This window comes from Petromyzon marinus, chromosome 56 (genome assembly GCF_048934315.1).
Source record: "Petromyzon marinus isolate PM22_M1 ecotype Great Lakes invasive population chromosome 56, UKy_Petmar_22M1.pri1.0, whole genome shotgun sequence".
Classification (NCBI taxonomy): Eukaryota; Metazoa; Chordata; class Hyperoartia; order Petromyzontiformes; family Petromyzontidae; genus Petromyzon; species Petromyzon marinus.
Genome location: NC_133722.1, coordinates 3,390,590 through 3,619,324, shown reverse-complemented (window position 1 = coordinate 3,619,324; position 228,735 = coordinate 3,390,590). Strand labels below are relative to the sequence as shown.

Here is a 228,735-nt window from a genome sequence, read left to right as displayed (position 1 = left end):
TCTCGCTGTCACCGTCTCCCTGTCACCGTCTCTCTGTCACCATCTCTCTGTCACCGTCTCTCTGTCACCGTCTCTCTGTCACCGTCTCCCTCTTACCGTCTCTCTGTCACCGTCTCTCTCTGTCACCGTCTCTGTCACCGTCTCTCTGTCACCGTCTCTGTCACCGTCTCTCTGTCACCGTCTCTCTGTCACCGTCTCTCTGTCACCGTCTCTGTCACCGTCTCTCTGTTACCGTCTCTCCGTCTCTCTGTACCGTCTCTCTGTCACCGTCTCTCTGTCACCGTCTCTCTGTCACCGTCTCTCTGTCACCGTCTCTCTGTCACCGTCTCTCTGTCACCGTCTCTTCACTCGGAGGCGGTGATGATTCGGAAATGCCGCCACCGGTTAAGGTGTTGGGTAATGGAAACTGATAAGGGAACTTCTTGTTTAGGGGACTGGTTATGGGACTGCTCATGGGTCCAGTTAAGGAGCCCTTTAAGGGACCAGTTCAGGTGACTGGTTAGTTTGTAGTGATGAAGTTGTTGTTGTTGTGGGGCTATAGCGGCGCGCTGGAGACGATGGCGAGTAGGGAAGTGCGAATTTGAGAACGCACCTTGACCATCGCTCCCTCCAACGGTGGAAATTCCACAATCCCATGGCGGTGGGAATGGTGGGGGCAGTCCTTCCGTGTGTCAATAACGACTGCGATAACGACAACCCACCCTCAGTGTTATCCCGTGGACCCGGTCGCACAGTTTTTGTATCCTGGCTTGTGACCCACGGGCAAAGTTTACCTTACTCCGTCGTGCTCACCCATGCCTCTCCACTGCTGGACGGATTCCTCGTCCATCCAGAAGTTGACGACGACGATGCCCAGTGCCGGATTAGGCTAGTGCGGGGCCTGTAGCATGTGATGTTATTAAGGGGCCCTAAATAAAAGAAAACACGTAAATATTAAAACACTAATCTTTATTTTACTTTGAATAGTAAAGTAATTGTATTTTTTCATTTGCTATACAGCCGGATAATACAACAATTCGCTAACCTTAAACACCCGGTCGTTCATAAAAGTTGAAGGCGGTATAGTACTATAGTAATAGAGCGAGTGCAGAATCACTGAGCCGGAATTGATAGCTTGAAAGCGTTTAGCGCGGGGCCCTTGAAAGTGCGGGGCCCGTAGCTACTACTACTACATGTGTAGTAGTAGCTACTACTACATGGTAGCTACTACATAGTAGCTACTACTACATGTGTAGCTACTACATAGTAGCTACTACTACATAGTAGCTACTATATAGTACTACATAGTAGCTACTACATAGTAGCTACTACTACATGTGTAGCTACTACATTTGTAGCTACTTGTGCCACTAGGATAATCCGGCACTGCCGATGCCGATGTCGTCGTTGTACGGGCCGAGCGGACGCCCCGGGTGGGATTTATTCCCGTCAGCCTCTCGCGCCGACCGCGGCGCCGCCGCTCCTCGATGCCCGCGAACGCCAGCGCGAAAGGGCCGCTGGCGTCGCCATCGCGCCTCTGGCTCCCCGATCGCGCGTGCCAGGGGTTTATTTATTCGCCGCGACGCCGTGAGGTCGTTTGCCGTGTGGGCCGTCGATTCCTGTGGTGGTGGTGGTGGTGGGGGGGTGGAGGTGAACCGGGCCTTGGACGCGGTCGAAACTCGGCGAGTCCCCCGGGAAGACTTTCGCCGTTCCCACACGCAGGGGGGGACACCCCCCCTCCCACAGTACGTGTCACGTGACGCGCGCCGCCCTCTATCGATACACTGCCGGATGAAGGTTTTGTCCGCCGCGCTGTGCCGGTCGCTTGACCATACTTCACCGCGCCGGTCAGTGCAGGTCGGTGAAGGCTACGGGACGAGAGCGGGGGGGGGGGGGGGTCCAGGTTCAGACGTCGTTGGAACTCTGACCGCCGGGTTTGTAGCGCGGTGCGTTAATTGCGGCGCCACCGCTCCACCCCCCGGCACTGCTGTAGGTACGGTTGGCCTCGCGCTGACGCGACTTTGACGACCGCTTTCACGTTTGTAATCGCTTGCTAGTACGATTTAAAATAATATTTAATTTTTAATAATAACGAGAATAGTCGACTATCCCTTGGCAATTCCACTTGCTGGATGAAGGCCTTTCCCGTGTTTCCCGTGCCCTTTTCAACCACGGGGGGTGGAGGGGGGTTGTTTGACCATACTTCACCAGGCTGGTCAGTGTGGGTCGATGGTGGGGGCACGCTTATGACCCCACGTGTTTCGGGAATAGTTGGAACTAATCGCCGCCAGGTTCATAGCGCAGTGCGCTAACCGCTAGGCCCACCGCTCCTCCCCCCCCCCCCCCCCCCCCGCTTTAATTTGACTAATTATGTTTGGGGATGATCTGGCTGCTGCGGCTGCTTGGCACACAAGCACAATTATCAGCGGGAAAACACTCGACACGATTCCGTCTCAGTGACAACACGTGTGTGCGCGTTGGCTTAAACGAAGAGAACTATAAATTAGAATATAACAGGCGACCTTCGGGGCAATGGTCCCTTCTTAACGGAACGTAAATGGAAAATGTGAAACCGTGGAACTCGGAACGACTCCGTGCCCGATTCGCAAACGTGAGGGAGGAGGGAGGAGGGTGCCGTCATCAGCACAGCGGACGATGACCCGCCACTCCGCCACTCCCGGACGCAATCATCCGGCTCATCAACCACCTCGCTGTAGAAATGACCGCCGTTGCTCTATGCCAGCGGTCATTCATCGCAAGGCCTCCGTGGGGCCACTGGTGGCCCCTGGTGGCCTTTAGTGCGGCCCCTGACGGGCGGCGCCCCGGACGATACACAAGAGCGACACCCCCCCCCCCATCATCAACGTGCTGCTGTTAAACTCCCCAGTGGTTTCAAATGTGTGTGGCGGCCATCCTCACACTGATGATGTCGTGTATCGCCGGCGAAAGTGCCCCCTAACCCCGACGTGTGAAAATGAGTGAAGACCACTGGCCTAGCACCAACGTTCGAGCCACACCAGCGCCAGTAGCCATACGTCGGCAGACGAGACCGCACACAAACGACACTTCGTCGTAGAACGGTCATTGCCTGAAATGTTCCGTGTTCGCTGACCGAGGTCGGACCGCCCACCGAGGCTCGGCGAGACGGGCCCATCACGCCGACCAGTCCTCCCGTGAACTTTTAGTCTCCGTCGTCTGTCTGTGCGCGCGTGCGTGCGTGTGTGCGTGTGTGTGCGCACGTTGTATCAAATATTTTATACGGTACTTGTATTTAACGGGAGAAATAGAGCCCCTCTGGGTAGCTTTACGTAACCAATTTGTATAATTTCTAGGCCGCCGTCGTTTGTTGTTGCAGAGGTTTATTGTTGTTGTTGTTGTGGGGGTTGTTGTGGGGGTTGTTTTTGTTGTCCCATGGTGGCTTTGTTCGGGCAGTCTTCCAAAATTCCGGGGCGAAGGGGGGAACGGGCGCGGAGATGGAGGGGGTCCAGGGTTCGGGCTGAAATGAGAACTTCCCTACAAATTAGGCAGTGACGTTGCATGGATGGAATCTGGCCCAAATAATCCGGCACGTACATACGTACATACGTGTGTATGTTGAACTTCTTTCGCACCAGTACGGAGCCAGCCGAGCTTCACGGAGGTGCAGGACTACGAACTCCGCCCCATATCGGTCCCTCCACGTTAAACAAAAACTATTTCTACACATCCCCGGGGCCACACACGACGGCACGGGGCAGCATTGGGCTCGGACCTCTGGGCCCCCCGCTCCGATAGCCCCCCCCCCCTCATAGCGATGAATGACAAGACGTTGGCCGTCAAGCGGCGTCGCTCTCGCGCGCCCGTCTTCACGGTAACCCGGTCACATTGAGGGGCCCCCCGAGCCCCGAGGGCGGTTTACTCCCCAGAAACTTGGCAGACGCAAAGCGGCGCCAAAGGACGGAGAACGTGTTTTTCACAGCGACAGCCCCCCCCCGTCCTCCGTGCCAGCGAGTTAGCCGCTTCCGAGGACAGACGCCACACATGTCACGGTGATTCGCGCGGATGTTCCGCACTTGCTGGATCATTTGCCGTTGTTACTGCATTCCATCGCTGTTAACAGATCGCTCGCGAGCTTAGCCCCCCGTTAGACGAGGCTTGAAATTTTGCCGCCCTCACCCGGATTTTGGCTTTGACCGTGGCCGCAAGAGGTCACGGTTCGATGCAGGATAACGCGGGTGAGTCGGTTCGGCAAGGAAAAGCCACGCCCTCTTGCCAAATCGAGTTGCCCCTTTTCAATCAGTTACCCGGGGGGGAGGATTCGGGGGGTAGTGGGGGGGGAGGGAAATCGGGTCACCTTGGAGCATCTACTGGACATGTGTGAAAAGTAGCGTTATAGCTCGTCGGATTGCTCCAGTATAAACAGATATTCTGATTCTGAACTGTGGAGTTCCAGGCCACGGTTTAGGGCAGTGGTTCTTAAACTTGGCTGCAGCCTTCCACCCCTTCGGTTCCCAATCCTACATTTGTTTTTTTTACAATGTTAAATACGTAGGGTTTGATTAAACAAAGTAGTTGTCACTTACGTTGCCCCGTGCTTAATTTGTGTTTTCGATGATTTACCTTCTAAAAAAAAGGGCATGTCGCGCCCCCAGGGGATGCAGCGTGCACCCCAGGTTTAGAAGAACCACTGCTGTAGGGTGTTCACAATCCTTGCACGCGCAGAAGTTGGGCGACGGCAGCGCCGCGTCTTGGGCATCGTCCCAACCGAGGGATTTTTGGTTTGTTCAGCGGTGTCGTTATTTTTTGCGAATGTTGGCTTCAACATTGGGACCGTGACGCCGGCAACGCGCGAGCCAATCCGTCGTTCCGAGGGCACCCCCCCCCGCCCCCCAGTGGCAGCGGTCCCCGTGTGGCACGAGGCGACTCGGCACGTGGTTCGCTTTGGCGGTGTTGGGCACGGTGCTGCACGCTCGTTGACCGCGCCCACAATTGTGGCCGCTCACCCAGCAGACATGGAACGTTGGTTCCAACGTTCTGCCAACGTCGGACGCCAACATTGGGCAAACGTTGGTCCAACTGCCGACGTTGGCATGTTTAACCGGGTAAGCCATATTGTCCGCCCAGGAGAGACGATGACGACGATGGTGATGATGGGCCGTGCCAACCCACGGACCTGAGTTTGAACACCCCACGTCCACCCGTCACTGTCGGATGGCAGCAGCAGCAGCACCAACAATCCCCCACCAGCCACGCGCGCTCGTGTTGGCGGGTGAACTCGCGCACACAGGCACGGACTCGCACACGCGCACATGCATGCACACACGCACGCACGCACACATGGACACGCACACACGCACACACGCACGCACATTTAATTTCTCAACCTCGCACGAGTGGCGGCACGGCTGGTGGTGGACAAGCGAGCGTGGTCGCAAGTAGCCCTAGAGTTAGTGGATTTATCATCATTATTAATAATTATTATTACTGTCGCGCGTTCGCATGTGTAATCTGTCGCGACGCGGGCGTGGGGGGGGGGGCGCGGGGGGAGGGCGCGGGGGGGGGGCGGGCTGGGGGGCTGGGGGCCTATGCCGTTTGCCGCAAAGTATTAACTCGATTGTACGGATATATATAGAGGGACGCCGTTGAGATGTTTTTATTGTCATCGTTACGCGAGCTTGTACCAACCCCCCCCCCTCCCGAGTGATGTTTAGCCTCGTGACGTTTTTACTGAACGCGTCGATATTGGGGGGGGGGGGGCGGGAGTTGGGGGGGCGGGCGGGCGGGCGTGCGGGCGGTATAAATGTTGTCGTTCTAAAACGCTCGGTCACCGTTTAACCGTTGATTACCGTTAACGCCACGCACGTTCCGGACTTCCCCTGCCCATCACATTCCGCTTGCTTGTGACCACTTTACCGCTTTAAACGCATGTGTGTAACAAGCCCCACCACCCCCCCCCCCACACCCCTTCCGCCGAATGTCCTTTTATATATATATAAAAAAGTTAAAATCTTTATACGAGCTGAAACACACAAACCTAACGTTTCCCCGGTGGTGGTGGTGGTGGTGGTAGATTCCGCGTTCGGTAGTAAGTGCGGTGCGGTCCGTCCATTAACTCGATCGTGCCTCTCGTCGGGAGGCTTATAATTAATCGTGCACTGCAGTCGGGACAGCTGTGGCAGCTCGTCGTGAAACTCTGCCAACGAATTCCCCCACCCCCCCCCCCCCCCCCGAAAACGGTCGTCATCGTGGTTCGTAAATACTATTATCATTGCTACTCCTGAAACCAAATTGGCGATGCCCATTTTCGCCGAGGTGACGGCGGGAGATGGACGGGAGTTTTTTTTTTAGGTTTCTCGGAGTCGCGAGGAACGCGCGGCGGCATGTCGTCGACCCCGACTCGGCGAGGGTAGAGCGGAGGCCAAAAACTCTCGCCGAGTGTTTCTCGAGCAAGCCGGACCGGGGGGGGGGGGGGGGGGGAGGAGGAAGGGTGGCAGCGGACGAGGGCACGGCCGGGTACGGTCTCGCCTACTCCGAACGTCTCTCCGGCGATGGCATGCGGCCGGCGGAGTAGTAGCCGCGTGCGGTGGGTCCGCGGTGTTCTCCGTTGCTCGTCCGTCGCGCCGATATTCCAGGTGGCTCACGCTGCTGCCCGTTTTTGTTGTTGACCAGAACCGTCTCTTAGTGCCGCGTCGCCGATTCTCTTTTTCAGAGCCGAAAGATTTTGTGTTGGGAGTTTTTCTTTGTGTCGAGGCGGGGGTTCGATTGGCTTCGGCGGGGGCGGCGGGCGGGGGGGGGGGGGTAAATGCATTCGTCGATTAGCCAAACAATGCTCGCACGTCCGTCGAGTTACAATATTTTAATCGTCATATTCCTGCTGCGCAGCTATGGTTTCCCGGGCCTCCTCGTTGCCTCTGCCCCTGGATGCGAGCGCCGATTCCGCCAATTGTTTGCAGTGTCGGTCGCTCTTCTGACGGCGAGGGACGTTGGCTGCCGGTGTCGTCCCGTCGCCTCGCGGGAAGACCGCCACGGACTTTTCCGTTACCCATCTGCCTTTCTCCTCCTCCTCCTTCCCCCAATAATTCCACGGCAGCTGACGAGAGACGCCTTGACGGAGACCAGCCGGGCCTGAATTTCACCGGCGCCTTTGGCCTGCGTGACTGCTGCTTGTGCCATTAACTTGGTGGTGCACCAGAGTTGTAGCTGGTGCTTAATGTCCTCACCACACTGACCTGACCATGAAACCTGCTTCCCCGTGCGTCCCCATTCGTGGCAGTGCTAGGTTAGCTCCACCGGTGCACTGGTCAAGTCACCGATGGGCCCTGTTTCAGGCGGGTGTGTAGTCGTCCGTGAGCGCGTGTGTCTTTGTGCATGTCGTGTGTATGAGTGGGGAGGGGTGGTGCAGTGGTTAGCGCGCTGCGCTACGAAACCGGCGATCCGAGTTCGATTACCGCTCACGGCCACCACCAACACCGAGTGACGATTATCTGAACCGGTCCTGGGCCTCCCCTAGGCCGAATCGGCCTCAAATGAGTAGCTGGTGCGATGTGGACACATCGCAACTGGGGAGACAAAGGCGGTCGGGCGTGGTGCTGGCCACCCATCCCCTTGTGTACTGTTCCGGCCTTCGTAGGTGCTCGCTAACAGCACCTGCCCCAACAGCCTGTTTCAGGCTCTACGGGGGATCTTTGTCTTTGTTTTGTATGTCCACCTTCCTCGTTAACTCCCCAAGTAGGTGACTTGTGGTGCCCGGTCGGTCCTTGCCGTCGTAGCGGTTGACTTACCCTCGCATGGCCTCGTTTCTTTAACGTGTTTTCCACCACCGCCTCCACCACTGCCTCACCTCCTCCCCTTCCCCCGGTTCGCTGTTCTCGCGTCGTGAATGTGCTGCGTTCGGTTAGTGCCGTTAGCCTCCCAGCATCCCAGTGCCGTGTCCTGTAATCGTCCGCCTGAGAAAATAAACCCATCATCTGTAACACCCAGCTTCTTTGTGCTGTCGGTTATTTCTGGGTGCGAGTTCTTTACAAAATACTCTACCCCCTTTTTCCACTGGCACATCCGAGCCGAGCCAGCGCGGGTCACCCTCACAGTACAGGTGGCTTTACCCGCTGGCTCTTCTCTGGCGTGTCTTCTCGATTAAAAAAACAACTTTTTCCACTGCCGCATTTAAACTAAACTTATTAAACTATTTTTTTTCCCAGGTAAGGCCCACTGAGCTATATAGCTCTTTTTTCAGAAGCGATCTGATCATCACAAATGATAGCCCAATGAGAAATGGCTTATCGTGCGTAAATGTATAGCAGCCAAATACTCTAAACCGGATACAGTACAAACAAGCTCCAAATATAGAGCAGGGGTCGGAATTGAACCAACGACATCCTGTATTGCAGGCGAGGTAGTTAACATCTCAACGAGGCAGCATGTGGGTGTGCATACTACAGGTGAATTTGTTTTTTTCCCTCACTGGCCATTTGCCTCGCAATACCGCTGAACCTGGCCCCGCTTGGCCAGATTCAGGTGACGTCTGTGGCCGCGGTGGCTCCGGCTGCTGTGGCTCCGGCCGCGGCCGCGCGGTGGATCTGGCCATGGTGGCTCCAGCTGCATCAGCCCCACGCCAATCCCGGAGGCTCGACTGACAGGAATGCGGTTCGTCAGCCGCTCTTCACCGTTCTGCCATCAACGTGTTCCGTCGGCCTCTATGGAGGAGGCCCGTGAAGGTAGTCGCTCTCCAGCAACAACGGAGGGCAGAGGAGTGACGCTCACAACAACGAACGGAGTGCCGGGCAGCTAAAATGCAGGAAGTTGGCACGGTGGGGGGGTACAGCTGGTACATGTACCGGTCACCTCAGTCAGCCAACCCATGGCACCTGGGCCTGTCCTGTGATCTGTCTGCAAGCCTTTGACACGTCACGTGGCCTCAAAGTGCACCTGGCCTAGCACAGGCCCTGTGGTGATGTCACTGTCAGTAAGCGGTAAATTGCGGGTATTGGTATTGGCTACGACCCCGCACCGGTCACGCCTCTTGCACAGGAGCGGGTGCCGATTCTCCACGGAGAGCGAGGGATTGGAATATGGTCCGTCGGTCGCTCTCTTCACCGTTCTGCCCTCAACGTGTGCCGTCGGTGTTGTTGAGGGTTGGAGTACTGTCCACGGGTGATGACGGCTACGCTGCTGCACGTGGCTGTCTGTAATCCAGCACTAAGGGGGCGGCGGAGAGGGTCGGTGGATCGCCACACAAACGTCGTGAAGCTCCTTTTCCGTGGAGCGTCGAGGAGGCACCATCATACCCTGGCTCGCCAGGAGAAGGTGGTACGGCAAACAATGTGAACTCTACCCGTCCCATCTGTGTGGGATAGAGTGTCGTCCACTTGCACACGTGGGGTTTTTGTCCAGGTGCTCCGGTTACAATAGCGTCTCCTTGAAAGTGATTTTTCTCACAACCCACCGGCTCCACCACGGCCTTCTGGGAGTGAATCATCCCCGCAGCATGAATTCAGTACAAGCAAACTCCGGAGCCGGTTCTGACCTACAGTGTCTCATCCTGATCCGCACCTGGAGGAAGGGGGGGGGGGCAGTAAATTCCCACCCGCCCTGCCTACCGAGCGTTCTTTCTTCGAGAATTCGCCCAAACGGGCTATTTGAATTTGTGACCAATTTGTTCACAAAATGAGCAAAATGTTCTTTTAGCGAGCAGAGGCCGATCGATCGAATGTGTCTCGCGATGGCAGGGGGCGCACGGCAGGCCCGGCAGCTGATTGTTGGCCAGCTGTGCTGTGCTGCATCCACCATGTGTTTCGTCGCGTGGGGGAGGGGGGGCTCGTGGTGGCACTGTAATAGGTGGGTAGCGGAGGGGGGGGGCTGAGGACAGACACCTGCGAGCATTGTCGTTCTTAATGTGTGGTCAGTGTTCCATTCGATGTTTTATTACAGTCGATCGATTATCCGGCTTCCAACATTATCCGGTGGTCCCGGGCCGAACTGACAAAACCGCTCCAAAGGTTGCCAGCCAGTCCCGCGATCGTCACATAATCATGGTTGTGTTGAAACAAAAGTGGTGCTACGTCCATCGCCCCGTGATGCAGAGTCTTCGAGATTAGAATGGTAAGTACGGTACAGTACAGTCACATAATACAGGTTTTTTTTTGGGTTAGATTGCATAAGTATATAAATGTGTCGTTAAACTCACCACCACCCGACACATCCAATTAGTAAGGTTTGTAACGTCAACGTAACATGCCAATTCATTACGAGTGTAATGAGTGACTTCCACGACACGTCGAGTAGAGGGCACTTATTTTATTTCACACTGGGCACAACACAGGCCAGCCGTATTCTTCTCACTCTGAGCACCACTCTTAGATATTAACGCCTCTACTGGCTACACACAGCCTATCACTCGGCGTGGTCCCACCGCTCTCACTCGGCTACGCCGCTGCCTGGCGGCGTAACGATGACGGCGATGGAAACCCCCGCAGGAGATCTTCCACGTGGCCGGACAACGGAGAGGGAGGTCGGCGAGCAGCGACACAGCCAGGACCCACGACCCCCAGGACCCCACACGAACCCCGAGCCCCGGGTCCGCTCCCCCTTATATCCCCCCAGGCGTGGCTAGGCCCCGCCTCTGGCCACGCCCTCTCGTGGAACCTTCGAGTAGGGTCCCGGAGTATCTCGGCTAACCCCACCTGTTACCTTTGCCCCAGATACACCTCCTTCTCTGATTGGTTGTTACTCTAACCATGCCCGTACCCGTGCTTCCCTTTCCCAGCCAGCAGATGTCACCCTGTCATTACACTAGTACAGCACTACGCCGGTGTGTTGGAGAGCAAAGCCACAACATTTACAATCTGAGTACGACGTTTAGCCAGTAATTACAACCAGCTTCATCATGCGACAGCCAGATTTGTGGAGAAATCCTCCTGTTTCGTTCCTTAACTAGAGGGGATGGCATCACTTGTGAGCACTTTTTGAGCGATGTGGGGTGGGGGGGGGATTAATGTAGTTATCCGAACGGTTAAAATAATTTTTATTTCTCCCAATTTAGATAGGTTCTCTAATTAGTCTTGGAGAGTAGTAACTGGTTTTGCACAATTTCAACATCAAAATCAATTGGAGTTTCCTTGTTTGGATGTGTGTTCTGCCACTGCCGACAGTGGTATTTGAGAGTATTTTATATTTCTTTGGTGTTCTATTCGTCTCGTGCTGATCATTCGTCCTGTTTGCCCAACGTAGCATTTGCCACAAGTGCAATTAATCCGGTACACACATTCTGTTGATAGTTTCAGTAATACGTATTTTGTACCAGATATAAATTTCATTATTTTATGTACGTGCCAAATCTGACTCAGATGTTTTGTTTTTACAAGCATCCGGCTAGTTTATCAGTTATTCCTGCAATGTACGGTATTTTTTATCGTTTTAATTACTTGGGCAGTTTCAACGCTCGTGTGATTTGATTTTGTTTTGGCATTCAGTGCCCTGTTGATTTGTGCATCATTGTAACCTTTCAATTGCAGTGCTTTTTTAACATACCCTTTGGTTATTCCGGTAAAGTCACGTAGGTATAAAATAAAATACCTACGTGACTTTACCAAAATAACCAAAGAGTATGGATCCCTGCAGTCAAGAAAACTTCTTCAAATCTAGATTCTTCTTTAACATGTTTAATTTCACTATCACCATCTGACACTGCATTCAGATAGGCGTCAGTGTGCGTTTTCTTTCGGTTAACGCTGTGTTTTTTTACCGTAACATTTAAAGGTAAGATATTTATGTTTGTCTATTTGTATGTTCATGCCAAATTCATACAGTAAACGCATTTAAAACACAAGAACATATGCACAACACCTAAGACATAATGCAATGCAAGAATGTGCAAAGCTAAGCGGTTTAAAATAATGGTGACGTAGTGATTACCCGGTGGTTTTTGAAACTCCGGCGCCCCCTTCCCCACCCTGAAGCCGCCGTAATTCCCACGGACAAAATTTTTTTTTTCGAGAGTGGAACATTGTGGGGCTGAAAGGTAGCTCGGTTTTTAACACGGGAGGGAGTCAATGGGAAAAAAAAACCCGATGGATCATTTAATGAGTTTTTTTTACTTACCGGACAAATTTTTTTTCGGGGTGTACATTGCTCATAACGCGATAGACGCGCCTGTAGTTGTTTGCATGACAGGCAAACCCCAGGTTTTACATCCTCGGGAGCTGGAACATTATACAAATGAAGTGCAAAAACCAAATGGGGGGGAGGGGGCGGGGCAGAGCTTTGTGACGTCATATTTGAGGGGGGGTCTGACTTTTTCTGACGCCATGTGACGAGGGGGGGGGGGGGTCAAAAATCGTTCAAAATCGCGTGACGTCAATTATGGACGGCCCCAAAGTAAACTGCAACTAATTCAGAATGCAGTGGCACGTGTTCTGACGAAACCCGGAAAGAACACTCACGTGACACCGATTTTACGATCCCTGCACTGGCTGGCAGTCGGTCAAAGAATTTGTTTTAAAATTCTTCTCTGGGTTTTTAAGTCGCTGAGTGGTCTGGCAGCTGTTATACACTTCTTACATGCTTTTAAGATATGAACCAACAAGATCCCTCGGGTCCACTGGTACCGGTCTTTTAGTTGTCCCAAAGGCCAGGAACTATAAACCCTTGGGAGAAGCAGCTTTTAGTGTGTAGGGTCGTCGCATGTGGAACAGCCTTCCAGGGGATGTGAGGGCTTCGGATTCGTTAAGCACTTTTAAAATGAAACTTAAAAAGTAACTTTTTTTAAACTGGCTTTTAATTAGGATTTTCTTCACGTGTTCTTTTTTTTAAATCATGTCTTTGCTAGAAATTTGGTCCGTGATTTTATTGTGCGTACAATTTCACTTGCATTGTTCACGCCTGTAAAAGCACTACGCATTGAAATTGTTTTGCACTAAAATAGTGCTATATAAATAAAGTTTGAGTGATTGTCGTGACGAGGCTCCGTTCCCCCCCTTCCCTCCTCCACCCCCGCAAGGTGGAGTTTGCCCTGTAGCCGTGGAATGTCGAAGGGTCAAACATTGGGGTCATCGGTAATCTCGAGTCCCAAACGTTTGCTCGGTTTTACTCGGTAGGAATTTGGTGCGATGGTGCGCCCGCTAACAACACTTGCCCTAACCGGTCTGTTCATTGGGCATATGCGGAATCGGTGTTTACTTCTTTCTGGCAATAAAAAAACAGGAGTTGTGGATTCACCACACACAGTGCTTATGGCGAAACATGCAAACAGACGTGCTCTGATAATTAACAATACGAAAATTGCGTCGTCTTTGAAACTGATGGGCCTCGTCACAACACCAGTGTTAGACCAGAGACTAACGCCAAATGGCTAACACTGCGCGGTGTTGAATAATTATCAGATCACGTTTGCATGTTTTTCCCACAAGTTACCGTGTGGTGTGGTGAATGCAAACCTGATGCCTTGCGTGAACGTCTTAACTCAACTCCCGTTTTATTGCAAGTAAGGGCAAAGACCTCTTGTTATATTTCATACTTTGATACTGGACAAAGATCTCATCGAGAGAGAGAGAGATATAGAGTCTGTGGGTGTTGTGTGGAATCTGTGTCTCCTTGCACGTGGCGAGATTCGACGAGTCTCCTGTAAGTGGAATTTTGAGGTCCTCTCGGACAGGGAGAGAGTGAGGAGAGTACAGGAGGGAAGGGAAGAGACTTTCAAACAACTTTTATTGCCGCCAGCAGCAACAGCACTGGAGGCGATTCTGATATGAAACACACAAAGTCACCAGCAACACAAAAAATTGCTATAAATCCACGCGCTGTGGCGCTAAATGCACCGCGCACAACACGAAATAAAAGTCACGTGGTGGTGGTGGTCATCGCGCACGTCACGTTGACGAGCGAGCGCTTCAGAAGGTGAACACGTGGGGTGCCGTCCACGCTGGTACAGAGAGGGGCTTGTCCGGCTCCCCAGCGTTCGAAGAAGACGCGCTGCACATCACCGACACGTGTGTGTGGTACGTGGCGTGCTCCAGCCGGAGCCGCGCCTTATCAGGCCCCTGAACACTGAAAGCAGCACAGAGCAGCCGTCAGTGTCACCTTGCAGCATCTTTTTTCTCGTTCTGTAACACCGCCAACTTCGCCTGAGCACAGGCGAAGTTGGCGAGGTCATGGCGCTTGTTAGCCAGGTAAGGCACCCTCCATATACGAAGCTGCTGTTGTGGAAGGGCACCCCCAGTTTCCCGAAGATGCCCCCCCAAAAGGCGGAACATTGGTTTGAGCCGCTGGCAATGTGAGTACTGGTGGGGCAGATCCTCCTTGGCACCGCAGGAAATGCACCAAGTCTGTTACCCCTGGCGAGATTCGGCTGATGGCAACGTGCAGTGTGCCAACCTCCACTGGAGGTCACCGCAGCGTTTGGCTACGGGAGACTTTTCTAGATTTGAAGCTTTCGTGACTGCAAGGATCCACATACTCTGTGGTTCTATTCTATGACTTTACCGAATAGAACCAAAGCGCACGGGAGACTTGTACATTTGAAGAGAGAGCGGGGAGAGAGGGAAAGAAATACATAGAAAACAGGGGGCACATAGACGTGGAGTAGGGAGAGAGAGAAGGAAGGGGTAAGAAGGAGGAAAAAAAAGCAAAGCATTGGGGAAAAAAAACCAAAATGATGAATGAAGCAAAGTGCCGACTACACCGAGCATCTTGTTTCCTCTGATCGTAAAAAAAGAGAGCGTGGAGAGAGTGAAGAGAGAGCGAGGAGGGAGGAGATAGCGAGGAGAGAGAGGGGGGAGGGGGGGAGATAGCGGGGAGGGAGGAGATAGCGAGGAGAGAGAGGGGGGAGGGAGGAGATAGCGGGGAGAGAGAGAGGGGGGGGGAGATAGCGGGGAGGTAGAGGGGAGGGAGAGGGGAGGAGATAGCGAGGAGAGAGAGGGGGGGGGGAGATAGCGGGGAGGGAGAGTAGATAGCGAGGAGGGAGGAGATAGCGAGGAGGGAGAGGGAGGAGATAGCGAGGGGAGGAGATAGCGGGGAGAGAGAGGGGAGGAGATAGCGAGGAGGGAGAGAAGATAGCGAGGAGGGAGGAGATAGCGGGGAGATAGCGGGGAGGGAGAGGGGAGGAGATAGCGAGGGGAGGAGATAGCGGGTAGAGAGAGGGGAGGAGATAGCGAGGAGGGAGAGGAGATAGCGAGGAGGGAGAGGGGAGGAGATAGCGAGGGGAGGAGATAGCGGGGAGAGAGAGGGGAGGAGATAGCGAGGAGGGAGAGAAGATAGCGAGGAGGGAGGAGATAGCGGGGAGATAGCGGGGAGGGAGAGGGGAGGAGATAGCGAGGGGAGGAGATAGCGGGTAGAGAGAGGGGAGGAGATAGCGAGGAGGGAGAGGAGATAGCGAGGAGGGAGAGGGAGGAGATAGCGAGGAGGGAGAGGAGATAGCGAGGAGGGAGAGGGAGGAGATAGCGAGGAGGGAGAGGAGATAGCGAGGAGGGAGAGGGAGGAGATAGCGAGGAGGGAGGAGATAGCGAGGAGGGAGAGGGAGGAGATAGCGAGGAGGGAGATAGCGAGGGGAGGAGCTAGCGGGGAGAGAGAGGGGAGGAGATAGCGGGGAGGGAGGAGATAGCGAGGGGAGGAGATAGCGAGAGGGGAGGAGATAGCGCGGAGAGGGGAGGAGATAGCGAGGGGAGGGGAGGAGATAGCGAGGGGAGGGGAGGAGATAGCGAGCAGTAGGCGGCGCGTTCGGCTCTCGCTCTTTTCCCGCCATGGACGTCCCTGCAGAGAGCAGCGCGGGAAACTGCGTCGTGGTGAGAGACTCCGAGACGCAATTTACCTCACGACAACGACAACACCGCGTCGCTCTTGAGACCCGCAGCATTTCACTGATTAACCAAGGACGTCGTACAGAACTGTGAGGGGGATTTAACAATTTAAAAATAAATCCTCCGAGTGGCGGCGCTTCAATGTCAACGCGGGTGCCGCCGTGTGTACAGTGCGTGCGGCGCATGAGGCGATTTATATTTAAACGTTTTATTTTTAAAATACATTCGGCTTTAGATGTGGATTTGTTTTTGTGTGCGACGCGTTAGCGAATGTTGAAGGCGGCTTTTGTTGGGGGGTGATATTTTTTTCGTTTATTACAAAAAAAGCGACGTTTTGTGCCCGCATGCCTTAACGGATGTGTGGGGTGGTTGAGCCCATGCGCGCGCACTGTACACGTTTAATTCGCAACAAAACGGCGACTCAACGACGCAATGACCCCCCTCGCAACACCACACACCGGCAACAAACGGCGTCCCTGTGCGCGTCCTGTCGCAGTAAAACAAAAGTAAACACTCGACAGGGTGCTGTGAAAAGTGAGTGCTTGGGTACAGTACTAACACGTGACTTGCCGTAGACTCCGCTATTACAGAGAGAGAGATGGCAGCGGTGCGTTTGGGTTTAACGGTGACGATGCTAAAAGCGTTTTGTTGTTAGTTTTTAAACAAAATCGTTGTTTAGACGACTGCGCTGTTTGTGGAGGGGAATGTTCAAGATCGCATTTGAATGTGGTGCAGAGAGAGAAAGAAAGAAAAAACAACAATCGCGTAATAAATTTTCCTTGAGGCGATGCCCTCGGCCTCGTCATGGCCACCTGTGCCAGTTCAAGTCGCGCCCTTTGCTTAGCGATTTCTTGTTGTTTTATCTACGTACAAGACTTACGGCAGCTGCGTCGAGTTTAAACGTAGCGGCAGTAGGGAGGCTTTCGCCACCAAGATTATCCGTCGGTAAAGGTGGAGGAGGTGTATGGGTTTCGATTTAAAGCTCGGGTGACTGCAGGGATTAATATTCTTTGGTTCTTTCGGTAAAGTCACCACCACGTAGAAGGGAAACGAGAATATATTAGCTGGGAGAGACAAATATTGCGAGGAGGAGGAGGAGCAGGAGGAGAGGTCAAGTCTCGTGTGTTCATGGCCCACGTTCGTCCAACGTCGTTCCGGGTTTAAAACTGTTACCAGCCAATCTTGCGTCTGTGTTTCTGTACAGAAATAGGGGGCCACCAATATGTCGGTGGAATTAACAAACCTGGTTCTATTCGGTAAAGTCACGTAGGTTAAAAAATAAACAAAAAATCACGACGTTTCGGTCACAACACAAGTGGGCTTCATCAGGTGAAGGGACCAACCTGTCCATAGGACAGCGTTGGAGTGAAAAAAAAATTAAAGCGCAGGTCGCCTCCTTTAAGCTGTGAGCGGGTAAAAAACCTTACGTGATTTTACCGAATAGAGCCAAAGAGTATGGATCCTTGCAGTCACGAAAGCTTAAAATCTAGAATTAACAAACCTGTCAACCCATACGGTTTAGCCGTATTCTTGTGCAGGAAAATTGCGTCTTTAGGTCCATACGGCGTACAGTCGTTTCAATATGGGAACAGAATTAATGTAATCTATTTGTGTTTCTCCCTTGTGATGGGACTTTGTAGGATGAACGTTGAGATTTATTATAAGGGCACGGGGTAATCAATAAAGTCTGATTTAGTCTTAATAAGGTAGGCACTGATAAGGGATTGACAAGTATGAATTAATAAAATTTGTAAAAAAAATCTACATGTGGAGACTCAATCGATATTTGTTGTATCCATAATTCTCCACAACAACCACAAAATAAGTTAGTTTACTTGAACCATAGCGACATTCCAGATCCTGCCATATCATAGGACCAGACTCGAGCTAATATTTGCTATACGTCTCGTGACCCTTCACTGTTTATGATTTGGCATTTCACGAAGCGGTTGCATAATGGGGTAAAACAGGCCTGCCACAGTCACCTTGTCAGTGCTTTGAGGTCGGCAACCTTTAAAACCGATACTAATCGCCTGCTGATAATAAAACGCCAAATGTAAAGATATCCATAAAAAAACCCATAAGATTGAAGCGCTTTTAGAATATTCCATTGAAATCCTCACATTCCGTAGGCCCACCCCAATTCATCATGTCCTCAGTAGACGTATAAACAGTTGGTTACGAGTCTGTGGCAAAGTCACGATCAGGGCTATGATATGTTCACTGCTGGGCGAAGGTCTGACCCAAGTCGTCACCCTCTCTCGCGCGGCCGTCTGGCTCTCCTGCACGTGACCAGATCTCGTCCGCTCTCCGCACCTTCGCTGCGCTGGGCCTCTCCGGTTTGTTCGCTCATTTTTGGCTGCCGCTACGTCCGTCGTTGCGCTCCACCACCGGACATCAACCCTCCGAGCGACGCGTCCTGCCCTCGCCCACGCCAGCTTTTACCGTTCACGAGTCATTAGGTGTCCCGCGCGGCTGTTGATGGCCCTAGTTGCAATGGTGGAAATTTCTCATTCCCAAGATCGCACTGAAATTCTTGGCCCCCGGAGGGGTTGATAATGTTTTTTTAAAATATCTGACGCATAACACCACGACGTGGGGATGTACATCATTGAAATTGCGGTGCGAGCTGGAAAGAGGAACACGTGGATGGGAGAACATGCACAGGTTGAGACTAAACGTCATGTGCACCACTACGAATAGTGATTTCAGTGAACGAGATGATGTCGGGGGGGGGGGGGGTCAGTTATTCACTCAAGTGTTCCATGGTTAGAAGTCATGTGCCACTTTCACACTCTCTCTGGAGCATCCTTGAGTCTCCGTGTGTGCATGAACCATCCATGGCGTCCGTGTGTTATCATATGCTCCACGACTGCCATCACCAAGGGAGTATAAATCCAGGAGGTTCAAATGCTGGCTCAGCCGTGAGGCTCTTGTTTTTTAACCTCAGCAGTTTTTCACCAAACTCTGTATCGGATGTCACGTGGCCAATGCCAGGCCCCATCCATCTGCACTCGGGTGTAAGATGGAGGCATCCTTTCATTCTCACGTGGTACCCGACTGCGGATTTAGTGCCCCTTCGACTTCACAATCGAGTGCAATGGATGACTCATAAATTAGCAGGTTCTCAGGCTATGGCCAAATCTGATGCAAAGGGTACCCACGCTTGAGAACACCTTGGGGGATCTGTCGCAAGGGATCGCTCGTGCTTGTAGGAAGGTTTTTAGTTTTTGATCTTGACTCTGGGTGGGTGGTTTGGTAGGGGCCTACACAGGAGTCTGCTTGGGGACCCTGTGAGGAAGGGGGGAGGGAATGGGGGTTGTGGTTTTGCGGTGGGGGGTGCCGGTGGTGTTTGGGCACAACATTTAAAAGGGGGCCTCTGTTTACAGCACGTCACATGTTGTATTTGTGTCGCAAATAAACTAGCAGAGTTGATGAGCGATGTTCCCAAAATGTTAACCATCCAGCAACAAACAGCACTGTCACAGTTGTAATAGGGATAAGATATCACGTCTTTTTTTTATTGAAGTAAATGTATTATTATATAAGAGCTTGGGCAATGAGACGATGGGAGAGAATTCCGAAGTGGAGCAGTGCGAGAGAAGAAGCAGAAAGATAAGTGAGGTGACCTGCACTGTGGTGGTTGAGTGACTGGGTGAGTGTGTGTGAGCGAGTTATTGAGTGGGTGAGTGAGTGTGGCGTTGTGACCTCCAGTGGAGGAGTGAATCTGGTGAGGTGGTAACTGGGTGCTGCTCCCCAGAAGTGACAAGAGGTGTTACATCATCGTTCAAGCTCCTCTTTTCTATCTCTGCCTGTCCATCTGTCGCTATATTTAAAATATTCTCCCTCTTCTATCGTTTCCTAGATCATCAGAATCAGAATCTTTATTTAGACTGGAGGAATCCGATGAGCTATCATGCCCAGTATAAGGGCGGGTCAGCAAGTTGCACACAATAAAAAACGACGATGGGAGTGCAGAATAGAGAAAATGGTAAGCAAATCACAAAATAAAAAAATAAAGTAATTAAGTCGGATTTTTATATCTTAATGCAAGCTTGGGTAAGTCAGCAAAACAACAAAAACAGTCCCAGACCACACCAAGCCAACACGCAGTGTCTCAGTAAAATGGCACTTGGAAATTGAGCTATCGATGCACGGGTAAGGATGAAAGTAAAAAATCACATTGGCAAAATGGGGTTGTATCCAGCACTAATCTTCCGCTTCAGGATATATTTTGAAGGAATGTTAAACTGGGGGCTCCCAGTAAACATCATACTCATCAGCTATAGTCAATCCATGGTTGAATGCAGCCTCCCCCCCAACTCTCCCCTTTACCATCCTCGACATGCCAGAATGGTGAGGTATGGTCATACAACCCCACGTGACGGAACGTCCCGGATAGGTCTTTATCCAGCAGTGGTTGATAGGGGGCTGTACAGTGTACATTACAAGCCCCATTGTTACGCATATGTAATGCGGCTCCTGTGTACTTGGTATGCACCAGTGCTCTGCTTGTCTATACTTGCTGTTCTTCGTGGTGATATAATATTATACACACTGTGTCCCTAGAGAGGGATCGAAAGCACCTGCGGCAAATAATTTGTGCCGCGCCGCGGTCTAAATGGCGACGCGCGCGCGCACAAGGGAGGATTCCGCCCGGGTTGAGCAGCGGTCGACTGCTCCCGTGGGTGGCGCGGGAGCTGGAGAGGGGGGACAGACAGACGCGGCATGAGATGAAATGGGGCACCGCTTAAGCGCTTAACGGTGGTGGTGGTGGTGGTGGTGGCGGTGGCGGTGTCGAGGTGTCGTATGAAATTAAAGTGCTCCGTGCCGTGGCAGGTTTATCCGGGCCGCCAATCCGCTTAGCGCCGCGCGTCGTTTACGAGTTAATGCGGCGGCCGGCGCCGCGTGCTCGTGCTTCGTTTGTTCCCGTGTTTTTGCGATCGTTTATATTTTTTGGCCTCTTCCAAGCAGGACGGTACAAGCAGCACAATCTCCGTGTCTTGTCTCCACGCAAACAGAAAAAAAAGTGGGGTTTTTTTTTTTCTTCCATCGACTTTCGCGAACAAATGTAAATGATCAAGCGGCGGCAATTGGTGACGCGAGCAAAACCGCCTGGACTTCTCCTTTGGTTCTTTCGGTAAAGTCACTGGACTTGTTTCGACCGTCCAGTCGTCTTAAAATGTGGAATTGAGGCGGTGCCAGGGGAAGAGAGGGTAGGAGTGAGACGATGCGAGTCGGCACTCCAGTTGCGTGTGGCTCGCGGGAACAGAGTAATTGAAAGGCGCCGCTTGAAAATCTTGTTTGCAGATTAGGGATACTGACCCTGGCTACGACCTCTGCAAGTTTTGCATCCCCACTCACTACATGGATGACCTGGACCGGGTGTTCATCCCACACGGACTCATCATGGACAGGTGTGCACGCGTGTGTGTGCGTGCGCTTGCGTGTGTGTGTGCTTGCGCTGCAGCGATTTAACGCTTTGCACTATGAACCCGGCGATCTGAGTTTGATGCCCGCTCACCCCAGGAACGTTCCAGTGGAATCAGTTACTGGATCCTGACTTTTCCAAATCTGGGAATTGGTTCTGAAAATGGTTACCGCTTAAACCGGTTACCGCTTAACGAACCTAATCTTCATAGTGGTGCTTGCGCACTGCTAAACTTGACATTTAGGATTTCGCGGACAATAATGTGATTCATAATTTACTTCCGCGTAAGACCAAGTAATGATTACGTGAACATTTTTTTCCGATCCGAAGATGCTTGACGCAGTTTCGAGCGAAACATCAGATCCAAATTTCGATTTAAAGCTTTCGTGACTGCAAGGATTCATCTTCTTTGGTTCTTTCGGTAAAGTCACGTAGAATGAGAATAAAATATCAATTTATTATTTTTTTCTCATTCTACGTGACTTTACCGAAAGAACCAAAGAAGACGTGAGATCCAATTGCCCAATCCGGTTGCGAGAGAATCCTTCTTCACCTCACCAGCGAGCGAGCTGGCACGTCGTTAAAACGCTTGCACACCACGTGACAGTTCAATTTGTTTGGCCGTGGCGGAGGGTGGTTATTAACGACGACATCATTACGCGGCCTTCCCCGAACGCCGATTCCGAATCGCGGATGTCGCGGGTTTTGTGCGACGCTCAGCCACCCTTCGTCGTGCCCGCAGGACGGAGCGGTTGGCGCGGGACATCCTCAAGGACATGGGCGGGCACCACATCGTGGCGCTGTGCGTCCTCAAGGGCGGCTACAAGTTCTTTGCCGATCTCCTCGACTTCATCAAGGCGCTCAACCGCAACACGGAGCAGTCCATCCCGCTCACCGTCGACTTTATCCGACTCAAGAGCTACTGCGTGCGTGAGCGGGGACTCGCGCGGCGCCCAGACTTGGATCCGTCGCCGTTCCCGTCTTGTTTAGATGGCAACGGCCGCTCCCTCCCATCTTCGTGCATCGGGGCGCTTGCGTTTGTGGCCGAGCGTGACCCAGTTTCAGAGTGAAACGTCGCGTTATCTGATCGCTGCTGCGTCTGGTCGTGAGACTCGTTCCCGAACTCATCCAGTGGTTTGAGCTCAAACTAAAATAATCGGCGTGCGTCGTTAAACGCTTGTGCGCCACATGATGGCGATAATTTGTCTGGTGGTGGAGTCGATTGACCCCCCCCCATTGATGGTCAGTTGAGTGTCGTGTTGGTGCCACGGCCACCTCGTCCATGGAACGGACTGCCCTCCGGCTTCATGTGATGACGAGATTAATGGGGCTGCGTGTGTCGCGCGTGTGTGCAGAACGATCAGTCGACGGGACAGATCCGGGTGATTGGCGGCGATGACTTCGGAACATTAACTGGAAAGGTAACCGATGCTCTTGGTTTTAAACGATTGCGTGGCTATCGGAGTAATGTTGCCATGATGTGCAGATATTAACATTTAGAAGTCTCCGCAGAAAGCAGTGTAACATCAACATGTTTAGGAACAGCCTCCGGAAGATGACTTTACAGAACTACTTTCGGCTCGCTCACCGTCAAGTTATTGAGCAGTTCTCACGATAAAATGTATCTCCATTAGATAGGCGACGTTCCGCTTGAAACTGGCAAGCATCATCAAGACACGACCCAGGAAGTGAGAGCATTAAAAATCCAGGAAGTCTGATTGCTAACATGACGGCAGTTCATGAAAGAGTTTTTTTGGGTTAGATCGCATAAATATAAATGTGTCATTAAACCCGCCACCACCCGGAGAGCCGAGTAAGGTTTGTCACGTAAATAAAACATGCCAATTTGTTACTCGTTCAGCACACTGGAGAGTGAACCCACAACATTTACCATTTGAGTACTATGATATTTTGCCACATTACAACCGGCCTCATCAGGCGACAGCCAGATTTGTGGAGAAATCATTCCTGTTTCGGTCTTAGGGGGGATAAATGTGATGTCTCCACTTGTGAGACAATCAGGTGTAAAGACCAGAGAGGGGGTTAATGTGAGAGTATGAAATTGATATTGTAAATTTGCACAACAATTAAATATATATACATACTTTAGATGATAAAGCATAAACCATCGACTCGCTGCATTTGAGAAACTGGTTTAATGGCGAGCGGCTGATCCCCAGATTTAAACCCCGCATCTCGGAGGCGGCGCAGGCTGTCGGCCTTTTTCGAGTAACGTTGTGGGAGGTCTTAGACGTCCGCTGTGAGTGAACCGGACTGCGCGTAGTCATTCACGGATAATGCCGCGCTCCACATTATTAGCCCGGCGAGGATTACATCATTCCTGTGGTTGTCGTGCAAGCATTATGAAGCCTCCTATATTTTTATTTTAATACAAATCGTGCCTCATTTGTCTGTCTCAAAATCGTCCCTCGTTTCGTATCGCTCTGCTCTGTTTAATTAGGCTTTAGTATTACGGCTGTAATAACACGGTATCTCTTTTGACTCTTGATCACGGTCGGCGCCGGGAGGAATTCCCATCTGTTTGGCCCTGATGACCTTTTGACCTTTGTGTCCGCCATAAGGTTGCCCCGCGCATACTTGTCCTTTTAAAGCGACACGCACAGCGTTTTTGAGCACTGCTTATTATTTTAAAGTTGGTCACCACTGCGCTGCATGCAGTGTGCGGAAGCTGCACTGTTAACCTATTTTGCGTGGATTTTTTTTGTGTTTCAGAATGTGCTCATCGTTGAGGTGAGTGCCGTTTGGTTTTCGATCGGTGGGTAATATAAACTTGGCGGTTAGGACACCGACTCGGTAATCCCCAGCTCAGATTCGCATGTCTCGCCGGGAATCGAATCGGCTCTTAACGTCCCCCGTGCAGTGGATAAAATTGAGAACCTTTTTGTGGGAAGCTGTCGGCGGAGCGGTCGGGCCCCTGTTATGGAGCTGGGAGCAATGCGCTGGGCGTACGTGACATTGCATCGTGTCGCACAGCTTAGGTAGTGAAAAGGGTTTAAGCCAGTTGATGTTGCCGTCTTGCGCCTCTTTAGAGAGTCTTTAACTTCGTTACAGCCTGTTAGCCGGGCGACGGTGGCCGCGTGCGTGGTGCTGTACTCCAGCGCTACGGAGGCAAGAGCGGGTTGGTGGGTCGCACGAATTTTTCCCGCGGGGTTTGATTGACGAGGAGAAGCCGTAACGACCCTGGCTCGCCCAAGGGAAGGCGGTACAGCGACGTGCGGGACAATATGTTGCCCCTTCGCACACTTGGGTTTTCTCCAGGCACTCCGATTCCCTTCCACTTGTGTAAATACTAATTAATTGGCAGAAAAAAAACATCTGAGTATACATTGGGACTCTCGATTATCCACGTGCGGTTTATCCGATTTGCGGATTAACCGCACACCTGAGATTTTGACATAAATACCTAACTCATGGATTATTCCCTGAAGGCCAAATTAATAATCTAAAAACAGTTGTACATTGCTATTCTTGGAATGTTTATTATAAGTCACGTGCTTCAACCGAACAAATATGTTGCTCTGGTGAATCGGAAATCGACGTGATCACCTCTACAATACAGTAATTGTCATATCTTTACAACAGTGTGTGGGGTTTGATTGACGTTGATTGGCGTGGCTCTGCTATCCACTTAGAGTGCCGAGTCTTCTGCGTGGAAGCAGGAAAGTGTTATCACTGAGCAACTCTTAACTTAAACATAATTTCTGCCTATATTAGTGGTTTTCGGCATCGAGATCCGCAGAAAATGGATATCTTTGGATTATCCGTTATTCTGCGGCCATCCCCCCCCCCCATCATAAGCGCGGATAATCGAGAGTCTTCGGTATAGAGGACCGCAGAGTTTGGGCAGTTGTTGGTAGCGTTGGCTCACCGCTTGTCTGCCGCCATCCTGCTCGTTTCTCTGGTTGCTCGGTGATTGTGAGCTGCAGTTTGCACGAACGACGACGCTGTACGTAGGATTACACGTGATTGTTACGGTTATTGTTGCAGCCCAGAATTTTTGAGGTGTGTCTGTTCTGTTTTTGCAGGACATCATTGACACAGGCAGGACCATGCAGACACTGTTGAGCATGCTGAAGGACTACAAGCCCAACATGGTGAAGGTGGCCAGGTTGGTGCGCGTGCAAGTGTGTGTGTGTCGGTGTGTCAGGTGGGGAACGGTGGGGCAGTGGTTTGCACACTGCTACGAACCCGGCGACCCAAGTTCGATTCCTGTTTGCGGCCAACACCAGTGACGAATTTCTAAACCGTGGTGCTGGCCACCCACCCTCTCGTGTGCCGTAACGAGCACCTATGCCGGCCTGCAAAGGTGCTCGCTTAACAGCACTTGCCCCCCCCAACAGTCTGTCGAGGCTATTCGGGGAATCTTTTTCGTTCCTTATTAAAACCCTGCCAGTTTTGAGTACCGATCCGGTTGGGCGCGTCGCTGTGGTCCGTGCGTGCGTCTCACAGACGGACTTCGAGACGAGCGATGTTAGTTGCGCATCCAACCCGCTCAGATGCGGGAGCCGATGGTCGCAGGCGGCGATTAAGCTGCGCGGTTCATGTCGAGGTTCGCGATTTTGGCCGCACGGTGGATGACTCGTCGGGCCTGAACCTGCGTTGACGCTTGCGGTGCCGCGTTGTGGCGCGTTGTGCTGTCTCGGCAGTTTGCTGGTAAAGCGGACGCCGCGCAGCGTGGGATACCGCCCGGATTGTGAGTAGCGCGCGTCCCCCACCCCTCCTTGTCCCTTGCTTTCGTGCGGTCAACAAAGAGCGCCGCCTATTTGAGTTTTAGTTGTAAGAGATTCGAGCCAGTCAATTGCTTCGTCTGAGAGTTGGTGATTGCACCCAACCAACCAAGTCACCCACCCTACCAAATCACCTACCCAACCACCCTACCAAATCACCCACCCACCCTGCCAACCCACCCACCCTGCCAACTCACCCACCCTGCCAACCCACCCACCCTGCCAACCCACCCACTACCAACCCACCCACACTACCAACCCATTCACCTCACCAACCCACCCACCCTACCAACCTAACCACCCACCCACCCACAAGCACCCGTAGCTACTCCGTAACAGACAATACCACGACTAATACAAAAAACATGTAATTCTCACCAGGCCCCGTGGTGTAGAGTGCTGTCTCCAACTCTTATTGTCCGGCCTGTCTCTCTGGCCTGTCTCTCCACGCGCCCATTGCCAGAAACGTCGCCTGCTAGAAATATTTTTTACTTTTAAGGCCACGGTTTAATTGTCGACGAACGTGTGGAGTTTTTATCACTATTGTTATTTGCGCTCCTGCACCACTTGCCAACGCAGCCCGTTAACGTGAACTCTCACCTGACCGTATCTCTTTCTCTCAGATATCGGGTTCGAAATCCCGGACGAGTTTGTTGTGGGATACGCGCTGGACTACAACGAGTACTTTCGGGACCTCAATGTGAGTTGACGTACACGTGTAATAAAAAAACTAGTAAAACTAAACTTGTTTTTATTTCACCAGGTGAGATCCACTGTGCTATGTAGCTCTGGCCACAATTGATAAATCAACGAAGTGGCTTATCACGTGGAAATTTAACGCGGCAGCGTAATACTCTAAACTGAATACTCTAAATACAATGGCAGTGAGGTTGTATCACTCGCACCAACGGCTCTGGGTCATATGGTGGCAACCTATCGGCTCGTTCCCCTCGAGAATCCGGTTTCATGATGGGAAACTGAAACCTCAGTAGTGTGCCGGATCTGACCCCTGAGTCAGCCAACCATTTCCTGTCTACGTCCGTGCGTGGCTAACACTGCAAGTGGCGAGTGATAGCAGAACCGGTCATGGGCTTCGACTGGGTTGACTCGGCCTAAATTGATGTGTAAACATCACCATATTGCCACTAGAGAGACAAAGGCGGCCGGGCGTGGTGCTGGCCACCCACCCACCCCCCCCCTCCCACCCCATCGTGTGCCGTGCCGGTCTTCAGAGGGAGGTGCTTGTTAACAGTACATGCCCTATCAGTCTGTTAAGGCTATAAGGGGGGATCTTTGTTTTTTGTGCGGCGGCACAGCGATTAGCGCGTTGGGCTACTTACCCGGCGACCAGAATTCGAATCCCACTCACGGCCAACATCGGTGAGGATTATCTGACGGGTCATGGGCCTCCGCTGGGTCGACTCGGCCTGGAATTAGTACCTGGTGCGATGAGTAAACATTAGCACTTGGGAGACAAGGCGGCCGGCCGGGTGTGCTGTTGACCACCCACCCCCTCGTATGCCATGCCGGCCTTAATAAGCGTTTGGGAACAGCACTTGTCCCAACAGTCAGTTGAAAGGCTATGGGGGGGAAGGGGATGGGGGGCGATTTTTGTCGTGTGTGTGTGTGCCCGCATGCGCGCGTGGCTGTTTTGTCTTGAAGCAACTTTTATTGCGCTTCCTGTTGACTTCCTCGGATGGCTGTTTGCGCGCTCACTTTGTGTCCTGCTTGCGTTTTTCCACAGCACATCTGCGTGATCAACAACCATGGCAAGGAGAAGTACAAGAACAACTGTGCCTGAGCACCATGTGCCAGCCGCCACAGCAGCAGCAGCAGCAGCACCCCGGTCGCCCGCTCGCCCGCACGCACGCCCGCACGCACGCACGCACGCCCACTCACCCCTGCATTGCCGCGACCCGCGTTGGTTTTCAGAGTTGACTCCGCTTAAGGGCGCGACTCTCCCGTCGCGTGTCCCGGGTTGCGCGCAGCTCCGCGTTCGGTTCCCGATAATTGGCTGCCGAGCGACCGCACGCGTGGCTGAAACCGAGTTCGTTTTTTTCTTCTTTTCCTGGAGAAGCAGCCAGAGGGCGAGACGTCGGACCTCGTGCCGAAAACGGAATCGGGCATGACCCGAGGACACGGCGGTGGCGGAGAGCTGTGTCCGCCGCCCGCCCCCCCCACCCTCCCCCCAACCTCGTTTAGATGGCAAGCGGAGACGCTGGATTTGGACGTTGGAGGGAGTTGTGTCACGCGGGCAGCTGGGTGGCTTTTACAGAGGCGCTGCTGCCCTTCACTTAAACCTCATGGATATTATTATTAAGTTATAATTTGTCATTATAAAGTAATTAAAATGTACGTGTACCCCTCATTGTCAAACTACTACTGATGAAGGCGTTCCCCACCCCGCTCCCCCCACCACCACCGTAGTGTCACTGGTGGTGGGGAGAGAGGGAAGTATGTTTGACCATACTTCACCAAGCTGGTCACCTGGTTTCTTAAGTTTGTGTTGATTATTGTAATATCGTTATTTGAATTACGGTTGAATGGTTGGCGTGAAGCTCTCTCGCTAGGCACCTTCGTGATTCCCCGATTCAGGTCGACTCTCAGGTTCTCGCGATCCACGCGTTGAATCGCTTGTGGGGGGTGCGGGTAAAAACAAAAAAACCCACAGATAATTAGCGGCGTTTCTTTGAGCAAATTCATCCGTCGGCTAATTTTGACCGTCACGACGTTGCGCTTAATTATCGCTTTGTCCGCTCGTGTAATGCGTTGAAGTCTGTGTGTGTGTGTGCTCGAGCCAGTGCTCCTCAACGAACTCGTAGGTAATCGCGGTTTCTCGTCACCCCCTGTAACCACTAGAGGGCAATGGCATTCGCCAGCAAGCTTTTTTTTTCTATCCTAATGGAATTTTTTTTCGATTTTAGAACCCAAACGCGGCGCGCTGGCATTCATCGAAATCTTCCCGAAGGGGGGAGGGGAGGCTGAATGTATACAGAGCCCACCACGGAGCTAAATGAATAAAACGATGGCAGTGTGATGGTAAAACTTAAAAAAGAACCAATCATTTTCTCAATTTGTGACCCATGAATTGAGACAATTCCATCGAATAGATTTGGGGAGTGGGGGGGGGGTGGGTGCTGGAGTGTGTGGTGGTGGGGCCAAATGAATCATCACGTGCCTGGTTATTATGGCGGTGGAGCGTTTCGGTACCAGTGTGTTCCGCACGAGCGGCCAATCGGGGCCAAGCTCGTCGCGAGCCCCCATGTCTTCATTCATCCCCCCCCCCCACCACCACCGTCCGTCCTCCATGCATTTCAATTATAACAGTCGTCACAATTCAACTCGCAAATCGCTTTTATTTTGCCTTCACCGGTGCACACGGAAACGTCGAGGGTTGTTCTTTCCCCCCCCCGCAAATGGGTCACATGCGTAATCGTCGTGAGTTGTGGTCGATCCACGACCAGGTGAAGGCCGCCCCAAGTCTGCACGCGCTATATCTCGCGGTCCGGCTGCGCAACAAATCTTCTCGCTCTCACGAGCCGGCTCCGTTGTTGGCCGCTAACCAATCTCCCAATTCATAGGCGCTCGCTCGCTCGCTCGCTCGCTCGCTCACTCACTCGCGCGCGAGTGAGTGTGTTACGTTCATCGTTGAATCTTTACGTTTCCTATGAGGACCGGGCCGTCCACAGCCGTTGCACGAAGTTCACGGGAACCAACGCAGCCGCTCACAGATTCTATGTGCACCGCTAGGGCAACAAAAACAAATCTAATATAATCGTGAACCCCCAAAGCATCGTGGGATTGATGAATCGTGCGTTTCCGCCTGCTGCAAGACATCGGGGCTCCTGTGTTGATAAGATTTCTTTATTTTTACAGCCAAATATTTTTTCACGCTGTGTGTAAAATGGTAACGCTTTTACCGTTTTATGGACGGCGAGGCTGTAAAGTAATCGAGTGAAAGCATTTTATTTTTTAAAGTATATACACATTATATGTAAATGTAATATATACATTGTGTGCGCTTGTTGTGTGTGAACGGTAATTGTGGATGGCAGGGAGCAAATCCATTCAGTCCCCCGCTAGCCGTGTAGGAATAAGCTAAGCCTCGAGTGGCAGGCAGGGACAACCCAGGGTTTCCTGGAGGCCAGGGGGGGCAGAGTGCCAATTGGGGGGCGGGGAGAGGGGGTGTAGCTCCCCTTATTAATTTGCGACTAAAAAGATACAAAGATTGATGTGAGGGGAGGGGCTCTTGTTTGAGGTCTTGGAGGAAAAATTGTCCCCGTTTGCCACGCGGTGGGGGGGGTGGGGGATGTGACGGCGCATCGATCGGTACCGGTCTTTTTTTATGCTCGCGATTTTCACGCGGCGTGGAATCGCGTGCGCAAGAAAACAACGGTCTGCCGGTGTCGTACGTTGCGTACCATCGCTTCACGTGATCTCCACCGGCCACCCCCTGGAGGCCGCTGCATTCGCCGAAACAAATTTAAAATATTTATAATATACACACAAAAGAGTTGATTCTTGAGTCGAATCGTGACCCCGAATTGCAACAATTCACGCGTGAGTTTTCGCGGGAGTACTGAATCGATACACCCCTAGGGTAGTTATCGTATCGGCAATTAGCTGATTGTGGCTTTGGTTCAGTTTCGTGAACGCAGCACAACGTCGCATATCCGACTCGCACGGGGGGGGGGACCAGGGTATAGGCCGGTATGTGAACCGGCAAATTACGGAAACAGCCACAGAAATGTATCGTTAAACACCGCGCGCTGACATCGCACCGTTGCGTGCGGCGCCGGCGGTGGCGGCGACGCAGCGCTACGAACCTGGCGAGACCCGGGTTCGATTCCCGCTCGCGGCCAATGTCGGTCACGAATGTCCGAAACCGGTCCTGGGTCCCTCCCTGAGGGCGACTCGGTCTCAAATGAGTACCTGGTGCGGCACAGGCGGCCGGGCGTGCGGTGCTGGCCACCTCACGCCCTCGTGTGCCGTGGTAACCTTCACGGGTGCTCGCCAACCGGACTTTCCCCAATAGTCTGTTGAAGCTATACGGTGGGTCTTTAGTTTAAATGACTGGTCAGGGCAGATGTGCAACATTGTACTGTATACCCCGCGCGTTTGCTCTCGAAAAGAAACGCAAAGGGAGAAAGCAATGTGCTGCGTGGGCCACAGGCGAGAGATTTTAATTCGGTTGATTAGCTTGATTTTTTGTATTAAGTCCTCAGGAGGTTTTTGTTTTCGTCGGCATGTGTCGTGTTTTCCCAAGTATTTTATTTTATCACGCACACTCTCGGACGACCGGTTCGTGTGCGCACGCGTGGGACATGTGGCACCTTCGGCCATTGTGATTTCTCCATTTGGCGGAGCGTTAAAAAAGCAAAGAAAAAAAGAGGTTGCATTTTAATCTGCATGCGTGTTTTTTGGTTTGTAAGCCCCGAACTTTAATGGCGAATGATAAATAATATAATGATAATAACCTTTGCAATAAGATGCCCATGATCCTGAAGGCCGGCGTCGCTCGACAGCCACGCGAAGGATGGGCGGACGGGGGCCTTCCCCGGCGTCTTGTCCCTGCCGGGAGACTCGTGAGCGCTGCTACCGCAGCCGATGCGGAGGGGGACGATGGCGTTCCGGACGGTGGGGGCAAAACGAGCCGGTCGGTTTTCCTCCGGACTCTTCCCAGGTGTTCGCCGCAGAGCTCGCGTGATGATGATCGCCGCCGCTCGGGTTAAATGGTCTGGCGCAGGGGTCGGCAACCAGAATAAGCAAAGACGGAGTCCTTTTTTTTTCTTTTTCCTTCCCAATTCGGTAACAAAAAATTCACAAGCCGCGATGCGTGCGATACGAGTCTGTGGTCTTTAAAGAGCCGCATGCAGCTCCGGAGGCCGAGGGTTTGCCGACCCCCACCCCCGGTCCGGTGCACCCGGTACCCGGTCTGGTGCACCCGGTTCCCGGTCTGGTGCACCCGGTACCCGGTCTGGTGCACCCGGTACCCGGTCTGGTGCACCCGGTACCCGGTCTGGTGCACCCGGTACCCGGTCTGGTGCACCCGGTACCCGGTCTGGTGCACCCGGTACCCGGTCTGGTGCACCCGGTACCCGGTCTGGTGCACCCGGTACCCGGTCTGGTGCACCCGGTACCCGGTCTGGTGCACCCGGTACCCGGTCTGGTGCACCCGGTACCCGGTCTGGTGCACCTGGTACCCGCGCCGTGGTGGTCGCGCGAGGCTGTCGCCGTGACCGAATGGCACGACGGCTGCGTCCTCGCGTCGGCTCGCCGCGGAGGTGCGTGGTTCGGATCCGTGAGGGTCCCCAACCCACCCACCCCCCCACCCCCCCTCACTCACCCGGCCCTGTTACAACTGCGGGTGTTGAATACACGGCGCCATCTGCTTCACTAGTGGACGGTGAAAGGTGTCGTAGCGTCATTTGAAAAGAGTAGGCCGTGGTGTGCCGGCGTCACGGTTCCAAATTTTAAAATGTACCTGCGCAACGCTCTGATGGGACCACGCGCAACAGCTCCGCCCCCGACTGCTGAAACTAACGCCTTGCGCTGCATAACTACGGCACGGATACAGAATGATCGAGACCCACCCCGGTCCCCGCCGTTAACACGCCGTCGGGAGCGGGCGAAATTTCTCCCGTTCCATCCCCCCCCCCCCAAAGATGGCTGCGGTAGCGCATTGGTGAAAACATTTTGAGAGCGGGGACCGCTTGACGGGGGAAGAGGGAGAGGTGCGTGGCTTCAAGCCGCCGGAACGACGCGAAGTCGGCTGTGAAAACCGACGTGTACTGCTGCTGCTGCTGCTTCTACCGCGGACCGAATTACCAAAGTACAAACCGAGGACTGCTTGACACGTGGGGCTTGTGTTGCTATAACAGGGTTAGATCCTACACCTGTCCAGTTCGTGGCAGACGGTGGCCACGTTGGTGGAATGTGGCGTGCAATCGGCAAGGTCGTAGCCAAGCCTGGAAGAGAGGGTCTGGCCCAACATTCCAATGTTGGGCCCTTCTGGAACATATTTTGAGTCTTTCCTGGATAAGCAAGCAAAGGTCATTATTATTATTTATGTCGAGCCAAATTGTCTTGCAGCTCAAGTCGGCAAAATGCGGCAGCGCTCACACCTCCGTTGTCGAGCCAATGGTGGAAATTCCATATTCCCGTGGTGGGGACCAGTTTTTCCATACGATGACCGCTTTAAACCTCCATGCAAAGTAGCCGTGTGTATTTCATTGACGTCGGAGAGACATTGTGCCGAGTTCAGATCTTACCCGGGTTCAAACTCGAGGGTCGAGGGCTGGAACCACTGCGTCCCCCCCCCCGTCTGTCTCCCCCAAACATCGGTCATTAATCTGTAAACTATTTTTTTTATTTTACCAGGCAAGGCCCACTGAGCTAGATCACTATTTTTTGAGAAGCGACCTGGCCACGTGTTAGCGCAACAAAGTTGCTTATCATAGTGTGGAAATGTATAGCATCCAAATACTCTTAAACGCGTAATGTTGATTCTAAATGCGGAGGGAAAAAGCTGGAGAGCCTCGAGAAAAATCCACGCGACCACGGGGAGAGAGATAGACATGCAAACTCCAAATATACAGCAGGGGTTGGGACGGGCATCCTAAACCGCCTTTCAAACAACTTGCGGACCGGTCCCCTTGGCCTCACCGCATTCCTCTACAACAGTGGTGTTTATAACCTTTACCGCAACCTTGCACCCCTAAAAACAAAAATCTGCCCACGTCTCGCGCCCCCCAGTAAGGGTATCTCGCACCCTCCAGGGGCTGCGTGCACGCACCCCCAGATGAAGAACGCCCAGGGGCTGCGTGCACGCACCCCCAGATGAAGAACCCCCAGGGGCTGCGTGCACGCACCCCCAGGTGAAGAACCCCCAGGGGCTGCGTGCACGCACCCCCAGGTGAAGAACCCCCAGGGGCTGCGTGCACGCACCCCCAGGTGAAGAACCCCCAGGGGCTGCGTGCACGCACCCCCAGGTGAAGAACCCCCAGGGGCTGCGTGCACGCACCTCCAGGTGAAGAACCCCCAGGGGCTGCGTGCACGCACCCCCAGGTGAAGAACCCCACCGCTCTAGAACATCGGCCGTGCTCGTGGCCGCACAGGTAAGTGCGGCCACGGCTCCAACGACGCCGCTTAAGTCCCTCCCCCCCCCCCCAGGCAAGTGGTGCCCCTAAAATTGTCTTGACGAGTTGGCAGCGTCACTGGGGCCGCAGGCAGAAATAGTCGCTGGGTTCAGAGTTGTCCAGCCGCCGTGACGCCGTACGGCGAGTTTTTATCGCCGCTCGCGACGCTTCGGTCAGCATTTCTTTTTCTCTTTTCAATCAACACCGTTGCCGAGCGCAGCCCCCAGCACGTCACGGCGGCCAGCAACGCACTGCAAGGGGCATGTCACAAGGACAATTCTTGCCGCGCGGTGCGAAAGAGGGCTGTGCTGCGTGACTGTCGTCTTCCCCGGGGGGTTGGTGGTGGTGGTGGAGGGATGGGCGCAATTGCAACAAGGTCGTTGTGCAATGATTCGCTGCTCGAATTCCAAGCGTGAACGTTTTGTTCGGACGGGAACGTGACCGTGAAGTGTTCACGATTTGGAAGCTGCTCACCTGACCAGCCCTCTTGTCAGTCCGCTGCTGGATGAGGGCCTTCCCCTGTGGCGTGTCGGTCATGGGTGTTTGTTTGACCATACTTCACCACGCTCTTCAGTGATTGTTCGCGAAGCGGGAGATGGGGTGGGGCGGGGTTGGTGAGGGTACCAGAACCAGTGCAGACATCGCTCGCCACTGATGTTAGCCGTGACGAGGAGTCGAATCCGGGTCATCGGGTTCATATCATAGCTCGGTTCACTATCCACAGTGCCACCGCTCCCCCCACCGCCCCTATTAGAATAGAATCGATTCGACACGTGAACACCTTGGCGGGGTTATAAGGGAGGAGTGGACGGTGGTACTGCCAGTGTCGTAGCGTTCTCGGCAGGCCACCGGTCAGCCCATCCCGGAAGTTTTTTTTTTTTCCAGTAACTCGCACGGATTAAATTTGTATCCATACTTTTATTCGGGTGACCAGGGTGGCTCAGACGTTGATCGCTTGGGTTCGAATCTGGGTTTCAGCCACACCCCCCCCCCCTGTGATTAGACCGGGTTCTCAAGTGTAGTACCGGAGTGAGTTACTGCACACAAACAACAACATTCAAATTCGTTTTGGACTTAATATGGCGAAATCCCAGCTCTTGAGAATTAAAGTAAATACAGGGACTCCTCTACTTACAAACAAGTTAGGTTCCAGATGTCTGTTCGTAAGTCCAACTTTACGCCTGTCAATTGCAAACATGTACGGCATGTACACTAAACACGGGGAATGGCTTTAAAAGTTGTATAATTTTCTGTAGATGCCACTGGTTCTTCATGTTCTGCAGATGTAAAAGCCACTGGTGTTTTCATATTCTGCATATGTATACGCCACTGGTGCTTCATGTGGCATCTACATGAACGTCCGTAAGTCGGCTTGTTCGTAAGTAGAGGAGTGCCCTGCATATGTTTTGACTGTCAATACGACGGCGAGTTCTGCTGTAACAGGATGCGGGCCAAGCGCTGCCGCCATAGCGTGGATAAAGAGGGCCACTTAAAGCGGATCGAAGAAGCGGTTTTGCGATCCGCTGCTTCCGCGGGACAACTTTGGCAAACGCCTGGTTCGTTTGTTGCCTCGCTCCGTCTCCCATTGGCAGCTGTTGTTGCCGGGCCAATTGCAGTGAAGTGCATTGCCCACCTGGGGCAACGTCCGGTTGCTTTGGTTGTAAGGACTGAAAATGTTTTAAGAACTAAACCCCCCCCCCCCCCCCCAAATAGTACACGAGTGGCGTGAGCGTGTGAACGGCGGCGAGTTTAAAAACATAACCAACCGATTCCACGGGTTGTGTGAAAAATAAGAATGTATCTTGATTTGACGCTTCCGTGACTGCAGGAATCCGTACTCTTTGGGTAAAGTCATCACGTGGTTCGAAATGAAATCACAATCAGGACGTTTCGATCGCAGCGATGACGACCGCTTGCGTTGCGATCTAAACGTCGTGATTTGTTTTATTTCTGACTACGTGACTTTACCGAAAGAACCAAAGAGTATAAGGATATATATGTTAATCTTTCTGCCAATGAAACAGATGTTGTGTTAGGATGTTCGAACACCAAATTGATACCTTTTGCAAGGTATCAAGTCTGCATTGACCACACACGGTACTTTGTGAACGTGCAAACACACATGCTCTGTTAATAATAATAATATCCGCATTGTCTTTGAAACTGATTGGTCTACACCAGAGACAGCTTCTTTATGGCCTCGTCCCACCAGTGTCAGGCCACAGACGAACGCCAAAAGGCGAACAGTACAAAGACAATGCACGTGTCAGAGCATTCACAGCTCGGGGTGAGCGCTTATACCATGGGATATCTTTTTTTGCCAGTATCAAAGTATGAAAAATAAGAGTCGGTTTTTTCCCCTTTCTGGTAATAAAACAGGAAGCGTTTAAACACCACCTTGCCCACGGTTGTGTTTAATAATAATAATGACGACGACGTTGGCTCTGGGGTACGAGTGGGACGATGCTTGTGTAGCAAACCTCCCATTGGTGCTTTCACTGAATGGAGGTGGCGACTGACTGATTTTACGTGACCAGGCAAGGCCCCCCCCCACTAAGCTGCTCCCTCACTCTTTTTCATAAGCGAGCTGGCCATCACAAACGATGGCAGCTGGACGAAGTGGCGGCTTGTCACCACGTGGAAGTGCATAGCAGCAGCCCAAATACTCTAAAACTCGTGAAGTGTGTGGAGGGGAAAAACCGGAGGACTCGGAGAAAAATCCACGCGGCCACGAGGAGAGAGAGAGACACGCAGACTTCAAATATACAGCAGCAGGCGTCAGGGTCGGGCTCGAACCCATGAATTAAACTTAAACGTTTTAATTTCACCAGGTAAGGGCCCCACTGAGCTACGAAACTCCTTTTTTCAGAAGTGACCTGGTCATCAAAAAACGGTGGCTCGCACGAAGTGGCTTGTCATCATCGCGTGGAAATTTATAGCGGCAGCCGAATACGGAGAAAAATCCACGTGGGGTAGAGAGAGACGCCGCAAACTCCAAATGTCCTGCAGGGGTTCGGGATCGAACCCATGCCCTCCTGCATACCAGGCGAGGTAGTTAACATCTCCTAGCCACCGTGGCCGGAAGCAGACGGGGAGGGCAGCGATGCAATGGGCACCTCAATATTCCTTCAGTTACCCAGAGTACTTCATGGTGGCTACTGGGGGGATACGTTTTGAATTCAACACGTTCACTAAGAATAATGAATATTTTAAAAACAGTTTTTTTTTTAAAACACGCTTTAATGAAATGTACCGTACTAGTAATGGAAAGAACTCCACGACTCCAGGAAGTGGCCCCGAAGCTTGCCACGACGTAAGGGGACCGTGGGCAATTACAGCCAACGTCAGTTGAGCGTGGACAATTAGACCCAAGCCGAAACATAACATACAAAATATTGTTTAAAAATATTATTTTTTTTAATGATAGAATATAGTATTGTCATCAGTATGACATAAGCATACCAAGTTTGCAGTCGATACCACATTGGGAAGTGGGTTAACATTAAGTTACAAGATTTGAGGATACAACAACAACAGACAGAGTGAGTTAATAAAAAGCGTGTAAAATAACTTCCTTTTCAGTGAATGCTCACTGTATGTTGAGGATGTAACGCGTCTTTAGTGCCGACACCGGTGACGCCGCTGTTCGTGGAGGGGGGGGAGGGGCGTGGAAGTGACGTCACAATGGCGATGTCCCAGAGTTTTTTGATGATCGTTCTAAAACAACACGCGCTGGCAAATAGCGTGGAGGAGAGGTGGGGGGGGGGTGGTGGTCTAGGCCCCGCAATATTTCACATCTGATACACGCTCCCACCACCCCCAACCCCACCGTACTTAGGCGATGTACTCTTGTTAGCTCTCAGGACCAACCAATCCGTATTCATACACCCGCACTGCGCATCAATGGAAGCATCCCTCTCCGTTAAAAAAAAAACGAACATCGCGTGAATGCCATACAATGTCAAATGTATAAGAACAAGATAGGTTTATGTTGTTTAAATACGAGGTCACGTGACGGATGAAACAGACCACGGGGTTATTTGTAAGTGGTGGTTGATGGGTTCGCTCACGCACCCCCCAGCCACGTCCTGATCGGGCCTGCTTCAGTGGCTAAGCGAGGTTATCCCGCCGCTGAGCAACGGAGTACACACAGCGCAATTGCCAGATTCCTCCGAGGGGGTCGTAAGCCAAAGTTGATGTCTGTGCGTGTCTATAATAATAATAACAGTCCGTCTTATGTTGTTACTGCCACTCTCTCCCCTGCGCGTTTCGCCGTCTGTGTCGGTGATTGCGGCCACGGCGGCCGTGACCGGAACGGGGGTCTTGGCGAGTCGTCGACTCGCGTGTTGTGGAGGTTTGCGGTCGAGGTTAAGTCTCTTGGACTCGGCAGCTTCGTCCTGTAACAGACGACAACATTAGGCCGGAGCGCCGAGCCGGTTCCGCCGCTGACGAGCCGCGAGGACGATGGTCCCTGCGCGGTCATCAAAGTCGACAGACTTTTGGGGCAAGTTCCGGTAGCGAGTAGCAGCGCCGATGAAGGCCGGCACGGCACACGGATGGGTGGTGGTGTGGGTGGCCAGCAGCACGCCTGGTCGGCTGTTTGTCTCCGCCAGTGGCGATGTTTGCACACCGCAGCAGGTTCTCATTTAGGGGCTGAGTCGACCTAGGAGAGGCCCAGGACCTGTTCAGGTATTCGCTGTCACTGGTGTTGGCCGTGAGCGGGGAAACTCGAACTAAAATGTGTTTTTTTTGTATTGTACCGGGTAAGGCCTCGCTGAGCTAGACAGCTCTTTTTTTTCAGAAGCGACCTGCATGCCACAAATGATCGATCGGCTAAGTGGCTTCTCATCATCACGTGGGGAGTTCGTAGCAGCCAAAAACTCTTCGACGCGTGACGTTGATTCTGAACTTGGAGGGGGAAAACCGGAGGACCCGGAGAAAAATCCATGCGACCACGATGGAGAGAGACACGCAAACCCCAAATATACGGACGTCAGGCTTGGGATTGAACCCACGGCCTGCACGGCAGTTAACATCTCACCATCCACGGTCCCCTATCGAAGTCGGGTCGCCGGGATCGAAGCGCAGTGCGCTAACCGCTACTCGACCACTCCCCGCAATGACTGCACACACAAGCAAAGACAAGGACCCCCCGTGTAGCCTTAACAGACTGTAGGGGCAAGTGCTTTTAGCGAGCACCTATGAAGGCCGGCACGGCACACGAGGGGGTGGGTGGCCAGCACCACGCCCGGCCGCCTTTGTCTCCGCAGTGGCGATGTTTTTACACGTCGCACCAGGTACTCATTTGAGGCTGAGCCGACCTAGGGGAGGCCCAGGACCGGTTCAGATTTTCATCACCGGTGTTGGCCATGAGCGGAAAGCAAACCCGGGTCGCCGGGTTCATAGCGCAGCGCGCTAACCGCTACACTACCGCTCCCCACGCATGGACACACACACAGACACGCATGGACACACACAGGCACGCATGGACACACACAGACACGCATGGACACACAGACACGCATGGAGACACAGACACGCATGGACACACACAGGCACGCAGAACAACCCCCATCACGTTCATGTGCGCGGTTTCTCTCTCTGGAAGGAGAGCCAGAGAAACGTGGTGCTCGGGACGCGTTTGAGAGTTGAGCCCCCCACGGATACTGCCGGCAAGACGTTAACCCAATGAAGGATTATTCTCAATCAAAATTACGGTCGATTTTGTCGTATCAGCTGCTGCTGCTGCTGCCGCCGCTGTTCAACGAGCCCAGATAACCAACGCGTCTCAGAAGTGTCATTGGTATTGTTGTTGGGAGGTGTCCCGTTTTCCCCGTGTGCTTCCTAACCACGCGTTTGCTTTGTGTCCGTTGGGTTTTCACTCGATTCGGCATTGAGCCCCGTGCACTGAAACTTGTTGACGTCCACGAGCACTCTTTTTGGCGGACGTGTTAGATCAACGCCGTGCCCACACTGCACGTGGAGAGAGAGAGAACAGCTTGTTTGATTGACTGCAGAAGTAGCTGCCCAAGCGTCATCTTAAGAGCAGTAGCTCTGAGCCGTTACTGCAGCACCCCCTTTCAAACATCGTTGAAGTGGGTCAGCCCTTTAAACCCAAGATATGTCGTTACTATAGAGTGGATTTATCTTATATTCTTGGTTCTTTCGGTAAAGTCACGTAAATAGAAAACAATAAAAATCCACAAATAAAATTTAAATGATGAAATAAAATAACATTTTTTATTAATAATAAAAATACGAATAAGAAATTGAAAATAATAAAATAAACTCGCAGTAAAATAAAAAATAATCAAATAAAAAACTAAATAGAAAAGAATAAAGTCAAAAGAACCCGCGACGTTTCTGTCCCAACACAAGCGGTCTTCATCAGGCGGAGAGAAAAGAGGGGGCAAGCCTCCAAATGCAGCTGCTGCTTATTCGGGGTTCCACAGTGAGTGGGTGGGGGGGGGAAAGAGCTGCGCGAGCAACACGAGCCGCGGTAGCAGCGCGCTAATGGCCATGCCACGCCACCCCCAGAAAGGGCATTTCGCACCCACAGGTCGTGCGTGCACCCCAGGGTTACGAAGAAGAACCACCACTGGCTGCAGAGGAAACAGCTCTGAAAGCAGGTGGCGCTCAGCCTGCTGCATGAGCCTCTTCCGTAAGGATGCATGATGTATTTTACAATTGGAATTTTACAAAAATTCTCCATACAGGGTGACCCGTCCATCGTTGCCGCGCTCATTGCCATTGACGCTTCGTTTCTGCTCAGCGGGCCGTTGAATGCTAGTGATCGCAGTGCACGGCGGGCTTGTTGGACGACCTGGGGGGAAAGGGTTGACGGTATTTCATCAGGAAGTTGGGGGTTGGTGGGAGATGTGCAGAGGTCGAGATATGAAAGTTACTCTGTCGGTTAAGTGTCTCCCCAATGACTTCGTCTCAAGTTCTGTCAGTCAAGGCTGACTTGCTCCTCAGTTTTAGCATCGAGGCATTGGCGCCCATCTCCTGTTCACGGCCCTGCGGTGCCAGTGGTGGAAATTCCGCATTCCCATGGCGCGGCCGAGTCTATCCATAGGACAACCGCTCTTCGTTTCACCCCTCTGCAAAATGTTTGCAAATTCTGCGAATTAAAACAAAGATGCCCGCAGCTTCTCCGTCCTTAGTCCGGTTTCGTTTTTTAAAAAAGTGTGTTAACTTAGCACGTAGTCGTGTCTGCAGCAGTGCAGTGAAGAGCTGGAGCCCGTGTGGCGAGGGTTATGGTTAATGTCCGGTGAGTGTGTGGTTAGGATTAAGGATGGGGCTAGGGGCTGGTTGGCTAGTGTGGCGAGGGTTATGGTTAATGTCCGGTGAGTGTGTGGTTAGGATTAAGGTTGGGGCTAGGGGCTGGTTGACTAGTGTGGCGAGGGTTTATGGTTAATGTCCGGTGAGTGTGTGGTTAGGATTAAGGTTGGGGCTAGGGGCTGGTTGGCTAGTGTGGCGAGGGTTATGGTTAATGTCCGGTGAGTGTGTGGTTAGGATTAAGGTTGGGGCTAGGGGCTGGCTGGCTAGTGTGGCGAGGGTTATGGTTAATGTCCGGTAAGTGTGTGGTTAGGATTAAGGATGGGGCTAGGGGCTGGCTGGCTAGTGTGGCGAGGGTTATGGTTAATGTCCGGTGAGTGTGTGGTTAGGATTAAGGTTGGGGCTAGGGGCTGGCTGGCTAGTGTGGCGAGGGTTATGGTTAATGTCCGGTGAGTGTGTGGTTAGGATTAAGGTTGGGGCTAGGGGCTGGCTGGCTAGTGTGGCGAGGGTTATGGTTAATGTCCGGTGAGTGTGTGGTTAGGATTAAGGTTGGGGCTAGGGGCTGGTTGGCTAGTGTGGCGAGGGTTATGGTTAATGTCCGGTGAGTGTGTGGTTAGGATTAAGGTTGGGGCTAGGGGCTGGTTGGCTAGTGTGGCGAGGGTTATGGTTAATGTCCGGTGAGTGTGTGGTTAGGATTAAGGTTGGGGCTAGGGGCTGGTTGGCTAGTGTGGCGAAGGTTTATGGTTAATGTCCGGTGAGTGTGTGGTTAGGATTAAGGTTGGGGCTAGGGGCTGGCTGGCTAGTGTGGCGAGGGTTATGGTTAATGTCCGGTGAGTGTGTGGTTAGGATTAAGGTTGGGGCTAGGGGCTGGTTGGCTAGTGTGGCGAGGGTTATGGTTAATGTCCGGTGAGTGTGTGGTTAGGATTAAGGTTGGGGCTAGGGGCTGGTTGGCTAGTGTGGCGAGGGTTATGGTTAATGTCCGGTGAGTGTGTGGTTAGGATTAAGGTTGGGGCTAGGGGCTGGCTGGCTAGTGTGGCGAGGGTTATGGTTAATGTCCGGTGAGTGTGTGGTTAGGATTAAGGTTGGGGCTAGGGGCTGGCTGGCTAGTGTGGCGAGGGTTATGGTTAATGTCCGGTGAGTGTGTGGTTAGGATTAAGGATGAGGCTAGGGGCTGGCTGGCTAGTGTGGCGAGGGTTATGGTTAATGTCCGGTGAGTGTGTGGTTAGGATTAAGGTTGGGGCTAGGGGCTGGCTGGCTAGTGTGGCGAGGGTTATGGTTAATGTCCGGTGAGTGTGTGGTTAGGATTAAGGTTGGGGCTAGGGGCTGGTTGACTAGTGTGGCGAGGGTTATGGTTAATGTCCGGTGAGTGTGTGGTTAGGATTAAGGTTGGGGCTAGGGGCTGGCTGGCTAGTGTGGCGAGGGTTATGGTTAATGTCCGGTGAGTGTGTGGTTAGGATTAAGGATGGGGCTAGGGGCTGGCTGGCTAGTGTGGCGAGGGTTATGGTTAATGTCCGGTGAGTGTGTGGTTAGGATTAAGGTTGGGGCTAGGGGCTGGCTGGCTAGTGTGGCGAGGGTTATGGTTAATGTCCGGTGAGTGTGTGGTTAGGATTAAGGTTGGGGCTAGGGGCTGGTTGGCTAGTGTGGCGAGGGTTTATGGTTAATGTCCGGTGAGTGTGTGGTTAGGATTAAGGTTGGGGCTAGGGGCTGGTTGGCTAGTGTGGCGAGGGTTATGGTTAATGTCCGGTGAGTGTGTGGTTAGGATTAAGGTTGGGGCTAGGGGCTGGCTGGCTAGTGTGGCGAGGGTTATGGTTAATGTCCGGTGAGTGTGTGGTTAGGATTAAGGTTGGGGCTAGGGGCTGGCTGGCTAGTGTGGCGAGGGTTATGGTTAATGTCCGGTGAGTGTGTGGTTAGGATTAAGGATGGGGCTAGGGGCTGGCTGGCTAGTGTGGCGAGGGTTATGGTTAATGTCCGGTGAGTGTGTGGTTAGGATTAAGGTTGGGGCTAGGGGCTGGCTGGCTAGTGTGGCGAGGGTTATGGTTAATGTCCGGTGAGTGTGTGGTTAGGATTAAGGTTGGGGCTAGGGGCTGGTTGGCTAGTGTGGCGAGGGTTTATGGTTAATGTCCGGTGAGTGTGTGGTTAGGATTAAGGTTGGGGCTAGGGGCTGGTTGGCTAGTGTGGCGAGGGTTATGGTTAATGTCCGGTGAGTGTGTGGTTAGGATTAAGGTTGGGGCTAGGGGCTGGCTGGCTAGTGTGGCGAGGGTTATGGTTAATGTCCGGTGAGTGTGTGGTTAGGATTAAGGTTGGGGCTAGGGGCTGGTTGGCTAGTGTGGCGAGGGTTATGGTTAATGTCCGGTGAGTGTGTGGTTAGGATTAAGGTTGGGGCTAGGGGCTGGTTGGCTAGTGTGGCGAGGGTTATGGTTAATGTCCGGTGAGTGTGTGGTTAGGATTAAGGATGGGGCTAGGGGCTGGCTGGCTAGTGTGGCGAGGGTTATGGTTAATGTCCGGTGAGTGTGTGGTTAGGATTAAGGTTGGGGCTAGGGGCTGGCTGGCTAGTGTGGCGAGGGTTATGGTTAATGTCCGGTGAGTGTGTGGTTAGGATTAAGGTTGGGGCTAGGGGCTGGTTGGCTAGTGTGGCGAGGGTTATGGTTAATGTCCGGTGAGTGTGTGGTTAGGATTAAGGTTGGGGCTAGGGGCTGGTTGGCTAGTGTGGCGAGGGTTATGGTTAATGTCCGGTGAGTGTGTGGTTAGGATTAAGGATGGGACTAGGGGCTGGCTGGCTAGTGTGGCGAGGGTTATGGTTAATGTCCGGTGAGTGTGTGGTTAGGATTAAGGTTGGGGCTAGGGGCTGGTTGACTAGTGTGGCGAGGGTTATGGTTAATGTCCGGTGAGTGTGTGGTTAGGATTAAGGTTGGGGCTAGGGGCTGGCTGGCTAGTGTGGCGAGGGTTATGGTTAATGTCTGGTGAGTGTGTGGTTAGGATTAAGGTTGGGGCTAGGGGCTGGCTGGCTAGTGTGGCGAGGGTTATGGTTAATGTCCGGTGAGTGTGTGGTTAGGATTAGGGTTGGGGCTAGGGGCTGGCTGGCTAGTGTGGCGAGGGTTATGGTTAATGTCCGGTGAGTGTGTGGTTAGGATTAAGGTTGGGGCTAGGGGCTGGCTGGCTAGTGTGGCGAGGGTTATGGTTAATGTCCGGTGAGTGTGTGGTTAGGATTAAGGTTGGGGCTAGGGGCTGGCTGGCTAGTGTGGCGAGGGTTATGGTTAATGTCCGGTGAGTGTGTGGTTAGGATTAAGGTTGGGGCTAGGGGCTGGTTGGCTAGTGTGGCGAGGGTTATGGTTAATGTCCGGTGAGTGTGTGGTTAGGATTAAGGTTGGGGCTAGGGGCTGGTTGGCTAGTGTGGCGAGGGTTTATGGTTAATGTCCGGTGAGTGTGTGGTTAGGATTAAGGTTGGGGCTAGGGGCTGGTTGGCTAGTGTGGCGAGGGTTATGGTTAATGTCCGGTGAGTGTGTGGTTAGGATTAAGGTTGGGGCTAGGGGCTGGTTGGCTAGTGTGGCGAGGGTTTATGGTTAATGTCCGGTGAGTGTGTGGTTAGGATTAAGGTTGGGGCTAGGGGCTGGTTGGCTAGTGTGGCGAGGGTTATGGTTAATGTCCGGTGAGTGTGTGGTTAGGATTAAGGATGGGGCTAGGGGCTGGTTGGCTAGTGTGGCGAGGGTTTATGGTTAATGTCCGGTGAGTGTGTGGTTAGGATTAAGGATGGGGCTAGGGGCTGGCTGGCTAGTGTGGCGAGGGTTATGGTTAATGTCCGGTGAGTGTGTGGTTAGGATTAAGGATGGGGCGAGGGGCTGGTTGGCTAGTGTGGTGGGAGCTATGGTTAATGTCTGGTGACTGTGGTTAGGATTAAGGATGGGGCGAGGGGCTGGTTAACTCGTGAGAGGGCTCGGGTTAAGGACTAGTACTAGTGGCTAGAACTCATCTCGTTGCTTAGGGTCAGAGCTAATCCAAGTGGCTGCCACTCGGTTGTGGTTAAGTACCGGTTGACGAGTTGGGTTTGGAGGAAGTTATTGCGTTCAGTTGCCTCTCGCTAAGTGCTTGGCTGGCTTACTTTGATTGGGGCTAGGGTGGAGAAGCGGTCTCTCGCCTCCATTGAGGGCAGTGATACACACTTGCGCGTTCCCATGGCTATCTGCTTCAGTGCGCCCCCCCCCTCGAGCCCCCCCCCCCCACGTTGTCTGCACCTCCTCCCATTGTAACCCGCGTCCTCTCTCACTTTGTGGAGACCCCCCCCCCCCCCGTCTACTCGTGACGGGAAACAGTGGCACGGGATGTGCCCCCCCCCCCCCGTCTCTCCCGACCCCAAGCCTATAAATCCCGAGATTGCCGATTCGATTCAACTCCCACCATCAGCAGTAGCAGCAGCACCACCACCAGCAGTAGCAGCAGCACCACCAGCAGTAGCAGCAGCACCACCACCACAACTCACGTCCATCCACGACCTCCTGAATCGGAACTTTCCTCCTCTTTCACCACCACCACACTCGCCTCCATCACCACTACCACACTTGTATCACCACTACCATCACCACTACCACACTTGTATCACCATCACTACCACACTTGTATCACCACCGCCACCATCACCACTACCACACTTGTATCACCACCACCACCACTACCACACTTGTATCACCATCACCATCACCACTACCACACTCGCCTCCACCACCACTACCAAACTTGTATCACCATCACCACTACCACACTTGTATCACCACCACCATCACCACTACCACACTTGTATCACCATCACCATCACCACTACCACACTTGTATCACCATCACCATCACCACTACCACACTTGCATCACCGTCCGCGCTCAACTCCATCACTCCTGCCACCATCACACCATCATCACCACTGCACTTTCATCACCAACACCACCTCCATCACCACTTCCTTCATCACCACTGACTGTCCAAAACGATCATCAACCATCACTACTAAGCAACCTCTGTCACCACCACCATCACCTCCTTCACCAACACCACTTCAACAACAACCACCACCACCATCACAACCCATCTCATCTCCGCCATCAGCACTATATCCTCCATTGCCACTGCCACCACCGACTGCCTCATCATCCTCTTCCACCACCAGCACCGCCACCTCTTTCTCCAGCTCAGGCTGCCGAGTGTGGGAGTGCTGATTTGCTGGACCTCATGGCGCTGGGCATTCCTGCACGCACGCCCCTGCTGCTGCTGCTGCTCCTACAGCTGCTGCTCGTGCCGGAGAGCTCTGCAGGTGATGGTGAGTGTCCACTTGCTTTGACTGCGTGGGGAGCGGCGGCGCAGTGGTTAGCGCGCTGCGCTCCGAACCCGCCCACCCGAGTTGAGATTCCCGCTCGTGGCCTCCCGACACCAGCGACGTGAATGTCCGAAGCAGTCCTGGGGCGTCCCCTGTGGCAGGGGTCCGCAGCCTGCGTCTCAGGGGCCGCGTGCGGCTCTCTTCAAGGAACTGCTTCGTGGCCGTTATTCATTCGTGATTCACCATCTCGTATTCACCCACAGTGCATTGCGGCTCTTCAACACACAAAAACGAACGGAATTCGAAATGAATGGCTCTTACTTGATTTGATGCTTTCGTGACTGCAGGAATTGCTCTTTGTTTTTTTCGGTAAAGTCACGTAGAAATAAGAAATAATTTTATTCTTATTTCTTATTTCTACGTGACTTTACCGAAAAAACCAAAGAGTCAATGGCTCTTCTTCTTGTCGTTTGCCGACCCCGGCCCTATTTAGGTGGGGGGGGGGGGGGTTAACGAAACTGGATTGTGTGAGGAGCTCCACACATCCTTGAAAGATCGGTGAGCTCCTCCGGCAGGCGAGGCAGGGTTAAGGGGCCAGGGTTCTGGATGCCGCTGATCGAGGAGGAGGAGGATAACTCTGTCCTAGTGGTTCTTAACCTTGACTGCAGCCTTGCACCCCCTTTTGCTTCTCAATAGGTAAAACAATGTAGGATGTTAATAAATACGCAGGGTTTGATGAAACAAAGTAAGTTGTCACTCACGTGCCCGTACTTAATTTGTGTTCCGATGATTTAGCTTCTAAAAAATACCTGGCCATGTCTCGCCACCCCCAGAAAGGGCAGCTCGCTCCCACAAGGGGCTGCGTGCAACCCCCGGCTACGAACCACTGCTCTACACTTTAAGAATCGTACAGGAATCCATTCCACATGGCGGTGTAGGATGATGATGACGACGATGACGTCATAGGACACCCATTCTGATGTCATTTGTCACGTAATGAGACAGCCACGTTTGGTGGGGGACCGAGTTACGCGTCGTGTTGAGTTATCCTGAGCGGTGCGTGAGTCGCAAACTCGTAATTTGTTACGTGTAGAGGGCAAGATATGCGAGACAGAATGTATAGTCTCTGCCGTTTTTATAGAGACCCATAGACCGACATCGTCACCCTCCATCGAAGACCAAAGCTCGCCCGCATAGCCTTACACAGAGCTATCGGGGCAAGTGCCGTTAGCGAGTGGCACCTATGAAAGAATACTCTGGCCCTTTTCTTTATCCACAAGGTTAGGAAGGTTTTTCTTTACTCCATGGCACGGGTCCACAACCTCCATCGCCGCTCTCTCCCGCAACGCCCCCGAGCTCCGCCTCCCGCTCCCTCTTTTAACCTCTTCCTGGCTCCGCCCCTCGTCCCCCCCTGCCCCGCCCCCGCTCCGTCTCGACCAATCATCACCTCTCTTCCCCTCTCCTGACATCGCCGTCCCTCCCGTCACTCAACCGACTTTCCCGCTCTTTTCCCTTTTTGAACGTCCCGGCCAATGCGCTTGTCTCCCCGTGCCCCTAACCAATCAGAGCATGGAGTGTTTTGCTCCTGCCTTCTTGATGACTCTGGTCCCAGGGATCGCGTGGGACAATTACTTCACCTATGAAGGCCGGCACGGCACACGAGGGGGTGGGTGGCCAGCTCCACGCCCGACCGCCTTTGTCTCCCCAGTGCTAATGTTTTACAGACCACACCAGGTCGTGATTTAAGGCTGAGTCAACCTAGGGGAGGCCAAGGACCAGTTCACATATTCGCCATTGCTATTGGTCGTGAGGAGGAATCGAACTCGGGTGGCCGATTTCGCAGCGCCAACCGCTGCACCACTGCTCCCCCCCCCCCCACCACCACCACCACCAACCCCGTAACCCTCCACAGGTCCCAGCAGCTCGACCTTCCAGATCTACAACGCGGCTCACGACCGCTGCCTGGAGGCCAAGGGCACCACCACGGGGGTGGCGAGGTGCGACGCCGACGCGCCGGCCCAGCGGTGGCAGTGGGGCTCCTCAGCCACGCTCTTCGCCGCCTCCTCCCCGGGCCTGTGCCTCTCGGGGCCTCTCAACCCCGCCGAGCTCAACCCCGTGGAGCTGGCGCCGTGCGGCGGCGGGCGGCCGCCGGCGGCCGCGGCAACGGCGGCCGGGGGGGGCATAGCGGCCGGCCGCCTGCAGGCCTGGGAGTGCCGCAACGACACGCTGCTGTCGCTGAGCGGCACGGACCTGCACCTGAACTGGCGCGGGACCCAGGGCTCGGTGGCCGTGCTGTTCAGGGGCATGCTGGGGTGGAGCCGCTGGGTGTTGTGGGATACCCGCGACAGTCTTTGCAGCCGCACCTACACGGGTACGGGAACCGTGCTGGGTAGCTCCTGTTTTACTACTGCCGCTAACCGAGCCGTGCCTACACGGGTACGGGAACCGTGCTGGGCCAGCTCCCGTTTTACTGCTGGTGCTTACCGAGCCGTGCCTACACGGGTACGGGAACCGTGCTGGGTAGCTCCTGTTTTTCTGCTGCCGCTAATCGAGCCATGCCTACACGGGTAGGTGAACCGTGCTGGGTATCTCTCGCTTTTCTACTGCCGCTAACTGAGCCGCGCCTTCACGGGTACAGGAACCGTGCTGGGTAGCTCTGTCGCTTAGTCAATCGATTACCGATGGTGCCATTATTCGACGAATAATCTGTTCCATTCTTCGACGATGACGACAACTAGCCTCGCACTGCAGATAGGAATGCAGGCGAAGCACGATAGAAGCCAATGGCAATAATAATTATGCATAATAGTAATTACACTTACAGCACAGGTGACGTCCAATCAGACGGCCAGTGAGTTAAACGCGGGTAGTTCAAGCCGCTGGCAAGTCACAGAGCCCCCTCCCTCCCTCTCCACCCACCCCCCGTCTGTGACGATTCGCGCCGCGGTGCAGCCGTCTACACCTTCGAGGGCAACGCCAAGGGGCAGCCGTGCCACGTGCCGTTCCGCTTCGAGGGCACGTGGTACGGGGGCTGCACCACGCAGGGACGCAAAGATGGCCTCCTGTGGTGCGCCACCACCCCCGACTACGGCGAGGGGAAGTGGGGGTTCTGTCCCGTGCCAGGTGAGGGCGACGTGCCTCCACCCACCACCCCCTCCCCCCCACTTACCCCCCACCACCCACCCCCCCCCCACCATCCGCTGCCCCCCACACACCCCGCTGGGATCGTAGCGATGCGGGCGAGCAGCAGCAGCAGCGGCTTTTGAACAAACGCGGTGGTCGCTGCGTCGTCATCGCGGGGCGCTTCCAGAGGCGCTTCCGCGGTCGTCTGGACCGAGTGGGTGCGGACCGGTTGCCGGACCGAATGCGTTGTTGTGAGGTCGCCCTCGCCACACGCACAAAGCGCTGGGCCACAAATTGGAGCACAACACCTCGCTGGCGATCTCGTCGACGAGTCTTCGACCATCGTCACGCAAAGTCCGCTCGCCTTCGCGGCTATTGGCGAAACGTCGGGCTAAGGCGGTGGTCACCGCAATTATCATCGCGCGGTGCTTCCAGACGCGCTTCTGCGGCCGTCTGGAACGCTGGAGAGCTGTGTGGACTTTTAAATCGTCATCTGTATTCACACACTCGTTTTTTTTTTAGGACTGCTTTTTGTGTTTAGTTTGCCGTCGCTCCCTGCACCTCCGATTAGTGCGGTTGGCTACCGATTACCGATGGTAATGAAATTATCCATAATAAAGGGGGTGGGGGGTTTGGTTAGATTGCGTAAATATAACTGCGTCGTGAAACCCACCGCCACCCGACACAGCCAACTGGTAAGGCTCGTGGCGTGAACACAACGTGCCCATTAGTTACGAGTTCAGCACACGTGGGTGTGTGTGTGTAAGTGCCGTGACGTTTCGCCCGGCGATTACAACAGCAACAACCACAACAAACAAAACAACAGCCACAACAACCACAACATCAGCCACATCAACAACAACCACAACATCAACCACAACAGCCACAACATCATACAAAACAACAACCACAACATCAACTACAACATCAACCACATCAACAACAACCACAACATCAACCACAACAGCCACAACATAAACCACATCAACAACCACAACATCAACCACAACAGCCACAACATCAACCACAACAACCACAACATCAACCACATCAACCAAAACAACAACAACCACAACAGCCACAACATCAACCAAAACAACAACAACAACCACAACATCAACCACAACAGCCACAACATCAACCACATCAACAACAACCACAACATCAACCACAACAGCCACAACATCAACCAAAACAACAACCACAACATCAACCACAACAGCCACAACATCAACCACAACAACAACAACCACAACATCAACCACAACAACCACAACATCAACCACATCAACAACAACCACAACATCAACCACAACAGCCACAACATCATACAAAACAACAACCACAACATCAACCACAACAGCCACAACATCAACCACATCAACAACAACCACAACATCAACCACAACATCAACCACAACATCAGCCACATCAACAACAACCACAACATCAACCACAACAGCCACAACATCAGCCACATCAACAACAACCACAACATCAACCACAACAGCCACAACATCAACCAAAACAACAACAACCACAACATCAACCACAACAACCACAACATCAACCACATCAACAACAACCACAACAGCCACAACATAAACCACATCAACAACCACAACATCAACCACAACAGCCACATCAACCACATCAACAACCACAACATCAACCACAACAGCCACAACATCAACCACAACAACCACAACATCAACCACATCAACAACAACCACAACATCAACCACAACAGCCACAACATCAACCAAAACAACAACAACAACCACAACATCAACCACAACAGCCACAACATCAACCACATCAACAACAACCACAACATCAACCACAACAGCCACAACATCAACCAAAACAACAACAACAACCACAACATCAACCACAACAGTCATAACATCAACCACAACAACCACAACATCAACCACAACAACCACAACATCAACCACATCAACAACCACAACATCAACCACAACAGCCACAACATCAACCACAACAACCACAACATCAACCACATCAACAACAACCACAACATCAACCACAACAGCCACAACATCAACCAAAACAACAACAACCACAACATCAACCACAACAACCACAACATCAACCACATCAACAACAACCACAACATCAACCACAACAGCCACAACATCATACAAAACAACAACCACAACATCAACCACAACAGCCACAACATCAACCACATCAACAACAACCACAACATCAACCACAACATCAACCACAACATCAGCCACATCAACAACAACCACAACAGCCACAACATCAGCCACATCAACAACAACCACAACATCAACCACAACAGCCACAACATCAACCAAAACAACAACAACCACAACATCAACCACAACAACCACAACATCAACCACATCAACAACAACCACAACAGCCACAACATAAACCACATCAACAACCACAACATCAACCACAACAGCCAAATCAACCACATCAACAACCACAACATCAACCACAACAGCCACAACATCAACCACAACAACCACAACATCAACCACATCAACAACAACCACAACATCAACCACAACAGCCACAACATCAACCAAAACAACAACAACCACAACATCAACCACAACAGCCACAACATCAACCACATCAACAACAACCACAACATCAACCACAACAGCCACAACATCAACCAAAACAACAACAACAACCACAACATCAACCACAACAGTCACAACATCAACCACAACAACCACAACATCAACCACAACAACCACAACATCAACCACATCAACAACCACAACATCAACCACAACAGCCACAACATCAACCACAACAACCACAACATCAACCACATCAACAACAACCACAACATCAACCACAACAGCCACAACATCAACCAAAACAACAACAACCACAACATCAACCACAACAGCCACAACATCAACCACATCAACAACAACCACAACATCAACCACAACAGCCACAACATCAACCAAAACAACAACAACAACCACAACATCAACCACAACAGCCACAACAACAACAACCACAACATCAACCACAACAACCACAACATCAACCACAACAGCCACAACATCATACAAAACAACAACCACAACATCAACCACAACAGCCACAACATCAACCACATCAACAACAACCACAACATCAACCACAACATCAGCCACATCAACAACAACCACAACAGCCACAACATCAGCCACATCAACAACAACCACCACATCAACCACAACAGCCACAACATCAACCAAAACAACAACAACCACAACATCAACCACAACAACCACAACATCAACCACATCAACAACAACAACCACAACATCAACCACAACATCAACCAAAACAACAACCACAACATCAACCACAACAGCCACAACATCAACCACATCAACAACCACAACATCAACCACAACAGCCACAACATCAACCACAACAACCACAACATCAACCTCATCAACAACAGCCACAACATCAACCACAACAACCACAACATCAACCTCATCAACAACAACCACAACATCAACCACAACAGCCACAACATCAACCAAAGCAACAACATCAACCACAACAGCCACAACATCAACCACATTAACAACAACCACAACATCAACCACAACAGCCACAACATCAACCAAAACAACAACAACAACAACCACAACATCAACCACAACAGCCACAACATCAACCACATCAACAACAACCACAAAATCAACCACAACAGCCACAACATCAACCACATCAACAACAACCACAACATCAACCACAACAACATCAACAGCCACAACATCAACCACATCAACAACATCAACCACAACAGCCACAACATCAACCACATCAACAACAACATCAACCACAACAGCCACAACATCAACCACATCAACAACAACATCAACAGCCACAACATCAACCACATCAACAACAACATCAACAGCCACAACATCAACCACATCAACAACAACATCAACCACAACAGCCACAACATCAACCACATCAACAACAACATCAACCACAACAGCCACAACATCAACCACATCAACAACAACATCAACCACAACAGCCACAACATCAACCACATCAACAACAACATCAACCACAACAGCCACAACATCAACCACATCAACAACAACATCAACCACAACAGCCACAACATCAACCACAACAACCACAACATCAACCACAACAACCACAACATCAACCACAACAGCCACAACATCAACCACATCAACAACAACATCAACCACATCAACAACAACATCAACCACAACAGCCACAACATCAACCACATCAACAACAACATCAACAGCCACAACATCAACCACATCAACAACAACATCAACAGCCACAACATCAACCACATCAACAACAACATCAACCACAACAGCCACAACATCAACCACATCAACAACAACATCAACCACAACAGCCACAACATCAACCACATCAACAACAACATCAACCACAACAGCCACAACATCAACCACATCAACAACAACATCAACCACAACAGCCACAACATCAACCACATCAACAACAACATCAACCACAACAGCCACAACATCAACCACAACAACCACAACATCAACCACAACAACCACAACATCAACCACAACAGCCACAACATCAACCACATCAACAACAACATCAACCACATCAACAACAACATCAACCACAACAGCCACAACATCAACCACATCAACAACAACATCAACAGCCACAACATCAACCACATCAACAACAACATCAACAGCCACAACATCAACCACATCAACAACAACATCAACCACAACAGCCACAACATCAACCACATCAACAACAACATCAACCACAACAGCCACAACATCAACCACATCAACAACAACATCAACCACAACAGCCACAACATCAACCACATCAACAACAACATCAACCACAACAGCCACAACATCAACCACATCAACAACAACATCAACCACAACAGCCACAACATCAACCACAACAACCACAACATCAACCACAACAACCACAACATCAACCACAACAGCCACAACATCAACCACATCAACAACAACATCAACCACAACAGCCACAACATCAGCCACATCAACCAGCCTCATCAGGCGACAACTTGGTCGCCTGGTTGCGATGATGTGGTCCGACCCCCCCCACCAACCGCCCCCACCGACCCACCCCCCCACCGACCCCCCCCCCCCCCCCCCGCCAGGAGACTCGTGCGAGCACTTCTGGCAGAAGGACCCCCGCTCCGGCTCGTGCTACCACCTGGCCCTGTCGGCCGCCCTGCCGTGGTACGAGGCCCGCAGCGCGTGCCGCCAGCAGGGGGCCCAGCTGCTGAGCGTGGCCCAGCTCCACGAGCAGGCCTTCCTCTCCGGTGAGGGCACCACAGAACAACTTGCGGTCTTGAAGCGCCCTCACCACAGCCGTTCTCAGGGCACAAGTTAAGGGCAGGTTTCGTATGTATGTTGCGCAGGTTGAACGTCTTTCGCACCGCACGCAGCCAACCGTGCCAATCGGAGGCGCGGTGTTTGTGTGTTGAACTTCTTTCGCACCGTACGCAGCCAATCGGAGGTGCGGTGTTTGTGTGTTGAACGTCTTTCACACCGCACGCAGCCAATCGGAGGCGCGGTGTTTGTGTGTTGAACGTCTTTCGCACCGTACGCAGCCAATCGGAGGTGCGGTGTTTGTGTGTTGAACGTCTTTCACACCGCACGCAGCCAATCGGAGGTGCGGTGTTTGTGTGTTGAACGTCTTTCGCACCGCACGTAGCCAACCGTGCCAATCGGAGGTGCGGTGTTTAAGGTAGGCACCGATAAGGGGTTGACAGGTCTGGGTTCAGGACGTGTCACGGCCTGTCCCAGACGGGGGGTGACCGACGGGTCAAGAGCCCCGCGTCCCCGTGGTGGAGTCCACCGCTCGGCCCTGGAGGTCACGGCGGCGGCGTTATTGGCGGTGCTGGAGGGGGCCTCTCGCCGCGGCCACGCGGTGGGAAAACAAAAAAGCGCGGGCGCCGGCAAAAACGGGAAGCCGAAACCGTCCAGAGTGGGCTCTCGGGGGCGGTGGCGTGAGCAGGGGGATGGGGGGGGGTGGTGCAGGGCTGCGCCATTGCCTCGCTGTGGCCCGTGCGTGACACTCCGGTGTCTGTGGCCAGGGCTGACGAGCTCGCAGGACAGCACCCTGTGGATGGGGCTCAACGACCTGGACGAGCACGGAGGGTGGCAGTGGAGCGACCACCGACCCTTCCGCTATCTCAACTGGAAGGCGGGTGAGTGCGTGGGTGAGCGGGCGAGTGCGTGGGTGAGCGGGCGGGCGGGTGAGTGCGTGGGTGAGCGGTCGGGTGAGTGCGTGGGTGAGCGGGCGGGCGGGTGAGTGCGTGGGTGAGCGGGCGGGCGGGTGAGTGCGTGGGTGGGTGAGTACACGAGTGATTGGTTTAGCGAGTGAGTGGGTGGATGAGTTGTGATTGGTTCAGCGAGTGAGTGGGTGAGTGAGTGGGTGAGTGGATAGGTGATTGGTTTAGCGAGTGAGTGAGTGGGTGAGTTGTGATGGGTTTAGCAAGTGAGTTAGTGAGTGAGTGGATGAGTGATTGGTTTAGCGAGTGAGTGGGTGAGTGAGTGGATGAGTGATTGGTTTAGCGAGTGAGTGGGTGAGTGGATGAGTGATTGGTTTAACGAGTGAGTGGGTGAGTTGTGATTGGTTTAGCGAGTGAGTTGGTGAGTTGTGATTAGTTTAGCAAGTGAGTGGATGAGTGAGTGGGTGAGTTGTGATTGGTTTAGCGAGTGAGTGGGTGAGTGAGTGGGTGAGTTGTGATTGATTTAGCGAGTGAGTGGGTGAGTTGTGATTGGTTTAGCGAGTGAGTGGATGAGTTGTGATGGGTTTAGCAAGTGAGTTGGTGAATGAGTGGATGAGTGATTGGTTTAGCGAGTGAGTGGGTGAGTTGTGATTGGTTTAGCAAGTGACTGGGTGAGTGGATGAGTGATTGGTTTAGCAAGTGAGTGGGTGAGTGAGTGGGTGATTTGTGATTGGTTTAGCGAGTGAGTGGGTGAGTTGTGATTGGTTTAGCGAGTGAGTGGGTGAGTGAGTGGGTGAGTTGTGATTGGTTTAGCGGGTGAGTGGGTGAGTTGTGATTGGTTTAGCGGGTGAGTGGGTGAGTGAGTGGGTGAGTTGTGATTGGTTTAGCGGGTGAGTGGGTGAGTTGTGATTGGTTTAGCGGGTGAGTGGGTGAGTGGGTGAGTTGTGATTGGTTTAGCGGGTAAGTGGGTGAGTTGTGATTGGTTTAGCGGGTGAGTGGGTAAGTGGGTGAGTTGTGACTGGTTTAGCAAGCGAGTGGGTGAGTTGTGATTGGTTTAGCGGGTGAGTGGATGAGTGGATGAGTTGTGACTGGTTTAGCGGGCGAGTTGTGATTGGTTTAGCGAGTGAGTGGGTGAGTTGTGATTGGTTTAACGGGTGAGTGGGTGAGTTGTGATTGGTTTAGCGAGTGAGTGGATGAGTTGTGACTGGTTTAGCGGGTGAGTGGGTGAGTTGTGATTGGTTTAACGGGTGAGTGGGTGAGTTGTGATTGGTTTAGCGAGTGAGTGGGTGCGTGGGTGAGTTGTGATTGGTTTAGCGAGTGAGTGGAAGAGTGGATGAGTTGTGACTGGTTTAGCGGGTGAGTGGGTGAGTTGTGATTGGTTTAGCGGGTGAGTGGGTGAGTTGTGATTGGTTTAACGGGTGAGTGGGTGAGTTGTGATTGGTTTAGCGAGTGAGTGGGTGAGTGGATGAGTTGTGACTGGTTTAGCGGGTGAGTGGGTGAGTTGTGATTGGTTTAGCGGGTGAGTGTGTGAGTGACTGCCCAGCTGAATCTCAGCGAGTGCGGCCTCCCATCGTCGTTCTCGCTGTCTGCGCTCCCGCCAGGACACCCCACGGACGAGGAGGATGCCAACTGTGGAGGCTTCGACGCCTCAGCCCAGGGCCAGTGGGTCACCCTGGCCTGCTCCAAGCGCCTGGGCTTCATCTGCCATAAGACCACCACCTCTCCCACACAGCCTCCACCAAAGCCAGCCACTGGTAACCACACCACCAACACCACCACCACCACCACCCGATAACACTACACCATGCACTACCACACCCACCACACATGACACCACGCCTAACCACTAGGCACCACACCATCACTACCACACTGCACCACGCACTACCACAACGCCATGTCATGCACGACACCACGACACATCATACAACTCATTCACTAATTTCACTCATTCACACACTCAGTATATCACTCATGCACCCACTCAGTCACTCACCATATCACTCATCCACCCACTCAGTCACTCACCATATCACTCATCCATCCACTCAGTCACTCACCATATCACTCATCCACCCAATCAGTCACTCACCATATCACTCACCATATCACTCATCCACCCACTCATTCACTCACCATATCACTCATCCACCCACTCAGTCACTCACCATATCACTCATCCACCCACTCATTCACTCACTATATCACTCATTTACCCACTCATTCACTCACCATATCACTCATCCACCCACCCATTCACTCACCATATCACTCATCCACCCACCCATTCACTCACCATATCACTCATCCACGCACTCAGTCACTCACCATATCACTCATCCACCCACTCCATCACTCACCATATCACTCATCCACCCACCCATTCACTCACCATATCACTCATTCACCCACTCAGTCACTCACCATATTACTCATTTACCCACTCATTCACTCACCATATCACTCATCCACCCACTCAGTCACTCACCATATCACTCATCCACCCACCCATTCACTCACCATATCACTCATCCACCCACTCAGTCACTCACCATATCACTCATCCACCCACTCAGTCACTCACCATATCACTCATCCACCCACTCAGTCACTCACCATATCACTCATCCACCCATTCACTCACCATATCACTCATCCACGCACTCATTCACTCACCATATCACTCATCCACCCACTCAGTCACTCACCATATCACTCATCCACCCATTCACTCACCATATCACTCATCCACCCACTCAGTCACTCACCATATCACTCATCCACCCACTCCATCACTCACCATATCACTCATTTACCCACTCATTCACTCACCATATCACTCATTTACCCACTCATTCACTCACCATATCACTCATTTACCCACTCTCGAAAGCGACTTGAGTTTACCCTGCTTGCCGTCTCTCGAGTAACTCACCCTGGTGAAACAGAACCAACTCGACACATTTGGCGCTTGACCGATCATCATCATCATCACCACCGCCACCACTACCACCACCACCACCACCGCCACCACCGTCACCACCACCGTCACCACCGCCGCCACCACCGCCACCACCACTACCACCACAGTCACCACTGCCGCCACCACCACCACCGTCGCCGCCACCACCGCCACCCGCTGCTGCGGCGTTCTCTCTGCGTTGGGCAGGCGCGGGGCCGCAGGGCTGCGGTGCGGCGTGGCTGCCCTACGCGGGCTCCTGCTACCGCAGGGCGGGGAGGCGCGAGACTCAGGCACGGGCCCTGGCCGCGTGCCGCCGTGACGGCGGCGACCTCGCCAGCATCCACGGCGCGTGGGAGCTCGACTTCCTCGCCGCCCAGCTCGGTGAGCCAGAGCGTTGGCGGTGGTTGTGGTGGTTGCGGCGGTTGTGTTTAGTGACCGCGCGTTTACGGCAGCTGGCCCATACTGCCAACTCGAACCGCACGGACTTAGCCTGTCAGGACTCGCACCGAGCACTAACCACACCAGCCAACCAGACCCTAACCACACCAGCCAGCCAGACCCTAACCACACCAGCCAGCCAGACCCTAGCACTAACCACACCAGCCAACCAGACCCTAACCACACCAGCCAACCAGACCCTAGCCTTAACCACACCAGCCAGCCAGACCCTAGCACTAACCACACCAGCCAGCCAGACCCTAGCACTAACCACACCAGCCAACCAGACCCTAGCACTAACCACACCAGCCAGCCAGACCCTAGCACTAACCACACCAGCCAGCCAGACCCTAGCACTAACCACATCAGCCAGCCAGACCCTAACCACACCAGCCAGCCAGACCCTAGCACTAACCACACCAGCCAGCCAGACCCTAGCACTAACCACATCAGCCAGCCAGACCCTAACCACACCAGCCAGCCAGACCCTAGCACTAACCACACCAGCCAGCCAGACCCTAGCACTAACCACACCAGCCAGCCAGACCCTAGCACTAACCACACCAGCCAGCCAGACCCTAGCACTAACCACACCAGCCAACCAGACCCTAGCACTAACCACACCAGCCAGCCAGACCCTAACCACACCAGCCAACCAGACCCTAACACTCACCACACCAGCCAACCAGACCCTAGCACTAACCACACCAGCCAACCAGACCCTAGCACTAACCACACCAGCCAGCCAGACCCTAACCACACCAGCCAACCAGACCCTAACACTCACCACACCAGCCAGCCAGACCCTAGCACTAACCACACCAGCCAGCCAGACCCTAGCCCTAACCCGAACCCAACCAGACCCTGACCCTAACTGCACTCAAACTGGAACCCTCCCAGCACCAGGAGGAGGAGAGGTGGAGGGCCAAAGTTTGTGGGCCGAGCGATCGATGCGTCTGCCGCCCTGTGTGCAGGAGGAGGGGGGGCGGGAGACGTGTGGATCGGCCTTCACGACCGCCGCTCGCTCCTCTCCTACGAGTGGACGGACGACTCCACGGTGGACTTCACGCGCTGGAGCCGCTTCGAGCCGAGCGGCGGAGACCGCAGCGGAGAGAACTGCGTGATCATGACGGCCGCGGTAAAAAACAACCGCATCCACCCGCACCACCGCCCGCATCCACCCGCACCACCGCCCGCATCCACCCGCACCACCGCCCGCATCCACCCGCACCACCGCCCGCATCCACCCGCACCACCGCCACCACCACGACTACCGCAGTCGCCACCGTACGTAGCCAACCGCGCTAATCGGAAGTGCGTGTGTGTGCTGTGTGTGCTCCGTGTGTGTGCTGCACGTGTGCTGCGTGCGTGCAGGAAGGGCGCTGGAACGACACGCAGTGCGACCGCTCCTTTGACTTTGTGTGCAAGAAAGCACCGAGCGAGCCGGAAATCCACGAGCCGGAGCAGGGTTGCAAACCGGTAACCACCACCACAACCACCACAACTATCACAACAACCACAACAACCACCACCATCATCAACCACCACCGTCGACCACCACCGTCAACCAACAACAACAACCGCCATTCGCGACTAAGTGGCGGTGAGATCACCACGACGCTTGTGCCAGGCTAGGTGCACCCTGAGGCCACGTGAAGTGTCGAATGCCCGCTGGCAGATGGCCACGGGGCAGACCCAGGTGCCACGGGTCGACTGACTGAGATGACTGGCTGATGCACCACCTGTGCCCCCTACTGTGCCAACCTGCTGTGCTTTAGCCACCCGGCACTCCGCTGGTTGTTCTGAGCGTCGCTCCTCCGCCCTCCGTTGTTGTTGGAGGGCGACTGCCTCCAACTGCTCAGTAGCGTCCTTCACGAGCCTCCTCCACAGAGACCGGTCTTGGCACCGCTGGTACCAGTCATCGGCAAGTCCACTCAGCTCCACATCCTACTGTACCACATCACTCCATCTCTTCTCTAGCCCGTGCCGTGCCCGTTTAGCCCCCTTGATCCGGCCAAACAAAAGCTGTTTCGGCATGCGGTGGCTGGGCATGTGTGCTACATGGCCCAGCCAACGCAGCCTTGCCTGCCGGAGGAACTCACCGATGGGACTTTGTCCAGATCTTTCAAGGATTTGTGAGCTCCTCACACAATCCAGCCTGGCTAAACCCAGGACGGATCGTGGTCAGGCCAGCCTAAATGTTTCTAACCGGTGAAGATGTTCCATTAGGGGGTCCACGTTTCGCAATCGTAGAGAAGGGAGGGAATGACTGTGGCCGAGAAGCGCTGTCGTCCCGACAGTTCTGTTCCTTCACCTGAAGAAGGCTACTTGTGTTGTGCCCGAAACGTCGTTAGAATTTTATTACATTTTATTTTTATTATTTTATTTCCATTCTACGTGACTTTACCGAAAGAACCAAGAAGATGAATCCCTGCAGTCACGAAAGCTTTAAATCGAAATTTAAGACCTGAAGCTTCGTGCGGAGTGACAGACCAGGTAGCTTCCACACAGCGTTACACAACCGATTAAAAGATAATGCCACTCCATTGATTCGGAGTGAGACCTCTGCTGTTAAACCGGAGCCGGTCATGAGCACACTGCCCAGGTATGGGAAACTCTCCACTCTCTCCACAACTGCCCTATCACCAATTGGGAGTTGTGGGGGTGGAGTGTCCGATGGTACAAAATACGCAGGCAGGTTCTTAGTTTTGGTGGGGCTGATGGTAAGTCCCCACCTCTTCGTGGCAAGCTCCAGGTTCAGCAGCAGTGCCTCTAACTCTTCCTCTGAGTGAGCAGAAATTACCAGATCATCGGCATACATAACATGGTTGAGCAATAGGAAGCCATCCCTTGACCGCACCCGGGCACCGATCAGCCTCCCATTGTATCTGTACCAGATGGAAATTCCTCCGGTACAGCTATTGAAGGCTTCACGAACTCCGTGGTCGAAATAGATGTTAAATCATGTGGGAGCCAGAGGACATCCCTGTCGCACCCCAAGGTATGCAGGGAATGGCTCCGACTCCCGACTACGTAGTTTTACTCGGGCCCGCTCACCGTCATGACGGTCCTTAATGATCGTGAGCAGAGGGTCAGGGACTCCGAAAGTATGAAGAACAACCCAGATCCCAGGCCTACTGATGGTATCATAGGCCTTGACCAAGTCAATAAAGCAGAGATGCAGGTCTTGTTGGAATTCCCTACAACTCTGCTGTAGCAGACGGACAGAAAATATGGCATCTGTGCAGGACCGCCCTTTCCTGAAACCGCATTGGGGCTCCGCAAGCCTCTCCTCAGCGTTGCCTGGCAAGGCGATGTTGAATAATCCTTGCCAGGACCTTTCCCGGCACACTGAGGAGTGAGATGCCCCTGTAGTTGTTACAGTCCGTCCGGTCCCCCTTTTTAAAGAGGAGGACCACCAGGGCATCCTTCCAAACCTGTGGAACCCGTCCAGTGGTCCAGACTGTTGTTATGATGTCATGTAGGGCAGTCTGTCCACAAACGCCACCCTCCCTCAACATTTTGCTTCAGAGATCATCTCTGCCCGCTGCCTTTCCTGGTCTCAGACTCCTGATCACCTTCAGTACTTCCTCAACCGATGGCACCTCAGCCAGCCACTCACAGGGGGTGACTTCCTTTTCCAATATTTGAGACACCGCAGCCTCAGCAGGGTCATCCCCACTTTGTCCCAGGCTGAGGGATGTCCCCTCCCCCAGGACCTCACAGAAATGCTCAGAAAATCTGCAAACCTGTTCCTAGGGGTCGGAGATTGGATCTCCGTCCTTTCCCTTAATGATGGTAATAGGTGTGGCACTGCAGGTTACTTTTTTTAAAGAGCCTATTGTGATTGCGGGCCATTGAGGCAGACTCCATTTCCTCAGCAACCCGCGACCACCACCCATCCTTGCAGCGCCTCATGGCTCTCCGAACCTCCAAGCGAAGGCTGCGGTAAGCCTCCTCATTTTCCGACGTGGGATGCTGTAGCCGATGAGAGTGAGCCTGTCGCTTTTTCTCAGTCAGCTTGAACACCTCCTCTGTCAGCCAGGGTTTCTGGGGAGGTTTGGACCGTGTACCCAACGTAGCCATTGGAGCTGCATGAGCCACAGTCCTAAACCTCGCCCATTTCCCCTCGACATCAGGAGGAGTGGGGGACGATGCCAACCCCAGCCGCAAGCGATGATTAAATTCTCCCTTGCAACTTTCATCAGCTAGCTGAGACTGAGACCATGCCACTAAGGGTTTGAATGGAGTCCTGGGTGTACACCCACCATTGGAGTGGAAGAATGGCAGGCGCATCTTACAGATGACAAGTCGATGGTCAGTGGGCAGATCAGCTCCACGGTAGGTCCTGGTGTCAAGGACATGGGCCCACATCCGCTGTTTTGTCACTACGTAGTCCAGCAGATGTTCTTGCTTGGACCCGGCATGCATCCATGATGTTGTGTGGATGCGCCGATGCCGGAACAGCGTGTTGATAATTACAACCCCATGGGCTGCACAAAAATCTAGCAGCCTCCTGCCATTGTTATTGAGCTGATCTGGCCCATGCCTTCCAATCACTCCAGACCAGGTGCTAGCATCATGACCAACTCGGGCATTGAAGTCACCTAACAAGATGACTCTATCCCGAGGGGCCACTTTAGCTAGCACCTGTGACAGGAGGTCATAGAAGGTATCTGACTTCTCGGCCTTGCCTGCATCCCTCCACGGATGTTCATCTTCAGTGGGGGCATAAGTCACCACGACTTCCACTCCTCGCCTCTCGTTGATCGAAGGCAAGCCTAAAGTAGCCTGGGGCTTACAGCTTCTCACACCTCACCGCCACGCTCCCATGCCCCCTTCATTCTTTTGTTCAGAAGAAGAGCCACACCCTTTTGTTTGGTAGTCTCCTGCCCCGAGAAGAGGACTGTCCATCCCTCATGGTGGCAGGAGCCAGAGCCGGTCCACCGGACCTCCTGAATACCACAGAGATCCAGGCGGTCCCGGTCCAGCTCCCGACAGAGGAGTGGCAGCCTCTCCTCCGCAGTGAGTGTTCGAACATTCCACGTGGCCACACGTAGTGGTTTTTTGTTTCTCGAGGAGCCCCGAGGGTAAGGATTCAGTCTCCTGGCTCCGCCAAATGGGGTTAGGCCAGGAGACGTCATAGATGCCTGTCCCCCTGGGGCCTCCGGCACAAGCTTATTCATTACAATTTTGTCGTCGTAGTTTAGTGGTAATTAATTGAAGGTGAGGGGTTAGCAGTCCCTCGCACCTGTCCAGAGCCCCCATTTGGCCGCTGTGGTGGTTACAAATGCCATGAGTGGAAAGGACAATCGGAATTGGCCCTCCCCCCACAGCACTGCCCATGACAGCGTTGCCCGTCCGGCACCACGAGGAGGTAGGGGGTTGTTTTGTCGCACCACCACCACCACCACCACCGTCAACCACCACCACCACCGTCAGCACCGACGACCATCCGCAGCCTCCACCATCAACATCACCAGCACTTCAGCTGATACAGCGACAACATCCATCCGTCAACATTGACCACCAACCACAACCACCATCACGACGACTACCACCAAATGCCTGCCACAATTACTGTGGTCACATCACCTAGCGATCAATGTTCATGTGGTTGATGCTGTTGATGTTGTTGCTATTGTTGATGATGTTATAGATGTTGTTATTGATGTTGTTGATGATGTTGTTGATGATGAGATTGTTGATGATGATGAGGTTGTTGATGATGATGACGACGAGGTTGTCGATGATGATGATGTTGTTGATGATGTTGTTGATGATGTTGTTGTTGTTGATGATATTGTTGTTGTTGACGTTGTTGATGATGTTGTTGATGTTGTTGATGATGATGTTGTTGTTAATGTTGATGATGTTGTTGTTGATGTTGTTGATGATGTTGTTGATGTTGTTGTTGATGATGTTGTTGATGATGTTGATGATGTTGATGTTGATGATGTTGATGATGTTGTTGATGATGTTGTTGTTGATGTTGTTGTTGATGTTGTTGATGATGATGTTGTTGATGTTGTTTATGATAATGTTGTTGATGTTGTTGATGTTGTTGATGTTGTTGATGATGTTGTTGTTGATGTTGTTGTTGTTGTTGATGATGATGTTGTTGATGTTGTTTATGATGATGTTGTTGATGTTGTTGATGATGTTGTTGATGATGATGTTGTTGATGTTATTGATGATGATGTTGTTATTGACGTTGTTGTTGATGATGTTGTTGACGTTGTTGATGATGTTGTTGTTGTTGACGTTGTGCGCAGGGCTGGAAGCGCTTCCTCTCCACGTGCTTTGCGTTTGAAGCGGCACCCCGGAGCCACGCCGACGCCGTCGCTCGCTGCACATCCCAGGGGGCGGCCCTCGCCAGCGTCCACGACCGGTGCCTCGTCGTCGCCCTCGTCATCATCGTCACGATCATCACGATCATCATCATCGCCTTCATCGTCATTACAATCATCGCGATCATTATCGCCCTCATCGCGATTATCATCTTCACGATCATCATCGCCCTCATCATCATGATAATAATAGTAATCACGATCGCCATCATTGTCATCATTATAATCATCGTCAGCATCATCATCGTCGTCGTCATCACCCTTGTTATCATCGTCACAGCTGGCAACATCGTCGCATCATCGTCAGCCGCGCGTTACGCGCGACTGCGCGTGTCGCGACTAGCGCTGTTGGCTACGTACGGTGCGAAAGAAGTTCATCGCGCACGTAGCGTACGTACGTGGGGAGCGGCGGTCGCTGCGGGTTAGCGCACTGCCCCTACGAACTTCGGCGACCCGAGTTCGGTTTTCCGCTCGCGACCAACACCGGTGACGGTTATCCGAACCGGTCCTGGGGCCTACAAATGGGTCGCCCGGTTTCTTTTGCGTAAAACATCGCCGCCGGGGAGGCACAAAGGCCGGGCGTTGCAGCGTTCGCCGGCCTTCGTTAGATGCCCGCCTACGGCGCTTGCCCCAACGCACCAGCGGAGGCTGCACGGGGGATCTTTGCCTTCGCTAGGTTTGAGCAGGCGTTCATCACCAGCCAAATCGGACTGGGCTCCCTGGGCTCCTATTGGCTGGGCCTGAGCGACGTCGACCAACCGGGGACCTTCAGGTGGCTCGACGGAAGGCCGGTGACCTACACAAACTGGGGAGTGAACCAGCCAGGTACCCCGCCCCGTACACGTGGTGACACGCAGGGTACTCACACGTTGCCCCGCCCCGTACATGAAGGTACTCACCTGTGAAAACTGACTCACCCTCATACTCACCTGTGAAGACTGACTCACACTCGTACTCACCTGTGAAAACTGACTCACCCTCGTACTCACCTGTGAAGACTGACCTCACGCTCGTACTCACCTGTGAAGACTGACTCGCCCTCGTACTCACCTGTGAAAACTGACTCACACTCGTACTCACCTGTGAAGACTGACTCAAGCTCGTACTCACCTGTGAAGACTGACTCACACTCGTACTCACCTGTGAAGACTGACTCACACTCGTACTCACCTGTTATGAATGACTCACGCTCGTACTCGCCTGTAAAGACTGACTCACCCTCGTACTTACCTGTGAAGACTGACTCACACTCGTACTCACCTGTGTAGACTGACTCACCCTCGTACTCACCTGTGAAGACTGACTCACCCTCGTACTCACCTGTGAAGACTGACTCAAGCTCGTACTCACCTGTGAAGACTGACTCACACTCGTACTCACCTGTGAAGACTGACTCACACTCGTGCTCACCTGTTATGAATGACTCACGCTCGTACTCACCTGGTAAGACTGACTCAAGCTCGTACTCACCTGTGAAGACTGACTCACACTCGTACTCACCTGTGAAAACTGACTCACCCTCGTACTCACCTGTGAAGACTGACCTCACGCTCGTACTCACCTGTGAAGACTGACTCGCCCTCGTACTCACCTGTGAAAACTGACTCACACTCGTACTCACCTGTGAAGACTGACTCAAGCTCGTACTCACCTGTGAAGACTGACTCACACTCGTACTCACCTGTGAAGACTGACTCACACTCGTGCTCACCTGTTATGAATGACTCACGCTCGTACTCGCCTGTAAAGACTGACTCACACTCGTACTCACCTGTGAAAAACTGACTCACACTCGTACTCACCTGTGAAGACTGACTCACCCTCGTACTCACCTGTGAAGACTGACTCACGCTCGTACTCACCTGGTAAAACTGACTCACACTCGTACTCACCTGTGTAGACTGACTCACCCTCGTACTCACCTGTGAAGACTGACTCACCCTCGTACTCACCTGTGAAGACTGACTCAAGCTCGTACTCACCTGTGAAGACTGACTCACACTCGTACTCACCTGTGAAGACTGACTCACGCTCGTACTCACCTGTGAAGACTGACTCACACTCGTGCTCACCTGTTAAGAATGACTCACGCTCGTACTCGCCTGTAAAGACTGACTCACACTCGTACTTACCTGTGAAAACTGAATCACACTCGTACTCACCTGTGAAGACTGTCTCACACTCGTACTCACCTGTGAAGACTGACTCACGCTCCTACTCACCTGGTAAGACTAACTCACACTCGTACTCACCTGTTAAGACTGACTCACGCTCGCACTCGCCTGTGAAGACTGACTCACACTCGTACTCACCTGTGTAGACTGACTCACCCTCGTACTCACCTGTGAAGACTGACTCACACTCGTACTCACCTGCGTAGACTGACTCACGCTCGTACTCACCTGTGAAGACTGACTCACACTCGTACTCACCTGTGTAGACTGTCTCACGCTCGTACTCACCTGTGAAGACTGTCTCACACTCGTACTCACCTGTGAAGACTGACTCACGCTCCTACTCACCTGGTAAGACTAACTCACACTCGTACTCACCTGTTAAGACTGACTCACGCTCGCACTCGCCTGTGAAGACTGACTCACACTCGTACTCACCTGTGTAGACTGACTCACCCTCGTACTCACCTGTGAAGACTGACTCACACTCGTACTCACCTGCGTAGACTGACTCACGCTCGTACTCACCTGTGAAGACTGACTCACACTCGTACTCACCTGTGTAGACAGTCTCACGCTCGTACTCACCTGTGTAGACTGACTCACACTCGTACTCACGTGTGAAGACTAACTCACACTTGTGCTCACCTGTGAAGACTGACTCACACTCGTACTCACCTGTGAAGACTGACTCACACTCGTACTCACCTGTGAAGACTGACTCACACTCGTACTCACCTGTGAAGACTGAGTCACACTCGTACTCACCTGTGAAGACTGACTCACGCTCGTACTCACCTGTGAAGACTGACTCACACTCGTACTCACCTTTGTAGACTGTCCAACGCTCGTACTCACCTCTGTAGACTAACTCACACTCGTACTCACCTGTGAAGACTGACTCACACTCGTACTCACCTGTGAAGACTGTCTCACACTCGTACTCACCTGTGAAGACTGTCTCACGCTCGTACTCACTTGTGAAGACTGACTCACACTCGTACTCACCTGTGAAGACTGACTCACACTCGTTCTCACCTGTGTAGACTGACTCACGCTCGTACTCACCTGTGAAGACTGACTCACGCTCGTACTCACCTGTGAAGACTGACTCACACTCGTACTCACCTGTGAAGACTGACTCACACTCGTACTCACCTGTGAAGACTGTCTCACACTCGTACTCACCTGTTAAGACTGACTCACACTCGTACTCACCTGTGAAAACTGACTCACCCTCGTACTCACCTGTGAAGACTGACTCACGCTCGTACTCACCTGGTAAAACTGACTCACACTCGTACTCACCTGTGTAGACTGACTCACCCTCGTACTCACCTGTGAAGACTGACTCACCCTCGTACTCACCTGTGAAGACTGACTCAAGCTCGTACTCACCTGTGAAGACTGACTCACACTCGTACTCACCTGTTAAGAATGACTCACACTCGTACTCACCTGTGAAGATTCTCTCACACTCGTACTCACCTGTGAAGACTAACTCACACTCGTACTCACCTGCGTAGACTGACTCACGCTCGTACTCACCTGCGTAGACTGACTCACGCTCGTACTCACCTGTGAAGACTGACTCACACTCGTACTCACCTGTGAAGACTGCCTCACACTCGTACTCACCTGTGAAGACTGACTCACCCTCGTACTCACCTGTGAAGACTGACTCACGCTCGTACTCACCTGTGAAAACTGACTCACCCTCGTACTCACCTGTGAAGACTGACTCACGCTCGTACTCACCTGTGAAGACTGACTCACCCTCGTACTCACCTGTGAAGACTGACTCACACTCGTACTCACCTGTTAAGACTGACTCACACTCGTACTCACCTGTGAAGACTGTCTCACACTCGTACTCACCTGTGAAAACTGACTCACCCTCGTACTCACCTGTGAAGACTGACTCACCCTCGTACTCACCTGTGAAGACTGACTCACCCTCGTACTCACCTGTGAAGACGGACTCAAGCTCGTACTCACCTGTGAAGACTGACTCACACTCGTGCTCACCTGTTAAGAATGACTCACGCTCGTACTCGCCTGTAAAGACTGACTCACACTCGTACTTACCTGTGAAAACTGACTCACACTCGTACTCACCTGTGAAGACTGTCTCACACTCGTACTCACCTATGAAGACTGACTCACATTCGTACTCACCTGTGAAGACTGACTCACACTCGTACTCACCTGTGAAGACTGTCTCACACTCGTACTCACCTGTGAAGACTGACTCACGCTCCTACTCACCTGGTAAGACTAACTCACACTCGTACTCACCTGTTAAGACTGACTCACGCTCGCACTCGCCTGTGAAGACTGACTCACACTCGTACTCACCTGTGTAGACTGACTCACCCTCGTACTCACCTGTGAAGACTGACTCACACTCGTACTCACCTGCGTAGACTGACTCACGCTCGTACTCACCTGTGAAGACTGACTCACACTCGTACTCACCTGTGAAGACTGACTCACACTCGTACTCACCTGTGAAGACTGACTCACACTCGTACTCACCTGTGAAGACTGACTCACACTCGTACTCACCTGTGAAGACTGACTCACACTCGTACTCACCTGTGAAGACTGACTCACGCTCGTACTCACCTGTGAAGACTGACTCACACTCGTACTCACCTGTGTAGACTGTCCAACGCTCTTACTCACCTCTGTAGATTGACTCACACTCGTACTCACCTGTGAAGACTGACTCACATTCGTACTCACCTGTGAAGACTGTCTCACACTCGTACTCACCTGTGAAGACTGTCTCACGCTCGTACTCACTTGTGAAGACTGACTCACACTCGTACTCACCTGTGAAGACTGACTCACACTCGTACTCACCTGTGAAGACTAACTCACACTTGTGCTCACCTGTGAAGACTGACTCACTCGTACTCACCTGTGAAGACTGTCTCACACTCGTACTCACCTGTGAAGACTGACTCACCCTCGTACTCACCTGTGAAGACTGACTCACACTCGTGCTCACCTGTTAAGAATGACTCACACTCGTACTCACCTGTGAAAACTGACTCACCCTCGTACTCACCTGTGAAGACTGACACCCTCGTACTCACCTGTGAAGACTGACTCACGCTCGTACTCGCCTGTAAAGACTGACTCACGCTCGTACTCACCTGTAAAGACTGACTCACACTCGTACTCACCTATGAAGACTGACTCACGCTCGTACTCACCTGTGAAGACTGTCTCACACTCGTACTCACCTGTGAAGACTGACTCACGCTCGTACTCACCTGTGAAGACTGACTCACCCTCGTACTCACCTGTGAAGACTGACTCACCCTCGTACTCACCTGTGAAGACTGACTCAAGCTCGTACTTACCTGTGAAAACTGACTCACACTCGTACTCACCTGTGAAGACTGCCTCACCCTCGTACTCACCTGTGAAGACTAACTCACCCTCGTACTCACCTGTGAAGACTGACTCAAGCTCGTACTCACCTGTGAAGACTGACTCACACTCGTACTCACCTGTTAAGAATGACTCACGCTCGTACTCGCCTGTAAAGACTGACTCACACTCGTACTTACCTGTGAAGACTGACTCACACTCGTACTCACCTGTTAAGACTGACTCACGCTCGCACTCGCCTGTGAAGACTGACTCACACTCGTACTCACCTGTGTAGACTGACTCACGCTCGTACTCACCTGTGTAGACTGACTCACACTCGTACTCACCTGCGTAGACTGACTCACGCTCGTACTCACCTGTGAAGACTGACTCACACTCGTACTCACCTGTGTAGACTGTCTCACGCTCGTACTCACCTGTGTAGACTGACTCACACTCGTACTCACCTGTGAAGACTGACTCACACTCGTACTCACCTGTGAAGACTGTCTCACACTCGTACTCACCTGTGAAGACTGACTCACCCTCGTACTCACCTGTGAAGACTGACTCACGCTCGTACTCACCTGTGAAAACTGACTCACCCTCGTACTCACCTGTGAAGACTGACTCACGCTCGTACTCACCTGTGAAGACTGACTCACCCTCGTACTCACCTGTGTAGACTGTCTCACACTCGTGCTCACCTGTTAAGAATGACTCACACTCGTACTCACCTGTGAAGACTGACTCACCCTCGTACTCACCTGTGAAGACTGACTCAAGCTCGTACTCACCTGTGAAGACTGACTCACACTCGTGCTCACCTGTTAAGAATGACTCACGCTCGTACTCGCCTGTGAAGATGGACTCACACTCGTACTCACCTGTGAAGACTGACTCACACTCGTACTCACCTGTGAAGACTGACTCACACTCGTACTCACCTGTGAAGACTGACTCACACTCGTACTCACCTGTGAAGACTGACTCACACTTGTACTCACCTGTGTAGACTGACTCACGCTCGTACTCACGTGTGTAGACTGACTCACACTCGTACTCACCTGTGTAGACTGCCTCACACTCGTACTCACCTATGAAGACTGACTCACATTCGTACTCACCTGTGAAGACTGACTCACACTCGTACTCACCTGTGAAGACTGTCTCACACTCGTACTCACCTGTGAAGACTGACTCACGCTCCTACTCACCTGGTAAGACTAACTCACACTCGTACTCACCTGTTAAGACTGTCTCACACTCGTACTCACCTATGAAGACTGACTCACATTCGTACTCACCTGTGAAGACTGACTCACACTCGTACTCACCTGTGAAGACTGACTCACACTCGTACTCACCTGTGAAGACTGACTCACGCTCCTACTCACCTGGTAAGACTAACTCACACTCGTACTCACCTGTTAAGACTGACTCACGCTCGCACTCGCCTGTGAAGACTGACTCACACTCGTACTCACCTGTGTAGACTGACTCACCCTCGTACTCACCTGTGAAGACTGACTCACACTCGTACTCACCTGCGTAGACTGACTCACGCTCGTACTCACCTGTGAAGACTGACTCACACTCGTACTCACCTGTGAAGACTGACTCACACTCGTACTCACCTGTGAAGACTGACTCACACTCGTACTCACCTGTGAAGACTGACTCACACTCGTACTCACCTGTGAAGACTGACTCACACTCGTACTCACCTGTGAAGACTGACTCACGCTCGTACTCACCTGTGAAGACTGACTCACGCTCGTACTCACCTGTGTAGACTGTCCAACGCTCTTACTCACCTCTGTAGATTGACTCACACTCGTACTCACCTGTGAAGACTGACTCACATTCGTACTCACCTGTGAAGACTGTCTCACACTCGTACTCACCTGTGAAGACTGTCTCACGCTTGTACTCACTTGTGAAGACTGACTCACACTCGTACTCACCTGTGAAGACTGACTCACACTCGTACTCACCTGTGAAGACTGTCTCACACTCGTACTCACCTGTGTAGATTGACTCACCCTCGTACTCACCTGTGAAGACTGACTCACCCTCGTACTCACCTGTGAAGACTGACTCAAGCTCGTACTCACCTGTGAAGACTGACTCACACTCGTACTCACCTGTTAAGAATGACTCACGCTCGTACTCGCCTGTAAAGACTGACTCACACTCGTACTTACCTGTGAAAACTGACTCACACTCGTACTCACCTGTGAAGATTCTCTCACACTCGTACTCACCTGTGAAGACTGACTCACGCTCCTACTCACCTGGTAAGACTAACTCACACTCGTACTCACCTGTGTAGACTGACTCACCCTCGTACTCACCTGTGAAGACTGACTCACACTCGTACTCACCTGTGTAGACTGTCTCACGCTCGTACTCACCTGTGAAGACTGACTCACGCTCGTACTCACCTGTGAAAACTGACTCACCCTCGTACTCACCTGTGAAGACTGACTCACGCTCGTACTCACCTGTGAAGACTGACTCACCCTCGTACTCACCTGTGAAGACTGACTCACACTCGTACTCTCCTGTTAAGACTGACTCACACTCGTACTCACCTGTGAAGACTGTCTCACACTCGTACTCACCTGTGAAAACTGACTCACCCTCGTACTCACCTGTGAAGACTGACTCACCCTCGTACTCACCTGTGAAGACTGACTCACCCTCGTACTCACCTGTGAAGACGGACTCAAGCTCGTACTCACCTGTGAAGACTGACTCACACTCGTGCTCACCTGTTAAGAATGACTCACACTCGTACTCACCTGTGAAGACGGACTCAAGCTCGTACTCGCCTGTAAAGACTGACTCACACTCGTACTTACCTGTGAAAACTGACTCACACTCGTACTCACCTGTGAAGACTGTCTCACACTCGTACTCACCTATGAAGACTGACTCACATTCGTACTCACCTGTGAAGACTGACTCACACTCGTACTCACCTGTGAAGACTGTCTCACACTCGTACTCACCTGTGAAGACTGACTCACGCTCCTACTCACCTGGTAAGACTAACTCACACTCGTACTCACCTGTTAAGACTGACTCACGCTCGCACTCGCCTGTGAAGACTGACTCACACTCGTACTCACCTGTGTAGACTGACTCACCCTCGTACTCACCTGTGAAGACTGACTCACACTCGTACTCACCTGCGTAGACTGACTCACGCTCGTACTCACCTGTGAAGACTGACTCACACTCGTACTCACCTGTGAAGACTGACTCACACTCGTACTCACCTGTGAAGACTGACTCACACTCGTACTCACCTGTGAAGACTGACTCACACTCGTACTCACCTGTGAAGACTGACTCACACTCGTACTCACCTGTGAAGACTGACTCACGCTCGTACTCACCTGTGAAGACTGACTCACACTCGTACTCACCTGTGTAGACTGTCCAACGCTCTTACTCACCTCTGTAGATTGACTCACACTCGTACTCACCTGTGAAGACTGACTCACATTCGTACTCACCTGTGAAGACTGTCTCACACTCGTACTCACCTGTGAAGACTGTCTCACGCTCGTACTCACTTGTGAAGACTGACTCACACTCGTACTCACCTGTGAAGACTGACTCACACTCGTACTCACCTGTGAAGACTAACTCACACTTGTGCTCACCTGTGAAGACTGACTCACTCGTACTCACCTGTGAAGACTGTCTCACACTCGTACTCACCTGTGAAGACTGACTCACCCTCGTACTCACCTGTGAAGACTGACTCACACTCGTGCTCACCTGTTAAGAATGACTCACACTCGTACTCACCTGTGAAAACTGACTCACCCTCGTACTCACCTGTGAAGACTGACAACCTCGTACTCACCTGTGAAGACTGACTCACGCTCGTACTCGCCTGTAAAGACTGACTCACGCTCGTACTCACCTGTAAAGACTGACTCACACTCGTACTCACCTATGAAGACTGACTCACGCTCGTACTCACCTGTGAAGACTGTCTCACACTCGTACTCACCTGTGAAGACTGACTCACGCTCGTACTCACCTGTGAAGACTGACTCACCCTCGTACTCACCTGTGAAGACTGACTCACCCTCGTACTCACCTGTGAAGACTGACTCACACTCGTACTCACCTGGTAAAACTGACTCACACTCGTACTCACCTGTGTAGACTGACTCACCCTCGTACTCACCTGTGAAGACTGACTCACCCTCGTACTCACCTGTGAAGACTGACTCAAGCTCGTACTTACCTGTGAAAACTGACTCACACTCGTACTCACCTGTGAAGACTGCCTCACCCTCGTACTCACCTGTGAAGACTAACTCACCCTCGTACTCACCTGTGAAGACTGACTCAAGCTCGTACTCACCTGTGAAGACTGACTCACACTCGTACTCACCTGTTAAGAATGACTCACGCTCGTACTCGCCTGTAAAGACTGACTCACACTCGTACTTACCTGTGAAAACTGACTCACACTCGTACTCACCTGTTAAGACTGACTCACGCTCGCACTCGCCTGTGAAGACTGACTCACACTCGTACTCACCTGTGTAGACTGACTCATGCTCGTACTCACCTGTGTAGACTGACTCACACTCGTACTCACCTGCGTAGACTGACTCACGCTCGTACTCACCTGTGAAGACTGACTCACACTCGTACTCACCTGTGTAGACTGTCTCACGCTCGTACTCACCTGTGTAGACTGACTCAAGCTCGTACTTACCTGTGAAAACTGACTCACACTCGTACTCACCTGTGAAGACTGCCTCACCCTCGTACTCACCTGTGAAGACTAACTCACCCTCGTACTCACCTGTGAAGACTGACTCAAGCTCGTACTCACCTGTGAAGACTGACTCACACTCGTACTCACCTGTTAAGAATGACTCACGCTCGTACTCGCCTGTAAAGACTGACTCACACTCGTACTTACCTGTGAAAACTGACTCACACTCGTACTCACCTGTTAAGACTGACTCACGCTCGCACTCGCCTGTGAAGACTGACTCACACTCGTACTCACCTGTGTAGACTGACTCATGCTCGTACTCACCTGTGTAGACTGACTCACACTCGTACTCACCTGCGTAGACTGACTCACGCTCGTACTCACCTGTGAAGACTGACTCACACTCGTACTCACCTGTGTAGACTGTCTCACGCTCGTACTCACCTGTGTAGACTGACTCACACTCGTACTCACCTGTGAAGACTGACTCACACTCGTACTCACCTGTGAAGACTGTCTCACACTCGTACTCACCTGTGAAGACTGACTCACCCTCGTACTCACCTGTGAAGACTGACTCACGCTCGTACTCACCTGTGAAAACTGACTCACCCTCGTACTCACCTGTGAAGACTGACTCACGCTCGTACTCACCTGTGAAGACTGACTCACCCTCGTACTCACCTGTGTAGACTGTCTCACACTCGTGCTCACCTGTTAAGAATGACTCACACTCGTACTCACCTGTGAAGACTGACTCACACTCGTACTCACCTGTGAAGACTGACTCAAGCTCGTACTCACCTGTGAAGACTGACTCACACTCGTGCTCACCTGTTAAGAATGACTCACACTCGTACTCACCTGTGAAGACTGACTCACACTCGTACTCACCTGTGAAGACTGACTCACACTTGTACTCACCTGTGTAGACTGACTCACGCTCGTACTCACGTGTGTAGACTGACTCACACTCGTACTCACCTGTGTAGACTGCCTCACACTCGTACTCACCTATGAAGACTGACTCACATTCGTACTCACCTGTGAAGACTGACTCACACTCGTACTCACCTGTGAAGACTGTCTCACACTCGTACTCACCTGTGAAGACTGACTCACGCTCCTACTCACCTGGTAAGACTAACTCACACTCGTACTCACCTGTTAAGACTGTCTCACACTCGTACTCACCTATGAAGACTGACTCACATTCGTACTCACCTGTGAAGACTGACTCACACTCGTACTCACCTGTGAAGACTGACTCACGCTCCTACTCACCTGGTAAGACTAACTCACACTCGTACTCACCTGTTAAGACTGACTCACGCTCGCACTCGCCTGTGAAGACTGACTCACACTCGTACTCACCTGTGTAGACTGACTCACCCTCGTACTCACCTGTGAAGACTGACTCACACTCGTACTCACCTGCGTAGACTGACTCACGCTCGTACTCACCTGTGAAGACTGACTCACACTCGTACTCACCTGTGAAGACTGACTCACACTCGTACTCACCTGTGAAGACTGACTCACACTCGTACTCACCTGTGAAGACTGACTCACACTCGTACTCACCTGTGAAGACTGACTCACACTCGTACTCACCTGTGAAGACTGACTCACGCTCGTACTCACCTGTGAAGACTGACTCACACTCGTACTCACCTGTGTAGACTGTCCAACGCTCTTACTCACCTCTGTAGATTGACTCACACTCGTACTCACCTGTGAAGACTGTCTCACACTCGTACTCACCTGTGAAGACTGTCTCACGCTCGTACTCACTTGTGAAGACTGACTCACACTCGTACTCACCTGTGAAGACTGACTCACCCTCGTACTCACCTGTAAAGACTGACTCACGCTCGTACTCACCTGTGAAAACTGACTCACCCTCGTACTCACCTGTGAAGACTGACTCACGCTCGTACTCACCTGTGAAGACTGACTCACCCTCGTACTCACCTGTGAAAATTGACTCACCCTCGTACTCACCTGTGAAGACTGACTCAAGCTCGTACTCACCTGTGAAGACTGACTCACGCTCGTACTCGCCTGTAAAGACTGACTCACGCTCGTACTCACCTGTGAAGACTGACTCACGCTCGTACTCACCTGTGAAGACTGTCTCACACTCGTACTCACCTGTGAAGACTGACTCACGCTCGTACTCACCTGTGAAGACTGACTCACCCTCGTACTCACCTGTGAAGACTGACTCACCCTCGTACTCACCTGTGAAGACTGACTCACACTCGTACTCACCTGGTAAAACTGACTCACACTCGTACTCACCTGTGTAGACTGACTCACCCTCGTACTCACCTGTGAAGACTGACTCACCCTCGTACTCACCTGTGAAGACTGACTCAAGCTCGTACTCACCTGTGAAGACTGACTCACACTCGTACTCACCTGTTAAGAATGACTCACGCTCATACTCGCCTGTAAAGACTGACTCACACTCGTACTTACCTGTGAAAACTGACTCACACTCGTACTCACCTGTTAAGACTGACTCACGCTCGCACTCGCCTGTGAAGACTGACTCACACTCGTACTCACCTGTGTAGACTGACTCACGCTCGTACTCACCTGTGAAGACTGACTCACACTCGTACTCACCTGTGTAGACTGTCTCACGCTCGTACTCACCTGTGTAGACTGACTCACACTCGTACTCACCTGTGAAGACTAACTCACACTTGTGCTCACCTGTGAAGACTGACTCACACTCGTACTCACCTGTGAAGACTGTCTCACACTCGTACTCACCTGTGAAGACTGACTCACCCTCGTACTCACCTGTGAAGACTGACTCACGCTCGTACTCACCTGTGAAAACTGACTCACCCTCGTACTCACCTGTGAAGACTGACTCACGCTCGTACTCACCTGTGAAGACTGACTCACCCTCGTACTCACCTGTGTAGACTGTCTCACACTCGTGCTCACCTGTTAAGAATGACTCACACTCGTACTCACCTGTGAAGACTGACTCACCCTCGTACTCACCTGTGAAGACTGACTCAAGCTCGTACTCACCTGTGAAGACTGACTCACACTCGTGCTCACCTGTTAAGAATGACTCACGCTCGTACTCGCCTGTGAAGATGGACTCACACTCGTACTCACCTGTGAAGACTGACTCACACTCGTACTCACCTGTGAAGACTGACTCACACTCGTACTCACCTGTGAAGACTGACTCACACTCATACTCACCTGTGAAGACTGACTCACACTTGTACTCACCTGTGTAGACTGACTCACGCTCGTACTCACGTGTGTAGACTGACTCACACTCGTACTCACCTGTGTAGACTGCCTCACACTCGTACTCACCTGTCAACTCATACAGTGGTTGTGACTATGGTGGTCATGGATCTTTGTGATTGTGGTTGATGCGGTTGATGCGGTTGTTGTAGTTGTTGTGGTTGTTGTGGTTATTATGGTTGTTGTGGTTGATGCGGTTATTGTGGTTGTTGTGGTTGATGCGGTTGTTGTGGTTGTTGTGGTTGCTGCAGTTGTTGTGGTTGTTGTGGTTGTTGCTGATATTGTGGATGTTGTGGTTGTTGTAGTGGTGGTTGTTGATGTAGTGGTTGTTGTTGTTGTGGTTGATGCGGTTGTTGTAGTTGTTGTAGTTGTTGTGGTTGATGCGGTTATTGTGGTTGTTGTTGTTGTTGCTGCAAGGCGGCGATGCGGGCTGTGTGGTGGTGGTGGCCGGCACCACCACCACGGTGCTGTGTTGACGATGGTTGTGGTTGTTGTAGTGGTGGTTGTTGTAGTGGTTGTTGATGTTGTTGTGGTTGTTGTAGTGGTGGTTGTTGTAGTGGTTGTTGTTGTGGTTGTTGTTGATGTAGTGGATGTTGTTGTGGTTGTTGTTGATGTTGTTGTGGTTGTTGTAGTGGTTGTTGTTGTAGTGGTTGTTGATGTTGTTGTGGTTGTTGTAGTGGTTGTTGATGTTGTTGTGGTTGTTGTAGTGGTTGTTGTGGTTGTTGTTGATGTTGTTGTGGTTGTTGTAGTGGTGGTTGTTGTAGTGGTTGTTGATGTTGTTGTGGTTGTTGTAGTGGTGGTTGTTGTAGTGGTTGTTGTTGTGGTTGTTGTTGATGTAGTGGATGTTGTTGTGGTTGTTGTTGATGTTGTTGTGGTTGTTGTAGTGGTTGTTGTTGTAGTGGTTGTTGATGTTGTTGTGGTTGTTGTAGTGGTTGTTGATGTTGTTGTGGTTGTTGTAGTGGTTGTTGTGGTTGTTGTTGATGTTGTTGTGGTTGTTGTAGTGGTGGTTGTTGTAGTGGTTGTTGATGTTGTTGTGGTTGTTGTAGTGGTTGTTGTAGTGGTTGTTGATGTTGTAGTGGTTGTTGTTGTTGATGTAGTGGTTGTTGTAGTGGTTGTTGATGTTGTTGTGGTTGTTGTAGTGGTTGTTGTAGTGGTGGTTGATGTTGTTGTGGTTGTTGAGGTGATTGTTGTTGTTGTGGTTGTTGTTGATGTTGTGGTTGTTGTTGATGTAGTGGTTGTTGTTGATGTTGTTGTAGTGGTTGTTGTTGATGTTGTAGTGGTTGTTGTAGTGGTTGTTGATGTTGTTGTTGTAGTTGTTGTAGTGGTTGTTGATGTTGTTGTGGTTGTTGTTGTTGTTGTGGTGGTTGTTGATGTTGTAGTGGTTGTTGTCGTTGTTGATGTAGTGGTTGTTGTGGTTGTTGTTGATGTTGTTGTGGTTGTTGTTGTTGTTGCTGCAAGGCGGCGATGCGGGCTGCGTGGTGGTGCTGGCCGGCTCCACCGCCGCGGGGCTGTGGAGCGTCAGGAACTGCACGCACGGCCGGGCGGGCGTCGCGTGCCGGGGCCTCCCGCAGGGGGTCACGGCCCCCCCGCCCCCCACCTCGCCCGGCCCCACCCCCACCCCCCCGCCCTGCGCCGTCGGGTGGACGACGATGGGCAACCACGAACACTGCTACCAGGCAGGGCCTCGTCACGTCGTCATCGTCGTCACGTCATCGTCACGTCATCGTCACGTCATCGTCACGTCGTCATCACGTCGTCATCATCGTCACGTCATCGTCACGTCGTCATCACGTCGTCATCACGTCGTCATCATCGTCACGTCATCGTCACGTCGTCATCACGTCGTCATCATCGTCACGTCATCGTCACGTCGTCATCATCGTCACGTCATCGTCACGTCATCGTCACGTCATCGTCACGTCGTCATCACGTCGTCATCATCGTCACGTCATCGTCACGTCACGTCATCGTCACGTCGTCATCACGTCGTCATCATCGTCACGTCATCGTCACGTCACGTCATCGTCACGTCGTCATCACGTCGTCATCGTCGTCACGTCATCGTCACGTCACGTCATCGTCACGTCGTCATCACGTCGTCATCATCGTCACGTCATCGTCGCGTCGTCATCACGTCGTCATCACGTCGTCACGTCGTCGTCACATCGTCACGTCATCGTCACGTCACGTCATTATCATGTCACGTCGTCACGACGTCGTCACGTCATCGTCGTCATAATGCTCATTAACATGACCGGTCGTCATCGCCGTCTTAAGATTTTTGTCGTCGTCACATCGCCATCGTTGTCATCGTCATAACATCGTCGTCAATGTCATTTTCATAACATCGTCGTCGTCAATGTCATCTTCATTAACATCGTCGTCAATGTCATCTTCATTAACATCGTCGTCGTCAATGTCATCTTCATTAACATCGTCGTCGTCAATGTCATCTTCATTAACATCGTCGTCGTCAATGTCATCTTCATTAACATCGTCGTCAATGTCATCTTCATTAACATCGTCGTCAAAGTCATCTTCATTAACATCGTCGTCGTCAATGTCATCTTCATTAACATCGTCGTCGTCAATGTCATCTTCATTAACATCGTCGTCAATGTCATCGTCATTAACATCGTCATCAATGTCATCTTCATTAACATCGTCGTCGTCAATGTCATCTTCATAACATCGTCGTCGTCAATGTCATCTTCATAACATCGTCGTCGTCAATGTCATCGTCATTAACATCGTCATCGTCAATGTCATCTTCATTAACGTCGTCGTCAATGTCATCTTCATTAACATCGTTGTCAATCTCATCTTCATTAACATCGTCGTCAAAGTCATCTTCATTAACATCGTCGTCGTCAATGTCATCTTCATTAACATCGTCGTCAATGTCATCGTCATTAACATCGTCGTCAATGTCATCTTCATTAACATCGTTGTCAATCTCATCTTCATTAACATCGTCGTCGTCAATGTCATCTTCATTCACTTCGTCGTCGTCAATGTCATCTTCATTAACATCGTCATCAATGTCATCTTCATTAACATCGTCGTCAATGTCATCTTCATTAACATCGTCGTCAATGTCATCTTCATTAACTTCGTCGTCGTCAATGTCATCTTCATTAACATCGTCGTCAATGTCATCTTCATTAACATCGTCGTCAATGTCATCTTCATTAACATCGTCATCAATGTCATCATCATTAACATCGTCGTCGTCAATGTCATCGTCATTAACATCGTCGTCAATGTCATCTTCATTAACATCGTTGTCAATCTCATCTTCATTAACATCGTCGTCGTCAATGTCATCTTCATTCACTTCGTCGTCGTCAATGTCATCTTCATTAACTTCGTCGTCGTCAATGTCATCTTCATTAACATCGTCGTCAATGTCATCTTCATTAACATCGTCGTCAATGTCATCTTCATTAACATCGTCGTCGTCAATGTCATCTTCATTAACATCGTCGTCATCAATGTCATCTTCATTAACATCGTCGTCATCAATGTCATCTTCATTAACATCGTCGTCATCAATGTCATCTTCATTAACATCGTCGTCATCAATGTCATCTTCATTAACATCGTCGTCGTCAATGTCATCTTCATTAACATCGTCGTCAATGTCATCTTCATTAACATCGTCGTCGTCAATGTCATCTTCATTAACATCATCGTCAATGTCATCTTCATTAACATCGTCGTCAATGTCATCGTCATTAACATCGTTGTCAATGTCATCTTCATTAACATCGTCGTCAATGTCATCTTCATTAACATCGTCGTCGTCAATGTCATCTTCATTAACGTCGTCGCCAATGTCATCTTCATTAACATCGTCGTCGTCAATGTCATCGTAATTAACATCGTCGTCGTCAATGTCATCTTCATTAACAACGTCGTCGTCAATGTCATCTTCATTAACATCGTCATCAATGTCATCTTCATTAACATCGTCGTCGTCAATGTCATCTTCATTAACATCGTCGTCGTCAATGTCATCTTCATTAACAACGTCGTCAATGTCATCTTCATTAACATCGTCATCAATGTCATCTTCATTAACATCGTCGTCGTCAATGTCATCTTCATTAACATCGTCGTCGTCAATGTCATCTTCATTAACATCGTCGTCGTCAATGTCATCTTCATTAACATCGTCGTCAATGTCATCGTCATTAACATCGTCGTCGTCAATGTCATCTTCATTAACATCATCGTCAATGTCATCTTTATTAACATCGTCATCAATGTCATCTTCATTAACATCGTCGTCGTCAATGTCATCTTCATTAACATCATCGTCAATGTCATCTTCATTAACATCGTCGTCGTCAATGTCATCTTCATTAACATCGTCATCATCAATGTCATCGTAATTAACATCGTCGTCAATGTCATCTTCATTAACATCGTCGTCGTCAATGTCATCTTCATTAACATCGTCATCAATGTCATCTTCATTAACATCGTCGTCGTCAATGTCATCTTCATTAACATCGTCGTCATCAATGTCATCGTAATTAACATCGTCGTCAATGTCATCTTCATTAACATCGTCGTCAATGTCATCTTCATTAACATCGTCGTCGTCAATGTCATCTTCATTAACATCGTCATCAATGTCATCTTCATTAACATCGTCGTCGTCAATGTCATCTTCATTAACATCGTCGTCAATGTCATCTTCATTAACATCGTCGTCAATGTCATCTTCATTAACATCGTCGTCGTCAATGTCATCATCATTAACATCGTCGTCGTCAATGTCATCTTCATTAACATCGTCGTCAATGTCATCTTCATTAACATCGTCGTCGTCAATGTCATCATCATTAACATCGTCGTCGTCAATGTCATCTTCATTAACATCGTCGTCAATGTCATCTTCATTAACATTGTCGTCAATGTCATCGTCATTAACGTCGTCGTCAATGTCATCGTAATTAACATCGTCGTCGTCAATGTCATCTTCATTAACAACGTCGTCAATGTCATCTTCATTAACATCGTCATCAATGTCATCTTCATTAACATCGTCGTCGTCAATGTCATCTTCATTAACATCGTCGTCGTCAATGTCATCTTCATTAACATCGTCGTCGTCAATGTCATCTTCATTAACATCGTCGTAAATGTCATCTTCATTAACATCGTCGTCGTCAATGTCATCTTCATTAACATCGTCGTCAATGTCATCATCATTAACATCGTCGTCGTCAATGTCATCTTCATTAACATCATCGTCAATCTCATCTTCATTAACATCGTCGTCGTCAATGTCATCATCATTAACATCGTCGTCAATGTCATCTTCATTAACATCGTCGTCGTCAATGTCATCATCATTAACATCGTCGTCGTCAATGTCATCTTCATTAACATCGTCGTCAATGTCATCTTCATTAACATTGTCGTCAATGTCATCTTCATTAACATCGTCGTCAATCTCATCTTCATTAACATCGTCGTCGTCAAAGTCATCTTCATTAACATCGTCATCAATGTCATCGTAATTAACATCGTCGTCGTCAATGTCATCTTCATTAACATCGTCGTCGTCAATGTCATCTTCATTAACATCGTCGTCGTCAATGTCATCTTCATTAACATCGTCGTCGTCAATGTCATCTTCATTAACATCGTCGTCGTCAATGTCATCATCATTAACATCGTCGTCGTCAATGTCATCTTCATTAACATCGTCGTCAATGTCATCTTCATTAACATCGTCGTCAATGTCATCTTCATTAACATTGTCGTCAATGTCATCTTCATTAACATCGTCGTCAATCTCATCTTCATTAACATCGTCGTCGTCAAAGTCATCTTCATTAACATCGTCGTCGTCAATGTCATCATCATTAACATCGTCGTCGTCAATGTCATCGTAATTAACATCGTCGTCAATGTCATCTTCATTAACATCGTCGTCGTCAATGTCATCTTCATTAACATCGTCGTCGTCAATGTCATCATCATTAACATCGTCGACGTCAATGTCATCTTCATTAACATTGTCGTCAATGTCATCTTCATTAACATCGTCGTCAATCTCATCTTCATTAACATCGTCGTCGTCAAAGTCATCTTCATTAACATCGTCGTCGTCAATGTCATCTTCATTAACATCGTCATCAATGTCATCGTAATTAACATCGTCGTCAATGTCATCTTCATTAACATCGTCGTCGTCAATGTCATCTTCATTAACATCGTCGTCGTCAATGTCATCATCATTAACATCGTCGTCGTCAATGTCATCTTCATTAACATTGTTGTGAATGTCATCTTCATTAACATCGTCGTCAATCTCATCTTCATTAACATCGTCGTCGTCAATGTCATCGTCATTAACATCGTCGTCGTCAATGTCATCTTCATTAACATTGTCGTCGTCAATGTCATCATCATTAACATCGTCGTCGTCAATGTCATCTTCATTAACATTGTCGTCAATGTCATCTTCATTAACATCGTCGTCGTCAAAGTCATCTTCATTAACATCGTCGTCAATGTCATCTTCATTAACATCGTCGTCGTCAATGTCATCTTCATTAACATCGTCGTCGTCAATGTCATCATCATTAACATCGTCGTCGTCAATGTCATCGTAATTAACATCGTCGTCGTCAATGTCATCTTCATTAACATTGTCGTCAATGTCATCTTCATTAACATCGTCGTCGTCAAAGTCATCTTCATTAACATCGTCGTCAATGTCATCTTCATTAACATCGTCGTCGTCAATGTCATCTTCATTAACATCGTCGTCGTCAATGTCATCTTCATTAACATCGTCGTCGTCAATGTCATCATCATTAACATCGTCGTCGTCAATGTCATCTTCATTAACATCGTCGTCAATGTCTTCTTCATTAACATTGTTGTCAATGTCATCTTCATTAACATCGTCGTCAATCTCATCTTCATTAACATCGTCGTCGTCAAAGTCATCTTCATTAACATCGTCGTCGTCAATGTCATCTTCATTAACATCGTCATCAATGTCATCGTAATTAACATCGTCGTCAATGTCATCTTCATTAACATCGTCGTCGTCAATGTCATCTTCATTAACATCGTCGTCGTCAATGTCATCATCATTAACATCGTCGTCAATGTCATCTTCATTAACATCGTCGTCAATCTCATCTTCATTAACATCGTCGTCGTCAAAGTCATCTTCATTAACATCGTCGTCGTCAATGTCATCTTCATTAACATCGTCATCAATGTCATCGTAATTAACATCGTCGTCAAAGTCATCTTCATTAACATCGTCGTCGTCAATGTCATCTTCATTAACATCGTCATCAATGTCATCGTAATTAACATCGTCGTCAATGTCATCTTCATTAACATCGTCGTCGTCAATGTCATCATCATTAACATCATCGTCGTCAATGTCATCTTCATTAACATTGTTGTCAATGTCATCTTCATTAACATCGTCGTCAATGTCATCTTCATTAACATCGTCGTCGTCAAAGTCATCTTCATTAACATCGTCGTCGTCAATGTCATCTTCATTAACATCGTCATCAATGTCATCGTAATTAACATCGTCGTCAATGTCATCTTCATTAACATCGTCGTCGTCAATATCATCTTCATTAACATCGTCGTCGTCAATGTCATCATCATTAACATCGTCGTCAATGTCATCTTCATTAACATTGTTGTCAATGTCATCTTCATTAACATCGTCGTCAATGTCATCTTCATTAACATCGTCGTCGTCAAAGTCATCTTCATTAACATCGTCGTCGTCAATGTCATCTTCATTAACATCGTCGTCGTCAATGTCATCGTAATTAACATCGTCGTCAATGTCATCTTCATTAACATCGTCGTCGTCAATATCATCTTCATTAACATCGTCGTCGTCAATGTCATCTTCATTAACATCGTCGTCAATGTCATCTTCATTAACATTGTTGTCAATGTCATCTTCATTAACATCGTCGTCAATCTCATCTTCATTAACATCGTCGTCGTCAAAGTCATCTTCATTAACATCGTCGTCGTCAATGTCATCTTCATTAACATCGTCATCAATGTCATCTTCATTAACATCGTCGTCAATGTCGTCTTCATTAACATCGTCGTCATCAATGTCATCTTCATTAACATCGTCGTCAATGTCATCTTCATTAACATCGTCATCAATGTCGTCTTCATTAACATCGTCGTCAATGTCATCTTCATTAACATCGTCGTCATCATTGTCATCTTCATTAACATCGTCGTCAATGTCATCTTCATTAACATCGTCATCAATGTCATCTTCATTAACATCGTCGTCGTCAATGTCATCATCATTAACATCGTCGTCGTCAATGTCATCTTCATTAACATCGTCGTCAATGTCATCTTCATTAACATCGTCATCAATGTCGTCTTCATTAACATCGTCGTCAATGTCATCTTCATTAACATCGTCGTCATCAATGTCATCTTCATTAACATCGTCGTCAATGTCATCTTCATTAACATCGTCATCAATGTCATCTTCATTAACATCGTCGTCCTCAATGTCATCATCATTAACATCGTCGTCGTCAATGTCATCTTCATTAACGTCGTCGTCAATGTCATCTTCATTAACATCATCTTCGTCAATGTCATCTTCATTAACATCGTCGTCGTCAATGTCATCTTCATTAACATCGTCATCAATGTCATCTTCATTAACATCGTCGTCAATGTCGTCTTCATTAACATCGTCGTCATCAATGTCATCTTCATTAACATCGTCGTCAATGTCATCTTCATTAACATCGTCATCAATGTCGTCTTCATTAACATCGTCGTCGTCAATGTCATCTTCATTAACGTCGTCGTCAATGTCATCTTCATTAACATCGTCATCAATGTCGTCTTCATTAACATCGTCGTCGTCAATGTCATCTTCATTAACATCGTCATCGTCAATGTCATCTTCATTAACATCGTCATCGTCAATGTCATCTTCATTAACATCGTCGTCGTCAATGTCATCTTCATTAACATCGTCGTCAATCTCATCTTCATTAACATCGTCGTCGTCAAAGTCATCTTCATTAACATCGTCGTCGTCAATGTCATCTTCATTAACATTGTCGTCAATGTCATCTTCATTAACATCGTCGTCGTCAAAGTCATCTTCATTAACATCGTCGTCATCAATGTCATCGTAATTAACATCGTCGTCAATGTCATCTTCATTAACATCGTCGTCGTCAATGTCATCTTCATTAACATTGTCGTCGTCAATGTCATCTTCATTAACATCGTCGTCAATGTCATCTTCATTAACATTGTCGTCAATGTCATCTTCATTAACATCGTCGTCAATCTCATCTTCATTAACATCGTCGTCGTCAAAGTCATCTTCATTAACATCGTCGTCGTCAATGTCATCTTCATTAACATCGTCATCAATGTCATCGTAATTAACATCGTCGTCAATGTCATCTTCATTAACATCGTCGTCGTCAATGTCATCTTCATTAACATCGTCGTCGTCAATGTCATCTTCATTAACATCGTCGTCGTCAATGTCATCTTCATTAACATCGTCATCAATGTCATCTTCATTAACATCGTCGTCAATGTCGTCTTCATTAACATCGTCGTCATCAATGTCATCTTCATTAACATCGTCGTCAATGTCATCTTCATTAACATCGTCATCAATGTCGTCTTCATTAACATCGTCGTCGTCAATGTCATCTTCATTAACGTCGTCGTCAATGTCATCTTCATTAACATCGTCATCAATGTCGTCTTCATTAACATCGTCGTCGTCAATGTCATCTTCATTAACATCGTCATCGTCAATGTCATCTTCATTAACATCGTCATCGTCAATGTCATCTTCATTAACATCGTCGTCATCAATGTCATCTTCATTAACATCGTCGTCAATCTCATCTTCATTAACATCGTCGTCGTCAAAGTCATCTTCATTAACATCGTCGTCGTCAATGTCATCTTCATTAACATTGTCGTCAATGTCATCTTCATTAACATCGTCGTCAATCTCATCTTCATTAACATCGTCGTCGTCAAAGTCATCTTCATTAACATCGTCGTCATCAATGTCATCGTAATTAACATCGTCGTCAATGTCATCTTCATTAACATCGTCGTCGTCAATGTCATCTTCATTAACATCGTCGTCAATGTCATCTTCATTAACATTGTCGTCAATGTCATCTTCATTAACATCGTCGTCAATCTCATCTTCATTAACATCGTCGTCGTCAATGTCATCTTCATTAACATCGTCGTCGTCAATGTCATCATCATTAACATCGTCGTCGTCAATGTCATCGTAATTAACATCGTCGTCGTCAATGTCATCTTCATTAACATTGTCGTCAATGTCATCTTCATTAACATCGTCGTCGTCAAAGTCATCTTCATTAACATCGTCGTCAATGTCATCTTCATTAACATCGTCGTCGTCAATGTCATCTTCATTAACATCGTCGTCGTCAATGTCATCTTCATTAATATCGTCGTCGTCAATGTCATCATCATTAACATCGTCGTCGTCAATGTCATCTTCATTAACATCGTCGTCAATGTCTTCTTCATTAACATTGTTGTCAATGTCATCTTCATTAACATCGTCGTCAATCTCATCTTCATTAACATCGTCGTCGTCAAAGTCATCTTCATTAACATCGTCGTCGTCAATGTCATCTTCATTAACATCGTCATCAATGTCATCGTAATTAACATCGTCGTCAATGTCATCTTCATTAACATCGTCGTCGTCAATGTCATCTTCATTAACATCGTCGTCGTCAATGTCATCATCATTAACATCGTCGTCGTCAATGTCATCTTCATTAACATCGTCGTCAATGTCATCTTCATTAACATCGTCGTCAATCTCATCTTCATTAACATCGTCGTCGTCAAAGTCATCTTCATTAACATCGTCGTCGTCAATGTCATCTTCATTAACATCGTCATCAATGTCATCGTAATTAACATCGTCGTCAAAGTCATCTTCATTAACATCGTCGTCGTCAATGTCATCTTCATTAACATCGTCATCAATGTCATCGTAATTAACATCGTCGTCAATGTCATCTTCATTAACATCGTCGTCGTCAATGTCATCATCATTAACATCATCGTCGTCAATGTCATCTTCATTAACATTGTTGTCAATGTCATCTTCATTAACATCGTCGTCAATGTCATCTTCATTAACATCGTCGTCGTCAAAGTCATCTTCATTAACATCGTCGTCGTCAATGTCATCTTCATTAACATCGTCATCAATGTCATCGTAATTAACATCGTCGTCAATGTCATCTTCATTAACATCGTCGTCGTCAATATCATCTTCATTAACATCGTCGTCGTCAATGTCATCATCATTAACATCGTCGTCAATGTCATCTTCATTAACATTGTTGTCAATGTCATCTTCATTAACATCGTCGTCAATGTCATCTTCATTAACATCGTCGTCGTCAAAGTCATCTTCATTAACATCGTCGTCGTCAATGTCATCGTAATTAACATCGTCGTCGTCAATGTCATCGTAATTAACATCGTCGTCAATGTCATCTTCATTAACATCGTCGTCGTCAATATCATCTTCATTAACATCGTCGTCGTCAATGTCATCTTCATTAACATCGTCGTCAATGTCATCTTCATTAACATCGTCGTCAATCTCATCTTCATTAACATCGTCGTCATCAAAGTCATCTTCATTAACATCGTCGTCGTCAATGTCATCTTCATTAACATCGTCATCAATGTCATCTTCATTAACATCGTCGTCAATGTCGTCTTCATTAACATCGTCGTCATCAATGTCATCTTCATTAACATCGTCGTCAATGTCATCTTCATTAACATCGTCATCAATGTCGTCTTCATTAACATCGTCGTCAATGTCATCTTCATTAACATCGTCGTCATCAATGTCATCTTCATTAACATCGTCGTCAATGTCATCTTCATTAACATCGTCATCAATGTCATCTTCATTAACATCGTCGTCGTCAATGTCATCATCATTAACATCGTCGTCGTCAATGTCATCTTCATTAACGTCGTCGTCAATGTCATCTTCATTAACATCATCGTCGTCAATGTCATCTTCATTAACATCGTCGTCGTCAATGTCATCTTCATTAACATCGTCATCAATGTCATCTTCATTAACATCGTCGTCAATGTCGTCTTCATTAACATCGTCGTCATCAATGTCATCTTCATTAACATCGTCGTCAATGTCATCTTCATTAACATCGTCATCAATGTCGTCTTCATTAACATCGTCGTCGTCAATGTCATCTTCATTAACGTCGTCGTCAATGTCATCTTCATTAACATCGTCATCAATGTCGTCTTCATTAACATCGTCGTCGTCAATGTCATCTTCATTAACATCGTCATCGTCAATGTCATCTTCATTAACATCGTCATCGTCAATGTCATCTTCATTAACATCGTCGTCGTCAATGTCATCTTCATTAACATCGTCGTCAATCTCATCTTCATTAACATCGTCGTCGTCAAAGTCATCTTCATTAACATCGTCGTCGTCAATGTCATCTTCATTAACATTGTCGTCAATGTCATCTTCATTAACATCGTCGTCGTCAAAGTCATCTTCATTAACATCGTCGTCATCAATGTCATCGTAATTAACATCGTCGTCAATGTCATCTTCATTAACATCGTCGTCGTCAATGTCATCTTCATTAACATTGTCGTCGTCAATGTCATCTTCATTAACATCGTCGTCAATGTCATCTTCATTAACATTGTCGTCAATGTCATCTTCATTAACATCGTCGTCAATCTCATCTTCATTAACATCGTCGTCGTCAAAGTCATCTTCATTAACATCGTCGTCGTCAATGTCATCTTCATTAACATCGTCATCAATGTCATCGTAATTAACATCGTCGTCAATGTCATCTTCATTAACATCGTCGTCGTCAATGTCATCTTCATTAACATCGTCGTCGTCAATGTCATCTTCATTAACATCGTCATCGTCAATGTCATCTTCATTAACATCGTCATCAATGTCATCTTCATTAACATCGTCGTCAATGTCGTCTTCATTAACATCGTCGTCATCAATGTCATCTTCATTAACATCGTCGTCAATGTCATCTTCATTAACATCGTCATCAATGTCGTCTTCATTAACATCGTCGTCGTCAATGTCATCTTCATTAACGTCGTCGTCAATGTCATCTTCATTAACATCGTCATCAATGTCGTCTTCATTAACATCGTCGTCGTCAATGTCATCTTCATTAACATCGTCATCGTCAATGTCATCTTCATTAACATCGTCATCGTCAATGTCATCTTCATTAACATCGTCGTCGTCAATGTCATCTTCATTAACATCGTCGTCAATCTCATCTTCATTAACATCGTCGTCGTCAAAGTCATCTTCATTAACATCGTCGTCGTCAATGTCATCTTCATTAACATTGTCGTCAATGTCATCTTCATTAACATCGTCGTCAATCTCATCTTCATTAACATCGTCGTCGTCAAAGTCATCTTCATTAACATCGTCGTCATCAATGTCATCGTAATTAACATCGTCGTCAATGTCATCTTCATTAACATCGTCGTCGTCAATGTCATCTTCATTAACATCGTCGTCAATGTCATCTTCATTAACATTGTCGTCAATGTCATCTTCATTAACATCGTCGTCAATCTCATCTTCATTAACATCGTCGTCGTCAAAGTCATCTTCATTAACATCGTCGTCGTCAATGTCATCTTCATTAACATCGTCATCAATGTCATCGTAATTAACATCGTCGTCAATGTCATCTTCATTAACATCGTCGTCGTCAATGTCATCTTCATTAACATCGTCGTCGTCAATGTCATCTTCATTAACATTGTCGTCAATGTCATCTTCATTAACATCATCGTCAATCTCATCTTCATTAACATCGTCGTCGTCAAAGTCATCTTCATTAACATCGTCGTCGTCAATGTCATCTTCATTAACATCGTCATCAATGTCATCGTAATTAACATCGTCGTCAATGTCATCTTCATTAACATCGTCGTCGTCAATGTCATCTTCATTAACATCGTCGTCGTCAATGTCATCATCATTAACATCGTCGTCGTCAATGTCATCTTCATTAACATCGTCGTCAATCTCATCTTCATTAACATCGTCGTCGTCAAAGTCATCTTCATTAACATCGTCGTCGTCAATGTCATCTTCATTAACATCGTCATCAATGTCATCGTAATTAACATCGTCGTCAATGTCATCTTCATTAACATCGTCGTCGTCAATGTCATCTTCATTAACATCGTCGTCGTCAATGTCATCATCATTAACATCGTCGTCGTCAATGTCATCTTCATTAACATCGTCGTCAATGTCATCTTCATTAACATTGTTGTCAATGTCATCTTCATTAACATCGTCATCAATCTCATCTTCATTAACATCGTCGTCATCAATGTCATCTTCATTAACATCGTCGTCAATGTCATCTTCATTAACATCGTCGTCAATGTCATCTTCATTAACATCGTCGTCGTCAAAGTCATCTTCATTAACATCGTCGTCGTCAATGTCATCTTCATTAACATCGTCATCAATGTCATCGTAATTAACATCGTCGTCAATGTCATCTTCATTAACATCGTCGTCGTCAATGTCATCTTCATTAACATCGTCGTCGTCAATGTCATCATCATTAACATCGTCGTCAATGTCATCTTCATTAACATCGTCGTCAATGTCATCTTCATTAACATCGTCGTCAATCTCATCTTCATTAACATCGTCGTCGTCAAAGTCATCTTCATTAACATCGTCGTCGTCAATGTCATCTTCATTAACATCGTCGTCAATGTCATCTTCATTAACATTGTCGTCAATGTCATCTTCATTAACATCGTCGTCAATCTCATCTTCATTAACATCGTCGTCGTCAAAGTCATCTTCATTAACATCGTCGTCGTCAATGTCATCTTCATTAACATCGTCATCAATGTCATCGTAATTAACATCGTCGTCAATGTCATCTTCATTAACATCGTCGTCGTCAATGTCATCTTCATTAACATCGTCGTCGTCAATGTCATCATCATTAACATCGTCGTCGTCAATGTCATCTTCATTAACATCGTCGTCAATGTCATCTTCATTAACATCGTCGTCAATGTCATCTTCATTAACATCGTCGTCAATGTCATCTTCATTAACATCGTCGTCAATGTCATCTTCATTAACATCGTCAATGTCATCTTCATTAACATCGTCGTCGTCAATGTCATCTTCATTAACATCGTCGTCAATGTCATCTTCATTAACATCGTCAATGTCATCTTCATTAACATCGTCGTCGTCAATGTCATCTTCATTAACGTCGTCGTCAATGTCATCTTCATTAACATCGTCGTCGTCAATGTCATCTTCATTAACATCGTCGTCGTCAATGTCATCTTCATTAACATCGTCATCAATGTCATCTTCATTAACATCGTCGTCGTCAAAGTCATCTTCATTAACATCGTCGTCGTCAATGTCATCTTCATTAACATCGTCATCAATGTCATCGTAATTAACATCGTCGTCAATGTCATCTTCATTAACATCGTCGTCGTCAATGTCATCTTCATTAACATCGTCGTCGTCAATGTCATCATCATTAACATCGTCGTCGTCAAAGTCATCTTCATTAACATCGTCGTCAATGTCATCTTCATTAACATCGTCGTCAATCTCATCTTCATTAACATCGTCGTCATCAAAGTCATCTTCATTAACATCGTCGTCGTCAATGTCATCTTCATTAACATCGTCATCAATGTCATCTTCATTAACATCGTCGTCAATGTCATCTTCATTAACATCGTCGTCATCAATGTCATCTTCATTAACATCGTCGTCAATGTCATCTTCATTAACATCGTCATCAATGTCGTCTTCATTAACATCGTCGTCGTCAATGTCATCTTCATTAACGTCGTCGTCAATGTCATCTTCATTAACATCGTCGTCGTCAATGTCATCTTCATTAACATCGTCGTCGTCAATGTCATCTTCATTAACGTCGTCGTCAATGTCATCTTCATTAACATCGTCGTCGTCAATGTCATCTTCATTAACATCGTCATCGTCAATGTCATCTTCATTAACAATGTCGTCGTCAATGTCATCTTCATTAACATCGTCGTCAATGTCATCTTCATTAACATCGTCGTCAATGTCATCTACATTAACATCGTCGTCGTCAATGTCATCGTCATTAACATCGTCGTCGTCAATGTCATCTTCATTAACATCGTCGTCAATGTCATCTTCATTAACATCGTCGTCAATGTCATCTTCATTAACATCGTCATCGTCAATGTCGTCTTCATTAACATCGTCATCGTCAATGTCATCTTCATTAACATCGTCATCGTCAATGTCATCTTCATTAACATCGTCATCGTCAATGTCATCTTCATTAACATCGTCATCGTCAATGTCATCTTCATTAACATCGTCATCGTCAATGTCATCGTCATTAACATCGTCATCGTCAATGTCATCTTCATTAACATCGTCATCGTCAATGTCATCTTCATTAACATCGTCATCGTCAATGTCATCTTCATTAACATCGTCATCGTCAATGTCATCTTCATTAATATCGTCGTCATCAATGTCATCGTCATTAACATCGTCGTCAATGTCATCGTCATTAACATCGTCATCGTCAATGTCATCTTCATTAACATCGTCGTCGTCAATGTCATCGTCATTAACATCGTCGTCGTCAATGTCATCTTCATTAACATCGTCGTCAATGTCATCTTCATTAACATCGTCGTCAATGTCATCTTCATTAACATCGTCATCGTCAATGTCGTCTTCATTAACATCGTCATCGTCAATGTCATCTTCATTAACATCGTCATCGTCAATGTCATCTTCATTAACATCGTCATCGTCAATGTCATCTTCATTAACATCGTCATCGTCAATGTCATCTTCATTAACATCGTCATCGTCAATGTCATCGTCATTAACATCGTCATCGTCAATGTCATCTTCATTAACATCGTCATCGTCAATGTCATCTTCATTAACATCGTCATCGTCAATGTCATCTTCATTAACATCGTCATCGTCAATGTCATCTTCATTAACATCATCGTCGTCAATGTCATCATCATTAACATCGTCGTCGTCAATGTCATCTTCATTAACGTCGTCGTCAATGTCATCTTCATTAACATCATCGTCGTCAATGTCATCTTCATTAACATCGTCGTCGTCAATGTCATCTTCATTAACATCGTCATCAATGTCATCTTCATTAACATCGTCGTCAATGTCGTCTTCATTAACATCGTCGTCATCAATGTCATCTTCATTAACATCGTCGTCAATGTCATCTTCATTAACATCGTCATCAATGTCGTCTTCATTAACATCGTCGTCGTCAATGTCATCTTCATTAACGTCGTCGTCAATGTCATCTTCATTAACATCGTCATCAATGTCGTCTTCATTAACATCGTCGTCGTCAATGTCATCTTCATTAACATCGTCATCGTCAATGTCATCTTCATTAACATCGTCATCGTCAATGTCATCTTCATTAACATCGTCGTCGTCAAAGTCATCTTCATTAACATCGTCGTCGTCAATGTCATCTTCATTAACATCGTCATCGTCAATGTCATCTTCATTAACATCGTCATCGTCAATGTCATCGTCATTAACATCGTCATCGTCAATGTCATCTTCATTAACATCGTCATCGTCAATGTCATCTTCATTAACATCGTCATCGTCAATGTCATCTTCATTAACATCGTCATCGTCAATGTCATCTTCATTAACATCATCGTCGTCAATGTCATCATCATTAACATCGTCGTCGTCAATGTCATCTTCATTAACGTCGTCGTCAATGTCATCTTCATTAACATCATCGTCGTCAATGTCATCTTCATTAACATCGTCGTCGTCAATGTCATCTTCATTAACATCGTCATCAATGTCATCTTCATTAACATCGTCGTCAATGTCGTCTTCATTAACATCGTCGTCATCAATGTCATCTTCATTAACATCGTCGTCAATGTCATCTTCATTAACATCGTCATCAATGTCGTCTTCATTAACATCGTCGTCGTCAATGTCATCTTCATTAACGTCGTCGTCAATGTCATCTTCATTAACATCGTCATCAATGTCGTCTTCATTAACATCGTCGTCGTCAATGTCATCTTCATTAACATCGTCATCGTCAATGTCATCTTCATTAACATCGTCATCGTCAATGTCATCTTCATTAACATCGTCGTCGTCAAAGTCATCTTCATTAACATCGTCGTCGTCAATGTCATCTTCATTAACATTGTCGTCAATGTCATCTTCATTAACATCGTCGTCGTCAAAGTCATCTTCATTAACATCGTCGTCATCAATGTCATCGTAATTAACATCGTCGTCAATGTCATCTTCATTAACATCGTCGTCGTCAATGTCATCTTCATTAACATTGTCGTCGTCAATGTCATCTTCATTAACATCGTCGTCAATGTCATCTTCATTAACATTGTCGTCAATGTCATCTTCATTAACATCGTCGTCAATCTCATCTTCATTAACATCGTCGTCGTCAAAGTCATCTTCATTAACATCGTCGTCGTCAATGTCATCTTCATTAACATCGTCATCAATGTCATCGTAATTAACATCGTCGTCAATGTCATCTTCATTAACATCGTCGTCGTCAATGTCATCTTCATTAACATCGTCGTCGTCAATGTCATCTTCATTAACATCGTCATCGTCAATGTCATCTTCATTAACATCGTCATCAATGTCATCTTCATTAACATCGTCGTCAATGTCGTCTTCATTAACATCGTCGTCATCAATGTCATCTTCATTAACATCGTCGTCAATGTCATCTTCATTAACATCGTCATCAATGTCGTCTTCATTAACATCGTCGTCGTCAATGTCATCTTCATTAACGTCGTCGTCAATGTCATCTTCATTAACATCGTCATCAATGTCGTCTTCATTAACATCGTCGTCGTCAATGTCATCTTCATTAACATCGTCATCGTCAATGTCATCTTCATTAACATCGTCATCGTCAATGTCATCTTCATTAACATCGTCGTCGTCAATGTCATCTTCATTAACATCGTCGTCAATCTCATCTTCATTAACATCGTCGTCGTCAAAGTCATCTTCATTAACATCGTCGTCGTCAATGTCATCTTCATTAACATTGTCGTCAATGTCATCTTCATTAACATCGTCGTCAATCTCATCTTCATTAACATCGTCGTCGTCAAAGTCATCTTCATTAACATCGTCGTCATCAATGTCATCGTAATTAACATCGTCGTCAATGTCATCTTCATTAACATCGTCGTCGTCAATGTCATCTTCATTAACATCGTCGTCAATGTCATCTTCATTAACATTGTCGTCAATGTCATCTTCATTAACATCGTCGTCAATCTCATCTTCATTAACATCGTCGTCGTCAAAGTCATCTTCATTAACATCGTCGTCGTCAATGTCATCTTCATTAACATCGTCATCAATGTCATCGTAATTAACATCGTCGTCAATGTCATCTTCATTAACATCGTCGTCGTCAATGTCATCTTCATTAACATCGTCGTCGTCAATGTCATCTTCATTAACATTGTCGTCAATGTCATCTTCATTAACATCATCGTCAATCTCATCTTCATTAACATCGTCGTCGTCAAAGTCATCTTCATTAACATCGTCGTCGTCAATGTCATCTTCATTAACATCGTCATCAATGTCATCGTAATTAACATCGTCGTCAATGTCATCTTCATTAACATCGTCGTCGTCAATGTCATCTTCATTAACATCGTCGTCGTCAATGTCATCATCATTAACATCGTCGTCGTCAATGTCATCTTCATTAACATCGTCGTCAATCTCATCTTCATTAACATCGTCGTCGTCAAAGTCATCTTCATTAACATCGTCGTCGTCAATGTCATCTTCATTAACATCGTCATCAATGTCATCGTAATTAACATCGTCGTCAATGTCATCTTCATTAACATCGTCGTCAATGTCATCTTCATTAACATCGTCGTCGTCAATGTCATCATCATTAACATCGTCGTCGTCAATGTCATCTTCATTAACATCGTCGTCAATGTCATCTTCATTAACATTGTTGTCAATGTCATCTTCATTAACATCGTCATCAATCTCATCTTCATTAACATCGTCGTCATCAATGTCATCTTCATTAACATCGTCGTCAATGTCATCTTCATTAACATCGTCGTCAATGTCATCTTCATTAACATCGTCGTCGTCAAAGTCATCTTCATTAACATCGTCGTCGTCAATGTCATCTTCATTAACATCGTCATCAATGTCATCGTAATTAACATCGTCGTCAATGTCATCTTCATTAACATCGTCGTCGTCAATGTCATCTTCATTAACATCGTCGTCGTCAATGTCATCATCATTAACATCGTCGTCAATGTCATCTTCATTAACATCGTCGTCAATGTCATCTTCATTAACATCGTCGTCAATCTCATCTTCATTAACATCGTCGTCGTCAAAGTCATCTTCATTAACATCGTCGTCGTCAATGTCATCTTCATTAACATCGTCGTCAATGTCATCTTCATTAACATTGTCGTCAATGTCATCTTCATTAACATCGTCGTCAATCTCATCTTCATTAACATCGTCGTCGTCAAAGTCATCTTCATTAACATCGTCGTCGTCAATGTCATCTTCATTAACATCGTCATCAATGTCATCGTAATTAACATCGTCGTCAATGTCATCTTCATTAACATCGTCGTCGTCAATGTCATCTTCATTAACATCGTCGTCGTCAATGTCATCATCATTAACATCGTCGTCGTCAATGTCATCTTCATTAACATCGTCGTCAATGTCATCTTCATTAACATCGTCGTCAATGTCATCTTCATTAACATCGTCGTCAATGTCATCTTCATTAACATCGTCGTCAATGTCATCTTCATTAACATCGTCAATGTCATCTTCATTAACATCGTCGTCGTCAATGTCATCTTCATTAACATCGTCGTCAATGTCATCTTCATTAACATCGTCGTCAATGTCATCTTCATTAACATCGTCATCAATGTCGTCTTCATTAACATCGTCGTCGTCAATGTCATCTTCATTAACATCGTCATCGTCAATGTCATCTTCATTAACATCGTCATCGTCAATGTCATCTTCATTAACATCGTCGTCGTCAATGTCATCTTCATTAACATCGTCGTCAATCTCATCTTCATTAACATCGTCGTCGTCAAAGTCATCTTCATTAACATCGTCGTCGTCAATGTCATCTTCATTAACATTGTCGTCAATGTCATCTTCATTAACATCGTCGTCGTCAAAGTCATCTTCATTAACATTGTCGTCATCAATGTCATCGTAATTAACATCGTCGTCAATGTCATCTTCATTAACATCGTCGTCGTCAATGTCATCTTCATTAACATTGTCGTCGTCAATGTCATCTTCATTAACATCGTCGTCAATGTCATCTTCATTAACATTGTCGTCAATGTCATCTTCATTAACATCGTCGTCAATCTCATCTTCATTAACATCGTCGTCGTCAAAGTCATCTTCATTAACATCGTCGTCGTCAATGTCATCTTCATTAACATCGTCATCAATGTCATCGTAATTAACATCGTCGTCAATGTCATCTTCATTAACATCGTCGTCGTCAATGTCATCTTCATTAACATCGTCGTCGTCAATGTCATCTTCATTAACATCGTCATCGTCAATGTCATCTTCATTAACATCGTCATCAATGTCATCTTCATTAACATCGTCGTCAATGTCGTCTTCATTAACATCGTCGTCATCAATGTCATCTTCATTAACATCGTCGTCAATGTCATCTTCATTAACATCGTCATCAATGTCGTCTTCATTAACATCGTCGTCGTCAATGTCATCTTCATTAACGTCGTCGTCAATGTCATCTTCATTAACATCGTCATCAATGTCGTCTTCATTAACATCGTCGTCGTCAATGTCATCTTCATTAACATCGTCATCGTCAATGTCATCTTCATTAACATCGTCATCGTCAATGTCATCTTCATTAACATCGTCGTCGTCAATGTCATCTTCATTAACATCGTCGTCAATCTCATCTTCATTAACATCGTCGTCGTCAAAGTCATCTTCATTAACATCGTCGTCGTCAATGTCATCTTCATTAACATTGTCGTCAATGTCATCTTCATTAACATCGTCGTCAATCTCATCTTCATTAACATCGTCGTCGTCAAAGTCATCTTCATTAACATCGTCGTCATCAATGTCATCGTAATTAACATCGTCGTCAATGTCATCTTCATTAACATCGTCGTCGTCAATGTCATCTTCATTAACATCGTCGTCAATGTCATCTTCATTAACATTGTCGTCAATGTCATCTTCATTAACATCGTCGTCAATCTCATCTTCATTAACATCGTCGTCGTCAAAGTCATCTTCATTAACATCGTCGTCGTCAATGTCATCTTCATTAACATCGTCATCAATGTCATCGTAATTAACATCGTCGTCAATGTCATCTTCATTAACATCGTCGTCGTCAATGTCATCTTCATTAACATCGTCGTCGTCAATGTCATCTTCATTAACATTGTCGTCAATGTCATCTTCATTAACATCATCGTCAATCTCATCTTCATTAACATCGTCGTCGTCAAAGTCATCTTCATTAACATCGTCGTCGTCAATGTCATCTTCATTAACATCGTCATCAATGTCATCGTAATTAACATCGTCGTCAATGTCATCTTCATTAACATCGTCGTCGTCAATGTCATCTTCATTAACATCGTCGTCGTCAATGTCATCATCATTAACATCGTCGTCGTCAATGTCATCTTCATTAACATCGTCGTCAATCTCATCTTCATTAACATCGTCGTCGTCAAAGTCATCTTCATTAACATCGTCGTCGTCAATGTCATCTTCATTAACATCGTCATCAATGTCATCGTAATTAACATCGTCGTCAATGTCATCTTCATTAACATCGTCGTCGTCAATGTCATCTTCATTAACATCGTCGTCGTCAATGTCATCATCATTAACATCGTCGTCGTCAATGTCATCTTCATTAACATCGTCGTCAATGTCATCTTCATTAACATTGTTGTCAATGTCATCTTCATTAACATCGTCATCAATCTCATCTTCATTAACATCGTCGTCATCAATGTCATCTTCATTAACATCGTCGTCAATGTCATCTTCATTAACATCGTCGTCAATGTCATCTTCATTAACATCGTCGTCGTCAAAGTCATCTTCATTAACATCGTCGTCGTCAATGTCATCTTCATTAACATCGTCATCAATGTCATCGTAATTAACATCGTCGTCAATGTCATCTTCATTAACATCGTCGTCGTCAATGTCATCTTCATTAACATCGTCGTCGTCAATGTCATCATCATTAACATCGTCGTCAATGTCATCTTCATTAACATCGTCGTCAATGTCATCTTCATTAACATCGTCGTCAATCTCATCTTCATTAACATCGTCGTCGTCAAAGTCATCTTCATTAACATCGTCGTCGTCAATGTCATCTTCATTAACATCGTCGTCAATGTCATCTTCATTAACATTGTCGTCAATGTCATCTTCATTAACATCGTCGTCAATCTCATCTTCATTAACATCGTCGTCGTCAAAGTCATCTTCATTAACATCGTCGTCGTCAATGTCATCTTCATTAACATCGTCATCAATGTCATCGTAATTAACATCGTCGTCAATGTCATCTTCATTAACATCGTCGTCGTCAATGTCATCTTCATTAACATCGTCGTCGTCAATGTCATCATCATTAACATCGTCGTCGTCAATGTCATCTTCATTAACATCGTCGTCAATGTCATCTTCATTAACATCGTCGTCAATGTCATCTTCATTAACATCGTCGTCAATGTCATCTTCATTAACATCGTCGTCAATGTCATCTTCATTAACATCGTCAATGTCATCTTCATTAACATCGTCGTCGTCAATGTCATCTTCATTAACATCGTCGTCAATGTCATCTTCATTAACATCGTCAATGTCATCTTCATTAACATCGTCGTCGTCAATGTCATCTTCATTAACGTCGTCGTCAATGTCATCTTCATTAACATCGTCGTCGTCAATGTCATCTTCATTAACATCGTCGTCGTCAATGTCATCTTCATTAACATCGTCATCAATGTCATCTTCATTAACATCGTCGTCGTCAAAGTCATCTTCATTAACATCGTCGTCGTCAATGTCATCTTCATTAACATCGTCATCAATGTCACCGTAATTAACATCGTCGTCAATGTCATCTTCATTAACATCGTCGTCGTCAATGTCATCTTCATTAACATCGTCGTCGTCAATGTCATCTTCATTAACATCGTCGTCGTCAATGTCATCATCATTAACATCGTCGTCGTCAAAGTCATCTTCATTAACATCGTCGTCAATGTCATCTTCATTAACATCGTCGTCAATCTCATCTTCATTAACATCGTCGTCATCAAAGTCATCTTCATTAACATCGTCGTCGTCAATGTCATCTTCATTAACATCGTCATCAATGTCATCTTCATTAACATCGTCGTCAATGTCATCTTCATTAACATCGTCGTCATCAATGTCATCTTCATTAACATCGTCGTCAATGTCATCTTCATTAACATCGTCATCAATGTCGTCTTCATTAACATCGTCGTCGTCAATGTCATCTTCATTAACGTCGTCGTCAATGTCATCTTCATTAACATCGTCGTCGTCAATGTCATCTTCATTAACATCGTCGTCGTCAATGTCATCTTCATTAACGTCGTCGTCAATGTCATCTTCATTAACATCGTCGTCGTCAATGTCATCTTCATTAACATCGTCATCGTCAATGTCATCTTCATTAACAATGTCGTCGTCAATGTCATCTTCATTAACATCGTCGTCAATGTCATCTTCATTAACATCGTCGTCAATGTCATCTACATTAACATCGTCGTCGTCAATGTCATCGTCATTAACATCGTCGTCGTCAATGTCATCTTCATTAACATCGTCGTCAATGTCATCTTCATTAACATCGTCGTCAATGTCATCTTCATTAACATCGTCATCGTCAATGTCGTCTTCATTAACATCGTCATCGTCAATGTCATCTTCATTAACATCGTCATCGTCAATGTCATCTTCATTAACATCGTCATCGTCAATGTCATCTTCATTAACATCGTCATCGTCAATGTCATCTTCATTAACATCGTCATCGTCAATGTCATCGTCATTAACATCGTCATCGTCAATGTCATCTTCATTAACATCGTCATCGTCAATGTCATCTTCATTAACATCGTCATCGTCAATGTCATCTTCATTAACATCGTCATCGTCAATGTCATCTTCATTAATATCGTCGTCATCAATGTCATCGTCATTAACATCGTCGTCAATGTCATCGTCATTAACATCGTCATCGTCAATGTCATCTTCATTAACATCGTCGTCGTCAATGTCATCGTCATTAACATCGTCGTCGTCAATGTCATCTTCATTAACATCGTCGTCAATGTCATCTTCATTAACATCGTCGTCAATGTCATCTTCATTAACATCGTCATCGTCAATGTCGTCTTCATTAACATCGTCATCGTCAATGTCATCTTCATTAACATCGTCATCGTCAATGTCATCTTCATTAACATCGTCATCGTCAATGTCATCTTCATTAACATCGTCATCGTCAATGTCATCTTCATTAACATCGTCATCGTCAATGTCATCGTCATTAACATCGTCATCGTCAATGTCATCTTCATTAACATCGTCATCGTCAATGTCATCTTCATTAACATCGTCATCGTCAATGTCATCTTCATTAACATCGTCATCGTCAATGTCATCTTCATTAACATCATCGTCGTCAATGTCATCATCATTAACATCGTCGTCGTCAATGTCATCTTCATTAACGTCGTCGTCAATGTCATCTTCATTAACATCATCGTCGTCAATGTCATCTTCATTAACATCGTCGTCGTCAATGTCATCTTCATTAACATCGTCATCAATGTCATCTTCATTAACATCGTCGTCAATGTCGTCTTCATTAACATCGTCGTCATCAATGTCATCTTCATTAACATCGTCGTCAATGTCATCTTCATTAACATCGTCATCAATGTCGTCTTCATTAACATCGTCGTCGTCAATGTCATCTTCATTAACGTCGTCGTCAATGTCATCTTCATTAACATCGTCATCAATGTCGTCTTCATTAACATCGTCGTCGTCAATGTCATCTTCATTAACATCGTCATCGTCAATGTCATCTTCATTAACATCGTCATCGTCAATGTCATCTTCATTAACATCGTCGTCGTCAAAGTCATCTTCATTAACATCGTCGTCGTCAATGTCATCTTCATTAACATTGTCGTCAATGTCATCTTCATTAACATCGTCGTCGTCAAAGTCATCTTCATTAACATCGTCGTCATCAATGTCATCGTAATTAACATCGTCGTCAATGTCATCTTCATTAACATCGTCGTCGTCAATGTCATCTTCATTAACATTGTCGTCGTCAATGTCATCTTCATTAACATCGTCGTCAATGTCATCTTCATTAACATTGTCGTCAATGTCATCTTCATTAACATCGTCGTCAATCTCATCTTCATTAACATCGTCGTCGTCAAAGTCATCTTCATTAACATCGTCGTCGTCAATGTCATCTTCATTAACATCGTCATCAATGTCATCGTAATTAACATCGTCGTCAATGTCATCTTCATTAACATCGTCGTCGTCAATGTCATCTTCATTAACATCGTCGTCGTCAATGTCATCTTCATTAACATCGTCATCGTCAATGTCATCTTCATTAACATCGTCATCAATGTCATCTTCATTAACATCGTCGTCAATGTCGTCTTCATTAACATCGTCGTCATCAATGTCATCTTCATTAACATCGTCGTCAATGTCATCTTCATTAACATCGTCATCAATGTCGTCTTCATTAACATCGTCGTCGTCAATGTCATCTTCATTAACGTCGTCGTCAATGTCATCTTCATTAACATCGTCATCAATGTCGTCTTCATTAACATCGTCGTCGTCAATGTCATCTTCATTAACATCGTCATCGTCAATGTCATCTTCATTAACATCGTCATCGTCAATGTCATCTTCATTAACATCGTCGTCGTCAATGTCATCTTCATTAACATCGTCGTCAATCTCATCTTCATTAACATCGTCGTCGTCAAAGTCATCTTCATTAACATCGTCGTCGTCAATGTCATCTTCATTAACATTGTCGTCAATGTCATCTTCATTAACATCGTCGTCAATCTCATCTTCATTAACATCGTCGTCGTCAAAGTCATCTTCATTAACATCGTCGTCATCAATGTCATCGTAATTAACATCGTCGTCAATGTCATCTTCATTAACATCGTCGTCGTCAATGTCATCTTCATTAACATCGTCGTCAATGTCATCTTCATTAACATTGTCGTCAATGTCATCTTCATTAACATCGTCGTCAATCTCATCTTCATTAACATCGTCGTCGTCAAAGTCATCTTCATTAACATCGTCGTCGTCAATGTCATCTTCATTAACATCGTCATCAATGTCATCGTAATTAACATCGTCGTCAATGTCATCTTCATTAACATCGTCGTCGTCAATGTCATCTTCATTAACATCGTCGTCGTCAATGTCATCTTCATTAACATTGTCGTCAATGTCATCTTCATTAACATCATCGTCAATCTCATCTTCATTAACATCGTCGTCGTCAAAGTCATCTTCATTAACATCGTCGTCGTCAATGTCATCTTCATTAACATCGTCATCAATGTCATCGTAATTAACATCGTCGTCAATGTCATCTTCATTAACATCGTCGTCGTCAATGTCATCTTCATTAACATCGTCGTCGTCAATGTCATCATCATTAACATCGTCGTCGTCAATGTCATCTTCATTAACATCGTCGTCAATCTCATCTTCATTAACATCGTCGTCGTCAAAGTCATCTTCATTAACATCGTCGTCGTCAATGTCATCTTCATTAACATCGTCATCAATGTCATCGTAATTAACATCGTCGTCAATGTCATCTTCATTAACATCGTCGTCAATGTCATCTTCATTAACATCGTCGTCGTCAATGTCATCATCATTAACATCGTCGTCGTCAATGTCATCTTCATTAACATCGTCGTCAATGTCATCTTCATTAACATTGTTGTCAATGTCATCTTCATTAACATCGTCATCAATCTCATCTTCATTAACATCGTCGTCATCAATGTCATCTTCATTAACATCGTCGTCAATGTCATCTTCATTAACATCGTCGTCAATGTCATCTTCATTAACATCGTCGTCGTCAAAGTCATCTTCATTAACATCGTCGTCGTCAATGTCATCTTCATTAACATCGTCATCAATGTCATCGTAATTAACATCGTCGTCAATGTCATCTTCATTAACATCGTCGTCGTCAATGTCATCTTCATTAACATCGTCGTCGTCAATGTCATCATCATTAACATCGTCGTCAATGTCATCTTCATTAACATCGTCGTCAATGTCATCTTCATTAACATCGTCGTCAATCTCATCTTCATTAACATCGTCGTCGTCAAAGTCATCTTCATTAACATCGTCGTCGTCAATGTCATCTTCATTAACATCGTCGTCAATGTCATCTTCATTAACATTGTCGTCAATGTCATCTTCATTAACATCGTCGTCAATCTCATCTTCATTAACATCGTCGTCGTCAAAGTCATCTTCATTAACATCGTCGTCGTCAATGTCATCTTCATTAACATCGTCATCAATGTCATCGTAATTAACATCGTCGTCAATGTCATCTTCATTAACATCGTCGTCGTCAATGTCATCTTCATTAACATCGTCGTCGTCAATGTCATCATCATTAACATCGTCGTCGTCAATGTCATCTTCATTAACATCGTCGTCAATGTCATCTTCATTAACATCGTCGTCAATGTCATCTTCATTAACATCGTCGTCAATGTCATCTTCATTAACATCGTCGTCAATGTCATCTTCATTAACATCGTCAATGTCATCTTCATTAACATCGTCGTCAATGTCATCTTCATTAACATCGTCGTCAATGTCATCTTCATTAACATCGTCAATGTCATCTTCATTAACATCGTCGTCGTCAATGTCATCTTCATTAACGTCGTCGTCAATGTCATCTTCATTAACATCGTCGTCATCAATGTCATCTTCATTAACATCGTCGTCGTCAATGTCATCTTCATTAACATCGTCATCAATGTCATCTTCATTAACATCGTCGTCGTCAAAGTCATCTTCATTAACATCGTCGTCGTCAATGTCATCTTCATTAACATCGTCATCAATGTCATCGTAATTAACATCGTCGTCAATGTCATCTTCATTAACATCGTCGTCGTCAATGTCATCTTCATTAACATCGTCGTCGTCAATGTCATCATCATTAACATCGTCGTCGTCAAAGTCATCTTCATTAACATCGTCGTCAATGTCATCTTCATTAACATCGTCGTCAATCTCATCTTCATTAACATCGTCGTCATCAAAGTCATCTTCATTAACATCGTCGTCGTCAATGTCATCTTCATTAACATCGTCATCAATGTCATCTTCATTAACATCGTCGTCAATGTCATCTTCATTAACATCGTCGTCATCAATGTCATCTTCATTAACATCGTCGTCAATGTCATCTTCATTAACATCGTCATCAATGTCGTCTTCATTAACATCGTCGTCGTCAATGTCATCTTCATTAACGTCGTCGTCAATGTCATCTTCATTAACATCGTCGTCGTCAATGTCATCTTCATTAACGTCGTCGTCAATGTCATCTTCATTAACATCGTCGTCGTCAATGTCATCTTCATTAACATCGTCATCGTCAATGTCATCTTCATTAACAACGTCGTCGTCAATGTCATCTTCATTAACATCGTCGTCATGTCATCTTCATTAACAGCGTCGTCAATGTCATCTTCATTAACATCGTCGTCGTCAATGTCATCGTCATTAACATCGTCGTCGTCAATGTCATCTTCATTAACATCGTCGTCAATGTCATCTTCATTAACATCGTCGTCAATGTCATCTTCATTAACATCGTCATCGTCAATGTCATCTTCATTAACATCGTCATCGTCAATGTCATCGTCATTAACATCGTCATCGTCAATGTCATCTTCATTAACATCGTCATCGTCAATGTCATCTTCATTAACATCGTCATCGTCAATGTCATCTTCATTAACATCGTCATCGTCAATGTCATCTTCATTAACATCGTCGTCATCAATGTCATCGTCATTAACATCGTCGTCAATGTCATCGTCATTAACATCGTCATCGTCAATGTCATCTTCATTAACATCGTCATCGTCAATGTCGTCTTCATTAACATCGTCATCGTCAATGTCATCTTCATTAACATCGTCATCGTCAATGTCATCTTCATTAACATCGTCGTCATCATCAGTCAACAAGCACGAGAACTGCCGCCAGGCACGACCTCGTCGTCACCACCGTCATCCCCATGCGCATTAACGTGATCGGTCATCATCATCGTCGTCACATCATCCTCATTAACATCGTCATCTTCGTCGCCACTGTCATTAGCATCATCCTCACAAACGTTATCATCGTCATCATCGTCGTCGTGATCATCTTCATCAACAAGGTGTACTGCTTACCAGGCATACGCCATCGGCATCAACGTCATCTTCATCATCATCGCCATCATCTACTACGCATGTGATTACCGAGCATGATGTCATCATCATCATCATCGTTTACATCATCACCACCACTCCACTCAACACTCAGCTACAGCTCACCCCCCCCCCTCCGGCTCACCCCCTCCCACCCCCCACTCACCCCCCCCACCCCACCCCCACTCACCCCCCCACTCACCCCCCACCTCACCCCCCACTCACCCCCCACTCACCCCCCCACTCACCCCCCCCCACCCCACCCCCACCTCACCCCCCACTCACCCCCCCACCCCCCACTTACCCCCCACCCCACCCCACCCCACCCCACCCCCACTCACCCCCCACTCACCCCCCCCCACCCCCCACTCACCCCCCACTCACCCCCCCCACCCCCACTCACCCCCCACCTCACCCCCCACTCACCCCCCACCCCCCACTTACCCCCCACCCCCCACTCACCCCCCACTCACCCCCCACCCCCCACTCACCCCCCACCCCCCACTTACCCCCACCCCCCACTCACCCCCCACTCACCCCCCACCCCCCACTCAACCCCCCACCCCACCCCCCACTCACCCCCCCACTCACCCCCCACTCACCCCCCACTTACCCCCCACCCCCCACTCACCCCCCCACCCCACCCCCACTCACCCCCCCACTCACCCCCCACCTCACCCCCCACTCACCCCCCACTCACCCCCCCACTCACCCCCCCCACCCCACCCCCACCTCACCCCCCACTCACCCCCCCACCCCCCACTTACCCCCCACCCCACCCCACCCCACCCCCACTCACCCCCCACTCACCCCCCCCCCACCCCCCACTCACCCCCCACTCACCCCCCCCACCCCCACTCACCCCCCACCTCACCCCCCACCCCCCACTCACCCCCCCACCCCCCACTTACCCCCCACCCCCCACTCACCCCCCACTCACCCCCCACTCACCCCCACCCCCCACTCACCCCCCCACTCACCCCCCACTCACCCCCCACTTACCCCCCACCCCCACTCACCCCCCACCTCACCCCCCACTCACCCCCCACCCCCCACTCACCCCCCACCCCCCACTCACCCCCCACTCACCCCCCACCCCCCACTCACCCCCCCCACCCCACCCTCACTCACCCCCCCACTCACCCCCCACTCACCCCCCACTTACCCCCCACCCCCCACTCACCCCCCACTCACCCCCCCACCCCACCCCCACTCACCCCCCACCTCACCCCCCACCCCCCACTCACCCCCCACCCCCCACTCACCCCCCCACCCCCCACTTACCCCCCACCCCCCACTCACCCCCCACTCACCCCCCACCCCCCACTCACCCCCCACCCCCCACTTACCCCCACCCCCCACTCACCCCCCACTCACTCCCCACTCACCCCCCACTCACCCCCCCACCCCACCCCCCACTCACCCCCCCGCTCACCCCCCACTCACCCCCCACTCACCCCCCACCCCCACTCACCCCCCGCTCACCCCCCACTCACCCCCCACTCACCCCGCTGCAGCTGAACTTCGTGCGTCTGCAAGCTCGCCGCACGTGGTCCGAGTCTCGCGACCACTGCCGCCAGCAGGGGGCCGACCTGCTGAGCCTGCACGGCCGCTCGGAGGCCATCCTCCTGCACAAGATCTCCAGGTGGGCCCTGGGGGCCCACGCACGGGGGCCTGTCGTCCTTGATTGTTGTTGTTGTTTGTTGTTGTTGTTGATTGTTATTGTTGTCCTTGATTGTTGTTGTTGATTGTTGTTGTTGATTGTTGTTGTTGATTGTTGTTGATTGTTGTTGTTGATTGTTGTTGTTGATTGTTGTTGTTGATTTGCTGCGACAAGGCGTCAGCCGTTTGCAGATGCCAATTACTGGATCGGCCTCAACAGCCTGGACCCGGACAAGGGCTTCGTGTGGAGCGACGGCACGCCAGTGAGTGTGTGCACACGGCCCGCTCACACACACGCTCACCAATCGGCTCACCAATTCACCCTGCCGCCCGCTCAGCCGCTCACCCACGCACTCACCGCACTCACCACACTCACCACACTCACCGCACTCACCACACTCACCGCACTCACCACACTCACCGCACTCACCACTCTCACCGCACTCACCGCACTCACCACACTCACCGCTCTCACCGCACTCACCACACTCACCACACTCACCGCACTCACCGCACTCACCACACTCACCACACTCACCGCACTCACCACACTCACCACACTCACCGCACTCACCACACTCACCGCACTCACCACTCTCACCGCACTCACCGCACTCACCACACTCACCGCTCTCACCGCACTCACCACACTCACCACACTCACCGCACTCACCGCACTCACCACACTCACCACACTCACCGTACTCACCGCACTCACCACACTCACCGCTCTCACCACACTCACCGCACTCACCGCACTGCAGGTCACAACACTTCTCTCTCTCTCTCTCTGCTTCTCCCCCTCGCTCTGCTCCCCATTTAGAATTCCCCTCTCCTCCCGTCGTCGTCATCGTCATTGTCGTCATTGTGGTTATCGTCATTGTCGTCGTGGTCATCGTTGTCGTCGTCGTCATTGTCGTCGTCATTGTGGTTATCGTTGTCGTCATCATCGTCATTGTCGTCGTCATTGTGGTCATCGTTGTCGTCGTCGTCATTGTGGTTATCATCGTCGTCACTGTCGTCGTCATTGTGGTCATCGTCGTCATCATTGTCGTCATCGTCCTCGTCATTGTCGTCGTCATTGTCGTCGTCATTGTGGTCATCGTCGTCGTCATTGTCGTCATCGTCGTCGTTATTGTGGTCATCGTTGTCGTCGTCATCGTCACTGTCGTCGTCATTGTCGTCATTGTCGTTGTCATTGTCGTCGTCGTCATTGTGGTTATCGTTGTCGTCATCATCGTCATTGTCGTCGTCATTGTGGTCATCGTTGTCGTCGTCGTCATTGTGGTTATCATCGTCGTCACTGTCGTCGTCATTGTGGTCATCGTCGTCATCATTGTCGTCATCGTCCTCGTCATTGTCGTCGTCATTGTCGTCGTCATTGTGGTCATCGTCGTCGTCATTGTCGTCATCGTCGTCGTTATTGTGGTCATCGTTGTCGTCGTCATCGTCACTGTCGTCGTCATTGTCGTCATTGTCGTTGTCATTGTCGTCGTCGTCATTGTGGTCATCGTTGTCGTCATCATCATTGTCGTAGTCGTCATCATCGTCGTATTGTCGTCATTGTCATCATCGTCATTGTCATCATCATCATCATCGTCGTCATTGTCGTCATTGTTGTCGTCATTGTCATCATTGTCATCATCATCATCATCATCGTCATTGTCGTCATCGTCATTGTTTTCATCGTCGTCGTTCTCGTCATCATCATCGTCATTGTCGTCATCTTCATCAATCATCATCGTCCTCGTCGTCTGCATCTCCCAAAAACAAAATGCCCTCGCCCCAATTTGAACGGAGCAGCGCCGCCTTCTTTGACTCGTGTTGGTTGCCCCCCCCCCCCCCCCCCGCTTCCCCCGTGTGTTCGCCGGCCGCTCGGCGGGCCCCGGGTGCCCCCGTGGGGCCCTCGCGTGGCCCAGGTGTCCTTCAAGAACTGGGGGCGCGGGGAGCCCAACAACTACGGCAACACGGAGCACTGCGGCGAGGCGAATCGGGGCTGGGCCTCCGAGTGGAACGACATCGACTGCAACGGGTTCAGGAATTGGGTGTGCAAGGTGGCACGAGGTGAGCCTGGCTGGGGGGTTGGTGGGTGGGTGGTGGGGTTGGTGGGTGGGTGGTGGGGTTGGTGGGTGGGTGGTGTGTTGGTGGGTGGTGGGGGGTTGGGGGGGAGCCAGGATTGAGAAGCAGATGTGCGGAACGTGGAGCCCCCCCCCCTAATGGAACATCTTCGCCGGTTAAAAACAATCAGGCTGGCCCGTCTACCTTCCATCCTGGGTTTAACCAGGCTGGATTGTGTGAGGAGCTCACAAATCCTTGAAAGATCTGGACAAAATCCCATCGGTGAGCTCCTCCAGCAGGCAAGGCTGCGATGGCTGGGTCATGTAGCCCGCATGCCCAGCCACCGCATGCCGAAACAGCTTTTGTTTGGCCGGATTGAGGGGGCTGGACGGGCACAGGACGGGCTAGAGAAGAGATGGAGTGATGTGGTACTGGAGGACGTGGAGCTGAGTGGACTTGCCGATGACTGGTACCAGCGGTGTCAAGATCGGCCTCTGTGGAGGAGGCTCGTGAAGGACGCTACTGGGCAGTTGGAGGCAGTCGCCCTTCAACAGGGGTGGGCAAATTTTTTGACTCGCAGACCACAATGGGTTCTAAAATTTGCCAGAGGGGCCGGGCCAGGAACATATGGACGGAGTGTTTGTGTGAACTCATATAAATGACATGTAAAAATCATTACATGAAAGGATTTGGCCTTTAACAGGTAGCAAAGCATTTATTTGCAAAGAAATTTAACAAATTGCACGAACATGAACAATACAAAAAAAACATGTCGTAACTCCCGGTCAAAGTGCGCCATCTAATGGGGAAAGGGGGGCATTACAGGAGAAGGGGAAAGTTTAATTTAATAATAATATTTGGACAAGTTCGGCGGGCCGGATTAAAAAGCCCAACGGGCCGTATACGGCCCGGGGGCCGTACTTTGCCTATGTCTAAGCTACTTCTACAACGGAAGGCGGAGGAGTGACGCTCACAACAACGAGCGGAGCGCTTGGCAGCTAGAACACAGCAGGTTGGCGCAGTAGGGGGCACAGGTGGTGCATCGGCCAGTCATCTCGGTCAGTCAACCTGTGGCACCTGCTAGGTCTATCTCGTGATCTCCTGCCAGCGGGCGTTCGACACTTTACGTGGCCTCAAGGTGCACATGGCCTGGCACAAGCGCCGTGGTGACGTTACCGCCGCTTGGTGGCGAATGGCGGTTGTTGTGTTGTTGTGTGTGCATGGGGAGCGGTGATGCTGCTGTTAGCGCGCCGCGCTACGAACCCAGCGACCCGAGTTCGATTCCCGCTCACGGCCAACACCGGTAACGATTATCTGAACTGGTCCTTGGTCTCCCCTAGGTCCACTCAGCCTCTAATGAGTACCTGGTGATGGTGTGTAAAGACATCGCCACTTTCGGGAGACAAAGGCGGCCGGGCGTGGTGTTGGCCACCCACCCCCTTCGTGTGGCGTAGGTCCTCCTCGCTTAGCAGCACTTGCCCCGACAGTCTGTCAAGGCTATACGGTGGATCTTTGTCTTGTCTTTATTGTTGTTTCAGGCGTTGCGGTGAAGCCACCGCCAACAGAGGCGGCCCCAGGTGAGAGGGCTCCTCCTTTCGACCTCAACTTTCCACTGCTGATGGTTCACACACACACACACACAAAGAATCCCCTTAACAGACTGTTGGGGCAAGTTCTGTTGACGAGTAGCAGCAGCATCAGCACCTGTTAAGGCAGCACCACGGGCGATGCTGCTTTAAATGCAGCAGCAGCATCACCAGATGTCATGCATAGTAAAGGTCATTGTTGTTGTTGTTGGGGTTAGATCGCATGACCCTGACTGTGTCGTGAAACCCGCCACCACCCGACACAGCCCAATTAGTAAGGCTTGTCACGTACCGGCTGCGATGGCTTTTACGATGGATGATGTTGGTCGCGAAAGCCTAACTCCGCGCCAAACAGAAATCACACGATCGTGTGAAAACCGAATCTATTATAATGCATGATAGAGGCTTTTTTTGGGTTAGATCGCGTAAATGTATAAATGTGTCGTTTCAACTTGATTTGAAGCTTCCGTGACTGTAGGAATTACACTTTGGTTATTTCGGTAAAGTCACGTAGAAATTAAATAAATTAAATAATAGAGTACGACGTTTCGATTGCAACACAAGCGACCGTCATCAGGTAGAACTAAATTTGAGAGAGAGAGAGAGACAGAACACAGACACACGGAGACACACAAGCAGAGAGAGACAACACAGACACACCACAGAGAGACACACAACATAGACACACAGAGAGACAACACAGATACAGAGAGACACACAACATAGACACACAGACAGACACACAAGCAGAGAGAGACAACACAGATACACACAGAGAGATACAACACAGACACACACAGAGAGAGACACACAACATAGACACACAGAGAGACACACAACATAGACACACAGAGAGAGACACACACAACATAGACACACAGAGAGAGACACACAACATAGACACACAGAGAGACACACAACATAGACACACAGAGAGAGACACAACACAGACACACAGAGAGAGACAACACAGAGACACACAGACAGACACACATGCAGAGAAAGACAACACAGAGACACAGAGAGAGAGACACACAACATAGACACACAGAGAGAGAGACACACACAACATAGACACACAGAGAGACACACACAACATAGACACACAGAGAGACACACACAACATAGACACACAGATAGAGACAACACAGAGACACACAGACAGACACACAAGCAGAGAGAGACAACACAGATACACACAGAGAGATACAACGCAGACACACACACACACAGAGACACACAACATAGACACACAGAGAGAGACACACAACATAGACAAAGAGAGAGAGAGACACACACAACATAGACACACAGAGAGAGACTACACAGAGACACACAGACAGACACACATGCAGAGAAAGACAACACAGAGACACAGAGAGAGAGACACACACAGCATAGACACACAGAGAGAGACACACAACATAGACACACAGAGAGACACACAACATAGACACACACAGAGAGAGACACAACACAGACACACAGAGAGAGACAACACAGAGACACACAGACAGACACACATGCAGAGAAAGACAACACAGAGACACAGAGAGAGAGACACACAACATAGACACACAGAGAGAGACACACACAACATAGACACACAGAGAGACACACACAACATAGACACACAGAGAGACACACACAACATAGACACACAGATAGAGACAACACAGAGACACACAGACAGACACACATGCAGAGAAAGACAACACAGAGACACAGAGAGAGACACACACAACATAGACACAGAGAGAGAGACACACACAATATAGACACACAGAGAGAGACAACACAGAGACACACAGATAGAGACAACACAGAGACACACATGCAGAGAAAGACAACACAGAGACACAGAGAGAGACACACACACAACATAGACACACAGAGAGAGACAACACAGACACACAGAGAGAGAGACACACAACACAGACACACAGAGAAAGACAACACAGAGACACACAGATAGAGACAACACAGAGACACACAGACAGACACACATACAGAGAAAGACAACACAGAGACACAGAGAGAGAGAGACACACAACATAGACACACAGAGAGAGAGACACAACATAGACACACAGAGAGAGACACACAACATAGACACACAGAGAGACACACACAACATAGACACAGATAGAGACACACACAACATAGACACACAGAGAGAGACACAACATAGACACAGAGAGAGAGACACACACACAACATAGACACACAGAGAGAGACAACACAGAGACGCAGAGAGAGAGACACATACAACATAGACACACAGAGAAAGACAACACAGAGACAGAGAGAGAGAGACAACACAGAGACACAGAGAGAGAGAGACACACACAACATAGACACACAGAGAGAGACACACACACACAACATAGACACACAGAGAGAGACAACACAGAGACACAGAGAGAGACACACAACATAGACACACAGAGAAAGACAACACAGAGACACAGAGAGAGAGACAACACAGAGACACAGAGAAAGAGACACACAACATAGACACACAGAGAGAGACACACACAACATAGACACACAGAGATCCAATGCCTCCTTGTCGAGGCCTTAAATAGAGAGGGGGGGGGCAGAGAGAGGGGGGGGGGGCCCTGCTGGGGCAGCTGCTGGAGCAGAGAAATTAGCATGGCAGTGAATCCACCCCGAAGCGACCGAGGGAAATAATATCGAATGTCCCGATGAGAGCCTGGTAAATTTTTATAGAGAGAGAAATAGTTTGAGAAAGCAAAATTTAGCAAATCTTTTGGAAATGTTAAACCCGCCACCACCCGACACAGCCAACTAGTAAGGGTTGTCACGTAAACAGAACGTGGACAATTCGTCACTAGTACAGCACTGGTGTATAGTGTAGTGTATTGTGTATAGTAGTGTAGTGTATAGTGTAGTATAGTGTATAGTAGTGTACAGTGAGGGAAACAAGTATTTGATCCCCTGCCGATTTTGTACGTTTGCCCACTGACAAAGAAATGATCAGTCTATAATTTTAATGGTAGGTTTATTTGAACAGTGAGAGACAGAATAACAACAACAAAATCCAGAAAAACGCATGTCAAAAATGTTATAAATTGATTTGCATTTTAATGAGGGAAATAAGTATTTGACCCCTCTGCAAAACATGACTTAGTACTTGGTGGAAAAGCCCTTGTTGGCTATCACAGAGATCAGACGTTTCTTGTAGTTGGTCACCAGGTATGCACACATCTCAGAGGAAGGATTTTGTCCCACTCCTCTTTGCAGATCTTCTCCAAGTCATTAAGGTTTCGAGGCTGACGTTTGGCAACTCGAACCTTCAGCTCCCTCCACAGATTTTCTATGGGATTAAGGTCTGGAGACTGGCTAGGCCACTCCAGGACCTTAATGTGCTTCTTCTTGAGCCATTCCTTTGTTGCCTTGGCCGTGTGTTTTGGGTAATTGTCATTCTGGAATACCCATCCACGACCCATTTTCAATGCCCTGGCTGAGGGAAGGAGGGTCTCACCCAAGATTTGACGGTACATGACCCCGTCCATCGTCCCTTTGATGCGGTGAAGATGTCCTGTCCCATTAGCAGAAAAACACCCCCAAAGCATAATGTTTCCACCTCCGTGATTGACGGTGGGGATGGTGTTCTTGGGGTCATAGGCAGCATTCCTCCTCCAAACACGGCGAGTTGAGTTGATGCCAAAGAGCTCCATTTTGGTCTCATCTGACCACAACACTTTCACCCAGTTGTCCTCTGAATCATTCAGATTTTCATTGGCAAACTTCAGACGGGCATGTATATGTGCTTTCTTGAGCAGGGGGACCTTGTAGGCGCTGCAGGATTTCAGTCATTCACGGCGTAGTGTATTACCAATTGTTTTCTTGGTGACTATGGTCCCAGCTGCCTTGAGATCATTGACAATATCCTCCCGTGTAGTTCTGGGCTGATTCCTCACCGTTCTCATGATCATTGCAACTCCACGAGGTGAGATCTTCCATGGAGCCCCAGGCCGAGGGAGATTGACAGTTCTTTTGTGTTTCTTCCCTTTGCGAATAATCGCACCAACTGTTGTCACCTTCTCACCAAGCTGCTTGGCAATGGTCTTGTAGCCCATTCCAGCTTTGTGTAGGTCTACAATCTTGTCCCTGACATCCTTGGAGAGCTCTTTGGTCTTGGCCATGGTGGGGAGTTTGGAATCTGATTGATTGCTTGTGTGGACAGGTGCCTTTTATGCAGGTAACAAGCTGAGATTAGGAGCACTCCCTTTAAGAGTGTGCTCCTAATCTCAGCTCGTTACCTGTATAAAAGACACCTGGGAGCCAGAAATCTTTCTGATTGAGAGGGAGTCAAATACTTATTTCCCTCATTAAAATGCAAATCAATTTATAACATTTTTGACATGCGTTTTTCTGGATTTTGTTTTTATTCTGTCTCTCACTCTTCAAATAAACCTACCATTAAAATTATAGACTGATCATTTCTTTGTCAGTGGGCAAACGTACAAAATCAGCAGGGGATCAAATACTTTTTTCCCTTACTGTAAACTAGTACAGCACTAGTGTATCGTAGTGTATAGTGTAGTGTATAGTGTAGTGTATAGTGTAGTAGTATATAGTAGTAGTGTATAGTGTAGTGTATAGTGTAGTGTATAGTGTAGTAGTATATAGTAGTGTATAGTGTAGTGTATAGTGTAGTGTATAGTGTAGTATACTAGTACAGCACTAACCGGTTGTGTATTGGCGAGCCAAGCCACAAAATTTACAATCTGAGTACGACGTTTCGCCAGTAATTACAACCAGCTTCATCAGGCGACAGCCAGATGTGTGGAGAAGTCCACGTGTGTTAAACTGACGAAATATTTTGTCGTCATTATTGTTATTGTTGTTATTGTTATTATTGTTATTGTTGTTATTATTGTTATTGTTAGTATTGTTATTATTGTTGTTATTATTGTTATTATTGTTGTTATTATTGTTGTTATAATTGTTGTTATTATTGTTATTGTTGTTATTGTTATTATTGTTGTTATTATTGTTATTGTTGTTATTGTTGTTATTGTTAGTATTGTTATTATTGTTGTTATTATTGTTATTGTTGTTATTGTTATTATTGTTGTTATTATTGTTATTGTTGTTATTGTTGTTATTGTTAGTATTGTTATTATTGTTGTCGTTATTATTGTTATTATTGTTATTGTTGTTATTGTTATTATTGTTATTGTTGTTATTGTTGTTATTGTTAGTATTGTTATTATTGTTGTTATTGTTGTTATTATTATTGTTATTTTTGTTATTATTGTTGTTATTGTTAGTATTGTTGTTATTATTATAGTTATTATTGTTGTTATTATTGTTGTTATTATTATTGTTATTATTGTTGTTATTATTGTTGTTATTGTTATTATTGTTGTTATTATTGTTATTCATATTCTTAGCTCTTTCGGTAAAGTCACGTTGAAGGGAAACAATAAAATAATAAAATATATTGTTATATATTGTATTGTTTTATATATTTTATTATTTTATTGTTTCCCTTCAACGTGACTTTACCGAAAGAGCTAAGAATATGAACTACTGCAGTCACGAAAGCTTTAAATCAAAATTTAAATCAAAATTATTGTTATTATTGTTGTTATTGTTATTATTGTTGTTATTGTTGTTATCGTTGTTATCGTTGTTATCATTGTTATTATTGTTATTGTTATTATTGCTGTTATTGTTGTTATTATTGTTATTGTTAGTAGTATTGTTATTATTGTTATTGTTCTTATTATTATTGTTATTATTGTTGTTGTTATTGTTGTCGTTATTATTATTGTTATTATTGTTGTTGTTATTATTGTTAGTGTTAGTATTTTTGTTATTATTGTTGTTATTGTTATTATTGTAATTATTGTTATTATTTTTGTTGTTATTGTTATTATTGTTATTGTTGTTATTATTATTGTTATTATTGTGATTGTTGTTGTCGTTATTATTGTTATTATTATTGTCGTTATTATTGTTATTATTATTTTTGCTATTATTGTTATTATTGTTATTGTTATTATTGTTGTTATTCTTGTTATTGTTGTTATTGTTATTATTGTTGTTATTGTTAGTATTATTGTTATTATTGTTGTTATTATTATTGTTATTATTGTTATTGTTAGTATTATTGTTGTTATTATTTTGTTATTTTGTTGTTATTATTATTGTTATTATTGTTGTTGTTATTGTTATTATTGTTTTTATTATTAGTATTGTTATTGTTGTTATTATTGTTATTGTTGTTATTATTGTTATTATTGTTTTTATTATTGTTATTATTGTTATTGGCGTTATTATTGTTATTGTCGTTATTATTGTTATTGTTATTATTGTTATTATTATTATTGTTGTTGTCGTTACGCTTTACCCCCCTTACGCCGCGTGTCGCAACGCAGTGACAGGCCCGTCGGGGTCCCGCTGGGTGCAGCGTGGCGAGGTGGAGTACCTCCTGAACGACTCGCTGAAGCTGCCCTTCGTGCAGGCGCGGGCCGCCTGCCGGCACCTCGGTGGCGAGCTCGCCTCCATCGCTGACAAAGAGGAATGGTTCTTCCTCTATCGGAAGGTGACTCGCCGCTCACGCTGCCGCTCACTGCTGATGCTTTCTGCTGATGCTGCCGGCGATGGTGATGATGCTGCTGATGATGATGATGCTGCTACAGCTGCTGCCAGTGATGATGATGCTGCTGGTGATGATGATGCTGCTACAGCTGCTGCCAGTGATGATGATGATGCTGCTGGTGATGATGATGCTGATGATGAGGCACCCACACACTCAGTCAATAACCCACTCACTCACCCACCGGCACCCACACAATCAATCACTCACTCACTTTCTCACCCACTCACAAACTAAAACACTCACTCACCATCTCACTCATCCAGTTACTCACTCACTCGGCATCTCACTCCATCAATCCCCGACTCTGCCCCACCATCTCACTCACCCACTCACCCCACTCGGCATCCCACTCAATCAATCCCCCACTACTCCACCATCTCACTCACCCACTCACTCGGCATCCCAATCCATCAATCCCCCACTCCACTCCACCATCTCACTCACTCACTCGGCATCCCAATCCATCAATCCCCCACTACCTCACCATCTCACCCACCCACTCACTCGTTCAGCATCCCAATCCATCAATCCCCCCACTCTGCCCCACCATCTCACTCACCCACTCACTTACTCGGCATCCCAATCCATCAATCCCTCACTACCCCACCATCTCACTCACTCACCCACTCAGCATCCCAATCCATCAATCCCCCACTACCCCACCATCTCACTCACCCACTCACTCACACAGCATCCCAATCCATCAATCCCCCACTACCCCACCATCTCACTCACTCACTCAGCATCCCAATCCATCACTCCCCCACTACCCCACCATCCCATTCACCCACTCACTCACTCGGCATCCCAATCCATCAACCCCCCACTCCATTCCACCATCTCACTCACTCACTCACCCACTCAGCATCCCAATCCATCAATCCCCTCGACTCTACCCCACCATCTCACTCACCCACTCACTCGGCATCCCAATCCATCAATCCCCCACTCCACTCCACCATCTCACTCACTCACTCGGCATCCCAATCCATCAATCCCCACTACCCCACCATCTCACCCACTCACTCACTCGTTCAGCATCCCAATCCATCAATCCCCCCCACTCTGCCCCACCATCTCACTCACCCACTCACTTACTCGGCATCCCAATCCATCAATCCCTCACTACCCCACCATCTCACTCACTCACCCACTCAGCATCCCAATCCATCAATCCCCCACTACCCCACCATCTCACTCACCCACTCACTCACTATCCCAATCCATCACTCCCCCACTACCCCACCATCCCATTCACCCACTCACTCACTCGGCATCCCAATCCATCAACCCCCCACTCCATTCCACCATCTCACTCACTCACTCACCCACTCAGCATCCCAATCCATCAATCTCCGACTCTACCCCACCATCTCACTCACCCACTCACTCACTCAGCATCCCAATCCATCAATCCCCCACTACCCCACCATCTCACTCACCCACTCACTCACTCAGCATCCCAATCCATCAATCCCCCACTACCCCACCATCTCACTCACCCACTCACTCACTCAGCATCCCAATCCATCAATCCCCCACTACCCCACCATCTCACTCACCCACTCACCCACTCAGCATCCCAATCCATCAACCCCACTACCCCACCATCTCACTCACCCACTCACCCACTCAGCATCCAAATCCATCAATCCCCCACTATCTCACCATCTCACCCACTCACTCACTCGGCATCCCAATCCATCAATCCCCCACTCTACCCCACCATCCCACTCACTCACTCGGCATCCCACTCAATCACTCCCCCACTCTACCCCACCATCTCACTCACTCACTCAGCATCCCAATCCATCAATCCCCCACTACCCACCATCTCACTCACTCACTCAGCATCCCAATCCATCACTACCCCACCATCTCACTCACTCACTCAGCATCCCAATCCATCAATCCCCCACTACCCACCATCTCACTCACTCACTCACTGAGCGGGGGGGGAGTGAGTGGGGGGGGTTAGCATGGGCGGGGGGGGTGAGTGGAGGGGGGGGTGAACGCGGGGGGGGGGTGAGCGGGGGGAGAGGGTGAGTGGAGGGGGGGGGTGAACGGGGGGGGGGGTGAGCGGGGGAGAGGGTGAGCGGGGGGTTACCTCTTCCCGTTCCGCTGTGTAGGTGGCGAGGATGGCACATGATGAGCAGTGGTACATCGGCCTGGAGCTCGGCATTGAACGTCAACCTCGGTGAGTTGGCGCCGCACCGAGGAGCAGCACCAGGGAAGGCCGACACGGCGCACGAGGGGGGCGGGGGGGGCCGGCACCACGCCCGGCCGCCTTTGTCTCCCCCAGTGCCGATGTTGTACGCGTCGTGCGCCGGGTACTCATCTGAGGCTGAGTCGACCGTCGTTGATGTTATTGTTGTTGTTGCCACAGCTGGGTGGATGGAACTCCCGTCACGTGTGAGAGTTGTTGTTGTTGTTGTCACAGCTGGGTGGATGGAACTCCCATCACGTTTGAGAACTGGGCCCACAACGAGCCCAACCACGCCAACATGGAGGAGAGCTGTGGCACAATGTACTCCAGGGACGGTAGGAGACCGACACCCTCCACCTACGCCGCCTGTCCCTCGTTGTTGGGGGGCGACGATCATGCTGATGACGACGATGATGATGGCGATGACGATAGGGATGACGATGACGACGACGATTACGATGGTGATGAGGACGACGATGGTCATGACGACGACGATGGTGATGATGACGACGACGATGATGACGACGACGATAATGATGACGACGACGATGATGACGACGATAATGATGACGATGATGATGGTGACGATGACGATAATGATGACAACAATGATGACGACGATGATGGTGATGACGACGATGATGATGTTGATGACAATGATGGCGATAAGGATGATGGCGATGACGATGATGGTGATGATGGTGATGATGACGGTGATGATGGCTGTGATAATGCCGATGATAATGACGATGATGACGATGAAGGAAGAGTAGGTCCAGAATGACCCTATGGCGGGGTCACCCTCTGGAGGAGCTCCCTCTCAGTTGACGCCTCCCTCACAGGGGCACCGCGGTGGCTAGGAGATGTTAACTCCCTCGCGCGGTGTACAGGAGGTCGTGGGTTCAATCCCGACCCTGACGCCTGCTGCTGTATATTTGGAGTTTGCGTGTCTATCTCATCATCATCACGGTGGCTAGGAGATGTTAACTACCTCGCCTGGTGTACAGGAGGTCGTGGATTCTATCCCGACCCTGACGCCTCTATTTGGAGTCTGCGTGTGTCTCTGCCCGTGGACGCGTGGATTTTTCTCCAGGGTCCTCTGGGTTTTTTCCCCCTCCACTTTCAGGATCAACGAAACGCACGTTTTGAGATCATTTGGCCGACAATACATTTCCACGCGATGATAAGCCCCCTTAGTTGAGCCACCATCGATTTGGACGGCCAGGTCTCTTCTGCAAAAGGAGCTATGTAGCTCAAGTGGGGCCCAGCCTCGTGAAAAAAAGGACAGAAGATCATCGATTACACTGGTCTGTGGCCACAATGCTTCCGAAATAAATGTAGTCCAACTTTTCTTATTCTGGGTCACTGAGAATGAAAATGATGATTAAAATTGTTGATTGACTCTAGTTTTCAGGATACGCTGCTGGGTCAGTATATACGACCCTTGACTTGGGAATGGTGGAGGATAAGTTAGTTATAAAGGAAAGGGATCTCAATTTAAACCAATAAATGACTAAAATACATATTTGACTGGATCTATAAATAAATCTATGACTGGGTTTGGACAGTACTTGCTTTTTGAGCAAAACAATGAATGATGCAATCTGAACCTGGTATTGCATCATACATGATATGAATTGCATCATGTTATTCCTAGAAGCCATGGATGATGCAATCATAACTTGGCTTACAACCCTCTGATGAACAAATTGCCCTATATCAGCTCGACAAATCATACAGTGTCGTGGTCTCTTATTTGTCAATGTTTGATTTTGCAAAGGGACACATTTCTGTTTAGCCAAAGTGAGCAGAGATGCCTGGCACTTGTGTGAACAAAGCAGATAACGTCTGCTATGTTTGTGTTGAAGTGACGTTTGCATCACCAAAGCACAGTTTAACCACTATGGTTAAGAAAGCCTATCACCTTTATTTTGGCTGCAAATTTGGAGATCGGGACAAGATGTGGGCCCCACACATATGGTACAACACTTGTGCAACAAATCTTCGCCAGTGGTTGAACAGGAAAAGGAAATCTATGCCTTTTGCAGTGCCGATGATTTGGAGAGAGCCCACAAACCATATCGGCAATTGTTACTTCTGCATGGCGCCTCCAGTTGGGAAAGGTGTGTCAAAGAAGACAAAGTGGACTGTGCATTATCTGAACATTCCATCAGCTGTACGCCCAGTACCCCACGGAGAAGGACTGTTCGTTCCTGATGCACCAGCATCATTCTCACTTGAGTCAGAAGAGGATGAAACTTCTGGTCCTGAACCATCATAGTCACATGACCCCGATCCTCTCCTTACTTCCTCCTCTGAACCACACCTCATAATTTTCTTTGGTTCTTTTGGTAAAGTCACGTAGAATGAGAATAAAATAATAAATAAAATAACACAATAAAATTCTCACGGCGTTTCGGCCACACCACAAGTGGCCTTCTTGTGTTGTGGCCAAAACGTCGTGAGAATTTTATTGTGTTATTTTATTTATTATTTTATTCTCATTCTACGTGACTTTACCGAAAGAACCAAAGAAGATGAATCCTTGCAGTCACGAAAGCTTTAAATCGAAATCACACCTCATAACACAAGGTGAACTGAAAGACCTTGTCAGGGATATGGAACAACCCAGGAGTAAGGCAGAGCTGTTGGGCTCCAGACTGCAGCAGTGGAATCTCCTGGCAGGTGATGTTAGGGTTTCCATGTTCCGTGACCGTCAAAAGGATCTTGTCCCATTCCTCTTCATGGCAGGTGATCTCGTAGCCTGCAACAACATCGATGGTGCGATGGCAGCCCTCAACATCGTTCATGTTGCAGATGGGTGGAGACTGTTCATTGAGTCTTAAAGCTGTTTTGCTGCGTAATGGCAATGTTTTGCCATCAATTCCAGTTGGTCAGGCAGTCCATATGAAGGAAACCGATGACAACATAAAACAACTTTGAGGTGCATAAACTATGACCAACATCAGTGGCAGCTTCGTGGCGATTTGAAGGTTGTTGCTCTCTTGCTTGGTCTGCAGACTGGATACACAAAGTACTGCTGCTTTCTCTGCGAATGGGATAGTCGTGCGAGAGACTCCCACTACATCAAGATAGATTGGCTACTCCGACGGTCATTGGAGCCTGGGAGGAAAAGTGTTCAGAATCCACCACTTGTAGAATCAAGGAAGATTTTGTTACCACCCTTACACATCAAGCTGGGTCTGATGAAGAACTTTGTCAAAGCCATGGACAAACCACAAGCAGCTTTCAAGTACCTCCGTGGAAAATGTCCAAGGTTAAGTTAAGATAAAGGAAGGTGTCTTTGTTGGTCCTCAGATTCGTGAACTTCTTCGAGATGATGCATTTGACAGTGCGCTGCGTGGCAAGGAAAAGACGCCATGGAAAGCCTTACAGTTAGTGGCAACACATTTTCTCGGAAACAACATGGCAGACAACTACAGGGAGTTGGTGGAAAACCTCAAGGAATACAAAAGCCTTGGTTGCAACATGTCACTGAAGATACATTTTTGTTGCACTCTCATCTAGATTTTTTTTCCCACCGAACTGCGGAGCAGTGAGCGACGAACATGGCGAGCGATTTCACCAGGACATTGTGTAACTGGCCCGTCCTATTCCTCTCTCCCCGTGTTCGTTACGATGGGATAGGCCGGTTAATAAGTACAAAACAACAACAATAATAGTAGATGAGTTTGGAGGCGATGAGTGTGTGTTCTGCCCTCCTTCTGAGAATCGGATGACTCCACCACCAAGGGACACCAGAGGATTGTGTGACTGCAACTCTTTATTTCAAAGTTGTTCTTCTGAGGAGCATTCGTGCATCTGTAATTATGACCAGATGCACAGCAATCAACCCCAATTCACACCACCTCACTGCTTAACCCCTGTACTGTACAGCGTCCACCCGAATCTGAATAGGTGTCCTGTACCCTTAATTGATTACTCTACTGGTGGGCGTGGCCTACTGTGCATTCACGTGACCGTATGGGCCCAATCCACGGTCAGTATTACTTTCATTCACAATTTTTCTTGTGGTTAATTTACATTAAGCCCATACCGGCTACAATTGCAACAATGGAGAAACGCTATCAGTGCAAATGGAGCCCATCAATGCTTGCAAACTACTGCTGGACAGTGACATTTAATGAATACAAGAGACAAGCCAAGAAGCGCTGAGCAGACACTGAATGAGCACTAAACTATGTACTTATATATACATAATAGTGTTTTGCCTCTTGTTTCATAATAGATTGCATCTATACAACCCTCTTGCTGATTTTTAAAGTGTTACATGAACAGGACACGTGACATGTTATCATGTAAAGCAACCATAAAGACATGAACAGACCTAGGTTTGCAATTTACGAGCAAAACGATACTATCTACACAATATACATAGACGTAAAATGTAAAAACATAAATATCTTCAGAACAGTAGCCAATCAGTTGTATTGTCATATTTAAAATTCAGCACGTCAGAATAAATAATAAACAGCACATTTCATACTTAATCAAATCACGACGTTTCGGAAGCAACACAAGCCTCCGTCATCAGGTGGGATAGTCACAGCAAGAAGTAATTTGATGTAGTGGACTACTACAGTAGTGGACTACTACAGCAAATTACTCCTTGCTGTGACTATCCCACCTGATGACGGAGGCTTGTGTTGCTTCCGAAACGTCGTGATTTGATTAACTTTATTTTATTTTTTACCTACGTGACTTTACCGAAAGAACCAAAGAGTATGGGTCATTGCAGTCACGAAAACTTCAAATCTAGAAGCGCATTTCATTTCTGAAGCAGACGACGTCTAAAATATTGTAGACCAGTGTTTTCTGGCGGCTTCGGGGATGCCGGATTTTTAAACACGCCAGATAACCACATCATCGTTATTTGAAATAGCTTATTTTTGCACATTCTTGCATAACATTAAATGTTAGGTGTTGTGTATGTTTTTTTGTGTGGCTTTTAAAACGTGTTTACTATGCGAAATTGGCATAAATAAACATACAAATAGGCAAAAATAAATATGCAACTGTAAAAAGTTGCTGTATTTACTGTAGCGAACTTACCACTCCAATCTCGAAGACTCTGCATGACGGGGCGATGTTCGTAGCACCTTTTGGCGTTAGCCTCTGGTCTGACACCGGTAGTGAGACGAGGCCCTAAAGTCGGCTCCTGCTGTCTTTGGTGTCGGCCAATCAGTGTCAAAGACAACGCCATTTATTATTATCAGAGCAAGTTCACCGCAAGTACCGTGTGTGTGGTTAATGCGAACTTGATTCCTTGGTAAAAAAAAGGTTTCCATTTCGATTTAAAGCTTTCGTGACTGCAAGGATTCATCTTCTTTGGTTCTTTCGGTAAAGTCACGTAGAATGAGAATAAAATAATAAATTGGTAAAATAAAATAACACAATGAAGGCCGCCTTGTGTTGTGGCCGAAACGTCGTGAGAACATTAATGTGTTATTTTATTTTATCAATTCATTATTTTATTCTCATTCTACGTGACTTTACCGAAAGAACCAAAGAAGAAAAAGGTTTCTATTTGGTGTTTGAACATCTTAACACCTTTTGTATTTCACTTTCCAGAAAGGGGTAAACACTGTTCATATTATTATTATTCTTTTTGTCACACCACCACGCTCTTGTTTCAACACAACCACGACGTGTTTGACGATCGCCGGACTCGTTTACAGCCTTTGGAGCGGTTTCTCCCGGGTTTCCCCGGGATGAGGCCGGGACTGCCGGATTAAATGTTGGAAGCAGCCGGATAATCGCGCGGCGCTGGATTATAATCGATGATCAACTGGCGGCTTCGTAGTTTTTAGGGGGCCCCCTTTCCCTCCGGCAGGTGGCGCGAGCCGAAGCGGTTCGCTACACCGCGGCCTTTTTTACACAAAAATGACGACGTGGCGTGCGTGCGGTGGGGCGGTGGGTTTCGTGGGGGTCGCGATTGCCCCGCTCGGTTTTCTCTCGGCTGGCGCAGGCAAATGGAACGACATCAACTGCGGCATGCCCATGGTGTTCATCTGCGAGCGCAACAACGCGTCGGCCTCGGGGCTGCCCACGCTCCCCCCCACCGCCCCCACTGCCGGCGGCTGCCCTTCCTCCTGGCTGCCCTTTGGAAACAAGGTACGGGCAGTCCTCGCGTTACGAAAAATGACATTTCGTTCCCGGAGACCCCGTTCGTAAGTCGAACCGTTGGTAAGTCTCGACCGGGAACTCAACAGTTGCACCGTGTATTTAAATGCCCGTATGGTTAGTGTTACGCAAAGCGTTACGGTTCAACAAATAGGAAAGCTTTGTTCAACTCATAAACAAGAACAAATGTAAAAAAAAAATATTTCATGGAAGCTGATTTCGTAATTGTGGTCGTTCGTAAGTTCGTAAGTGAGGGCGATCGTAAGTGAGGGTGATCGTAAGTGCGGACGTTCATAGTCGAGGACCGCCTGTATCTGTTCCCCCGCCCCCACGCGAATCGATTGGCTGGGAAGCAGTCTTCGAAATAATGAAAACCCAACGTAGCAGCGGCACCCCCTCCTGGAGCACGAGTCCTGGTGCTTGGTGTGTGTCTCTCCTGGATAGTAATAATAGCAATAAAATAAAACAACGCACGTCACCACCTTAAATAAAGGAGGATAAACATTGCCGGCGAGATCACAAATTCCGGCCTTCGGGCCTTTAAATGCCGAGCTCAGACATGCACATATCCTAGCTGCGCCACACGCCTAGTAGGAGCGAGTCTTTGAGCTGCAGTGTACCAATGATTATGCCAATTTAGATACATGTGAAAAGGACTTGGGACGAGGTAAGTGTAGTTCAACTCGATGGTTTATTTGCAGATAACGTGCAAACACATAGAGACCATACGGCACTCCAGAATGCACTCCGAGCTGTCTCTCAGGCCCCCTATATAGCCTGTACCCCCCCCCCCCCTTTCTAGCAGGTTATCCTCTTCCAATCTCCTTTCCTCTTTTCACAACGGTTAGCAACCGTTCCTTATTCATTATATTTGAATCTTCCCGCCCCTCCCCTTTGCACCAATCTGATTTGAATGCTCCGATGCCTTCCAATCAGATTGGTGTGGGGGGCGTCACCCCCACCAAGCAGATTGTCAGTGGCTCTGCTACTTTTAAACTTGGCCAGCCCTGGTGAAGTCGTGAAGACTTTTGGCAGGCTACCCACCCCCCACACACACACACAGACATAGGGTTGGCCACCAGACCTAAAGCCTCACAGATGTACTCATGTCTGATGCGGTCACCACATCTACGCCTCTATATAAGGAATGAAACAGGTGGACTTCTCCGCACATCTGGCTGTCGCCTGATGAAGCTGGTTGTAATTACTGGCGAAACGTCGTACTCAGATTGTAAATGTTGTGGCTTGGCTCTTCAACACACCGGTGTGCTGTACTAGTATACTACACTATACACTACACTATACTATACATTAGTGCTGTACTAGTACACTACACTCTACACTACACTATACGCTACGATACACTAGTGCTGTACTAGTATACACTAATTTACACTATACTACGCTATACACTACACTACTATACACAATACACTACACTATACACTACTATACACAATACACTACGCTATACACTACACTATACACTACGATACACTAGTGCTGTACTAGTATACACTACTGTACACTACTATACACTACACTATACTACACTACTATACACAATACACTACACTATACACCAGTGCTGTACAAGTAACGATTTGGCCACGTTCTGTTCACGTGACAACCCTTACTAGTAGGCTGTGTCGGGTGGTGGCGGGTTTTAACGACACAACATTTATATATTACGCAATCTAACCCCAAAAAAAGCTTTTGATACGTATGTTGTTCACAATTGTACCCAATACTCAAACAAAAATACACATTCCTGAGGGGGAGGTAAAACTACATTTGGTTCGAAATTTGCAGAGATTTCTTGTTTACGTGTAAGTATCGAAACAAGATGACTAAAGATATCCAAAAAGATAACAACTTTAAATGTAATGAGTTAGTTTAGAGCGCTCGACAGGGATGGCGGCCGAGATTGCATTAGTGAGGTTAGTACAGTGGCGATGTACAGTGTGGCGCTGCATTACAGCAAAGTCATCTGGTGGTGGTGGTGCAGCTCCCTGTGGTGGTGCAGCTCTGTGTGGTGGTGGTGCAGCTTCCTGTGGTGGTGCAGCTTCCTGTGGTGGTGGTGCAGCTTCCTGTGGTGGTGGTGGTGTTGGTGGTGGTGATGCAGCTCCCTGTGGTGGTGGTGCAGCTCCGTGTGGTGTTGGTGGTGGTGTTGGTGGTGGTGATGCAGCTCCGTGTGGTGGTGGTGTTGGTGGTGGTGATGCAGCTCCGTGTGGTGGTGGTGCAGCTCCGTGTGGTGGTGGTGGTGTTGGTGGTGGTGGTGCAGCTCTGTGTGGTGGTGGTGGTGCAGCTCCCTGTGGTGGTGGTGGTGTTGGTGGTGGTGATGCAGCTCCCTGTGGTGGTGGTGGTGTAGCTCCCTGTGGTGATGGTGGTGGTGGTGTTGGTGGTGGTGATGCAGCTCCCTGTGGTGGTGGTGGTGTAGCTCCCTGTGGTGATGGTGGTGGTGGTGTTGGTGGTGGTGATGCAGCTCCGTGTGGTGGTGCTGCTCTCGTTGAAGTGCTACAGGTTCCACTCCAACGAGTCCGAGTGGGACACGTGGGTCAACAGTCGAAACGTCTGCCGCACGGCCGGGGGTGACCTGGTCTCCGTCACCAACTGGAGGGAACAAGGTCAGCGGGTTTCACCTCCTCCCCCCGCTCCTTCACTTCTTCTCATCTGCTGCCCCCACTGTCTGGAACTCCCACCCCAACCCCCCAGCGATCTCCTCTGTCCATTCCATGCCCCCGTTCAAGATATACCGTAGACTCCCCGTTGCTGGCAACTCCCCTCTCATCTCACTCCACTCCCCTCCACGCACTCTACTACCTCTCCCTCTCATCTCACTCCACTCCCCTCCACGCACTCTACTGCCTCTCCCCTCTCATCTCACTCTACTCCCCTCCATGCACTCTCCTACCTCTCCCTCTCATCTCACTCTACTCCCCTCCACTCACTCTCCTACCTCTCCCCTCTCATCTCACTCCACTCCCCTCCACGCACTCTCTGCCTCTCCTACCTCTCATCTCACTCTACTCCACGCTCTCTCCTACCTCTCCCCTCTCATCTCACTCCCATCCATGCACTCTCCTGCCTCTCCCCCGTCATTTTGCTCAACTGGTTCTGGGCCTCCCGTAGGTTGACTCGGTCTCAAACAACAAGTACTGCACCTGGTGCGTTGAGTAACCATCTCCACTCGTGCGCTACGTCGCCCTTCATGGGCCCATCGCTCGCAGCGCTCGCCCTAACGACCGATGTGGGCGGCGGGCGATCTTTGTCTTTGTCGCAGCCTTCATTGTCAGCAACCTGGCCGCGGTGAACGGCAGAATGTGGATCGGCCTCAACGATCGAAACATGGAGGGGCGCTTCCTGTGGACCAGCGGCGTGCCCGTGCTCTTCACCAACTGGGCCCCGAAGTCTCCGCGATCGACCCACAGCAGGGTACGGACTCGCGCCGCCCCCACCCTGCCTCGTCTCGGCGTCGGGGACGCGCGAACGCAGCTTGTTCGTTGCGGAGGTCCGCGGTTCGAATCCGGTTAATTGCCGCGATGCGGTGGCGGTATTTACCGTCGCATTGATGCCGCTACTGCTGCTACGCGCCATCTCCTTCGCTCGCAGGGAACGTGAAACTTCCCCGCGACAGCCGTCCGCAGAGCAAAAGCTGGCCGTTGTGTGCTTGGCGGTCGCGGTCCACATCAGCAAGGAGAAACAAAAATCGCGCAGCAAATTTGACCCGATTAGGATTGACCTCTGGTCGCGGCTCCCCGCTGTGTCGCTTACTCATCGGTCGGCGCTGTTTAATCACAGCGGTCGCTTCGCATGCACCCCTCAGTCTCGGCGGCGGCGTGGTGGCGCATGATGGTGGTGTTGTTGGTGTGGTGGTGGGTTGAGGTTGATGCTGGTGTTGGTGTGATGGTGGTGGGATGGTGTTGGTGTGATGGTGGTGGTGTGTTGGTGTTGGAGGCGTGGTGCGGTGGTGCGTTTAGCGCTCTGCGCTACGAACCCGGCGAACCGGGTTCGATTCCCGCTCACTGCTAACGTCACGGATAATTATAAGAAGCAGTCCCGGGCCTTCCCGAGTTTGACTCGGCCTCATACGAGTGCCTGGTGCGGAGCCGGGGCGTGGTGGTGCCGGTCACCCAGCCCCTCGTGTACCGCAGGTGCTGCTGTTCGCTTACAGCACTTGCTCCAACAACGTTACGAGGCTATATGAGCGATGTTTGCCTCTGTTGTGGTGGTGGTGGTGGGGACAGCAAGACTGTGCTCTGCTGCTGGCCACCAGCAAGATGGAGACCGTGGGACAGTGGGAGGACGTGCACTGCGATGGGAAGCACGGCTTCATCTGCATGCAGAACAAAGGTGCAAGGCATTCCCTGGGGCACGGGGCCTGTTGTTCATCACTAGGGCCTATTCATTACTAAGCCCTGTTCACCACTAGGGCCTGTTCATTACTAGGCCCTGTTCACCACTAGGGCCTGTTCACCACTAGGCCCTGTTCACCACTAGGCCCTGTTCATCACTAGGCCCTGTTCATTACTAGGCCCTGTTCATCGCTAGGCCCTGTTCATCACTAGGCCCTGTTCATCACTGGGGCCTGTTCATCACTGGGGCCTGTTCATCACTAGGCCCTGTTCATCACTAGGCCCTGTTCATCACAAGACCCTGTTCATCACTGGGGCCTGTTCACCACTAGGCCCTGTTCATCACTGGGGCCTGTTCATCACTGGGGCCTGTTCATCACTGGGGCCTGTTCATCACTAGGGCCTGTTCATCACTAGGACCTGTTCATCACTAGGGCCTGTTCATCACTAGGCCCTGTTCATCACTGGGGCCTGTTCATTACTAGGGCCTGTTCATCACTGGGGGCTGTTCATCACTGGGGCCTGTTCACCACTGGGGCCTGTTCACCACTAGGCCCTGTTCATCACTAGGCCCTGTTCATCACTAGGTCCTGTTCATCACTAGGCCCTGTTCATCACTAGACCCTGTTCATCACTGGGGCCTGTTCACCACTAGGCCCTGTTCATCACTAGGCCCTTTTCATTACTGGGGCCTGTTCATCACTGGGGCCTGTTCACCACTAGGCCCTGTTCACCACTAGGCCCTGTTCATCACTGGGGCCTGTTCATCACTGGGGCCTGTTCACCACTAGGCCCTGTTCATCACGGGGGCCTGTTCATCACTGGGGCCTGTTCATCACTAGGCCCTGTTCATCACTAGGTCCTGTTCATCACTAGGCCCTGTTCATCACTAGACCCTGTTCATCACTGGGGCCTGTTCACCACTAGGCCCTGTTCATCACTGGGGCCTGTTCATCACTGGGGCCTGTTCATCACTGGGGCCTGTTCATCACTGGGGCCTGTTCACCACTGGGGCCTGTTCACCACTAGGCCCTGTTCATCACTAGGCCCTGTTCATCACTAGGTCCTGTTCATCACTAGGCCCTGTTCATCACTAGACCCTGTTCATCACTGGGGCCTGTTCACCACTAGGCCCTGTTCATCACTAGGCCCTTTTCATTACTGGGGCCTGTTCATCACTGGGGCCTGTTCACCACTAGGCCCTGTTCACCACTAGGCCCTGTTCATCACTGGGGCCTGTTCATCACTGGGGCCTGTTCACCACTAGGCCCTGTTCATCACGGGGGCCTGTTCATCACTGGGGCCTGTTCATCACTAGGCCCTGTTCATCACTAGGTCCTGTTCATCACTAGGCCCTGTTCATCACTAGACCCTGTTCATCACTGGGGCCTGTTCACCACTAGGCCCTGTTCATCACTGGGGCCTGTTCATCACTGGGGCCTGTTCATCACTGGGGCCTGTTCACCACTAGGCCCTGTTCACCACTAGGCCCTGTTCATCACTGGGGCCTGTTCATCACTGGGGCCTGTTCACGACTAGGCCCTGTTCATCACTGGGGCCTGTTCATCACTGGGGCCTGTTCATCACTAGGCCCTGTTCATCACTAGGTCCTGTTCATCACTAGGCCCTGTTCATCACTGGGGCCTGTTCACCACTAGGCCCTGTTCATCACTGGGGCCTGTTCATCACTGGGGCCTGTTCATCACTGGGGCCTGCTCATAACTAGGTCCTGTTCATCACTGGGGCCTGTTCATCACTGGGCCCTGTTCACCACTAGGCCCTGTTCATCACTGGGGCCTGTTCATCACTGGGGCCTGTTCATCACTAGGTCCTGTTCATCACTGGGGCCTGTTCATCACTGGGCCCTGTTCACCACTAGGCCCTGTTCATCACTGGGCCCTGTTCACCACTAGGCCCTGTTCACCACTGGGGCACAGGGCATTTCTCGAGGGAGCTAATTTCACAGGCAGGTTTTCCCGACCAGATATTCCGACTTAACAGTTTGTCTCTTGGGTCAGGTCGTCGTGCAGGCACAATGTAAAATTATGACAGCCCTCTACCACCCAGCGACAGAGCCAATCAAATCAAGTTGCCACGTGGGTATGCATGCTCCGGATGATTTGGCTCTCCCAGCCATGCTGCGTCTATCAAACGCAGCAGCGCCCTCCTCCTTGACGACGACGTTGTCAGCCACGGGGGCCCTGTACCCACTACAGACGGCCTTCCTGCTGACTACAGACGGCCTGCCTGCCGACCGCCCCCACCCCTGTCCCGCCAGACCCATCGCTGCCGAACAGGGAGCAAGCGGTTCCGTTGGCCGGCTTCATGCGTTTTGGCGACGCCGAGTTCCGGGTGCTGGAGGCGCCCCTGGGCTGGACGGCGGCGCGGTCGGCGTGCCGGGCACAGCGGGCGGACGTGGCAAGCGTTGTGAGCCCCTACGAGCAGGCCATGCTCGCCCTCATCGTCCACCTCACGAGGCCGCTCTGGATAGGGCTCAACGGGAACCTGGTCAGTCCTGGGCAAGGGGTGGCGATCATGTCAATTAAGACGATTATTATCGGCCGGACCAATAATAATGTCGTTGTAATAATGATGCAATTTGTGACGGGCGCACGCGCGCGATGTTTCGGGAATGTCGAGCGACCATGACTCTGAGGTGCAGAGTCGAGTTCTAGTGCCGATCGAAAGGCGGGCCAAAGTGGTGGGGCCTTTAAGAAAGAGGTGGGGCCTTCAAGTGTCTCTTTAAAGTCTGTGCACAACGGTGCTGCTGCGAATGCACAACAGGGCAATGGGAGGGGAGAGGGAGGAGAGTGCACGACCTCCCACTGGTCTGCGTGGGTTGCCAGGCGACAGGCGCGCTGTGTTGACGGGGGTCGCAATGATGCCTGGGATCAGGGGGACAAGCGACCCCTCGCCTGCCCATCGCAGCAGCTTGCCCTCGCACCATCGCCCTCCACGGGGCTCCCTCTGTGTCTCTCCCTTTGTCTCCCTCCCTCCGCGTGACTGCACCGCAGACCGGCGGCGACTTTGGCTGGACCGATGGCTGGCCGACCTCGGTGACCTACTGGGCGCCGGAGCAGCCGGCGGACGCCGGGAGCTGCGTGGCTGCGGCACAGAATCAGGGCCTCTGGACCGTCGCCAACTGCAGCAGCAAAATGCCCGTGCTTTGCAAGAAGTGGCACGGTGCCAACCGCACCGCGACACTCGCCCGCCCGCTTGCTCGTCCGCCTGCTCGCACACCCGCTTGCCCACCCGCTCGCCCACCCGCTCGCCCGCCCACTCACCCGCTCGCCCACCCGCTCGCCCACCCGCTCGCCCGCCCGTTCGCCCGCCCGCTCGCCCGCCCGCTCAACCGGCATCGCCGCGTTTAGGCGTTCACAGTGATTTAGCGATAACCCGGTGGTGGTTGTTGTGATCTCGAATATACATTAAAAAAGCACACGTCCACCGAGGAGATGGAGTGATGGCAAAATACGTTCGCGTGCGAGGGGGATCATTGCTTGAGAAGTGATAGTGGCGACTCAGTGGAAGGAGGCCGGTGGATTCATCACGGCCGACGACGACGACGATGTACTCTGCGGCCTTAACACTGTTCTGTCGAGTTATTTGATCCGTGTGCACCTCCCGACCCCCGGCACATGCCAGTCAAGCCACCGACGGTCCCCCCCGAGGTGGAGGGCCGCTGCCCGGAGGATCCGAAGGGGACGGCGTGGGTCCCGTTTCGCAGCAGCTGCTACCTCTTCCAGAGCAGCAAGATCATCACCTGGTCGTACGCCATCCTCATCTGCAACCGCCTAGGTGACCAGCTTGCAACCGCGCAACCGCAGCATCCAGCGCAACCGCACGTCCGCAGTTGAGCAACCGCAACGATGGCTGCAACCGCTAGCACGACTCAACCGCAGCAGCAAAATGCCCGTGCTCTGCTGGAACTGGTGCATCGTTTTCAAGGGCAAGGTGTCACGGCATAGACACTGGAGCTACCCCAAGTAGTGGGGGGGGGCGGGGCTACGCAGGCAATGGGGAGGGACTACCCGAGCAGTGTGGAGGGGCTACCCTGAACAGTGGGGGGGGGGCTACCCCAATACCCCGAGCAGTGGGGGGGGGTAACACCAAGTAGTGGGGGGGGTCTACCATATTAGTAGGGGGGGCTACGCAGGCAATGGGGGGGGGGCTACCCTGAGTAATGGGTGAGGAGGGCTGGCTACCCCAAACAGTGGGCTTGGCTAGCCCAAGTAGTAGTGGGGGGGGGTCTACCATAGTAGTGGGGGTGGGGGCTATGCAGGCAATGGGGGGGGAGCTACCCTGAGTAGTGGGGGCGGGGCTATCCGAGCAGTGGTGGTGGGGGGGGGGCACCCAAGCAGTAGGGGGGGGGGGGTGGTGCCTCTGCCATGACGGGCGAGCGGAGGGGCTGACCTGGTGTGTTGCCGCGCGTCCCCAGGCGGGAGGCTCGCGACGGTGAACGACCACGTGGAGCACAGCTTCATCGTGGACAACGTGAAGCAGCTCGGAGACCAGGTGGCCGGCATGTGGATCGGCATGTTCAAGAACCAGGAAGGTGAGGGGCGGCTGCGGCCACCTCGGGCCCGGTCGCTGCTCTCGCCATGGCGTTGGCGGCAGCAGCGGCGTTGGTGGCAATTCCTGACGTTCGTGTAAATTTGGTGTCCTCGCGGCGAATCGGCGCCAGCAGGCCGGAGCGCACCACGTCACCGCGTCACCGCGTCACCGCGTCACCGCGTCACCGCGTCACCGCGTCACCGCGTCGACGCGTCACCGCGTCACCGCGTCACCGCGTCACCGCGTCACTGCGTCACCGCGTCACCGCGTCAACCACATCGTCGCGACATCTCTGTTACGAACGGAAAGTTAAAGACCAACGGCGTTGCGATGGTGGTCCATGAAACCCAACCTACGGACTCACGTCGTTAACCCAACGGAGACTCCCCGAGACCCAAAGAGACTATGAGTTCCACTGAGTCACGTCTTCCCATTTCCCCTGTGGCCCCCTGCCCCCCCCCCCCTCAACCCCCGCCCCCCACCCCTGCCGCCATCAGGAGAGTTGCTGTGGATGGACAACGCTCCCGTGAGGTTCACGCACTTTGAACACGACCACAACTGGCACAGTCCGCTGGAGTACTGCACCTACGTGGACACGAGAGAGTGGAGCTGGAAGATGGACCCGTGCTATCGGTTGCGGGGATACGTGTGCGAGGCCCCCAAAGGTGGCCCCCTCCATTTGACACATCAGAGCCACGGTGGTCGTGTAGATGTAACTAGCAACACGGTGGTCGTGTAGATGTAACTAGCAACATGGTCGTGTAGATGTAACCAGCAACACGGTGGTCGTGTAGATGTAACCAGCAACACAGTGGTCGTGTAGATGTAACCAGCAACACGGTGGTCGTGTAGATGTCACCAGCAACACGGTGGTTGTGTAGATGTAACCAGCAACACGGTGGTTGTGTAGATGTAACTAGCAACACGGTGGTTGTGTAGATGTCACTAGCAACACGGTGGTTGTGTAGATGTAACCAGCAACACGGTGGTTGTGTAGATGTAACTAGCAACACGGTGGTTGTGTAGATGTAACCAGCAACACGGTGGTCGTGTAGATGTAACCAGCAACACGGTGGTCGTGTAGATGTAACCAGCAACACAGTGGTCGTGTAGATGTAACCAGCAACACGGTGGTCGTGTAGATGTAACCAGCAACACAGTGGTCGTGTAGATGTAACCAGCAACACGGTGGTCGTGTAGATGTCACCAGCAACACGGTGGTTGTGTAGATGTAACCAGCAACACGGTGGTTGTGTAGATGTAACTAGCAACACGGTGGTTGTGTAGATGTCACTAGCAACACGGTGGTTGTGTAGATGTAACCAGCAACACGGTGGTTGTGTAGATGTAACTAGCAACACGGTGGTTGTGTAGATGTAACCAGCAACATGGTGGTCGTGTAGATGTAACCAGCAACACGGTGGTCGTGTAGATGTAACCAGCAACACAGTGGTCGTGTAGATGTAACCAGCAACACGGTGGTCGTGTAGATGTAACCAGCAACACGGTAGTTGTGTAGATGTAACCAGCAACACGGTGGTCGTGTAGATGTAACTAGCAACATGGTGGTCGTGTAGATGTAACCAGCAACACGGTGGTTGTGTAGATGTAGCCAGCAACACGGTGGTCGTGTAGATGTAACCAGCAACACGGTGGTCGTGTAGATGTAACCAGCAACACGGTAGTTGTGTAGATGTAACCAGCAACACGGTGGTTGTGTAGATGTAACCAGCAACACGGTGGTTGTGTAGATGTAACCAGCAACACGGTGGTCGTGTAGATGTAACTAGCAACACGGTGGTCGTGTAGATGTCACCAGCAACACGGTGGTCGTGTAGATGTAACCAGCAACACGGTGGTCGTGTAGATGTAACCAGCAACACAGTGGTCGTGTAGATGTAACCAGCAACACGGTGGTCGTGTAGATGTAACCAGCAACACGGTAGTTGTGTAGATGTAACCAGCAACACGGTGGTCGTGTAGATGTAACTAGCAACATGGTGGTCGTGTAGATGTAACCAGCAACACGGTGGTTGTGTAGATGTAGCCAGCAACACGGTGGTCGTGTAGATGTAACCAGCAACACGGTGGTCGTGTAGATGTAACCAGCAACACGGTAGTTGTGTAGATGTAACCAGCAACACGGTGGTTGTGTAGATGTAACCAGCAACACGGTGGTTGTGTAGATGTAACCAGCAACACGGTGGTCGTGTAGATGTAACTAGCAACATGGTGGTCGTGTAGATGTAACTAGCAACACGGTGGTCGTGTAGATGTAACTAGCAACACGGTGGTTGTGTAGCTGTAACCAGCAACACAGTGGTTGTGTAGATGTAACTAGCAACACGGTGGTCGTGTAGATGTCACCAGCAACACGGTGGTTGTGTAGATGTAACCAGCAACACGGTGGTCGTGTAGATGTCACCAGCAACACGGTGGTCGTGTAGATGTAACCAGCAACACGGTAGTTGTGTAGATGTAACCAGCAACACGGTGGTTGTGTAGATGTAACCAGCAACACGGTGGTTGTGTAGATGTAACCAGCAACACGGTGGTCGTGTAGATGTAACTAGCAACATGGTGGTCGTGTAGATGTAACTAGCAACACGGTGGTCGTGTAGATGTAACTAGCAACACGGTGGTTGTGTAGCTGTAACCAGCAACACAGTGGTTGTGTAGATGTAACTAGCAACACGGTGGTCGTGTAGATGTCACCAGCAACACGGTGGTTGTGTAGATGTAACCAGCAACACGGTGGTCGTGTAGATGTCACCAGCAACACGGTGGTCGTGTAGATGTAACCAGCAACACGGTGGTTGTGTAGATGTAACTAGCAACACGGTGGTCGTGTAGATGTAACTAGCAACACGGTGGTTGTGTAGATGTCACCAGCAACACGGTGGTTGTGTAGATGTAACCAGCAACACGGTGGTCGTGTAGATGTCACCAGCAATACGGTGGTCGTGTAGATGTCACCAGCAACACGGTGGTCGTGTAGATGTAACCAGCAACACGGTGGTTGTGTAGATGTAACTAGCAACACGGTGGTCGTGTAGATGTAACTAGCAACACGGTGGTTGTGTAGATGTAACTAGCAACACGGTGGTCGTGTAGATGTCACCGGCAACACGGTGGTCGTGTAGATGTAACCAGCAACACGGTGGTCGTGTAGATGTAACTAGCAACACGGTGGTTGTGTAGATGTCACCGGCAACACGGTGGTCGTGTAGATGTAACTAGTAACACGGTGGTCGTGTAGATGTAACCAGCAACACGGTGGTCGTGTAGATGTAACCAGCAACACGGTGGTCGTGTAGATGTCACCAGCAACACGGTGGTCGTGTAGATGTAGCTAGCAACACGGTGGTTGTGTAGATGTAACTAGCAACATGGTGGTCGTGTAGATGTAACTAGCAACACGGTGGTCGTGTAGATGTAACCAGCAACACGGTGGTCGTGTAGATGTCACCAGCAACACGGTGGTCGTGTAGATGTCACCAGCAACACGGTGGTCGTATAGATGTAACTAGCAACACGGTGGTCGTGTAGATGTAACTAGCAACACGGTGGTTGTGTAGATGTAACCAGCAACACGGTGGTCGTGTAGATGTAACCAGCAACACGGTAGTTGTGTAGATGTAACCAGCAACACGGTAGTTGTGTAGATGTAACCAGCAACACGGTGGTTGTGTAGATGTCACCAGCAACACGGTGGTTGTGTAGATGTCACCAGCAACACGGTGGTCGTGTAGATGTAACTAGCAACATGGTGGTCGTGTAGATGTCACCAGCAACACGGTGGTTGTGTAGATGTCACCAGCAACACGGTGGTCGTGTAGATGTCACCAGCAACATGGTGGTCGTGTAGATGTAACCAGCAACACGGTGGTTGTGTAGATGTAACCAGCAACACAGTGGTCGTGTAGATGTAACCAGCAACACGGTGGTCGTGTAGATGTCACCAGCAACACGGTGGTCGTGTAGATGTAACTAGCAACACGGTGGTCGTGTAGATGTAACTAGCAACACGGTGGTCGTGTAGATGTAACTAGCAACACGGTGGTCGTGTAGATGTAACTAGCAACACGGTGGTCGTGTAGATGTAACTAGCAACACGGTGGTCGTGTAGATGTAACTAGCAACACGGTGGTTGTGTAGATGTAACCAGCAACACGGTGGTTGTGTAGATGTAACCGGCAACACGGTGGTCATGTAGATGTAACCGGCACCATGGTGGTCCTATAGATGTTACCGGTTCCATGGCGGTCGTATATATGCAGCCAATTAGTAAAGGTTTGTCACGTAAACAAAACGTTGCAATTCGTTAATAGTTCAGCACATTTGGACTCACACTACTGGTAATGTGCAGATGTAATCAGATTACTGGTCACGTGCAGGTGGAATTGGAATGCTGGAAATGGCCCGGGAGGTGGAGGGGAGGAGAAAAGACAAGGGCAGAGGAGGAAAGACAAAGGCAGAAAGACAATGGCAGAGGAGGAAAGACAAAGGCAGAAAGACAATAGCAGAGGAGGAAAGACAAAGGCAGAAAGACAATGACAGGATGAAAGACAAAGGCAGAAAGACAAAGGCAGAGGAAAGACAATGGCAGATCCTCATGGTGGCGGCCGTGGTGGTGCCGTGTGGGTTCATACTGTCGGTGTTTCCTTTGCAGAGCCACTGGCGAGCCCGGCCAAGTCGTCCTCAGAAATAGACCCCACTGGTGAGGAGGCACAGATGCTGGCGCCTACACACACACACCGACACACACAACAACAACCGCCATTCGCCATTAACTGGCGGTGACGTCATCACGGTGCCTGTCCCATGTGCACGTTGAGGCCACGCGAAGTGTCCAACGCCAACTGGCAGGTCACGGGAGAGACCCAGGTGCCATGGGTCGACTGGCTGATGCGCACCACCTGTGGTCCTTATTGTGCCAACTTTTAGTCACCCGGCACTCCACTCGTTGTTGTGAGCGTCCCTCCTCTGCCCTCCATTGTTGCTGGAGAGCGACTGCCTTCAACTGCGTCCTTCCTGAGCCTCCTCCACAGAGGCCGATCTTGACACCGCTGGTACCAGTCATCAGCAAGTCCACTCAGCTCCACATCCTCCCGTACCATATCACTCCATCTTTTCTCTAGCCCATGTTGCGCCCATTTAGCCCCCTCTATCCAGAAAAAACAAAAGCTGATTATGCATGCGGTGGCTGGGCGTGCGGCCTACATGACCCTGCCAACGCAGCCTTGCCTGCCAGGGGAGCTCACCGATGGGACTTCGTCCAGATCTTTTAAGGATTTGTGAGCTCTTCACACAATCCAGCTTGGTTAAACCCAGGATGAATCGTAGGCAGGCCAGCCTAAGTGTTTCTAACCAGTGAAGATGTTCCATTAGGGGGGTCCATGTTTCACAAGCATAGAGAAGGGAGGGCATGACCATGGCCAAGGAGACCCAAAACTTTGTGTGGAGCAATAGACTAGGTAACTTCCAGACAGCATTATGCAGCCGATGAAAAGACTGATTCGGAGTGAGACCTGTGCTGTCAAATCGGAGCCAGTCATGAGCACACTGCCCAGGTATGAAAAACTCTCCACTCTCTCCACAACTGCTCCATCACCAATGGGGAGTTGTGGGGGTGGAGTTCCTTAGCTTTGGTGGTGCTGATGGTAAGGCCCCACCTCTTAGTGGCATGCTCCAGGTTCGCCTCCAACTCCTCCTCTGAGTGAGCAGCAATCACCAGATCATCGGCATACATAACGTGGTTGACCAATAGGGAGCCATCCGTTGACCGTACCCAGGCATTGATCAGCCTCCCATTGTGTCTGTACCAGATGGAAATTCCTCCAGTACAGCCATCGAAGGCTTCACGAATACGTGGTGGAATTCATATTATTTGGTTCTTTCGGTAAAGTCATGTAGATGAAAAATAAAAAATAATAATAATAAAAATAATGAAATGAAAATATGATAATTGTTTTTTTACCCTTTTATCTGGCAACAAAACTGACACCTTTTTTACAAGGAGTCATGTTTACATTGACTACAATACCTGCGGTCGGAACGCAAACAAAAAACAACAACTCTGATAATGTATGCACTGTCCTTGAAATTGATTGGTCCACACCCGAGACAGCTTTCTTTAGAGCCTCGTCTCACATGGTGTTGGACCAGAAGACGCCAAAAGGTGCACAACTCAAAGGCAATGCACCATCAGAGTATGAGAGCTCGGGGTAAGCATTTACACCATTGGAAACCTCATTTGCCAGTAACAAAATATGATAATTGTTTTTTTACCCTTTTATCTGGCAACAAAACTGACACCTTTTTACAAGGAGTCATGTTTACATTGACCACAATACCTGCGGTCAGAACGCAAACAAAAAACAACAACTCTGATAATGTATGTGGCACTGTCCTTGAAATTGATTGGTCCACACCCGAGACAGCTTTCTTTAGAGCCTCGTCTCACATGGTGTTGGACCAGAAGACGCCAAAAGGCGCACAACTCAAAGGCAATGCACCATCAGAGTATGAGAGCTCGGGGTAAGCATTTACACCCTTGGAAACCTCATTTGCCAGTAACAAAATATGAGACAGCTTTCTAAAGAAAGCTTTCTAAAGAAAGCTGTCTCTTTCTAAAGAAAGCTGTCTCGGGTGTGGACCAATCAATTTCATGGACAGTGCATACATTATCAGAGTTGTTTTTTGTTTGCGTTCCGACCGCAGGTATTGTGGTAAATGTAAACATGACTCCTTGTAAAAAAGGTGTCAGTTTTGTTGCCAGATAAAAGGGTAAAAAAACAATTATATTTTGTTACTGGCAAATGAGGTTTCCAATGGTGAAAATTAAAATAACTAAATAAATCACGACGTTTCGGGTGCAACACAAGCGTCCGTCATCAGGTGGGAAAGCATGGTCTGCTGCTGATGCAGACTGTTTTTAAAAGGTTTGAAATGGGTGTAGCCCAAGGGTCACAAAGAAGTGGCTGGGTCTAGTGATGTTAATGTCAGAAATTAGCATGTCACTGGGTATGGAAGTGGCTATGTTAATGTGAGAAATTAGTATGATGTTAATGAGGAATTAGCATGTAACTGGGCATGGAAGTGGCTATGTTAATGTGAGAGATTAGCATGAAATACCAGCTGACATTGGCAGGTAGGGTGGAAACATCACAGTCAGTTAAGACTTTACCTGGTTAATAATGTCCTTCCAATGATTGCTCAGATTGTACCCATCATCTCGGTTGAAGTTGTGTCTATGTGTGTATATCTGGATGGCTTCATGGACAAATCTTTGGTGGTATCCAGACGGCTTGCAGAGTACTTTGGTGTCGGAGAAAACAATATCATGAGACCCTGCTTCCTTTCACGGACAAGTCCACCTCAGCTGTACTTAGCTCACTTGGATTCTCTAATCAAGGACATCTCACTGTCTCCAGATGATTTGCTTGTCAGTTTCGATGTAGTCTCTCTGTTCACCAATGTACCTGTATCTGACACCATTGCAATTATTGAAGAGTTTGTCCAACAAGAACTGAATCCAGATGTACCAACACATACTTCACCTGGAATGGTACATTCTACAAACAAAATGAGTGTACCCCAATGGGTTCTCCCTTATCTCCAGTGGTAGCGAATGTTTTCATGGAGAAATTTGAGACAGATGCCATCCGGACATCCACCCTATGTTCTCCCTTGTGGAAGAGATACGTGGATGACACGTTTGTCATCTGGCCACATGGCCTGCCAGCAATGAACCAATTTCTCAACCACATCAATTCCATACACCCATCTATCAAATTCACCATGAAAGTGGAAAAGGATGGCAAGCTGCCATTCCTGGATGTTTTGATCGAGAAGAGATTTGATGGCTCGTTGGGACATTCGGTCTACAGGAAAGCTACCCACACGGATGCCTATCTAAAGCCTGACTCCCACCACCATCCAGCCCAGAAGAATTCCCTCATCAAAACACTACACCATAGGGCCCGTTGCATCTCCGACCAGCACCACCTAGCCAGTGAACTGGAGCACGTTACCCAAGCTCTCAGGATGAACGGATACTCGGACCGTACAATCCGCAAAGCTGTCTCACCAGCCATGCAGAGACAACCTTCTGAGGATCCAACCAAAACCATCACTTTACTGTACATAGCAAGGGTTACCAAAAATCTTAAACACACAAGATCCAGGTTCGTTTCAACACAGTACACAAAATCCGTGATTTAATCCCATCTGTAAAGGATGTGATTCCTGACATCCAATACCCTGGTGTCTACAAACTAAGTTGTGGTTGCAGCAGCAGTTACATTGGGGAAACGAAACGACATGTCTCGGACCGCGTTCGTGAACACAAGGCAGATCTGAAACATGGTAGGCCCAATACCTCTGCCGTTGCCGATCATTGTTTTAACGCTGTGGGCTCACACGAAATAGATTTTTCCAAGACGGAGGTACTCTGCAAACCTACCTTCAGAGATTTGTTCATGAAGCCATCCAGATATATAAACACAGACACAATTTCAACCGAGAAGATGGGTACTAACTGAGCAATCATTGGAAGGACGTTATTAACCAGGTAAAGTCTTAACTGACTGTTATGTTTCCATCCAACCTGCCTATGTCAGCTGTTATTTCCGACTGTGTCTCTCTATGTCTCTCTCTTAGATCTCTCATGCTCACATGTCCTTTTGATTGCACTCTCATGCTCACATGCTCTTTGCATTGCACTCTCATGCCTTTGGCTTGCACTCTCATGCTCACATGTCCTTTGGATTGCACTCTCATGCCCACATGCCCTTTGCATTGCACCCGTTGGGTTGCACTCATGCCTTTGTATTGCACCACTCTCCTATCTTACAGTGACATGCTAATTTCTCACATTAACATTACTAGCCCCGGCCACTTCTTTATGACCCTTGGGCTACAGCCATTTAAAACCTTTTAAATCAGTCTGCCTTAGCAGCAGACCATGCTTTCCCACCTGATGACAGATGCTTGTGTTGCGCCCGAAACGTGATTTATTTTATTTTATACCTACGTGACTTTACCGAAAGAACCAAAGAGTAAGGAATCTTACTCTTTCAGATGGGATCAGATCACAAATTTTACGTACTGTGTTAAATCGGACCTGGATCTTGTGTTTGTTCATGATTTTGGAAATCTTTTTGGTTACCCCTGCTATGTATGGCAGGGTGATGGTTTTGATTGGATCCTCAGATGGCTCCTTCCTCAAGGTTGGGGTGATGACTTTTCAGATTGTGTAGTCAGAATATCCATTCACCTTGAGAGCTTGGTGTACGTGTTTGAGTTCACTGGTTAGGTGTTCATGGTCGGAGATACATTGAGCTCTTATGGTGTAGCGTTTTGATGAGGGAATTCTTCTGGGATGGTGGTGGGAATCAGGTTTTAGGTAGGTGTCAGTATGGGTTACTTTCCTGTAGACAGAATGGTTCATTGAGCCATCTGGTCTTTTTTATTAGGACATCCAGGAAAGGTAGCATGCCATCCTTTTCTACTTCCATGGTGAATTTGATTGCTGGGTGAATGGAATTGATGTTGTTGACACATGGCCGGTCGGCCATGTGGCCAGATGACAAACGTGTCATCCACGTATCTCTTCCACAAGGATGGGCGTAGAGTGGATGCCTGGATGGCGCCCATCTCAAACTTTTTCCATGAAAATATTGGCTAAAACCGGAGATAAGGGAGAACCCATTTGGGTGCCGTCAGTTTGTAGAATGTTCCATTCCAGGTGAAGTATTTATTGGTGAGGCAGTGTCTCACCAGGGCCGGTACATCAGCATTCAATCCTCGTGGACCAACACGGATTGAAGAATCCTTGTTGGACCAACAAGGAGACGTCATAGACGCCTGTCCCCCGGGGCCTGCGGCACAAGCTTAGATTTTTTTCCCCACGTGGTTTAATGGTACTTAGATTGAAGGTGGAGGGGTGACCAGCCCCTCGCACCCGTCCAGAGCCCCCTTTGGCCGCTGCGGTGACTACAAATGCCATGAGGGGATTGGCCAATTGAAATTGGTCCTTCCCCCCCCCCCCATGGCACTGGTCACCACAGCATTACCATCCGGCACCACGGAGGCGGTAGGGAGTTGTTTGTGCTGAACAAACACACACTGACGCACAGATACACGCTTACACGTGGCCAGCCGCCCTCTCGTGTGCTCTCCCCCTCCCCGCCTCACCTTGTCCTTCGTTCCAGACCTCCCGGACTCGTTGCGCCGCGGCTCTGCCTCTGCCACAGCGGTGGGCGCCCTCGCCCTCTCTGCCTGCGCCTCCCTCGCCCTCGCCTGGGTCTGCCGGCGACGGCGGCGGCGGCTCGGGGCGCCGGGGGGCTGCCCCCCGCCGCGCTGGTTGCCCTCGCTACCGTGGGGGGGAGGCGGCGGCGGCGGCCGAGGCGGGGGGGGGGTCGCGGTGACCGCCCGGGTGGACGAAGGCAGCTCGTTTGAGAACGCCCTTTACGGCGCCCACTCGGACGACGCCGACACCAACGCCCTCGTTCAGGACGTGGAAGAGCAGTGACTGTGGAGGGGGGGGGCGGGAGTGGCGGTGGGTCGGGGGGGGGGGAGTGGGGGAGTGGGCACGGGAGAATTTGTACAAAGGGACCCCCCCTCCCTCCTGACAACGGGCATGGGGGGGGGGGGACCCCAGTTGGGTTTAAGGGTCACGGAGAAGCCGCTGGCGTCGTCGTCGTCGTTTTGATCCGATTGTTGCCGGAGGTCGCGGCTACGTTTCTGATGCTTTCTCGCACCAAGCAAAAACAAACACACCGTGCAGAAATATCCCTGGAAGAGAATCAGGAATGTCGGCGCTCCCAAGCGTGCACGGCAAGGAGGCTGTCCTTGCCCCCCGCACCTTCCGATTTGCCCGGTTGGCTACGCACGGCGCGAAAGAAGTTCAACGTACATCTCGGCCTTGCCTCAACCACCAACACAAGATATTTCGCCAAGGCTGTGCCGATCGCAAGCGGCGGGAAGGCATGGCTGCCGTGCAGTCGTCTCGGCCTTGTCTAGACCACCAGCTCGTAGAGAGACGAACGTGCGGCTGCATTATCGTTTCGGAACACGCGAATCGGGGCCCCAGAATTATTTTTGTCGGCCCGCGAACTGAAAACGGCCGTCGATTGAGAGTTTACCGCGCACGCACACCCAATTTAAGATAATTGCACTCGTTTTAAACACTAATCTGCGACAAGCGTTTAATTTGTTGAAAATTCCCGAACTACGATCGGAGCGTCGGTCCCACTGGGGGCGTTGGGGTTAGAGTGTCAGCTGTAAATTTCCGCGTGACGATATCAGCCACTTCATCGCGCTATCAGGTCGCTCCTGAAAGAGAGCTACATAGCTCAGTTGGGCCTTACCTGGTACATTAAAATAAACGTTGCTTTTATTTTTACGCAGGAAGTCATTCCGAATTCCTGGATTTCTTTTAATTCCTTACTGCCTGGACCTTGTCCTGATGATATTCCACGGTGTCCTCATGGTTGATCTACACCGTGGAGCGTTTCGTCTCGACCCGCGCCTCGCACAGCCAACAGCCGATCACGGGAATCGGAGCATCGTAATTTTATTATCCCCCCCCCATCGCATTAATTGTCGCTAATTACTTGAGTCGGTTAACCCCCCCCCCCACCACCTTGTGCACTACCTACACGCCGGCTTGCGCCGTTTGTGATAAATAAAACATGAGATTGCGGAGTTTTAAAAGGTCTTGCGTTTGTGGAAGAGTGGTGAGCGGTTCTGGAAGAGTGGTGAGCGGTTCTGGAGCGAGCGTTTTTTATTATTTCAGGTTCTGGCAGTCTTGGTCAAAGGGGCACCTCCCCCCATCCCACTCCATCCCATCCCACACCATCTCACCCCATCCCACCCCACCCCATCTCACCCCACTCCACTCCCCACGACTGGGCCCCACAACAGGGCCCCACGACTGGGCCCACGACAGGGCCCCACGACAGGCCCCACGACGGGCCCCACGACTGGGCCCCACGATAGGGCCCCACGACAGGCCCCACGACAGGGCCCCACGACTGGGCCCCACGACTGGGCCCACGACAGGGCCCCACGACAGCGGGTAAGAAACGCACGGAGCGACGACACGGGCTGCCCGTGGTGGTACGATGTCACGGGATAGGTGGGGGGGGCTGCGCGTGGTGCTTTGGGGGTGACGTCGCGCACCGCCAAAGTTTACCGGGGCAGGGGGGCGGCCGCGCCGATCGCCGGTCACGCTGGCGATTTAGAATGACCACTCGCGGGGGGGTGGGGGGGGGGGCGACAGAAGGAGATGTTAGCTTTTTTGCGTTTTATTAACTTAAGGTGAAAATGGCGTCGTGTCGAGCTCACAAGACGAAAGTGGAAGACCGCGCGAGGGTTTGTGGGGCTCGCCACCTGTGTGCGACGGGGGTTTGAAGGCGCGCGGCACGCTGGGTGACTTGTCACGAAGCCTCCCGCTTGCGCCGCGGTGCAGCCGCTGCCGGCGAAGCTGCTTCGCGAACTGAGTGTGGCGCGGAAACATCGAGCCGATCGACGCCGCTGGGTTGGGGCGGGGGGGGGGTAGTGGAAGTGGGGTTGGGAGGGGGGTGAGGGGGAGGAGATGAACACGACTCCGGCGTCGCCCCCCCCCACTCCGTTGATCGCCCCGGCAACTCGGAGCGCATCGCGCTACTGTGGTCGAGCCTCGGGGCCCCCGACCCCTCCCAAGCGGTGGCAGCTGTTCCTGCGCCTCATAGCCGGGACTATGAGGTTTGTGGGTTGGTCACTGAGCGCCACCGGCGCCCTCCAGCACCGCGCTCTGCACCGCGGCCAGCTGCTCCGTCACCCTGCGGAGCTCCTCACGCAACGAGCCCAGCGAGACGCCCGCCGGCTCCACCTCTCCCTCGTCGTCGCCGTCACCGCCGTCGCCGGCGTCGCCGCCGTCGCCGGCGTCGCCGGGCGAGCGTCCTTCTCCCCGTGCGGCGGAGGTGGCGGCCGCCGCCTCGGCAATTCTCGCCTCGAGCTCGCCGGCGAGCCTCTCCTCGGACCGCGCGACCGCGTCGCCGACCAGCTCCCGCAGGCGGTCGGCGGCGCCGGCGCTCTCCGCCGCCGCGCGCCAACGCTCCTCCGCCGCGTGCACGCGCTCCACCGCGTCGCCCACGGCCGCCCGCAGCTCCTCAACCTCGGCCGCCACCTCGGCGGCGCCGCCGCCGCCGCCGTCCTCCCGGCCCCGCGCCTCCTCCAGGCCGGCGAGGCGCCCCTCGAGGCGGCCCAGCCGCTCGCTCGCGGCCTCCCCCTCCCCGCTCTCCGCCGCCCTCTCCTCGAGCGCCGTCACGGCCTCGGCCACCTCGCCGAGCCGCCCCTCGTGGTCCTCCGCGGTCCGCCGGAGGCCGTCGACGTCGCGCCGCGCGCCGTCCAGGGCGGCCTCGGTGCGCCCGCGGGCCTCCTCCCAGCGCTGCGCGGCGGCGTCCAGCGCGGCGCGGAGGGCGCCGAGCTCCCGCGACGCCTCCGCGTCCCTCCCCCGCCGCTCCTCGGCCGCCGCGGCCACCTGCGAGGAAAGGCGCTCCGCCAGCGCCCGCCGCTCCGCCGCGCCCTCGCCCGTCGCCGACTCGAGCCGCTCGAGGCGCTCGACGCCGGCCTGCTGGGTGCGCCGCAGCGACTCCAGGCCGCCCGACAGCTCCTCCAGGCGAGGCCGCAGCCCTGCGGGCGGTGGGACGCGCGGGGGGACCACGGGTAAACGACCTCGACCTTCCACGCGCGGCCGTGAGGAGCCGTGCCAGCAGAAGGCGGCGGTGGCGGCGGGGGCACAGCGGCAAAGCGCCCGCTAATATCCATCCGTTCCATCTGCACGGGGATGGAGCGTTACGCCCTCACGAGCACGCGTGGCTCTGCTTTATGAGCTCCGGTTTCCTCTTCCCGTGGCGCGTGACCACTCGGTATTAATGAATCTACGAGAGCGAGGGGACATTAAACTATCAAAGATCGACTTATAAGTCAGGGGGCAGGCGAGTGAGCAAGCGAGCGAGCAGGTGGGTGAGTGAGCGAGTCTGTGGGTGAGTGAGTGAGCGGGCAGGCGGGTGAGTGAGTATGCGGGTGAGTGAGTGTGCGGGTGAGTGAGTGTGCGGGCAGGCAGGTTAGTGAGCGAGCGAGTGTGCGGGTGAGTGAGCGGGCAGGTGGATGAGTGAGTGAGCGGGTGGGCGGGCTTGTGGGTGAGCAGGTGAGAAAGCAAGCGAGTGAGTGGGTGAGTGAGTGAGAGAGTGAGCCGGGCGTGTGAGTGAGCAGGTGGGTGAGTGAGTGAACTGGTCAGTGTGCGGGTGAATGAGTGAGTGGGTGGGCGAGCGAGTAGTGGGTGAGTGAGAAAGTGAGCGAGTCAGTGGGTGAGAGAGTAAGAGTGAGCGGGCAAGTGAACGAGCGGGTGGGCAGGCAAGTGAGCAAGCGGGTGAGCGAGTAAGAAAGCGAGTGAGCGGTAGAGCGAGCGGGCGGGTGAGTGAGCGAGTGGGTCAGTGGCCGAGCGAGTCGGCAAATGGGCGAGCGAGTAAAAAAGCGAGTGAGCGGTAGAGCGAGCGGGTGATGGAGCGAGCGAGTGAGCGGGTGAGTGAGCAAGCGGCTGAGCGAGCGAGCGGGTCAGTGGCCGAGCGAGTCGGCAAGCGGGCGAGCGAGTGAGAAAGCGAGCGAGCGGGCATGGTTCTGACCGTCGTCCCGCGCAGTGACTCCTTCGACGAGCTCCTCCACGGCGAGCAGCCTCCGGAGCGCGTCGCTCGTCTCCGCGTCGACGCGCTCCCGCCAGGAGGCCGCGGCCGCGACCTCCCGCCGGAGCTCCTCCCGCCGGAGCTGCTCCTGCCCGAGCTCCCGCGCGAAGGCCGCGATGTCGACCGCCAGGCGGCGCTCGAGCGACGCGAGGGAGTCGCTCGCGGCGCCGTCGGCCGCGTCGAGCCGCGCCGCCGCCTCGTCCAGGTCGCGCCGCGTCCCCTCCGCGGACACGCGCAGCGGCTCCAGCTGGGGAGGCAGGGCGGGGAGACACGGGCGGAGGGAGACTGATTAACTCATTGCGAACGGTAATATCGGCCGTGAAAGTCTGCGTGCGGGAAAAAAACCAAATGTGATTTGCGGTAACAGCGCCGTGGCGACCTTCGATATCGTGCCACATCGCGGGGAGCCTGCACGCCGCAGAATTAACCAGGGCGGCCTGCCGGGTTCCAGCCGCGCACCTCTGCAACGAGCGGCTCGCCAGCGTGAGAGCGGGGTGCCACTCCCCTTCGCGTGCCGCGCCGGCCTTCGCGGCACTCGCTCCCCACAGCCTGCCGAGGCTACACGGGGGAACTTTGTCTTTGTGTGCCACCTCGCGAGCGTGGGGCTCAGCGCTGCGCCCGCTGCACCCCGAACCCGGGCAGTCGGAGTGCGGATCCAAAGGCCACGACTGACCGCCAATGACGGTGAATGGCTTGAAGTGGCATTGGGGCCTCCCGCCTAGGTCGACTCAGCCTCAAAACGAGTACCCGGTACGGGTGGGGGGTGTCGTGGGGGTAGTGGGGGGTGGTCGGTGTGGGGGGGTGTGGTGAGTTTGGTGGGTTTGGTGGGTGTGGGGGGTGTGGGGGATGTGGTGGGGGGTGTGGTGGGGGTGTGGGGGGTGTGGTGGGTGGTGTGGTGGGTTTGGTGGGGGGTGTGGTGGGTTTGGTGGGTGTGGGGGGTGTGGGGGGGTGTGGTGGGTATGGTGGGGGGTGTGGTGGGGTGTGGTGGGTTTGGTGGGTGTGGGGGGTGTGGGGGGGTGTGGTGGGTATGGTGGGGGGTGTGGTGGGGTGTGGTGGGTTTGGTGGGTGTGGTGGGGGGTGTGGGGGGGTGTGGTGGGTATGGTGGGGGGTGTGGTGGGTTTGGTGGGTGTGGGGGGTGTGGGGGGGTGTGGTGGGTATGGTGGGGGGTGTGGTGGGGTGTGGTGGGTTTGGTGGGGGGTGTGGTGGGTTTGGTGGGTGTGGGGGGTGTGGGGGGGTGTGGTGGGTATGGTGGGGGGTGTGGTGGGGTGTGGTGGGTTTGGTGGGTGTGGTGGGGGGTGTGGGGGGATGTGGTGGGTATGGTGGGGGGTGTGGTGGGGTGTGGGAGGTTTGGTGGGTGTGGTGGGGGGTGTGGGGGTGTGGGGGGGTGTGGGGGTGTGGTGGGGGGCGTGGGAGGTTTGGTGGGTGTGGTGGGGGGTGTGGGGGTGTGGGGGGGTGTGGGGGTGTGGTGGGGGGCGTGGGAGGTTTGGTGGGTGTGGTGGAGGGTGTGGGGGGTGTGGTGGGTGTGGTGGGGGGGTTTGGTGGGTGTGGTGGGGGGGTTTGGTGGGTGTGGTGGGGGGGTTTGGTGGGTGTGGTGGGGGGGTTTGGTGGGTGTGGTGGGGGGTGTGGTGGGGGGTGTGGTGGGTGTGGTGGGGGGGTTTGGTGGGTGTGGTGGGGGGGTTTGGTGGGTGTGGTGGGGGGGTTTGGTGGGTGTGGTGGGGGGGTTTGGTGGGTGTGGTGGGGGGTGTGGTGGGGGGTGTGGTGGGTGTGGTGGGGGGGTTTGGTGGGTGTGGTGGGGGGTGTGGTGGGGGGTGTGGGGGTGTGGTGGGTGGTAGGGGTTTGGTGGGTGTGGTGGGTGGTAGGGTGTGTGGGGGTGTGGTGGGGGGTGTGGGGGGGGTTTGGTGGGTGTGGTGGGGGTGTGGTGGGTGTGTGGTGGGTGGTAGGGTGTGGTGGGGGGTGTGGGGGGGGTGTGGTGGGCACCCCACAGGGGGCAGCTGTGCCCACACGTGACCGGTGAGGAGTTGCCACGTCCACACACGCGGGTCACGTGGGCGGTGGGGTGGGGGGGGAGAGACCCCCCCCCCCTCTGCCACAACGCCCCCAAGGCGCCTCACGTTCGCTTAACTCGTCACGTGGCTGGAAACTTCACGAGCAGCACGCAGCTCGATCGTGAAGTCGCCGACGTTACGCCAACGCCGGCACGTGGTTGGAAGCATTCGGCCAACGTTGCACGACCGTTGCACCAACGTTGGGCCAACGTTCGGCCAACGTTCGACTACGGCTTGAACGTTGGTAACGTTGCGCCCAGGTTGGCAAGGGTGGTCGGAACCATTAGACCAACGTTGCACCAACGTTCGAATGTGGTTTGAACGTTGGCCTAACGTTACGCCAAAGTTGGTTCTTAACACGTTCAATATTTACGGGGGGGCGAGGCCCATTCAGCCAGCAGTGGAGAGGCCAAGGCTCTCGCTGCACGGTGAAATTAATTGCACATCCTCGCAGATAGTCACGTGCAGGTCGTGGGTCGAAGTCATATCCCGTTCAAATGGGCACTCGTGAGCGTGTGGTGGAAATGCCACGTTCCTGTGACCGGGGCGAGTATATCCACAGGACAACCGGCTGTTGGCTTCCACGCACTCATGTTTGATCGACCACGCAGAAGGGGATGATGATGATGTGCCGTGTCAACCCCCACCCCGAAAATCCACGATTTGACCTCGAAACTGGGTTGTTGATTTTTATTTAAAGCTTTCGTGACTGCAGGAAATTCATATTCTTGGTTCCTTCGGTAAAGTCACCACGTAGAAGGGAAACAATATTGGTTATTGTTTTATATTTTTATTATTTTATTGTTTCCCTTCTACGTGACTTTACCGAAAGAACCAAGAATATGGGTTGTTGATGTTGCGACGGAGGTAATTTTAGCGTCAGAGGAGCGCCGTGTGTCAATGTTGAATGAATGTGGCACCAAGTCACCGTCACTGTGTTCTTTGCGTCTTGCGGTAAAGTCACGTTGGTAGGTTCAAAGAAAAAAAATAACAAAAATTTCGACGTTTCGATCACAACACAAGCGAACGTCATCCATCGACGTGACTTTGCCGAAAGACCCAAAGAATATTAATTTCTGCAGTCACGAAAGCTTTAAGTCAAGATTTGACCGTCACTACCCATCGAGTCATACCAGGCTAGGTGCACGACGAGACCTAACACACACACAGTGGTGACATCACCACAGCGCTTGTGCCAGGCTAGGTGCACGACGAGACCTTGCACACACACAGTGGTGACATCACCACAGCGCTTGTGCCAGGCTAGGTGCACGACGAGTCCTGACACACACACAGTGGTGACATCACCACAGCGCTTGTGCCAGGCTAGGTGCACGACGAGTCCTGACACACACACAGTGGTGACATCACCACAGCGCTTGTGCCAGGCTAGGTGCACGACGAGTCCTGATACACACACACAGTGGTGACATCACCACAGCGCTTGTGCCAGGCTAGGTGCAACTTTTCCTCCCGTCACACAAAGACAAAGATTCACCTCCCCCCCCTCCCCCCGTATAGGCTTAACAGACTGTTGGGGGCAAGTGCTCCCTCCCTCACCTGGGCTCACCACCTCCCTCCCTCCCTCACCCTCCTGGCTCACCACCCTCACCTGGGCTCACCACCTCCCTGACTCACCACCTCCCTCTCTCCCTCACCCTCCTGGCTCACCACCTCCCTCCCTCACCACCACCTCTCTCCCTCACCTGGTTCACCACCTCCCTCACCCTCCCTCTCACCACCTTCCTCCCTCACCACCACCTCTCTCTCTCACCTGGTTCACCACCTCCCTCACCCTCCGCGCCAACTCGACGCTCGCGTCCGCCGCTCTCTGCGCCGTCTCGCGCGCCTCCCCCACGCGTGCCCAGGCGATGTAGAGATGCGCCCCGAGCACGACCCCGAGCACGACCCCGAGCAGCAGCAGCAGCCAGGTCACCCGGCCGCCGGTCGGCTTGGCCACGTCGCCCGCAGCGGTGGCGGTGGTGGTGGTCCCGACTCTTCCTCCTGCACCGCCAGCCCCGGGACCTCCTCTTTGTCTCACCACGGCCATGACGATGGCGACGAGGAGGGACGGATTGACGGTGGTGGGTTACGGAGGACACTCTGTGAGCTTGAGGAGGAGGAGGAGAAGGTCAGCTCCCGCTTAGTCTCTGCGAGCTGGGGGGTTTTGTAATGGAAGTTCGGCTCGGGAGAAGTGTGGCCCATATGCGCCACGTCCCCGCCTCCCCCTCCTCCTCCTCCCGCCGCCCCCGCTGCCCCCTCCCTCCCTCCCCTTCCTTCCTTCCCTCCCCTCCTGCTCCCTAAAAAACTACCGAAGCGGGCGGTGGTGCGATGGGGGGGGGGGGCGAGCAAAGCGGCGCAGCCGCTGCGATTTTAATGGCTCCGTTTTGGGAGTGGTTGGTACGGAGGGAGGGGGGAGCTCGAGTCGAGAAGAGCTTCCTCTGTCCCCCATTCCCATAAAACTCACTCATCCCCTGCCCCTCCTCCTCCTCCTGCTCCTGCTCCTCCACTTACTGACAGCCGGGCATGGGCGCCACACTCTAGGACTGACGCTCCGGAGGCAGGGGCGGAGCCAGGATTTCAGACCGGGGTGACATTCAACAAATGTTAAGTTCAAGAATGATTAAGAGAGAGTCAGGCTGTTGAACTTAGACGCCATCGGTTGGCGGACACGCTCTGACAATGCAGTTGCACGGAGTTCGCCAGACCGAGTGTCGTACACTTGCAGAATGTCACCCCCCCCCTGTCACCCCCCCTGGCTCCGCCCCTGTCCGGAGGGCTTGATCACAGTTGAGTTTTTGTGTTTGGGGGAGTTTGAGGGAGGGTCCCACTGGCTTCTCGCTCTGCGTGGTAGCCGCTCCCTCGCCTTTCTACTCGATCCTTACCACGGCAGCAGCAGCAGCAGCGATACGGTTCAGGAGCTCGGTGTGCCAATGTCGAGGTCTCGCTGCTGCTGCTGCTGCTGCGACGAGAGGCCTTCAGCAGCAGAGAGAGTTTCGTGTCCGCTCTTCCTCCTCCTGCATTGAAGGAGCGCTGACGACAGCGTGGTCCAGATGTCTTGTGACTCCCAATGAATTGAACACGTATTTTTAGTTTCCCCGTTGCCTATTCATTTCTGTTTTAAGTAAACCTTTACTTTCAAACGCACACATCAAAGTTTTAAACAGTAAAATGGGGAGGGGGGGTCACAAGACATCTGGACCACCCTGGTGGGTCCGTGGTTGCTGCCACCACGGCACCACCGAGGGGGCTTCTCGCGCAGGGCCCTACGGCTGCCCCAAGCGAGGCGAGGGCACGGGGCAGCGATGCAGCGTGGAGGTTGGACGGCGACATCGGAGGCACGTGGGGAGTCCAGCCTCGCTGTGGGTCTCGCTTCCGCCTCTTCCCCCATCTCATCCTCACCCCCTCCTATTACACCTCCTGCTACCCCAATCTAACCTTTCCACCACCTCCTCCTCATCTCCTCCTCTTCCACCTCCTCAACCATCGCCTCCTCTTCCACCACCTCCTCCCCGTCTCCTCCTCTTCCACCTCCTCCACCTCCCCGTCTCCTCCTCTTCCACCTCCTCCTCATCTATTCCTCTTCCACCTCCTCAACCATCTCCTCCTCTTCCACCTGCACCTCCCCGTCTCCTCCTCTTCCACCTCCTCCTCAACCATCTCCTCCTCTTCCACCTGCACCTCCCCGTCTCCTCCTCTTCCACCTCCACCTCCCCCCATCTAATCTCTTCCACCTCCTCTCCGTCTCCTCCTCTTCCACCTCCACCTCCCCGTCTTCTCCTCTTCCACCTCCTCCTACCCTCGTCTCCCCTTGGGGGGGTATCAGCAGCTTCTGGTGCACCGATGCACTTATTCAGTAACACGTGACACCTGATGCTTCGTTAACAGTGTTGCACAAACAACAACAACAAATACATCAACACGCTCCATGTCAACAACAACAACAACGACGTGTGTGTATGTATGACCTTTCAGCAAAAACAATAATGGGTGACGTTTTGGGGCCAATGCCTCTTCATCACAGTGCTCTGCAGAAGGGACTGCAACCGAAACGTCATCTATGACATTTAATTGTTTCAAGGCCATGCCCACGGTGCGTCTATGGGTCTCCTCTGCGTCCACGTGTCTCCTCTGTGCGAGTCTGTGTGTCTCCTCTGTGCGAGTCCGTGTGTCTCCTCTGTGTCTGTGTGTCTCCTCTGTGCGAGTATGTGTGTCTCCTCTGTGTCTGTGTGTCTCCTCTGTGTCTGTGTGTCTCCTCTGTCTCCGTGTGTCTCCTCTGTGCGAGTCCGCGTGTTTCCTCTGTGCGAGTCTGTGTGTCTCCTCTGTGCGAGTCTGTGTGTCTCCTCTGTGCGAGTCTGTGTGTCTCCTCTGTGCGAGTCTGTGGGTCTCCTCTGTGCGAGTCTGTGTGTCTCCTCTGCGTCCGTGTGTCTCCTTTGTGTCCGTGTGTCTCCTCTGTGCGAGTCTGTGGGTTTCCTCTGTGCGAGTCTGTGTGTCTCCTCTGTGCGAGTCTGTGTGTTTCCTCTGCGTCCGTGTGTCTCCTCTGTGCGAGTCTGTGTGTCTCCTCTGTGCGAGTCTGTGTGTCTCCTCTGTGTCCGTGTGTCTCCTTTGTGCGAGTCTGTGTGTCTCCTCTGTGCGAGTCTGTGTGTCTCCTCTGTGTCCGTGTGTCTCCTCTGTGCGAGTCTGTGGGTCTCCTCTGTGCGAGTCTGTGTGTCTCCTCTGCGTCCGTGTGTCTCCTCTGTGTCCGTGTGTCTCCTCTGTGCGAGTCTGTGGGTCTCCTCTGTGCGAGTCTGTGTGTCTCCTCTGTGCGAGTCTGTGTTTCCTCTGCGTCCGTGTGTCTCCTCTGTGCGAGTCTGTGTGTCTCCTCTGTGCGAGTCTGTGTGTCTCCTCTGTGTCCGTGTGTCTCCTCTGTGCGAGTCTGTGTGTCTCCTCTGTGCGAGTCTGTGTGTCTCCTCTGTGCGAGTCTGTGTGTCTCCTCTGTGCGAGTCTGTGTGTCTCCTCTGTGTCCGTGTGTCTCCTCTGTGCGAGTCTGTGGGTCTCCTCTGCGTCCGTGTGTCTCCTCTGTGCGAGTCTGTGTGTCTCCTCTGTGCGAGTCTGTGTGTCTCCTCTGTGCGAGTATGTGTGTCTCCTCTGCGTCCGTGTGTCTCCTCTGTGCGAGTCTGTGTGTCTTCTCTGTGCAAGTCTGTGCGTCTCCTCTGTGCGAGTCTGTGTGTCTCCTCTGTGCGAGTCTGTGTGTCTCCTCTGTGCGAGTCTGTGTGTCTCCTCTGTGCGAGTCTGTGTGTCTCCTCTGTGCGAGTCTGTGTGTCTCCTCTGTGCGAGTATGTGTGTCTCCTCTGCGTCCGTGTGTCTCCTCTGTGCGAGTCTGTGTGTCTTCTCTGTGCAAGTCTGTGTGTCTCCTCTGTGCGAGTCTGTGTGTCTCCTCTGTGCGAGTCTGTGTGTCTCCTCTGTGCGAGTCTGTGTGTCTCCTCTGTGCGAGTCTGTGTGTCTCCTCTGTGCGAGTCTGTGTGTCTCCTCTGTGCGAGTCTGTGTGTCTCTGTGGGATCCTATCGGGCCCCACAGAACGGTGTTGTGAGTCTATGGCCAGAAGGTGGAAGGCGAACGTCAGGCCAGGTCGTGGATGTCGCTGCGTGTCTCTATCAGTGCAGCAGCTGCGTGTCTGTCTTGTGCAGCAGCTGTGTCTCTCTTGTGCAGCAGCTGCGTGTCTGTCTCGTGCAGCAGCTGTGTCTCTCTTGTGCAGCAGCTGCGTGTCTCTCTTGTGCAGCAGTTGCGTGTCTCTCTAGTGCAGCAGCTGCGTGTCTCTCTAGGGCAGCAGCTGCGTGTCTGTCTTGTGCAGCAGCTGCGTGTCTGTCTTGTGCAGCAGCTGCGTGTCTGTCTTGTGCAGCAGCTGCGTGTCTCTCTTGTGCAGCAGCTGCGTGTCTGTCTTGTGCAGCAGCTGCGTGTCTCTTTTGTGCAGCAGCTGCGTGTCTATCTTGTGCAGCAGCTGCGTGTCTCTCTTGTGCAGCAGCTGTGTGTCTCTCTTGTGCAGCAGCTGTGTCTCTCTTGTGCAGCAGCTGCATCTCTCTAGTGCAGCAGCTGCGTGTCTCTTTAGTGCAGCAGCTGCGTCTCTCTAGTGCAGCAGCTGTGTCTATCTAGTGCAGCAGCTGTCTCTTGTGCAGCAGCTGTGTCTCTCTAGTGCAGCAGCTGTGTATCTCTAGTGCAGCAGCTGCGTGTCTCTCTTGTGAAGCAGCTGCGTATCTCTCTAGTGCAGCAGCTGCGTGTCTCTCTAGTGCAGCAGCTGCGTGTCTCTCTTGTGCAGCAGCTGCGTGTCTCTCGTGTGCAGCAGCTGCGTGTCTTTCTTGTGCAGCAGCTGTGTCTCTCTAGTGCAGCAGCTGCGTGTCTCTAGTGCAGCAGCTGCGTCTCTCTAGTGTGGCAGCTGTGTCTCTCAAGCACAGCAGCTGCGTCTCTCGAGCACAGCAGCTGTGTCTCTCATGTGCAGCAGCTGTGTCTCTCTAGTGCAGTAGCTGTGTCTCTCTAGTGCAGTAGCTGTGTCTCTCTAGTGCAGTAGCTGTGTCTCTCTAGTGCAGTAGCTGTCTCTCTAGTGCAGTAGCTGCATATCTATAGTGCAGCAGCTGCGTCTCTCTAGTGCAGCAGCTGTCTCTAGTGCAGCAGCTGTCTCTAGTGCAGCAGCTGTCTCTATCAGTGCAGCAGCTGCGTGTCTCTCTAGTGCAGCAGCTGTCTCTAGTGCAGCAGCTGCATATCTCTAGTGCAGCAGCTGCATCTCTAGTGCAGCAGCTGTGTCTCTAGTGCAGCAGCTGTGTCTCTCTAGTGCAGCAGTTGCGTCTCTAGTGCAGCAGCTGCGTCTCTCTTGTGCAGCAGCTGCGTCTCTCTAGTGCAGCAGTTGCATTTCTAGTGCAGCAGCTGCGTGTCTCTAGTGCAGCAGCTGTGTCTATCTAGTGCAGCAGCTGCATATTTAGTGCAGCAGCTGCTTATCTCTAGTGCAGCAGCTGCGTGTCTCTCTAGTGCAGCAGCTGTGTCTCTCTAGTGCAGCAGCTGTCTCTAGTGCAGCAGCTGTGTCTCTCTAGTGCAGCAGCTGTCTCTAGTGCAGCAGCTGTGTCTCTCTAGTGCAGCAGCTGTGTCTCTCTGGTGCAGCAGCAGTTGTCCCTCAACCCGTGCAGCAGCTGCGTGTCTCTACCATACAGCAGCTGCGTTTTTCTACATATGCAGTCGCTGTGTATCTTTACTAGTAGAGCAGATGCGTGTCTGTCTAGTGCAGCAGCTGCTTTTCTCTCTATTGCAGAAGCTGCGTGTCTCTACCATGCAGCAGCTGCATGTATCTCTCGTGCAGCAGCTGCTTTTCTCTCTAGTGCAGCAGCTGCGTGCTGCGTGTCTCTCTTGTGCAGCAGCTGCAGGAATGTTCGAATACTCACTGCGGAGAGAGGCTGCCACCCCTCTGTCGGGCGCTGAACCAGTACCGCTTGGATCTCTGTGGTATTCAGGAGGTCTGGTGGACCGGCTCTGGCTCCTGCCATCGTGAGGGGTGGACAGTCCTCTACTCGGGGCAGCAGACTGCCAAACAACAGGGTGTGGCTCTTCTTCTGAACAAAAGAATGAAGGGGGCGTGGGAGCATGGCGGTGAAGTGTGGGAAGCTGTAAGCCCCAGGCTACTTTGGGCTCGCCTTCCCATCAACCGAAGGCGAGGAGTGGTGGTCGTGGTTACTTATGCCCCCACCGAAGACAACATCCGTGGAGGGATGCAGACAAAGCCGATGAGTCCGATGCCTTCTATGACCTCCTGTCACGGGGTGCTGGCTAAAGTGGGCCCTCGGGAAAGAGTCATCTTGTTAGGTGACTTAAATGCCCGAGTTGGTCATGATGCTGGCACCTGGTCTGGAGTGATTGGAAGGCATGGGCCAGATCAGCTCAATAGCAACGGTAAGAGGCTGCTAGATTTTTGTGCAGCCCATGGGCTTGTAATTACCAACACGCTGTTCCGGCATCGGCGCATCCACACAACATCATGGATGCATGCCGGGTCCAAGCAAGAACATCTGCCGGACTACATAGTGACGGACCAGCGGATGCGAGCCCATGTCCTTGACACCAGGACCTACCGTGGAGCTGATCTGCCCTCTGACCATCGACTTGTCATCTGTAAGATGCGCCTGCCATTCATCCACTCCGGTGGTGGGTGTACACCCAGGACCCCATTCAAATCTAAGGTGGCCTGGGCTCAGCTAGCTGATGAAAGTTGCAAGCGAGAATTTAATCATCACTTGCAGCTGGGGTTGGCATCGTCCCCCACTCCTCCCAGATGTCGAGGGTAAATGGGTGAGGTTTAGGGCTGTGACTCAGACAGCTGGAATGGCTGCTTTGGGTATGTGGTCCAAACCTCCCCAGAGACCCTGGCTGACAGAGGAGGTGTTCAAGCTGGCTGAGAAAAAGCGACAGGCCCACTCTAATCGTCTTCAGCTTCTTACGTTAGAGAATGAGGAGGCTTATCGCAGCCTTCGCTCAGAGGTTCGGAGAGCCGTGAGGCGCTGCAAGGATGGGTGGTGGTCGCGATTTGCTGAGAAGATGGAGTCTGCCTCAATGGCCTGCGATCACAAATCCTTATTTAACTGCATCAAAAAAGTAACCTGCAGCGCTACACCTATTACCATCATTAGGGGAAAAAACGGTGATCCAATCTCCGACCCCCAGGAACAGCTTTGCAGATTTGCCGAGCATTTCTGTGAAGTCCTGGGGGAGGGGAAATCCCTCGACGTGAAAAACATCGTGGGACAAAGTGGGGATGACCCTGCTGAAGCTGCGGTGCCTCAAATATTGGAAGTAACAGTTCTATTTCCGATGGTCTGAAATCCATTTTAGCTAAAGGGCTAAACTTTGCAGTCACACCTAAACACATACTAGTTAATGATATCTCTGCCCAAGTAGACGTGGCTATCAAGGGCCTGGGTCACATCGCTGCAGACGTACCAAGATCTGAAATCGCCGCAACCCTTAAAAACGCTCAGATGCCAGCTAGAAACCTCAGCAAAGATGAGCGTTTTGAATTATATAAATTAAAAAAGAGAGATGACATTGTCATCCTCTCAGCCGACAAGGGCAATGCCACTGTCATCATGGATAAAATAGAATATAACAACAAAATTCAAGAATTACTCAACGATGACAGCTATACAAAAATAAAAAGAGATCCCACCAACAGCCTCGTCATAAAAACCAACAAAATCATTTCTGATTCAACCGCATTAATTGATCAAACCAAACAGTTATCGTTGAAACCTCTGCTGCCAGGCCACCAAAATTATACGACTTACCAAAAATACATAAAGTAGATACACCCCTTAGTCCCATCGTCTCTACTATCAACTCCCCCACCTACAAACTGTGTCGTTTTCTGTCTGAAATCCTGAGGCCTTTCACTGGAAAAAACACCTCTGCGGTACAAAATTCTACTCACCTAGTATCGACAATCAAGGGTATTTCCCTGTCCCCAGACGACCTGCTTGTCAGTTTTAATGTAGTTTCCTTATTCACCAAAATTCCTGTACCTGACACCATCGCAATCATTGAAGACTTGGTTCATCAAGGACTGCATACTGATGTACCCCCCTGGTGAGACACTGCTTAACCAATACATACTTCACTTGGAATGGAACTTTCTACAAACAAACTGAGGGCACCCCAATGGGCTCCCCCCTATCTCCGGTTGTAGCCAACATTTTCATGGAGAAATTTGAGACTGACGCCATCCAGACTGCCACTCTGCGCCCAACCTTATGGAAGAGGTACGTGGATGACACTTTTGTCATCTGGCCACATGGACGGCCTGCTCTAGACCAATTCTTCGACCACATCAATTCCATACACCCAGCCATCAGATTTACCATGGAAATCGAAAAAGATGGCAAGCTACCTTTTTTGGATGTCCTAATAAAAAAGAGACCTGATGGTTCAATGAGCCACTCTGTCTACAGGAAAGCTACCCATACGGATGCTTACCTGAAACCGGATTCCCACCACCATCCATCCCAGAAGAATTTCCTCATCAAGACTCTGCACCATAGAGCCCAATGCATATCTGACCAGGAACACATAGCCAGTGAACTCAAGCACGTACACCAAGCTCTTAAAGCTAATGGTTATTCCGACTACACAATCCGCAAAGCTATCACTCCAAGCATGAAGAAGGACCCTCTTTAGGAGCCTTTCAAAACCATCACTTTACCCTACATTGCGGGGATCACAAAAAACATCTCCAAAATCTTGAATAAACACAAGATCCAGGTCTGATTCAACACATTACATAAAATCAGTGATCTGGTTCCGTCTGTAAAAGATGTGATTCCGGACATACAGTACCCTGGCATCTACAAACTAAGTTGCCTCTGTGGTAGTAGTTACATTGGAGAAACCAAACAACGTCTCGGACCGCATTTGTGAGCACAAAGCAGACCTGAAACACGGTAGGACCAACACCTCGGCCGTGGCAGATCACTGTTATAATTTAGTAGGTTCACATGACATTGACTTCTCCAAGACAGAGGTTATTTGCAAGCCATCTGGCTACCATGAAAGATTCGTTCATGAGGCTATCCACATATACAAACAGAGATAATTTCAACCGAGAAGATGGATTCTGGCTTAGCAATCATTGGAAGAATTTGATAAACCATTTCGGGTCTTAATTGATTGGTCACACTTAAGGTGGCTTTCAGACCGCATCCATTATTTTTCGTCTCCCCCCTCTTTTCCGAACATCGATGGACTCGTTCATCTGAACAAACTGTCAAATCGCTATCCGTGGTGCTAACGTTAAAAAACGCCACTTTTTAAAAAAGAAATTGTTGTGGTTTTCACACCTGATGTTGATTACTTGTGTTGCAGTCGAAACGTCGTGAGAATTTTATTGTTTTATATTTTTATTATTTTATTGCTTCCCTTCTACGTGACTTTACCGAAAGAACCAAGAATAAGTTACCTCCTGTGAGTGGCTGGCTGAGGTGCCATCTGTTGAGGAAGTACTGAAGGCGATCCAGAGTCTGAGACCAGGAAAGGCACCGGGCAGAGATGATCTCCCAAGCGAAATGCTGAGGGAGGGTGGCGTTTGTGCATAGACTGCCCTACATGACATCATAACAACAGTCTGGACCACTGGACGGGTTCCACAGGATTGGCAGGATGCCCTTGTGGCCCCCCTCTTTAAGAAGGGGGACCGCACAGACTGTAACAACTACAGGGGCATATCACTCCTCAGTGTGCCGGGAAAGGTCCTGGCAAGGATTAATCAACATCGCCTTGCCAGGCACGCTGAGAGGCTTGCGGAGCCCCAATGTGGTTTCAGGAAAGGGCGGTCCTGCACAGATGCCATATTCTCTATCCGCTTGCTACAGCAGAGGTGTAGGGAATTCCAACAAGACCTACATCTCTGCTTTATTGACCTGGTCAAGGCCTATGATACCATCAATAGGCCTGGGCTCTGGGTTGTTCTTCGTGCTTTCGGAGTCCGTGACCCTCTGCTCACGATCATTAAGGACCTTCATGATGGTAAGTGGGCCCGGGTAAACCTACGTGGCCGGGAGTCGGAGCCATTCTCTGTTCACCTTGGGGTGCGACAGGGATGTCCTCTGGCTCCAACATTATTTAACATATTTTTCGAGCACGTAGTTAGTGAAGCCTTTGATGGCTGCACGAGAGGAATTTCCATCTGGTACAGATACAATGGGAGGCTGATCGATGCCCGGGTGCCGTCAAGGGATGGCTCCCTATTGGTTAACCACGTTATGTATGCTGATGATCTGGTAATTGCCGCTCACTCAGAGGAGGAGTTGGAGGCGCTGCTGCTGAAACTGGAGTGTGCCACTAAGAGGTGGGGCCTTACCATCAGCCCGACCAAAACGAAGTACCTGCCTGGGTATTTTGTACCATCAGACACTCCACCCCCACAACTCCCAATCGATGACGGGGCAGTTGTGGAGAGAGTGGACAGTTTTCCCATACCTGGGCAGTGTGCTCATGACCGGCTCCGGTTTGAGGTCTCACTCAGAATCAGTCGAGCGGCATTATCTTTTCATTGGTTGCGTAACGCTGTGTGAAAGTTACCTGGTCTGTCGCTCCGCACGAAGCTTCAAGTCTTCTCGGCCACGGTCATTCCCTCCATTCTCTACGCTTGAGAAACGTGGACCCCCCTAATGGAGCATCTTCGCCGAATGGAAAATTTAGGCTGGCCTGCCTACGATCCATCCTGGGTTTAACCAGGCTGGATTTGTGAGCTCACAAATCTTTAAAAGATCTGGGCAAAGTCCCATCGGTGAGCTACTCCTGCAGGTAAGGCTGCGTTGGCTGGGTCATGTAGCCCGCATGCCCAGTCACCGCATGCCTAAACAGCTTTTGTTTGGCCGGATAGAAGGGGCTAAACGGGCACGGCACGGGCTATACGGGCGCGGCACGGGCTAGAGAAGAGATGGAGTGATGTGGTACAGGACGACGTAGAGCTGAGTGGACTTGCCGATGACTGGTACCAGCGGTGTCAAGATCGGCCTCTGTGGAGGAGGCTCGTGAAGGATGCTACTGGGCAGTTGGAGGCAGTCGCCCTCCAACAACAACGGAGGGCGGAGGAGCGACGCTCACAACAACGAGCGGAGCGCCGGGTGGCTAAAGCACAGCAAGTTGGCACAGTAGGGGGCACAGGTGGTGCATCAGCCATTCATCTTAGTCAGTCGACCCGTGGCACTTGGGTCTGCCCCGTGACCTCCTTCCAGCGGGCGATCGACACTTCACGTGGCCTCAAGGTGCACATAGCCTGGCAAGCGTCGTGGTGACGTCACCGCCACTTAGTGGCGAATGGCGGTTGTTGGTGGCGGTTATGATGGTGGCGGTTATGATGGTGATAGTGGCCGTGATGATGGTGGTAGTGGCGGTGATGGTGGCGGTGATGATGGTAGTAGTGGTGGTGGTAGTGGCAGTGATGATGGTGGTAGTAGCGGTGATGGTGGCGGTGATGATGATGGTGGCAGTGATGGAATCATCGGCTGTGGCCACGGCGGACCTCCTGATGCTGACTTCAGCAACATCAGCAGAAGGATCCCGTGTAACCGATCCGTGTAAACCGGTGGTGGCTGTTTTTCTTTGTTGCTGTGGAGCTGGAACATCAACGCCCCATCCCATGGACTCCTCGGCGTCGGTGCCCATGCGCGTGCACGCGGTGGCGCTCACAGCCCTCGAACGCGACCGCTTTCATCACTTATCCCTCTCTCGTGCACGGCGCCACGAAACAGGGCAGGGTAGGAAGAGGGGGGGGGGTAGGAAGAGGGGGGGATGGAGGTAGGAAGAGGAGGGGGATGGGGGTAGGAAGAGGAGGGGGTGGGGTAGGAAGAGGGGGTGGGGTTAGGTAACAAATTACTTTGTTGCATCATTCCCTATGTATTTATTAACATTGTACACGTGCTTTTTTTAAATAATGAGAATCAAAGGGGGTGCAAGACTGCGGTAAAGTTTAAGAACCACTGGCGTAGACCGACCCATAGCGGCCTGTGTGTGTGTCGAGTCCCCTTACCCCCCGACCTCACTCGCTCACCACCCACAAGAGTGCGAAACTCCTGCACCTGGCTCACCCACCCCTGGGGGTGGGTGAGGTGAGGCCTGCCCCCACGTGTTTCCGCTTTGGCTGCCCACGTGCAGGTGAGGCCTACCCCCACGTGTTTCCGCTTTGGCTGCCCACGTGCAGGTGAGGCCTGCCCCCACGTGCAGGTGAGGCCTGCCCCCACGTGTTTCTGCTTTGGCTGCCCACGTACAGGTGAGGCCTGCCCCCACGTGCAGGTGAGGCCTGCCCCCACGTGCAGGTGAGGCCTGCCCACACGTGCAGGTGAGGCCTGCCCACACGTGCAGGTGAGGCCTGCCCACACGTGCAGGTGAGCCCTGCCCACACGTGCAGGTGAGCCCTGCCCCCACGTGCAGGTGAGCCCTGCCCCCACGTGCAGGTGAGGCCTGCCCCCACGTGCAGGTGAGCCCTGCCCACACGTGCAGGTGAGGCCTGCCCCCACGTGTTTCCGCTTTGGCTGCGCGCGCGTCATCTCCAGGCAACGTCTGGCAGCGTGCCCCGTGCGCCGGAATGTGGCCGATGCACATTCCCAAATCCCTTGGCGGCCGCGAGGATGTTTAGGGTTCACAATGGCTGCGTCAAGAGATTCCGCCGACTGCCGCTGAGAAGCTGGGCTAGAACACATGCATAGGCGGTGTAACGCATAGTAGGAGGCTTTCGCGACCAATATCACCCACAGTAGAGGGGGTTTTCTCGTGGTTACATCGCGTAAATATGAAATATATTTTATAAATATTTATATTTTATAAATATAATTCATATTTACGCGATCTAACCCAAAAAAAACCTGTATTATGGACCAGTCGAGGCCTCCCGTCTATTTCATAGGGGATTCATAATGGCTGGGTCACAAACGCTGACACGGTGCTGAATACCTGTCAAGCCATACGGGTTAGAGGCAGTCCATAAATGACGTCACGCACCTAGGGGGGGAGGGGGGTCAGACATTTGTGACGATGTGTGACGAGGCGGGGGGGGTGAGAAATGTGACGTCACATCAAAATGCGCAACTTTATAAATAAATATAGACAACACGTTCTACTTAATGAAATTTACTTTTTAATAAATGTTTTCTCCTACAACATCAGAGTGCAGCGCCACATTAAATACGCACTACAATGACAATAGTTTAAAGCGATTTGAAGCATGGTTTATTTTTTTGTGTGTGGGGGGGGGGGGCAGAGCTTTGTGATGTCATATTTGAGGGGGGGGGGGTCTGACTTTTTGTGAGGCCGTGTGACGAGGGGGGGGGGGTAAAAAATCGTCCAAAATCGCGTGACGTCATTTATGGACGGCCCCTTGCTCCGTGTACAGGGAAATTGAGTCTTCAGGTCCATACGGCGTACAGCCGTTTCAATACGGGCAAAACATGTATTTTTGTAGGAGCGTTGCGATTTATAAGTGCACTGGGTGATCAATGAACTCTGATTGGTCTAGAATAAGATAGGCACTGATAAAGGATTGAAGGGTATGGTATGGTACAGCCAAGATCAGAAACGGTGCGCGTGTGTGTCGGTCCTGGGCCTCCCCTAGGTTGACTCAGCCTCAAATGAGTACCTGGTGCGGTGTGTAAACATCGCCACTGGGGAGACAAAGGCGGTCGGGCAGTGGTGTTGGCCACCCACCCCCTCGTGTGCCGTGCCGGCCTTTATACGTGCTCGCTAACAACACTTGCCCCTAAAGTCTATGAGGGCTATACGGGGGATCTTTGTCTCTACCCGTGGGTCCACAATGACCGTGTCAGGAGAGGCACACGTGACGTGTAGACATCCACCCACACTGGCTGGACACCTGGAAATGAGAATGGGTAACTCAGCTGGTGCGGTTATTGCGCAAGCGGGGCCACAGCTTTACCACGTCACGGCGGACTGCTTTCCAGGAGTGACCTCTGGCGGAACGACCTTGGGGGGAGTGGGGAGGGGTGGTGGGGGGGCGGTGATGGGGGTGGTGGTGGGCCGGTTCTCGCCGCTAGTATTGCGGGCACAGCGGCCAGACGGAATACAACAAGTTGAATACAGCCACCACACTGAATACAGTCATCACACTGAATACAGCCACCACGCTGAATACAGCCACCACACTGAATACAGCCATCATGCTGAATACAGCCACCACACTGAATACAGCCACCACATTGAATAGTCACCACACTGAACACAGCCACCACGCTGAACACAGCCATCACGCTGAATACAGTCACCACGCTGAATACAGTCACCACACTGAATACAGCCACCACGCTGAACAGTCACCACACTGAATACAGCCACCACACTGAATATAGCCACCACACTGAATACAGCCATCACGCGGAATACAGCCACCACACTGAATACAGCCATCACGCTGAATACAGTCACCACAGTGAATACAGCCACCACACTGAATACAGCCACCACACTGAATACAGCCACCACGCTGAATACAGTCATCACACTGAATACAGCCACCACACTGAATAGTCACAGCACTGAATACAGTCACCACACTGAAAACAGTCACCACACTGAATACAGTCATCACACTGAATACAGTCACAGCACTGAATACAGTCACCACACTGAATACAGTCACCACACTGAATACAGTCACAGCACTGAATACAGCCACCACGCTGAATACAGTCACCAGCACTGAATACAGCCACCAGCACTGAATACAGCCACCAAACTGAATACAGTCACAGCACTGAATACAGCCACCACGCTGAACACAGCCATCACGCTGAACACAGTCACCAAAGTGAATACAGCCACCACACTGAATACAGTCACCACACTGAATACAGTCACCATGCTGAATAGTCACCACACTGAACACAGCCATCAGGCTGAATACAGTCACCACAGTGAATACAGTCACCACAGTGAATACAGCTACCACACTGAATACAGCCACCACACTGAACACAGCCACCACAGTGAATACAGTCACCACAGTGAATGCAGTCACCACACTGAATACAGCTACCACACTGAATACAGCCACCACACTGAATACAGTCACAGCACTGAATACAGCCACCACGCTGAAGTCACCACACTGAATACAGTCAACACAGTGAATACAGCCACCACACTGAATACAGTCACCAGCACTGAATACAGCCACCACACTGAATACAGCCACCACACTGAATACAGCCACCACACTGAATACAGCCATCACACTGAATAGTCACCACACTGAACACAGCCATCACGCTGAATACAGCCACCACAGTGAATACAGCCACCACAGTGAATACAGCCACCACAGTGAATACAGTCACCACAGTGAATACAGTCACCACACTGAATACAGCCACCACACTGAATACATCCATCACACTGAATAGTCACCACACTGAACACAGCCATCACGGTGAATACAGCCACCACACTGAATACAGCCACCACACTGAATACAGCCACCACGCTGAATACAGTCATCACACTGAATACAGCCACCACACTGAATAGTCACAGCACTGAATACAGTCACCACACTGAAAACAGTCACCACACTGAATACAGTCATCACACTGAAAACAGTCACAGCACTGAATACAGTCACCACACTGAATACAGTCACCACACTGAATACAGTCACCACACTGAATACAGCCACCAAACTGAATACAGTCACAGCACTGAATACAGCCACCACGCTGAACACAGCCACCACACTGAATACAGCCACCACAGTGAATACAGCCATCACGCTGAACACAGCCACCACAGTGAATACAGCCATCACACTGAATACAGCCACCACAGTGAATACAGCCACCAGCACTGAATACAGGCACCAGCACTCCGGTCTGTGAGACAATGGTGTCAAAGGTCACCGGCCCACCCTCTCCCACGTGGCGCTCGTCGGCTCGTACGGTGACGTCACTAACCGAACGCACTTCCGGTCACGTACGCTCGTCACGAGACCGGAAATTGTTCGGGGCGGGAAGAAAGGGGAGGGGAAGACCGTTTTAACAAATATTTTTTTTCTCAAAAAAAAAACCATTGATCGCATGCAAGTAAAATATAATCAACGCCATAAAAATGCACGGACTAAATCGTACGAAACGCGTTATTGAGTTGTTTAAATTAATAAACCTTACCCCCAATAAAATATGCAATTGGGAAGTAAAAAAAACCGTGCGTCACGTCCGGCTTGACGTCACTCGCCGGCGTCCGCCTCTGACCTTCGCGGAGTTCACAGAGCGCTAGACGGCCGGCGGCACGTGCAGCAGGTGAGTGAGTTCCCGCGCTTTTCTCTCCCCACACCTCCTCCACCACCACCACCTCCTCCTCCACCACCACACACATTGATACCGCATCGATGTGAATCACCTCACGAGGGTGTAAAGTTAAAGCGACGACAGCGCGTCCGTCCGGCAGCGGACCGTTCTTTTTAAAGATGAAAATCGCCTCAGGCTCATGTCGAGGTGGATGGGGGCTGATACTCGCCTCGCGGCGTCTCGGTGAAGAACTAGTCGCGTGTTCAGTCGATGTTGTTGAGTGAATTGTTTTTTTTTACAATAAACTTGTTTGGTTGTCTTCGTTTCTACGTGTGCGATGTCAGGGTTGGTTATTTACACGTTGTATTATTAACGTGGTTCGAGGCTCGGCCCTTCATGGAGTTGTAAAGGGTCGCTGTCTCCCGTCGCGGGAATGTGGAATGTCCAGTCGCTGGCTTCGGTTCGGGCCGCCTCCTTCCCCACTCTCAAGCGAGTGTTTAAAACTAAAAAAAAAGTAGCTTCAACAAAGTCACGGGTGGTCGTTGTCTGGCGAGAGTCGGTATATTGGTTATGGTCGAGGTTGTAATTGTTGGTGCAGTCGTAATGTTCTGTGGTGATTGGCCCCTGTCACGTGAATGTGGAATTTCCACGGTTGGCTGAGGAGGGGGCTTTAAAGGTGGAGACAAGTGCCTCGCCAAAGTCACTTGAGTGCGAGATCGTATTGATCACAGCCTGCTTTGTTTCTTCCTGTTAAGTCAACAGTTTGGCATTGTTTTCGGAATAATTATTCTCCAGCATTGGAATGCGGAATTTCCAATTACTCGCCGATCGCTTTTAAACGGGTTACTAGCGCATCCTCACGTTCATTTGAGCAGTAGGGGGGGGGGGGGGACGCCTCTTTAGCTTATCGGTGATGGATTGATTGTGCGCGGTCGAAGATGGAGTTATCGTACTTGGTCCCGCCACGGGAACGTGTAGTTTAGTTATTACTACAGGGACGGTGGGGGGGGGGATCGTAAACGGGACATGGGCGCATCTCCAAACTCATTGGAGAGGGGAAACTACTTTGACTTGTTTGACTTTGAGGGCAGTTGTCAAGTGATTGTCCGATTAAATGGCTGGCTCTTATCATAGGAACGTGAAATTTAACAGCACATGGCTCTGGTCTGTAAACGGGATCATCGGCGTCGTCCCCATACTCAGTTGAGTGGGATAGCTCTTTGATGTCTGTGTCCTATTTGACTTTGTTAAGGTTGTCACCCTGCAAGCGGCAAGTGCCGTGTCGTGGCAACGACACTTTCTTGAGCCTAGGCGGAGGACATTTCCATTCTATATTTGGCTCTTGCTATGGAATGTGCAATTGCCACTATTAGGGCATTATCATCAGCAGCAACCATGGTCAATCCACTGCTAGATGAAGGCTCCCCACAAGACATCACCCGCGATATTAGCATAGTCTACCAGTCACCGGCACTTGAGTTGATTTCACCGCTCCGTCTGTGCACCTATTTGAACGAGAAACGGACTTATCATAAAGCTGTGACCTCTAATTTGACTTTGAGAAAAGCCTAGTGTTGGCCCTTGCTCGTTAACAACTTTCTTTCGTCAGTGAATGCCCACGTAACTACCTGACTGACCGCTCCTCTGCCATAGGTATCTATAACTTTCAAACATTTTAAATAGGACCATTAATACTTCCCGAGTGATGAGTTGAGTAAGCAGCCTCGTATATTATTTTTAAATAAAAAAATGCTTGTACTGGTATATAATGTGTAATTTTAAAGTGTCACTCTTTACTCACTTGGACAATGTGGCAGCACTAAGCGAAATCAAATTCCAGTCTGTTGGTCAACTCAGCCCATCACAATCACCATCCCCTCCACAGTGAATATAAAACAAGTGACTACTTTGTGGGAAGTCAACGGTGGCCGATCTCATAGGCCGATTGGCACCTCGTCCTGGGAATGTGTCATTTCCTTCATTGACTCCAGACCACCAATTGGGGCTCTGGACCACCAATTGGAGGTGGCACACCCACACCCCCAGTGCTGTGGGGGACGCAAGTTTGACATTGACGTGACACTTAAGCGGTGTGTTACGTTGTTACTGTGTTGTATCATTTTTGGCCCGGGTCCATGAGTTGAAGGTTGTACGTACGTTCTTTCTCTCTCTGTCGGCCCGTTCATTTCTTTTGGGTACAACTTCTCGCCAGTAGTATTATCATATTCCTTTAACCGAGGCGATGCTTCAAAACGGTAAATAAGAGCCTACCTAATTGTCGCCAAAGACTTTGGAATTATTGAGGGATTAATCGAAAGTCATTTGACGGATGATCAGGTTTTAATTTGAGGTTAGTAACCTTTGGTGTGGAGGGCTTCACCTCGGTGTAGTTTTATTTCCTTGCCTTTCAGAAGAGTGACCCACATCGTAAGTTGTCTTCTATTGTAAGGTAAACACCTTGGCTTGTTTAATTTGCTTATTTAGCCGGTTGATGCTATTTGGAGTTGTATTTGCTTGGTTGATGTATGGACCGGGTTGTGTGTGTCTGTCTGTGTGCGTGCACTTTGGCATGATGGGTGTTAGTTAATCTCATGGTGGGTTGATGGACAATGTAAAAGGTTGTATGCAAACATAAACGTACACAGACACTTTTTTTAATTTAAAGCTTTCGTGACTGCAGGGATTCATATTCTTGGTTCTTTCGGTAAAGTCACGTCGAAGGCAAACAATAAAATAATAAAAATATAATATAAAACAATAAAATTCTCACGACGTTTCGACTGCAACACAAGCAATCATCAAATGTTCTTGCTGTGATGATGATTGCTTGTGTTGCAGTCGAAACGTCGTGAGAATTTTATTGTTTTATATTTTTATTATTTTATTGTTTCCCTTCTACGTGACTTTACCGAAAGAACCAAGAATACACAGCTCATATAGGCATAAATACCAACACGCATTTGGCTTATTTAACCAAAATGTGTATAAATCGAGTCACTTAATCTATTGTGGAAAATATTTTCTTTCACGATTATAACTGCAATTGAATGAAAATCAGTCTGCAGCTTATTGCAAATGGGGTTTGTGATAGACTGTAGTTTAGTCCATGGGGGTTTCTGTAGGGCTTAATCTTGATCTATTTAAACAAATCGTTCAATGCTTGTACCACAGCGGTCATTTCCTTCTCTGGTACTGATGCCTTTGAGGAAATTGTAGTTTTCGAGGGAGATTCTCATCGTGACAATACGTGGCGGAAGTGGCTGTGAGTCGGAACATTTAGCGAATGTGTTAGTCATCTTGATGAGTAGATTCGCCCCCCTATTATAGGAATGCGGAATTTCCACCGCTGCCTCGTAACGGCTTCCTTCGGAGATGAGCGCTCTAACGTGGTTCATTGACGAGAGAATGCACTTGGATTTGGTTTTCATTCCCAGCCTTTTGCCCTTTGCCAATCCATTGCTGGATGAAGGCCTCATCCATGCTGGATGAAGGCCTCACCCATGCTGTGTAGGTTGTGGGGGTCGTTTACTATGCTGGCCATTACTGATTGGTGGGGACCGGTTCAGATATCACTTGCAACCGATGTTACCCGTGACTGGGAATCAAGCTAAGGCTGGCGACTTCAGAGTGCATAACGCGAACCTTAATTCAGAGCTTAAGGGTAACTCGGATTATCCAAGAGTCGGTGGCAATGTCACTCCTATAGGCTGGGACAATAGCCAATTGAAATCGGAGCTTACTCCTTATTTGGCTGTTCCTCAAAGTTGGAATCCGTGTAAATGAACACGAAAAGTGCTACCGCTTCGGGCTTACGATCATTCGATTCGGAATGGGACTCGGGAGTTACAAATTCCAAATCAATTTCAACATCTTCATTCTAATTAAACCCAAGTTAATCTGTTTGTTTCCTGCAGGGCTCCTTGTAGAATTAAGGTGAACTTAACTCAAAGCGTCAGTGGTGTTTTCTGTAATAAAATGAGTATTTGAAACAGAGCTCATCCAAGTCACTTGACAAAACATCTGCACTACTGTAGGAATCAAAGGGGTGGAGTGGCGGAGCAATGGAAAGCACACCCGCGCTCTTTGAAGCCCCGTGAACTGAGTTCAATTCCCTGGCCACGGCTAACATCAGTGGCGAAGTGATACGTGAACTGGTCTTGGGGCTGCTTCACAAACCTGGTTACGGAAATCCCATGAGGCCATCATCCAACAGAGAGACAGTTGAAATATATATAGTTTTAAAGTTCTCCACTTGTGTTGGAAATTCCACATTTCCATGGCAGGCATGACGTTATCCACTGGACAACTACTGTCAAATTTCTAAAAAGTGGAGACTTCATTTAATCAACACCAGAGGGATGACAATGCCATTCCCATTCCTCCTAATTAGACTTACAATGGTGGTACTGTGATGTATAACACGTACATTGTCTGGACCAATATCCATAATAGAGGTTGTTGGGTTAGATCTCGTAAATATGAAAGTGTCGTTAAACCCGCTACCACCCGACACAGCCAATTAGTAAGGTTTGTCACGTAAACAAACCATGCCAATTCGTTACTAGTACAACACACCGGTGTGTTGGAGGGTAAACCCACGACATTTACAATTCGAGTACGACGTTTCGTCAGTGATCACAACTAGCATCATCAGGCAGACACATTTATATTTACGCGATATAACCCAAAAACCTCTAATGGACTGATGTATCGTAAGAGGTGAGGTCTGCAAAATATCGTCGTATCCTGATTATCGTACAGGAATACCTCGCACTTCCGTTTGCTTAGGGACCAGAGCATGGACGAATGTCAAAAATGGACGCATGTGAAAGCAGAGCCTTTATTTAGCTTGAAAATTCATTTTGGCCAGCGGAAAACGTACATGCACGTTAGTAATCACAAACATAAGCACAGTATGAATACTGTTTACGCGTTTTATCATCACGAAAATAACTATGAACACTAGTATGATACTGTTATCACAAAAATAACTTATGAATTGTTTACGGTATAATCACAGAAATAAGTACGTTATTAATAATATATGACCAGACACAAACATAGGAGATGCTCACTGGACGACTCCCATTCAAAGACTGAACCAAAAGGGTGGCGCTTACATCGTGGAAGGTTTTGGGATGAAATGGGACGAAAGAGCAAAGCGCGTGGATGAAATTTGAAATGTGGTGATAATTGAAAACGGCCGAAAGAGCGAAGTGGCGAAAGTCAAGGTATCGCTCATTTGGTCAAAAAAACATTACATTTCTTGACAAATTATTTATTCATTGACAAACACAATAGTCACGTCACCCATGAAGTTAGTGCTTCAAAAAATTATGTTCCAACAATAATTTACATTGGTAATATCACTCCATTGATTTATAAGTTCTTGTGATAATTACTTAATGAGTGATTGTGTTACCCACAGGCATGGTCTGGCATATGAAGAGTGACTGCAGTTACATAGAGTTGCATTTAAATCTGTAGAATTACATAAAGATCCATAGAGTTACATAGAGGTGAATAGACTGAGCTGGTAAGGCCCATTTAAAATGAGCAGCTCTTTTACAAGGACGGCCACAGCCTAGGACGGTTTGCAGCCACGGCAGTTACAGGACATTTCAGGGAGGGAATGTGCAAACGAACATTAAGCAAAACAAATTGCTTACGCGAAACCCGTGCCAGATCCAACTGCAAACAGGTTCGGCAGTAACTAGCGCTTAAATTCACACACAGTGGCAAAAAAAATAAACATCTCATACAGGACCCTACCATTGAACCCTCCCCGGTTGAAACCTTCCACGCCGCCAATGATCGACCATCAGCTGAATCGGGACCGGGCCGTGTGGCCGATGCGTCCACCCGATGCGTCCACCCGATGCACAAATGGCGCGTCAAAGATTCGGCGGCCTGCGAATGCGGCCACGAATCCCAAACCAACGACCACATCTTAAGCGCTCCGCTGCTGATGCTGTCTTCGCCCCTTTAAAGGAGTGGACAACAATTTGAGCGGATAGCGAGCCTAAATAAACATCTTCGATCTGCCGCTATTAATCCATACGAAAGGAAAAGTGAAGAACAGTCCCAACAATCCCGTCATAGGCGTGTGTCAATAAACCGTACGCACAGTCTTCTTTGGTTCTTTCGGTAAAGTCACGTGGAATGAGAATAAAATAATATCAATTTATTATTTTATTCTCATTCTACGTGACTTTACCGAAAGAACCAAAGAAGATGAATCATTGCAGTCACGAAAGTTTTAAATCGAAAAATTTCCTACGCACAGTCTCGGGAATAACGGATCTCGGCTCGACGAAGCGCAAGACCTGCGGAGCGCAATTGCAGAGTTCGAGGCCACATTGCACCGTGACGTGGCCCAAGCGCCAGCGCGTCCATTGCCATCTTGTCGCTCCGGGCAGGCCGCCCTCGTCGGCGCTCGCTGGCATGTTGACCGTAAACAGAACGTCGCCTTCGGAGGGTGCGTCAAAGGATCCCGCGAGGGCATCCGGTCCAGATCTGCACGCAAAAACGAGCACTCGTAATTTACTTAGTTTTTAAAACGCGCGGCAATCTCCGTCCCCTGGCTGCCAGAGACGAATGCCCGCTTGCAGGCTCAGGTGCCGAGTCGCACTTTTTGTTGCACAGGGTCACTGGGGATGCCCGTTGATATAAGATGCAAGGCTCTTTCGGTGTGCAAAAGCACTCTTGAGGTGCCGCGGGCCACGATGTGCGTGCGTTCAATCAATGACAAATTAATATTACAAAACCCTCTACCGCTTTGCACCCCCGACCCCGCACCAGATCAGTTGTGTGGAGCTAGCAGTGGAGATGGGTGACGTGGAAAAGGGCAAGAAGGTGTTCGTGCAGAAGTGCGCCCAGTGCCACACGGTGGAGAAGACCGGCAAGCACAAGACGGGCCCCAACCTGTCGGGTCTCTTCGGCCGCAAGACCGGCCAGGCTCCCGGTTTCAGCTACACCGACGCCAACAAGTCCAAGGGTGGGTGCGGCCAAGTGAACGCGCGCACGTTCTGTTATTGCTGTCACTATGTGTTTACGTGAGTGTGTGTGTGTCAGCAAAAACAACTGTGTTAAGTGTAATGGGGAGCGGTAGTGTAGCGGCTAGCGCGCCGCGCTACGAACCCGGCTATCTGGGTTCGATTCCCGCTCACGGCCAACACCAGTGGCGATTATCTCAACCGGTCCTGGTGCAGTGCGTAAACATCGCCACCAGGGAGACAAAGGCGGCTGGGAGTGGTGCCGGCCCCTTTGTGTGCCGTGCCTGCCTACATAGGAACTCGCAAACAGCACTTCTTGGTCAGGCTATACGGGGGGGATCTTTGTGTGTCAAGTGTTTTGTCTATGGTGTGTGTCCGTGTCTGCGTACGAGTGTTTCTGGAGCGGTCGTCACCGCTTGGTGACTTCACGCCGTTTCACGCAAGAAACGCCAGCAGCAGCAGCAGCAGCCGCCGCTGTTGTGTAAATTGAAGCGAAACCGTTTCCCCGAAGAATCCCAATGTGGAAGTTCCACCACCGACTCCGAATTAGCAGTGGGCATAGATAAGCAGCGCCTAACACTCATTAAAGCACTTTGGGCGGGGATGGACTCGGTGGCTTCCGAGAAAGATCGGGGGTCCATTTAAAAAGGCAAAACGCCATGGGACCATGCCCATGCCCATGCAGGGATTGGTTTTCCTCGGAATTAAACACAGGTCGGCACACGCACCGTGCAAGAGGATAATGACCCTCCACAGTGAACCAACTGTGTCCCCTCCCTGCTCTGGATGAATGGTGTGGGAAGGGACCAGAGGGCAGTTGAAAAAGAAATGTAGAGCCGAGCCTTTTTTTAACAGCAGCAGCAGCAGCTATATGCTAATTCGACCATTTGCATTTCACTCCACCGCTCTCTCACTTTTTACAGTGGTACCCCCATCACCGGAATGTAGAATTTCCACCAACACCATAAAAGTGGATGTCGCCCCATCGCTTATTTGAGCCAGGCAGACAACAGTGATAATAATCCGTAATATAAATATGTTGCAGCCCTGTCTCAGGGCACTGCTGGACGTGGGGGCTTGTTTGACCACACCTCACCACGCTGGTCGCTGTGCGGGGGTATTGACAGGCCAGGTATCACTCGCCTATGATGTTAAGATGTGGCCGAGCGTTGAACTCGTGCAGTGGTGTGAAAAACCCAGTCGCCAGAATGGTACCCCTGGCAACGGCTAACATCGGTAGCGAGTGATATCCGAACCGGGTCCTGGGTATAGCCCCCCTCGGTTGACCCAACCAGTGAAGTATGGTCAAGCAGCCCCCTTGACCAGCACGGTGTGCGGGAGGCGTTGGTCCAGCATTGGAACTTTGAGAACATTCAGTTCCCGAAGAAGAAGCTCCCACCACGTGGAGTGAAACGGCGGAGATGGTGCTGATCAACGCGCGGTGCAACCCAAAAACACATTGGAGAGCAACACAGCAGTACAACTGCAACAACTTATAAAGTTTACGATTCAAAGGGGTGTTTCTTTAGGTGACATCTGCCTTGCATCACAAGATCTCCGCAGTGCCGTAACATCTGCTGCTGCTTTGTACTGACTGTGCCGTCCCGGCTAATCATAGACAAGAGGGCGTCTCAAAGTCATAAACGGCCTGCTGGTGGAAGCCTCGGCCCGGTTATGTCAGTAACTCTATCGCTACGGAGTCCCCTCCAGTCACTAGGGCGCTGTGCCGGGTCTGTGGAACAGCTTCTGAAATGTCACGAACCGTTTGGCCACAGCTATTTAAGGCTGCAAGGGTTGCCTCGCGTTCCTGGCATCGGTTTGCATTTGCCTGTGTGTATCTGCCACTGTGTGTGTCTTTGTGTTCAGGCTATACGGGTGGTGGGGGGGGGGGGTCTTTGTTGTCTTTGTGTGCGTGCCATTGTGTTGTTACAAGGCGCCTTATAACATTGTTGTAATGCCGTGCTTTATTAGTTCTCTTTCTCACTGCGTGCCATGATGTTCGTTCTTCAAGATGTCAGCGGTGCCCTTTTCCAATTCGCTTTGTCCATATTTACTCAAGGACTTTGTGTTAGATACTCCCATTTGCATCCACTTGTGGCTTTGTGCATGCCCGTCATTCAGCACTGTGGAGGTTGAGGGGTTAGTGGATCACTCACAAAATCGTGAAATGGTCAACCATTATCTAACCTTGTCGAAAACACCAATTGGTGTTTTTACACGAGAGGTAATTCAAAAACATTGACACCGGTAGTACAAGTGTCGAAGTAGTGATGGATGGTGATGACTAGAGGCAGTCTTTATCCAGCAGTGGATATAAAATGGATGATGAAACTACTTTTTAAAACTAGTCTACCTCAGTGCATTGAGGCTGCAGTTTTTTTTGTAATGAAAAATAATTTGGGAAAGGATTTGGGAACCGATATTTCATTTAAATGTGGACATTTTTTGCAACCACCTTTAGTTTCAACCTGCATTTGTATTTTTTTGTTACATGATACTAGTGTATTTTTCTGCAGACTAAAATGGGCTTTTAGTCAACTGATATCACTGGACAATATTTTATTGGTTCAGAATAGTATTTCAATTAATGTTTCACTCCCACATAGTAGGTTGTGATTTTTTGTTGTTGTATCATACGTTTCCACAAAACCTGACAGTCCACTGGTTCTCTCCATGTTGGGTGGCACTCATCCATTAGCAACCCTGTGGCGCTAGTGGAAATTCCACATCCCCAAGGCGCGACGACGAGTTGACTCCCCAAAAGTGTTGCCGCCATGTAGCTCGTCAGTCCCAACGCGATTATGACGACGACGATAAACGATGTGCGCGTCGAACCCGGGACTTTTCAATCGCGAACCGAGCACTCTAAACCGTCTCCCCCTCATCCCCGGCGGGCGCAGGCATCGTGTGGAACGAGGAAACCCTCTTCGTCTACCTGGAGAACCCGAAGAAGTACATCCCGGGCACCAAGATGATCTTCGCCGGCATCAAGAAGGAGGGCGAGAGGAAGGACCTCATCGCCTACCTCAAGAAGTCGACCTCGGAGTAGACGGACGGGCACGCATCCAGAAGAACTCGGCCGGCAGAAACACGTGGCAAGGGCGATGGCGACCGCGTGCGTGCCCCCTATTTATTTCCAGTTCCCCGTCCAATTATTTTCAGCCGAGTGGAGCTGCCCTCGCACACTTCTCGGGCAGCTCCGCGCGCGTGCGCAGCTCGAGTTTCCGCCTCGCACGGAGAGGGAGGGAGCGAGCGGGCGATTTAGTCGTCTTTGTTGGTAGTTACGGTTCTCCTGTGGAATGTCCGTTGTGTGTGTGGGATTGGGGAACTTTTAACGTGAATGAAGAATAAAAGCAAAACCCGTACAAACTCGCAGCTGGGTGCACGTGTCTTTTTTTTTTGTTGTGACACCATGCCCGTGGTGAGCCACCGGATGTTTGGAATGTTTTTTTTTAAATATAAGCGTGGCATTGCTGTGGGTGGCAGAGGGGGGTCGTTGGGCAGTTATAGAGGGGCAGAGGGTAGTGCATAAAAGTCCATTGTTGAATCGAGAGCTTAATTTATCACAAAATATCTTAGGGCCCTCTCGTAGACTGGAGCTGTGCCCAATATCCAGAGCGAGATGGTATTCTGGATGTGGTGGTCGTTGAGCCAGACAGAGCCAGTTGCATTAGCCCTGGTTGTATTGTTCTTCTATGTCCACAACACCACGGAGAATGGTACTCTCAGCACTCTTGACCTCCGAGCAACTTGGCCACCTCTTGAAGTGAATATTAAACGTCCGTTCGAACGGCTGCCGTAATTTTACAGAAACACTCGACGGGGACTAGGCAACGCACAAAACCACTCTTACATTTTTTTTTAAACAACAGTTTTATTTGTATGGACTTTTTTCGTTTGTAAGGCACTTTTGAGTTTAGTGTTGTCACGCCAAAAACCCCGTTAGTCTAAAAAAAAAAAATCTACGTCAAACATGTAAAATTGCAACGTTCAACAAAGAAAAATAGAAGTGACTTTAATATCACCGGCAGTTCCATCGGTGTGAAATGTACGTTGTAAAAAAAAGTCTAAAGTGATTTCTTGCTCTCAAGTGAACATCAAGGAGCCAGTGGTTGAAAAAATCCACATTGTTACAGTGGGGACGAGTCTTCTCCACAGCACCCAACCCCTGTTGATCTTCTCGAAGGAGGGATGATGGGCAAAGTCAGCCACTCTTCCTCACCCCCCCGAACCCCACGATTTGAACTCGGCAACCTTCCGATTGCGAGCCGCTTGCTTCGCCGCCGAGCCGGTTACGAAGTGTACTTCAGCACCGTCTAACAGCCGACACGTGAACATCGCTTAACTACGCAGAAATACTTTTAGCTATATATATAACAGCTTATTGGCAGCAAGGAAGCGTCGTCCTAGGACTCCAGCAGAAACGTACTTTAGCACCGTGAAATCTCTATTGTCTGCACCCGCCGTTGACTAAAACCCACGACTTACGTTGGCTACCATGTGAACGTTTCACCGAGCCTGGGAGCTCTTGGATAATACTGCTTTGGTGAGCGTCGGCGTTCCGGACTGCTTCTGCCGGAAAGAACGACCGCTAATAATTGCCCTTGAACCCATAGGCGGTAAAGCGGGGAAATGTTTTCAGATTTGGTTACCGGTTCTAAAAAAATACGTCACTGGCACCCGATTCTGGCGGGATTTTATAAATGAAAGCACCGGATTGGCCCCCGCGAGCGTACGGACGGCACGAGTCGCCGCGTGGTACATTCGCCCTCGCTCTTCACGTCAAAGATTTAAGGTGCAGCCCTTCAATTGCTTGCCCACGCGACTGCTGGAAGAAGGGCCTCCTCCACGAGAGGCGGCTCTAGGGGGCTTGTATTTGGTCTACTCTTTCACGCAGACTGGAGGTGCATTCGAAGAGCAGACCGCTCAATGCGCCCACTTAACTCCGGTGCTGCTAATGCCTCGTTCAAGTATAAAATCTCTGGAGTGCTCGTCCTTTGAATGCATCTCCAGGCGTCTTGGAGGAGGGTGAAGCCGTACCCAAACGGTATAAAGAATTTTTGCCCTTGGGACATTTTTACACGTGCGGGAAAACCGGTGACTTAAAACTTTCGTGCTGTTAGCGGCAATGCAATAAAAAACGCACAAAACAGATGTTAACAACCCTACTAATAATACATATGGAGTGTTAATTTCTAAGGCAAATGTAGATTTTTTTTTTTTTAAAAACGTTACGCCTATTCATGGAAAACCGAACGCACCATCACCAACCACCCACCCAGCGTGGACGAGAACTCAGTTCGTCCGAGTACGTGCGACACCACCCACCGTGGTATATTACAGCCATTGGCGTTAGGAAGCAAGTCTCCCACACACCGCACGTGCCCCATCATTGCTAAACAGCACCGCGCGATTTAGCACGTGGGACACGTGTACACACACGCACAGGCGCGCACGACCGCGGTGTAAATTATAACTGCACATGACAAGGGTCTCTCCCCGTTTAACCCATCGGACCACTGGTGGCAAGTCCTGTTTGCGAGCACCTATTAACGGGCTTGGCGCGGCACACGAGTGGTGGGGCGGTGTGGTCGGCGCCACGCTTGGGCCGCCTGTGTCCCCCCCCCCCCCCCCCCAGCGCTGGGTGGTATTTACGTGCTCGCTAATACAGCTCAGTCGACCAAGAGGGAGAACCAGGAGCGGCGCTTTGGGTATTCGTCACCGACGCAGGCGGCGGCTGGGCAATGTCAATTTCGGGTCGGCGAGTCCGTGACGCAAGCCGTTCACCACCGTCTCCGTCAAAGGACGGTCTCTACGAATGGCGCTTACGTTGAACTTCCTCCGCCACCGTACGTAGCCAACCGTGCCAATCGGAGGTGCGGGGTAGGGACGGCAAACGAAACGCGCGGGATGCATCTCGCATGCGCGGTGTGTGACCACTTTCATTTGCGTGAAGGTAAATGGGGCCACCTGCGTGGGAGAGGTGGAACAGGGTGGGTTTGTAGACTGGGGGGGGAGGTGGGCCCCCTTTGTCGACCGTAGTGGTTTTGCTTCGCCTAACCCGACATCGCCACCTGGCGACCGGGGCAGACAGCCGCTCGTGTACGGTATTGCAGTGTGATCATTACGCCTTCATCACGAGACCTCCTTTGCCAGTATTACATTATGATAATAGGGTTTTCCCTTTTCTGGCAATAATAAAACAGCTGTGTTAAGATGTTAAAACGCCAAACTGAAACCTTTGCAAGGAATCATGTCTGCATTAAACCACACAGGACTTGTGGTGAACATGCAAATAAAAAAAACATGCTCTGACAGTATGTGCATCGTCTTTGAAACTGATTGGTCCACACCAGAGACGGCTTGTTTAGAGCCTCGTCTCACTGACAGTGTTCGACCAGAGGACGCCACAAGGCGAACAGCACAAAGACAACGCCACTATCAGGACATCGAGAGCTCTGGTTGAGCAGCTACATCATGGGACCTCCTTTGCCAGAAACGGGACAACCCTATTATCATAATTGAATACTGGCTTCAGTTAGGTGTTTTAACATCTTAACACCTGTTTTACTGCCAGAAAATGGAAACACCTACTATCAATTGCGCCTTCTTTGCTCGTGAAAGCCTCGGCGACTCGCGAGTTCTCTCTCAAGTCTCGTTTTCAGGAGGATCCTGTCAGGTTTTCGTTGTCGGGGCCCCGGGGTGTAGGTGGTGTGCCATGCTGCTGCTGTGTATAATCCCAACTGAGTAATAAGCAAGTATTTTTTTCGGGCATTGGGATATTTGACCGATGCGGGTTATGCTGTACGTTTAGCGACAGGAGGAAATCCATGCAGAATGGAGAGAACATGCCAACTCCACTCACACAAAGTTCCCCCCCGTGTAGCCTTCAACTGACTGTTGGGGCAAGCGCTGTTGGGGCAAGCGAATAGCACCTATGAAGACCGGCACCACGGCACACGAGGTGGTGGGTGGCCAGCACTCCGCCCGGCCACTATTGTCTCCCGAGTGGCGATAATGGCCTTCAGGCTGAGTAGACCTAGGGGAGGTCCAGGACCAATTCAGATAATAGTCACCGGTGTTGGCCGCGAGTGGGAATCCAACCCCGGTCGCTGGGTTCGTAGCGATGCACCACCACTCCCCACGCGGGCTGTGAGTGATATTTAACCGTACTTCTCAGCAGCTGCCGCTGTTTCGGGCAGTGGGCCAATTTCAGATTTTGAGTAGTATTCTGTATCACAGAGAGGAGATGTATTGCCCTTAGCGCCCACAGGCCTTGGCCAAATCACTCGCCCACTTAATCACTCACCGAGTTGCTCACCCATCCACTCACTCAATCACTTTCTCACTCAGTTACAGAGCCACTCGACCACTCACTAACTCACCCACCCGCTCGCACATTCACTCACTCCGCTCAATCATCCGCTCATTCACTGATTAAACTCGCCAAACCATTTTACCTACACACTCACTCACTCCACCAGCTCACCCACTCCACCAGCTCACCCACTCAACTCATTCGCCCACTCACTCCACTCACTCGTCCACTCGTTCCAACTCGCCCAACAACAACAACAACCACCATTCGCCACTAAGTGTCTGTGACGTCACCACGCGCTTGCGCCAGGCCAGGTGCACTTTAGGGCCGGTTGAAGTCTCGAACGCCCGCTTGCAGGAGGTCACGGTACAGACAGGGACCATAGGTCGACCGCCTTAGGTGACTGGCCGATGCGCCACCTTACGATGCCAACTCACCCAACCACTTACGCACACACTTGCCCACTTCACCCGCTCGCCCACCCACTCGCCCTCCCGCCCGCCCGCTCGCTCGCTCCCCCGCCGCTCTCGCGCGTCACAGCTCGTCGTGCCGGTAGGTGAACTCGCGTGCCGATATGAAGCCGTCCTCATCCTCGTCCTCCTTGGTGAAGATGTCTTCCACGAGGCCCTGGTACGACTCGTTGTGGTTCACCCCGGACTTGGAGAACTCCTTGCGGAGGTACTCCTCCACCTGGCGGGGCAGGGCGACATCCATCAGCATCATCGGCAGCATCGGCGACAGTATAATTATCAACATCACCGCCGTTAGTATCAGCATCGTGATTAATTTCCGTGAGGTCAACATCATCGGCAGGGACATCGGTATCTTCAACATAGTCCGTTTTTAGCATCGGCGCGATCGTTAGTATCGGCAACAGCTTCAGCGTCATCAGCAACATCAGCAGCAGCAACTTCATCGGCAACATTATCTCTGGTCATAACATCATCAACAGCAGCATCGGCAGTACCACCAGGTGCCTCAATGTAAAGGGGTTTGACTTCACCGAGATTCATCAGCATGGCAAGCGCTCATGAACTAATGCGACGTGCCTGCCCTCTTGTCAGTCAGCAGGGCAAGGCCCGCGTGGCCGAAGGAGCCCCATCATCGTCATCGCTGTAATTGTCATCGTCTTCGTCGTCGTCTTCGTCGTCAGTGTCGTGATCTTTGTCCTCGCGAGACCTCGATGCGCGACAGCTTCCAGTCGTCGTCGAGGTCCATCTCCTGGAAGGACTCGTGCGAGCGGGGGCCGTTCCGGATCTCGTGCAGCTCCATGTCGAAGACGAGCGTCGCGTCCGGCGGGATTCGCCCTGCACGCCGCACAGGGATCATCATCATCATCACTGTCATTATGGGTTTTGTCGTTATCGTCGTCATCCTCGTCACCTTCATCGTTATCGTCATTGCCACCATCGACACCATCGCCGTTACCACCATCGCCACCGATAATGTAGTTACTATGCCACTGATAATGTAGTTACTACGCCACTGATAATGTAGTTACTACACCACTGATAATGTAGTTACTACACCTGATAATGTAGTCACTACACCACTCATAATGTAGTTACTACACCACTGATAATGTAGTTACTACACCACTGATAATGTAGTTACTACACCACTGATGTAGTTACTACACCACTGATAATGTAGTCACTACACCACTGATAATGTAGTTACTATGTCACTGATAATGTAGTTACTACGTCACTGATAATGTAGTTACTACACCACTGATAATGTAGTTACTACACCACTGATAATGTAGTCACTACACTACTGATAATGTAGTTACTACACAACTGACAATATAGTTACTACACCACTGATAATGTAGTTACTACGTCACTGATAATGTAGTTACTACACCACTGATAATATAGTTACTACACCACTGATAATGTAGTTACTACACCACTGATAATGTAGTTACGTCACTGATAATGTAGTTACTACACCACTGATAATGTAGTTACTACACCACTGCTAATATAGTTACTACACCACTGCTAATGTAGTTACTACATCACTGATAATGTAGTTACTACACCACTGATAATGTAGTTACTACACCACTGATAATGTAGTTACTACGTCACTGATAATGTAGTTACTACACCACTGATAATGTAGTTACTACACCACTGATAATGTAGTCACTACACCACTGATAATGTAGTTACTACGTCACTGATAATGTAGTTACTACACCACTGATAATGTAGTCACTACACCACTGATAATGTAGTCACTACACCACTGATAATGTAGTTACTACACCACTGATAATGTAGTTACTACACCACTGATAATGTAGTTACTATGTCACTGATAATGTAGTTACTACACCACTGATAATGTAGTTACTACACCACTGATAATGTAGTTACTACGTCACTGATAATGTAGTTACTACGCCACTGATAATGTAGTTACTACACCACTGATAATGTAGTTACTACACCACTGATAATGTAGTTACTACGTCACTGATAATGTAGTTACTACACCACTGATAATGTAGTTACTACACCACTGATAATGTAGTCACTACACTACTGATAATGTAGTTACTACACCACTGACAATGTAGTTACTACACCACTGATAATGTAGTTACTACGTCACTGATAATGTAGTTACTACACCACTGATAATATAGTTACTACACCACTGATAATGTAGTTACTACACCACTGATAATGTAGTTACTACGTCACTGATAATGTAGTTACTACACCACTGATAATGTAGTTACTACACCACTGATAATGTAGTTACTACACCACTGATAATGTAGTTACTACGTCACTGATAATGTAGTTACTACACCACTGATAATGTAGTTACTACACCACTGATAATGTAGTTACTACGTCACTGATAATGTAGTTACTACACCACTGATAATGTAGTTACTACACCACTGATAATGTAGTCACTACACCACTGATAATGTAGTTACTACGTCACTGATAATGTAGTTACTACACCACTGATAATGTAGTCACTACACCACTGATAATGTAGTCACTACACCACTGATAATGTAGTTACTACACCACTGATAATGTAGTTACTACACCACTGATAATGTAGTCACTACACCACTGATAATGTAGTTACTACGTCACTGATAATGTAGTTTACTACACCACTGATAATGTAGTTACTACACCACTGATAATGTAGTTACTACGTCACTGATAATGTAGTTACTACGCCACTGATAATGTGGTTATTACACCACTGATAATGTAGTCACTACACCACTGATAATGTAGTTACTACGCCACTGATAATGTAGTTACTACACCACTGCTAATGTAGTTACTACGTCACTGATAATGTAGTTACTACACCACTGCTAATGTAGTTACTACGCCACTGATAATGTGGTTATTACACCACTGATAATGTAGTCACTACACCACTGATAATGCAGTTACTACACCACTGATAATGTAGTTACTACACCACTGATAATGTAGTCACTACACCACTGATAATGTAGTCACTACACCACTCATAATGTAGTTACTACACCATTGATAATGTAGTCACTACGCCACTGATAATGTAGTTACTACGCCACTGATAATGTAGTTACTACACCACTGATAATGTAGTCACTACACCACTGATAATGTAGTCACTACACCACTGATAATGTAGTTTACTACACCACTGATAATGTAGTTACTACACCACTGATAATGTAGTTACTACACCACTGATAATGTAGTCACTACACCACTGATAATGTAGTTACTACACCACTGATAATGTAGTTACTACACCACTGATAATGTAGTTACTACACCACTGATAATGTAGTTACTACACCACTGATAATGTAGTTATTACACCACTGATAATGTAGTTACTACACCACTGATAATGTAGTCACTACGCCACTGATAATGTAGTTACTACGCCACTGATAATGTAGTTACTACACCACTGATAATGTAGTCACTACACCACTCATAATGTAGTTACTACACCATTGATAATGTAGTCACTACGCCACTGATAATGTAGTTACTACGCCACTGATAATGTAGTTACTACACCACTGATAATGTAGTCACTACACCACTGATAATGTAGTCACTACACCACTGATAATGTAGTTTACTACACCACTGATAATGTAGTTACTACACCACTGATAATGTAGTTACTACACCACTGATAATGTAGTCACTACACCACTGATAATGTAGTTACTACACCACTGATAATGTAGTTACTACACCACTGATAATGTAGTCACTACACCACTGATAATGTAGTTACTACGTCACTGATAATGTAGTTACTACACCACTGATAATGTAGTTACTACACCACTGATAATGTAGTTACTACACCACTGATAATGTAGTTACTACACCACTGATAATGTAGTTACTACACCACTGATAATGTAGTTACTACACCACTGACAATGTAGTTACTACACCACTGATAATGTAGTTATTACACCACTGATAATGTAGTTACTACACCACTGATAATGTAGTCACTACACCACTGATAATGTAGTTACTACACCACTGATAATGTAGTCACTACACCACTGATAATGTAGTCACTACACCACTGATAATGTAGTTATTACACCACTGATAATGTAGTTATTACACCACTGATAATGTAGTTACTACACCACTGATAATGTAGTCACTACACCACTGATAATGTAGTTATTACACCACTGATAATGTAGTTACTACACCACTGATAATGTAGTTACTACACCACTGATAATGTAGTCACTACACCACTGATAATGTAGTTACTACACCACTGATAATGTAGTTACTACACCACTGATAATGTAGTTACTACGTCACTGATAATGTAGTTACTACACCACTGATAATGTAGTTACTACACCACTGATAATGTAGTCACTACACCACTGATAATGTAGTCACTACACCACTGATAATGTAGTTACTACACCACTGATAATGTAGTTACTACACCACTGATAATGTAGTCACTACATCACTGATAATGTAGTCACTACACCACTGATAATGTAGTTACTACACCACTGATAATGTAGTTACTACACCACTGATAATGTAGTTTACTACACCACTGATAATGTAGTTACTACACCACTGATAATGTAGTCACTACACCACTGATAATGTAGTTACTACACCACTGATAATGTAGTCACTACACCACTGATAATGTAGTCACTACACCACTGATAATGTAGTTACTACACCACTGATAATGTAGTTACTACACCACTGATAATGTAGTTTACTACACCACTGATAATGTAGTTACTACGTCACTGATAATGTAGTTACTACGTCACTGATAATGTAGTTACTACACCACTGATAATGTAGTTACTACACCACTGATAATGTAGTCACTACACCACTGATAATGTAGTTACTACACCACTGATAATGTAGTTACTACACCACTGATAATGTAGTTACTACACCACTGATAATGTAGTCACTACATCACTGATAATGTAGTCACTACACCACTGATAATGTAGTTACTACACCACTGATAATGTAGTTACTACACCACTGATAATGTAGTTTACTACACCACTGATAATGTAGTTACTACACCACTGATAATGTAGTCACTACACCACTGATAATGTAGTTACTACACCACTGATAATGTAGTCACTACACCACTGATAATGTAGTCACTACACCACTGATAATGTAGTTACTACACCACTGATAATGTAGTTACTACACCACTGATAATGTAGTTTACTACACCACTGATAATGTAGTTACTACGTCACTGATAATGTAGTTACTACGTCACTGATAATGTAGTTACTACACCACTGATAATGTAGTTACTACACCACTGATAATGTAGTCACTACACCACTGATAATGTAGTTACTACACCACTGATAATGTAGTTACTACACCACTGATAATGTTGTTACTACACCACTGATAATGTAGTTACTACACCACTGATAATGTAGTTACTACACCACTGATAATGTAGTTACTACGTCACTGATAATGTAGTTACTACACCACTGATAATGTAGTTACTACACCACTGATAATGTAGTTACTACGTCACTGATAATGTAGTTACTACACCACTGATAATGTAGTTACTACACCACTGATAATGTAGTTACTACACCACTGATAATGTAGTTACTACACCACTGATAATGTAGTTACTACACCACTGATAATGTAGTTACTACACCACTGATAATGTAGTTACTACACCACTGATAATGTAGTTACTACACCACTGATAATGTAGTTACTACACCACTGATAATGTAGTTACTACGTCACTGATAATGTAGTTACTACACCACTGATAATGTAGTTACTACACCACTGATAATGTAGTTACTACACCACTGATAATGTAGTTACTACACCACTGATAATGTTGTCACTACGCCGCTGGCGGTAGTGGAGTCTAGAGTCCTAGTCGTGGACCCGGCACGTCGTGGCGACGTGCAGCTGGACGGGCCCTCACCCTTGCCCTCCTTGCCGTAGGCGAGGGCGGGCGGCACGTTGAGGCGCCGCTTCTCGCCCACACACATGCCCACGAGGCCGCGGTCCCAGCCCCGGATCACCTCGCCCACCCCCAGCGTCACCCACACGGGGTGACCATTGTTGTGCTCGTCGCTGTGATGGGAGGAGGTGGCGGGAGGGGCGGAGGGGGGCGCGCACATCGTCCACATCGTCCACATCGGCATCGCCACAACTACGCCACCACAATCATCATCGCCACGCTATTACCATCATCATCGTCACAACCATGCAAAAACCATCAATCACATAATCGTTACTTAATATTTATACCGCAGCTTACGCAGCACTCACCTGCTCACAGCCCTTCCTTCACCGAACCTCCACTCTATCCATCTACTCACCTTCTCCCCTCGCACCTCGCTCGACTCACCTCTCCAGCTACCCTCACATCGCCACTCCATCACCTCACCCTCTGCGACGTGCCCCACCTCACACATCCCTCACCTCCACCCCCCCCACACTCCACCCCGCACCCTCCACCTCCACCCTCCCCCCACACCCTTCACCTCCACCCCCACCCTCCACCTCCCCCCCCACCCTCCACCCCCCCCACCCTCCACCTCCCCCCCCCACCCTCCACCTCCCCCCCCACCCTCCACCTCCCCCCCCACCCTCCACCTCCCCCCCCACCCTCCACCTCCCCCCCCCACCCTCCACCTCCCCCCCCACCCTCCACCTCCCCCCCCATCCTCCACCTCCCCCCCCACCCTCCACCTCCCCCCGCACCCTCCACCCCCACCCTCCACCTCCCCCCCCACCCTCCACCTCCCCCCCCATCCTCCACCTCCCCCCCACCCTCCACCTCCCCCCGCACCCTCCACCCCCACCCTCCACCTCCCCCCCCATCCTCCACCTCCCCCCCCACCCTCCACCTCCCACCCTCCCCACCCTCCACCTCCCCCCCCTTCCTCCCCACCCTCCACCTCCCCCCCCACCCTCCACCTCCCCCCCCACCCTCCACCTCCCCCCCCACCCTCCACCTCCACCCCACCCCCCACCCTCCACCTCCCCCCCCACCCTCCACCTCCCCCCCACCCCCCACCCTCCACCTCCCCCCCCACCCTCCACCCCCACCTGCACCCTCCACCCCCACCCTCCACCTCCACTCTCCCCCCCTCCACCTCCACCCCCCCACCCCCCACCCTCCACCCCCACCTGCACCCTCCACCCCCACCCTCCACCCCCATCCTCCACCTCCACCCCCACCCTCCACCCCCACCCTCCACCTCCCCCCCACCCTCCCCTCCCCCCGCCCCCCGTGGTGTCTCACGTGGAGTGGAAGCGGGTGCCGTTCTCGAGGAACCCGCGGTAGGACAGCGCCACGAGGTCGCCTCGCTTGCTCTTGCGATGGCACAGGAATGGCCGGTGCGTCACCTCCACCTTCACCTCCGCCTCGGGGATCTTGGCGGCTGCCGTCGGTCGCGGCTGCGGCAGCAGCAGCAGGGGCAGCAGCAGGGGCAGCAGCAGCAGGGGCAGCAGCGGCGGCGGCGGCGAGCGAGCCGAGTCCATCGCAAGCTCGCGGCGTGAGAAGCGAGGGGGGCGAGCGCGGCCGATCCTCAGCCGGGGCGGCGTGCGTGGCAAGGCGTGACGTCACGGGATGGGGGTGTGTGACGTCACGCGCGATTAGCATAACGGTATTCCGATTCATACATCGCCAGTGTCGTGTATCGGGGCCGTCCATAAATGACGTCACGCGATTTTGGACTATTTTGACCCCCCCCTTCGTCACACGGCGTCACAAAAAGTCAGAACCCCCCCTCAAATATGACGTCACAAAGCTCTGCCCCCCCCCCAAAATATATATGCTTCAAATAGCTTTAGACTATTGTCATTGTAGTGCGTATTTAATGTGGCGCTGCACTCTGATGTTGTAGGAGAAAACATTTATTAAAAAGTAAACTTAATTAAGTAGAACGTGTTGTCTATATTTATTAAAATTTGCGCATTTTACGTGACGTCACATTTCTCAAATCCCCCCCTCGTCACACATCGTCACAAATGTCTGACCCCCCTCCCCCCCTAGGTGCGTGACGTCATTTATGGACGGCCCCATCACAATTTGCGTAATCGCTAGAGTCGTCGTTGTGGGGTAAACTAAATAAGCCACAAATAAGCGGACAATGTGTGTATGTCTCCCACGTATATCTCCGTATATATATAAAATATCTAAAAGTACAGGACAGCATTTATCATTTGTGGAAGCCAGGTAGCTTCTGAAAAATAAGTGAATGCCTCAGTGGTAGGCTGGGGATGGTTTCGTGTTGTATTTGTTTGTGTTTGAGTGATTTATTTACCTTGCTTGTACTTTGTACTACTACTGTATCGTGTTTGTACTGTTGTTGTAACGTCCTCACCCCGTGGCCCCTGCTGGACATCTGTGAAAGAAAGAGCTTCATAGAGAATAAAATAATAAATTAATAAAATAAACCAATAAAATTCTCACGACGTTTCGGCCACAACACAAGTGGCCTTCTTCAGGTGAAAGGAAGAGACCTGTCGGGACGACAGAGCTTCAATGTTATTTTATTAATTTATTATTTCATTCTCATTCTACGTGATTTTACCGAAAGAACCAAAGAAGATGAATCCTTGCAGTCACGAAAGCTTTAAATCGAGCTTCATAGCTCATTGGATTCCTCCTACAGCCACTGACATTGTAAATGACGTCAAGTTCTGCGTCGCGATATCATTTTTGTTGCGTCACGAAGATGATGTAATTCTTCTAAGGGATGAATGACGTCATAAAACACCGACGAGTCGCGAGGTTGGGTATTTAAATCGCAGGATCGCAGGGGTATGGCGACGGCTTGGCGAAGCCTTCATCCAGCAGTGGATGAACCACAGCAACTGGACATAACACCGCTCCCCGCCTCTCATTACATTTGGCACTCTTCCCTTAGCACTCTTCCCTTAGCAATGTGGCCACCGAGGCACCGTGTTTATTGTAGTACGGAGTTAGACTGATGGCCTTAATCTAAGTTTTATTGTTGTTGTTGACTTGCATCCCACTGGGATTTTTTGCACACAGCGTTGGTGTACGGTGCTTTTTCAGGAATATTTTGATGTTTTTTTTCCTGGAATTTCTGTTTGCACAGTCACAAAGTCACTTTAAGATGTTTTTCTTGTTCATGTTTTGTTTTTTTGTTTGTTGCGGTTGCACCCGATTCAAGAGCCGAATGGCTCACAGGGCTATACCAAATAAATGAAACTATGAAAAACTGTGAAAACTGTGTATGGGCCTTTTCCCCAAGCAAGATGGCCGCTGAGGCACCGTATATGGCCCTTTAATCCTTAGCAAGATGGCCGCCGATGCACTGTGTGGCTTCTTCCACTAGGAAGATGGCCGCCGAGGCACCGTATTTTGGCCTCTTCCCCGAGCAAAATGGCCACCACCAATGCATTAAAAGCCCTCCACCTCTTCCCCCTTACAAAGATGGCCGCCAGCGCGTTAAGTGACGCCACACGTCACGGTTTGTGTACTTCCGCCTTCCACGTCGGCGCGGTTTGCAATGGAGGGTGTGCTCTACAAATGGACAAACTACTACAACGGTACCGCGGATCCACTCCTCGGCGCCCCGCGCGCGCCCGCTCGCGTCTTGCTTCCGCGCCCGGGGTCTTTTGCCTCTCTCCAGCGAGCGGCACGCCTCAGGGATGGTTGTCAACTCGCGCCTCGGCGGCCCCGCTCCGGGTCACTAGGCCTCTCGGGTGTGGGTTGAGACCTCGGTCTCGCCTAGGTCGTCCTGCCGGGCAGGTGCTGCCTTCCCGAACGAGCGAGGCGGCTCGGTCCCCCCCCCCCCCCCATCTCCTCCTGGAGTTTGTTTTTACATGTAAAAACTTAAATTTAAAATGTTTCCCGCGCAAACTAGCGTGAGGGGGCGCTCGTCCCCTCTTCACAGGCGCAGTTAGCCAGTGCTGCAAATTCCCCGTTCTCATGGCCGGGGCCGGTTTATCCACAGGACAATAATTGATGTCCCATAACGAACGTGTGGTGGTAACACTATCATTTGGTGCGCGCCGGAATTGAGCCGAGCACCGTACAGAGAGAGGTCCTTCCTCATTCATGCAGGAACGCAAAGTAATATTGGCGTTATCGATTTAAGACGGGCAAACTCGGGACCGCAAGGTGGTGTCTCATTACCAAATCAATTGAACTATGAACTATTAGCAGCAGCAGCAGAGGAGGTGAGGCTCACTTTGAATTAAGAACCAGAAAGACCGTGCGGATGATGGGTTGTGTAAGAAGCACTATTGTTTGTTTTTACACGGAGAGAAAAGGATGTGCGAAGGAGACATTGCCGATCTGTTTTGTTCACATCCCACACAGCCACGCGAGTGATCACGTCTTAATTACACGCTGCACGCGCCTCCTGATCCTTTGGCCATAGCAGCCGTACATATAGAGGACCGCAGAGCTTGTGACCGAACTTGAGCTTGTCCGCGGCCGCCTCCTCGCGGCTCCCGAGTCATTCTGGTGAGCGCAGGAAAAAGAGCTTCACAGCTCACCGGATTTCTTGCGGTCTAAACGCAGATTCTCGAAAGATGGCACTACGAGGGCCAGCGACGAATGCGCGGCGGGGCGCCATAAGCGATTGAAACAGTTACGAATGTTGGAAGCCATCCATCTGATCTGATCTGTGCCCCATGTGTGTGTTCGTGTCGTGTGTGTGTGCTCGTGTCGTGTGTGTGCTGGTGTCGTGAGTGTTCGTGTCGAGTGTGTGTGTTCGTGTCGTGTGCTCGTGTCGGGTCGTGTGTGTGTGTGTGTTCGTGTCGTGTGTGTGGTCGAGTGTGTGTGCTGGTGTCGCGTGTGCAGGTTGGCAGCCGCGCTGGTTCGTGCTGGACGGCGGCGTGCTGTCCTACTACGACCACAAGGAGGACGTGCGCAAGGGCAGCAAGGGCAGCCTGAAGATGGCCGTGTGCGAGATCCAAGGTGGGGGGCGGGTGGGGGGCGGGTAGTGATGGGGGGGGGGGTGAGGGTCGGGGGGGTCAGGGGGTGAGGGTCGAGGGGGGGGGGTCAGGGGGTGAGGGTCGAGGGGGGGTCACCCACCGGACGGACGACAGCTCCGCTAGTCTTTGAAACTCGTCGGTGTTTAGTTTAATAATAAATGTTTATTTGCGCCATTCCGTCCCAGGAATCCCAATGCGCAATGCATGAGAAGCAGGAAACAAAAAAACTGAACCCAGGGGTCAACCGGCCCAGACTAAAGAGGGAATGGCTCAGTTTAAAGAGATGGGTTTTCAAAGCAGACTTAAATATATCGACCGACTCCGATCGCCTGATTTCACGTGGTGAGGCGTTCCATAGCCCTGGGTGCCATGCTGACAAAAACTCGGCACACCATAAGAGCGCAACCTAGACCTGGGGATTGCTGAGCAGTTGGAGGTCACGAGGTCTTAAGGACCTTGACGGAATATATACAGGGCGCATCAAAAAATTGTAAACACTTCCGAGAATTTGCAACAATACCACGAGAAATGTGCCTCCGGGCTCTGGAGAAGATTCCAGGCCACGTGTTGACAACGATGGCGAACAAGTGGGAGACTCTTTGACTTTTTGAAGCTATTAAACATACATTTGTTATCATGTGAAAGTGTATTATCCGTTCTTCTTTCATTAAAAACGATAGTCCCATATAAGTGTTTAAAAAAACCCATTATGAACCACCCTGTAAATGTGTTAGTTCCTACTCCTGTAAAGGAGGAACGGACAACATCCACTCTGCGCCTGAATGGACAGTTGAGTGGATAACAAATCTAAAATTACATCTTTAATCTGCTGCTATGAATCCATACGAAAGAATAAGATTAGTGCAACGTGCTTTCCTCCGCAACTTAAGCTTGTACAGTAAAGCATAAAGCGCTTTGATGGTATTTGTGCGAATTGCGCTTCAGAAAACTGTTTATGTTATTATTGATTATCGTATGCGTGTTGAACTTCTTTCGCACCGTACGTGGCCAACCGTGCTAATCGTAAGTGCGGGGAAGAAGAAGAAATTATAATAATGATTTTGACTGCAAGTATTGTGGTTTATGCAGTCATGAACCTTGTAAAAAGGTTTCAGTTTTGCCAAGAAAAAGGGGAAAAACCCTATTATCATAATAATGATTATTATTTTTACTCCTCCTGCTGTGCCTTGTGTTGTGCCGTTAATGTGCGTGTGTGTGTTTGTGCGACGAAGAAGATGAGGGCGAATTACCCTTTGCAGTGGCGTCCCTTCCGTCAGCGGTGTTCTGACTGAGCAACTACAGCGCTGCACCAATACCTTTGAAATGAAAACGTTAGGAGCTCGAGCTCATTAACTACCCCCCTCCCCCCCACTCTGTTTTTTTTTCCTATCCACTGCTTGTTACCCCCCCCTCCCCCCACGTGTCTCTCCATGCCCCCCCCCACCTCCCACCCCGTACCCTCCCCCACCACCACCCCACAGTGTGCCCGAGCGATGACTCTCGCTTGGAGCTGGTGATCCCCGGCGAGCAGCACTTCTACTTGCGCACGACGAGCGCCGCGGAGAGGCAGTGCTGGGTGGTGGCGCTCGGCTCCGCCAAGGCCTGCCTCACCGACAGCCGCACGCGCAAAGAGAAAGGCGAGCGCCCCCCCCCCCCTCCTCCTCCTTCTCTCCTCCGCCCTCTGTCACCGTCACTCATTCCTCAACGCTCGTAGCACGCCAGCGTCCACCCCCCCCCCCCCCCCCCCTTCTCGTCAACCTGACAATTCCATCCTGTCATCGTTTTGTGAGCTGAACGTCAGGCGCCTTGAGTTAAGGCGCTCTATAAATAGACGATTGGATTAGAAATTAGATCACGGCGCAATGATGCTACGGCGAGTCACAGTTTCCCTTTTTTTGTTTGTTGCTGTGATGTTTCCAAGTTGGTCGCGATTGAGTTGTCGAGGAACAAGGAAGTGTCTGGGCACCCCTGCTGTGCGTCTGGACACACGCCTGCTGTGTGTCTGGACATGCCTGCTGTGTGTCTGGACACGCCTGCTGTGTGTCTGGACACGCCTGTTGTATGTCTGTACACGCCTGTTGTGTGTCTGGACACGCCTGTTGTGTGTCTGTACACGCCTGCTGTGTGTCTGGACTCGCCTGCTGTGTGTCTGGACACTCCTGCTGTGTGTCTGGACTCGCCTGCTGTGCGTCTGGACACTCCTGCTGTGTGTCTGGACTCGCCTGCTGTGTGTCTGGACACTCCTGCTGTGCGTCTGGGCACGCCTGCTGTGTGTCTGGACACTCCTGCTGTGTGTCTGGACTCGCCTGCTGTGTGTCTGGACTCGCCTGCTGTGTGTCTGGGCACGCCTGTTGTGCGTCTGGACACGCCTGCTGTGTCTGGACACCCCTGTTGTGTGTCTGGACATGCCTGCTGTGTGTCTGGACATGCCTGTTGTGTGTCTGGACACGCCTGTTGTGTGTCTGGACACTCCTGCTGTGTGTCTGGACACGCCTGCTGTGTGTCTGGACACTCCTGTTGTGTGTCTGCACACGCCTGCTGTGTGTCTGGACATGCCTGCTGTGTGTCTGGACATGCCTGCTGTGTGTCTGGACACGCCTGCTGTGTGTCTGGACACTCCTGTTGTGTGTCTGCACACGCCTGCTGTGTGTCTGGACATGCCTGCTGTGTGTCTGGACATGCCTGCTGTGTGTCTGGACTCGCCTGCTGTGTGTCTGCACACGCCTGCTGTGTGTCTGGACATGCCTGCTGTGTGTCTGGACACGCCTGCTGTGTCTGGACACGCCTGCTGTGTGTCTGGACACGCCTGTTGTGTGTCTGTACACGCCTGTTGTGTGTCTGGACACTCCTGCTGTGTGTCTGGACACGCCTGCTGTGTGTCTGGACACTCCTGTTGTGTGTCTGCACACGCCTGCTGTGTGTCTGGACATGCCTGCTGTGTGTCTGGACACGCCTGCTGTGTCTGGACACGCCTGCTGTGTGTCTGGACACGCCTGTTGTGTGTCTGTACACGCCTGTTGTGTGTCTGGACACGCCTGCTGTGTGTCTGGACACGCCTGTTGTGTCTGGACACGCCTGTTGTGTGTCTGGACACGCCTGTTGTGTGTCTGGACACGCCTGCTGTGTGTCTGGACACGCCTGTTGTGTGTCTGGACATGCCTGCTGTGTGTCTGGACACGCCTGCTGTGTGTCTGGACACGCCTGTTGTGTGTCTGGACCACCCCTGCTGTGTGTCTGGACACCCCTGTTGTGTGTCTGGACCACCCCTGCTGTGTCTGGACACGCCTGCTGTGTCTGGACACGCCTGCTGTGTGTCTGGACACGCCTGTTGTGTGTCTGGACACGCCTGTTGTGTGTCTGAACACGCCTGCTGTGTGTCTGGGCATGCCTGCTGTGCGTCTGGACACGCCTGCTGTGTGTCTGGACACGCCTGTTGTGTGTCTGGGCACCCCTGCTGTGTGTCTGGACATGCCTGCTGTGCGTCTGGACACGCCTGTTGTGTGTCTGGACACGCCTGCTGTGTCTGAACATGCCTGCTGTGCATCTGGGCGTGCCTGCTGTGCGTCTGGACACGCCTGTTGTGTCTGGACACGCCTGTTGTGTGTCTGGACACACCTGCTGTGTGTCTGGACACGCCTGTTGTGTGTCTGGACACACCTGCTGTGTCTGGACACGCCTGCTGTGTGTCTGGGCACGCCTGCTGTGTGTCTGGGCATGCCTGCTGTGTGTCTGGACATGCCTGCTGTGTGTCTGGACACGCCTGCTGTGTGTCTGGACACGCCTGTTGTGTGTCTGGACCACCCCTGCTGTGTGTCTGGACACCCCTGTTGTGTGTCTGGACCACCCCTGCTGTGTCTGGACACGCCTGCTGTGTCTGGACACGCCTGCTGTGTGTCTGGACACGCCTGTTGTGTGTCTGGACACGCCTGTTGTGTGTCTGAACACGCCTGCTGTGCGTCTGGACACGCCTGCTGTGTGTCTGGGCATGCCTGCTGTGCGTCTGGACACCCCTGCTGTGTGTCTGGGCACCCCTGCTGTGTGTCTGGACATGCCTGCTGTGTCTGGACACGCCTGCTGTGTCTGGACACGCCTGCTGTGTGTCTGGGCATGCCTGTTGTGTGTCTGGACACGCCTGCTGTGTCTGGACACGCCTGTTGTGTGTCTGGACACGCCTGCTGTGTCTGGACACGCCTGCTGTGTCTGGACACGCCTGCTGTGTCTGGGCATGCCTGCTGTGTGTCTGGACACGCCTGCTGTGTCTGGACACGCCTGCTGTGTCTGGACACGCCTGCTGTGTCTGGACACGCCTGCTGTGTCTGGACACGCCTGCTGTGTCTGGACACGCCTGCTGTGTCTGGACACGCCTGCTGTGTCTGGACACGCCTGCTGTGTCTGGACACGCCTGCTGTGTCTGGACACGCCTGTTGTGTCTGGACACGCCTGCTGTGTCTGGACACGCCTGTTGTGTGTCTGGGCATGCCTGCTGTGTGTCTGGACACGCCTGTTGTGTGTCTGGGCATGCCTGCTGTGTGTCTGGACACGCCTGTTGTGTGTCTGGGCACCCCTGCTGTGTCTGGACACCCCTGCTGTGTGTCTGGGCACGCCTGTTGTGCGTCTGGACACGCCTGTTGTGTGTCTGGACACGCCTGCTGTGTCTGGACACGCCTGCTGTGTCTGGACACGCCTGCTGTGTCTGGGCATGCCTGCTGTGTGTCTGGACACGCCTGCTGTGTCTGGACACGCCTGCTGTGTCTGGACACGCCTGCTGTGTCTGGACACGCCTGCTGTGTCTGGACACGCCTGCTGTGTCTGGACACGCCTGCTGTGTCTGGACACGCCTGCTGTGTCTGGACACGCCTGCTGTGTTTGGACACGCCTGCTGTGTCTGGACACGCCTGCTGTGTCTGGACACGCCTGTTGTGTCTGGACACGCCTGCTGTGTCTGGACACGCCTGTTGTGTGTCTGGGCATGCCTGCTGTGTGTCTGGACACGCCTGTTGTGTGTCTGGGCATGCCTGCTGTGTGTCTGGACACGCCTGTTGTGTGTCTGGGCACCCCTGCTGTGTCTGGACACCCCTGCTGTGTGTCTGGGCACGCCTGTTGTGCGTCTGGACACGCCTGTTGTGTGTCTGGACACGCCTGCTGTGTCTGGACACGCCTGCTGTGTGTCTGGACACGGCTGCTGTGTGTCTGGACATGCCTGTTGTGTGTCTGGACACGCCTGTTGTGTCTGGACTCGCCTGCTGTGTCTGGACTCGCCTGCTGTGTCTGGACTCGCCTGCTGTGTCTGGACACGCCTGCTGTGTCTGGACACGCCTGCTGTGTCTGGACTCGCCTGCTGTGTCTGGACACGCCTGCTGTGTGTCTGGGCACCCCTGCTGTGTGTCTGGACACGCCTGCTGTGTCTGGACACGCCTGCTGTGTCTGGACACGCCTGCTGTGTCTGGACACGCCTGCTGTGTGTCTGGACACGCCTGCTGTGTGTCTGGACACGCCTGTTGTGTGTCTGGACACGCCTGTTGTGTGTCTGGACACGCCTGTTGTGTGTCTGGACACGCCTGCTGTGTGTCTGGACACGCCTGTTGTGTGTCTGGACACGCCTGCTGTGTGTCTGGACACGCCTGCTGTGTCTGGACACGCCTGTTGTGTCTGGACACGCCTGTTGTGTGTCTGGACACGCCTGCTGTGTCTGGGCACCCCTGCTGTGTGTCTGGACACGCCTGCTGTGTCTGGACCACCCCTGCTGTGTGTCTGGACACACCTGCTGTGTCTGGACCACCCCTGCTGTGTGTCTGTACACGCCTGTTGTGTCTGGACACGCCTGCTGTGTCTGGACCACCCCTGCTGTGTGTCTGGACACGCCTGCTGTGTCTGGACACCCCTGCTGTGTCTGGACACCCCTGCTGTGTCTGGACACTCCTGCTGTGTCTGGACACGCCCTTTACAGCGCAGCCCACTGCGTAATGAACGACCTCGCAAAATCTGTGTTGTTAAGAACCCTCTGCCACCTGACGCAGCCGAACGGAATTTTTCAATTGCCACGTGGTGTACGAGTGTTTAGCGACGCGGCTGATTTATTATCATTTTGACTTCGCTTACTGTGGGGGTGGTTGTAGAGAGAGTCTCATGACCTTGCCACCGCACGCGATGGCTTGGGTTCGATCCCAACCCTGATGCCCGCTGTACGTTTGGAGGTTTGCGTGTTTCGCTCTCCCCCTGTGGGGTTTTCTCCGGAACCTCCAGTTGTTTCCCCTCCACATTTAGAATCAACGTCACTCGTTCAGAGTATTTGGCTGCTTGCTAAAAATTTACACGTGATGATGATGATAAGCCTACTTCGTTGAGCTATCAATTGTGATGGCTAGGCCGCTTCTGAAAAATAGCTATATAGCGCAGTGGGCCTTGCCTAGTAAAATCCAAAATTGTTTAGTTAAAGTTATTAGAAATGTGGACGGTGCCTGCTTGAATCTGCGCCAGGCTTCTTGTGGACGGCACGGGCCAGGAAGTCATTCCGCGACGATTTAGTTTGAGCTGTGGCGTGTGGTGGGAGCGCGTTCTTGCAACACGCATTCGTCCCAATTGTTACACGGCCTCGCAGATAAGTTATGACCCGTGTAATATGGGGTACAAAAATCCACGTGTTTAGAAATGCTTTGTGTTATTGTTGCGAATTTGCATCTCAAATTCGAGGACATCCTTTGCTGACCCGCCCATACTGGACATCTGTGACAAAAGAGCTTTGTAGCTCATTTGATATCGCCAGTCTGCAATAAACATTCTCATTCTGACGTCCGTTGGGTGGTTTTTTTTTGCACGCGCGAGCAGAAATCATGGAGGCGAGCGACTCGCTGTGCTCCAAGATGTCCGAGATGCGTCTCTACTACGACCTCATGACGCAGCAGGTGTCGCTCATCCGCCAGGGCATCCAGGAGCCGCGGCCTGACGTGCAGGTGAGACGCGCGGTTACGGAAAACCGTCGTGCAAACACACGCACTCACGCGCACACAGACATCCACGTATAGCCTTGAACAGACTGTTGGGGCAAGTGCTGTTTAGCGAGTAGTACCTATGAAGGCCGGAATGGCACACGAGGGGGTGGGTCGGCCAGCACCACGCTCCGCCGCACCAGGTACTCATTTGAGGCCGAGTCGACCTCGGGGAGGCCCAGGACCGGTTCGGATAATCCTCACTGGTGTTGACCCGGGTCGCCGGATTTGTAGCGCCGCGTGGCGCTAACCACGGCACTACCGCTCCGCACGCACCCGGACGATGCTTTCCCAGTTGTCGGATAGTTTGTCCGTGCGGATTGTGCAAACGCCGTGCGTGGGGTGGGAAGGAAGGGCAGCCAGAACCGGAACCCAGCAATTTCTCAAGCTCTGCATGTCCTTATGTTGGGATATTTGGCCAACTCTCTTCAATAGAGTTTGTACGTGTGGAAAGATTCGCCCGGAGTAAACCTACGGTGCCGGTGAGAGGGAGGCGCGCGACACTCAAATCTCCAACTATGGCCCGGGGCTCTGTGGTCCTGTCTTAGACGTTTTGGCCCACTCCATTATTGAGTGGTTATACATGTGGCAAGAGAACCCAGAGCGCCAGGAGAAATCCCGTATATCCAGTAAGATTGAACACGAATCCAACTCTGCGTTTGTACGTGTTGGAGGAAAACGGGAGTGTGGCCCGGGAGAATAACCGCCACGCGCGTGAGGGGGCAACACGCTATCCCACACAGACGGAACAGGTGGGAGTCCGCGTTCACGTGCCGCTGGCGAGCCAAGGCTGCGTGCCGCGTGGATGGCAGCGTGTCTGCGCCGTTGCTCTGCGCGCGGGTGGTGCGTGGCAGAGGATGAGTGAGGCGTCGTCCCTGCTGAGCGCCACCTGCGACACGTTCGTGCGCGCCTTGGAGGAGTGCGTCCACACCGCCGCCAGCAGCGTGCGGCCCTCCACGCAGCAGCAGCAGCAGCAGCAGCAGCAGCTGGCCCCGCCGGCCGTGATGCCGCCCACACCACGCAGCCCTCAGCGTCCTGCCGGGGTACGTGGGTACACGCTCGCCCCACCGCTCGTCGCCATCGTCGCCCGCCTTGTGGGGTGGCGGCCGGGGGGGTTGTGCAAGCGCAGTGGCGACGCTCGCGCATCACAGGAGGAACCGGGTTCGATTCCCGACTCGGGTGCCTCTTTGTGTGGAGTTTGTATGATCTCCCAGCTCTTTTGCAGAGTATGAGTGAGTGGAGTTTGTATGTTCTCCCCCTGTTCTGCATGAGTTTCCTCCGGATTTCCTGGTGTTCCCCATAGCTAATTACACACGCAAAAAAAGCATCCCAATTCCATTAGGATCTCACGCACACACACACACACAGCAATACTGCCCCCCGCCTCCTCCCCCCGCTGTGAACGCAGCGGCGCCTTCCTGCGTGGTGATAGCCTTGCAGCGGCGCTCTGAGAACGCCAGCGCCCATACCCAACGTGTGTGCGGTTCGGGGCTGGGTACGCGAGTTGCCGCTCTGGGTGACGCGAAGCTCTGCTCCCCCTCCGTCTCGTTCGCAGGTCAAGAGTCAGGCTCGCGCGTCGCACGCCGAGAGGTGAAATAGCACCGACACTCGCACCACCGCCCCCTTCTCGTTCGCTCACTCGTTCATTTACTCCGTTCACTCACTCGTTCACTCTGTCTCGCTCGCTTGCTCCCGTCGCTCACTCATTCACTCGCCCACTTATTGGTTTGCCCGCTCTCTCCCAGAGTCCATCCGCACGGATCCATCCGTGCGTCTATCCACCCTTGCGTCCACCCTTGCGTCCACCCTTGTGTCCCCAGCACCGCGAGGTCCCTACCGAGACCGCCCCCGTCCTCCCGCAAGCGCGAGCCCAGCAACAAGAGCGGCAGAACCTCCTCGTCCTCCTCCTCGTCACGGCGGAGGCTGGCCATGGCGTCGACGCGAGTCGGGGCCATCGTGGAGGAGGTGGAGGAGGAGGCGGTGGAGGCCCCTGCAGCCGAGGGAGCATCCCGGCCAGAGCCGAAGGCCGCAGGGCCCCGTGAACCCACATCTCAGGAGGCCGCAGCGAGCGGAGTCGCACCAGATGGAGAGTCGCATCGTGCAGACGCGCCGCAGCAGCAGGCCGCGTCACATGACGCGGACACGCCGCAACAGGCCGCGTCACATGACGCGGACACGCCGCAGCAGCAGGCCGCGTCACATGACGCGGACACGCCGCAGCAGGACGCGTCACATGACGCGGACACGCTGCAGCTGACCGCGTCACATGACGTGGACACGCCGCAGCAGCAGGCCGCGTCACATGATGCGGACACGCCGCAGCAGCAGGCCGCGTCACATGACGCGGACACGTCGCAGCAGGTCGCGTCACATGACGCGGACGCGTCGCAGCAGGCCGCGTCACATGACGTGGACACGTCGCAGCAGGTCGCGTCACATGACGCGGACACGCCGCAACAGGCCGCGTCACATGACGCGGACACGCCGCAACAGGCCACCACGCCACGCGAAGCGATCGCGGGGAGCGACGTGTGTTCGAGGTTCGAGGCTTCGGACGTCTCCACACAGGAATCGAGGAGGCCCGGAGAACACCAACGGGACAGGGAAGACTCCACGGTCGACGATGATGATCCTAATGCCGATGCTGCCGATGATGCTGATAGTATCAACGATGGTCATTTTGATGATGCTGATGATGGTAACGATGGTGACGATGGCGAAGTGGGCACTGCTGGGCGTGGAGAGGAGGGCGGTGCGGGAGAGAACTCAGATGTCGGACGCGTGGCCAATCGGGGATTCGATCCGGAGAAACTGGGCGAGGGTGAGGACTGTCGGGGTGAGGACCCTGGGGGTGAGGGTGAGGAACGTCAGGGTGAGGACCCTGGTGGTGACGGAGAGGACGGCGGGGGTGAGGACTTTCAGGGTGAGACGGTGGAGACCTTCTTCGGTGTCATGGCACAGAGGTGAGAGCGTCCCGGGTTGCTCTGCTGAGTGAGCCTGAGCACGCGGCTCGTTGACACGGCCAGCAACAAACAGCACTGTTATCGAGTTGTTAGCGCGTGTCTTGAATTGAGGTGGGCGGGGGTGAGCGAGCGGGTGAGCAGATAGGCGAGTTAGTGCATGGATGGACGGGTGAGCCGAGTATGTGAGAGGGCGAGTGAGTGAATGAACGGGTGAGTGCGTGGGTGAGCGAGTGAGTGCTGTTGTCACCTGCGGTGTGGTGGTGTTGGTGGTTGAACACCGCGTGGTGATGGGTGAAATGGAGCATCTTAAAAAACCTACAACACCTGGGTCTGGCCCGTGACCCGCCATTGAGGCATGCTTCACGCGATGGCCTCAAGGTGCATCTAGCCTGACACATGCGCCGTGGTGACGTCACTGCATCTGTAAATAGTGGAGCGGTGGTGCAGTGGTTAGCGCACTGCGCTACGAACCCGGCAACCCGAGGTTCGATTCCCAGTCACGGCCAACATCGGCTGTGAATATTTGAACCGGACCTGTGCCTCCCCTTGGTGGACTCAGCCTGAAGTAAGTACAGGGACTCCTCTACTTACGAACATTCGACTAACGAACTTTCTGAGATGGTTACAAACCTGTCCGGATGTCCAGTTGCCAGTTCGAGAGTCGTCAGTTCAACCGCCGCCCAATAGATGGCGGTGGTGGCATCTACATCTCCAGAACGTGAAGAACTAGTGGCATCTACATCTACAGAACACGAAGAACCAGTGGCATCTACATCTTCAGAACGTGAAGAACCAGTGACATCTACAGAACGTGAAGAACCAGTGGCATCTACATTTGCAGAACGTGAAGAACCAGTGGCAACTACATCTGCAGAACGTGAAGAACCAGTGGCAACTACATCTGCAGAAGTGAAGAATCAGTGGCATCTACATCTGCAGAACATGAATAACCAGTGGCATCTACATCTGCAGAACGTGAAGAACCAGTGGCATCTACATCTGCAGAACATGAAGAACCAGTGGCATCTACATCTGTAGAACGTGAAGAACCAGTGGCATCTACATCTGCAGAACGTGAAGAACCAGTGGCATCTACATCTGTATAACGTGAAGAACCATTGGCATCTACATCTGCAGAACATGAAGAACCAGTGGCATCTATATCTGCAGATGTGAAGAACCAGTGGCATCTACATCTGTAGAACTTGAAGAACCAGTGGCATCTACATCTACAGAACGTGAAGAACCAGTGGCATCTACATCTGTAGAACGTGAAGAACCAGTGGCATCTACATCTGCAGAACGTGAAGAAACAGTGGCATCTACATCTGTAGAACGTGAAGAACCAGTGGCATCTACATCTGCAGAACGTGAAGAACCAGTGGCATCTACCATCTACAGAACATGAAGAACCAGTGGCATCTACATCTGCAGAACGTGAAGAACCAGTGACATGTACAGAACGTGAAGAACCAGTGGCATCTACATCTACAGAACGTGAAGAACCAGTGACATCTACAGAACGTGAAGAACCAGTGCCATCTACATTTGCATAACGTGAAGAACCAGTGGCATCTACATTTGCAGAACGTGAAGAACCAGCGGCAACTACATCTGTAGAATTTGAAGAACCAGTGGCATCTATATCTGCAGAACGTGAAGAACCAGTGGCATCTACATCTGTAGAACGTGAAGAACCAGTGGCATCTACATCTGCAGAACATGAAGAACCAGTGGCATCTATATCTGCAGAAGTGAAGAACCAGCATCTACATCTGTAGAACTTGAAGAACCAGTGGCATCTATATCTGCAGAAGTGAAGAACCAGTGGCATCTATATCTGTAGAACTTGAAGAACCAGTGGCATCTACATCTACAGAACGTAAAGAACCAGTGGCATCTACATCTGTAGAACGTGAAGAACCAGTGGCATCTACATCTGCAGAACGTGAAGAACCAGTGGCATCTACATCTGTAGAACGTGAAGAACCAGTGGCATCTACATCTGCAGAACATGAAGAACCAGTGGCATCTATATCTGCAGAAGTGAAGAACCAGCATCTACATCTGTAGAACGTGAAGAAACAGTGGCATCTACATCTGTAGAACGTGAAGAACCAGTGGCATCTACATCTGCAGAACGTGAAGAACCAGTGGCATCTACCATCTACAGAACATGAAGAACCAGTGGCATCTACATCTGCAGAACGTGAAGAGCCAGTGACATGTACAGAACGTGAAGAACCAGTGGCATCTACATCTACAGAACGTGAAGAACCAGTGACATCTACAGAACGTGAAGAACCAGTGCCATCTACATTTGCAGAACGTGAAGAACCAGTGGCATCTACATTTGCAGAACGTGAAGAACCAGCGGCAACTACATTTGTAGAATTTGAAGAACCAGTGGCATCTATATCTGCAGAACGTGAAGAACCAGTGGCATCTACATCTGTAGAACGTGAAGAACCAGTGGCATCTACATCTGCAGAACATGAAGAACCAGTGGCATCTATATCTGCAGAAGTGAAGAACCAGCATCTACATCTGTAGAACTTGAAGAACCAGTGACATCTATATCTGCAGAAGTGAAGAACCAGTGGCATCTATATCTGTAGAACTTGAAGAACCAGTGGCATCTACATCTACAGAACGTAAAGAACCAGTGGCATCTACATCTGTAGAACGTGAAGAACCAGTGGCATCTACATCTGCAGAACGTGAAGAACCAGTGGCATCTACATCTGTAGAACGTGAAGAACCAGTGGCATCTACATCTGTAGAACGTGAAGAACCAGTGGCATCTACATCTGCAGAACATGAAGAACCAGTGGCATCTATATCTGCAGAAGTGAAGAACCAGCATCTACATCTGTAGAACGTGAAGAACCAGCGGCATCTACATTTGCAGAACGTGAAGAACCAGCGGCAACTACATCTGCAGAACGTGAAGAACCAGTGGCAACTACATCTGTAGAAGTGAAGAATCAGTGGCATCTACATCTGCAGAACATGAATAACCAGTGGCATCTACATCTGCAGAACGTGAAGAACCAGTGGCATCTACATCTGCGGAACGTGAAGAACCAGTGGCATCTACATCTGTAGAACGTGAAGAACCAGTGGCATCTACATCTGCGGAACGTGAAGAACCAGTGGCATCTACATCTGTAGAACGTGAAGAACCAGTGGCATCTACATCTGCAGAACGTGAAGAACCAGTGGCATCTACATCTGTATAACGTGAAGAACCAGTGGCATCTACATCTGCAGAACATGAAGAACCAGTGGCATCTATATCTGCAGAAGTGAAGAACCAGTGGCATCTACATCTGCGGAACGTGAAGAACCAGTGGCATCTACATCTGTAGAACGTGAAGAACCAGTGGCATCTACATCTGCAGAACGTGAAGAACCAGTGGCATCTACATCTGTAGAACGTGAAGAACCAGTGGCATCTACATCTGCAGAACATGAAGAACCAGTGGCATCTATATCTGCAGAAGTGAAGAACCAGTGGCATCTACATCTGTAGAATTTGAAGAACCAGTGGCATCTACATCTACAGAACGTAAAGAACCAGTGGCATCTACATCTGTAGAACGTGAAGAACCAGTGGCATCTACATCTGCAGAACGTGAAGAACCAGTGGCATCTACATCTGTAGAACGTGAAGAACCAGTGGCATCTACATCTGCAGAACATGAAGAACCAGTGGCATCTATATCTGCAGAAGTGAAGAACCAGTGGCATCTACATCTGCGGAACGTGAAGAACCAGTGGCATCTACATCTGTAGAACGTGAAGAACCAGTGGCATCTACATCTGCAGAACGTGAAGAACCAGTGGCATCTACATCTGTAGAACGTGAAGAACCAGTGGCATCTACATCTGCAGAACATGAAGAACCAGTGGCATCTATATCTGCAGAAGTGAAGAACCAGTGGCATCTACATCTGTAGAATTTGAAGAACCAGTGGCATCTACATCTACAGAACGTAAAGAACCAGTGGCATCTACATCTGTAGAACGTGAAGAACCAGTGGCATCTACATCTGCAGAACGTGAAGAACCAGTGGCATCTACATCTGTAGAACGTGAAGAACCAGTGGCATCTACATCTGCAGAACATGAAGAACCAGTGGCATCTATATCTGCAGAAGTGAAGAACCAGTATCTACATCTGTAGAACGTGAAGAACCAGTGGCATCTACATCTGCAGAACATGAAGAACCAGTGGCATCTATATCTGCAGAAGTGAAGAACCAGTGGCATCTACATCTGCGGAACGTGAAGAACCAGTGGCATCTACATCTGTAGAACGTGAAGAACCAGTGGCATCTACATCTGCAGAACGTGAAGAACCAGTGGCATCTACATCTGTAGAACGTGAAGAACCAGTGGCATCTACATCTGCAGAACATGAAGAACCAGTGGCATCTATATCTGCAGAAGTGAAGAACCAGTGGCATCTACATCTGTAGAATTTGAAGAACCAGTGGCATCTACATCTACAGAACGTAAAGAACCAGTGGCATCTACATCTGTAGAACGTGAAGAACCAGTGGCATCTACATCTGCAGAACGTGAAGAACCAGTGGCATCTACATCTGTAGAACGTGAAGAACCAGTGGCATCTACATCTGCAGAACATGAAGAACCAGTGGCATCTATATCTGCAGAAGTGAAGAACCAGTATCTACATCTGTAGAACTTTAAGAACCAGTGGCATCTACATCTACAGAACGTGAAGAACCAGTGGCATCTACATCTGCAGAACGTGACGAACCAGTGGCATCTACATCTACAGAACGTGAAGAACCAGTGTCATCTACATCTGTAGAACGTGAAGAACCAGTGGCATCTACATCTGCAGAACGTGAAGAACCAGTGGCATCTACATCTGCAGCACGTGACGAACCAGTGGCATCTACACCTATAGGAGACTTTCAAGCCATTCCCCGTGTTTAGCGTACACGCCATACAACATCTTTGGAATCGACAGGAGTAAAGTTGAACCTACGAACAAATTGACTTACGAACAGTACCTCTGTAACCGAAGTCGTTCGTAAGTAGCGGTGTGCGTATAAAGATCGGCACCGGTGAGAGACGAAGGCGGCCGGGCATCGAGCTGCCCACGCCACCCGCTTGTGTGCCGTCCTGGCCCTCACAGGCGAACATCGCTCGCCCCCAACGGTCGATGAAACGGCTACATGCGGGACCTTGACCTTTGTCTCTCGCCCCAGGTTCAGCGACGCGGAGCTGCAGGACGAGCAAGGGATCCACGTGGAGCCGTTCCTGAGGGCGTGCGCCTCCATCGTCCCCGTGCTCGGTAAGTTACAGCTCGACACTCTCACGCAGGTGGCTCATCATGGCCCTGTCAGAGACTCTGAACCCCTAGGGTGCTTGGTTCAATCCTGCCGGTCTGGGTGTTTCTGTTAGGGGGCTCATCATGGCCGTGTCAGAGACTCTGATCCCCTAGGGTGCTAGGTTCAATCCCACGGGTCTAGGTGTTTCTGTTAGGGGGCTCATCATGGCCCTGTCAGAGACACTGAACCCCTAGGGTGCTTGGTTCAATCCCACGGGTCTAGGTGTTTCTGTTAGGGGGCTCATCATGGCCCTGTCAGAGACACTGAACCCCTAGGGTGCTTGGTTCAGTCCCGGGGTCTAGGTGTTCCTCTTAGGGGGTTCAACATGGCCATGTCGGAGACTGAGCTCCGAGCCAGCACCGCCGCTTAGACCCTTCCATTCACACCACGGGCCTCGGTGCCTCTGTTTCTTCCCGGTCTGCTGGGAGGTTCAAAATTGTCCGCTCGTCGTGCGGTGCACGTGCGGCCCCTGACCCCTGCGCGTGCCTGCGTCGCCACTCCCCCCCTCCTCCCCCTCACCAGACAAGCTGGGCCCCACGGCGTTCGCTCCGGTCAAACTCGACTTCGTGGGCAACATCCGGGTGAGTGCCGCCCCCCCCCACCAGACCCCCCTGCCCATCGCTGGTGACCGCACGCTTGCGGTGGCGCCACGGCGGGGTCTCAGGCTTTGTTGTCTGGGCTGGCAAGGCCTCCCGGTGAGCCGAGCAACCCCCGTTACGAGGACGGCCGCAGCCCCAAGGCCATCGGCAATGGTGGCGGTTTACAGGACGTGGCAGTTACTCCGAGAGTCATAGAGTTACACAGATCCATAGAGTTACACAGAGATCCATAGAGTTACTCCGAGAGCCATAGAGTTACACAGAGATACATAGAGTTACTCCAAGAGCCATAGAGTTACACAGAAATCCATAGAATTGCACAGAGATCCATAGAGTTACACAGAGATCCATAGAGTTACACAGAGATCCATAGAGTTACTCCGAGAGCCATAGAGTTACACAGATCCATAGAGTTCCTCCGAGAGACATAGAGTTACACAGAGAGCCATAGAGTTACACAGAGATCCATAGAGTTACACAGAGATCCATAGAGTTCCTCCGAGAGCCATAGAGTTACACAGAAATCCATAGAGTTACACAGAGATCCATAGAGTTACTCCGAGAGCCATAGAGTTACACAGAGATCCATAGAGTTACTCCGAGAGCCATAGAGTTACACAGAGATCCATAGAGTTACTCCGAGAGCCATAGAGTTACACAGAGATGCATAGAGTTACTCCAAGAGCCATAGAATTACACAGAAATCCATAGAATTGCACAGAGATCCATAGAGTTACACAGAGATCCATAGAGTTACACAGAGATCCATAGAGTTACTCCGAGAGCCATAGAGGTACACAGATCCATAGAGTTCCTCCGAGAGACATAGAGTTACACAGAGAGCCATAGAGTTACACAGAGATCCATAGAGTTACACAGAGATCCATAGAGTTCCTCCGAGAGCCATAGTTACACAGAAATCCATAGAGTTACACAGAGATCCATAGAGTTACTCCGAGAGCCATAGAGTTACACAGAGATCCATAAAGTTACTCCGAGAGCCATAGAGTTACACAGAGATCCATAGAGTTACTCCGAGAGCCATAGAGTTACACAGAGATACATAGAGTTACTCCAAGAGCCATAGAATTGCACAGAGATCCATAGAGTTACACAGAGATCCATAGAGTTACACAGAGATCCATAGAGTTCCTCCGAGAGCCATAGTTACACAGAAATCCATAGAGTTACACAGAGATCCATAGAGTTACTCCGAGAGCCATAGAGTTACACAGAGATCCATAGAGTTACTCCGAGAGCCATAGAGTTACACAGAGATCGATAGACGTGCACGGAGATCCATAGAGTTCCACAGAGATCCATAGAGTTACACAGATCTATAGAGTTACACAGAGATCTATAACGTCTACAAAGACATCCATAGTTTTAGCATGGTTGGCACCTCAGATTATCACGGTTGGCTACGGCACGGTGTAAAAGAAGTTGAACATGCGTACAATTCGGGAGACAAAAGTCTCAGCTGCAGGAGTGGCGTGTGGGGTACGAGTCTAGCGGCAGTAGGGGGGCGGCGGGCGTGGGGCGCGGGTGATGATTGTGTGAGCAGGGTGAGAACTCGGGTTTTTTGGTCGACACGGGACAGAAAATCACGCAGAAGTACGAGACGGACCGGGCGGCCTTCCCCACGCTGCAGAGCATCGTGGGCCACGAGCTCAGCAGCGGCACCGCCCTGGTGCGCAACTCCACCACCGAGGCGCTGCTCTGGCTCAGGCGGTGAGCGGGGGGATGGGGGAGCGTCGGTGAGGAGGGCGAGGGGCGGGGGCGGCGCGGGTGTGAGGGTGGGCGCGTGGGGAGGAGAGGGTTAGGGTGAGGGTCGAGTGGTTTGGGAGGAGGAAGTTGGGGCGAGGCTGAGGGACGAGCAACAGGGTGAGTGCGTGGAGGGTGAAGGTGATGACGGGGGTGAGCATGGGCGGTTGAGCAGAGGGCGATGATCCGCATGTGGGGGACGAGGTTAGTGTGAGGGGGAGGCGTGCGTGGTGAGAGGGCGAGTGCTTGTGAAGGAAGAGAGAGAGAGGGGGGGTGAGTGTGCGTCATCGTCACGGCGTCGCTGTAACGTCGTCGCGGGCACGTCGCGCTCGGCGTGCTTCCCGCTTCGTTTGCCGCTGACCCCGTCGCGTTGCTCTCCTTCCCCGCCGCGTCCCCTCGGCCCAGGGGCCTCAAGTTCCTTCTGGAGCTGCTGACCGAGGTGCGGGAGGGCCAGGCCAACCTGCACGTGGCGCTCAGTGAGTCGCTCGTTGCTGTTCTTGTTGTTGTTGTTGTAGTCGTTGTTGTGGTGTTCAATTGACAACTTTACTTTGTGTAGCCATGTGAGACACACGGGAGGTCAGGGTTACGCTCCGTTGCAAGAGGGAGCGGGTGAGTGAGAGAGTGAATGAATGAGTGGGTGGGCGAGTGAGGCGGTAGGTGAAGGAGTGAATGAGCGGGTGGGCGAGTGAGACGGTGGGTGAAGGAGTGAATGAGCGGGTGGGCGAGTGAGACGGTGTGTGAAGGAGTGAATGAGCGGGTGGGCGAGTGAGGCGGTGGGTGAAGGAGTGAATGCGCGAGATAGTGAGTTGGCGAGAGAATGAGCGGGTGAGTTGGTGAATGAATGAGCGAGATGGTGAGCGAGCGAATGGGGTTAAGGTTTTTAAGTTGACACAACGGATTGCGGGTTGACCCGGCGGATGTGGTGGAGGCCGGGTGATTACCTCTCTCCCCGTGTGCACACAGGCAATGCGTACGGGCGGACTCTGAGGCGTTACCATGGCTGGGTGGTGCGGGGGGTGTTCGCGGTGAGTCCCCCGGTGCCTCGCCTGACCTAGAACCCCCGGGGGGAAACCCAATGCAGAGCAGGGGGAGAGAACACCAACTGCACACTCGCGCTCATTCGCGCCATCACACAGTCGCACCCGCTCACAGCAGCAGCAGCAACAACCGCCGTTCACGACTAAGTGGCGGTGACTTCACCACGGCACTTGTGCCAGGCTATGTGCACGTTAAGGCCACGTGATGTGTCGAAGGCGCGCTGGCAGGAAGAGGTCACGGGACAGACCCAGGTGCCATGGGTAGACTGACTGAGATGATAGGCAGATGCACCAGCCATTGCCCCCGCCTGTTCCAACCTGGATTTTAGCTGTCCAGCACCCTGCTCGTTTCACTCACTCACTCTCGCCATCACCCACCCCTCGTGCGCCGTGCTGGCCTTTATAGGTGCTACTCGCTCGCAGAACTTGCCCCAAAAGTCTGTTATTGGCTACATGCGGGAGCTTTATCTTTGCTGTGTGTGGTAGTTGATACTTGGCACACAGGCTGCTTGCGAAGAGCTTCACCCAGCAGTAGATAGAACGTGGCTGATGATGATGACGACGACGATGGGTGTCTGGTAGTGGCGGTATCACAGCTGGTGTTAGGCTGTGCTCTGGAAGTCTTCACCCAGCAGTGGATAGATCATGGCTCACGATGACACGCCGGGTGTTCCGCAGCTGGCCCTGCGTGCCGCCCCGGCGCTGGACGGGTTCCTGGCGGCGCTGACGGCACGGGAGGGCGACCCGACGGGGCCTGAGTTCCGCCGGCAGCTGAACCGCGACCTGGACACGTACCTGGGCGCCATGCGTGCCCAGCTCGGCGCACTCGACGAGCTCTACGAGCAGAACCAGCTGGAGTCGGACCGCGTCGTGTGAGCGCCGTCGCCACCGCCATCGGCTTAGACAGCGCCTCCCACCTGGACCCCTGCTTCGACAGTGCCGGCTAATATCATGGTCAGACCCGGATAATATCACGATCGGCGTGGGATAATCTCACGATCGGCGTGGGATAATCTCACGATCAGCGTGGGATAATCTCACGATCGGCGTGGGATAATCTCACGTTCGGCGCCGGATAATTCCACGATCGAACCCAGATAATCTTACGATCGGCGCCGGCTAATATCACGATTGCCGTCGGCTAATGTCACGATCGGCACCGGCTAATGTCACGATCGGCACCGGCTGATCACACGACCGGCGAGCAAGGACCCATTTGACGATCAGCGACGAAATTTTTTATTGCGCAATCGGCACCAGTGGTGTAACTCTTTGGGCGCTTTCACGAGCGCCGTTGCCTCCCGCTGAACGTTGGCGGCGGCAACAACATTCATTTATACTTGTTGGCACGGTAACTGAGCGCAGCCACCAACAAGGCCCAGAAGGGCAAGCGGCCAGCAACAAACGGCACCGTTCAATCGCCAGTGAGCAGCGACGTCTCAACTTCGCAAGCAACGTCTTGTTGAGTGACAGCCGGGCCCTCGTCGCTCATTGTAGTGCCCCTGTGACGTCACCGTTGCGTCACGGTGACGTCACCGTTGCGTCACGGTGACGTCACCGTTGCGTCACGGTGACGTCACCGTTGCGTCACGGTGACGTCACCGTTGCGTCACGGTGACGTCACCGTTGCGTCACGGTGACGTCACCGTTGCGTCACGGTGACGTCACCGTTGCGTCACGGTGACGTCGCCGTGAGGATTGGCGTGAGTAGTGAAGAGTTGGGGGAGCGGTGGCACAGCGGTCAGCGCGCTTCGCCAAACTAGTCCGGAGGCCCGAGTTCCATTCCCGCCAACACGAGTGACGACTGTTACCTTAACCGGTCGTGGGTCCTCCCCTAGGTCGACTCGGCCTCAAATGAGTTCCTGGTGCGGTGCGTAACAATCGTCACTTGCGAGACGAAGTTGGGCCACCCACTCCCACGTGTGCCACGCCAGCCTTCATGGGTGTTCACTAACACCAATTGGCCCCAACAGTCTTTTACGACTACACGATGGGATCTTTGTGTGTGCGCGCCAGTGTGCGACACCTTGGGGTAAGTTCATGGGTCATGTTAATTCGCAGGGATTTTTTGTTTGTTTCGGGACGAGTTGTGTTTTGGTTATTCGCCATGTGAGCTGGGTCACTATGGGTGGATGGGGTCAGAGGTGCTGTGGGGCTGGGGGGGTCAGTAAAAAGTGGGCGTGGTCAGCGGGGCTTGGGGGTGGGGTTAGTGGTTTGTAGGTGAATGAGTGGGCGGAGTTAGTATGGGTGGGCGGAGTTAGGGGTCAGCGGGGATTGTGGGCGGAGCCAGTGGGGGTGGTGGGCGGGGTCGGGTGGGGGGAGTCAGAGTGGGCGTGGTCAGCGGGGCCTTGGGGCCGGGTTCGTGGTGTGAGGTGAGTGGATGGAGTTTGTAGGGGTGGGCGGGGCCAGTGTGGGTGGTGGGCGGGGCCGGTTTCACGCCCACCAGAATCCCCGTTGGAGCCGCAGGAGAATGTTGGAATGGTACCGAACAGTGCCGTGCGGTGAGGTCAATGGCTGGGGAGGCACTGGCTAGTGTCAGAGCCTGATTCGCACACTGAGGGGGGCGTGGCCTCACTGAGGGGGTGTGGCCTCACTGAGGGGGCGTGGCCTCACTGAGAGGGGGCGTGTTAGACACGTCCCCCTCAGTGAGGCAGATGTGATAGCTGCCTCCCCTGGTCCTTTTCATTGCAGTTCCATGACGAGGCCAGCGAGCTTAAATATCTTTCTACACATATATGAAATAAGTTACCTGGAGTATGGAAGGCGAGGACATGAAATGAAGGGGTCTACAAACATTACATTGGTGACATACTGAGATAGTAACAGGCACGCCCTTATTGCCCGCGCTCTATCCAGTTACTGAGGGGTTGCACAATCAGAGGGGAGGCTGAGTGCGTCGCTGCCTCACCTCTCGTCTCTCCCTGTATTTGCAGCGGAGCTCCGCAAATTTGGCGATTTTGACGATAAAAATTATTGGAATCGTGCAGAAATTACATTTGTAACAGATCAGTGGAAACGTCTTAATATTTATTATAATTGTTTTACTTTTCGTAGCGGCTATTTTCATTGGAGTATGACAGGTGAGGCTCTGCCTTCCCTGCCTCCCCTGACCGCACGGCCCTGGTACCCCCGAACCCTCCGCTCCGGCGAGGCCCGGCACCGCGAGGTCCCTCCCCACCCTGCCGTCGTTTAGCCGGGCCCCGGGAGTGCCCTCGCCAGTACCGCCCGGCAACCCAACACGGCAATGCTGCCGGGGAGACCCCCTGGAGGGGGGCGAAACCCGGCCACGCGTTGCTGTGCCACAACAAAGGTGCCCCCCCCCCCCCCGTTTACAAACAACAATACGGGTCGTGGTTGGTGTAAAGCGGCCGACTACAATTATTACTATGACGTTTACTTTGGTGGAAGGATACACACCGGATATTTATTTATTAGGTTATTTTATTGTTCATAAGCGTTTGTTTTGGGTTGGACCGCGTCTGTGGCTGTCGCCTGATGAAGCTGGTTGTAATTACTGGCGAAACGTCGTACTCAGATTGTAAATTTTGTGGCTTGGCTCTCCAACACACCGGTGTGCTGTACTAGTACACTACACTATACACTACACTATACACCACACTATACACTACACTATACACTACACTATACACTACGATACACTAGTGCTGTACTAGTATACACTACTATACACTACACTATACTACACTATACACTACTATACACTACACTATACACTACACTATACACCACACTATACACCACACTATACACTATGATACACTAGTGCTGTACTAGTATACACTACTATACACTACACTACTATACACAATACACCACACTATACACCAGTGCTGTACTAGTGACGAATTGGCCACGTTCTGTTCACGTGACAACCCTTACTAGTTGGCTGTGTCGGGTGGTGGCGGGTTCTAACGACACAACATTTATACATTTACGCGATCTCGCCCCAACAAAAACCCCTCTTGTGGATGATATTGGTCGCGAAAGTCTCCGTGTTCAACTGTCTATTTCATTATTACCAAAAGATGGACAGGCTAGGAGGTGGACAGTATTTGGCGTTGTCCATCGCCCATTCAAACCGGTGGCACGATTTCTGATTGGCGCAGTTGTCTTTTAAAAGCGGCCGGGCGGTCGTCCACTGTCTCACGTGTGCAGGGGCCGCAGCTGACGTGGCCACAGCGGTAGGGGGCACTGATGGTGATGATGATGATGCCGCCGCAGCTGCTGCTGCTGCTGTGATCCCCATTGTAGTCATCTGCCAGGCAATGTGTTTAGCATTGGGACACTTTGACCAATACCGGGCACATTGTGTGTGTGGGGGGGGGGGGGTTGTTTTTAGCTTTGGGATGACACCAGAGAACCCGGAGGAATCCGATGAGATCGCACGAGAGTTATTTATGGGACAATACGAGACGAGGGTTCTGTATGGGACGAGACGATTTTGTACGGGACGAGGCAGAGGGTTCTGTATGGCATGAGACAGGAGGGTTCTCTATCCGATGGTTTCTATTTGACTCATTTTCCACCGCCGCCTTTTCTCCGCTACAGAAAAAAACAATGCCCGCCTCGGGGTTTTACGACTATTCCGTCGGTTTTAATGAGACGATTCGTGGCCCAAATTCCTTTGCCAATATAATTACCGCGAGAATAATTCGGGGGTTGGGGGGGGTGTGGGTTGGTGTGTAAGGCGACGGGCGGCTTTCCCGCGGATTAAACACGTGGTGGTGGTGTTTGTTGTGGTGAGTGATGGTGGGTGGTGTGTAATTTGTGAACGGTGCAATTACGGTACAAAAACATAATATATAATTTTAATAACAACATCGTTGGCCGTCTCTGTTTATTTGTGTGCGCCTCTATATATTTATTTTTTATTTGTAGACGTGGGAACACGCACTTAAGAGGCATGTGTGCGTGTAGCTGTGTGTGGTTGCTGTGTGTGTGTCTGTGTGTGTGTCTGTGTGTGTGGCTGGCTGAGGCGCCATCCGTTGAAGAAGAACTGAAGGCGATCCAGAGTCTGAGACCAGGAAAGGCACCGGGCAGAGATTATCTCCCAAGCGAAATGCTGAGGGAGGGTGGCGTTTGTGTGCAGACTGCCCTACATGACATCATAACAACAGTCTGGGCCACTGGACGGGTTCCGCAAGATTGGAAGGATGCCCTGGTGGTCCCCCTCTTTAAGAAGGGGGAAGGCACAGACTGTAACAACTACAGGGGCATCTCACTCCTCAGTGTGCCGGGAAAGGTCCTGGCAAGGATTATTCAACATCGCCTTGCCAGGCACGCTGAGGAGAGGCTTGCGGAGCCCCAATGCGGTTTCAGGAAAGGGCGTTCCTGCACAGATGCCATATTTTCTGTCCGTCTGCTACAGCAGAGGTGTAGGGAATTCCAACAAGACCTACATCTCTGCTTCATTGACCTGGTCAAGGCCTATGATACCATCAGTAGGCCTGGGCTCTGCGTTGTTCTTGGTGCTTTTGGAGTCCCTGACCCTCTGCTCACGATCATTAAGGACCTTCATGGTGGTGAGCGGGCCCGGGTAAAACTACGTGGCCGGGAGTCGGAAGCATTCCCTCTACACCTTGGGGTGCGACAGGGATGTCCTCTGACTCCAACATTATTTAAAAACGATTTCGACCACGTAGTTCGTGAAGCCTTCAGTAGCTGTACTGGAGGAATTTCCATCTGGTACAGATACAATGGGAGGCTGATTGATGCTCGGGTGCGGTCAAGGGATTGCTCCCTATTGGTCAACCACGTTATGTATACGACGACCTGGTAATTGCAGCTCACTTAGAGGAGGAGTTGGAGGCGCTGCTGCTGAAACTGGAGTGTGCCACTAAGAGGTGGGGCCTTACCATCAGCCCCACCAAAACGAAGCACCTGCCTGGGTATTTTGTACCATCGGGCACTCTACCCCCACAACTCCCAATTGGTGATGGGGCAGTTGTGGAGAGAGTGGAGAGTTTCCCATACCTGGGCAGTGTGCTCATGACCGGCTCTGGTTTAACAACAGAGGTCTCACTCCGAATCAGTCGAGCGGCGTTATCTTTTCATCGGTTGCGTAACGCTGTGTGGAAGCTACCTGGTCTGTCGCTTCGCACGAAGCTTCGGGTCTTCTCGGCCACAGTTATTCCCTCCCTTCTCTACGCTTGCGAAACGTGGACCACCCTAATGGAACATCTTCGCCGGTTAGAAACATTTAGGCTGGCCTGCCTACAATCAATCCTGGGTTTAACCAGGCTGGATTGTGTGAGGAGCTCACAAATCCTCGACAGATCTGGACAAAGTCCCATCGGTGAGCACCTCCGGCAGGCAAGGCTGCGTTGGCTGGGCCATGTAGCCCGCATGCCCACCACCGCATGCCCAAACAGCTTTTGTTCGGCCGGATCGAGGGGGTTAAACGGGCGCGGCACGGGCTAGAGAAGAGATGGAGTGACGTGGTTACAGGAGGACGTGGAGCTGAATAGACTTGCCGATGACTGGTACCAGCGGTGTCAAGATCGGCCTCAGTGGAGGAGGACGCTGCTGGGCAGTTGAAGGTAGTCGCCCTCCAACAACAACGGAGGGCGGAGGAGCGACGTTCACAACAACGAGCGGAGTGCCGGGTGGCTAAAGCATAGCAGGTTGGCACAGTAGGGGGCACAGGTGGTGCATCAGCCAGTCGTCTCAGTCATCTCAGTCAGTCGACCTGTGGCACCTGGGTCAGCCCCATGACCTCCTGCTAGCAGGCGTTCGACACTTCACGTGGCCTCAAGGTGCACATGGCCTGGCACAAGCGTCGTGGTGACGTCACCGCCACTTAGTGGTGAATGGCGGTTGTTGTGTGTGTGTCTGTGTGTGTCGGGAGCGGTAGTGTAGCGGTTAGCGCGCTGCGCTATGAACCTGGCGACCCAAGTTCGATTTCCGCTCACGGCCAACACCGGTGACGATTATCTGAACCGATCCTTGGCCTCCCTGAGGTCGACTCAGCCTCAAATGAGTACCGGGTGCGGTGTGTAAACATCGTCACTGGGGAGACTAAGGCGGCTGGGCGTGGTTGCTGGCCACCCACCCCCTCGTGTGCCGTTCCGGCTTTCATCGGTGCTCGCTAACAGCACTTGCCCCCTACAGTCTGTCAAGTCTATACGGGGGATCTTTGTCTATGTAGGGAGCAGTGGCGCAGTGGTTAACGCACGGCCTGAGTTGACCGGTGCGGTGTGGGGAAAAATAAAACCCATTCACCTCATTCATCCATCTTCTCGCTCATTCACACTCGCCAACTCATTCACCATCTCGCTCGCCCACCATCGCGCTCATTCACTCTCACCAACTCATGAATTCACCATCTCGCTCACCCACCCACCATCTCACTCACCCACCATCTCACTCACCCACCCACCATCTCACTCACCCACCATCTCACCCACCCACCATCTCACTCACTCACCATCTCACTCACCCACCATCTCACTCACCCACCATCTCACTCACCCACCATCTCACTCACCCACCCACCATCTCACTCACCCACCATCTCACCCACCCACCATCTCACTCACCCACCATCTCACTCACCCACCATCTCACTCACCCACCCACCATCTCACTCACCCACCATCTCACCCACCCACCATCTCACTCACCCACCATCTCACTCACCCACCATCTCACTCACCCACCATCTCACTCACCCACCCACCATCTCACTCACCCACCATCTCACCCACCCACCATCTCACTCACCCACCATCTCACTCACCCACCATCTCACTCACCCACCATCTCACTCACCCACCATCTCACTCACTCACCCACCATCTCACCCACCCACCATCTCACTCACCCACCATCTCACTCACCCACCATCTCACCCACCCACCATCTCACTCACCCACCATCTCACTCACCCACCATCTCACCCACCCACCATCTCACTCACCCACCATCTCACTCACCCACCATCTCACTCACCCACCATCTCACTCACCCACCATCTCACTCACCCACCATCTCACCCACCCACCATCTCACTCACCCACCATCTCATTCAGTCACTCGCCATCTGGTCTACCCACCTATTCGCTCACTAATTCAGTCACCATCTGTCTCATTCACTCATTTTTAGTTTTGATGTCATTTTGGTGGGGAGCGACGGCGCAGTGGTTAGTGTATTGTTCAATACGAATCCGGCGGCCCGAGTTGACTGGTGCAGTATGTGGAAAAATAAAACCCAATCACCTCATTCACCCACTGTCTCGCCCACCCACCATCTCACTAACCCACTATCTCATTCATTCACTCTCTTGCAAACTCATTCACTATCTCACCCACCATCTCATTCACCCACCAACTCGCTCGCCCACCATCGCGCTCATTCACTCAAAATCGCGCCCACCCACGATCTCATTCCTTCACTCAAAATATCGCCCACCCACACTATGCACTCGCTAACTCACTCGCCACCTCGCCCGTTCGCCCATTTTTGGGGTGGTTTTCTTTTCCCACATTGAGGGACCCCCGGTGCCTTCTTGCGAATGAGACTCTCACGGTCTCCCTGACTTCTCCCTCTGGTGACACAAAAACAACTTCTCCCCCCCCCCCTCCTTCACCTCCTTCCACTCTGTTAAAGCTCTTCTCCACCGCCAAATCCCTTCCTCTTCCCTCGCCCCTCCACTCCTTCCCGTCCCTCCCCTAACCCTTCGTGATCCCCAAGTACTCCCTCTGTGTGTGTTGAACTTCTTTCGCACCGTACGTAGTCATGCTAATCGGAGGTGCGGGGGGGAGGGAAGACGACAAACTACGTCAACACATTCATAATTAAAAAAGGTTAGCGGAAATACAAGGCCATAATTATGATATATATTGAGCGACACACACATCCACCCCAATATTCAAATATGCTTGAAATGTCCCCCCCCCCCCCCAATATATTGCTTTCAAATAGATGTCTGTTTATATGATTGTGGTTATGGTTGTATTTTATAAATCCCTAATCTCTGCCATTACACACAATGAAACAAGAAAAGGTAAAAATGAAGAAAAAAAACAGAGCAATGTAATACAATACACTATTAGACATTATTGTATAAACTAAATAAAAGTCCATCCTATGCGTTCGTGAATTTTTTTAAAATATTTTAGGCAGGAAATGGCAGGAAATGAGTTTTCAAATTTAGATTTTTTTTCTGGAGGGGAACCCCCAGACCCCTGGAAGATTTGGTTCCCCCCAATGTTGACTCCATTGCTTACCACCTTGCGTAAATAAAAAAATGTGCCGTTAAACCCGCCACCACCAGACAAATGCAAGTCGAACGGGTTTGGCACGTACACAAAACGTGCAAATTCGTCACTCGTTCAGCACAGCGGTGTGTTGCAGAGTTAAACCCACGGCATTTACAACTCGAGTCCGACGTTTCATGCCGCTTCGCAGATGGAAGAGAAGTGAGCTTTCTATCGCTGTCACCCACTCCCCAGTAGCTTGTGGCGCGCCCTCTGCCACCCGCGATATTCCCATTCTGCGTCGCCGGTCCTCGTAAGCCAGCAGTTGTGATGGCGATGCCTCGTCAACAACGCGGAGTCGATCTGGGAGTGAGCGTGGACGTTGGGGTGGCGTCAGAATTGTGAGCGAGTTCCCTCCTCCTCCTCCTCCCCCACCACCCCCTCGCTAGCAGCAGAGGGCGGTAGAGTCCCGCGCCTCGCTACTGGCGGTGTCGCTGGCGGTGTGTTTGGTGCCACGTGGTGGGGCGGTGGCGGAGCTGCGCCACGAACCTGGCGGCCCGGGGTTTTCATTCCCGCTGTCACGGTCAACGCTGGCGACGATTGTTTTCTGGATCGGTCCTGAGTGCTCCCCGAGGTCGGCTCAGCCTCAAACGAGCACCCGGGTGCGGTGTGGAGTAAACATCGCCATCGGTACGGGCCACCCACCCACTCGCGTGCCGTTCCGGCCTTCGTAGGTGCTCGCTAACAGCACTTGCCCCAACAGCCTCTTGAAGGCTATAACGGGGGCGGGGGGGGGGGCTGTCTTTATATTTGTATCTAATTATATGCCAGCTCATTAAATCGCACGTTCAGATGCCTGCG

At 50.6% G+C, this 228,735-nt stretch overlaps 7 protein-coding genes across 13 annotated transcripts; 5 read left to right on the top strand and 2 right to left on the bottom strand.

The window, feature by feature from the left end:
* Positions 1-15,603: 15,603 nt before the first annotated feature.
* On the top strand, positions 15,604-36,459 carry LOC103091678 (hypoxanthine-guanine phosphoribosyltransferase). 5 transcript variants are annotated; one of them, XR_012929682.1, is made up of 10 exons: positions 17,948-18,085; positions 21,057-21,163; positions 21,920-22,103; positions 22,533-22,598; positions 23,911-23,928; positions 25,224-25,306; positions 25,845-25,891; positions 26,549-26,625; positions 27,670-31,863; positions 32,152-36,459. XR_012929682.1 is itself a non-coding variant. In XM_032975503.2 (9 exons), exons 1-9 carry the CDS (start codon positions 15,690-15,692, stop codon positions 27,724-27,726), a joined length of 681 nt encoding a protein of 226 aa, XP_032831394.1. In that variant the 5' UTR covers positions 15,604-15,689; the 3' UTR covers positions 27,727-36,459. The 5 variants fall into 5 exon arrangements, 3 of the variants coding, with proteins under 3 accessions (XP_032831394.1, XP_032831396.1, XP_032831393.2); XR_012929681.1 differs by having other exon boundaries at positions 27,670-32,115; XM_032975503.2 differs by lacking the exon at positions 17,948-18,085 and adding an exon at positions 15,604-15,731 and having other exon boundaries at positions 27,670-36,459.
* Positions 36,460-45,730: 9,271 nt separating this feature from the next.
* LOC142905638 (macrophage mannose receptor 1-like) lies at positions 45,731-58,187 on the top strand. Its single transcript, XM_076052419.1, has 6 exons — positions 45,731-46,643; positions 48,553-49,116; positions 49,593-49,763; positions 54,976-55,140; positions 55,918-56,031; positions 57,657-58,187. The coding sequence occupies exons 1-6, from the start codon at positions 46,556-46,558 to the stop codon at positions 57,848-57,850; spliced, it is 1,296 nt and encodes a 431-aa protein (XP_075908534.1). The 5' UTR covers positions 45,731-46,555; the 3' UTR covers positions 57,851-58,187.
* A 1,805-nt stretch (positions 58,188-59,992) lies between these two features.
* Positions 59,993-150,061, top strand: LOC116954690 (macrophage mannose receptor 1-like). Its single transcript, XM_076052418.1, has 23 exons — positions 59,993-60,593; positions 60,830-60,934; positions 65,731-65,846; positions 66,482-66,630; positions 80,869-81,146; positions 111,834-111,961; positions 112,154-112,241; positions 113,898-114,042; positions 115,575-115,613; positions 122,039-122,205; positions 124,392-124,459; positions 124,703-124,803; positions 130,458-130,603; positions 133,128-133,239; positions 133,896-134,047; positions 134,860-134,965; positions 137,246-137,475; positions 137,982-138,150; positions 138,613-138,765; positions 139,406-139,522; positions 140,019-140,186; positions 144,194-144,241; positions 149,739-150,061. Exons 1-23 carry the CDS (start codon positions 60,582-60,584, stop codon positions 150,056-150,058), a joined length of 3,117 nt encoding a protein of 1,038 aa, XP_075908533.1. The 5' UTR covers positions 59,993-60,581; the 3' UTR covers positions 150,059-150,061.
* Positions 150,062-151,819: 1,758 nt separating this feature from the next.
* LOC116954720 (uncharacterized) lies at positions 151,820-158,547 on the bottom strand. The gene is made up of 3 exons (XM_032975462.2): positions 158,073-158,547; positions 154,197-154,500; positions 151,820-153,204 (listed from the first exon to the last, which is right to left on the bottom strand). The coding sequence occupies exons 1-3, from the start codon at positions 158,346-158,348 to the stop codon at positions 152,288-152,290; spliced, it is 1,497 nt and encodes a 498-aa protein (XP_032831353.2). The 5' UTR covers positions 158,349-158,547; the 3' UTR covers positions 151,820-152,287.
* LOC116954748 (cytochrome c) lies at positions 154,917-184,460 on the top strand. 2 transcript variants are annotated; one of them, XM_032975520.2, is made up of 3 exons: positions 154,917-155,003; positions 180,895-181,090; positions 183,989-184,460. In XM_032975520.2, exons 1-3 carry the CDS (start codon positions 154,932-154,934, stop codon positions 184,135-184,137), a joined length of 417 nt encoding a protein of 138 aa, XP_032831411.2. In that variant the 5' UTR covers positions 154,917-154,931; the 3' UTR covers positions 184,138-184,460. The 2 variants fall into 2 exon arrangements, with proteins under 2 accessions (XP_032831411.2, XP_032831412.2); XM_032975521.2 differs by lacking the exon at positions 154,917-155,003 and adding an exon at positions 173,999-174,105.
* A 482-nt stretch (positions 184,461-184,942) lies between these two features.
* FKBP14 (FKBP prolyl isomerase 14) lies at positions 184,943-196,643 on the bottom strand. The gene is made up of 4 exons (XM_032975507.2): positions 196,264-196,643; positions 194,935-195,086; positions 189,586-189,713; positions 184,943-189,096 (listed from the first exon to the last, which is right to left on the bottom strand). The coding sequence occupies exons 1-4, from the start codon at positions 196,500-196,502 to the stop codon at positions 188,941-188,943; spliced, it is 675 nt and encodes a 224-aa protein (XP_032831398.2). The 5' UTR covers positions 196,503-196,643; the 3' UTR covers positions 184,943-188,940.
* Positions 196,644-198,417: 1,774 nt separating this feature from the next.
* On the top strand, positions 198,418-220,853 carry LOC116954715 (pleckstrin homology domain-containing family A member 8-like). 2 transcript variants are annotated; one of them, XM_032975428.2, is made up of 13 exons: positions 198,418-198,542; positions 199,804-199,920; positions 201,419-201,574; positions 206,763-206,887; positions 207,778-207,966; positions 208,479-208,513; positions 208,744-209,886; positions 215,133-215,218; positions 215,778-215,836; positions 217,455-217,585; positions 218,024-218,094; positions 218,582-218,643; positions 219,334-220,853. In XM_032975428.2, exons 1-13 carry the CDS (start codon positions 198,503-198,505, stop codon positions 219,529-219,531), a joined length of 2,412 nt encoding a protein of 803 aa, XP_032831319.2. In that variant the 5' UTR covers positions 198,418-198,502; the 3' UTR covers positions 219,532-220,853. The 2 variants fall into 2 exon arrangements, with proteins under 2 accessions (XP_032831319.2, XP_032831320.2); XM_032975429.2 differs by lacking the exon at positions 198,418-198,542 and adding an exon at positions 198,550-198,744.
* Positions 220,854-228,735: the final 7,882 nt, after the last annotated feature.

What these genes read in the sequence shown, in the direction of transcription:
- LOC103091678 (XM_032975502.2), top strand. Translation starts at nt 17,963, where the DNA reads ATGTTCACTGCTGGGCGAAGGTCTGACCCAAGTCGTCACCCTCTCTCG. An exon ending in CACGGACTCATCATGGACAG is followed by an intron (nt 21,164 to 21,919) that starts GTGTGCACGCGT and finishes TCGTGCCCGCAG; the next exon opens with GACGGAGCGGTTGGCGCGGG. An exon ending in AACATGGTGAAGGTGGCCAG is followed by an intron (nt 25,307 to 25,844) that starts GTTGGTGCGCGT and finishes CTGTCTCGGCAG; the next exon opens with TTTGCTGGTAAAGCGGACGC.
- LOC116954720 (XM_032975462.2), bottom strand. Translation starts at nt 158,348, where the DNA reads ATGGCCGTGGTGAGACAAAGAGGAGGTCCCGGGGCTGGCGGTGCAGGA. An exon ending in TGAGGGAGGTGGTGAACCAG is followed by an intron (nt 154,501 to 158,072) that starts GTGAGAGAGAGA and finishes CTGCCTCCCCAG; the next exon opens with CTGGAGCCGCTGCGCGTGTC. An exon ending in AGTCACTGCGCGGGACGACG is followed by an intron (nt 153,205 to 154,196) that starts GTCAGAACCATG and finishes CACCGCCCGCAG; the next exon opens with GGCTGCGGCCTCGCCTGGAG.
- LOC116954690 (XM_076052418.1), top strand. An exon ending in CACGTCATCGTCACGTCATC is followed by an intron (nt 81,147 to 111,833) that starts GTCACGTCGTCA and finishes ACCCCGCTGCAG; the next exon opens with CTGAACTTCGTGCGTCTGCA. An exon ending in GCTTTGCAAGAAGTGGCACG is followed by an intron (nt 138,151 to 138,612) that starts GTGCCAACCGCA and finishes GGCACATGCCAG; the next exon opens with TCAAGCCACCGACGGTCCCC.
- LOC116954748 (XM_032975520.2), top strand. Translation starts at nt 154,932, where the DNA reads ATGACGGTGAATGGCTTGAAGTGGCATTGGGGCCTCCCGCCTAGGTCG. An exon ending in AGCCTCAAAACGAGTACCCG is followed by an intron (nt 155,004 to 180,894) that starts GTACGGGTGGGG and finishes ACCCCGCACCAG; the next exon opens with ATCAGTTGTGTGGAGCTAGC. An exon ending in CGACGCCAACAAGTCCAAGG is followed by an intron (nt 181,091 to 183,988) that starts GTGGGTGCGGCC and finishes CGGCGGGCGCAG; the next exon opens with GCATCGTGTGGAACGAGGAA.
- FKBP14 (XM_032975507.2), bottom strand. Translation starts at nt 196,502, where the DNA reads ATGGACTCGGCTCGCTCGCCGCCGCCGCCGCTGCTGCCCCTGCTGCTG. An exon ending in CTACGGCAAGGAGGGCAAGG is followed by an intron (nt 189,714 to 194,934) that starts GTGAGGGCCCGT and finishes TGCGGCGTGCAG; the next exon opens with GGCGAATCCCGCCGGACGCG. An exon ending in GGAAGCTGTCGCGCATCGAG is followed by an intron (nt 189,097 to 189,585) that starts GTCTCGCGAGGA and finishes CTGCCCCGCCAG; the next exon opens with GTGGAGGAGTACCTCCGCAA.
- LOC142905638 (XM_076052419.1), top strand. Translation starts at nt 46,556, where the DNA reads ATGGCGCTGGGCATTCCTGCACGCACGCCCCTGCTGCTGCTGCTGCTC. An exon ending in GGGGTTCTGTCCCGTGCCAG is followed by an intron (nt 49,764 to 54,975) that starts GTGAGGGCGACG and finishes CCCCCCCGCCAG; the next exon opens with GAGACTCGTGCGAGCACTTC. An exon ending in CTATCTCAACTGGAAGGCGG is followed by an intron (nt 56,032 to 57,656) that starts GTGAGTGCGTGG and finishes CGCTCCCGCCAG; the next exon opens with GACACCCCACGGACGAGGAG.
- LOC116954715 (XM_032975428.2), top strand. Translation starts at nt 198,503, where the DNA reads ATGGAGGGTGTGCTCTACAAATGGACAAACTACTACAACG. An exon ending in ATGGACAAACTACTACAACG is followed by an intron (nt 198,543 to 199,803) that starts GTACCGCGGATC and finishes TCGCGTGTGCAG; the next exon opens with GTTGGCAGCCGCGCTGGTTC. An exon ending in GGCCGTGTGCGAGATCCAAG is followed by an intron (nt 199,921 to 201,418) that starts GTGGGGGGCGGG and finishes ACCACCCCACAG; the next exon opens with TGTGCCCGAGCGATGACTCT.